The 246,967-nt window shown below is 36.1% G+C and overlaps 15 protein-coding genes, 1 long non-coding RNA gene and 1 other non-coding gene across 34 annotated transcripts; 10 read left to right on the plus strand and 7 right to left on the minus strand.

The window, feature by feature from the left end:
* Positions 1–4,983: 4,983 nt before the first annotated feature.
* Gen (XPG-like endonuclease) lies at positions 4,984–14,174 on the minus strand. 2 transcript variants are annotated; one of them, XM_028181059.2, is made up of 11 exons: positions 13,202–14,174; positions 13,038–13,132; positions 11,732–11,942; positions 11,556–11,645; positions 10,747–10,900; positions 9,696–9,828; positions 7,883–8,044; positions 7,127–7,295; positions 6,436–6,580; positions 5,944–6,021; positions 4,984–5,871 (listed from the first exon to the last, which is right to left on the minus strand). In XM_028181059.2, the coding sequence occupies exons 1-11, from the start codon at positions 13,262–13,264 to the stop codon at positions 5,015–5,017; spliced, it is 2,157 nt and encodes a 718-aa protein (XP_028036860.2). In that variant the 5' UTR covers positions 13,265–14,174; the 3' UTR covers positions 4,984–5,014. The 2 variants fall into 2 exon arrangements, with proteins under 2 accessions (XP_028036860.2, XP_089589109.1); XM_089732983.1 differs by lacking the exons at positions 13,038–13,132; positions 13,202–14,174 and adding an exon at positions 12,532–12,656.
* A 7,367-nt stretch (positions 14,175–21,541) lies between these two features.
* Positions 21,542–40,068, plus strand: Mccc1 (Methylcrotonoyl-CoA carboxylase 1). The gene is made up of 14 exons (XM_028181072.2): positions 21,542–21,994; positions 22,496–22,697; positions 22,838–23,055; positions 23,848–23,995; positions 26,079–26,216; positions 26,375–26,470; positions 26,998–27,181; positions 28,611–28,801; positions 29,649–29,780; positions 31,620–31,790; positions 32,568–32,691; positions 35,350–35,543; positions 37,320–37,457; positions 38,862–40,068. The coding sequence occupies exons 1-14, from the start codon at positions 21,963–21,965 to the stop codon at positions 39,018–39,020; spliced, it is 2,127 nt and encodes a 708-aa protein (XP_028036873.2). The 5' UTR covers positions 21,542–21,962; the 3' UTR covers positions 39,021–40,068.
* A 327-nt stretch (positions 40,069–40,395) lies between these two features.
* Positions 40,396–40,468, plus strand: TRNAA-AGC (transfer RNA alanine (anticodon AGC)). The gene has a single exon. It is a non-coding gene; the product is annotated as a tRNA-Ala (tRNA).
* A 5,217-nt stretch (positions 40,469–45,685) lies between these two features.
* Glut4EF (Glucose transporter 4 enhancer factor) lies at positions 45,686–93,865 on the plus strand. The gene is made up of 8 exons (XM_028181048.2): positions 45,686–46,600; positions 58,517–58,683; positions 66,782–66,909; positions 68,359–68,516; positions 89,084–89,181; positions 90,515–90,673; positions 91,357–91,444; positions 91,625–93,865. The coding sequence occupies exons 1-8, from the start codon at positions 46,226–46,228 to the stop codon at positions 91,781–91,783; spliced, it is 1,332 nt and encodes a 443-aa protein (XP_028036849.1). The 5' UTR covers positions 45,686–46,225; the 3' UTR covers positions 91,784–93,865.
* A 6,224-nt stretch (positions 93,866–100,089) lies between these two features.
* On the plus strand, positions 100,090–115,033 carry Serinc (serine incorporator TMS1). Of its 8 annotated transcripts, none has more exons than XM_089732984.1 (12): positions 100,091–100,353; positions 101,331–101,495; positions 102,202–102,305; positions 102,392–102,487; positions 102,579–102,757; positions 105,124–105,239; positions 106,741–106,959; positions 107,491–107,505; positions 110,195–110,330; positions 111,306–111,332; positions 113,877–114,045; positions 114,532–115,033. In XM_089732984.1, exons 1-12 carry the CDS (start codon positions 100,318–100,320, stop codon positions 114,662–114,664), a joined length of 1,395 nt encoding a protein of 464 aa, XP_089589110.1. In that variant the 5' UTR covers positions 100,091–100,317; the 3' UTR covers positions 114,665–115,033. The 8 variants fall into 8 exon arrangements, with proteins under 8 accessions (XP_028036855.1, XP_089589110.1, XP_028036851.1 ...); XM_028181050.2 differs by having other exon boundaries at positions 113,892–114,045; XM_028181051.2 differs by lacking the exon at positions 111,306–111,332.
* Positions 115,034–116,611: 1,578 nt separating this feature from the next.
* On the plus strand, positions 116,612–120,887 carry LOC114247988 (O-glucosyltransferase rumi homolog). Its single transcript, XM_028181089.2, has 6 exons — positions 116,612–116,823; positions 117,135–117,319; positions 117,909–118,100; positions 118,200–118,330; positions 119,573–119,720; positions 120,450–120,887. The coding sequence occupies exons 1-6, from the start codon at positions 116,697–116,699 to the stop codon at positions 120,867–120,869; spliced, it is 1,203 nt and encodes a 400-aa protein (XP_028036890.2). The 5' UTR covers positions 116,612–116,696; the 3' UTR covers positions 120,870–120,887.
* A 1,189-nt stretch (positions 120,888–122,076) lies between these two features.
* On the minus strand, positions 122,077–129,375 carry LOC114247957 (isocitrate dehydrogenase [NADP], mitochondrial). Its single transcript, XM_028181049.2, has 9 exons — positions 129,143–129,375; positions 128,480–128,595; positions 126,673–126,817; positions 126,216–126,415; positions 126,006–126,140; positions 125,818–125,921; positions 125,586–125,736; positions 123,632–123,865; positions 122,077–123,264 (listed from the first exon to the last, which is right to left on the minus strand). The coding sequence occupies exons 1-9, from the start codon at positions 129,207–129,209 to the stop codon at positions 123,109–123,111; spliced, it is 1,308 nt and encodes a 435-aa protein (XP_028036850.2). The 5' UTR covers positions 129,210–129,375; the 3' UTR covers positions 122,077–123,108.
* Positions 129,376–130,784: 1,409 nt separating this feature from the next.
* Positions 130,785–154,467, plus strand: LOC114247950 (NAD(P) transhydrogenase, mitochondrial). Of its 2 annotated transcripts, none has more exons than XM_089732988.1 (23): positions 130,785–131,015; positions 131,825–132,003; positions 132,207–132,361; positions 132,475–132,615; positions 133,220–133,342; positions 135,561–135,748; positions 140,328–140,483; positions 142,361–142,565; positions 145,031–145,234; positions 145,454–145,537; positions 145,969–146,111; positions 146,452–146,540; positions 147,188–147,272; positions 147,506–147,619; positions 148,276–148,442; positions 148,725–148,862; positions 149,818–150,035; positions 150,474–150,625; positions 151,407–151,560; positions 151,667–151,771; positions 152,158–152,277; positions 152,590–152,681; positions 152,934–154,467. In XM_089732988.1, the coding sequence occupies exons 2-23, from the start codon at positions 131,840–131,842 to the stop codon at positions 153,078–153,080; spliced, it is 3,144 nt and encodes a 1,047-aa protein (XP_089589114.1). In that variant the 5' UTR covers positions 130,785–131,015; positions 131,825–131,839; the 3' UTR covers positions 153,081–154,467. The 2 variants fall into 2 exon arrangements, with proteins under 2 accessions (XP_089589114.1, XP_028036840.2); XM_028181039.2 differs by having other exon boundaries at positions 145,454–145,534; positions 145,966–146,111.
* A 3,764-nt stretch (positions 154,468–158,231) lies between these two features.
* On the minus strand, positions 158,232–163,863 carry LOC149501468 (uncharacterized). Its single transcript, XM_089732836.1, is given in 2 exon segments — positions 158,232–159,799; positions 159,802–163,863. Coding segments are annotated over 2 exon segments (5,547 nt in total). The 3' UTR covers positions 158,232–158,314.
* A 2,757-nt stretch (positions 163,864–166,620) lies between these two features.
* Positions 166,621–191,023, plus strand: Esyt2 (extended synaptotagmin-like protein 2). 7 transcript variants are annotated; one of them, XM_089732995.1, is made up of 24 exons: positions 166,621–166,828; positions 167,364–167,465; positions 171,465–171,662; positions 172,388–172,429; positions 172,556–172,696; positions 173,228–173,304; positions 174,519–174,585; positions 177,097–177,242; positions 177,372–177,492; positions 178,481–178,544; positions 179,012–179,118; positions 180,265–180,350; positions 183,555–183,603; positions 183,783–183,872; positions 183,955–184,041; positions 184,244–184,402; positions 184,994–185,146; positions 185,412–185,598; positions 186,455–186,553; positions 187,627–187,702; positions 188,217–188,309; positions 189,364–189,460; positions 189,877–190,017; positions 190,164–191,023. In XM_089732995.1, the coding sequence occupies exons 2-24, from the start codon at positions 167,379–167,381 to the stop codon at positions 190,248–190,250; spliced, it is 2,454 nt and encodes an 817-aa protein (XP_089589121.1). In that variant the 5' UTR covers positions 166,621–166,828; positions 167,364–167,378; the 3' UTR covers positions 190,251–191,023. The 7 variants fall into 7 exon arrangements, with proteins under 7 accessions (XP_089589121.1, XP_089589118.1, XP_089589120.1 ...); XM_089732992.1 differs by lacking the exon at positions 180,265–180,350 and adding an exon at positions 181,199–181,293 and having other exon boundaries at positions 166,626–166,828; XM_089732994.1 differs by having other exon boundaries at positions 166,681–166,921.
* Positions 191,024–191,959: 936 nt separating this feature from the next.
* Cbp20 (cap binding protein 20) lies at positions 191,960–197,357 on the minus strand. The gene is made up of 4 exons (XM_028187320.2): positions 197,140–197,357; positions 196,848–197,065; positions 195,131–195,233; positions 191,960–192,161 (listed from the first exon to the last, which is right to left on the minus strand). Exons 1-4 carry the CDS (start codon positions 197,206–197,208, stop codon positions 192,066–192,068), a joined length of 486 nt encoding a protein of 161 aa, XP_028043121.1. The 5' UTR covers positions 197,209–197,357; the 3' UTR covers positions 191,960–192,065.
* A 532-nt stretch (positions 197,358–197,889) lies between these two features.
* On the plus strand, positions 197,890–201,617 carry LOC114252726 (uncharacterized). Of its 3 annotated transcripts, none has more exons than XM_089732998.1 (5): positions 197,890–198,035; positions 198,156–198,338; positions 198,494–198,691; positions 199,204–199,444; positions 200,500–201,617. In XM_089732998.1, the coding sequence occupies exons 2-5, from the start codon at positions 198,207–198,209 to the stop codon at positions 200,688–200,690; spliced, it is 762 nt and encodes a 253-aa protein (XP_089589124.1). In that variant the 5' UTR covers positions 197,890–198,035; positions 198,156–198,206; the 3' UTR covers positions 200,691–201,617. The 3 variants fall into 3 exon arrangements, with proteins under 3 accessions (XP_089589124.1, XP_028043119.2, XP_089589123.1); XM_028187318.2 differs by having other exon boundaries at positions 197,896–198,031; XM_089732997.1 differs by having other exon boundaries at positions 198,008–198,338.
* On the minus strand, positions 199,918–203,117 carry LOC149501469 (uncharacterized). Its single transcript, XR_016324198.1, has 2 exons — positions 203,001–203,117; positions 199,918–199,981 (listed from the first exon to the last, which is right to left on the minus strand). It is a non-coding gene; the product is annotated as an uncharacterized LOC149501469 (long non-coding RNA).
* On the plus strand, positions 202,303–209,604 carry RhoL (Ras-like GTP-binding protein RhoL). The gene is made up of 5 exons (XM_028187319.2): positions 202,303–202,727; positions 205,516–205,630; positions 206,587–206,704; positions 207,371–207,449; positions 208,606–209,604. Exons 1-5 carry the CDS (start codon positions 202,612–202,614, stop codon positions 208,727–208,729), a joined length of 552 nt encoding a protein of 183 aa, XP_028043120.1. The 5' UTR covers positions 202,303–202,611; the 3' UTR covers positions 208,730–209,604.
* A 7,612-nt stretch (positions 209,605–217,216) lies between these two features.
* On the minus strand, positions 217,217–234,287 carry Grip91 (gamma-tubulin complex component 3). The gene is made up of 18 exons (XM_089733151.1): positions 233,953–234,287; positions 233,561–233,727; positions 232,909–233,022; positions 232,415–232,562; positions 231,704–231,886; positions 230,900–230,982; positions 230,442–230,559; positions 229,296–229,427; positions 227,277–227,367; positions 225,871–226,025; positions 224,460–224,649; positions 223,967–224,106; positions 222,649–222,855; positions 221,437–221,654; positions 218,606–218,747; positions 217,775–217,889; positions 217,527–217,701; positions 217,217–217,436 (listed from the first exon to the last, which is right to left on the minus strand). The coding sequence occupies exons 1-18, from the start codon at positions 234,020–234,022 to the stop codon at positions 217,404–217,406; spliced, it is 2,481 nt and encodes an 826-aa protein (XP_089589277.1). The 5' UTR covers positions 234,023–234,287; the 3' UTR covers positions 217,217–217,403.
* Positions 234,288–235,865: 1,578 nt separating this feature from the next.
* Positions 235,866–237,307, plus strand: LOC114252825 (tRNA-uridine aminocarboxypropyltransferase 1). The gene is made up of 2 exons (XM_028187483.2): positions 235,866–236,334; positions 236,406–237,307. Exons 1-2 carry the CDS (start codon positions 236,140–236,142, stop codon positions 237,132–237,134), a joined length of 924 nt encoding a protein of 307 aa, XP_028043284.2. The 5' UTR covers positions 235,866–236,139; the 3' UTR covers positions 237,135–237,307.
* On the minus strand, positions 237,164–244,030 carry ebi (transducin beta like ebi). The gene is made up of 8 exons (XM_028187482.2): positions 243,781–244,030; positions 242,570–242,719; positions 242,237–242,382; positions 240,602–240,804; positions 240,293–240,413; positions 239,766–239,918; positions 239,452–239,643; positions 237,164–238,776 (listed from the first exon to the last, which is right to left on the minus strand). The coding sequence occupies exons 1-8, from the start codon at positions 243,836–243,838 to the stop codon at positions 238,276–238,278; spliced, it is 1,524 nt and encodes a 507-aa protein (XP_028043283.1). The 5' UTR covers positions 243,839–244,030; the 3' UTR covers positions 237,164–238,275.
* Between the last annotated feature and the right edge of the window lie 2,937 nt (positions 244,031–246,967).

The raw sequence follows: 246,967 nt of genomic DNA on the forward strand, positions 1-246,967 counted from the left end.
ACCCACAATCTTTTATATTCAAGCTTATATGTATATTTATTTAAAATATAATAAATTTTGTTACAAAACTGGCCCATCCATAGTTTTACCCATAGATAACAGATGGCTTTGTGAACATTATTTTTGCGCGTATTATTTTTTTGCCTACTCAAATTCAAATTCATGAAAATTCATACTAACTTTGGTAAGCTTTGGCCACTTTTGCGCTGACGGCCTCAAATAAATAACATTAATGTAAAGTGCGTAAAGTAAAAGCCATTTATTACATTTTAAACTAAAACGAATACTTAGTAACATGTCCACCCCTTTAATTACTGGTTTACACCGGCGAGACATTGACTCGGCCAATTTTTGACGTTTAGCAAGAGAGATAGAGTTCCATTCTTCTAAGAAAACGCCTTACAAATATCTTAATTGCCATAATGTCGTTTTAGAACCTTTTTGAAGTGAAACTTCTTTAGGCGCATGAGGGTAACATTTTTACAGAACGTCACACAGGTATGCAACGGAAGTGACATCAAACTACTATTGAAATTAAGTACTTGTCAAATGTCAGTAGTAGTAGTTGTTGTATTTTTCCAACTGGAAAGGCAAATGTATCATACCATACGGCCTAATATTTTATAATTTTTTTGTGAAAAATGTTAATAGGAATTGAAATGAAATGAAAAGAATTTGGAACATTAATCAAATAGGATGAAATTAAATTAGTCAATTCAATTGGCAAAATATTAGTCATTAACAATTTAGAAATCTAAACATAATGTGACTGTCAACACTGAGGTTTAAGATTGACATTTGACAGACTTTTGGCGTAAACATATCTTTCTTTTCCCCTTCCTCTAAGTCTCGGAAATGTAAAGTTTTAGATTTGTATAAATATAAGCAAGCCTTATAAATTAGCTCGCCAAAAAAGTTTCACTTCTGACATATGTACTTTGTACGCACGCACTTTTTTGTTTGACTTCGCACCAAAGAAGGTTAGGTTAGGATTTTAAATCTGAGCATAAGCTGGCCAATCTAAGACAGAAACTGGTGCGAAGTGAGACAAACCTAAACGATGCACGCAGTATGCTTTGGATCATTAACATGCTGGAATGTCCAAATAGACAGAAGCACGTCTACTACAAAAGATAACACTGTTTCTTCCAGTACATTTTTGTGTTGGAATTGATCCATGTCTCCTTCCAATAGGTCCAACATCATCTCCAATAATCCCGCAAGATTCTCGCATTTCATTCACTATTCTTTAATGTAACTTTTGTGTGCTTAGGGTCGAATGCTTTATACGGAGAGGGTCTTACATATCGTCTTCCTTCCAAATATACCCTGTATATTTTTGTCTCATAAGAAATAAAAAACATTTTTTCACTATCTAACTGTCTGGTTTCATATTATCTTGCAAATGCTGCAAATGCAGATGGTATGAAATGGTGCCTATGGCACTATAACTATGGTTTCAACATGGGCACTGTCCGAGCTATCCTAATATGCAACTTTTCTTCTATCAAACGCCTTCGAATATCAAAATGGTAATGGCAAAATGCTCCACAGCGTGGAAAACCGTTTTTGAGCATTGCGGATGATCGGATATATTTTTATTGAACCAATTCGTCTTGTGAAGTTTTGTACTTCCCTTTTAGATGAATCAAAACATTTATTTTTCCTCTTTTTTTTCCATATGAAGCAATATTCGTTAGGATTTTACAGCACTAAATGACGCCAAAATTATACGAATAGTGACCTACAACCACAGAGCAACAAAGTGCTCTCTATTTCAATTTGAATAAAATAATAAACTATTCAGCGTTCGCATTTATATCACCAGCCAGTAAGTAGTAATTTAAACAGAGAGATCTTAGTAGAGATTTAAAACGATCGATAAAATATACATACTTTATATTTTTTACAAATACTTTGCAAGCTTTTTTTGACGTTAAGACATCTATTAGAAGCATTGTTACGAGTTATGTACGACTAACAATTGAAGACGATTGAGACTTTTCCCGGTAATATGTGTATGTTTTTATATACTGATCACTTTATAAATTACTAGCGACCCGCCCTCGCTTCGCTTCGGAAACATTAAAACACACATGAAACCAAAAAAAATAAAAAAATAAAAATAAAAAAAAGTAGCCTATGTTCATCAGGGACAATGTCGGCTTCTAATGGAAAAATAATTTTTCAAATCGGTCCAGTAGTTTCGGAGCGTATTCGAAACAAACAAACAAACAAATCTTTCCTCTTTATAATATTAGTATAGAAAACATCTTCTTTATTTAGTGTAGACGGAAGAAGAGCTCAAGACCGGGTGGTGTTCTACTGAAGCCAATAAATATCATGCGAAAATCGCCTTAAAAACTTATTTTCAAAACAACTTAATCTAATGAACTCATCAAATATATATATCGAAGAAAATTGTAGATCATTAAAGATGAAAAAATAATATCTAAATAAAAGAAGAAAGAAGATACATACATATTACGAAATTCACATTCCACTCTAACTTACCTTTTTTGTGAACTTTCGCTATAGGCAATCGCGCGGTTTAAACGAGACCATTACAGCCACACCATTTGCAATGTCAACACGTTACTAACAAGCTATTAACCATTAAGTACACAGTTCCACACATCACACAGGAAAATGGGAAACACCCGACTCTCAATTCAGTTAAAGATCCAGCTTCATACCACACTACATGGCAATCTTTTAATGATGAAAAATCATCATTACATTTATGATTTTTTTCACCACATCAATCGACGTATTATTAATACAAAATGATCGGGTGTGTCGAATTCTTAATATTTTCTTTAAATTTAGAGTGTATAATAAATGACTAAATTGTAATTGTAGCTTTCCCAACCTACCTTATCATGTGCCGTTTCGTTATCTTAGCGAAATATTATAATTTAATTTTTTTGACCAATAAATTTAACTTTTAACTAAATTTTATTTAGCGGCTTTTATGATACTCCGACAATCAATTTACGATATGCAAAATTTACAGACTAAAAAAACCTAATCTTTGTGACCAGGTTTTATGTTTTTTTATTGCTTTTTACGGGTAGATAAAGCTCGCTTCAATAGCTGCGAGAATCACGTTGCCATGTGTATATGGACTTCTTGCTTAACTAAACACTAAGATAAACTAAGCACTAAGATTTGAAGTCGTCGTGACCTAAAGGATAAGACGTCCGGTGCATTCGTGTTGAGCGATGCATCGAGGTTAGAATCCCGCAGGCGGGTACCAATTTTTCTAATGAAATACGTACTAAACGAATGTTCACGATTGACTTCCACGGTGAAGGAATAGCATCGTGTAATAAAAATCAAACCCGCAAAATTATAATTTGCATAATTACTGATGGTACCACCTCTTGTCCGCGCAGGTAGGTACCACCACCCTGCCTATTTCTGCCGTGAAGCAGTAATGCGTTTCGGTTTGAAGGGTGGGGCGGCGGTTGTAACTATACTGAGACCTTAGAACTTATATCTCAAGGTGGATGGCGCATTTACGTTGTAGTTGTCTATGGGCTCCAGTAACCACTTAACACCAAGTAGGCTGTGAGCACGTCCAACCATCTAAGCAATAAAAAAAATAAAAACTACCCTAAAATTATAATAAATCATTTAATCGCAACCTTTATTTAAATAATAATAAAAGCAGAATTATTTAAATCAGAGTGCACCGAGACGCGATGGCGTGGCTCGGCGCTTTCAGCGATCAGCATTTCAAATGGATTTGCGGCAATCCAAACCGCTACTAAAAGCACTACCGAACTCTTGTTGATATTTATATTCCTGCCAAGATTAATGTTTGTTATTCATTTAATTTACCTTAACGCGAAGTCACTTTTAAGAGTACTTAGAGCTAATATCAACATTAGAATGAACACTTTACCGTATGTACCGAACATTTTATGAAGTTAGAAAACCGCGCGGCTTTTTTTTATTGCTTATATGGGTGGACGAGCTCATAGGCCACCTGGTGTTAAGTGGTTACTGGAGCCCATAGACATCTACGACGTAAATGAGCCACACACATTGAGATATCAGTTCTAAGGTCTCAAGTATAGTTACAACGGCTGCCCTTCAAACTGAAACGCATTACTGCTTCACGGCAGAAATAGGCAGGGTGGTTGTACCCGCGCGGACTCACAAGAGGTCCTACCATCAGTAATTATGCCAATTATAATTTTTCGGGATTTCTGGTAGCTACACAAATAATGACATTTTGTGTGATTTGTTTTGAACGAATGCAATGACTCTGGGTAGACGCTAGCTTTGCTACTCAATTAGACATTATTCGATAAAACACCATTAACTATTTACGTAACAGTCATTTTGATACAATGCGTACTCCATTATCACTTTTGAACTTCAGCCAAAAAACGCATTTAAACTTATGTTATTGCTTTGTTAAGCGAGCTGTTTCGGTTACATGTGGCGATGGCACACTCGCTGATCGTGATAGTTGTGGTTTTGACATCTATTAGCAAATTCATTCAGTTAACAATTTACCTATAACAATATAGCTTTTTCTGAAAATTCTGACTCAAAGAAAATCTACAAAAGCAGGACCAAAATAAATAATAGATTTCAAAAACTAACAATATACGCTTTTATAGGAAATACAACTAAAAAATAGAAAATAAATCTTAATAAATTTTAATTAAAAACAGTGTAAGAAAATATGGTTTTATTGTAAAAAAAAGCGTGGGGTGCCTGGTATCAAGATATGAGTAGAAGGGTTATTTTGATAATATCCTTTTTTAACTATTATTTATTTTTCATTTTTTAGTTGAATTTCACAATTTTTTTTTTAATATTGAATTGTCATCGGTCCTTAATAAGTATACCAAATTTCGAGTTAATCCAACATTTTGAAGGGGGTCAAAATCATGTTCAAAGATTCCGTTACATACTAACATACATACGTCTGAAGCTAATAAAAGCGTATTAAAAAGACAAATGTGGACAACAAACTCTTTAATCTTTACATTAATCACCAGACTTCGGGCAAACTATAATCTAAAGTCTTATCAAATTCAACAATAACAGCGCTTTTGTGCTTGTAATCGAGCGACATTTCGAAGGCGTCCCTTTCCTCAGTCAATCTATCAAAGAAATAACTCGTATTCAATTTAGATTTCATTGAAGCATTAAAACTGTTCTTCGGGCTGTCTTTCGGTGTCGAACAATTATTCTGTATATCGCTCAGTACAGTTTTACGTAAAGCGAATTTTGTCGGCGTTGAATATTTATCGAATACAAGTTTGAACGTTTTGTTTTCCACTTTGGCTGTTTCGACTATGGGTGATCTCGAAATTATAGTCTCTATAATACCTGACAAGTCACTGTGATCTAGTTCGTCTGATTTATTCAATATGCTCAAAAAGTTTTTATTTTTATTTATTTTTTTATCCTCAGCTATGGACAAATTCTTAAAGCTCCTTCTCACACTCGAGACCAAACTGTTGCGCAACGATTTCTTCTTTTTCTTCGCAATAAAACTGTCCATAGTCTTTTGTGTGGACTTCTTCGTGTTTTTCAACTTCCTTTTTAATTTATTCAAGGAAACACTGACATTCAGCTTGCTCGAATTCGATTCAAATTTCGAATGTTTATTAGATTCATTTAATAATAAAATTTCAACGTTATTTTTAGGTTTTCTATTATAACGCCTTTTCGGTTTATCTTCCTGTATATTTTCTTTTTCTTTCTTTTTCTTGATTCTTGATTTTTTTGCTTTTAGAGGTTTCTTCATAGATTCTTCGAATGCCTCAACTATTTTCGGATAAAACTGCCGCATGAGATCTTGTCTCTCTGTTGACGTCCAAACAACAGAGGGATCTTCATCTTCTGCGAACAAATTATTTTTGATATAAGGATTTGTTAAAAATTTCCAATGTCGTTCAAGATTTCGAAATATACCTTCAAATTGATCATCAGGAATTAGTGCTTCGTATACTCCGTTAACGTCAGCCCACACCACTTCGTAACTTGGAACACCTGCATAAAAAAAAAGTATTCTATATTTATGTATTTTTTCTTACCTTATTTTTTTCTATTTAATTTTTCTTAGATTTTGACATATGAATCCCGGGAGTTCGTAATGAAATATTAAATTTTTTTTTGCTCTTTTACATTTTATCGTCACATATATTAAAAAATTCTGAAGATGAATGTTGCAATTTAAAAAAGAAATCACCGTCGTTTCCGTCGAAAATGATTGAACACTCAATTATTAATGTGACTAAATACCACTTCTATTTTCTACAAAAGAATACAAATACAAATTGATTCAAATTGTTTGTGACCGTGTAAGATTGTTAAATTAATAAATTTAGAGTATTTCCTCATTAGTCATGAAATAATATCGTATAATAACTTATAATGCATTCTTTAATTCGCTGCTACACTTACCTCTCGGGTTCCGCTTCTTCTTTATACGAATGGGTTGCACGGTTCTAGACGGAACGCGTTCTTGTAAATGAAATTTCGTTAGCAACGGCAAGAATTTCTCGACGCAGTACCGTTCCGACCAATCAAGTTTCTTCACCATTAATTTCTGTGAGTAATCATAGGTCTTAAAATACAAATTATTTATTAGTTGGAAACTAGCAACCACTGAACCTTGCCGCCTATCTATACCGTAAAGCAATCATGCCAATTTTTACCAAAAAAAAACTACATAATTACATCCAGAAAACAATCAAAAAATTAACAGAGCCACTATCTATGCCTTAAAGCAATTATGCCAATTTTTACCCAAAAAAAACTACATAAATACATCCAGAACATAACTAACAAATGAACAAAACCACATCTGTCTTAAAGCAATCATGACAATTTTTGCCCAAAAAAACTTCATAAATACATCCAGAACACAATTAACAAATTAATAAAGCCACTATCTATGTCTTGAAGCAATCATGCCAATTTTTGCCCAAAAAAAACTACATAAATACATCCAGAACACAAATAACAAATGAACCAAGCCACTATCTTTACGCCTTAAAGAAATCATGCCAATTTTTACCCAAAAAAAGAACTACATAAATAAATCTAGAACACAATTAACAAATGAACAGAGCCACCCAGCAAAATTTATTACCACAAACTGTATCAAGCTCGGAACCGGCGTTTTCAAGCTGTCCAAGTCGATTTTTTCAATGGTGGGCTTCAAAAACTCCTTCATGACTCTCGGCTCGGGGAAGAGAACGCCGCTCGACAGGGCCCGGCTGCGAAGTGACAGCTCTCGCTTCGCTTCCGCTACTTTCGACCTGTAAAAGAATCGACTTTTCACAAAATGAATTTCCTTGTTCGTTCGCGCATCGTAGGTACCTACTTATCGACGCGTCACTTTTGCGTGAAAAAAAACAAAAAAAAATTGTCATTTTCCTCAACTTTAACCTCTAAGTGGGCAACGGTGTTTTCACATTGGTAAATTTTTAATGCGTAAAAAACCACTTGTCTGTATGAATAAGGAGTTCTTGGTCATGTTATAATTTTCGTAATTGCAGGTGATAGGACGTCTTGTGAAGCAATAATACGTTTCGGTTTGAAGGGCGGGGCAACCGTTGCAACTATACTGAGACCTTAGAACTTATATCTCAAGGTGGGTGACGCATTTACGTAGTAGTTGTCTATGGGCTCCAGTAACCACTTAACACCAGGAGGGTTGTGAGCTCGTCCACCAATCCAAGCAATAAAAATGATGATATATCAGTTTCATATCGGAACGTATACCTATTCGTTTTACAAATACACATGCGTTTTATTAAAAACAAACAAACCGTATTACCTACCGAATAAGCTTCGTTATTCCGAAGCAAGACCTTTAATGAGATAAATTAAGTGGCGCAATTACTTATGTCCGAGATCGTTGCAGCCTCGGTCCGTGGCGCAAACGGGGCATCCATTCCTGAGGTGTGTGCGTCCGACGTGACCGCAGCGGTCGCAGCGTCCCGGGGCGGACGCCCAGCGAGCCCGCCTCTCGTAACAATCGGGATCCGACACCCACGATAATAACCTGTTTGCGGCCGCTGTATTTGAATGTGACAAGACAACACGTGCGGTTTCGTTCGACTAAACTGAATTTAATAATATTACGTGAATTTTGTTAAAGTGTGATTACGTTATTCGATACATTATTAGCCTTATCAATGGACGGTGTGCACGCTCTTACGGATCGGCCCGACCCACTGAAACTTTTAGTAGACGCCTGCAGATCTAAAACTTTGATCAGGCATGGGAACCCTGGTAATTTGTACTCGTCGAACAAATCAAAAGATATGCAATAACATTAAACCTAGCCTATTGCCCGTAGAATTTCCCGTCGGATCTTCTCAGCCGGTCGCGATTGCGATCCGGTAGTAGATACATTCGAGAGGCAGCCCTTTCTTCGTAGTTATAACAGCTTATTTTATATGGCATTTACGTATAGTATGTATTTTATGCAACTAGTAACCGAAATGAAAAGTAAATATATATATATATTTTTTTATTGCTTAGATGGATGGACGAGCTCACAGCCCACCTGGTGTTAAGTGGTTACTGGAGCCCATAGACATCTACAACGTAAATGCGCCACCCACCTCGAGATATAAGTTCTAAGGTCTCAGTATAGTCACAACGGCTGCCCCACCCTTCAAACCGAAACGCATTACTGCTTCACGGCAGAAATAGGCGGGGCGGTGGTACCTACCCGTGCGGACTCACAAGAGGTCCTACCACCAGTAATGTAATGTAAAAAAAATGCGTTTATTACATCCTCAGAAAAAAAATCCCTACCCATTCGTTGGTAGCCTAAGAGAGCATTCCAGCTTCGCGCGGACAGATGGTAAGCTCACGGGCTCAACCTGAGAGAATTTACTAACACTAGCCCAAGCAAGACCAGTGCTTCGCAGAATCTACCACTGGTTCAAAATCGCGATCCACTGAGAAGATCCGGCGAGAAATTCAGTGACTGTTTCTATGGGTTAGTTCGCCCGTCAAACTCTTCGTCGTAATCGACGAGTTCGACGAGGGCATTGACCGATGCTTAAGGAGCCTTAAAACACCGAAAGTGGATCCATTCTTCTGTATAAATAAATGATAATATAGATTTGTCGTAGTATGCCCATCACGAAAAACCTATTTCATAGATTTTTTTAAGCTATTGCATAGCTTTTATCGCGGGCCTTGAATCATGAAATTCCGTAACGAAAAAAACCTAACACCCCTCACTCCGCCTACCATGTAGCTCGCATTCAACACATTCACACGTTGCGCTTGTGTAGTGTTTGTAAATAAGCGCGTGGCGTGACGTCACACTGCATGCGCATCAAAAAGTCTGCCCATCTCTCTCTCTCGCGCGGTCTAGCTTATAAGTGTGAAAGGGACAGTTAAGGTTTTGCTTTTATTAATGTTTAATATAGCGTGGTCTTGTTTTATTATTGTTTTAATATGAAATTATCATTGTCTAAATAAAATTGCATAAGTTGATAAAAATGCTATGCAATAGCTTTACCGCGGCAGTTCCCGAGTGCCACACGTTTTTTTATACTAAATAATATACTAGATACGTGAACCTTTTCTAATAACAATCACGCATTCTTCATTCTATTGACTAAAAAAGTAATTAAAATTTATCAGCGTATTTACAGTAATACCTACTAGTATCTTAGTAGTAGTATTTTTACCTAGGAATTACATCATCATCAGCAACAGTGTGCAAAAATTGCACGGCCGTTGTTATGGAAGAACCACACGCGCCAACGACGTAGTCACACCCGCAAAGCAAAGCCAACGCCACCATTTTGTTGCGGCCGAACCCTGAAAAATTCTGTAATCTACAAAATCGACACACCCAAATTTGTATATATATAATATATACATTATATCTAAATATCACCTTATCGGCGTACTTATTGTTGACATTACATTGTCAACGTTTCTTATATGTAGGTACTTAATTTTAGGAAGCCGTACGTTTTCATAATTTTCCTTAACGTAACGGTACGTGTTTGTCGATGTACGACTTTTGATGTAAACGCTACAAAGGTTTCAACAATTTGTTGAAAATAATAATAACCGGTTAGAAATCTCCAAACGCTTGAAGGAGGTTACACGTTATGCTAAGGCTGGCTGGTACTTTGCACAGAGAGTGACTCTGGCTGTCCAACGAGGCAACGTAGCCAGTATCTTGGGAACTGTACCTCCTTCAAGCGCGTTGGAAGATCTGTTCTACTGTGTGCGTTGATTTATGTTTAAATTATTTTGATTTGACTTTTTGTTAATAATAAAATCTAAATAAAAAACCGGTTTGCATTACATTACGTTTCGTGAATTTGAAGGTTTCGTTTACAATCAGCTGGATAAAGGTGAAATGATATTTTGGAATGAAGTCCCTTATGGGACGATGCGGAGGGGTACCCTAACCGGAAAAAAACGTCCGTAACGTAAGATTTTTATTAGTAATTCACACAGTGTACATTATAACTTTTGTAATAACGTACAAAAAATAACATATCTTTATTATATACTTTTTATAAATCATTGTGAATAAAATAAAGTTGATAGCTTTGTAAAGTCGTTTTTTTTTATCAATAAAATAATCATAATAAAATTGTAAAACCGAATAATAATTTTCTTTATACCTCGAATAGAACTTAAAATTAATATTTTTATAACAAGGGACTTCGTTCCTAGCCGGTGTCCCACGAGACCACACATCTTTTTTTAAGAGATTACCATTCGACTTGTACAGTTTTTCGGCGTCATAGCAGTCAACGGAGCCCTGCATCGCGCCTCCACCGGCTGAACTCGACACGCTAAAGTTTCGGTACACTCGTTTCGCTCCGTAAGCAAAACAATCCGAATCTTGGGAGACAACTGCATCGACGAACTACACCAAAAGCATGTTTTAAATGTACGACACTGTATATGTACAAATCAAAGAAAGTTTTTGTAATTTTCCAAATAATAAGTTTTTTTTATTCCTTAGATGAGTGGACGAGCTCACAGCCCACCTGGTGTTAAGTGGTTATTGGAACCCATGGAGATCTACAACGTAAATGCGCCACCCACCTTGAGATATAAGTTTTAAGGTCTCAAGTATAGTTACACCCTTCAAACCGAATCGCATTACTGCTTCACGGGAGAAATAGGCAAGGTGGTGGTACCTACCCGCGCGGCTCGCAAGAGGTCCTACCACCAGTGAATATATGGGTACTTGTTTGTTGTACCATTAGCAAACTCATTTGTTCAATACGATTGAACTATAAAAATTCAAAAGAGACTACAGCTCTAACAATTAGTATCTGGTTACAAACACAACATCTGTTAGGGTATAAAAAGAGAATCATTTAATAAATGTTCTAAAACTTAAAATATTGTAAATTGAAGGTTCTGATGACACATGCAGAAATTTCCACTCACTATTGTTTAAGCTATTACTATAATATGTTTACTGCTATGTACTAAACTACTTAATCCAATTTTTTTAAAATATAGTTATATTAATAAATGTATATTTTTTTCTACATTGTTCAAGCACATACACCTTCAGCATTTAATTGGGCACATGTCGCTTCAGCTTCTCCGCTACCTTTAAGACATATCACTCCCATACTCTTGAGAAGAGTTTCACACTGAAAAAAAGTAATTTTCACATTTTCCTAACATATTCAAGTTATCTTTGCATTACTTTGAATAATTACTAGAGTGATCCACATACTTCCATTAAAACATTTTTAAATCTCTTTCTGGAAACATTAGGCAGTTTTTCACTTGAACAAGCCTTCTCAGATCTGGGTGCGGCACCACGAAATTGGACAGCATTTCGAGTAGCCATTACATCTCTTTTGAGTTCTGGTGCATCTCCTTCCAATACAAATATAGGATTTATTTCAGCCAATAGCAGATACACCGTTCTGAAGAACAGGTTTCTAAAATAAAATTTTGTTATTTGTTATTTTGTATTTTATTAAGATTTTCTGTCATTTCTATTTTCTTTCATTTGTTTTAACACACCAATAGTTTAAATAATTTATATATAAATATTTTTTAAATTCAACATCACAAAACAGAAATCAAAATCCTTTCTTTTTGCTTGCAAAATAAACAATTAAGAAAGATGTCTCACAAAGTTGTCTAATCCAGTGGTCAGTAAGTTTATCATCCAAAAGAGCCAAATGTATATAGATAACTAGCGACCCGCCCTCGCTTCGTTTCGGAAACATTAAAACACACATGTAATCAAAAAAAATAAATAAATAAAAAATTAAAAAAAGTAGCCTATGTTCATCAGGGACAATGTCGGCTTCTAATGGAAAAAGAATTTTTCAAATCGGTCCAGTAGTTTCGGAGCCTATTCGAAACAAACAAACAAACAAACAAATCTTTCCTCTTTATAATATTAGTATAGAAGTATAGATACAAGTTGGAAATTTATTCAGAGCCATTTTTATAGCCTTGCATTTCAAAAATGTTTATATCTATGTCTCTTACAAGGCAAGATAATCAGTAAGTTTCTACCTGGACCAAACATTTTACGGAAGCTTGAGCATAGCTTCAACTGAGAGTTCAAAAAGCCGCATGGGGATTGCAAGTTGCAGTTTGGCGACCACTGGTCTAATCCCTTTTGCCATTGAGGCCCTTTAGGTAGTATACTATAATATACTTCATGTAAACTGTAATAGACCAAGGTATTTATCATTTATATATTTTTAAGTGTTCTCCTGTCTCTTAACTCCGGTCTTCTAACCTCAGTCTATTTAGTGCATGTGCTAAATGCTTTTGATGATTCCCTATACCCCAATAAATACCCTTATCCTATGGTTATGATTCATAAGAAGATGATCAGAAGACTGTTCATTATTAATTATGACAAAAGCCAATATGTACTCAATAATTTTCCAACTTTCCAAGCTTTGTATTCCCCATGTTTCTATTTTTTTATAGAGCATTATTTATTAAGAATATTAACAAATTGCCGAATAAGTAAATTATAAAAAAAAACAAGCAAATAAACCATAACCCACCTAAGATATAATTTCGGTTGGACATGGTGTTCCGTAACATTCTGACTATCACAGACCCAACCAGAGAGGTCTACTGCAATTGTTTCCCCCCGTAACTGAAAATTCCATCCAATTAGTTTCAAACTATATTGTGTTGTTAATTCAAATATTTTATATCAACTCACTTCATGCAAGGATTTCTTTTCACTGAAAGGAGTCAGCACAGACCACAAACCTTTTATACCCATTTCATTTAGACATACTATTACAATAAAGCCGTAATAAAATTCCAAAGTTTACGAGTTACTACCCTGTTAAGAGCTTAAATGTATAGGTTACTGGTATTTTGTGTGATTATTTATTGATGTAACAGCTACTGCTATTTTTGCTGGATATATATCGCAATTTATGAACTTTGTAGTTAGTAAATCGTATTACATATAATCATAGACGTTACACTTAATATTTGAGTTTTATTCTTATAATGTTTATATGATATTTTGACTTTCGCAGAAAAATAACCATTTATTTTGAATTTTTAAACCTAATCATACAACGACAATTTCAATATTGCCATCATAGATAATATTAGATAATACACTTAATATTCAAGAATTGCCAATATTGCCGTCATATCATCGTACCATAGAGTTACTATTCTAACTTATTAACTCCATGCATCGTACACACATAATTTGGATGTGATTTATGGTGTTTTGAATAGAAATAATGCTAGCCTGCGAGGCTGAGCCTCGTGAGATCATCTACTCGCTCGGATAAAGCTGGTATAACCCCTCGAGTCTACCAGCATAAGTCTTGTAGGCATAAAAAATGCTAGCTGTTCAAAGACAGTCAATCGAATGGTTATTATACATCGTTTTTAATTTAGTTTTTAACTACTCAAATGTTCGAAATTTTAAATAATAAAGTATGCGTGAACTCGTAAAGAAAGAATTAGTATTATTACCAATAATTATGAATGCTGGTACTTTTACTGAAACTATACTTCATTCCATCTCATCTCATTTATGTAGTATTTTTATCCTAATTGATTAAAGTATTCAAATAATTTTTCATTTAGGAGAATATTAGAAGGAAAATAAGACTTAACTTAAAGGTCTCGAAACAAAGCCATAAATTCTTCAAAAAAAAACCACAGCTCACTGATTATATTCATTGAATTGACAATTGACAAGGTGAATGAAGTTAGCCCCTCAAAAAAATTTTTTTTCCTATTTTATACTTATTTTCTGTTAATTCGTTTGTTCATCATTTGTTCATGATTGTTCACTGTTAATAATTGTTTGTTCTGCATTTATTTATTTAAAAAAAATATTTAAAAATATACCTACAAGTTAGCCCCTCTAATGCAATTTTTTATATTTTTTCATCCTTAATGACTCGTAAATATTCATTTTCGATTGTTCTTATACAAAACACGTTTGTTCTCTTTCGAAATTACTCGTTTTTTGTTTAATTTACTATTTTTATTAGTTGAATAAATGTATGCAAAATATGTGTACTGCGCATGCGTCAACTATAATGCCTAAACTTTCTACGCGGTTTTAATCGTGAAAAAAAAAATATATAAATCCTGAAGGAGCATTTAATTGGTATACAGTTTAATTAAAAAATTAAAAAAATAAATAAATGAAATAATGTGCATTGGCGTTAAGTTAGACCAAATACATTTTTTCATCATGAACATATTTACTTATTTGTTTATATTACCTATGTGAACTCCCTATCTTTTTTATATCTTCATAACGATAAGTAGGAGGATGGAAAAAATGTATTTGGTCTAACTTAACGCCAATGCACATTATTTCATTTATTTATTTTTTAATTTTTTTAATTAAACTGTATACTAATTAATTGCTCCTTCAGGATTTATATTTGTTTTTTTTCACGATTAAAACCGCGTAGAAAGTTTAGGCATTATAGTTGACGCATGCGCAGTACACATATTTTGCATACATTTATTCAACTAATAAAAATAGTAAATTAAACAAAAAACGAGTAATTTCGAAAGAGAACAAACGTGTTTTGTATAAGAACAATCGAAAATGAATATTTACGAGTCATTAAGGATGAAAAAATATTAAAAATTGCATTAGAGGGGCTAACTTATAGGTATATTTTTAAATATTTTTTTTAAATAAATAAATGCAGAACAAACAATTATTAACAGTGAACAATCATGAACAAATGATGAACAAACGAATTAATAGAAAATAAGTATAAAATAGGAAAAAAAATTTTTTTTGCGGGGCTAACTTCATTGACCTCAATTGACATACCTACATAATTAAAGATGGGTTAATACCATAGACCTATATAGTAGGGACACGACATATTGTTCTATACGTACAATTGCTTATATAAATAGCACCCATTTTGAAGGCACATACATAAACATATATCTATCTCGTTCTTACTCAGCACTTTAACTCGCAGGAAAACAATATAACAGCATTTCAGTGCGTACATAAAATGAAACCTGAATATACGTAAATATCTCCGTCTCCGTCTAATGCGGCCGAAAATCCGCCATGTTTAGCGCGCCAAATGTCATTGTCACGTCAGTTCGGCCGTCTGTTTTGGGTTGTACATTATTTATTGACTTTGATATCGATTTAATATGATTGATTATATAAAATTTCAAAATTTATCATGCTTAAAACATACAAAAATAATAATTAAAACGTATTTTATAGGATCTCAAGAAAGTCGATGCCCTAAAACTATTATCTATATGTATTTAAATTCATTATGGAGCCCTCATCCGAAAAATCCATTTTTCGGTCGGAATCTATTGATCATGACACTAATCATAAATACCACTTTAAAATATGTCATCAAAACATATTTAGACATTCTGTTTAGATATTTCGGGAAAAAGGCTACCGACAAAATCTCTTCGGAACTATTTAAATAAAATAGTTTTATTCCGCAGTGAGTAAAACACTATTGTAAATTTGTTAAATATTTAATAATTAAGTGATTTTAGAGAGGAAGTCACAAGGAATGACGTTTGTAATTAATGAATAAATGTTCTGTAGGTGTTTTTTTTTTCACGCGGTCCCTTGATAAGTTTAAAATTTGAATCACTCTCAAGCGAAAGCGATTCAAATGGTGCGGCGCACCTTCCTTGGGGTGCGCTGCGGTAGTATGTTACGGACTTTAGAGTCAGCAAAACAATGAAAATAGATTGTAATAGTCTAAGAAAAACACGTACTCAAAATACGATAACATTTAGCATGCTAGAAATGGGCTGATGGCTTTGGACTACGCCATATCTTTATGTTTTGCGACAAATGACAACTTTATAAAATCAGTGTAGCAACTTTTAAAAATCATCATATCGTTTACTTGGCAAATTCGAAGGACGAACTTGTCTTAGATTTCACCCATCTAAATCATATCATATTTGCACATAACAATATACCTACTTACTTCCCATTAAAGTATAAATTCTACAAATAAATAATACTCAACAATATTTAAAATAAAATGAGCCAAGAACGTTTATCGATAAAACCTGATAACATTGAAATCTTTTGTACAGCACTAAAGCCGCCATGTTTTGTGGCCAGATGACGTCACAGTGGCACGAAATTTTGGTTGACGTTTCATTTCCATAGGTTTCCTACTTCATTGGTTAATACCGATATTTGTCAATATTAGCGAATACTAATATATTCATGATGTAATATTATAATACCTTAACGAATACGTGAATATCCTGATATCTTAATATACTTCGATAAAACGGGTAAACGAGTTAAACTTAATACGGTATTCGTGAAATAAGTTAATGATTATTAATACACTTAATACGGTATTCGTTACCGTATTAAGTTTAACTCGTTTATCCGTTTTATCGAAGGATATTAAGATATCAGGATATTCATGTATTAGTTAAGGTATTATAATAATATAAAAATGAAATGCTGTTAGTTAGTCTCGCTAAAACTCGAGAACGGCTGGACCGATTTGGCTAATTTTGGTCTTGAATTGTTTGTGGAAGTCCAGAGAAGGTTTAAAAGGTATATAAATATGAAAATGCTCGGAATGAAATAAAAATAACAATTTTGTTTTTCCTTTGATTGTCCCCCGTCGCACAGTGGGTCGATACTGTGATTTTAGTGACTTAGGGACCAACTTTGTTTTTTTATATATTTTTTTATGTAGATAGGTAGAGCTCGTTAATCTCAATAATAATTGTTTTGGGCAAAAATTACAAAAACTTTATAGTTTGGTCAGAAAAATGTGTTTTGTGATTTTTTTGTATGGAGCGGGTCACATTAAATTAAATTCCTGCTAAGTACCGCGAGGTCCCGCTTTGAAACTTTATTTTCCTTAAACCTTGTCTAGTCTACTATCATTTGATGCTATGAACATGTGCATAAAGTTGCAACTCTGCCAAATAAATGGATCGAAAAAAATTAATAAATACATAGAATAAAAACCTTTATATTTTTTTTCGTAAGTGCTTTTAAGTTAAATTTGATATGGATTAGTAAGTAAAAGCACGTAATGATACTCATAATTACATAATACCTAACAACAATACATTTAGTAGGTCTCTAATTAAGCAATCTCTCTAATTATTAAGATAGTTAACATTATTTAATGAGGATAATTAGTTAAGTAGCCATTACTGGGTAGTAGAAAATATAGTAAACATTTGTTTGTCTCTGGAAGTATAAAGTGACCATGTTTATTATATACTAACTAGTGTTCGTTTATTCGTACTACTACTAACATCTCGTGATTGTCGTTGTGATCTTGCTGTTTCCGTTATAATTGATAATTTTGTTAACAATTTAGGATTATTTATGATTTTAAGAGAGCAACTACAGTCGCTGTCTGATAATAAAAAACTCTTTCAATTCCTACAAAATCAAATAAACGTGACCGAAGAGAAAAATGTTGAGCTCCAAAAATTCAGTACGCAATTTTGTTCAAATATAAGTGCAATATGGAAACGAAGTAGTCGCATGTTAGCACAGTTTATAAGAAAAAAATGTGATTGGTTAGAATGTGCAATAAACTGGCCTGAAGGAATGATACCTGAAGCTATCAACACTGCACATGAAAGGCTCGAGATTTCTAATACTGAAGATGTTGAAAATGTACCACCCTCAAATGTACTACAGAAGCCTCGACATCTATTTTTGCACCTCGAAAACCTTTTGAAGAATTGGGATCCAGGCAAAAACGAAGACGCATTGAAAAAATTTACCAATCGCTTTCGTTATCCCCGGATGAAATGAAAACTACTACAATTACTAGTTTGAGAAACACTAGAAATGAAGATGTAGGAGAAATAATGAACCACTTGTCAAATCACCCCGAAGATCTAGAAAAAGTTAATGAGTATTTAATTACAAGTAAAGTGAAAAGTAGTACATATTCTCCCGATAAGGCAATATTAGTTTCACTTAAATTAAGTGGCAGTATATAAACCTAAGAGAAGCAGCAAGTGAAAATGGGTCTGATTTATACCCTTCTTAATATAAAATTAAGCAAGAAAAGACCAAATGTTATCCAGGGAAAGACGAGGTAATTATTACTAAAGAAGGAGCTGCTATTAAAATGCAAGCATTACTAAACTTGGCGCTATATAGGCTTTTAGATGTGATTACTTCGGATTTGGACTCTGCAAGAGAGCTACTGCTTATAAGCAAATAGGCTTTGATAGAGCCCCAGGTCAAAGTAATTATAAACAAAAAACTGAAACAGAGTTTGATGATTCATCTATTTTCATGGTCAGTCTAGTTCCTATAAGGCTTCAGAAATTTGATGGAACAATTGTTTGGGAAAACGACCTCATCAACTTTTTATTGCCGTCCAATAATGTTTAAATTTACAAAAGAAACGCAGTCAACAGTGACAATTATAAAAGCTAGCATAACAGAAGAAATAGAAAGACTTCAGCCATCAAAAATCAAACAAGTTGAAGTTAAGCATCAATTGCACATGATGATGATGGACAGCAAAATAACCTCATATTTTTCAGAAACATTTTCTGCTGTCTGTGATATTTGCAAAGCAAAACCGTCAGAGTTTTTTGGAGTGACTTGCTTATCAAAGAGAAAATAATGAAGAAATATTCCAGTATGGAATGCCATCTTTACATGCCTGGATAAGATGCATGGAGTGCTTACTTCATATCGGTAAATATAATTTTATTACTTCACAATTTTTTCATCATATGTAGTTTCCTGTGAGATTATTTTTTATATGACACTTTTTTGTTTGCGTCTTATCGTTTGGACTTCAAGAAATGGGGTTGCAAGGGGGGATGACAAAGAAAAAATATCAATCAGAAAGAGCGCTATACAGCAAGCGTTTAAAAAGGAATGCGGTTTACTTATAGATGTTGTCAAGCAAGGAGTAGGAACAACCAATGATGACAATACTGCCAGAAGATTTTTCAGGGATGCAGAAGAAACAGCCCGCATAACAGGAATACGTAAAGATTTAATAGAGAGGCTTCACGTGATTCTTCACTCTGTTGCATCTGGAGAGCGCGTTTCCAAATTTTCGGAATTTTTTTGATATACTGCAGAATTGTATGTTAATGTATATCCCTGGTATTATATATGCCTTCCAGTATCCATAAATTGTTAGCACATGGCAGTGATATATAATAATGAAGAACTTTGGTGCCATTCGTATAGGTAAACTCTCGGAAGAAGCAGCGGAAGCTCGCAATAAAGATTTTCGGAAATATACAGAGAGATGTTATTCAAGAATGAGAAGTAGAACGTCGACTAATGAGGATATTTTACACAATCTTCTTTCGTCTTCTGACCCAAAGATCGAAAGATGAAACAAAATATATAATATTTAGAGAGATTGCATAATTAGAGACCTACTAAATGTATTGTTGTTAGGTATTATGTAATTATGGGTATCATTACGTGCTTTTACTTACTAATCCATATCAAATTTAACTTAAAAGCACTTACGAAAAAAAATATAAAGGTTTTTATTCTATGTATTTATTAATTTTTTTCGATCCATTTATTTGGCAGAGTTGCAACTTTATGCACATGTTCATAGCATCAAATGATAGTAGACTAGACAAGGTATAAGGAAAATAAAGTTTCAAAGCGGGACCTCGCGGTACTTAGCAGGAATTTAATTTAATGTGACCCGCTCCATACAAAAAAATCACAAAACACATTTTTCTGACCAAACTATAAAGTTTTTGTAATTTTTGCCCAAAACAATTATTATTGAGATTAACGAGCTCTATCTATCTACATAAAAAAAAATATAAAAAAACAAAGTTGGTCCCTAAGTCACTAAAATCATAGAATCGACCCACTGTGCGTCGGACGGATTTCTTTTGTTTGTTTTAAGTTTATTATAGACAAAAGCTTAGGTCTTTTATTTATCGATTGAGGCACTACGAAGTCTGCCGGGTCAGCTAGTTAAAAATATAAATAGTATATTGTATCTAGGAATTTGACTTCATCTAAATATTTTACAAGTAATATTATGTATATTAAAATGAATATTATTATTAAATCAGAATTTGGTCAACATTGTACATTAATATAAACAAGAAGTTAGTAATATTATTTATTTCTTATTGGTGCATAAAAACATCAGCTTTTTTACTTTTTCTACCGAAAGCCTGTTACGTCGGTCAGAAATGATTTTACCAGATTTTGAAAAAATCCTCTCACATGGTACTGAGGTGGCTAGTGGGTACACAACAGTTATAATATTATAATCCACGAACTGTTAGAAAGTCATTTCGATTCAAAAATCAAACTTTTATTTAAATATTGAAAAGTCCTTAGAAGATAATTAAATACCACCGCAAAAATATATTGTCATCATAATTTATTACGTAAAAACACTTAATTTAATTGTGGCAGTATTACATTTTGTGTAAAAAAAATTTAATTTATGAAATTGGTAAACAATGTCAATTACCGTACCTACTTTCGTTTTTCAAATCATCGTTTTAAAACCAACTAATTCAAAGGAAACAGAAAATAAAATTAAAATAATGAAAATAAAGCTCACCGATTTTATTCCAATAAATATAAAAATGCACTATTTTGCCTTGAGTAGAATCTTTAGTTGAATCAAGAAATGAAAGTTCAAACATTAAAAAGTAATGCATTTAAAAATTCCCACTAGCATCTTTGACATGTAAAAAGTTGAATTAAAAAATAGACCTTAGACTCATAATGATATGTACTTATTTTCATTGCTCATTGCATATGTAAACATGTAGTTTATCTCGCTTACTCTTAGCGCATGCAGTATTGTTATGAATGTGATAGACAGATATCCGCGAGACACGTACGGCGTATGCCAGTATATTTTCGAGTGATAGATACAACCCGACCGATGTGAGTTGGCTAATATTATGAATAGAGTGAATACGGAATATTAGCATATCAGAATTCGACGGATTACCGATACACGAATACAAGCTGTATTATGAATATCTTATTGAATACTAATATAGCGGACTCACCCTTATACATAATCAAACTTTTGTTTATAAAATGTAGGTAGTGTGTTGGTTTGATTAAAATTATATTATTAGTTCCTAGTATTTATTTTTCCTAAATAGACACTATAAATTTAATATATTGATTTTTAAAAGCATCATAGCCTAAATTTCGCTAAAGTTTCATTATAATCATAAATTCCCTACTAAATCTTAACAATAATTATGGTTGTTGACATTTAACTGATAAGACACTTGTTTTTAACAGTAATTAATTATTCAGTGATTTTGTTAAGTCACTTTTTATCAGTAAGTTACGTACATAAAGAGGGGCCTGGCGACAAACGTAATCTCTCAATTTATCTTGGTAAAACGAAGATAATATTGTACTGATTTAGTTCATTTTAATTACATATTATTATACCTAAATAATAGCTAAAAAGCGGTTGACTTTAAAAATGCATTATTTACGCTATCTTTATAGAAATAGGTGAGTTGTAAAAGGCATATTATGATTACTGATAGCCAATTAATTAAAGTGTTGTTTTGTAACTGTGTAATGTGTATATAAGTAAAACTAAAATTGAATTATTCTTAATCACGTGAAAAAGGATGAAATGTTTTCCTAACCTTTTTAACTGTAATGTTTAAGAGTGTAAATCAAAATTACTCTAGCTAGTAGTAACAAACAAATACCCATTTAGGCATGTGTATGTCTCTATTAAGAGTGAGCTTTGTAGCCTCTTAATTATAACAATTTAATTTTTTCGTTGAGTAACAAGTATTGTAAGTATTGCTCATTGATTATCTGGAAGAGACTGCTTAGATTCATAAGAGTGCCTTTTTGATTATAAATAAAAACTATATGTGAAAAAACATTGAAATTACAATTTTTTTTAAAAACTTAGTTAGCACTTCACTATATTATTAATGGCTATTTTTTTTAAATCTGACTGCCAGTTACTACTGTTCACATTATTAAACTTTTTAGTCCACTGACAACACTTCAGAACAATATAAGGTACAACCATGCACAAATCAAAGAGAAAGTTCAAAGAACACAGATCAGCAAAGTATTGATAGCAAACAGAGGGGAGATAGCATGTCGGGTCATGAGAACTGCAAAGAAATTGGGAGTCAGGACAGTGGCTGTTTATTCTGATGCCGACAGACATGCTATGCATGTTGAAATGGTATAATCTAATTATGTATTCAATATTGTTTTTCCAACATTTTAATGTGACGAAGACTAGAAAACTGCTCAAAACTACAATATGAAATTCATGAAAAATTGACCAAAGCAGGTATAACATTTTTCTTAAATTTTTCACAGGCGGATGAGGCTTACCACATTGGGCCTGCACCTTCCACACAAAGCTATCTAAATGCATCTAAAATTCTTGAAGTAGCTAAAAAGTCTAACAGTCAAGCTATACATCCAGGCTACGGATTTCTATCTGAAAATGTTGAATTCTGTGAAAAATGTGCTTCTGAAGATATTATATTCATTGGCCCACCACCTTCGGCTATTAGAGATATGGGTATCAAAAGGTAAAGTTAATGATAATGGATTTTAAAAACTACATTATTCTAGGTCTTCAATCTACCTCATGCAATTGTAGAACTTTTTTGTTGTGTAATATTAAGGAGTGAAATGCCATTTGTTTTAAGCAACATTTTTGCAACTTTACAGGAGAGACATTAAAAGTTTAAAATAAGGAAAAAATATCACAACAAAAAGACTTGTTCAGCTATTTGAATGTAGTAAACTTAATTAAAGTTCAACTAAAACATCGAATTTCTGATGCTAATACTGAATAAAACAGACCTTTAATTACAAAGATAGATAGATGTCTTGTATTAAGCGAAAAATAGCCTTTCACCTTCATCAATACAGATTTTCATCAATATAGAGATTGAGCCTCTGCCTGTTTAGTGTTAACCATAACCCAAGAACATTAAAATATTAGTGCTAAAACTCTTCTGTTAACATGAGGACAATATATATAATGATTGTTCACAAAATTGAAAAGGCAGTTGTTATATCTTCGAATTTGTTATATCTTCGTGCACTTCAAATAAAATGATGTGAAAATCTTACATCAATCAATGTGGAGCCAAGTTGACACTTGCATGTAAATTACTGTAATCTGAAACCACAGTACTGTTTACCCTGTATCTGTATAATAAAGAATTTTACAAAAATACACCATTAGTATTTAGGCTTCCCTGTAATTATAAATGTATATATTATAAAAATTGTTTTATAAAGTAACAAGAATTTACTTAATTTAAAAATTTGTATATTGTTCTTAACTAATTTGTGATTCTTGATTTTTTTAGTACGTCAAAAGCTATTATGTCAGCAGCCGGTGTACCCATTGTTAGAGGATACCATGGTGAAGATCAGAATATTGAGAGACTGAAAGTTGAAGCCCAAAGAATTGGTTTTCCTCTTATGATCAAGGCAGTCCGTGGGGGCGGAGGAAAGGTACAAAGCAATTTAATTCACCTTCAATGCGTATATATTTATTTTATGATTCTAATTAGAAATGGTGATTGATTTTTTTTAACCATCTAAGGTGAAATAAAATATTTCTACACTACACCATTCCAACAGTGGAATGAATTTGACAACAAATAAATTGATATAAAATATTAATAAAAAAATGTATGTAAACTTTCATTAATGTTGCTGGGGTTCAGGATAAATGAAACTTCTATCGAACTACAAATTAAACGTCTATTAAACACTCAGAACACTTAAGCAACACTTTAAAATTCTCAATTCAACACTTCCGGTTTGCTTAAGGTGATACGTTCGCTGTTTTGCTTCGAGTAGAACTGCTTACTAACTGGCTTCGTGTCATATCTGCAACGCTTTTATAGTCGATACGACAGCTCTACAATTATCGAGAACATTCCCGGCAAGACCAGCAGTTTCGATATGTGTTTCCTCTGTTTGATAACAGATGACCACGGAATAGATAAATAAGGTTGGAAAGGCCTTTGCTCTAATTTTGTATTAGAACCAGTGTCGCCGCTTCATCCCCACTATTTTAATTTCTACACATACACACTGTGATTACAAGTATTTCGCACACAACAATAACACCCACACATAAATCTCAGGACAGATATTCGTTCGCAAACTAGCACAAAACACCCGTAGGCATACACACTCACACACGCAAAAAGGCAATAAAAATGTTCATACACGCTAGTGCTTGATAAAATCGATATTCTTTATCGATAAATTATCTGATGAATGAATGGAGAAAATGAAACATGAAATAAATATTGAAAAAAAACCTATTTTACTTTTATTAATTACAAATAGTCACTGTCGCTGGAATAAAACGTATTTGTTAAGCAGTTGGCGCTTGCTATTAATTGCGAAAGATTTTTTCAAAACTAAGTGTATTCTGATTTTTTTTATGGTAAAATCATTTTCAGTATAATGTTTAGAGCAAATAGTACTCGTCTTTGTATCCAGTTTCCTCTACCTGTCACGTCAATCCATTGTTCCCTGGCGTTAGGTTCTTTAGGAAACCTAAAATTTTTAATTTACTGCTTAAGTCAAATGGCATTTTACTTAGATTTTAATACGTCTTAGACAATATAGTAAATACCCGTAAATGAGAGGTCTACATGTCCCTTTATATTATACCTTCACTTTAATTCAATTAAAATAATTCAATAATAATAATACATATTTATTTTACTCAAAATACGTCTCACTAAGAATATACTAGGTATCATTAATTAAATATAAAATAATGCAAAAATTATCCATGTCAAATGTAAATATAGTCGAGAATTCTGTCGATGATTTTATTTCACCACATGGTCACCTCACTATCGACAAACTGCACCACGGCCAATCAGGGCAAAGGCCGAAATTTCAAAGATTGAAGTGTAGAGAACGCAATGCATGTAGTACATTGGAAGCTGACTTGGTCATTGCGTTCATTGGGCGAGTACACATCGCGCAATGTATGCTATTTATAACTTGCTGCAATAATATTGTTAATGTTTGGAATTTCATAATGCTCAGTATATTTTTATGTTTTAGACAAATAATATTGTAATTAAATGGTAATTTCGACTTACCGATCGAAAGATATACCTCCTCGCTCTATACTTGAGGTCTGATTTTTTGTTTTACAAGTTATAATTGCACAACACGGCATTATAAAGCGGAGATCTGTTCGCCAAAGTAGTCCGAAGCGCACTAAACGCGGTGAATGAAAGAATCGGTCGTGTTATGTTTGTACAATCATAACTGTGGCACGCTTGCCCCGCCTACATTACCATTCCAACCTTATTTATCTATTCCGTGCAGATGACGTTACACTTCCCAAGCCTTCTCGATTTTACTACTTCTTTTGATATTTGTTTCTACTATTCGACGACAGATGGTGTTCCTCTTACAGGCGTAACAATAATAAATTAATAACCGATTCAAAAACCATAAAACTCAATACAAAATAACAAACAGTAATAACTCACACAAAGTGTTTTGCGACTTCCCCACAAATATTTTTCTTCTCAAATCTTTCATTTGTTTCCAGGGTATGAGAATCGCAATGACCGAATCTGATTTCCTTCCGCAACTTGAATCGGCGAAGAGAGAATCACTTAAATCATTCGGAGATGATAATATGCTGCTCGAACAATACATTACGGATCCAAGGCATGTGGAAGTCCAGGTGTGGTGATTATTTTTTTTTTTAAATGTCCATATCATCTATTTAATTCACCACACATTATACAAGTATTATATAAATTATTTTTAACTGTAAAAAAATTGTAAAACCATATTTTTTATTTCGTATCAGAGGCTAATGTAAAAAAAAACTCATTTCAGGTGTTCGCAGATATGCACGGAAATGCTGTTCATCTTTTTGAAAGAGATTGTTCAGTACAGAGACGACACCAGAAGATCATAGAAGAAGCTCCGGCAGTGAGTGTTTTTTTAAAATTCCAAATTCATTTAATCTCAAACCTAACTGAAGTCGTCGTGGCCTAAAGGATAACACGTCTGGTGCATTCATATCTAGCGATGCATCAGTGTTCGAATCCTGCAGGTGGGTACCGATTTTTCTAATGAAATACGTGCTTAACAAATGTTCACGATTGACTTCCACAGTGAAGGAATAACAACGTGTAATAAAAATCAAACCAGCAAAACTATAATTTGCGTAATTACTGATGGTAGGACCTCTTGTGAGTCCGCACGGGTCGGTACCACCACACTGCCTATTTCTGCCGTGAAGCAATAATGCGTTTCGGTTTGAAGGGTGGGGCAGCCGTTGTAACTATACGGAGATCTTAGAACTTATATCTCAAGGTGGGTGGCGCATTTACGTAATAGATGTCTATGGGCACCAGTAACCACTTAATACCAGGTGGGCTGTGAGCTCGTCCACCCATCTAAGCAATAAATAAAAAAAGACAAACTATCATCATAATATATATTCTGTCTTCCAGCCTGGGATTTCTGAAGAGACTCGTAGAGCGTTAGGTGAAGCCGCAGTTCGCGCCGCCAAGGCCGTGGGCTACGTAGGAGCCGGCACAGTAGAGTTCATCCTTCATAGAGTCACACACGAATTCCACTTCATGGAGATGAACACGCGTCTTCAAGTCGAACATCCAATCACGGAAATGATAACTGGTAATTAATTTAATTAAAATTGTTTTATCTTTAAATTAATTCAATTGATATACTAATGTATACCTGCAAAGGTTTTGGTTGAGAATAACATCACTCTGTCTATTCTATTGAATGTCATGAAGTGAATAAGCTGAAGCCTTTGAGTATTATATATGCATACATATAAGTTGTACATAAATACTAGAGGAGATCAAAACTTGTGTCTGAAGTGGAGAACTCTCTGGGGCGTGTCCACAAGCGGGGTAAACTGAATTCAGTTCAGTTCAACCCATTGAAGACACGGGCTTACGTGTTCACTGCGAAGGGCCCTTTTGTCATAGCTCCGCAATTTCAAGGAGTAGTACCTACCCCTGCAGCTTTCCTCGAGTATAGGGATTCTGGGGATCGATATTTCGAGCGATGTCAAATTTCGGAGTCATTTGGAAGGTAAAGCCGAATTAGCCTCTAAAATGTTAATTAAAAAAACGACAATTTACCCGAGAAAATTAAGTGTAACGAGTGACTTACCACTATAAGCACAGTCTTGCCGAATATGACTAACTCATTATTGCAGATGCAATTAGCCAATCACGCAAAGAAACTTATTTTTTGTGCCAAACGCATACGCATACGAATAAGGCCTATTTTGGATCTTTTATCAGTCAAGGGACTCCATGAAATACAATATGCAACTGCGACAATTTTTTTCATTGTACATATTATTATTATAACTTCAAAATATGTTTACTGGTGGTAGGACCTGTTGTGAGTCCGCGCGGGTAGGTACCACCGCCCTGCCTATTTCTGCCGTGAAGCAGTAATGCGTTTCGGTTTGAAGGGTGGGGTAGCCGTTGTAACTATACTGAGACCTTAGAACTTATATCTCAAGGTGGGTGGCGCATTTACGTTGTAGATGTCTATGGGCTCCAGTAACCACTTAACACCAGGTGGGCTGTGAGCTCGTCCACCCATCTAAGCAATAAAAAAAAATAACTCATTTAACTCACCGCATATGAAAAAGCGTGAGTACACAGGTACAAACAATCGGTTTTTATTATTAACGCACCGACGACCACTGTTGGACATAATATACATAGATACACACATGTAAACACATAATTAAGATTTCTAGGCATACAATTTTTTAACACGGTTAGGACCGTGTTAACAAACAAATAATAATCTAGGGATTATTACAAAAGTTGTAAAATCCTGTTTTGGTCTTATTCGTACGTATTTATAATACGGTATTTGGGGATCAATTTTGTTTTTGTGAAAACAATATCAAAATTCATTTGAAAAGTACGAAACAGCCAATGTGGGTACGTACTGGGAGTACTTGCTATCTCTTTTGCACGCAAGCACATTAATTACGGTGACGTCATTTTGCGAATCTTTTTTTTTGTTATTCGCCAACAACAGCACTGAGTCTTAAACATTCCCTTTTCAGGTACTGATTTAGTAGAATGGCAGCTCCGCGTGGCTGCCGGTGAGCCCCTACCCGTCACACAGGAAGACATCGTCCGGAACGGCCACGCGGTCGAGTGTAGGATATACGCAGAGGAGCCCGCGGCCGGCTTCCTGCCCAGAGCCGGTACACTGCACAGGTTAACGCAGCCTATCGCTGAAGAGTTTGTACGGGTGAGCCTATAAACTCTTATGACGTCACAATTTTGTCTGTTCGTCAACTTACCACGAGCAGTCATACGTTCCGAAGAGCTTTATGTCCCAAATCAGGTTGCGGTATTCACGTTGGAAGATCTCAGAAACGATTCACACAAACTGGACTGTGGTCTTGTTTTCATTAATCTTTTATTTTTATTGCTTAGATGGGTGGACGAGCAATAAATGCGCCATTCACCTTGAGATAAGTTTTAAGGTCTCAGTATAGTTACAACAGCTGCCCCACCCTTCAAACCGAAACGCATTACTGCTTCACGGCAAAAATAGGCAGGGTGGTGGTAAGTACCCGCGCGGACTCACAAGAGGTCCTACCACCAGTAAATATATGTCACATGCATATATCAATATGTCAATATCGATAAAGCTGATCATAGGTTCGCGAATCAATCGTTTGGGAATCGCAGTTCTGTCATATTCTAGATACCGTTTTCTAATTAAAATTTGTATATAAAATGGTTTTTATTCTTCGCAGCTCTTTAGACAAGTCTTAAAATTCAAGTACTTTTTGTATGCTTGTTTAATATTCAATTACTTCATTGTCATATTTCAACATTAATGTTAAAGTAATCTGTGTGTTTAGTGCGAGTTTTTTACCGTTCTCGATAGCGTAAAAGTTAGCTCATATTTGTATGGAATGGGATCGCTTGCGTACGTTTGCCGCTAGGGGCGCTGTTCCAACTGCATACAAAAATGGATTAACTTTTACGCTATCGATAACGTTATGAAACTCGCACTAAGCACACTGAATACACTACCGTTTTGATTTTACGTTCTTTATTGACATAAACATTCTGGAACTAATTAGGTGGAAACCGGGGTACGCAAAGGACAAGAAGTATCAGTGCACTATGATCCGATGATAGCGAAGCTGGTTGTGTGGGGACGCGATCGAACCGAGGCACTAGCGAAAACAAAGGCAAAACTTACCGAATATCAGGTGATTGAAAAATAAGATTCATATTAATAATTTATTATCTTATATGTACATGTTATATAAAAAAATATAGTTTAACATACTAGCCAATTAAAGACTGATGCAGAAAAACTTTACGCAGAAATGTGAAATTAAAACTAAATTTAGTTCTTAAATAAAATGTAATAAAATGTAGCATACTAGGTTGTTTTTTTTTTTTGATTAGTTGATTCTATAATATAAAAAAAGGTAAAGTCGGATTTATTATTAATTCAATAAAACATCATCGTAATCACAAATTGATTTGACGAACATTGGTTGTATCAAAAATGAAACTAGCTATAATTACACAACACTAAATTTTGTATTGTGTACCAATAACATAACTGACCACAGACAATAGTAATCTGTGCCACAGACAACTTCTACTAAAGCGTGACGTGTGACGTCATTGCCTCATCATCACTGAAGTAGGAAACCTATGGAAATGAAACGTCAACAAAAATTCGTGCCACTGTGATGTCATCTGGCCACAAAACATGGCGGTTTTAGTGCTGCCCAGAAGATTTTAATGTTAGTAGGTTTTATCGATAAACGTTCTTGGCTCATTTTATTTTAAATATTGTTGAGTGAATGTATTTGTAGAATTTATACTTTAATAGGAAGTAAGTATATTGTTATGTGCAAAGATGATGTGATTTAGATATTATGTGAAATCTAAGACGAGTTCGTGCTTCAAATTTGCCAAGTAAACGATATGACGATTTTTTAAATTTGCTACACTGATTTTATAAAGTTGTCGTTTTCCGCAAAACATAAAGATATGGCGTAGTACAGTGCCATCTGCCCATTTCTAGCATGCTGAATGTTATCGTATTTTGAGTACGTGTTTTTCTTAGACTATTACAATCTATTTTAATTGTTTTGCTGACTCTAAAGTCCGTAACACACTACCGCAGCGCACCTCAAGGAAGGCAGGCCGCACCATTTGAATCACTCTCACTTGAGAGTGATTCAAATTTTAAACTTATCAAGGGACCGCCTGATAAAAAAAAACACCTACAGAACATTTATTCGTTAATAAAATTACAAACGTCATTCCTTGTGACTTCCTCTCTAAAATCACTTAATTATTAAATATTTAACGAGTTGACAATAGTGTTTTACTCACTGCGGAATAAAACTATTTTATTTAAATAGTTCCGAAGAGATTTTGTCGGTAGCCTTTTTCCTGAAATATCTAAACAGAATGTCTAAATATGTTTTGATGACATATTTTAGAGGTATTTATGATTAGTGTCATGATCAATAGCTTCCGACCGAAAAATGGTGTCCGATTTTTCGGATGAGGGCTCCATAATGAATTTAAATATATATAGATAATAGTTTTGGGGCATCGACTTTCTTCAGATCCTATAAAATATGTTTTGATTATTATTTTTTTATGTTTTAAGCATGATAAAATAATTTTTTTTTATATAAGCAATCATATTAAATCGATATCAAAGTCAATAAATAATGTACAACCCAAAACAGACGGCCGAACTGACGTGACAATGACATTTGGCGCGCTAAACATGGCGGATTTTCGGCCTCATTAGACGGAGACGGAGACATTTACGTATATTCATGTTTCATTTTATGTACGCACTGAAATACTGTTATATTGTTTTCCTGCGAGTTAAAGTGCTGAGTAAGAACGAGATAGATATATGTTTATTTATGTGCCTTCAAAATGGGTGCTATTTATATAAGCAATTGTACGTATAGAACAATATGTCGTGTCCCTACTATATAGGTCTATGCTCATCATTGAATGTCAATTTATTTTTGACAATTTCAAACTAGCATTTTTATTGACAGGTAGCTGGTCTAGAAACAAACGTCAACTTCCTCCTGCGGCTGAGCGGCGCGAGCGCGTTCGTAGCGGGAGATGTTCACACAGCGTTCATACCGCAACACGAGGCCGAATTATTCCCGAAATCCGACACTGTGCTGAATGAGAACCGCGCTATTCAAGCTGCTTTGGGACACGTAAGCTTAATATTATAGCATGTGCGATAGTACTCTGGCTGCGTGAATAACGCTCGCCACGTTAAAGAGACCTCATTGCTCTAAGTTACTTACTGGTGGTAGGACCACTTGTGATTCCGCACGGCACGCAGCCAGCAGTAATGCGTTTCGGTTTGAAGGGTGGGTAGCCGTTGTCACTATACTCAGTATAGTGACAACGGCTGCCGCATACATCTCAGCGGTCGGCACTAAACCAATAAAGCAGAATTACTCCTGTGCCTACGTGAGCTCTTTTACGAAGTAACTATGTACAGGCGCTTAAATACCATGCTTATTTCGGCCTTGAAGGAGTAATGCGTTTCGGTTTGAAGGGTGCGGCAGCCGTTGTAATTATACTAGACCTTAGAACTTATATCGTTATAGATGTCTATAGGATCCAGTAACAACTTAAGACCAGATGGGCTGTTAGCTCGTCCGCCTATACAAGCAATAAAAAAAGTTAGAATTTAACCGAAAATATCCCACGAATTGTTTCACGTAACTCATTAAATGCAATTTCCATTGAAAGTTAATTTTCAGTTTCTTACGACTTGGGTACTTCAATCACGAGCGCGTGCAAATATCTACATCCCTTGTCTAATATGATAATGCCACACACAATATGTTTATAAAAATCATAATAATAAGAACATTTTCCCTATATATTAATCTTTTATTTGTAACGATTCTTATTTTATTTTTAATAATATATTCGTGAACATTAAGAGTACAATTTTAAAATTCCTTTTATTTTCACAGCTTCTGGTGTCACAAGCTCAACTAGCCACCAACGATAGCTGGAAAGGCATTTCTGTGCCGTCTACCGCTTTCAGACCGAACTACCGGTTACAGAAGACCGTGCCATTGAGATTTGATGAAAAAGGTGAGCAGGGACGATTTTGTTTGTCGTTACAACGCCGATAGATGGCGCTGATATTTTGTTCATGATTATAGGTTCGTTGGATGCCTTCCGTCCGCGCGTAGCTGGAATAGGCCCTTAGATGAAAAGAAGGAAGGCGGGAAAAGGATGCCTTTTCAACTGCAAAGAGACAGTCAAACCTAATTCTCACCAGTCCTGGCGAAACTGCATAGGTTTTCAGACGACCGATTGAAATCTCTTTGTCTTTTTCTATTTCCCTACCTAACCTATAGAGTAGCCTGGCTATTCTAATTATTCGCGGACCGGTAGTACAGCTTTTTTGACCACTGTGATGAACGACAAAGGGAATATCTTCCACAGAAAGGTGTTGTTAATGGGTAGACCGACAGTGCCATAGAGGGATTTTTGCGACTGTCGAATGTTGTTGTTCGAAACTCAAATATAATACATAATATATTAAAACTAATTCTGTAAAAAAAACTTTACCGCGACTCGGGTTTTAGTCATGTTCTACGTTGTAGATATCTATGAGCTCCGGTAACCATATAACACAACGCCGTGAGCCGCCGTTCATCCGTTTAAGCAATAAAAATAAAAATAAATCTAAACCTCAGGACGCCCGACAGAAGTTAAGACTCAAACTAATCTAAGTTGAACTATTTAATATTGTAATCGTTTAACTTGAGAAAATCTTAGGTTATTCATAATGAATAAACTTGTTTCAATTATTTTACATTAAACATGTGAATTTATGACCTGACTAGGTAACTATACCTGAGACCTTAGAACTTATGTCTCAAGGTGGGTGGCGCATTTACATTGTAGATGTCTATGGGCTCCAGTAACCACTCAACACCAGGTGGGCTGTGAGCTCGTCCACCCACCTAAGCAATAAATAAATAAAAAGTGTGTGTGTCCGCTCCGACGCACGACTGGAGTTTACTGGATATAAAAAATTAAACGAAACAATACGAGAAATAGTTCTATATTACGACAACACGATACACTACAGATTATTAACAAATTAACGAGACACAAAACAAACGACTAACAAATATATGAAAATACAATAATGAGAGAAACGCGCGATCAGTACGAGGCTTTGTGGCGGACTGCCCATGCCGGCGCAGCAGCCCGGCGCGCATTTCGTGTGACATGCGCATAACGCATTTCGTGTGACATGCTAGTACGATTTTGGTCCCCATAATTTTCATACCCCGGGCCTATATATGTAAATCGATTCTAAAGGAGTAAACTCCAAAAATAAATAAAAAGTGTGTGTGTCCGCTCCGACGCACGACTGGAGTTTACTGGATATAAAAAATTAAACGAAACAATACGAGAAATAGTTCTATATTACGACAACACGATACACTACAGATTATTAACAAATTAACGAGACACAAAACAAACGACTAACAAATATATGAAAATACAATAATGAGAGAAACGCGCGATCAGTACGAGGCTTTGTGGCGGACTGCCCATGCCGGCGCAGCAGCCCGGCGCGCATTTCGTGTGACATGCGCATAACGCATTTCGTGTGACATGCTAGTACGATTTTGGTCCCCATAATTTTCATACCCCGGGCCTATATATGTAAATCGATTCTAAAGGAGTAAACTCCAAAAAAAAAAACTTAAATTTTATGTATTAATATGATATGAAAATTGAAAAAGATATATAAATAATTAGGAGGTACGTACATTCTCAGTACCGCTGCCGTATGCGTGAGAGAAAGAGAAGTCAGACAGATTGGCGCCGTAACGCGTTACGTAACGAAGCGACTTACCCTCCCTTATGAAGTTATGTTATCACTTCAAGAACCCTCAATAATAAATCTACTCCGATGCTCTGCGGTGCATATGGGAATTCCGTTTCGTGCGGGCTCAAAACACGCACGTTGGGATCGATGCCATATACTCTGCGTCAACCCTGTCCCGCCGTCGCAATTTAACCCACTGAGTTTCTCGCCGGATCTTCTCAGTGGGTCGCGTTTCCGATTCGGTGGTAAATTCTGCGAAGCACGGCTCTTGCTAGGGTTCGTGTTAGCAACATTGTCAGGTTTGAGCCCCGTGAGCTCACCTACTAGTTAAGGTTACACTGATATGGTCTCTCTAGGCCAGCGGTTGGGGAACTTTTTTAATTATTACCCCAAAATATTTTTGTGTAAGTTGATATTACCCCATGGTGAAGAACAAAAAAAACGAAATCGCTTCTTTTTAGCATCTTTCATATTATAGCCCCCATGATAATTTTGAAAAGAAAACAATAACTAAAAATTTTATTTAAACATCATTTATTCAATTTATCAATGTAATACAAAACGGTAATAATAGTAATACATATATGTAATATACAGTTGAGGAAAAAAAATCGCCCCCACAGAAAATATAAGTAAATCATATTTTCTTGTTTTGAGTTTGAAATCACAACGATTCTAAAGAAGTTTCACTTTAATATATACTTTTTACTCACAAAAGTTTCATTTTTACCCCCCAAAATTTCATTTTACCCCATTTGGGGTAATTTATCTCGGTTCCCCGACCGCTGCTCTAGACCATCAGCATATGTAGGAAAAGCATATCCCATCCGCCGGGCTGGTGGGGATCCTGTACAAAGCCCATTACCTGGCCCATTACCAAAACTGTTTAATTCCAGAATTCACAGTCACTGTGCAGTACACGGACGTGCCTAATACGTATCGAGTACAAGTCGGCGAGGGCGAGTGGAGGAGCGTGGAAGCTTACCTCAGCAGTAACGAGAAAGGCCTACGATTAAACGCTTTGATCGATGACAAGATCAGCAACATTGGACTGCTGACGTACGAACAACAAGTTCACGTGTACGATGAGGTATTCTAATATTCTTACTTAAAAATTATAATAACGTCTTGCAATTTTTTTTTAATTGCCGTATAGGCAGACGAGTATACGGCCCACCTGATGGTGAGTGGTTACCGTCGATCATGGACGTCAGCAATGCCAAGGGCAGAGTCAATCCGCTGCCTACCGTTTAATACTCTCCACAAGCCTCGTTTGAAGAAGGACATGTCACAGCGCATGTTCCCGAAATAGAATCAAATCGAAATTCCAGTCTCTCCGACTTTAGAAACGTTTACTTCAAAACTAATAAATGTTTGAAATACTTACGGGCTTACATGTAGATATTTCACTATAATTAATTCCAATATAGCAATTATCCAAAAATAACCCCCAATCTTTAATGTGTGTTAAAAATTATAACTAAAGTGCTAAAACTAGTATTTATACTAAAGAAGGAACTGAGTCACCTTTTTTCCCTGGGGGGTTCGAGACCTGAAGCCCGAACAGAAAAATCTTTCATAAAATATAATATACTAGCGACCCGCCCTCGCTTCGCTTCGGAAACATGAAATTTTATTATTGATTATTTACGACATCACATTAGAAACCTCATAACAATATTTCTCCACTATTTAATGGATGTTATTATACATATAAACCTTCCTCTTCAATCACTCTATCTATTAAAAAAAACCGCATCAAAATCCGTTGCGTAGTTTTAAAGATTTAAGCATACATAGGGATATAGGGACAGAGAAAGGGACTTTGTTTTATACTATGTAATGATTGATTGAAGAGATAAAATACTTTTGCTCTTAAAGGAAGCACTGTAGATTGGACGCTATAGGTGTTATAGTAACCACGAAAAATGCTGTCATTTCTTTGCTACAGCTCGCTCTCTTTCCAGCATGAAATTACATCCTACTAATGTTATAAACGCGAAAGTTTTTAAGAATGTATGGATGTATGTTTGTTACTCATGTAAAAACTAATAATGGATTTTGATGAAACATTACAATAATATAGCTGACACATCAGAATAACACATAAGCTATAATTTATAAAGTTATAGTGTGAATTACCAAAAATATAACGATAAGTGTCAAGTTAGGAGGAAAAAAATCTGCCATCTTATTTTGATAATCAATAATAAATTACAGTTCCCGAAGCAAAGCGATGGCGGGTCGCTAGCTTACTATATTCCTTTACATATTTAATATTTGGTTTCGTTGATATTATTTAAGTGTGTGTATGAATGTATTTCTGGTCAGATTTTATAATCTTATAAAAATAATCAGTGTATCTAGTATGATTTGCAGATAAAAACTGACAGATTTTTTTTAACATCAAACGTAAATTTGTGGGCAACCATAAAATTTTTCGACAAGTGTGTATAGTACAAAAATTTCATAAAAATTTTGAAGCTGTTTAATAACTACCCAGACCTTCGATAGATAACGACCTACCGATGATAAATTATAACCATAACCCATATAATCTTGACCGCAACCTTGAGACAAGATAAAAAAATACCTCGGTCACACTTATCTATAGTTACTAGGGAAATAGCGATAATTCCAATAGTTATAGTTCAGCTCGAACCATATCAAATTTAATAAATTTTGCCTCAAAACGAATCGAGTTTGATGATTTAATGATGATTTTTAAGACAACCATATAAAATTCACGATAAAGTTCTAAAAATTCCATTACAAGATATACTATTTTGGTGTATCTTTATTTGCTCGGTTATCGCGGGAAAATGGTTCTTAAAGACATGCAAATAAGAGCCGAAACTGTCGACAGACAGGACAAACAGTTTTCGTGCTACCTCATCCGAAGTTCCAAGCGGTCAGCGGACTGGACCCAGCTGCGGCTGCGAACAGCGCGTCCTCTCCCACACCCGGAGTACTTGAACGTATACTAGTCAATAAGGGGGATAAGGTAAGAATTTTTGAAGCCATAGAGTACCGCTTTTTTTTTTCTACCTAAGGTGATAGATAGCCTTGAGAGGCTATTTCAGCGTAATCTTAACTAGTAGGTGAGCTCATGGGACTCAAACCGAAGTGATGCTAACACTGACCCTCGCAAGAGCAGAGCACCGGATCGGAAACGCGACCCACTGGAGAAGATCCGGCAAGAAACTCAGTGGGCAAAAGAGTACCGCTTGAATTCGACTAATGTATTGGAAAACACTATAATTGTTTTTTTTTTTTTAAATACCTCTGCTTTAAAATGGACTATAAAGTGTAAAATTTCTTTTCCGTGTTTCATGGGTTGCCATTCGATTCTGAGCTTTATTCATATAAAATAAGAAATAACAATAATTTAAGGAGTCTGCCCGTTATCTTATATCAACACGTCCGTAATACAAAAACGATGACGTCATCAATCTTGTCCATAGTTTTTTTATTTATATTGTTACAAATAGCCCTTTCTTAACCAATTTATATTTAGAATATCTGAAAATCAATTGTGTGTTTTCTATTATATAATCGTATTTAACTCACTTAATGATTAAAACCAAAAGAGGTATTACAGTATTCGAAATTCACATATTAATTTTAAGTGATGGTGTTTCAATGATCGACATTCGATAATAATACTGACATTTCAAGATTCAAATTCACTTTGCGTATTACGTTTTTTTTTTCATTGACATTTCAAGGAAAAGTGTGTTTATTTCACACAATGTAAATTAATAACACTCAAGTTTGTCAATACTAAACAATTAAATAAAGAAAATTAGTCGACAAAGAGTTCGACCCATGCATCAGCCCGCTGAGTTTCTCGCCGGATCTTCTCAGCGGGTCGCGATTCCGATCCGGTACTAGATTCATTCGCGAAGCAGCTGCTTTCGAGTTGTTAGGTCTCCTTCGGAGGCGCTCAGGCAGCTGTTAGCTAATCCCACCCCTCCTGGCTGAGCCTTTGCTCGCCCAGCTGTCCTGGTGAAATTGGAAAAGCCTCCGGGCCAACAGTAAACCTTCATACATACAAAAAAAAAAGTGGAGAAAATTGTACTTAGCTGTCTGTTTTTTTTTTATTGCTTAGATGGCTGGACGAGCTCACAGCCCACCTGGTGTTAAGTGGTTACTGGAACCCATAAACATCTACAACGTAAATGCGCCACCCACCTTGAGATATAAGTTCTAAGGTCTCAAGTATAGTTACGACGGCTGCCCCACCCTTTAAACCGAAACGCATTAGTGCTTCACGGCAGAAATAGGTAAAGTGGTGGTACCTACCCGCGTGGACTCACAAGAGGTCCTACCACCAGTAAAAGAGTTTTTGCCTGTTTGTGTATAAATCATGATGTCTATGGACTACGATACTATGAATATATTCTAGGTGGTGAAGGGCCAGCCTCTGTTCGTGGTGATAGCAATGAAAATGGAGTATGTAGTACGTTCGCCCCGAAATGGCGTGGTGGAAGCCGTGGCACCCTTCAAACAGGGTGATGCCGTTGGCAAGGGAACCCAAGTTGTTATGCTAGAAGACCAAAGCTAATAATCTAATAATGACGCTATCTTATATGTTCCTACATGATTTGATGATAAATCAAACTCCGGTGCTATACTTTAAGTGTTCATGAATTCCAAAGCTTACAAAGGTAAGGGTAGTAGAACGTTTTTTATATTTTGTAAGAGAAAATGTTTTTTTTTTGTTTTTCAATAAAAATCACATAAAATATTGTTATTAATTTATTAGTTCCAAACTCTGCATGTTTATTTGCTGATTCGTATACCCAAAATCAACCGTAGCGGCCATATTATAAATAATTTGAATTTGGTTCCAAGGCTCAATAATCAAAACCTTTATTAAACTCAACTCACAAAGTACGCCTCGGTGTCACAAAATATTTTGTTTTTTTAGTTTACATATACCTATATACCTATGGATAAATTTATGGAAACGTAAAAAAAAGTTTTGTGTAAAATAATATTATCAATCTACACGGTTTGAAATGGTTTAAAGCCAACGGTTGTGGTTGTGAGGTTCTCGTGATAGCCGTGGCCTCTGTATCATCGTTATGTAGCAGTGAGTCGGTCACACATTTGACAAAACATTTGTTTGTTTTTTTTTGTGTGAAGAAATATTTCGGATTCTGGAATCTTAGTTTCAGCTTAAAACAAAATTACAGTGACACAGTCTATGATTCTCGCTACACATACCGCACGCTCTCTCTTTGGCCGATCTAGATGTGACAAGGTGAAATTCATTTTTGTTTGAAATATATTTTTTGTATTTGGATACGAAATTTCATAAAATCTAAACACCTCGATCTTCACATATCTCGATGTCAGCTTTCATAATATCTGGGTCTAATTTCTGTACTAGCATACGGATTATAAATAAATGAAGTCAAATCTTTTGCCTGTATTTAAATAATTGATATTGGGAAACTTTTAGAAAAAGTAAATTGATACCCTATATTGTAACGACAGTACAAATTATTTTATTCATTGAATCCGTTATTATTTATTTAAAACAAAAACGATATATTTAATGTAATATAAATTTTATAAAGTGGTTGTAAATAAATATTTGGAAATAATCAATTTGTTTCTTTGCGAAAGTAATAATTAGGTTAGGACAATAAATTCATTTTCAAACTTCCCCATTACCTTCATCGTTTCATTAAAAAACCTTACCTTTAATAGTACTATTGTTTTTATTTCATCACACTTTTTAACACCGTACATAACATAGTATGAGACAATAGAACTAGTTAAATGATTTTGTTGCGTAACAGTTGGTACGCAACAAGCTAGTCCGAATTCATTAGGTATTCGAAATATTTTAATACAAAGAATTCATAATATATCATAAATATCAATGCCCATTAAATAAAATGAAACAGATTTTCAGTGCCTTTTCTAAGGGGGGCGTAGCTCAGATGGTAGAGCGCTCGCTTAGCATGCGAGAGGTACCGGGATCGATACCCGGCGCCTCCAGCCTTTTTTAAATCTGATCAGATCTTACTTTCGAAAAAAAGATCCTATCTTAATTACCTGGTTATGCGTTAGAAAATTAATTGCTTTTATTAACAAATGTAGCATATGCACATAGAGTAATACGAGTAAAGCACTGTTATTAGGTATAGTATTAAAATATTTTATGTATAAAGCAGTCCTATTATCGAAAACACCTATTTCTAAACATTATTATTTATTTATTGAATGTTTCGAAATAGCTTGCAACGTTTTTTTTCCTTATCAGGTAACGACAGAGTTGCTACAAATCTAAATGATTGTGAATTACGTCATAATAATGTTTTTATGCGGTTTTTTTTAGTTGTGTTGCGGTGTCTTCCCATAAGTTTTATCTTCTGCGGTTTTTATTCCGATACCATACTTGCTTTGTGATATTTTCAATCAAGGTCGCCGGTCGTGCCTATTGTAATTGCAATCGCGGTATCACCGGTGCAAACACAATATTATGTGCGGTGCAGGAACCTTTGAAACGACAATTTGTTGACTTGTTATCTTAAATGTTTATGTAGGTCGTGCGGCGAATTTATTAATAAAACTGGTTTTCAATTTCCAAATTCTCACGCGACGCCGATCTTGGTATCGCACGCTAACGACCTCATTAATAGATATCTAAAGATATTTTGCTTACACTATTTATTATACATATTATAAAATTGTTATCGAAACAATAATGTTTTACCTTTTTTTTCTAAATGCTTTTGCATACACAAAAGAGAATCACTATTTTCACAATTTTAAAAATAAAATATATATGACTACTATCATTTGTAAATTAATTACATGAAGAAACTTAGTAACCATAAAAAAATCTATTCTGTGAACAATACAAGTCTATCAACGTATCCAAAGTCATAGAACTCGATGTAAATACCTACACAGTAAGTATGTAAGCGTTGCACTTGTTCAAACCTCTTTGTTATAAAAGTAAATTGTATTGAACTGCCGCTATTATTGTCGATAAGCGCTGCCCTTCGTACCTGCTAAAGGTCCGTCCGCCCAATAACTTTTTTTTTGATTTGTCGACATTCCAGGCACAGCTGATCAGAACAAAAAGTCATGGTTAATTTCACTAGACGCCCTTATTTCGAAAAACGTGAAGCTGAAGATAAGCGAATAAGCTATACATACACTAAACCTTTTTAATACGCTTTTATTAGCTTCAGACGTATGTATGTTAGTGTGTAACGGAATCTTTGAACATTATTTTGACCCCCTTCAAAACGTCGGATTAACTAGAAATTTGGTATACTTATTAAGGACCGATGACAATTCTATATTTAAAAAAAAATTGAAAAAAATATATTGAAAAATTAAAATTCAGCTAAAAAATGAAAAATAAATAATAGTTTAAAAAAAAACTAACAAAATACGCTTTTATAGAAAACCCTATTTTTTACAATAAAATCATTTTTTCTTACACTATTTTTAATTCAAATTTATTAAAATTTACTTTCTATTTTTTAGTTGGATTTTCTATAAAAGCATATTTTGTTAGTTTTTTTAAACTATTATTTATTATATTATACATTCAAAAACACTGCAAAATTTAAAAAAAATGTCCCTTCCGTACCATAATTTGATATAGTGTTGTATATTTGTCTAGATATGTTTTAGGAGATAGCATGGTGTTTAATAGTTTGAAATATAAAGTGGTAATGTTTTTAATTTTATAATTTTAGAATAAATAGAAGCAGGAGGGGTTGTATTTGCTAATAACTCCTCGAGAACATCTCAAGGCCTGCTACGTCGCGAATGAATCTACCAACAATTCTGAATCGCGATCTACTAAGAAGACCCGATGAGAAATTTACTTTAAAGGGAGCCAAGGATTCATTGACTTTAAGTTTATACACATAAAGTGCAGGCGTCGATACGCTGACACACATCCCCGATATGTTATTAGCCAGCTAAAAGATAACAAGAACAGAATGATAAATAATTATTGCTAATGATTATTGACACAAAACTTATGCATGTCAACTCTCCCATGACGGGGGATATAGAAAATAAACGAACGAAATTTAGTTGTCAACTATGTTATTGTCATACCTACAAGCATCTACATGATCCAGCACTACTAGAAATACCTACTCGAAACAATGAGAGGAAAAATTGTTCATAATCTATGCGTAGTGCTTGGTTGTCTGAATCGCATCATCATCATTCTCCTGCCTTTCTCCCAGTCACCTGAGGTCGGCCCAACATGTTTTCTCTTTCCGCGCTCCTCTATCATATACCATTTCTTCGCTCACTCCCCTCTTACACATCGTCTTTCACGCAATCCATCCATTTTTTCTTAAGTCTACCTCTTCCTCTAAAGCCTTTCATATTCAAAATTAAAACTCTCTCAACAACCTCATTGTCATTTCGTCTCATCACATGCCAATACCGTCCCAAACGCGCACTTCTCAACTTCTCTGTCACAGGTGCCACTTTCAGATTTCCTCTAAGATATTTATTCCGTATTCTATTCATTCTCGTTAATCCACACATCCATTGGAATATTCGCATCTCTGCTGCGTGCAATCGCCTTTCATCCACCACTTTAGTGGGCCAAGAAGCTAATCCATACGACAGTGTTTGTTAAGGTCCCTTTTGGAGGAACCGCATATCATAATTAAATTAAAATCAGTGTAAGTTCAATGCATTTCTCTTTTGTTTATCTACAACAACAACGTGTTCTATCTATTATGAAAATTATGTGGAACTGTGTATGTGAAGATTCAAATGTGTTGACTGTGTAGCCGACCGTACAGCTAGAAATAAATTAATATGCAGGCAACGCTTTCTCCGGCTAAGAACTTGTTCGCGCTAACGTAGCGAATACTACTTGTAATAAACCTTAAATTCGTAAAACGTCATACTTTTCGAAAGATAGTATATCCAACACAAAATAATATTCAAACGTATTTTATATACTAAGTATTCTTCTTCGGTCAGATTTCAAGTGTTATATGGTTATATTAGGAGAAATTTTACGAGCAATCTAAAATTTTTAAAGTAACTAGTCCATTGTATGATTTCGCGCCAAACAACTTTTTAATAAGTCGTTACAATATTTAAAATTTTACCAAAAATACGTCTAAAATAACAGAAAAACGTAAACAATAGTCTTTATCAACGGTTCACCGTTAAAAACGTACATTAAGTGACATTAACATATCAGTTTATGAATATTTACAAAGCACGAACGTGATTTTATTGCATTTCTTTAATATGTGAACGTGATAAATGCTTACACGTGCTTTCCTTAAAACATGTAAGAAATTACGAAACAGATTAACGCCTTCAGTTTCACACATTAAAAATATTGACACAGAACCGTATTAGGGTCTAAAATGTTGAAAAAGGTACTCAATTACTAATTATTATTATGTACGTTTTCCAACGTGCCCCTAATGCATCTTGGTCTGATCGTTTCTTTTTCTCTGGTGGTAAGACGCATTGCAAGCTCCCTCGTGTAGGTATCACTATCATATTTAAATGTATTAAGTACTAGCTGACCCGGCAGACTTTATAGTGCCTCAATCGATAAATAAAAGACCTAACCTTTTGTATAAAATAAACTTAAAACAAACAAAAGGAATCCGTCCGACGGAGGACAGATCAAAGGAAAAACAAAATTGTTATTTTTATTTAATTCCGAGCATTTTCATATTTATCTACCTTCTAAACCTTCTGGACTTCCACAAATAATTCAATACCAAAATTAGCCAAATCGGTCCAGCCATTCTCGTGTTTTAGCGAGACTAACGAACAGCAATTCATTTTTATATACATATATAGATTGTAATATAAAGAAAATTAATCTTATGGCTCGTTCTGAACAGCAGTATACAGATAGGAATGTCCATGAATGTTGAAGGCCCGCGTGCCTCTGGTTTTTGCAGAACATTTTAAAATTAAATGATAAGTAAACAAAACACTGCACTAATTTCTTTTAAGAAATGCCGGAGAGTTATTCATAAAAACGGTCTGGTTTATGTTAAGAATGTACGCACAAACAGGCAATTTAATATTATAAATACTGCATGCATGCGATGTAGGCTTCATACGAAGTTTGCGCAATCAAATCAATAGCTACTATCATAGTAACGTTAGTTGAGAAACGGCTTCCAATCAATACAATAACCCCGAATATAGGTATGTCGACAGGTCGATTACAGGCACGTATGACATTTATTTGAACAAAAGCCTTGCCTAAGCAAATCATTCCTATTTGGCATTCGCTAGATAAACTGCAATAGTTTATTTACAAATATTTTTTGTTCTTAGAATTTCTTACAATTTTCCCAACGATGGTAGAAATTATAATGAATACAGAATGACTACTACGATAATTATTGTATTTTGAAATCTTGGATTGTTTTATTCTACGTCACTGTTATACTACACATTATTATAAAAATTCCTCATCATGCGTAGCAGAAGTTGTTGTGTGCAAATCAATTAACAGAACATCATTGTCTACGAATAAATAAGATAAACTAATTGCGCAAAGTTATTTACATTGATCAAATTAACAGAAATAGTCTGTGACCGTAAACTTGATAAACAATAATAGACTAATTTAAAAGATAAAGTTAAAAGATGTGTTAGAAATACGTACTTTATATGCGTTAGAATATTATAATTTCGTTCGTACGATTGTTGCAAAGATTTAAATTAAAACAATAATGTGTTTTTTAACTATGACTAAAGGAAAATTACTGAAATCATAATATATAAATATAATAATGAGAAACCCAACAAAAACTGTAGTAGTAAACAGTAGTATCTGTGAAAAACTCGATTTTACTATGTAGCTGTGACAATGCGACTTATGCGCTTTACAAAATATAGAATCAAACATAAAGGAAACACAGAAACAAAGCAAGCTCGCTACAATTGAATTAGCTTTAATAACGAACAGTACTAATTATCTAATAAATTGCGTGGCTGTAAAAGTACGTATTGTTGCATAAGTGGATGCATCTGCTTGACATTTGAATCGACCCCGAATCCGAATAGAAACTGTGTCACGTATGAAGCAGTAGCGGGCACCAGCGCGGCGCGGCGTCCGTCGTAGAGGTGCGTTGTGCAATCCCGTTAGCGGTCCACGGCTCCACGTGCGAACCGGCCGACGCGCCTCAATGTCGCCCGTGGGCGTCCGCCCTCTGCCCTCCCGCCCGCCCGCTCAAAATAGCGAGCCTGCCCGAACTCGGAGGACCCGAGGGCCGCCGAAAACCCTTCTCTCTCGTACAACCAAACAATCACATTAACGTCTCTTTCACGCGAACAGCTGAGTATCAAAACAAAGAAGCGAGACGGGCGGTCGCCGCTCCCTCTCGCCGGCCGGCCGGTGTCGCCGCAAGCACGCCAGTTCTCATCTGAACCGCGTTTATCGAGGTCGTTCGCTGTGAGCTCGCCGCTAAGTTTAGTACCGCGAAAGAATTTTCCTTTGTCCTAAACTTCGAGGACCCTGCCCTCGTATTATGTTTCCGTGCGAGAGCCGCAACAAACCCCGGCCTATTGAGGAGCCGGACCGTGTGCATCGTACTGAATCGTGTCATAATTCACCTAGTTTCCCAAAGTTCTTCGACGGTTATCCCGCGAAACGCGTACGCCGGGCGATCTAAGATTTAAGTGAACTTGCTCTGTCAAAAATTAAGCGGGTCCTCGGACATCTCCAGACCCGCTGGCGAAGGACTGTAGTTATAAGTGAGCACGTAAAGCAACATGTCCACTGGAAAACGATTGGCTAAGAGGTCCATTATCGGGACGAGAGTCGCCGCTCTGGGTGACGACGGTCTCTACTATTCGGGCATGATCCAGGCTGTGAAGACGCCGTCCTCCTTCCCTGAAAACAATAACTGCATTAACCTGACGCCGAACACTCGTTATACGGTGCGCTTTGAAGGGGGGAAAATGATTCGGGAATATCGAGATGCCGAGTTGATCGGGCCCGGCTTCCGAGGTATGACCGGCGTTCGCCTGCAGCCTGGACAAAGAGTTTTCCTAACGTACAACGGGCGTGAAGTACGGGCCGACGTCTTGCACCACGATCACGACAGCGACGAACTGCGCGTCCAGGTCCACGCTCCCGCTGCCGAGGTTTGTACTTATGTTTGTAAATAAGAATTAACCAGAATATGCTTTTTTTCATTCTCCACGAATCTCCTTACAAAAGACTTCGACGCGAGCAGTCTATTGATCATTCAAAAAAGTCCCTCATTAAACAGTTTACCGAGATTTTTGTGATGAGTGACCTTCTTACTGATCTTAACATTAAATTCTAAAAAAAGTGAAGTTGCTTTGGGAAAGCATCAAATTAATAAATCTTAAGTTTTAAGTGACTGCATATTCTAAATTAAATGATCTCAAAATATATTTGATGGACATATCAAAGACCTATTAATTCTGTTGAATGGACATCGAGTGTGAACATATAAATGGTGCAAAGTAGTATGCACTAAGCTATTGACCTCGTCGGCTCCACGTGCAACGAGCTCACAACGCAGCCTCTGACGCGTAGACAAAGTAGTTCTGACGCATCGCATCTTAAATGCATCTGATGCATTGTTACCGAGCTACCAAGATTATTCAATTTAACCACAAACAACATTATACGCTTACCGTAACTCGAATTAGCAATATCCGTCACTGAATAATTGGCATGTCATCCATTTTACTTGCTGTATTAAGCTTCCTTATGTACCTAAACTGTAAAATTCGACTTATAATCCAAAAACATCGATATCATAGCAATTGAATATCAAACGATAAATAATTTTCACAATCAAAATAAAACTAACTATATGTATTGTTTAAGACGTCAAGGGTAATGATAGCACATCAGATAGATAGCGATGGGCGGAAGCTATTCGTAATGCCTTTATCATAATCACGTAAAGTACAAAAATGTGCACAAAATCGTTTTACGACCATAGATAAGATTATGACACTCCATTATGATCGCTTCATAATTAACTGAGCCTGTAGCGCCACTTGGAAGGTAAGGGCTCGTTCAGTGACGATAGAGCGTATTGTGGGTCCGCGCGAATAGATACTGACATTCTGTCTATTCCTGTCGTGAAGCAATCCTGCTTTCCGGTTCTAAGTGTGAGACAATACAAGTATGACTTCACTCTCATCTCCCAAGGTCGATCGGTATAAGCACATCTGTCCACCTACACCAATAAAAAAACCATCCCATTGTTAGCATCATACTAACAATAATTATTTACAATGTCACAATTGTAGTAGGTATTCGTATTTGATAACAGCGCAGAATTAAATTCGTAGCGTGTGTTTGACGTCGCTTAGAAAACGCGTGCGCTAAATTTTATTAATCCGGTCGCACCGTTACGCCGTGTAACTGCGCCGGAGTAAACAGGTAGCCGATGATTACAATAATCGTCTCACCAGGGCCCGGCCGGCTCTTGGAGCGGTGTAGATTACTCCGTTTTCCTTGGACGTGCCGAACGCCGGCCGGCATTTGGCGTTCGAATGCCACCGTATGTATGTATGTATGCGTCATCAATACATGATTACCCAATCCTGAGCCGTTGCTCTTATCTCCAACTAATTATAACATTAAATAACTTTGAATTTATATGATGGATAACTGCGCTATACATCGGTCAATAGCAGTGTCCCTGTTTTATCATAAAATTGTTCTTGAATGTAACTATATACATAAGCTTAATGATCTGAACCATGAACTTTCTTTTGCGGCAGACCTTGGCCGGTGTTTTTAATTTATGACGTCACAAGCAATATTTAAACTACTAATTCTCTTGCAAGTGACTTAAAAACAATTTGTAAATATTTAAACCAGGCCATAAAATGAATGTCAAGGTTTTCGTGACAAATGTTTCTTAGTATTCAAAGTCGAATGATTTAATAATAAAGGTTAATTTGTTAGAAGCTCTAAGTGATCGTTAATTTTTGCAAATAAATCATTTCATAAAACGGCGTGATATACAATACTAAATGTCAAATAATATAGTGGCAACTGCCAAGAAACCATCGCTTATGTAGTTTTTGCGCGGAAGTCAATTTGGCAAAGAAACATTACCTGTACGGGGTACTGATTAGTACGTTTTAAATACCCAAAATTAAATGAAATGACAAAACAAGTTTTGTAATAAACGTTAACCGGTCTGGAACATTAAATGTTTTTGTAAAACCCAGGAACGAGGACATAGCATAGCGTAAAACCCTTTCGGGTGTGAATGTGAAATATTAAATGTAATGTAATGTAATAAATACTCGGAAGTTTTATCGGCGAGTGACGTGCGGTATTCCCCAGATACATTCGCTACGCGGTACGAGGTGCTCACGTCATCATTTTAATTCTACGGTTTTTTGTTACATAAACTTACAATACGCTCGAACTAATCGAGCTGAATCACCGACGTGTTCATACTATAGCTACTGTCTAATACAGCTTTTCGTTTTCAAATGCAAAAAATACAGTATACGTATACCTGTGAACTTTTGGCATTACGCAAACTTTTAAATACTATCATAAAAATGTGAAGACACTACAACGCAATGCAAACAAAACAAAACAAAATTTAATTGCATTCATAGATGCGAATAGTTCACATAAAAATGTTATATTGATTACAGTCCAAATAGTGTTTAGCTTTGCGTATTATAAAAGTATACTTAAATAGAACTGATGTATCATTGGTGAGCGAGACAGCCATAATAATGTCAGGCAATAAGATATAAAAATAAAGAGTGCTCCGCTCAGAAATAAGGTCACCGGCAGGCCCGGAATCGAGTAACGGTGTTGGTTACAAAATCGCGTCAAGAATTATATTCACGTGCGCGCGGCGCCGGCGGTCACCGTACCGTTATTCAGTGCCGATGGCGACTCTACCTCGACTCCTCCGTACTCCTAAGTAGGACATTCGTTCGCACTAACGTCCATCAAATTAATCGTTAACGCCAAACAAAGTCGTGTCCGCCTGCAAAAAATAACCAGACCAGACAGACAGACAGGGCGTACAAACGCCCAATAATATTGCAGTTGGGTGAGGTCAAGCTTGTTGTTCGTAAACACTGTCGTTACCTGAAAGGAACTAGATAATGGTAGTTTCATAAACGATCTTGTGATTTCGACTTCGTCGTTTCTGTGCAAAGGTCGCTTGCAGTCGCTATATTTGTTTGCAGGATCGATATAGATACGACGCGGACGGCGAATGTCACAAGACGAGGCAAGGCGGACCGCCCGTAGACGCGGATACCGCAGATTGTGAAAGTGCCTCTCGCACCTCTACTTTACGAATTGAATATCTACTCAGTTTGTTTCCTATATAGTCTTGTCCTATTCAACTGATTCCTGAACTATCGTATACTTTTTCATTGAACTAAATGAATTTTAAACAAAGTACTACCTTAGATTACGTTGGTACTTTGTTTTTTTTTTCAACGTTATTATAATGTTTAATTACTTTAATTTAGAAATAAAATATATCGCGCGTGTGTAAACAGTAAATTAGTTATCCGAGCGGGCAATAACATGCTTACATTGCAATTAATATCGCATAACTAATATGACTGGCGAAAGTAATTACGATATAAAACAGTATCAGCGGACGTCTGAACGCGCTTAACAGATTTTTCCAGTCCAGTTAAGTTATTTTTATAAGACACTTACTCTTACGGCGCTTACCGTTGCGTGAAGGATCACGTGCTGCGAGAAAATTTCGCTATAAATAATATGTATACCTACTTGTATTGACCTCCGCGAAGGCTTTTTTTATCTCAGTCATCTTAGTGTTGAAATAACATTCCGAATTAATAGTAAAATCACGCTGAATTAAAAGCCTCTGTCCTACTTGTTTATCAAAACCTTTATTTATAATATATTATTACTATGAAACGGTTTTCTTTTGAAAATAATATATAACATAAAGAGTAGCTCCAATTATTTCCGTGAAGATAACACCAAAAATGCATATTTACCAAAACAGATACACAGATAGAATACACCGTTGCCATCAAAATCACGAAAAATAAAATCAAACTGATTAGGATAAAAGAATCCGAAGACACCTACAAAGGCCTTGTTAGTACAATGCAGGACAAGTATGCAGCTGTAAAACTATTTCTATTTATCATCGAAGCCATCATAATATATTTTATATCACTTAATTATACACCATAAATTTGATTAGTTTTTTATAATTCACGCGTTCACGATGGTAAATGGTTACCGCGAGTCATGAGCACCGCCAACTTTGGGAGCATAACGATTATCGAAAAACACTATAAAACTCGTTCCAATAACAAACAGGCCACTAAAACTAAGATTCAATAATTAAAAAAAAATTTGTTAAGTCGCATTTATAAAAGTAATAAAAGATCAAGATTTCGTTAAACTACAGGAAACACCATCACCAAAACGACCTTGACTTTACCAACTGAACTTCATTTGAATCAATTATGCTAAAATATTTTCGTAATTAAAGCACATACATGTACGAAATAAAAAAATTATATTAAATAACTAAACTTTATTGTTCCGAGTGTACGATCTACAACAATTTTAATCAAAATATTTTCTGGAACATAGAAAACGTCCTCCCACTCCGCAGCGACAAGGTCGACCCTTTGTGAGTGGCCTCATTGCATTCGCCTTGGAATAGTTACATGATTTATGTGCTGCTTCTTATCTACACAGCTGCACAATCAGCCGCGAATCTAAATCGCGTATCGTTCAAATTGGAACACGTTCGAAACATTTCAAACGTAGAATGCCTTTTAAAATTGAGGATACTCCAACCTTTGGACAGTAGGACACATGTATTTCCTATTATTCCGCCATATATAAGATAAGTCAACAATGCAAAGTGACTTTGCTGGCATTTATACTTAGCAGTAGAGCCACCGCCATTGTTGCTAAGTAGACTGTTTTTATATGGAGTTGGTGCATGCTTTACAAGCACAAAAGTCGATTGCAAATTTTTCTGAAGCTAAAATTTTAAATGAGAACGCTGTGTTTTTATGTGTTAGAATCGTAGACAGCCCTTACATTCTACAATTAATTTCAGACGTTATCAACGCTTTACCGTTTTCACGGTCACGGACGACATGACACTAATAACGTGAAGTTAATGTGTTTTTAATCAATATTTTAAAATAATGTCCCGTTGTTGAATTGTTTGTACGATAAACTAGTCTATTTGAATTTAATTACGAAATTTTGAAATACCAGGGGCTTTTCATGCATGAATATCACAGACCCGAGTCCGCTAGAGTGCCCCGAATAGACCTAATTCGGTGGACGGTGCACGCGATGTAATGTTTCAACACATGCTCACACAAAGAACGTGCTTAATTGCAAGCGTGGAGTAGTGTGCGCGGTGAGCGCGGGGAGCGTCCTACTCCGGCATGGTGACCCACTGACCCAGAAACTCTGATATTGAACCGGTAACGACGCACACCACGTATACGAAATCCGACCTCCACTGGTGTTTTCCTTTTATTTTTATTGGTAACCATCCAGGAAATTTAAGTAAGAAATGCAAATGCAGTTCTCAACCAATCAAATCCAAAAAAACTTCTTGACCTACATAATGATAATGTCAAATTATTTTCTAGAAAATAGTATTCCATTCAGAGTCTAAGTACTAGGTCCGTATAGCTGCCACGGGTTGGTGGGTCCGAGGGCACCTGGTGCTTGGGGTGTGGTAGAACGGACGATGTTTTTGGGTCGGTCGGGTTGGGTCACGACGCCTGCGTGCTCACCATTCGCCCCCTCGAACAAATTTAGCGCTATTTCGATATCTAAGAATAGAGAGGCGACCACGCTTGCAGGCATCTCAAGGTGAAACGCTCACTTTTCTAGGCGTCGCACGTAAACGATGCGATTATGGCATCACGCCGGGCGTCGACGATGTCGAAACGTTGACGCTACGTCCTTGTGTAGATTTCACGTTCAATTACGTAACGATGTGCATTTTTATTTACGTTCAGTGCGAATATTACGTGCTCGATCGCGTACAGTTCGCCGGCATTCACGCGAGAGCGGTGAGCTGTAGCTTTTTACCCGTGACGTCACCGTCGCGACGCGCCTACGCGAAACGGCATCATTCTCGCCAACGCGCTGTGACGTAGTCCCAGCAAAATTGTAATCACTAACTCTACATGACGTTACTCCTATCAAACGTAAACCTTCACCAGATAAAGCATTATCTGCAATGGCTCGTCTTGCATAATTATAACAGCTACGCAACTTCAATTTCCTTACGATAGACGCTGACCTACATTTTTGTAGTTTCACTCGGTACCGTGAATAAATTTAGTGTTATAAATACAAATGAAACTGAGCGTTTATATAAAACCAATCAATATTTTAAGTAGATTATTTGTATTTGCTTTTATTCTGAGCTCGTTATGGAGTCAAATTAGGAACAGGTCCGCCACAGCATGCTACATCCACATTTGGTTGAAAGTCCAGCTGACAACTAACACTATATTTCCTTAAAAACCAGCGATTGTGAGTTACGAATCTTATTTCCACGGCTTTAGAACCCAATTGCAACAAGGCCCGATGCAAGAGCAATATTGTTGACCGTACCCGTTCTCGAAATAGAACGAAGTGAGGTCACCCGGGCTGCGAATGCAGGGCACCTAGATCCTAGGATCGCGACCCGCAATCGGCCCTCGAGCTCGCCAACTAGGCCGCCTAGTCCTGTGCAATCGATCCGAGACCTGCTTTATGATCTTATGTTTTGCAAATAATTATGTATACTGTAAATCTAAGAACTGATATATCAGTTTAGAAAACAAACCTAGCCTTCTTTTTAAGTCCCCGAGATATGTATTATCGTTAGAATTAAGTACACGTCATTTCGGATCCTCCCGATCCAATAACGGTGCTTTTAGGTACCTCAAGCACCGGTCATCGTTCTCGTCGAACTCGTCACTTGCGACGAAGGGCTCGACAAGTAAATTAACCCACAGACACAGCCCATTGAGTTTCTCACCGGATATTCTCAGTGGGTCGCGTTTTCAATCCGGTGGTAGATTTTTCGAAGCACGGCTCTTGCTAGGGTTCGTGTTAGCAACATCGTCAGGTTTGAGCCCCGTGAGCTCACCTACTAGTTAAGGTTACGCTGAAATAGCCTCTCAAAGCTATCAGCTTAGGTAGGAAAAACTAAAAAAATAAGTTAGAATTGCAGCTAAGAATATTAGTGTAGTTGACTGGTATAGTATGTAGATAGTGACAGTAAAATAAACAAAGCTTTATTAGCAAAGAAAACGAGTGTAACATTGAGAGTAATTTGGCGTTTGAAAAGTGGGTCATGGATTTTTGGAGCAAGGTTGGCTGTTGCAGCGGGTCGGGTCGGGGCGGGCGCGGCGCTCGCGTGGCCCGCTTCGGTCGGCATCCGCTCTGCAACCACCTCGGTTTGTATTCACTAATCACACAAGGCCGTCGTGCCGACTCATTGATCAACCTAACCGTATACATCCGATTAAATTCGTGTTTCTTTATTAAACTGACTATCGGTATAAATCTACACGACGTGACTTGAAATTTTATGCAATTTAATTTTGCCCATTGCAATTTATTCAAGAAACATAACAAGTCACTGATCGTAGGATCTCTTGTGAGTCCACACGGGTAGGTACCACCACCCTGTCTATTTTGGCCGTGAGGCAGTAATGCGTTTCGGTTTGAGTGGGGCAACCGCTGTAACTATACTGAGACCTTAGAACTTATATCTCAAAGTGTGTAGCGCATTTACGTTGCAGATGTCTATGGGCTCCAGTGACCACTTAACACCAGGTGGGCTGTGAGCTCGTCCACCCATCTAAGCAATAAAAAAATAACTATCGATATAAATCTATTCGATGTGACTTGAAATTTTATGCAATTTAATTTTGCTTACTGCATTTTATTCAAGAAACATAGCAAGTCCTTATTGAATTAGAAAAATGTTATTTGTTCATTATTTCGAGCTAAGCTCTCGACTGGACTGTGGTCGATATATTTAATAAATCCAACCACAAACTATAAATAACTATTAGGCATGTTTATTACAACTGAATTTCCACATGTTTATTGCACCTGAATTTAATAACGAATGATTATTTACAATGCCATCCAATATAGGAATATGTAGTTATTGTTGGCCCTAGTATCAACTCTAATAGTAAGAGCTATTGACCTATTTATTTGTGTACGACCGCTCACCGACAACCGAATTGCTTATGCATGCGTATCTACTTGATTCCAATGCAGCCTCACTGTATATTTAATAAAAGGTATAATCGACGTTCATTTGTCACGACCCAAACTACCTTTGTGTGTAAGAAGTTTATTGTTTCTTTGATAGTTTAGATTAGAATCGAACAATTCTAAATGTATTCAATAAGGCATATCTATATTATTCTATTGAATATCTCAGACGCAACAGCATGTCTTCTAATCACATGCTACAAATAAATAAATAAATAAATATTTACTAACAATCACGCCACGTTAACTGGTCCCGTGATAAGTTCGTAAAGAACTTGTGTTACAGGTACCAGATAACGGAAACAAATGTAAGATTTTTATTATACACATACATATATTTAATATATATCCATAACCCTGGAAAAGACATTTATATTTATCATACAAATATCTTCCCTTGGCGGGATTCGAACCCGCGACCCCCGTATGTAGTGACCATGTCACTTACCACTACACCAGACGGCCGTTAAAATTACTACAAAATAACAATTTTAAAAAAATATGTTTAACTAATCTAGATGCTAGAAGCGGGGATTTATCTAAGTGTTTGAAACTAATATCTAAATGACCCGACCAAATCCTGACAAGACGCTCACACAATAAATTATAATATACGCATTCAATTAATTGGATATCCAGTGTCACAACGAACATTTTTATTCACACAAAATTCTTCTTTCAATTATTTGTTTTGCATATCATCTAAGCAAGGGCTAGTCAAAAAATGTTAGAAACGGCATTGAATTTATTTAGCAGATATGTTTCAACACCGCAAGCCGGAGAGCCACAAGCATGGATAATCCGTTTTGCGCAGTAACAACATCGACGCTCAGTAGAGCGCGCAATGATTGCGCAATTTAGGCACCAAAAGCACGCGAATGAAACAAACATGCTATTATATGTAATTGATAATAATTTGTTGATGATAAAATGAGATCTCACGCTGTAAACGCAAAAGTATCGTTTAACATTGACATTGTATTCTGTTTCACGGCACTGTATAAACCTAATCACCGGACACAATGCAATCATCGGCAATGACAATGACAAAACATTATCTTATTATTTCTTGTTTTCCGTTACATAGTTTCAAGTTCAAACAGCCATTAGACGAATTACTTTACAACGTCACCAACTGGTCAAGAACGAATCGCACCTTAGAAGTATGCATATCGAATAGTTACGCAGCACGCCTTATCATGCTATGCCAAAGTCACTCGGTGACTTTCACTCGCATTTCAGAGCGACCGTTTCACCATCGAATAAAGCAATTGTGCAATAGTTGTCACTTTTTACATAACGTGTTTGCGAATACGAGTCAAGAAACGATAGAATCGACCAACGAAACTTTAGACCAGATGAGACCAAGAAATTGGATCCCGTCCTCGTAAAGTATCTATTCGTTAATAATATTAATAAAACAATTTTGTGTGCATCTTCGCGGTTTCGAGTTTAGTCAGCGTATACTATGCATGTAACTACGAACCATCGCGAAGCCATTCTGAAGTCATATCCGATGGCCGAAAGATACCGGAAATAGATTCACTTTTTGGTTGCTTATAATATGCAATACAAGCTCGCAAGCACTAAACACACAGTATACTATCATACTGTAAAAATATTATTGTCAAAAATTTAAAAAAATACTGGACAAATTGATAACCGCAATAAAGATTCAGTAAAGAAAAAATTAACACTAAGTTTCATAAATGAAAAGTTAAGAAAAGTGAATGTATGTCAAAAATGCGAGCCGCGAGCCAGATGCTCATAACAACTTTCCTAGTTCCGGTGGTGTGAGTGAGGGGCCGCAAAGTTAATCTACGTATCTTACCTGATAGCAGGCAACTCTACATTCGCACGAAATCATGTAAAAGTGAAAGTATGATGCGATCGCCGACGGCTGGCTGGGTAACGTTGATTGCTGCAATACACTCCGCAGTAATTGTACATTTTGTATTTGTAATTAATTGTTTTACCAGCCATAGCCATATGACAGAATTAGACCAATACATCTTAAGAAGCTACTGTATATTTTTGTGAGGTTTTTTAAACTACTTAAAATCAATCAACGGATTAGCGACCCTAGTATTATGTGATTACCGGAACCCAAAGGTGACAAAACACGAATGCGACAACTCACTTTGAGACATGAGGTCGTAGTCTTAATTGTATAGACATATCTACAGTATCACGACCTAGAACCTTACTTTAAAAACCAACATAAATAACAGAATGTATACAGAATCTGTAAATTCAATGTCAAGTTATGAAAACAAAATATTACACGATTTAGGCACTGCAAATTGGCAAATCATTCATCTGTTCAGACGAAGGTGGTCTGCGTGTAAATATTAGTAAACATTCCTCACCTCAGCCGGTGTTAAACAATACAAGGTTATCGGTACAGAGAAAGCAAAGTCGCGCGGCACGCTCATGTGTAATGTGTCAATCACGCCGAGCCGAGAAGGAAGCTGACGACAAAAACGTAACCAATGTCAACCAGACGAGTTGTCGAGTAGTTGAGCCGCACATAACAACCGAGAGCCCGACACTGCGACCGCGATTTGAGCAGCAATGCCAGTGCGTGATAACTGGAATTCATGCGTCATATGCTACTCACTGCTTCCGAAGGTTTGTGTTACAAGTTCACCAGTTTCGCGAATGACATTAACTACAATAATGAAGCATGTTTAATTTAACTATAATCAAGAAGACGCCCAAAATGGGACTTGAAGGAGAAACTCCGCAAGAATCGCAGTGTATATTGTACAATAATTGATTATTAAAGATCCGTATTGTGAGGCCACTTTTAAAGAAGGTCAGCTTATTTTGATCTGAGAAGAATAATTGAGAAAGAGTAGATTCAATTCATCATGTTTGTGAAAAACAATTTTCCAAACCTCTTCAAAACCTTTTCCTTGTTAAACTTACATACGACAGATAAACTAATTTAACAAACGACAGAACATGAAAAATCCTCTTCAAAATATAAATTCAATAATATGCACCAAAAAGAACTAGCCTAACTAGCAATTAGCTCAATGCTAAAACTGTCTAAAGAAATATTCGATAGATTGGAACTGCGATATACGCGGAAAAGCAGTATTGTTTGAAAATTATACTGTAAGTAACAGCACTGTAATAAATGTGAGCAACATGGTAATATCATACGTATGTACTGGATAAAAACCTGTTTGCCTCCGCAGCAACATTTACCGGTACACTCGTATGTATCCTGTTCTTACCGCGACCGCCCGTTAGCAACATTAGAAATTAGCATTTTAAACAAACAAAACTGTTTCCTACTTCATTGTTGTTTTTTTTTTTGCATATATGAGTTAACTTTGCCCCGAATGCATTGTAGAAAATTGTGTAATAATATGCACCTCGTTCTATTTCTATCCGGTGATGACGTCACGTCCATACTCCGGACTCGAATCGTGCCAAGGTCACTTATATCGATCTCGTGATACACCCAACGTTCAGTTAATGTTACAACGAATACGCAATTTTATGTAAAAATGCATTAAATTCAAGACCGCGCCAAATATGAGAGACAATAAGCAAACTCACAGCCAAGGTTCCGCGAGGCGTTTGTCTTCCGGCCTAAACTTGCTATATGTGAGTAAATAAATGATATTATAAAAACTTCATTATATGTAAAATGGCATATGATTCCATACGTTTAGCTAAAATGATAACACACTGTATGTATACGCCCTATAGGATCCTATAAACAAATAAACATTGAAATATCGTTGTTACAGGTGCCAATAGAACTGAAGAAAAAACTAGATGAAGTAAGGCTGTTGGAGTCTCGCAAATCTGCGAGATTGGCGGACGTGGACACTGACTTTGCTAGGCTCGCAGATATGGCGGGTGACCGGCGTCGCGTATCCGCCACTATCGAAGTACCAGCCCATCACATGCAAGGGTATGTTCACAAAAATATAAAAAAATGTCAATTCTTATATTTGATAAGTCTGTGTGTTTATCAAATGTCAAGACATTTTGTACACTAGCAATCATAATAAGAGGCTTGTCCCAACTACTCCTAACACATGCAAAGATATGTTCACAAAAATATAATAAAATGTCAATTCTTATATTTGATAAGTCTGTGTGTGTGTCAAATGTCAAGACATTTTCTACACCAGCAATCACATTATGAGGCTTGTCAGGCAAGAGGCTAAAACTTGACAATGATGCGATGCTATCGATCATAATCATGGCCTAAGACAGAATTCTAATTAACAAACATTATCGTTGCTTCGCCTTGAAGTAGTGGTTCACCTCGGTACGAGCTTCTAGGAAGGCCATCACATTTCTAATACTCGACCGCTTGCAAAATCTCTCTATCATGATAATGTGATTTAATTCCAGACCAGGAAGTTTTATCTAGAATATTCAAAAGCAGTTAGAAATTATACTGTTTTACTGCTATTTTCAATTGAAGGAATATCATTTCTCAACTATACGAAATCGTTAACGTGGCAAATACATTGTAATATCGCCTTGTACGCATGCACACGGGTATGCATCATCGTAGTGGGGTTAGCCGGCTAGGCGCAGGCGAACATTGCGAAACGCGCACCAAGCACGTTAGGAACTAGATGGAGGTGTTAGCGCGGAGTACGGGCGTGTCCTTGTCACACTTGCCTACATTCTGCGACGGAGTTGCCGCCCGCGCACCGAACCCCCTCACCGCGGCACTAACAGGGACAGACAATGCAACTTTGAGCGAATCGTGAACTAACCCTGAAAACGGCAAAAATCCAATGATGCACTATATATTATTTACTTTGTGAAGTTGATCGATTTAAGAAATGTTCACGATTGATTTCCACGGTGAAGGAATAACATCATCGTGTAATAAAAATCAAACCCGCAAAATTATAATTTGCGTAATTACTGGTGGTAGGATCTTTTGTGAGTCCGCGCGGGTAGGGACCACCACCCTGCCTATTTCTGCCGTGAGGTAGTAATGCGTTTCGGTTGGGCAGCCGTTGTAACTATACTTGAGACCTTAGAACTTATATCTCAAAGTTGGTGGCGCATTTACGTTGTAGATGTCTATGGGCTCCAGTAACCACTTAATACCAGGGGCCTGTGAGCTCGTCCACCCATCTACGCAAAATATAATAATTAAAGACTTCAAAATGAGTAGACATGCAAATTTAAATTATAATACGAACTAAACATTCCCTTGTTAGATCCACAAAAACTAGTATTCGATATTCCGGACACGAATAGTAAATTTTCTGAACAGAGGAAACGTTAGAGGTTAGCCATAATATGATGCAGCGTAACCGGAACTAACGGCATCAAACAGTTGCGCCGGCGACGTGACGCTCGTCGGCACCGAAGTTTCACTTTTCATCGTGATCGTAGTGAGAGGCGAGGCCTCCACTCGTGCCCCAAATTTCACAATAAGCAACGAAACATTCGAAGTACTTATCTACTCTCGGTTAGCTATACTACAGCAGGATTTCCGATTGTAATCAACGCTTGTACATACATACACACTTTTTATTTTCGAATCAATTCGAAATTGTGATGTATTAATAGCTGCAAAAAATATATTTGAATAATGTGATATAAGCTCATGTCTAAATTAATAGATAAAACAAAATAAATTGAAAAACTGAATGAGATAATTAAAATACTAAACTAAAAGAAAAAATTATAGACATATAAACCTGACACTTCCTCTAACGTAAAAGCCAGTGGTTGATATTTAATGTAGAATTATTCTGAGGTAGATAGTGATTGCATAAAACCTGTTTGAACAACGCCTTGCAAAGTTATGAGATAGGTTGAGTGCAATATTACAGCTCGAGGATACACTTATGCAAACGAAACCGATGGTAATACCTACCTATAATGGAAATTATTTCGAATAACTACTATTATGGTTATATTTAATTAAAATTTTGGTACAATAAAGGGGTCGAGCTACGGCTGAGTGAAAGTCTGCAACATTCATTTTCTTTTATTGACCGCTGACATTTTGTGAATGATTCTCGAATTCAAAGTTTTGATACCGAAAGAGGCTTGAGAATACAATCCCGTCGAAAACAGGACAATTTTAAAAAGGACAATATGTTTTACATAATGTCTTAGTAGGCGTATCAAGAACATGAATTAACAAAATTCAAAGATGGCGACGCATTCTGTTAGTACTTGGCGCGGCGGCCATGTGACACAGTGACCTAGTTTCGAAATGGAACGGCACACACACAGCACACTAGAAAAATACCGCAAACAGCGATATCTGCAGATATTGTAACTGTAATGATCGCTATTTATTTTAATAATACTAAACTCGTGATTTACTACAATTTTTTTTTTCAAATAAGGACTATTTAATAAATTCTTTCATCTAAGAAACAAATATGTAAATTAATCCTAGCATGGGTATTATAAATATTATACATTTTTTTAAATTATAGAGCAATACGTTTGTCGCTTTATTAAATAAGATAATAAGTATGTAGGTTACTAGTCTGTTACTAGTAGGTTAATTAATCAATTAAATAAATGAAGCATAAATATATTATTTTGTCTCCACGTGTAGCACAGACTGTACTAAACATTGGAGCCCTTTGCTACTTACGTATTTAATTTTGTATTCTAAAATATTGCAAAGGTACTTTTGCTCTAATTCCCTAATTTCGTCTAGACTATGCGATTGTAATGTGACATGCAAAACAAACGTGAAGTTAATTTTAATAAAAAAACGTTATTTAGTTCTTCTTCTTCATGAAATGATTTACTTTTAAATGGAATACTTTTTTTTACTGGTACCCCAGAGGTATACTTAAAATCTATGACAAATTTAAAATTATGCAGTTTGTATCTGTACGCTATCACAACATCAGCATATTTTAGACAGGTTAGATTTAAATATTCAAAGCATGTCCTAAGCCAAAACCAGCGCACGACCTAAAGAATTGACGTACGAATTAAATACGCTTTCGATACCAAAAACGGTAACACCATTGTCACCAACGGGCTGTTTTATGATAATCAGGCGTTTGAGTGGCAGGAAGGGTCCTCGTTTCTATTAGTGACACACGCCGTGTATCTCGTCATTAATTACCCTTAGATCGCATGAGCGCGCTTCATTGCGAAGTCGCTACGTGTACGTATAAAACAAAAGCTATTCGACAATTCGACATTATGTTACATTCCGCATGCGTTTGCGCAACATGCAAAGAGAAGGCGCACCAGCCGCGGTGGGGCGGCGGCCGTCACAGCACTTTCTCGCTGGTTACACGTTTGCTTTCGTTGGCGTTCTATGGCGCTCCAAAGACCCGTTATCTCATTCGGCAGGTGCCGCTACGCCGCCTCTACCTTGAGAAAGTATTACAATAATATATTCAACGTTATGCAATCTACTTGATACATAATTAATAGCTTCGGTGTTTCATTGTCTTTCACTATTTTGTACATGAGATTTAAATAAATCTATCTCTATATATAAAAATTAATTGCTGTTTGTTAGTCTCGCTAAAACTCGAGAATGGCTGGACCGATTTGGCTAATTTTGATCTTAAAGTCCAGAGAAGGTTTAAAAGGTAGATAAATATGAAAATGCTCGGAATTAAATAAAAATAACAATTTTGTTTTTCCTTTGATGTGTCCCCTGTCGGACGGATTCCTTTTGTTTGTTTCAAGTTTATTTTATACAAAAGGTTAGGTCTTTTATTTATCGATTGAGGTACTACGAAGTCAGCCGGGTCAGCTAGCTGTGAAATAAAAAGATGATTCATGTTTTGCGGGAATAACGAAAACGTCATTTGCCACGTGAGCGGGTAATGATCAAACAACAATAAACATATACCAGGAACAAGATCGAGAATCCGAACTGTTCACCTCGGTATCGGTGACTTTGCTTTGTCCTACCTGCCGGTTATTCCACTCGGCGGGAACAAAAACTGTTCAACGAACGTAAATAATGATTGTCTGAAATTCGGACAATAATGAGTCGTGGCACCAGCGAATAGCAAGGCAATTATGATTTACTTAAAATCCGTCACAGTGACAGATACGTACTAATATTTTAAGCCGTTGTACTGTAGGTCACCTTAACCCTCGAGTGACTAGTTCATTGAGCGACAATTAATTTTTATATTTGGAGACTGGCAAGTATGGTATAGTGTTATTTCAATTTTCGATATCTTAAGCTACGTGCAAACCAAAATGAAGACCCCTTTTATTGCCTTTGTAAGCTGACTTGCTTATGGCCCATCTGATAGTGACTTAAACCCGCACATATGGCACATATGAGCATTTGGCTAGCATATGCGAGCATACGTTCCAACTTATCCTAATAAAATATTAAGAAAACATTATCCCTAATTGTCAAACTTTAAAATACATTATAATTATAATGTTCTATATGAATTTTTTTTTAAATTGCGTAGCGGATGGACGAGCTCACAGCCTACCTGGCATTAAGTGACTACCGGAGCCCATAGACATCTACAACGTAAATGCCACCACCCACATTGACATATGAGTTCTAAGGTCTCAGTATAGTTACAACGGCTGCTCCACCTTACAAACATAAACGCATCACTGCTTCACGGTAGGAATAGGCAGGATGGTGGTACCTACCCGTGCGTACTCACAAGAGGTCCTACCACCAGTGATGTAACTTAATCGACAATGAACTCCGAAACCGTCGTTCGGAAGGAGTGCGATCGTCATTCTCGTCTAACGAATAAACTTTTTAAATGCCAAATAAAGCTGACTCCGACCTACATCAACACAGCAAAAAATCTATATTAACTACGTCGAGTTCGCAAGCTTAGTCACTGTACAACGAACAATACCTACATATTGAACCTAATTCATTCCAACAGTCGAAGTCGAAGGTCTTTAGTTATTTTTGTTTTTTTTTGTTTTTGCAACTTTAATAGATATTACCTGCCCGTAATCTCTAGAAGGTTTTGTGATTGAATCTTGAAGGCCACACTCATGGGGCTCACCTCAATTAATTTGCTAAAATCTTCCCTAGCAAGGGTAGTTGTTCCGCTGAATCTACCACCGAATCGGAATCGCGACCCACTGTGAAGATTCTGTGTCAAATACATTGAGTTAATTCACAACAATCGGAACGGGAACATGTTCCAAGCATATTCGAGCTGCTACTACAAGATCTTCATCGTACCTCGTAGTAGTTTCCTTACCTTAGCTTTCCCAAACTCCCTCCAATTCCATTATTCTTCCTGGCTTAAGTAATGTTGGTGTGACGCGATGAAAGCCCGCATTGATTGATACCATCGTCCTTGCACCAATCATCCAACGTACAAGTAATAAGAATAGCTTAAAGGCACTTATGTTGGATAGTTTGCACTTACTTTGTGATATGGGCTGGGCCAACTTAACATTAGGCACCCCGTAAATTCGACTGTGCAGCCACGTTAATTTTAACTACACGAACCTTTTTATTAGCATTTAATAAAACCTTTTTTATTTTATTTTTCGAAATAATCACCAGTGTTTTTAATTAATTCATAAAATTCGTAAATAACAACTATTAAGACTGTGAGTGAATTAAATATATGTTTGTCCAATCGAATAAATGTTATCTTTAAAAATATTTCGCTATCATATCTAGGTGTGTGCGGCAGTAAGCAACAGGCGGCAAGGTCGTCCTCAATGTTACGTGTGTAGTACGCGAATGAACATTGAACGAGTATACACAGCTGCCGCGTCGCCGGCCGGTCAATGCGAAATCTAACATTAAAAAACATACGTTTGTCAAAACAATCAAATGCTGTGAATAATATTATTCTCGGATAAATGGCGTGCGGAAGGCTTGACGTCACCCGCACGTGTCGTTTACATGATGACATCGACGAAAAAACAGATAGCGTTATTCTGAAAAATAAACGAATTCGATAAGAGCCAACGGCAATTGTACGTGCGGCAAACGTTACGTCAACGTGTCGCATCATACGTTACGCCGCCATCGAGATGACGACACGCACGCTTATCGATTACCATCCCACCGAATAAATTCTGTCAATTTCACACATTAGAAGCACTAAAATCACTGTGTGTTTAAACAAATAAAAAGGCAATGCCAGTTTTTCATGCAATGAAAAATTACATTAAATATCCCCCATGAAACGGCTAACTATAAGTCACCTTTACGGTCATCAACTTCTCGATCCGATAACGACCCCGTCGTCCGACACTTCACCCAGTCGTTCTATACTACGTGACGACGGCACAACTCGGTAGGTACTTTATTGTGCAAAAATATCTTTTTCTCACCTTGTACTGATATGATTTCATCCACTAGTCGAAATATACATTCGAAAAAGATTTTTATTAGCAATTTATTTTCGTCTCTAGAACTTTAATGGTAACGTGTGTGTTTGCGACTACGTATGAGGAGCTAAAGATGTTAAGGATTTTTTTTTATTTAATTTGTTTGTAGCTTATCATTCATCAACCGTTGTGAATCGAATGATGAACCTAGTTGAAGAACGTACCGGCTAGGCGAGGTGAATACACTTTGTATCTAGGGTGCATTCGTAGGTCACCCGAGACGCATATTTATATTTACAAAGCTATTCCGTTGCGAACAGAACTCGCAAAAAAAAAAAAAAGAATACTTCAATTTCTTGAAAACACGCCAAAACACGTTACATTCGAATCGTATTCTGGTTAAAACGTAAACAATTTTTTTCCGACAATATATTTAATTATGCGCAATGTAAAAATTAATTAATAAATTAATTTATTCTCGTGCATACATAAAAACGAACGTGCCTGAAACCCGAATAACGAGGGTGAAAGGGGAACGCCCGGCACGCTTAGGTTTCGCAAGCCGGTCGGCGATCCTGCAGGAGTCAACGCACAGCCAGCGACCTACCCATCGCCCGGCGAATAACCAGCCCACGTCGCCTCAAGGACGAAACTTTTACGTGCATATGTACCCGATCTTACCACCTATTGACTCATTAATTATTTTACAGTAATAACATCGCATGCACTAAACCATTGTACATATTTTTATTTCAATTTCCATTGCTATCAACAAACAGAAACATGTTTGCAATATAACAGTTATTCCCGCTTGCAAAATAAATACAATAATAATTTTACAAATCAACAACCAACAACCTCATCATAATAGCATATCGAGTCTCATTTTGAAAGCAGTTGTTTTCAATTCTCTTTCGTCGTTTACACAATGCGCAGTTTATTTTTTTAATAGATTGAATGTGCTTAAATAATGACGTTACTGAAGTTGCGAATACTAATAATAATCGAACATAAACAATAACTATCGTAAATCCATTCATTGAAATATAAAAAACGCCAAATTGGGAAAATACCTATTCAGCATTCCGTGGCTTAAAATGAGATGATATAAATACATTAATTCATAACGTGTTGTAGAATTTAATTTTGGATGTGGTCGTTTGAATGTTGACTAAAGTGAAAAAATAATCGGCTAGACGAGTTCCTCGGAGCGAGCGTTGATTCACAACGCAACAAATACATGAGTTGAATGAACCTCCTTGTAAAGGTGGAGCAGGGTTATCGGTCGGAGCATAAGCCTTAGTCCTCAGACGATAAGTTCAAAAGTCTAGTGTGTATTTGGAAATTGCCGCCGGTTACGTAACCGCTGCCTACCTCACCCCAGTCTCCACGCGCCGTCCCTCCTGAAAATCTATCCGACGACTGACAGGGTACAAGGTCAAAATTTAGTCTAGACTTGTTGAATGTGATATAATACATTTCTCCATTAGCTCCGGCAAAAATATCACATACATTACTTTAAATTATTAGCGATTTCTTTGGACACTTAACCTAATTTTAGCGGGGATTTGGAACACTAAACAATACGTTGGTCCCGATCGCGTTGACCAATTTAACTTTTATTAATATGACACAAATGCTTCTTGACATTTTCATCTATTTTCGAGCGTAAATTAATTCTAGAAGAAAACACAAATACGTGAATTTTTAACAATTTCATGAAATTGTCTTTGGTATTGTTTCAGATCTCGGAAACGTGGCCCGAGTAGTACTTGCGATCTGGGGTACGGCGATCGTGATGACCAGATGAATGAATGCAATGCCGCTCTGGTACTGATGTCTCTCAGTTGCTCACCAAACTCACCTCGGCCAAGTAAGGAACTATAAATTTTTGGTAACGGCCTTTAGACTAAGACAGGTATGTACTGCGAGGCTCCTGCTGTCGATATACTGTTTGTTACAACTGCTTCTTTACGCACAATGATTGCTGATCAGTCGCCGACGTGACCACGAAAATTGTTAAGTAGTTTCAATGACGACTAATCAAAAAAACAATAATCCAATAAAGGTACATCATTTCACATGACAATTGATTAATAAATTTTTGTGCACATTCCTATTTTACTTTACATTATTGTGTCAAGATATTTAAAATGTGGATAGCGTCTAGACCAAAGTCTAGACAATGTCTAGACAGGTATTTGGTATAACATAGCTCTCGTCATAAGCTCCGCCCGACTAAATATGCTTGCTCCAGTCAGTACCTTATTCCAAACAAAACCTTATTTGCAACAAAGTTTTGTGTGAACGTAATTTTTTGCCAAACACACCGCTTTCGCCAACCAAACTTTTACACTAATCGTGTTAAATCAATTCAGGTAGTACTTTTGATAATAAATTGCAATTTACCCCGGTCCTTCTACACATGTACCCCTAAAATACTTCTCATATTTATTACGAAACAGATAGTAGATCTTAGCTTTATAACGTATAATTAAAATGCATCTGGAGTGCCAGTCACAGTCGATTGTGTAATCGTAATGTGCAGCAGTAGTTTCTCAGCACTCGTAAACTCTGCGATACGTCTTGAGAACAGCGGCGGTTAAAATGCACAGGCGCGTGTTCACGGCGAGAAAATAGCCGTTCTGTTAGTGAAAGTGGACGGCTATAGTTCCGTTTAGCAAATTTATTACATCGAATCATTCATGCTGCCACCATGCAATGTTGCAATGTAATGTTTAATTTATGGAACAATTAAAAATGAATTGGCATTTTAGATTTTATTTAAACGTTTTCTATGCCAATCTTTGTTATCATCATTACCGAAAATATCCGATTTCTATATGATGAGATAACTTAAATTTCCACATTAAATGAATTAATGGATGGAGCGTGTACTTTTAAACTCACAATTGACACAAAAAAATAAAATAATGATTTACAGAAACGCGTTTATGTTTGAATGTTTTAATGGTTTCAAGTTTAATTGTTCTTGTGCTTTTGTGTCATAAGGAAAGATTTCAGTAATTTCTTCGAGCAATCATAGTTATTAATAGGCTTATTAAAGCTGTTGTTTAAACAACAATCACGAGCGAATGTATACAATACAAATAAAAATAGAGACAACTGATTACACTAAAAAAGCAAAAAAATACGCAGATTTTTGGCAACTTTAATCAATTGAGACATGGTCCTTCTATGTCAAAGTGGGCGTTGGCACTCACGTTGTGATGTCTCCGCTAACCATTGAATCAGGTGGATCCCTCACAAATCTTTGCATTAAAAAATGTGACAAGTACTTCAACTCAGAAATAAATTTTAGGTGCATGGGGAGGTCGTTCATCAGTCTCACCGGGAGCCAGTAGCAGCTCTGGATCATCATGGCGTTCAGGAACGCCTTCACCACCACCAGCCTCATCGTCATTCAGTGATGAAGGCATCGCCATGGACTATGAGGACTTACATCCACGCAAGAAAAGGGTAAGTTTACATGTATTAATACCCTACTTGTCAAAATCTTCTTAAAATTGATCCATACAGGTTACATTTTTATTTTGCCTTCAAAAGGTAAGTTGAAACGTCTTCATCGCTCTTGAATATCAATATGGTCAGGAATAAAGCCAAGCTGCTACCTATAATTGAGGAACATTTCAAACCTCGTTTGAAGGATATTTCACAGCGCTTAGGAAACATCGTGGCCACTCTACATCACTTCATTACATAGTAGAAAACAGTCGCTTTCTATGCCCCTATATCCCTATGCATGCTTAAATCTTTAAAACTACGTAACGGATTTTGATGCGTTTTTTTTTAATTGATAGAGTGATTGAAGAGGAAGGTTTATATGTATAATAACATCTATTAAATAGTGGAAAAATCAATAATAAATTACAGTTTCCGAAGCGAAGCGAGGGCGGGTCGCTAGTTTAATCTAAAACGGCATCGCAAAATTTTAATAGAGTCCTGGGATTGAGAATGCGATCAATGAGTCTAAGTTGTTTACTTAAACTTTACTGCAATAGTGGATGATGAGGATAATAACGCCACCATATTAAATAATTCTTCAGAGCCCTTTTCATGTAGGTAATATATGGTGGAAATTACTTAGAAATCTGAAGTCCCCCCACAGACTCATTTACTTATGTTCTTTTAGTTTATTGCATGGATGAACCAACTGACGGCCCACCTGATATTAAATAGGCAGAGCAAATAATATAACAACTGCATAGCAAGATGTTGGTACCTACCCATGTGAGATTATAATACGCCATTCTTAACGTTCCGACAATACGTATTATTTAAATTTTACGAAATACGATGACTCGCTATGAAACCAAGGAAAGCTAACGGCTTTATGTCAAAATTACTCGAATTCGTGATGTGGAACGCGCCCGCTGCCAGTGTGAGCTTCAATTAGACCGTGACATACTTTATGTTTGCTTTCAAAGAGTCAGTTCAAGCAATATTTACCGAACTCAATTAGTTCACTGGAAATTTCAATATTAATACCACTCATGAGGTGTAATTGAAAGTACAATACAACGATGATCTTGTATTATTCTCAGTTTTAATGAGCACATCATTGCTATGTATGTCAGATCAGAATTTACGAAAAATTTACGAAAAAACAGTGATCATTTAATGGCGCATTTGATTGAGTCAAGATGATTCAACGCACGGACATGCACTTCAAGGTGATGACGGTTATTCTGACATTTGTTCTTTGTGATATAGCAAAAGTTAATTCCTTTGTCTAACAACATCCTCTGAAGATAAGACAACATAGAAACGTTGCACACACAAATACTCGAAAATACAGTTTCACTGCTCACGTGAATATTATTTCAGTTCACCTCTACAAAATTCATATTACAGTGTTGGTACTTTTTAAACAGTATAAAAGCAAAATGTAGTGTTTATATATTTAAAAATTCACTTTACAAATCCAATTAATTCAATTTATTTTAACGTTTTCTCTTTTTTTACTACTGACATTATAGAAATCATAATAGATTTTGGAAAAAGTTAAGTAAGTAAGTATAATTTAAAAACCACAAAAGCCTTATATTTTGTTTTTTTAAGTCCTTGACATTTAAGGCCAAAATTATAATTCGTTGAAAGATTCTTTAGAATAGATTCGATCTATCTATGAGATGGCATCTATGACAAGTTAAGCTAAAGCTTATTAAGGAATAAAAAGAAAATTAATTGACAAACAAAAGAGGAAACAAAAGCGGAAAATACTGTATTGCTTAATCTGCCTATTTCTATAAATATTTCTCATTTACACACTTAAAAAATATCATTAAGAATTGATATCACAAAGTCGTTTGTTCGATAAGAAGTCAGTCACAGCTAGATGTAACTTGTTTGTACAACAATTGCACTCCAGTTGTTACTGACAATTAATGTTTCTTCATCACCCCGCATGTTCCTATCTGATTAAGCATCTTGTTTCGAACATCGATTGGTGCTTGTGTCAATAATTATAATTATAAATCTTTTGCGTCGTTACATTTTGTTTTCTTTATTAATCTGTTATCATAAACACAAAGTTGGCATGACATGATCTTATGAACAAAATGGTACATACATATATTTCTTGATTGAAAACAAACATGTAAATTATATTGATCCGTTGTTGATATTTTTGGTAAAATATGTTTTACTATTATTACCACCTTCGTTCGGCGGTCATAATAATTTTCATACAACTGCTTTATTTCATTCTGTCCTTTACTTCTGCATAGGGTAATGATGCAGTCCGTGTTATATATAGATAACAATATTGTTGTGTATAGGTTATTAAATATATAAATTTTTTTAATAATAGTTGTTGTCAACCGCAAGACTCATTTAAATGTAATTGACAATCAAGTTCTCAAAAATCGAATTAATTTGAAACCGTAATAGTCAAATCGGTTATGGCTCGAATAAAAAAATGTTATTTAAAGCTAATGCATATTACAATAATACGATTTTTAGATACAATGTCACGTTGATGCAAGCTCGCAATGAATTGTGACGTTATTCGATTTACAATCGTCAAAATGTTATTGCGTAGGTAATTTAACGTGCGTACCATTATGTTTGTGTGCACAAGTTGTTATGATTTACGATACACGTGCTCGGTTCAGTGTGTCGTACAATGTCAAGGCGCAGCAGCGTGCCATTGCAATAATTATGCAACACCATTGTAAAATTGACATAAATGCGTTTACGACTGCATGAACGCGCTTCGACCGCTCAGATAGATGCAGTTGCACGTATGCATGTAACTGTTTGGGATTTATCTATCGAGAAAACGTTTTTTTATTTTTATTGCATAGATGGGTGGACGAGCTCACAGCCCACCTGGTGTTAAGTGGTTACCGGAGCCCATAGACATCTACAACGTAAATGCGCCACCCACCTTGAGATATGAGTTCTAAGGTCTCAGTATAGTTACAACGGCTGATTCGCCCTTCAAACCGAAACGCATTACTGCTTCAGGCCAAAATAGGCAGGGTGGTAGTACCTACCGCGCGGACTCACAAGAGGTCCCACCACCAGTACCTACCTACCACCTCCACCACCATGTTGAATTTGTTGTACCGAAACACCAATATCAGTTTATCATGATTTATATTTATTTTCAATAACCTATGATGATCTTAAAAGTGTATTACGTAGAATAAAAAAACAAAAACAAAAAATACACTTTAAAAGCAACTCCACAAAAAAATTTAATTAATATTTTCTGTCAAGTTGGATCTGAATAAAAGGCCAAGGTTTTTTTTTTTTTATTGCCTAGATATGTGGACGAGCTCACAGCCCACCTGGTGTTAAGTGGTTACTGGAACCCATAGACATCTACAACGTAAATGCGCCACACACCTTGAGATATAAGTTCTAAGGTCTCAGTATAGTTACAACGGCTGCCCCACCCTTCAAACCGAAACGCATTACTGCTTCACGGCAGAAATAGGTGGGGTGGTGGTACCTACCCGTAATAAAATTGTTGTATTAGAATTATTCCTTGATACGTGTGCAATTTTACAATGATTCTGTTCCGTAGGTAGACAGACACATTAAACTAACAGAAGCGTTCTTAAACGTTTCCATTGCTGTTGACTGACAATGACTCGTTACAGATTCGGAATGCGGTTATCATGACGCTCTGTGTGCTTAGTGCGAGTTTTTTAGCGTACTCGATAGCGTTAAAGTTAAGGTCGGTCGGGCGTCCTCGGGGTGACGCCGCGTGTCTGGTTGTAGTGTTGACCGCAGGAACCCCCTACTCTGACCGGGTTTTGATCCCGGACGGAGATCGGACGTCGGGTGTAAGAGTGCAGGGGAGTCGTTTAGTGGGTGGGCCCTAAAATTCCTTGGGCCCGCGGTCTGCTCTCAACACCTGCAGGTCGTTGAGTCTCACACACCCCGCGCGCCCCCTAGGCGCGGGGACCTCGTAGGAGGTTCGGCCCCGGCCCGAAAAAAAAATTAAAAAATGCATAGGATTTAAACGTTTGCCTATGTTTACCGCTGGGGACACTGTTCCAGCTGCATACAAATTTCAGGTAACTTTTACGCTATCGAGAACGTTAAAAAACTCTCACTAAGCACACTGATCTGTGTAAGTTCATATCTGTATTAGCATTTACAGAGCAGAGTCGTTTGTAACCCATAGACACAGCCCACTGAGTTTCTCGCTGGATCTTCTCAGTGGGTCGCGTTTCCGATCCGGTGGTAGATCCTGCGAAGCACGGCTCTTGCTAGGGTCAGTGTTAGCATCACTCCGGTTTGAGCCCCGTGAGCTCACCTACTAGTTAAGGTTACGCTGAAATAGCCTCTCAAGGCTATCAGTTTAGGTAGGAAAAAAAGAAAGAGTTGTTTCTGATGATAGTAGATCATTATTTACTACCAGCATCTATGCACGTCACATAGTATAGTGGTTTTGGCGTGTGCTACAGGCCCACGCTGTTTTTAACCTTGGGGCATATTGTTAGCGGCCAATGCTGGTCGTGGGCGGACCGGAGACGTGTCGTGCTCGTGTTACTATTACATATTTCAGTTACGTAACGTCTATTTACGAGCTCCTCGCAAATTACACAGGAAATATGAAAGATTTTAGCACTTATTTATTCTATGACTAATCCCAAATTAGAAGACCAGCTTAACGCAATACAATAAATAGTAAGAACAACAGGAAAGCGTTTTTTGGAATTCCGTGAAAAAAAAATTATATTTTTTTTAACAATATCTTGTTTTATTTGCGATACATAATTTTCCGGTGTTAGTAATTAGTACGTAGTACGTACAATAGACGTAATAAATTTTCATTAAAACGTCGCGCTATCGATCGGCAACAGTGATAACTAATATTTATTTCCAACCATTCTAGTTTAATCGTTTTTTCTTCATATCATTTCACGTTTCATTATCAATGAAGGAAATATTTTATTGCCTATATAAGTAGCGATATAGGCGCTTAAATAAATGTAATTGCTAGTAGGTTATTCTTGGTGCAGCTAAACACAACGACATGCCCCAGACGCGGTGTCGCCATATAAAATAATCGCATTCAATGCGCTGCCAACTCTCCCTAGCATCTAGCAATAGCACGCTATGTGTATGACGTGAGAATTTCGCAAGTGCTGGTTACGAGATACCACCAAAAAGGACGTTTTTCGCTGAACCAGGCAACTTATCCTTTGTCTTTGAACTTATCTAGAGAACTTACAAAACAATATAACCTAGTCATCTGTGTCAAATGTTATTGCAACTTTACTACACGGTATTCACATTTAGTGACATTAAAACTTTGTAAATTTTATCAACTAATCTTAAAAAATATTGGAAAAGTAATACAAAAATGTTATAAAAAATTATTTTACTCATTCTTCAACCAACTATCGATGAGACAGAGTGAAAACTATGTCGTGAGTTGTGTAAATAAGGTATTAACCCAGGGCCATTACTACGTGATATCGTATTGCGAAAATATGTAAATACTTTCCTAGTTCGAATGATTAACTTCTCGACATCGGGAAAATGATGGCTTCTATCGATGTTTCAAACAATTGTTGGTGTTAATTTGACTTTTAGCTTACATTAAATATAGTCCTACACAAACTTCCGGTAGAGACGCAGCAAGCACCTCTCCTCCCATATCGTACCTACGGTCGGTGACCCACCCACGTGTGATCCGTGCGGAACCTGTTCTTGCGCACCATTTACGCCACTTGGGCCACTGTCCAACGAGAAAATGTCTCTAAATAAAAAACCGCGAGGTTGTTATCTATTTTCGTCAAGTGTATGTTTTGCCGATAATTATCCTAATAAAAGAAAACCAAACGATTATAACTGAAGAGATGTGAGTTTCTTGTTGCCAAGCGTAGGGGCCTGACGTCAGCAGGCAGACCTTGGGCGAGGACACAGCTATTAGACCGAGGCAAGGTCTCGCTAGCGCTCTGCATGCCATACAAATATTGTTGTGTATGTTTATTGCTTTCTCGGATCCAGCTAAACTTGGGAAATTGGAATATGTTTTGTTTGCGAATTACAATTTCGAGTTGCAGTTTCTAAAACCAATACATGGCTGGTACGTGAGAAAATCAAGTAATAACGTCGTAGCGTTTATAATTTGTACCTACCTCTAAATAATTGAATACAGTTGCGGATGTCTTTCCCAAGGAGCCCTTTGTTCCAAGTAAAAGTGCAAAGTGGCCAGGGTCGTGATGGGCACCGCCTACCGACACTCGTTGCTAGTTTCATTATACGTTTCCAAGAACTATTGGCAATGCTGCAGCTCCGAGCTAAGCAGGTATTATAAGCAGTTGCAATTATATTCGAGTAAACGGGTTGTTTTAAAACAAAAACTAGGAAACCCTAAATATAAATTGCCAAATCACCGAAAGATCTTTTGTACTCATTAAAAAATCAAAGTGCATAAAATGAAAAAGTGTTCAATTGTCAATTTCAATCGCTAATATCGTATAACAAATTTTATTCCAATTTAAAACAATGATTTAATACGAATATCTCTTCGGTAACAAGTATGACCTAACAACAGAGCATAAGCGTAACAAAGCGCATTGCGTTACATCATAATGCATGACCAAGATAAGCGCATACGTAATGACCAGGTACATCATTATAGCGCACGAGACATCCTTCGATTTATTAGCACGGTCATGAAGACTTGCTTGTGTATTTGATAATTATTACAATTACAAAAATCCGGGTATTGTGTATCGAACAATGCACAGAAACGTTTCCGTAGTTAGAATCAGACAAAGTAAACAATTTATCAAAAAACATTCTTTGCATCTATTATATTTTTTACATAAACATGTGTAGAGATAAAAAATTGTTTAAGTTTAGCGGTAGGCAGCGGCTCGGCTGTGGCCATAACATTGCGGCTAATCTAAGTCTAAATGCTGCAAAAGAAAACGAACTTATAAACTATAAATAAATTAAAATATTATAAATAAATAAAAAATACCGAACTCAAGTTTTATTGAGAGATCTTACGAGAAAGAATAAATAAATATAAATACATATTATGTTCATGATTTTCTAACTGATTTTTCCAATCAATAGCACTTTCTACGGCTTTAAGATTTACTATGGGATACGCACGCTTATGTTAAGTAGATTTTTTGCTTTTCGTCGCTAGTTGGCGTAGATAAAAAATTATGAAAAGTAACTATTAATTTTGATCGTAATTATAAATGCACTGACTATTTTATCCGTTCGCGACGTGACAACGTAAAGCCACCCAACACATCTCTTGTCGGATACCCCGGATTCACTCTCGGTGCTTTTAGGACGCTGAGTTTCTCGCCGGATCTTCTCAGTGGGTCGCGATTCCGATCCAGTGGTAGATTCTGCGAAGAACTGCTCCTGCTAGGGCTAGTGTTCGCAAATTCTCTCAGGTTGAGCCCGTGATCTCACCGTCCGGGTGTAACTGGAATAGCCTCTTAATCTACCAGCGAAACGGTAGGGAAAAACAAACAAAAAAAAAGTACTGACTGAACTAGAACCTACTTTAACTAATTTCTTAAGGACAAACCTAATGACTTAATTAATAGGTAGCACCTAATAGAATTATCTACCTTACCAATACCTTTTGTCGCTACGGAACCATAACAGTAGATACTAATACTGGTATGTATATAAATTTGCAACCTACGACTGCAAAAAAAAAGCTGAAACGTAATCACAGCTGACGAAGTTGAATAAGAACAACAAAGTCAAAGTACCCTCAAAACTGTCTGCATTATAATAAAAATGCTTATCTACATGAAGAAAAACAAAAAATCACTCAAATAATGCTTGAGTTTTAATTTTTATTTTACATTGAAATGAATTATTCTGAAAACTGCAACCTTGTAACCATGCGCACGCGGAAATATTATTACATGGTCACACAGCACAGATTGTTTTAAAATTACGGGCATTGATAAGAAATGTAGAAGATTGTAGTGCGTGCAATATTTAAATTTCCATGAGCTGTATTATCGCTGCACACACGTGTGACCTTACGGTCGCTATAAACTGTGACTGTAACACGACAATATACATACATATACGTATATGTGTATATACCTCTCAAAGGAATACCTACAAAGCGAATACGGTTTTCGCTTATTTATTATAAGTTTCATTTTTTATTGCCTTTGTAGGCAGACGAGAATACGACCCATCTAATGGTGAATGGTTACCGTCACTCATGGACGTCAGCAATGTCAGGGGCAGAGCCAAGCTAGAAGAAGGAAGGACATGTCATAGTGCTCGAGAAATACTGTAGTAGGGGAGCTCATTCCAAAGCCAGATGGTACGTGGCAAAAAAGATCTCTGGAAACGCACTGTGCACGAATGTAGTTGTTCCAGGTAGTATGGATTTACTCTACTCCGGTGGCGGGCGGTGCGATGGTAAATACGTCTCTATTCACAGAGACATTTAATTTAACTAGAGGTCCCGCAGTAGTCGAAATTCGACTATAACTAATTGGAATTGTAAGTTAGTACACTATTATGATTGTATTTTATACTTCTATAATCACAAATTTCGCCAAGACTACAGTAAAAAAAAAATTAACAAAGACAAACAATATTTAATCTATTCTCAATTTGACAACAGACGTCAAGAACAAAAGTTTGACAATAAATAGTATGCATGCGTGTGTGCGTCAAATACATGGCATGTAGTGTGTGTAATGTTTTCTTTATTCATTTAATGTATCTTTTATGCATTATTTAAAAAAAAAATTTGCATTGTGCACTTCTTCTCTATATTCTCTATAAGTGTGGAAAATTTCATACTCCTCCGTCCGCGCAGTTTTCGTAAAAAGGGATACAAAGTTTTTGCTTCACGTATTAATATATATAGATAACCATGTTTAGTTATAGTTAATAGAACACTAAATGAACAATGATATTATCATTATCATTTACAAACAAGAATATCGTTTAAACCGTCCGATAGCGCGCATGACTATCATATTTTTATTTACGTACAATTGATAAATATAGGTATGTATCGGAGTCGTCTTTTACGTCCTTTACTTATCATTGAATGTAGATAATTTCGAATACAAATCGTACTTGGCACTAATAAATCTAGGCTTCAACTTAATATTTGATCTCGACGCGTCATGTATTAACAGTAGATGTGGACGGTGAATTTAAAAAAAAATACCGACATTTAAAATGGGACTTTTGAAATAGCTTAAGTACGTTATTTAACATGGAAATTGATGTCAATGAATAATTAATTGCGGTGTAAGCGCTGGCAACATGGCGCATTTGCTTAGGCACGGTGCCGCCTAAACGTGTCTGACTGAAGGCCGTTTTATCGCGCACTACTGATAAAATACGCCAATCGTTATCTGTAGAGGCGTCGGGGTTGACTTCCGCGTGCGACTAATGGCCTCCAAAACAATTACTTACTATTATAATCATTGCTCGACGAGCGTCCATCAACACATACGTATAATTTTCTTTGTGTTCGTTTAACTTGAGTTCATTACTAATGTTGGCGAGGTCGTGCATTGTAATACGTTGTTTTCGACATTCATGCAAAAAATAATAATAACTAGTTTCGTTTATTGATCATAATTTGAGTGATCAGAGAAATTGAAACGTTTTTTATACGTTTTTTTTATAATTTTGTTTTATAATAATTTTATCAACACGTTGTTTGGCCTTAGGCTTTGACCAATAAAGATAATTTGAGTGCATACACAAAAAAACATACTTGCGAAGGAAATATCCAAGAAAATCTAGTACACTATCAAAAGAAAAACATTTGATATAATTTAAAAGAAAAATAAAGGATAAATAATTGCCGAGTAGCCGTACTACACGCGTTCAAAGATACGATCTTTGTTCCGCGAACCGCAAGCGTTGCCGCCCACAAATAAAACGTCATAACAATCTTTTTGTTGATAACTTTTATTGGACGTCTCAACACAAAGTCGTTTCCCTATATGTAGTTACTTAGAAGCGAACATAAGAAGCCGATTCGCTTATTCCGTTAGATGGAGCGAGAACGAATATACACACGACGAGGTTTCAAGGTTTACTGGCGCTCGTTCGCAATGAAACGATAGCTGTAGTTTCAACGCAAATAATAACGCGACCTTCACATTCTATATTTACAACGCGGAAGGTAATGCGGTACTAGAAGCTCGCAGATAACTCCACGCTCAGTAAACAGTTACATTAGGCGTGTAAATGGCAAAACTGGTCGTGCTCGTGGAACGCGCTAGGAAAAAATAACCAAACACGCACCGAACGCATGTGCGTACCGCTCCATTACATATTGTGATGTGGATGTGACCTCCAATCTAATTTGATCATGGGACTTGCCATGTGATACATCATCTCTATATACCGAAGGCCCTAAGGACTCGATTCACAAACAATTTACAAACATAACTGCTTTTACTTTTTTAAACTACAGTAACTGATTTCGTTAAACAAACAAAGCAAAATATATACATTATTATTTATTTACAAGTGTAACCGGAGTACCAAAGGTGACATTTGACCTATGGGTACCTAACGTAAGTTAATTTATGAATATGGACATCCGGCACTGCATGCCGGTGGTCTGTCAAAACTGTAATGTAAAAAACAAAAATGTAACTATACCTTAGAGACCTTAGAACTTATATCTCAAGGTGGGTGGCGCATTTACGTTGTAGATGTCTATGGGCTTCAGTAACCACTTAACACCAGGTGGGCTGTGAGCGCGTCCACCCACCTAAGCAAAAGAAAAAAAAAAAAAAAAAAAAAACAGCGTCATAATAGCAATCAAAGCCCTGTGTATACATGGACTTGTAATCTCGCGTTAAACTCACTCGTAGTCTCCTTTGTTAACCGATTGCGTACTAGTTGAAATATCGTTACGCAATACTGTACAAAGCATACATTAAACAGGAGTTTTGTCGGACGATTATCGCTGATTTTCATCAATGTACCGAAAAATCGCTCACGTTTACGTCAAACTCAAACGAGCTCGTAGATTACGTAATCTGATAACAACATTAAGATTTCCGCGATCGTTTCAAGGTGATAAAACTACTACAACTATTCTAACGACAAAAAATCAACAATACGAATATTTTATATTCATATTTTTTTTGTATTTTAACGTAGTTACACATGCCAACAGCATGCCGGTGAATCAAATTGAAAAATAGAACACTACTCCGTGGATGATTACAGTATCGATGTGGGCCGTGAATGTAGGACAGTTCAAATTTGATGTACACTGTTGTGTTTAGCGGCTAATTACATTGCGAATAACATAATACTGTTTTAAATGTGACACGATAAACACAAGCGCTTTAGTTTTGATTTCAAGAGATACTTCCTGATTGGGTCTAAGTATCTAACGAGAAAATTTTGTGCTTGGCTATTACCGGCTACTACTACTCGGGAGATACAGTTAAACACTGGGCTAATCCTCCATTTCGTAATAGTTGCAGTATCGTCTTAATTTCCTACAAAATTATGTACCTCCTACTGAGTTCTAAAGTTAGACATATTATTGGCACTACGAATTGGTTTTTACTTACTGATGATGAACGAATAAATTTAATATGAACGTATTGCGTCTACGCGAAATCGGAATCCCATTTCAAATAAACCTGTGTTTTTCCCACACTCTCGACGCCATCAACCTATAGACGTAAACATGTTTTGATGATTGTCCTCAATGCTGTTAGACATAATTATACGCATTAATCATTACTCATTGGTGTTTGTTTTTCAAAAACTGTCCTGAGTAATTAGATAGATTTAGCTGTAATAAAAAAAAAAATGTAACGGATGTACAGCGTCGTTGAGGCAGGACCGCGCCAACTTCAGTCTTGTTGTCGTTCCGTCTCTCTCTCGGCAGGTCATCGCCCTCACATCACACTACTCCCTCGTTCTAATAACCCTACTACTACTCATATCAGTAAATTGCATTATCTCTTTTACGCGAAATTTAAATACGGGACCCCAATAAATACGTTTTGGACGAGAAGCCTGATTTTTTGACATTGCTCGTAAAGGCGCCACAGAGTTTAGTGACCTCTATCCTGGCGACCTTGGTGCGGTCAAAAACACCTATCGTCAAGACATTGACCAGCACTCGTGTACCGCTGCACACCAGCTGTGGTCGAGTTCATTATGGAAACGCATTTAACAATTACTTCTGCCAGCTTGCACAATTTCATATGAACAACAGAAGCGATTAGATTACTTGTATGCGTGTGGCATGTCACTTTAGTGGGTGGGTGGCTATTTGTTAATCTGATAAACGAAAATTTATACCTATTTGTTTATTTTTGTTTGTTCGTAGAGTTTGTGTTGGAGCATCGTCATTGTACTAATAATATTATTGTCCGATTCACTCGGAACTTGGTACAGTTTTTGTTGTTCACTATAAAATAATGGCAAAGGTTTTTTGACATATTAAAATCAGCTTACAATAAGTAACGCGTAGGCAGCCTCAACAAATGGGTATATTTAATAAATTTTGCGATAGATAAATAGGACCGTGAGCTTGTTACACTAGCTTTGTACATATAAAATTATAAATATTTAAATACGCATACAATTTACTTGCACATCGTTAAGACAAAAGATTAAACGCAAAGACGACAATTTCAAACGATAATAATCTAGAATTAAACGGAACATTAAATACGTAATCATTATTGCAAAAATAAGAATTAAAACCATTCCTTAAAGGTTAACGATTTAATGTTTTCAAAATACAATAAAATGCGAATCGTTGTGATTAATCTTTATTAGTAAACTTACTTACTTTATGTGAAATTCAATTTATTATAGTGTCATTTAATTTCATGTTTCACATTTAACATACGAAATAATTAACGATTCAAAATAAAAAATAAAAGATACATAATTTATTTATTATATTATTTATTAAATGATATTGGCATCTGTGGTTTCTTGATATAAATGGTTATCGTGGGGAGTGTCGGCGAATAGATAGATGGAGGCAATGCGTTTTTTTAACCGACATTGGCAGGGCAATGACTCGCGGTCGGTTCACTGGCCGTTCTTGACAGTTCAAATGTTTACACTTGTGCTATAAAGTACGGGGATCACTTGCTCTTGACTTCAGAGCGATCCAAATCTGTCTGGGATATACATATAAACGCAATGTTAGCACCTATAGATGCTTTATAGATGCGATGACATCACAATAGTAAACAACGGCATGTACCGTAGCGTTTGATTTCGGTCACTATTGTGTTCTCATAAATATGATAATTTGCAGAAACTAATTATTTCTCTAATAAAACACGTAGTTAACAAATTCTCACGAATGACTTGTACGGTTAAGGAATAACATCGTGTAATAGAAATCAAACCTGCAAATATTATAATTTGCTTAATTAACGGTGGTATCGGTGGCGGCGCAAATAATAGAAAAAAAGATTGTTGCACATTGAAATTATTTGAAAAAAATATATGCTAATAAATAATAAGAATAGATAAGCTAATTAATTTTGTTAAAAAGAAATACTCATATACTTTCCAAGTGGTGAGTCGTTTATTAGTCGATCAGGTTCGAACACAATGATGCTTCGACGAGGCTGTTGATAAGTGCCCTGACAGTGGTCACGTAATGACTAAACGGTGTCCCTAAAAGTAGCGGTTGATTGTCTGGAACAATGCCGGTAGCGAGTTCATCAGACGCGATAATGAGTCGTCCCGCGGGTTGAATAAACCCCCTATTTTACAAAGTAATATTTATTGCGATGTCTCGTATCGTAACGATGGATTCCTCAGATTCAGTGCTCTTTATAAATGACCTCGCTGTGCTGAGAGGTTGCCAAAACTCGAATGATGTCAACGAAATCGACTGTTTCCTTCGTATTAAAAATACAATTTTATTGTTCTGTTAATGGCGCGAAATGTGTGTTCGCAACCTCTTTCTTACCCAATCAAACCGAAATTTAATTTAATTTAAATTTCGAAAATAATGAAGGCATTTAACTAATTATGAAATTAAAATATAAATTAAATAGCTATAATAAATTACGTTGTTCATACGTTAAATGTGTCGACAACACTAGCGGTTCGCAAAAAGAAAAAGTGAAATTGTAACAAGTCAGAACGAGTAGAGGTCGGTGACCAGGAGGCGGCACGGGCCTTCTACCCCGGGCTCTACAATAACTGGCGACTGCCCTACTCGGCCGATTCGTCATCTAACCACCTTACAAGACCATTGCCGCCCGTGAACAACTTGAACCTGTGATTCATGTGATTCATACAAAAAGCATTCCCTTTATGATCAACCGAGTATAGTACTTAAGAGGAAATGCTGGCCGTTTCTCATACATAATAACTTTTGTTCCTACTTGAATAACCATACTAGATCCAATATTATAATGTTGTACAATCTATTTGTACCGCTACCGCGTTCTTATTTTCGTTTTAATAAATTATTATCAGATATAGGATTTCTTTGTAATTTAGAATTACAGTTTTTTACTATTATTTCGACATATTTCCTTATAAATTTAGTTAAAATAAAATAAGCAAAACATTGGTATTAATAAATAAAATATATTAACTCGTCTCATGAAAAAATAAACGACATAAATAAAAATTTCATTAAAACACCTTTTTTTTTTGTAAACTTTTTGTGATATTTGTCTAAATGTGCATTATTATTAAACAAATATTGTTTTGTGTGCCAATAATTGAATGACTGTTTTTCCGGTTAGATACGATGACGCACATTTTCTCAGCGAATGACGTCTGACGCCTTTGACCTAATCGCTATCCTTATGTATTCCTATTTCACAGTTCAATTGATTGGCCATTTTATACAACTAAGTATTAACATGGTCCTATCCTACTAATATTATAAACGCGAAAGTTTGTAAGAATGTATGGATGTATGGGTATTGATTGTATGATTGTTACTCTTTCACACAAAAAATACTGGATGGATTTTGATGAAACTTTACAATAATATAGCTGGCACATTAGAATAATACATATACTATAATTTATAAAGATATAGTCTAAATTAATTACCCAAAGTAGAAAGCTAAGTGACAAGTAAGTAGGAAGAAAATCTACCATCTCATTTTCATAAGTCGACGAACAAAACCTCAGTCGTCCGTGACCACGAAAACTAAAGTTTTAAATAAATAATTTAAAATAATAAATATGTAATAATAAATTTTATTAAATAAAAAATTCGAAATACAAGCAATAAATAACAAACGCGAGATTTTTAGTTATATCTACGACTCACGAAATTCGTATAAAATACTAGACAACAAAGTATTTTTGATAGTAAACAATCAAAACCATTATACATATTTTTTCAAATCGATCCAATAATGTGTTATTGTTCGACAGCATGTATCTTTAAAATTTTTGATAATATACGTATACATACATCAACGACAGCGTTTACCTATTTATAACTCGAAAACCGAACACGAAATACTAAAGATATTTCTGATAATCCCGATCGCACCGGTGCCGCAAACAATAGCGGCCACTTCTCACAATGAGATGAGGCGAACGAACGCTGCGTAGTTTCTTGCCATGGACTCTTTTTCATGTGAACGATCCTTTTTGGTTATATGTGTATCTGGATAAGGCAGGTAAAATACACGTAGCGACAGGGGAGTACCGACCTCTAGACGGACACATTTCAAGGGGAACGATTAAAGGTTTAATGAATCCGATAGACTACATGTAGAACCAACCCGCGCACTAATTTACAGTAGTAAGCGAAAAAACTAGTAACATTTAAAAAAAAACGGTAAACGGATATGACAAGGAAACAGTAATCAATTTTATTTTGTGCAAAATTTTTAATTGCTTTGCACTTACGAATGAAACGAATGTAAATAATAGATTAACATTAACAGTAAATTATTTTAAAATTTCATAGCCGAACGCCCAAAAATATAGATTTCAAAGTATTTCCGTGACCGCTTACCCCTAAACCATTGATAGTTCAATGACCTGCATAGCTCCTGGTAAAGTCCCTTGACTTCATGGGGTGCGCGTCGCATGGTGCATTCGCTGTCTCGCTCCTTATTATATCGTGTCGTGACAGTTCTTTGTTTCACTACCATGGTTTTACTCAAATTTCTCTTAGCTACAAGTTTATCACTTAAATTGTTCTAGAATTCCGTATCAAAAACACGCTTATATACCTACTTCGTATTTAAAAAATGTAGCCAAAAAATATTCCATAAAAATACAAATCGATACAGTCTATAAGTCTGAAATTAATCTGAAAACTGCAACTCTTTCGAAAGTTATTGTTTTGTTTTTTATTTATATCTATCACACTTACTAGATGACATAATAATTACGTGTTTAAATAATTTTGTAATTTACATTGGACAATACTGAGCTGATATAATATACAATGTAACGTATTTTGAACGCAAGTAGGTTAGTGAGATAAGTTAAGTTGATAACTTTGTTCCATTTTACGGAAGCCATTAATTTTCGAATAGTTGTTTTTTAAACAAAACTCTCAAAGATTTGTTTGTAAACATGCATTAGTTGACAAAGTATGTTTTGAAATACGAGCGCCCATGCCGGCCACGTGACAACACCACAGTATCGGTACTCGGCGTCCGTGCTACCCTTCTCTCCTCCCACACCTTAACTCGAAATCGTACCTAAATAAGAAATAATTCGTAGAAAACAGTACACGTTGTTCCTTTGCCAACTACGCTCTCGAACGCTATCGAAGCGCATATTTCAACTACGCCCTTAAAACAGAGATGGTACATGACAGAAAATCGTGATAAGTGGTGCACACAATAATGCACTGCGCCGTTGATCACTGGCCCAGTTTGCACGAAATAGACTTTTAGATAGGAAGAATCAGCACAAAGTACAAACCGTCCATAAATGTACCGGTCCGGTATCACGGCACCACGCAACAACAGCACGGCTCGTTAAAAGGCGTCTTCCTCAATCTAGCATTAGAAGGAGACGCCACGAAAACATCTTGTTTGCCGTGTGCGTGTCCACAAGGAAGGTCATGCAAGCGCAATAGAAGAATATGTGCGCTTATAGGCAAAAGAGAGACACAATGAAAACAAATCAATATCATCTCTACGTGTGACGCGGTAGAACGAGACAGCGCAACAACAAACCGGCATCTCATGCCGGCTCGCCTTACATCCGCATACGAAACGCATAGACGACTCTAATGCAACCGCATAGAATATAAATTCACGGAAAATTACTTGTTTACAACAAGCTTTTGTAACTACGAACCGCGCCTTCTAAAATAGCTTAGTTCGAATTAATTGGAATGGCCATTGCATAAATTATAATCTATCGAAATAGATTAGACTACAAAAAAATATAAATAATACTAAAAATCCTAAAAATTACAATACTTATACAATATATGTCAATTAATCTCGTTAAGCACCGGCTATTCAACAATACGCTAACCAAAAATTTAGAAATTCTAAATAGGACATTCACCCGACCTAAGCATTGCCTGAATTCATTGACAAATTAGAATGATAGGTTTAAAACCCGTTAGGTTCGTTTACCGCAAGTTCACGCTTCATTGCGCATTTCTTTGTTCAATTTGTCATTAATTTACATATCAATGTAGAACAACACTTAAATTTAATTGATTGCAAATTCATAATATGTACATACTATAATTATATACATACTTACCTATACATGTACAATACATAGACCCTACATGGCGTGCTACGAAATTTCAATTAAAATATTTTAAATGACCTTTAAAATCTATATGGCTGTTCTTTAAAGTTATCATTTAAAGTTAGATTTAATTTTTGTCTACTACATTTTTGGTAAATCCACTAAACTATTGTAATGTTTTTTCTTTCTTACTAATTAATCCGTGCATAAAAACTCTAATTTAAACATAAATATATAAATTACGGTAAATTATAATTTAACGTTTTTTTATACGAGTGTTAAAGCAAAATGATGAACCCCAGAAACATGTTTTATCTGCATTGTGTTATTCATTACCACCCATCGCACACAATATTACGATGCATACATATGTATATTATGATGCATAGAATACATGCACTGAGCTTGCATTGCGTTGCACGCTACATTGGCACACAAAGACAACGGGCGGCACGTGTAAGCGTACATACAACACACTAGGAAATTGTAAACCATATTCCGATTCGATGCACTGTTCACTATTAAATTATCTAAACAATTGTTTGTGTTACGAAATGGCTTTAAATTATCAAGAATCATTACATATTATGGCACAATACACAATTTAGTAAGTAAAATACGTAAACCTTTTAATTAAAAATAGATATTTAAAACAGTATGATATTGTATGTGATTTTGCATAATATTTTGATAGCTGTGTACAATTTTATTGGATCGAACTATTTTGAAATGACACGAAAAAATTTATCCGACGTGAATTTGCGATTCATGAAATAATATAATTTGCATCATTCAAATTAAAAAATGTTATTATAATTAAACTCTTTAGTTAAGGTAAATACCATAAAACAAAACACCGTTAGACATCCATTTAACTATTTATATTACAACAAAATTGAGTTGTGAAAGTAGGTCAGTGGTGCAGCGTAGGGAACGGGTCACCCTCCTGAAAACACCCCCGCCCGCCCCTTGCGGGAGGGCAAGCCAATGTTGAAATCAACCGCCTTCATCGCTTGCCAACAAATTACTCCTTGACATTAGCCTTGCTTTCTTCAATACGAGTAGTTTTAACTAAGCATATTTCGTTCATTATTTTTAAATAAACTTCCCTATACGATATTCTAGTTGTTTATCACAACGACCTCAATATAAATATAATTAAACTTATGCGTGCATACTAATATCATAACTACGAAAGTAAATGGTTATCTGTTATAATTTTTCGCAAAAAAATATATTTTGGTTTTACAATTTTCGGTACTATTTTTAACCCTGGAAAAGAATATACTTCTTTTCGTTTCATTTGTGAGCACAGATCTCCGGCCCCGCGATATGAAATGTAGTCCACGCGGGCGAAGCTGTCAGCGGAAAGCTGTTTAATAATGAATCCAAATTTGATACGCAAAAGAGTCAAATTATTATATTTGGCATTGATCCGCATTCCATTGCAAAGTCCCGCAACATTGAACCAGTATAGAAAAGACTACACACAACACAAGCCTACAATCGTATTTCCGTCTAAAGCAAGAATCCAGTAACATCACTGGTGACCTTACACTGTCGTATGCATAGGTTAATTATAATATTATTATTAGCTAATTAAACATTTAAGTAAAAACATAATATTATTCATTTTGAATTCAATGTTGGCGGTAAAATAAATAAATAATCAAGACCTCATTATTTCGGATGGTAGGTGCTTAATGTATGTATTAGTAAATTACAACAACACCGTGAATACCGAGCATGCGTCATTTATTTTGACCATTGATTTGCCACTGACGTAATATTCCGCACACGTCTGACGCCATCATTGTTGTTCTACTTTTCAAACAAAGAAATTAAATTGTAAATGTAAAAAAAATACACAGACTTATTTCTGTGCAATGTATACAACGGTACAGATTAATTAATTAAAAAAATTTAAACCTGTCTAAAACTGTATTTTACTAAGAGACAAAAGAACGCAACCTTCGCAGACCACCCTTGGCCGTGGTGCTGCGACCTAGTTCGTGGCCTTTCGTCATCCTCCTCCCCTCCAATCCTCCCTCGCGCTACCTCGTTTCCTCGTGACCTGACCTACTTGTAATTATGCACTTGATACAGCCACTGGCACCATTACTCCAGTTTGGTTATCTTATACTCTGCACAAATAACAAAATACATAAAATTTGTCCAGCGAATCTTATAAAGCGTAATGCTACAACTGAACTTGCAATTAGCGTTACGAAATGTACGATAAATGTGAAAGGTATTATCGACACCTGGCAACAAGGACCGTAAAACATCAGACATGTCGCCCAACCCTGGTTTCCGAAATAATATGACATTGAACAGAAGGTCGATGCAGAGAACTTTGGCAAGCAACGCTAACCGCGACCCCGCGCGGTTGCCTCGTCACGCTTCGTTTGCCCTCCTTATTGTCTTACGTTATCATTGGCATCCATGATGAAAATTCGTTGATAGCTTATTAAATCTCGAGTAGCATTATTTAAGGTCATATCAAACTAGGAATTACTGCTGTAGTGTTTGCGGAACAATATATTATGTAGATACGGACTCTGCTCTTGTTTAGCGCAGGAGGGCAACTAGCATGCCAGCGACAATTCCACAACAAGGCCGTCGCTCGACCTACAATTGCTTCCGCCTTCACAATATCACCGCTAAATTTTGACCACGACTTACTTTCATTCCGTTGAAATATTTTATATTTCTAAAATCGTTATAATATTACATTCCCAACACTACATAGATAATTATTTTGCTTTGGTTTCAATTAAACTGTAATCAAGAGAACGAAAGCACAATTAGTACGAATACGGTGATTAAAAATTTTCCTTTTTCTTTTGTTTCAGATCAACAGCGTTGTATTCGTGTGCACATGGCGAGGCTGCGGCTACAACACTAATACATGCTCTGATATTGAAGCACATATCAGACACTCACATTTGGGGTAAATTATATTATAATGCAATTTAAATCATAAATATTTTATACTAAATTCATTGAGATAATAAACTGGCAACATATTTATGTGGTGATTTAAAAAAAAAAAAAACTCAAATCCCTTGTCCGAAGTTCCTGTTCGTAGGAAAGATACTGTTGCTAAAGTTATATACTATAATTACGTGAATTATGACAAACAAATAAACACATTAGAACATAGTGCGGCGATCACGTTTGGCCGGTCACGTGTAACTGCATCCACGTGCAGTCTTTATTGCGCAATGCCAGCTGGCAAGGTTGAACGGTGCAACTAGCTATAAGCATTTCCTTATCTATATTGCTATGTGCATACATCAAATGGAAATATCTTCTAAATCAGCAAATAAATCTGCACATAATTCAGAAAAACATAAACTTTGTAACGGAGCGTATTGTATGAAGTTTACTAGATACGATTGAATCGTCCTCTCCCGGCAATTTCATTTTAATATTGTATTTTGAAATAGGTATTCCTATTTATTGATGGGCTTGTAGATTTTTCGAAATTTATAATTGGTATAGTCCATTAAAACCGGGTGCCATAGGTATGACAGCCCTCAGTGACCCGGAAGCGGGCGGCTTCACGACAAGGTTGCTCACCGCGCGTCACCCGCTCCGCGCCCGCCCATACAAGGTCACCGCCACCCGCGCCTTACGTAACCGTGCCCTGCAGCTCTTGTATTAATTTATCGATGATACACATCCCGCAATTATACCCTCTACTAAAACAGCTATTCATAGTAATAAAGTAAAAGGATTATTTGATTGCATTACCTTTTTTTTTAAGATAAAATTTACCTTAAAATTATACGACGATACTGTAGTTCAACTAAGAAGCCGATTATCCAATTGATATTAAGCGCTTAGCAAGGCCCATAGACATCACCACTTGAATACCGATGTCCATGTTGATAACCATTGAGCATGCCTAATTGATACTGGAATGCATTACAAACATTATCGAATTCCTTAGAATAATGATCAAAACCTTGTTGAATGCGTAAGCATCACTAACTTTTTGGTTTTCTGATGTTCTCAAGGAAAAAGCGTGCTTATCACCGATGAACTTTGAAGAGAACATTATAAAGTAAGGAAAGGAATATGATCATACCGACGACGACGAATGGGAAACCGCTTGAGTTTAACACGAAATTCATATACATGATCATACTTACGTAAGCCAAATATGCATCTTATACAGAAGTTTTGAAGACATATCTTACAAAATTTTAGCCACATTTCAAAACATTGTTCAATTATAAAATAAATACGACATAAATAACGGTTATGTGCTATTACAGGCCAAAGAAAGAAGGCGATAGTGACCATGAAGAAGAGTTCTACTATACAGAACGCGAGGTGGTGGCTCCGGCGCCGCCACCCACCCTCTCCCACCGAGACATGTGCCGCCCTCCACACGAGGACCCTGAGTATCAGAGGCAACTAGTTGGTTCCTTTAGGTAGTTAACTTTATACCAGTCCATAACATACTGAACATTTATTTCATAGTAATGTAGCCGCGTGTGTGACCCGGTTCACAGTAACTTTTTTTATTTATTGCTAGATGGGTGGACGAGCTCACAGCCCACCTGGTGTTAAGTGGTGACTGGAGCCCATAGACATCTACAACGCAAATGCGCCATCCACCTTGAGATATATGTTCTAAAGTCTCAATATAGTTACAACGGCTGTCCCGCCCTTCAAACCGAAACGCATTACTGCTTCACGGCAGAAATAGGCAGGGTGCTGGTACCTAACCGCGCGGACTCACAAGAGGTCCTACCACCAGTAAGACTACTATTTATTTTTATTGTATAGTCGAGTGAACGAGCTCACGGCCCATCTGGTTTTAAGTTGTTACCATAGCACATAGACATTGCTATCTGAACGCGAAAAATATAATTATAACGGCTGCCCCACCTTCCAAAACGAAATGCATTACTGTTTCGCGAAATAAATAAACAAGGCAGTGCTATGATGTTACCGAAACAGGTATTAAACTATCATCGGTTTGATTTTTATTACACCGCACAAAGCTTTATCGCTATCGTGATTTGTTCTGCATTTACAGATTGATTGTTCACCAACTTTTTTATTCATTGCTTGTTTGTCAGCTTCTGACCGGAATAAATGACATTTACAGGCAAGGACTCCTCTCCACAATGCAAAACGGTCTAGCGAGGCCCATTAGCATTCCCGGAACGCATTCCTGGTCCAACTCTCACTCACCGGTAAGCGTTGATTTACTTAAATAACACAACAATAAAAAACCGTATCATACAAAATTAAATAAAAGATAATTGTTATTTAATTTCAATGGCCCAATGTCATTATATTCCAGCTATCTATTTGTAATTCAGACAATATCTGATGTTCTACTTAAAATCTAAGCACTGTTTTTTCGTTTACAGAAAAACATGCGACTGACAGCGGGTGGGTCCCCGGGTAGTCCCGGTCGGCGACCGCGCTCTGACAATAAGAAGTGTAGGAAAGTGTACGGGATGGATCAACGCGATCTCTGGTGCACACAATGCAAGTGGAAGAAGGCTTGCACTCGTTTCGGTGACTAGCATGTGCGTCGACGGCAGTACACACGTGCCACTATACAAACACTCAACTGACGTCACTACGTGATCGCGTAGGCCTCGCTTGGGAGAGTCGTTCGATTTCATATGTGCAATCTGCAAAAACACTTGTGCGGGTCGTAATTCTATGTGTTGGCTTGAATATGATAAAATGAAAGTTTTAGTTTTTTTTTTATTTGAAGCAGATATGGATTTAATGTATTAACAATAAATATTGAGGAGACATATTTTTGATCCCACGTTTGCTGGTGTAACGACTGCATATATAGAAAATTGCCCACTTATTTTTGTAGCGCAGGAGATTCGCTTTTATAGTTTTCATACGCGTTGCAAGAAGTTATTGTGTATTGCTCTCGGTTGGAGACTGTCAATATTAGATTTAAGAGTAGAAATATAAGCTTAGACTGACATTTGACAATGTGGAAACAATCGTTTTGCGACTTGCTTATCAACTACCAATTAGATGCATCACTATCATTTTTACCTACATTATACGTATTACATGATGAACCGTTCCCCAAATTAACTGAAATTTTAAATAAAAATTATAAAATATATTGGTTTGGAACAGTCACAATTATAAAAATGTTTAGGCTGTTGATAATTTTTAATTTAAATTCAAATTCAAATCATTGTTTTGCAATCTCAAATAATACTCGAGTACAATTTATTGTCATCGTTATTTTCCGTAGCTATGTAGGTAGTAGGTAATTCCGTCCAAATTTTTGGATGTGCTGTATGTAATCTTATAAAATAAATCGCCAAAACCATGTTTTCACAGTGTCCTAAATTTATATGTTGTTTCGTAAAAATATTGAACTCGAGTGGGTACTATCCGAGTACCTTGAACGAGAACAGTACCGTGATAGGAAATCACTAACAATATCGACTGAATTACTAGGTAATATTTAAAAAAAAAACATAATATATGAATTATTAGTCTCGTAAGTTATCTCAGATTCGACGAAAAGACTACAAAATATGTTTAGATTAAAAAAAAACATATCTGTGTCGTATACAAGGACGATGGTATCAGAACAAGGAGACAATACTCGGAGGACTAGCGCCCTCGTCGCAGGCCTCGAGGTCCATACGATATCGGAGGTAACATCACAACACTAAATCACTGGCATTGCTTGCCTTAGTTCTCAGAAATATAAGACTTTACGATCCTATCGTTTTTATTTTAAAACATTCTCTTAGCGTTTAAATCGAATGATTTAATAACAACAATAGCGGATGCATGTTTGTTCAAAGCTAAGAGCTCAACAGGGAGGTAATTTTAATATCGATACGTTTGTAACGTAATATATTCTGAGTAACGAATCGATTTTTATTTAATATTAGTAAAAATCGCCTCCATATCAAATTGGTTTGACGAGTGTAGTTACTGACGGCAATGAGAGGCAAATAATTGCCAATATAAAGGCATGAATGATTGCGTGCTGCAATATTATTCAATTAAGTATTAACAGATAAAGTTGTAAATAAAATATTATACACTTATATAATTATAGTGTAGTTAATTGTACGAAACAAATACTATAATATCTTATTGTTTAACATTGAAAAGCAATGTTCGGATGTGTACATAACATAAAATTATTATATTACTTATTTTATTATTGTTACTTAACGTGATCGTTGTATCGAAATGTTTTATACGTTAGCTTTTAAGGTGTTGAATATATGTAATGATAGCGAGTAGTACATGAAATACGGTTTTCTATTACAAAAAACAATACATCACGTCCCAACATAACAGATACGACAGTTACCGTTTGTTATTCGTTCTTATATAGTGTTCAATGGTCAGTAAAATTCACGGCGTTTCAGTAGTGTTCTTATGAAAAGTTCAGAGTATTTAGTTTAAGTTTTCAAGAAGTTGTGCCAATCGACGTAAACGTACCTAGGTAATTATCACACAAGGTCATATTGTTTCAATATTATTATTCGTTTTATGGAAGAAAAAAACTTGTAACACATTATTATTATTATTATACTTTTTCTCTGATCTTGCCAAACCATACTTACCTACTTTAAAAATCCTATGTTTTGTTTTCAAAATTCGAATATTGAAAAAGATTAAAAATAGTTTATCGCAGTTATGGTTGTGACAATGAATTTATACAGTTGTTATAAAATACGAAATTTCTTGCGTTCTACGAAATGCCAGAATAAGACGTGTACTTGCAACCTAGCTAGCAAATCGACAACTGCCATATTGTAAGAATAATTAACAACTGAGAATTAATTGCATCCACGGTTAGAAGTTGTACCCGGGATTTTCGTTTCCAGCTTATTAATTTCATAATAGTACTTATAACTACGAGGCCAAATTAATAAGTGTGGCGTAACATGGCAATAGTTAAATCGCAATCAATTAAGACTTCCCCTTTCGCAGTTTGTTTCAAATTTGATTGATTAGTTGCACAAGGCCGGCAGTGTAATGAGTAAGATGAGTTTCGGGTAGCCGAAAAGGAAATAAACACCTTAATGTGAGCGGAAAAGGTTTTTTTTTGAAAATTACGCCTTTACCTTTCGTCTGTTCATATTTAGGTGGGCAAGAAAGCAGGTGAACGCCCACTTCTGTGTTACACGAGACCGTAAAGCCAGCACGTCATTTGTTTCCAATTAGCGTTACATTACGTGCTAAACTAAATTAGGGGACATAATTTTTTTGCTTACAAATTATTTAATGGTATCTCATTGAAATCACGAGCAATAACACCAATTCGATTTCGGTAATAGTTTCTCACACACCATAAAATAATTAAAAGTAACTGAATGGTCTATTATCTCTAAAAAGGTTTTTTTTAAAGCCGCTCACGCCATTTACTTTTTTTTTCCGATGTGGATGCACTTTAATATAGCGCAACTTTGATTACATTTAAGTCCAAGTCATAATAGTGTGTAAAACATAGATGTAACTGAAATGTATTACGTATTGTTAGTTACTTGTTCGCGTAACAAGACACGTTGGATAATAATTTATGGTAATAAGAAATGTTTCTTATATTTTTATCAGACCACGATTACTGGCACACAATACATTAATGATCGGTTGTACAGATCAATATTAACCGAATTGAAAGTATTTTAGCAAGCAACGATATCAGGCTTAGCAATAGTCAGTTAGTCTTTGTTTAAATTGCTTTAAAAAAACATTAAGTGATTGAGGAATCCGCTTAATAACGATCTCACTTGCTGTGGAAAACTGAAAATTGATTACTCGAAGAGATCTATAGACAAAGAGAACTATGCTTGAAGTAATCTTAAGACAATTAGCCTTATTACAGATACCCGTTTAAAAAATTGAGATATGATATTTACGATGAAACAATTTATATAAATTTTGAGTCAGATCTTATTTAGTACGTACAGGGATGATTTATAGAATATGTTAATATAGATAACAGCTGTATAACTGTCGAGATTATATTTACAAGAACATATATACGCAGATCTCAACTCTATGTTCGAAGCTATTAGTTAATATCAACTTAGATGAAAATTTCATAAATCTATTTCTTTATTTTCAATTAATTTATAATAGAAAATATTATTTTCGAATAAAGACACTTTGATAATTAATTTTGTAAATATTATTAAGTTACATCATAGTTTGTGTAGCCAAAATTTTGCTCAATTTTATAAAATGCACTCAACACCAAAGTCATAATACTAAACGATCTACATATCAGTACAAAATACATAATTAACTATGTAATTCATTCCCATTTAACATAAAACATTTTTCATTTCATATAATTTGAAAACCATTTCGTATAATTCAATTGTGTCGTAGCTAATTCACGAACCGTGCTATGGCCTCTTGGAATACATATAAAGTTAAAACCAAATAATAAGTTCATACTACAAAAACAGTTCATAATAATTTGATAATATTGTATTTATTAATAGTTTTAATCGCTAACCTCCTTCATCATTTTACGCAATTAACATTTCTTCAAACTGAAGGTACTTACTTACCTACGTATTTATAATTTAGTTAATCTCTTAGTATAATTTATTTATCTTTAAGTTTATTCCTTTTGCAAATTAAAGTTACATTCATCTACATTAATTAAATAAGGTTTGTCCTTACATTAGCAGTGGCTTATGCAATAGTCATGTGAATTTATATATATAAATATGTATATTTTCATAAGGTAGGTACTGTCGTTTATATATGTTTGTACACGTAGGACTGTGTTATTTATAAATTGAAAAGATATTGTTATTGATAATCAAATACAAAAAGGAATTTACAATATATCTTCACTGTAATTTTTAAAATACTACAATGAAATTATAAAATGTAAACTAATGCTAATAAATTGTGCCTCTGTCTTTATTTAACCTACGGTTTTATATTGTAACGATTAATAATAAATATTTATGTATAAATATGCAATTCATGATCTTGTGTAATTTCGAAATTTAATTTATAATTATATCATGAATACGTTCCATGTTTTTAACATTTTTAAATTACAGGAGTACAAACCTAAAACTATTAGAAGTGTTTGATAATAGACCAGATGCTTAATACAAGTTACATCCATACACAATTGGTAATTTGTTTTACCGAAGTCTAAAAGGTTATTTTTGCCAACGATTAGGAATCAGTAACATTCCCGCGTATTTTTGGTGCGTGGGTAATTTCACGGTAAGCGAACGTAATTTTGCTGTTACTTTTGTTCATCGTCTTCTTATATTAAGTTTTAACTATTATTACAAATAATTCTTTTGTTGTAATTTGAATACCTTAAACTTTATTTACATAACATTTTAAATTTCTCTTTATAATTAGAATTAAATTTAAAAGGAAATTATAACTTAGGATAAAATTCCGTGTGGGCAATAATAATAATAATATAAGTTTAAACTTACATAATATATACATATTTAACAGAAAATATGTCTCCTATAAATTAACATGTACCTACCAATATGTACTTTGTGACGACCAAGGTAGTATATTATTACATAAAACGTAGTTTACAGATTATATACATTTAATATGTAATTATATCGTATGTAACTTACCTATAAATAAGTACACATATAACTGCTATTTTTTGCTGGTGATTTTCTTCTATACATGCTTTCAATATCACTGATTTTAATTTTATTGGCAGCTCATCATGTTTGTTTTGGATTGCAAATTTAATTTGCAAAGAATATGTAATTAAAAACTAAAAATATTTTCCAACTCGTGCTATTTCTTCTAAAAATATTTAGTTATAAATAAAAGGTAAGTTATCGTCTAAAGATCGGATATATCGAATAGAATGGTTACCAGTAGCATTAAGGTTGCAAAAAGAAAGTTGTTTCGTAGCATAGGTGTACTCAATATTTACATATTAAGTTGTCAATATCACAGCAGTTTTTGCCAATACTGTCAGCTGAAATCAGAACCCACTAAGAATTGAACGCGATTGTCTACCTAAAACTGATTTTTACATTCTATTGCATTGTTTTATTGCCGACAATGCGTCGTTCTCAAAGCTCAAGTGCACATTTTAAAAGCAATATTATTTAGAAAATGTAGAATTAATGAGAAATTTACTGTTTTCAAATTTAGAAGAAAATTTGCTGGCAGTTAATCTACTGTGATATTAATAATTGTATTAAATATTTATTTTTCTAAATTATTATTTATATTCTATGATGTTAAAAGTGATTATATGTTATATTTTAATGAAATCACTAGTTTAAGAGTGTTATTTTGAAATGTGTTTATAGTATGTATAGTAAGCGTGTTGTGTAAATGTGTTGTTTATTATTTTTGATGTATGTCATCAGAACGAAAATTAACTGAATTACAATTACATAACAGAAAATTATATCACGTTGATATTTCTGATAAAATAATAATTAATGAACATCACAAAAAAACAGCCTTAATATTTTTATCGCAGATGTGCTCTCTAATAATGTTACATAAAATTTAATTGCATTTCGTGAGTGCACGAGGTCAAATTTCGGGCCGTTTAATGGAAACAAATGTATATTTCCTTTCGAAAATATAATAATGTTAAAAATGAAATCTTTATAAAAATGTTATTATTTTATGATGAGCTACTTCAAGTAGACTATTTGCCTGATATATTATACCTCAATAAGTTTAGTATGAATTTTGTGTGTCTTGAAAAATATATTTCAATTATTAGAAACTTGTTTTCTTTTTTCACCTAGCTATTTAATCAACTTAATATCACAATTCCTTAGAAGAAGTTTTCAGTAGTCTTAATTTCTACCTTCCCGTAAGTTTATAGGGAACAAAATCCCACAGAAATGCGCATGGGCAATTTCCTATCGTTTTCCCAATTTAAGGTATGTATTTGATTTTATTGGCATTTATTTAGCTCGTGGCCTCTAAGTGGCCCACTGTTAAGAAAATGAAGCCACTACAAAATACAAGCTATATCGAATTTTCTTGCATTCGATAATAGATACATAGACACCACATCAGCCTCTCCAAAATCGAAAGTCATGCTAGGGAGTATAGCGGAGTCCGCATTTACGCATTACTACTGGTTAAAAAAATTAAAAAAAAAATATTTTGGTGATAAAAAAGAAATGTATAATATTTGAACAGAATGCTGACCCATATAAATGAACATAAATTCTTAGACACTGGTTCTGATTGAAGAAATTTATGTTTATTATTAAAATGAGAATCTAAATAACTAGTCGCAGCGCTTCAAATTCTTTCTAGTGAGTAGATGAATGAACGATAGTGTGAACGATCTCTTTATTCACCTGGCAGTGATTACCGGAGCCAATTTAATAGACATCTATCAACATATCAGGAATGCTCTCGATAATTCTAGAGATGTCGTATCGACTATAAAAGCGTTGCAGAGATGATACGAAGCAGTTAATAATCGGATCTACTCGAACCTATACAGTGAACGAATCACCTGAAGCGAAAAGGAAGAAGTGAATTACGAATTGTAAAGGGTTTTGTAAGTGCTCTAAGTGCTAAAAAGAGTTTTAATTTGTACTTCGGTGGAAGTTTTATTGAACTCGAACCACAGCCCAAACAGTACTAAATACATTATCTTTTTTTTTTTTGAAAGGAAGGGTTACTGGTGGCCCAGAGGCCTTTCCAGTTTCAAGATAAGTAGGCGAGCAAAGGCTGAGGCAGGAGGGGAGTGAATTTCTAACAGCTTCCCGAGCGTCTCCGGAGGTGACCTATCAACTCAAGAGCAGCTTCGCGAATTAATCTACTGCACTACTACCGAATCGGAATCGCGATCCTCTTTGCAGATTCGGCGAGAAACTCAGCGAGTTGATGTATGAGTTAAGTTGCACGTCAAACTCTTTGCGAAGTTCGACGAGTACGGCTGCCGAGGTCCTTAAACCTGCTCCTAGTGTTAGAGCTGAAAACATCTAGTGTTGAGATTAATGGATCTGATGCATCTGTAAGGACGTGTGTACAATATCTCTGATAACACGGTTTCCGAAACAAAACTTCACGAGAACTTGGTGAGCTGCGTATATTTCACGAGAAGCATAACAACGTTCCAGAGAGATCCGTACTGTACTACGGCTCGGACACGAATGAGCAAGCGCTTTTTTTTTCCTACCTAAGCTGATAGCCTTGAGAGGCTATTTCAGCAGAACCTTAACTAGTAGGTGAGCTCACGGGACTCAAACCTGACGACGTTGCTAATACGAACCCTAGCAAAAGCCGTGCTTCGCAGAATCTACCACCGGATCCGAAACGCGACCCACTCAGAAGATCCGGTGAGAAACTCAGTGGGCTAACAATAGAAATAGTATAAATAAAAAATCGAATCTAGATACTCGAGCTTTTAATCGATTAATAAATAGAGTAAAATAGCGTATTCTAAAAACAAACAAAAAAAGCTTAAACAAACTTAAATAGCAAACCGAACTAATATTAATTAATTTCATCTTTTTTATTTTAATAATACTGTTAGTATAAGTAATACATATACCTGATGATGATGATGATGAATATCGCTAAAGTGAATCGGAAGTCTTGAAGTCGGTAAAAATAGCGCTCAAAAAATTCGCTACATAAAACATAGATATTTACCGAGGTAATATAAAGCGTGTTTAAAACCAATCACAATAACCGCTTATTTTTAGTATACAAGTCAATAGATTACGTACTACTCACAAAACAACATGAACCTAATTCTTGATTCCTTTTTTAATAAAAGCACTTAAATGCATTCAGACTAAAAAAAGCAACGTCTGTTGTCATATTATCAATATTAAGTGTATAATCTATGCATATTATTTTACAAGACATCCCTAACTGTACGTAGGTAGGTACATAAAAATCGATTAATTGTCCGATTGCCGTCACGAATTCAGAGTTTTACTGAGTTTAATGACAAATATAAAAAATCTTAATATTTATAAGTGCGTATAATAATATCAAAATACAGATACTTGTTATTTGGAATGTAAATTGTAGTACATAAAACAAACATCACAATCAACACAAATAAAGTGAGATATAAAAACTAAAAATGGGTGCAGTGTTGGGCCTTTGTTCTGCAGCACAGGTAATTTATCCCTTCCTAGATATTTAATTATTATTTTATATTTTACTAAGTCTATACAAATAAAGTAACTAGCAACTGCAATGTTAAGAAAAATAAATATAATTCTACAGAACACATTTTGTCCTTGCTCAACCATTGTTATGATATTAGATAAATGATTCATAAATATAAATTTACCGCTGATTAAAAAATAATAATAATTCGTCAGTATATAGTGCAGTGGGTAATAAAGTGTAAATAAGTCCTGTTGATTACATTCAAATATATATACATAATAGATCTATTTGTAGTATACAAACATGTCTGTGTATAGGACTAGCTAGAACTTCATTAGTCTTCTTAAACTTATGTGAAAAGAGACATGCCATAGTCTGCGAGGATGTTCATTATATAGTTTTAAAGCTCACAAAGACAAAGACAATCTCTAGATACAACTTTAGAACAGAATTGGGTCAGGGTTAAAGGAATTTAATTTCTAGTTAGTACTGTGATATAATAGAGATAATAGCATCATCTCTATTAATTCTTCAAGGAAATCAATCAGAGAGATATGATAAAACACATGAAGGACTAAGGAGGGAGGAAATATTTTGAGCTAGCAAGGTAGATAGAACATCTTGAAATTTCTGCATTTAAGTAGATCCATCTATTCCCGTTTGAAAGATGGTACAGCTTTTAATACAACTATAATCTGCACCACATTTCTGAAACTGGGTGGATGTATTAAAACAGTGATATGTAAGGATTCTGAGAACTTTAACACCAAGTGGGCTATAAAATTTTTACCTATCCTACATAAAGACGAAAAGAAATCTAAAGTTACTGCAAATACCAAGCAAACTAGCTTTTATATTCAATTGAAAATTTAATCAAAGTTAGCCTTGATATAAGTATATTAGACTATGCTATATAAGTTTACGCCTTTCTTTTTTATTAGTAAATGTGTCTTCAATCTGTAAATGTCTTTATCTTTACAGCTGGCGTGTTGCTGTGGCAGCACTGCTTGTTCACTATGTTGTTCAGCATGTCCATCTTGCACCAATTCCACCTCCTCCCGTCTTATGTATGCACTAATGCTGGTGCTGGTAACTATTGTGTGCTGTATCACCTTAGCTCCCGGATTACATAATGAACTTCAAAAGGTAATGTGGTAAAACAGTTTTAAAAAACAATGTAATTTTTTTTTTTTTAATTTCATTGATTTTATCATGGCAATCCTCAATAAAATTAGAGGTGTGATTCAATTATTTATTGTGGACATTTAAAATCATTTATTCAAATACATTATACAGTGTAAGTTAACACTATTTCTTCCATTATTTTGTGTATACCTATTTTTGCTAGAAGCTGTCTTTTGACAAAACTGGAAATAATTATTAGAGTTTACTGGTGGTAGGACCTCTTGTGAGTCCGCGCGGGTGGGTACCACCACCCTGCCTATTTCTGCCGTGAAGCAGTAATGCTTTTCGGTTTGAAGGGTGGGGCAGCCGTTGTAACTATACTTGAGACCTTAGAACTTATATCTCAAGGTGGGTGGCGCAATTACGCCGTAAATGTCTATGGGCTCCAGTAACCACTTAACACCAGGTGGGCTGTGAGCTCGTCCACTCATCTAGCAAAAAAAAAAAAGTTTACAGTATAAATGTTGCATTCAATTATATAATAAAATGCTAAATTAAATAAACGAAATGGCAAAAAGTGTATAGAGAAAAATGATTATATGTACTTAGAAAGCAATTTGAGTTTAATATTTCAAAAGTAGGTTGAGACCATTTCGTAAAAGTGTTAAAATTAAAAACATATTATTTATCATGAATTCAGGATTTATAAAAAAAACTATAATTTTAGCTACCGTTTTGTACAAATGCAACTGATAGTACAGTCACAGGACTATTACCAGGAAATTTCAAGGTAGATTGTGATGAAGCGGTTGGATATTTGGCTGTTTATAGGTAATTTTTACTATATCAATCACATACCTTTAACCATACAAAATTCGACAAAGAAGTGGAAACTAATCTTCTACATGTATTCACAGAATTACATTTGCAACATGTCTCTTCTTTCTGCTAATGGCGTTAATTATGATTGGTGTCAAATCTTCTAAAGATCCAAGAGCTGGAATTCAAAATGGGTATGTAATAGTAATAAATTGCCTGACTCTATTTTTTTTTAAAAGTGATATTCTCCAAAATGGTTTATAATAATATATGGTGTAATTTTAGTTTTTGGGCCATCAAATATTTATTGGTTATTGGTGGCATTATCGGAGCATTCTTCATCCCAGGAGGTCAATTTGCTTCGACATGGATGGTGTTTGGAATGATTGGAGGCTTCTGCTACATTGTTATCCAACTCATTCTTATCATTGATTTTGCACATTCCTGGGCTGAAATATGGGTTTGTAAGTAAAAAAGGATGTTTATTTGTGCCTAAAATTGTAAGTTAGTCAGTTAGCTTGGTTACATAATGTACCTATGTCATCAATATTTAAAAAATACAGAGAACTTGTTATTCTCCAAGCTCTTCGTACGTTTGACACGGTTTTTTTTTTTTATTGCTAGGATGGTTGAACGAACTCACAGCCCACCTGATGTTAAGTGGTTACTGGAGCCCATAGACATCTACAACGTAAATGCGCCACCCACCTTGAGATATAAGTTCTACGGTCTCAGTATAGATACAACGGCTACCCCACCCTTCAAACCGAAACGCATTACTGCTTCACGGCAGAAATAGGCAAGGCGGTGGTACCCACCCGCCCGGACTCACAAGAGGTCCTACCACCAGTAATTACGCAAATAATAAAAAATTATTATTTGCGTAATTACTGCAAAAGCAGGTTTGATTTTTATTACACGATGTTATTCCTTCACCGTGGAAGTCAATCGTTTTTAAGTACGTATTTCATTAGAAAAATTGGTACCCGCCTGCGGGATTCGAACACCGGTGCATCGCTACATACGAATGCACCGGACGTCTTATCCTTTAGGCCACGACGACTTAATCTTCATCGATTAATGCCTCAGATTATTATAGAACTGAGACTTAGAACTCAAACCCGAAGGTGGGTGGCTGTATTCGCGTAGTGATATATCTATGGGCTCCAGTAACCAAAGCGAGTCGTGAGCTCATTCGCTCGTCTGAGCAATTAAAAAAATACTAATAATATTTGTTAAGGATCTCTAAGTCCCCCTCCAAACAAGTTTTTATTCTCGCCCACCACCGAGCTTCACTTCATCAAGCGATCGCGAACGCATATACATCTTTAACGATTACATACATTATCTACTACAATATTCAACCTCATTATTATTTGTTCTTCAGTTTTTATCTTTTAATATACTTGTAAATACGAGCCAAATCGTTTCATTGAAGAGTACAATAAGACATCCAGCAAGGAACAATATTATTGAAATAATAGTAAATAAATATAACTTTGTGTGTATCTTTTACTGTAGAAACTTGAAATCCGAAAATTTTGAACATGTTCTTTCTCAAAGATAATAGAATCTTCTTATGCCATAAAACGCTCTAAATTTATTATTAATGTACTGAATGTCTTCTGTTATCAAGTCTATTTAAATTGTTTTCGTTCTATTGACAGATAAGAAAGTTTTATCGCATTGTTTAAAATACAGTTTATGTTCATGTTTACAGAATATAGTGTGAAACACCTCATACATGCTTGCTGTAAAATATCTATCATTAAATTAAAAACAAAAAAGTAGTTAAATTCATGGACTATTTTGTATATTAAATAATTGCGTCCCACATAGATGAAGATTAGAGTTTGTATTTAATTATTGCTGTAGTATACAGAATTTCAACATTTTTATACCTTTTTTTACCCATTCAAATTAATTCTACAGTCAAATTTTCTGAAATTTGGATTTTTAGGACAAACTTTATCATGTGTTCTTTTAAAATGAGATCTATGTTCCTTTAAGGTTTTTTCGAAGTTTAACACATATCTAACCTAAATAATAATTTAAATTAAGATAAGTTTTATATATCGAGAAGCGAAAGTCTATTTGGTTTAAGCGACGTTTTTGCAACTTTACTTGAGAGCCATTTGAAATTTTAAATTTGGAAAAAAATATCATAACAAAAAAACTTCTTAGGCTATTTAAATTGGGTAAATATTATTCAAGTACAATTAAAAACATCGAACTGTTGATGCTAATACCAAATAAAACGCACCTTCAATCGCAAAGATAAATATGGGGTGTTAAGCGATTTTTTTTATTGCTTATATGGGTGGACGAGCTTACAGCCCACCTGGTGTTAAGTGGTTACTGGAGCCCATAGACATCTACGACGTAAATGCGCCACCCACCTTAATGTATAAGTTCTAAGGTCTCAAGTATAGTTACAACGGCTGCCCCACCCTTCAAACCGAAACGCATTACTGCTTCACGGCAGAAATGGGCTGGGTGGTGGTACCGACCCGCGCGGACTCACAAGAGGTCCTACCACCAGTATGTTGCTTAAACCAAATGTCCTCTCACCCCTCGGTATCTTTTAATGAAACTAATTTGAACACAAAAAACAGGTCTCCTAATACAAATAAAAATACATATTTGATAAAATTTTAATAACAATTTTTATTGCAAAATAAATTTGTGATTTGGATGGTTTCATGCATTATGTTTTTAATCACTTACAGTAACTTTGCTATAAAACAAATTAAATTGGCGAACCTAGAAACATTAAATTATTTGCCGAAATCTAAAATGTACCTACTAGTTAATTTAAATTATTTTTTAGCTAAATACGAAGAGACAGAATCGAAGGGATGGTATGCAGCACTACTGATTTCAATGCTGACCTGTTTTGCTCTCACCTTGACTGGCATCGTTCTGCTTTATGTTTATTACACTAAGGTAATATTGTATTTTAATATTATTATAGGTATACTAGCCGTACTCGCCCACTTCGCTGGGCATTTAAAATTAACATTATTATTTATTGTCATTATTATTAGGGAGTCCAACACATATAAATATTAGCCTATCCATTAAGTACATCGACGCCTGTAAAGCAAACGTGACTAAGCGACAATGCGTGAACTTTACAGTACACTAATTTAAAGTTGAAATACCTGAAAAAAATTATATTTTAACGAATCTAGCTGTAGGATTGAAATGATTTTAATAGACCTAGAAATATTTTTTTTTGCCCATCGAATATGGTTATTGCCTATCATTTATGTACAAAGCAGTTATTGTCGCTTAGTCACGTTTGCCTTTCAAGCGTCGACATGTATTTTCTACATGGATACCAAGTTTCCATGGATACCAAGTACCATGGTTCAGTAGTTATAACGCAACATCCGTAAAAACCACTGTAGATTTATATGTTAGTATAGGTTAAGGCTATTAAACTAAGGTAACATATTTCCATTTTTTTTTTTTTTTTTTTTTTTTTTTTTTTTTTTTTTTTTTTTTTTTTTTTTTTTTTTTTTTTTTTTTTTTATTGCTTAGATTAGTGGACGAGCTCACAGCCCACCTGGTGTTAAGTGGTTACTGGAGCTCATAGACATCTACGACGTAAATGCGCCACCCACCTTGAGATATAACTTCTAAGGTCTCAGTACAGTTACAACGGCTGCCCCACCCTTCAAACCGAAACGCATTACTGCTTCACGGCAGAAATAGGCGGGGTGGTGTTACCTACCCGTGCGGACTCACAAGAGGTCCTACCACCAGTAAAAATATACATTTTATTCAAAATATCTTAGTACATATTTAATTTTAAAAAAAACAATCTATAGAGTCGATCTATGGTCTGAATACGCAGACTAGAGACCCTTTAGATCGAATATAAAGTCTTCGTCTTCGAATTAGGTTTGAAAAATCATTGGCGGTAGGTAATACCTAGGCTGGGACTCGCATTACCAATATTCATAACCACGTATTCCTTTAATGGCGTTATGAAAAAAAAAATAGTATTTTCAACGATAGATATTATGAAACTAATATGAATTCAATTACTGATAATTAACGTCTTGCTTCACTAACTGTATTGGGTAGGCGCTGACACGAAGGATGGTTTACACAGTGAGTATGAATATGTACTGCTTTGAATAGTTTATTGAAAATAAAAATATAACTACACAAACATACTATAACACAAGTTGTACAAAAAAAAGGACGAACATTTAGTAAAGGCACTGACACGAACGATGGGTTACACAGCGAATATGAATATGTAGGTACTGCCCTCAGTTTTTCAAGATTGCCGCGAAGTGTTGAACAACAATATTGGATGATTGCCTAATATCATAAGCGACAGCGATTTTGTCGAAATGTAAGGCGGTTGTCCGAGTAGTGGCGGGTAAGTGAGTCGCCACAGTCTTTGATCCAATTTTAACTTTCCCAACAGTCCAACGGATGCGACCTATCGAAGTTCTTCATTTCGTTCAATCTGATCCTGGTGGTGGTCGCCAGCGGCGTGTCGATCTTGCCTTCGGTTCAAGAGCACCAGCCGCGCTCCGGTCTCCTGCAGTCGTCGGTCGTGTCCCTCTACGTCATGTACCTCACCTGGTCCGCGCTCTCCAACGCCTCCAAGGAATGCAACGGACTCACCGGTACATCGGATGATGTGAGTTTTCCCGTTCATATAATCACAAAAACTTGTTCAGGGTACGGTCAATCAACGGTAAGAGATCTCGTGGACGAATCCTCATACGCGGGACTGATCAGGTAAAAGACCTTACTGAAACCCCACGAGTGCATGCGCCAAGCCTCAGTTCGCAAACTATGGAAAACATAATATGTCAAGGCTTTAATAAACAAGAATTCCACATGACCACGACTGCTCTGTCAAGTGCAACCGACTATGATGATGATGATAGTCACAATGCCATTCCAGTTTTACAACACACTTTCATGACTCCCAAAGACAATTAAACGTTCAATTCAATATCATAATAGAAAAATAATATTTTAAATATGACAATTTTGTAGCCTCCTGTACTATAATGATAAGTTGTTAAATTCTAATCTAATATAACAATATCAAAATATTAAGTACAGTGAAACAATATACCGACAGTAAATCTATAATTTAATAAAAATTTACCTTATATCAAAGTGTAATAATTATGACGACAATTCAATTACGCATAACAAGGAAAAATCATACTGGGTATGTACAATGGGTTCGCTGTGAATGCTTTTAATGCTCCTAATCGTGTAGTCATTTAATTAAATTTTTTTCTTCCCTGTTATATCCAAGTATAATCAGTTACGGTCACACACTAGTATACAGTATACAGGGTGTATTACAACTGCCTCCGAAGGAAAAAGATAATTTCGCTACTTACTCTAAGCAAAAAAGAATGTTGGTTTGTAGACTAGGTCAAGCCGAAATTCATTATTCCTTTTGTCGTGTTCGGTTGTTATACACCCTGTTTATTTTTTCAATCACGATATATAACAAATATATTCATCAAAACAAAATCATTTAGCAATTCTTCAAAATTTGAGCAAACAAACATTGATATGTCCATTTAAAACTACCCACTAATTGACATTTATGTTACCTTACTACAACGCTTTAGTAAAAATGTGTGTTTTATATATTTTGTTGGAATATTTTTTTCCTTGCCACATTGGTTGTTCTTGCATTTCGTTGTTTATAAAGTGGTATTTAGAAACCGTACTATAATATTATGTGAACGTGAATCACACCTTTTAAATCTACTATTTTCTTTGGATTTTGCAAGCCGTAGACATAATTAAAACAACTTTTACCGTTTGAACACGTGTTTATTATTTAAATTTTACTATATTCGAATACTTTTTACGTTTTCGTCGTCCGTGACCGCAAAAACTGCAAGGTATTAGAAAATTCGGAAACCGTAAAATGAAAATGGTAACTGCGAGATTGAACCGTAAAAGTAGATTTAATTTATACCTTTCATAATCAGGTAGTTTGACCCCAATCCAACTGATCAGAATTTATTTCTTTCTTCTGTATTCAGAATGCACTATAGTATATTTCTCTATAACACAAAAATACTCTGTTTATAAAGTACTATAATACATTACTTCACACAGAACTATTTCAGTGTGGTAATTTGTCATAAAATCGAGTTTTTTTTATTGCCCTTGTAGGCAGACGAGCACCTGATGGTGAGTGGTTACCGTCGCCCATGGACTTCAGCAATGCCAGGGGCAGAGCCAATCCGCTGCCTACCGCAGTAATCGTTTACTGTCATTATCTTCAAATATTCTAGCTATACATAGATGTAGTGAGAAATTATTTCTTTCGGGAAAACTCAGATCTTTATCGGAAAACGGTGACACTCGAATTGTCAATGAATTATCGTATTAAATGAGTGACATTTTAATATGGAACTTTATTGTTTAGTGTCTAATGTCAAAATGAATGTTCTGAAGCTATTTCAGAGAGCACGATAAATACGAACTTTTCCGAAAAAAATACGAAGGGAATTCTTTTCTCACTATGTCTATACAACAGTCCGAACAAGTGAACCGATATAACTGTCAATAATTGAATCCGAATAAAGTTAATTCGCTATTCGCAATTATGAGCAGCCGTATTGAATATAATTACGTCTTGCACACGCCCTTTTAATTCCTAAAAACAAAACAAAATGAAACAAGGTACACAGTGTTCGTGGCCGAAACTCCGATGACAATAATTTACAATCTTAAGCAAAAACGTTGCTTTAATTTTTATTGCATAGATGTGTGGACGAGCTCACAGCCCACCTGGCGTTAAGGGGCTACTGAAGCTCATAGACATCTATAACGTAAATGCCGCTACCCACCTTGAGATATGAGTTCTAAGGTCTCAGTATAGTTACAACGGCTGCCCCACCCTTCAAACTGAAACGCATTAATGTTTCACGGCAGAAATAGCCAGGTGGTGGTACCTACCCGTGCGGACTCACAAGAGGTGCTACCACCAGTAATTATACAGTACACAAATTATAATTTTGCGGGTTTGATTTTTATTACACGATGTTATTCCTTCACCGTGGAAGTCAATCGTGAACATTTGTTAAGTACGTATTTTATCAGAAAAATTGGTACCCGCCTGCAGGATTCGAACACTGTTACATCGCTACATATACACCGGACGTCTTATCCATTAGGCCACGACGCCTTCAATATACTTTTATATTCCGAAGCCGCGTAATGAAAATCGATGTCAATCAATAATAATACCTCCATATTCTTTAATAACTCGTTCACTCGTCTAGGATTAACGGCCTCACGATCAATCTCTGTGCTTAATGCGAGTTTTTTTTAATTTTCGATCGCGTTAAAATTAACAGTGCTCCTACGTTTGCCACTAGGGGCTCTGTCCCAACTCCATAAAATTTTGAGTTTACTTTTACGCAATCGAGAAGCTAAAAAAACTCGCACTAAGCACACTGATGCTAAGGAGCCCAATAGATAACACTGCGTGAATGCCGCCACCCACCTTGAGACACGAGGTTTCAATTCGTATTAGTTTTTCGCAACTGAAATGGGTATGATAGTACCTATCCATCGGTCATCGTTCTCGTCGAACCCGTCGCTTGCGACAAAAGGGCTCGACGAGTAAATTAACCCTCAGACACAGCCCACTGAGTTTCTCGCCGGAAGTTCTCAGTGGGTCGTGTTTCTGACCCGGTGGTAGATTCTGCGAAGCACGGCTCTTGCTAGGGTTCGTGTTAGCAACGTAGTCAGGTTTGAGCCCCGTGAGCCCTCACCTACTAGTTAAGGCTACGCTGATATAACCTCTCAAGGCTCTCAGCTTAGGTAAAAAAAAAGCTTAAATTATAATCGTAAAAAATAAATAATATTTGTTATGCATTCAGTCATCCTTCGACAAGCAGCGAATAATCGGGCTGTGCATTTGGGTGTGCAGCGTTCTGTACTCAAGCATAAGGACCGCCTCCGCCTCGTCCAAGATAACAATGTCCGAACACATTCTGGCCAAAGAAGGATCTACAGGTGATTATACATAATATTTTCCGTTCTAATTCTAAGAGCAATAAAGATCTGTTGCACTTTATATAATAAAAGTCGGGGGAAACTCGTTTGTTTTCTAAATTAAGCAAAAAATTTGTTGCCACTAACCTTTTTATGTGAAAATTACGTGTACAGGATGTCCAACAAAAGGTAAATCAAGACGAAACGATTGATCCGATTGCTATTGATCAACAATGTAAATCATGTCAAAATTGCCAAAAAATCTTGTCGTAATTAGAGACTTGTCGACATTTGTATAGCGGAACTAGAACTGTTATTATTATTTCACTCCTGTAAATTAGTTGACGAGAATGCGGCTCACCTGCTGTTGAGTGGTTATCGTATCGGAACTCAGATCCATCAGATCCAATAACCTTTGCATTAGACGCCTTCAGCTCTAACACTAGGAGCAGGCTTAGGGACCCCGGTAACCGTACTCGTAGAACTCAGCAAAGAGGTCCACATGCAACCTAATCCATACATTCGCTGAGTTTCTCGCCGGATCTTCTCAACGGGCCGCGTTTCCGATCCGGTAGTAGATTTATTCGCGAAGCAGCTGCTTTTGAGTTGTTAGCTTTCCTTTGGAAGCGCGAGGGCAGCTGTTAGTAAATCCCATCCTAACTGGCCGAGCCTTTGCTCGCTCACCTGTCGTGGTGAAACTGGAAAGGCCTCCGGGCCATCAGTTATCTATCAATCATACTTTTTTTTTACTTTTTCGCGCGCTAAACTTGGTTTATGGCCATAAATCAGTTCAAATTGAATTTTAATTTAAGAGTATCTAAAGTTTTCAGCGTGATTATACCCTTTGTGGGAACATCCTGTTTACTCAACGGCACATACTTTTATCTATTCAATATATTTGTTCTAATTTTTTCTTTTTCATGTGTTTTTATTTTGATAACTAACACATAAAATGCATTGTTTGCGGTCGGACGCGCTGCGGCGGCGCTGTGAAAGGCCAAGGAGGGCTCATTGGCAATGAAGGTAAAAACTGTAATAAGTAGTACGTAGAAGCTTTATAGGCACAGTAAACATTCACATTTGATTCGTGAAGGCTCTCGTTTATTCTATTTATATTCAGTTTTTTATTGTCATTGTCAGCTTTTGTCTTGCTTATATTCGCGGGTATGGGCTTTCGTTTGCTTAAAACTTAACAATAAAGTATGCTAGCTTGCTTGCTTATCCTAATACCTACGCGGAGTTTTCTTATTTAAGCCAACATTAAAACGATCTATTCGTGACCCTTGACGCTTAATAAAGATGTTTTAGGAGTTAAATCGCGTGCGGGTAGGGCCTATTGACCACGCTATATTTTCCATAAAAGATAACAGTATATATATATATATCCTTTGATTAAGCAGATCCTCAACTGAATAAGTTTGCTTTGACTATATATTTTTTATTGTATTTTTAGGTAATTTTATTTTATTCTAAAATTAAAATGGTCTAATAAACTTCAGAAAACATTTGAGTCAAAACATTAAAATTGTAACAGTTTTGTTATCTTTTATGAATCGATTGATTATCCGTTACTGTCCCTCCCTTACAGAGCTTAGATTCGTTCTTAGTACAGTAGCTAATTTATCATTTTCCAAAAATCAGTACAGAAAGAAAAAAATGCTTAAAATAAATACTAAAATTATGAAATTATTAAAATACTTAGCGTTTAATCTCGCGTTCAATAACCTGTATATACAATTGCCGCGTTGTTCAAATTTCAAATTTTGACAAATACAACTACAAATTACTGAAAACTTAAAAATTAAAAAATGTATGGTGCGAGCACGAGATTAAACGTAAGGTCCAATCCTCACTGCCCTGGAAACTTCGTACGGCTACCGAAACAACTAGTATCAACTACTGAATAGTGACATCAGTGTGCTTAGTGCGAGTTTTTTAACGTTCTCGATAGCGTAAAAGTTAGCCCAATTTTGTATGCAGTTGGAACAGCGCCCCTAGCGGCAAACGTAGGCAAACGATCCCTTTCCATACAAATATGAGCTAACTTTTACGCTATCGAGAACGTTAAAAAACTCGCACTAAGCACAGATAAATATTACGGAATAATATAGATAATGACGACGTTTTTTAATTAGAAACGGATAATAGTTTGCGCATCCTATCTCCACACCCGAACAGTGCCAGAAGTTTACAAATCTGTTCGAAAATAAAAGTGCTAAAAACCTTTCAAACATTGTAGTGTAGATTGTCAAGTAATATTTATGCCTTATGACGTCACTGTCATTAAAGTGCGGGCGTGCGGTGTATTTAACAAGACATTCTTAGTACGTGTACAGTCATCCTTATTGCCATCTGCCCACTGAGTTTCTCGCCGGATCTTCTCAGTGGGTCGCGTTTCCGATCCTGTGGTAGATTCTACGAAGCACTGCTCTTGCTAGGGCCAGTGTTAGCAACACCTCCGGTTTGAGCCCCGTGAGCTCACCTACATGTTAGGGAGAAGCTGAAATAGCCTCTCAAGGCTATCGGCATAGGTAGGAAAAAAAATTGCCATCTTTAGAATATTACTTTTCTACGTCACTTTCCAGTTAATATCGGTGATATTTCAAACAAGATTTCAACGATATTTTTTTAGAAAACAAGATAAGATAATTTTTTTTTTTTTTTATTGCTTAGATGTGTGGACGAGCTCACAGCCCACCTGGTGTTAAGTGGTTACTGGAGCCCATAGACATCTACAACGTTAGTGCGCCACACACCTTGAGATATAGTTCTAAGGTCCCAGTATAGTCACAACGGCTGCCCCACCCTTCAAACCGAAACGCATTACTGCTTCACGGCAGAAATAGGCGGGGCGGTGGTACCTACCCGTGCGGACTCACAAGAGGTCCTACCACCAGTAATTACGCAAATTATAATTTTGCGGGTTTGATTTTTATTGCACGATGTTATTCCTTCACCGTGGAAGTCAATCGTGAACATTTGTTGAGTACATATTTCATTAGAAAAATTGGTACCCGCCAGCGAGATTCGAACACCGGTGCATCGCTCGATACGAATGCACCGGACGTCTTATCCTTTAGGCCACGACGACTCATAATTTTGTAATCTTTGAAAAAATATTCTTTTATTATTTGTTTTATTGTCCTCGTCACATACATCCATACTAATATATAAATCTACAATGATTTTTACGGATGTTCCGTTATAACTACTGAACCATGTATCCGATTGACTTGAAACTTGATATCCATGTAGAAAATACATGTACTTAATGGATAGGCTAATATTTATATGAGTGTTGGACTCCCTAATAATAATGAGAATAAATAATAATGTTAATTTTAAACGCGCAGCGAAGCGGGCGAGTACGGCTAGTCTATGTATATTTCCGGCACCCATAACATAGGAATGTACAAAGTTTGACTTTTCATTATTAGCCGATTCTAGGGCAGTGAGGATGAGACATAAAAATGGTTTTAATTCGTGGATATAACGAATAGTAACAAAACCTTTTAAAAAACCATGAAGATTTTAATAGTTGCACGTCGGTATGCTCGCTGAGCACAGGGTATGATTGTATAGAGGGTGCCGACGGGGGAGAGGCGGGGCAGGGCGGGAACGAGCCTAAGGTGTTTGACAACGAAGGAGACTCCGTCGCCTACTCGTGGAGCTTCTTCCATATAATGTTCGCGCTCGCAACGCTCTACGTCATGATGACCCTCACCAATTGGTTCAAGTTAGTATTACACATAGTGTTTTTTTACTGCCTAGACGGCTGGACGAGCTCACAGCCCACCTGGTGTTAAGTGGTTACTAGAGCCCATAGACATCTACAACGTAAATGCACCACCCACCTTGAGATATAAGTTCTAAGAACTCAGTATAGTTAGAACGGCTGCCCCACCCTTCAAACCGAAACGCATTACTGCTTCACGGCAGAAATAGGCAGGGTGGTGGTACCTACCCGTTCGGACTCACTTAGTTACTTGCTTAGTTATCGCATACTAACTATTTGTCCTACCAAACAATAATGTGGGGCGCTTTTAAGGCCTCCTCCTGACTTATGAAGGTCGGTAATCCAATTCATCTGAACATTTTGAAGCTATGGCGTCAATTGGAACTATAGTCAATATATAAGAACTTAACGGTACACAAAACTTGTATCGATTATTAAGTGAAGTATGCAAGTAAACCTCAAGTACATTTCAAATTTCTTTTACAGCCCGAATTCGCAGCTGGCGAACGAGAATATTGCATCAATGTGGGTCAAGATAACGTCCTCTTGGATGTGCATCGGTCTCTACATTTGGACCCTGGTCGCGCCGGCCATTTTTCCTGACAGGGAATTCAATTAAATCATAAAATTAACAATGTAGAATTTGATGGGTAGTCATCCAGTATAATATAAAATTATTGTCCCATTTAACTTTGTATGTGCGTAATTTATCATTTAATCATTTATACAGTTTTGTGAATTCTTCACAGATCTCAATTAATCTCTTCATACACTTTGCTTTTGTACTGTCACTGCTATCTATCGTTTCATAATATCAATAATTTAATATTAATAATATGAATTTACCTTATTTTATTTCAACACTTGTAATTATTGTGAAAAGACCCTATGCTTTTCTTGAGAATATTGTAAAAAAAAGTTTTTATTTTTTTTAAGTAAATACGTTGTCTTTTTATTAAATACCATAATTATGTTTTTGTCACCCAAATTTTTGTTTTATTTCTAGATAGCTATGTGGACCTCACGAATAAAAGAAAAAGAAAATACTGTTATATGCCTATGTTCTTAAATTGATACCCTAATGCCTGAATAAAGTCTCGCGGTTTTATTTTTCAAAACAGTTAAAAAAACTCCATTTTTTTATTGCCCTTATAGGCAGACTAGCGTACAGCCCACCTGATGGTGAGTGGTTACCGTCGACCATGGACTTCAGCAATGCCAGGGGCAGAGCCAGGCCGCTGCCTATCTTATACTATCGAGAATAATAACAATAAAACGAAACCTAAAATTATTGGCAGTTCAGATCAATGCTGTAAGGATAAGTATGAAGACAGACAGAATACTATATTTATTTATCTCATGCTCATCAAGATCTGGATCTATTTAACACATCAGAAACAGCATCTCGATATAACGACAGATACAATCTTTAAAGTTATAATATCATTGTTGACGGTATTACAATAGGCAGTTTTATAGATAATAACAATTTCTACGAGACAACTTTAAGTTGGAATGGAAATAATGAATTGAAAATAACACATTATTGTAGGTACCACCAACCTACCGATTTTTGCCGTGAAGCAGTAATGCGTTTCGGTTTGAAGGGTGGGACAGCCGTTGTAATTATACTGAGACCTTAGAACTCATATCTCAAGGTGGTTGGCGACATTTACGTTACAGATGTCTATGGACTCCGGTAACCACTTAACACCAGGTGGGCTATGAGCTCGTCCACCCATCTAAGCAATAAAAAATAAAAATATGACGAAATTATAACATATAAAAAAAAATGTAGTACCAACGAGTTTTTTTTTTTGTTCCTACCTAGCTGAGAGACTTGAGAGGCTATTTCGGCGTAACCTTAACTAGTAGGTGAGCTCACTGGGCTCTAACCTGATGACGTTGCTAACACGAACCCTAGCAAGAGCCGTGCTTCGCAGAATCTACCACCGGATCGGAAACGCGATCCACTGAGAAGATCCGGCGAGAAACTCAGTGGGCTGTGTCTGAGGGTTAATTTACTCGTCGAGCCCTTCGTCGCAAGTGACGGGTTCGACGAGAACGATGACCGGGCAACGAGTGAGACTTGTGGGTAAACAAATATGGAGATCATAGAAGTAAGAGAAAATGCATACAACCCAAATTGGACAGTTTATTTTATTTATTATAAAAACAGGTGAACGAGCTGACGGATCATATGGTGTTAAGTGGCATTACTTTTTGGCTTATTCTCTGTTTAACATCTGTAAAAGTGTACAAGTGTGAAAAAATTAAATTAAATCATTGTATGTGGCTTTTCAGGCTCTTCTAAAAAGACAATTGAATTATCAGCAAATTCACACCATTTTATAGAGTATTATTTCATTTCAACACCAACGATTGCTTTATCTCACCTCTTTGAATTACATATAATTTCATCCCATGCAGAATTTAGTTTTTATTCCGCTCCGTTTCATTTTTCATAAACACACACCGGCTTGGTTGTTGTTACTAAAAATTTGGCTGCATATGGTTTTGTACCCTTCGTCTGTCGGATGGATAAACAAAAAATAAATGGTAAACACCGAATCAGCATTCACAATATTTTACTAAAAGTACATAACTGAACCTTTCTGAAAATTATCAAAAGTACAAAAAAAGGAAGGAAAATGTTAGATAGACCGTCGCTTATTATCTTATATTTTGTTTTATGTACTATTAGCTGCTATTTTTGTGAACATTATTGCAGCGGCGCCGAAAACACGTGTAAAGAAGATAAAAATAAATATAGTAGAGGTAAAAAATTCTTCCCCATAAAATCACTAAGTATTATTAAAAAAATCAATTTCGTTCGAAACGTATATTATTTTATTGATTTCCTTTAATTGGCAGATGGCTGAATTATCTCATGGCTCACTGAAGTACACTGGTTACTAGAGTCCGTAAATATCACACCTTTAATGCCGCTAAACGCACTAAGAAACATGAGGTCGAAATCCCTATTATGTTTTAAGACGCTCACCCCACCCTCCTAATAAATAATATTTAAATATAAATCTAATAATTATATTTCTTGCATTATACTTACAGTATATTGTTGTGAACAGATGTAAATGAGTGGACTTCTAACTTAAAGAATGAAATAAAACGAGCCTTAGAACAATATGCTCCTTGCAAGAAAGAAAATTGTAGCTGTCATAGATCAGTAATTGATAGTGATCTGGCTCCATACCAGGATGGTATAACCAATGAAATGTTCATCTCAGCTCGAGCAAAGGGTACCAAGTACCAGGTATTTCTATTTAAAAAATATGTCCAAGGACTTTAATAATAATAGTCTGTTTTTGATTAATAAAATAATTGAGTGTAAGGCACTGCTTCCCAGTCGTTTATTTTGGGTATCAGTAACCACATACAGCTTCCCATATAACTCCTTAATTCGGGTGGCAATTTTACACGCGGGGGGAAATGTCCTACTTTTATTCCTTGGTGCACAATTACTATTTCAATACATTGTGGCTCACTAAAACTGAAGAAATAGCATAATGTGAACTTTTTGAGTGTTGAGTAACATGTGAACGTCATCATAATATGGCCAGACAACCAATAAAGTGGACCAACAACCTGGTCAATATAGCTGGTAGGGACTTGCTGAAAGGCAAGAGATCGAAAAGAATGGAGTGCATTTGAACCTACACTAAGTATTTGGCAGGCACAGATTGAAGAAGACAAAATGTGAATGAAATGATGTGTGCATAAATTTTTATATACCCATGTTTGATAATTATTTTTATAAAAGGAGAACAAGTACCCATACCAATATACATACTTACTGCACAGGTATACTTTTCAAAATTAACCTTTATTAATTAAATTTACAGGTCATAGATGGCAAGTTGTACCGAGAGGAAAATTGCCATTTTCCAGCCAGGTGTGCTGGTGTTGAACATTATATGAAATCTTTGAATTTAAAGAAGCTATCAAATATGGAAGTATCCATTAATACTAGAGATTGGCCACAAGTTAACAAACTTTGGGGCCAAAAAAAAGCACCAGTGCTCTCTTTTAGTAAGGTCAATTATTTATTATCTCATTAAACCTGTGATTTTCGAGAATAAAAGTATGTGAGTGATAGTTTGAAACAATAAAAATGTTCTTTTCTTACATTTCAGACGCAAGACTATTATGATATTATGTATCCTGCTTGGAGCTTTTGGGAAGGAGGGCCAGCCATAGCACTATACCCCACTGGTATAGGACGATGGGATGAACATAGAAAATCAATTTCCCTTGCAGCCAAAAAGTATGACCAGTAATTAGTTTTATTTTATTCAATATAACTTTTAAAACATTTAAACATTTTAGAGGAGAACTATTCCCAAAGTTAAAACCTTTTAAATTACCCCCTGTGTAATGATGCACAACAATATTACTGTAAATTTATATTTATGGGATTCGAGCCCTATCATTAGGATCTTCTAGATATGAATATGTCACATTCTTTACAACAAGAGTGGTAATTATGTTGTAGACCACTCCATCATTACTGCATCTCCACAAGAAGTGACATGTATATACCACAAGATTTGAACAATTCTTCTTATGTATGTACCCATATAGAGTCTCATTGACAAGGCCACAAATGCTGCATAATAATAAACATGTTGTAAAATTAAAGTAATCATTAGTGAAACTCTTGATCGAAAGTGAAAACAAAGAAATAACTTTATTTTCTGTGCCAAGTATAAATAAATAAACTTCGGCAATAAATATAAAAAAGACAAACGTAAATTCTAAATTCATATATGGATTTATTTTTACTTTGGTGGCTACGCATGGTTCAAGAGTATGAACCCTACGGCAACATGCATTTCAGTTTGATGAAAAAGGTAGTTCTTATTACAATACATTAGAGATTGAACTCAGGTCTCCAGTTTGGTAACAATAAGAACATTGTTCTATGATTATGATGACGATAATCACTAATTCCAAGGGAACTTCTAATTTTTCATCAAATGCAATAATAAAAAGTATTTTTTTGTAAAAACAAAATATGCAGTATGTATGTAAAAATTCGACATCTGAAGATTGAGCGTTTGTTTTTTCTTGACAAAACTAATAATTTTCAAAAAATATATTTTTAAATATAACATTTAAATAATTTAAAAAAAACAACTCATGTAAAAAAAATCGTACATCCCGGAAACAACTCTAGTAATTTGGATCTAGTATTTTGGATTAGTGATTAGTGTTTGTTTTTTCTAGACAAAATTAATAATTTTCGGAAAATATATTTTTAAATTTAACATTTAAACAATTAAAACAAAACAACTCATGTAAAAAAAAAAATCGTACATCCCGGAAACAGCTCTAGTATTTTGGATTAGGTTTGGTTTTTTCAGTTTATAGTTAATGTCTCTGAATAAACAATTTTACATGCCTTTGCTTTAAATGCCTTTTTTAATTCAAATCTCTGAGGTAATTTTACAAACATTCATTTTTATTTATATATTACATTTATCTTACAAAAATCATTGATTCACAGGAGCCCTTGGGATAAGAAAAAAGCAAAAGCATTCTTCCGGGGGTCAAGAACTAGTGAAGAAAGAGATGCTTTAATATTACTATCTCGTTCTAAACCTGATCTTGTAGATGCACAGTATACCAAGAATCAGGCTTGGAAGTCAGATGCAGTATGTAACTTTCTAAAAAATAATATTACATATAATGTATACTGGGCAGTCTTAGCTGCTTATGGCCATCATAAAGTTTAGGATATACTATTTAAATTATTTTTAGTTTCTTCATAATGTGCCAATTTATTATACTTACCTTAAGTTACTGATTGTTTTTACATTAACCATAGTGATTTTATTGTCCTGGATAATTTTACGGCTATCTGGTATAAAGTGATTACCACAGCCCATAAACTCCATACTCACTGCCGGCATCCACCTTATGCCTAAGCGTAAGATCGAAATATCAATTGTATAATAATTACACAAATTATAATTTTGACGATCTTGATTTATATTAAATGTTGCTATTTCTTCATTAAGGATGTTATTTCTGAACCAAAGTACGTACATATTTTATTAATAAAATTGGTATCTGACCGTGGCATTTGAACACCGTCATAATGTAGTTTACATATAATGACTATTTCGACTTTCCAATTAAAACTTATTTTATGATTGCTTCATGGTAAAAATATTTATAATAGTAGGAATACTATTATGCATAGGCAAGTTTCTACTCACAATAATATCGTAATTCAAGTTTTTAAAAATTTTAATAGGAGCAGTAGAAACTATATTACATCTAATTATTAATTACTGGCCTATGTACCATTAGTAGCAGCATTATCTACATACCATTATGCACATGTCAATATATATATATATAACTCTTAAAAATTTCAGGATACACTATATGCTCCTGCCGTCTCAGAAGTGTCCTTTGAAGATCATTGCAAATATAAATATCTGTTTAACTACAGAGGTGTAGCAGCTAGTTTCAGATTTAAACATTTATTTCTATGCAAATCCTTGGTTTTTCATGTCGGTGATGAATGGCTAGAATTCTTCTATCCGTCACTGAAGCCTTGGGTGCATTATATACCAATTAGCCCAAAGGCAAGCAAAGATGAAATTCAACAAGTCATAGAATTCTTTAAAGCTGAGGATGCGCTTGCAAAGGAAATAGCAGATAGGGGATTTCAACATATTTGGGAAAACTTAGATGATGATGATGTGAAATGTTATTGGCAAATATTATTGAAGAAATATTCAAAATTAATAAAATATAAAGTTGTAAAAGATAAAGATCTGATAGAAATATAATTTCGTATCAAATTTGAATTGGTTTTCATTTATTGTATGCATAAACATCGATTTCTTATAACTACTGGCGCGCCATGTATGTACGCCGTACCGTGACGGTACTATGTCCGAAATCTGGATTGAGCACTGCAACAAAGCATACAAAGAGGACATCCTTTTTTTCTTTTTTTTATGATTGAGAGATTACTGGTGGCCTGGAGGCTTTTCTAGTTTCACAAATACAGCTGGGCGAGCAAGGGCTTAACCAGGAGTGGTGGGATTGGCTAACATCTCCCGAGCGCCTCCAAGGGAGACCTATGGTAACCGTACTCGTCGAACTCTACAAAGACGTCGACGTGCAACCTAACCCATGCATCAGTCCGCTGAGTTTCCCGCCGGATCTTCTGAGCGGTCGCGATTCCGATCCGTTAGTAGATTCATTCGCGAACCAGTTGCTCTCGAGTTGTTAGGTCTCCCAGGTTTCCCAGGTAGACGAAGGTAAGTGGGTGAGTGGTTACCGTCGCCCATGGACTTCAGCAATGCCAGGAGCCGAGCCAAGCCGCTGCCTACCGAAACACGTGTTATCGAAAATCTCAATGCCGGATCCACACCGGACGATCCAAGGCGCTCCGAGCGCGCGCGGCATGGAGCGCGCTCCACGGAGCGTGAAGTGTAGACGCACAAAGGGGCTTCAGTTGCTTGGCGCGCGCGGTCTGGACGATTTAGAATCGCGTGATCCGCCTTTATGGATAATTCGGAATGTATCCGTTTAATTTCCCTATATAGGGAGAATAAATGTTTGATTTGCAGTCATTCGTGCAAAATTAGCTTCAGCTCCATCATCAATTAACTCTTTGTAAAGTCGAGTCCTATATTCCAACCCGTTTTTAAAAATTGTTTTAACCCAATACTGTCTTTTTCGCTTTCGTAATTTTTGCCGTAAATATACAAGTAAAATGTAGCTTAGTGCTGCTACGGCTATTCGTCGCCGTCGTTGGACGAGTGACTCCATAGCCAGACAAAATTCAACTGATTCAGTATGGATCGGCAGGAGCGCGTTGGAGCAGCCAGTCAGGATCGCAAAAGATTGCTGTTGGATCAACCTAGAACGATCCACGCATCACGATCTTGGATCGCGGAATCGCCAATCCATTTTGGATCGTCCGGTGTGGATCCGGCTAATGTAAGCAAATTAAATGACAGGTATTTTGAAATAAAAACAGATTCGAATGATTAATATACTTTTATTTATTTAATAAGAAATTATTTTTTATCCATATATATTTTTGTTTGCAAATTGGAAGTCAGTTGATGTTCTCATATAAAATGTTATCATTACTATATTACCTTACAGTGTAAATATATTTTTGCATACATTTTATTGTATTATTATTTTTCTTCCCTGATAATTCAGTCTTTGTGCTCTTTATCAGTCTACATTGGGTTCAAAAGTACATGTCATAAAAACTGTAATTGCTATTACCAATGATACGTGACCAAGATTATTTTTGAAAAATAATCTTGCGACACGCTTTCCAATTACTGTAAAATCGTTATTACAAACTAGTTAATAATATTTGAAAATGATTGCATTTCGTAAAATTTTAACTGATTACACAACATCTGACACAGCACTGCAAATACTTTATAAACACAAATAATAATTCATTTTTACGCTTACATTTAAATTCTCTATCAAACATGATAAAATATTTTTTAACAACGACACAATTATATAGTGAACATTAATTTAATATTAAGTATCAATAACGGCCATGTGTGTTCTATGAGTTTTATATAAAAAAAATTAAATATGAATAGACAAGGGACACAATGACACATGATTCGCGTTTTGTTTGTCCGAGTTTCGGCAGGGCCCCCGGTCACCGTCCTCTTCGAACCCGTCGCTTGCGATGAAGGGCTCGACGAGCGAATTAACCCATAGACACAGCCCACTGAGTTTCTCGCCGGAACTTCTCAGTGGGTCGCGTTTCCGATCCGGTGGTATATTCTGCGAAGCACTGCTCTTGCTAGGGCCAGTGTTAGCATCACTCCGGTTTGAGCTCCATGAGCTCACCTACTAGTTAAGGTTACGCTGAAATAGCCTCTCAATAGCCAGCTTAGGTAGGAAAAAAAAAGCAGGGCCGAGCAATATGAGCGTAAAAAAAGGTATACATAATTCGGGGGATGCAACAACAGAATCTCGGCCTGGGTACCAATGTTCAGCTACGGGGTGTTGTTTATAGGTGATTGTGTGTTTTTATTTGCCGCCCAACTTGCGTTCCAGCTGCTCGGCGATCGCCTCCAGGAAATCTTCGGTGTGTAAAAACATACCTTCTTTCGTGTTCGCCAATCCGTGTATACAAATAACCAAATCTTTTGTCATTTTACCGCTATCGATGCACTCGACGCACGCCTGTGGCCCAAAAACATAATTACAGTTCACATCAGCTATTCTGATTATATTACTCATATTGATAACGAGTAATGCTGACTTTATGATATTTGCTTGTTTGATATAAAAAAAATTGAGAAAGTATATTTACGTAAATTTCGTATCTTATCATTATCGTTCTTTTAGAATAGAAAGATATAATGACATTCTGCAAGTAAATATTTGTTTAGCAACAGCCATGTTCAAACAATTATATAACTGAAGCGTTCTTTTATGTCCCGTGTTTTTTTTTAAATTATGTTTACACAGTTGATCGGAGAAAAATTATGAAGATTATTGCAATGTTGTACTATGGTTCCATAATTAAACTTAAGAATTGTTTAAATACCTCTTCGAGGGCTAGAGCGAAGCGCTCCAATTCTGGAGTCCCGTCTAATTTGGCCCGGTGTGCAAGACCTCTTGTCCAGGCGTAGATAGAAGCGACCGGGTTAGTCGATGTCGGCTTGCCTTGCTGGTGCATACGGTAGTGACGCGTCACCGTCCCGTGCGCCGCTTCGGATTCCACGGTACGACCGTCGGGACACATCAATACTGATGTCATCATTCCCAATGACCCGTAACCCTAATCGTGTAGAACATTACGAGTTATGTGAATTCAATGTTTTTGGTAGGATACAAACTGCGGTATCTTATTACATTCGAGAACAAACCATTGAGCTATTTGACGATTACGACTTACCGACTCGTAACTAGGTCGATAATTTTTTGTTCGCTTACGAAGCACACGAACTAGATTTTTAAAAGCAACAGTGCATGTCATTTATGTTGTATACATTTAGGGCACAAATAGTCAGAATACATCAGTAACTTTCAATCAATACCTTTAGATAATTGAAACCAGTGGATTTATTGATAGGTGGCATTGAACCTCTGAGCTCTCAATTTAAAAGTACTCATGAGTGTGTTATATGATTTCGTAGATAAAAATAACGATGCGAGAACGAAATTTCGGCTCCATGTTGTTGTTCCCAACATATTCTTGGGTCGATTTTTTATTGTTCTGACACGCCCACAACAAGGCGTGCTGATGATAATACGTATAAGATACGTAGCTTTGTTTTTGTTACTCACATCATCGGTTTACCCAAAAAAAAAAATATCAGGCTTTTATTATATCCGGTATTATTTTTTATATTACGCGATAAGAACTATTTTAGTATTTGGAAACAAAATTTATAATAGATATTGTAAAACTGGCTTCCAGTGCGACTTGATAAGCGCATGCCAATTACAAATTGTACGAATTTTGCGTAAATTTTAAGCTAACGCTGTTATCACTCATACGGCAACGGATTAAAACGAAGTTATAAGAAACATCTTCCTTTATAATTTCCGCAATCCAACTGCAACTCTGCAGAGAATATATCTTGAGAAACCGGTTTTCGACTTAATTCCGAATGTCGAGCGGCCGACGCCCATAGAGACTACCTCTGAATATTAAATAGGACAATGAACTTTAAAAAATTAAAACCATCCTTGAACTTCTGTAGCGAACGCCCCTTTTTTCTCCGCGTTAACTGGACTATATATAGTGTGTTCAATATGACATTTCTTGGCGTAATCGCAAATATAGTCTAAATAAACTGTTACAAAAAACCATAATATTTTGATTTCACAGTATATTTCGGTGAAACCTAAAAGCGAAGACATAGTTCTAGCCCCCAAACTAAAAATGGAGTGTAAACGAAAACGAATTATACAAATAGATACATTTATACAAATAGATACATTTATACAAATAGATACATTTATACAAATTTAAACAACTTATTCGACCAGTATTCGAAATGCTACATTTCAGAATTTACGATCAAGAGAAGAGAATGTTAGATCGGTCAGACATTTATAATGTCAAACATTAATATTGTTATTCATGATTACTTTATAGTAGCAGTTTAATAAATATAATGTTTAGAAACCTTCGTATCATTTGTCAAGACTTCTCTAAGTATACAACACACGCTTTGCCGTGCAGCGAATAACTTTTTTTTTTTAAGTAACCTCTACCCTTTTATAAAATTGCATTGAATACAACCACGTCAGGTTTCACTGATATTATGTGATGCCAATAGTAAAAAGAGGGAGAAGTGGGCGGGGATAGGGCTCAGTATAGGTTGAGAGAAGGCTTATGTCCAGCATTGGACGACTATGGAAGGCTGATGATGACGACCACGGAACCCTAAAAATTGATCATAATTTATGGCGCAACGACAATTTGATTTTAGTTCTGCGGTCTATACAATACCCCATTTATATATTGTCCAGTGCAAATCAATACGTACCTGAGCAACAATATCGGACTGCACATCTCCGTCATAGTTTTTGCAGGCCCAAACAAAGCCACCTGATCCCTTAATAGCCTGTGCCACCATGTCGTCAATTAAACGATGCTCGTACCATATCTTGGCTTCATCAAACTTAGTCTTGTAGTCACTAAATAGTAAATGTCATAATATAAAAAAAAAAAAACAAAAAGCATTAAACATGTAGAAAAAAAAACACATTCTCAAATACCTCTGAAAAACTTCTTCGAAAATGTCTTTGAAACGACCATCGTAACGTTTCAAAATGGTATTCTTCGTGGACAGGTAGAGAGGCCATTTTTTCTGTAAAGCTACCTGATATAACAAAAGCGGATTGATTTAAGAGTTCAAGTCCAAAGTTGTGGTATTTGATAGCGACAAAGGCAAAAAACCATTTACCTGAAAACTGGAATGGGCAAAGGACCGAATCGATTCGTCGGTATTGTACATGCCCATAGCAACGCCTGGAGTTTTAAAATCATATAAAACACGCCTCTCAGTCGTACCATCTTGTGTAGTGTAAACGAGTTCAACCTGTCAATTGATATTATTAATACGTCGAACTGAGGAAAACCAGAATTACTTTTCGTATTTTATTTGATTACCCACCTTTCCGGGTTTCGGTACAACAAAATCTTGCGCCTTGTATTGGTCGCCGTGCGCATGACGGCCTATCACAATAGGTTTCGTCCAGCCAGGCACAACCCTCGGGATACTCTGACACAATATCGGTTCGCGGAATACTGTACCGCCCAAGATGTTACGGATCGTTCCGTTCGGACTTAGCCACATTTTCTTCAACTTGAACTCTAAAAAACCAACATGACAATAAATTCAAATAGGAGAATTGGGTACGTAGATGATACGAACAATTAAGATCTTCGATTCAGTAGTGCTAAGTAAATCTGTAGTGCTCATAGTGCTGCACTACGCATTATTATCACATTTAACTCTCTCCCTTTCTCTCCCTTACATTAAAACGAAACATGTTTTTTTTAAAGCTGTTTTCTTGTGATTGCCAAATGCATAAATGGTGCAAACAAACGTTTTTAATTCAAAATTGTACCTTCTACTCTTTGTTCATCAGGTGTGATAGTAGCGCATTTGATGCCCACATTATGCTTTAGAATGGCATGCGCTGAGTCGATGGTGACCTGATCATCAGTGGCGTCACGATGCGGGAGGCCCAAGTCAAAGTAAAGACAATCCACCTGGTAAGGATATCGTTCATGTGTCATACATTTTTTGACCAACCAAACGAAAGGCGCCGTATACTTAATTTTTCATAAAAACGTTTTGATAATTTTATTTCGATTTTGACGTTGTATCTCCTATCGCTTCCGTAATCGGTCACTGCTGATTTTTTTGTTTATTGAAATGCTCTCGACGATAATTTTGTTCTACTTCTTTTTTTATATTTCCCGAGTAAAGTCGTGCTTTTAATATTTGGATCGAATTTTGGCGTTACAGCCATCGAAAGCAGACGTTATATACATACATACATAGACGTTATAATCGCTCATGGACGTCACAAGGTAAACGTCAGGATCGAAGTTGTAATTTTAATATTATATTAAATATACAACGGTAGGCCCGCTCTTCAAAAATATAAAGAAAGTAAAGACGTGCGCCCTACTAGTAGTTTTTTTTATCTTGGATTTCGTTCGCGAGCACGTTTACTTAAAAAAAATTGTACTGGCCTGTAGTATTAAGCCCTTTAAACTCTGCATATTAAAGCATAAAATACAATCATAATTATTTAATTTTAGACTGTATTCTATTCATTTACGAATACCGTTAGTCACATGGACGTTAAACGTGTCGAAGTTCTAGTTGAATAACCTAATAATAGTCGATATAATAATTAGTAATAAAAAAAACAATATGTGCTTTATTTTTATTTCTCTACACATTAAGTAATAAATTTAATTGGCTTTTTGTTTCTATTATTTGTTATATAATTATATTATGTTAGTTGGCTGTTGGTTCTCCTTGTAGTAAATAAATATTTTTTGTTGTGAATCTATGCAAAAGTGAGTTTGTTTGTTATGCTTTCATGTGTTTACTACGGAAACAATTATCCTAAGCTTTTGCACATGAATTGTCGGGGATACAGAAAAATATAATTACAAACTAATATACTATACTAAAAGGCAAAATGTACATACTAACAGGAACAAGTTTGATCACAATTTATTTTATTTTAGACCACTTTACCATTTCAATCAACTCACAATTGCCTTCAATTGTGAGTGAGTACATCAATTGAGTTGATTTGTGTTTGTTAAATGCTTACTATACAAAATACATTAATTACTTGTTGAAAGTTATAAATTGATGGTTATAGTAATACTTTAAATTTTATTTATTTATGTTAGTTTGGACATTTTTTGGCCTACCATGTTTACATGGTTAATAGTCTGCAGGATTCACGACATTAATTTTACTACCCACCCACCTTCAAACATGAGGGTGAAGCCTCTATTGTATTTTGGCTAACACATGACTGTGTTACAGCAGTTATAGGCAGTATTTTAGTACCTACCCTCTTGATTATACAGTATGTTCTATCACCATAAATCAAACATAAATATTGTTACAATCATTCATGATGGAAGTTGATTGTGAAGTTATATTAAGTATATATTCCCTTCAAAAAATTATTTATCAAAAGTTTGTTACATTTTTTATATGAGTAACAAAGATATTTTGTCATGTTCATTTTCTAGTTCGAATATAAAAAAAAGGTTTTTAATTCACATGCTCTTTTACATTATTAGAAAAAAACATGCTATTTGCATAACTAAAGATAAAACAATTTAAAAATTTATTTATTTAATTTGTGACATAATAATAATTCTCATTAGGCTTACCTTAACATATGGAAATATCAGCCTCTCTTTGATCTTAGCCCAGATGATGCGTGTCATCTCATCACCATCCATCTCGACAACTGGTTTAGCAGCCACAACTCTCTTAGCAGTTCCATCTGCATCGTGAAAGTGACATTAAAACATTTCTAGGACAATTATCAAGAAGCAGGCTTCTGTATATGTTTTAATCTCCATTTAAGAAAGGAGAGAGAGACACACAGAACAATATATTAAAAAAAAAAACTACAATTACCTTAACTAACTTTCAAAAATTTAGTTTAAGCAAAACTAACATCTTGTGCTCATTTAATATACCATTTGTAGTCATTATAGCGAAACTTGTGGGAGGTCTATGTCCTGTAGTAGACATGTGTGAACTGATGATGATATTTTTTTCCTACTTAAGCTGTTGATCTTAAGAGACCACTTCAGGGTACTACTAGTAGTGCTAACTAGTAGGTGAGCTCACGGGGCTCAAACCTGACTGATGATGGTTATACTTTATTTTTATTTTATATCAGCATAATAAAAGAGCCGAGGAAATGCTAACTGTTACATTATTAAAGTAGCAAATAATGCAATTTTACTATAACGATAAAGACCGGCTTCTCAATTACTATTTGGTTATTATCTAACCAGAGTTCAAATTGACTTAAAACTTACAGTTTCTAGTCAGTGATGCAAACTGGTTTACACACTTTAGAATTTTTGTTGTACTAGTATTAGCCATGTTTCGATATTGTTCGTGTATTCGCCACTGCTCGTGATTACGTGGATCTACGACGAGTTCTCGCGCTTGCAAAGCTAATAATAATATGATTTTTTTAGTGAACAATACGCTTAAATTACACGCCGAGAACGGTCGTGGAACTTAGTAGGATTTGTTTGACTTTGACAGATTAACATTTTTTGACAGTTGACAGAATTTTGCTTACTTCAGTGTTTGTAGCTGTGAATTGATTTATTTATTAAACTAGGTACTGTTAGACAACTCAAATTCAGTGATACATTTCCGCTAGGGCTCAAATCCTGAAGTCAGAGAACACTAATAAGTATTTACGAACACGTATTCAACAACTATTTCTATCGTGAAAATTAAATGTTTTTTTTTATTGCTAAGATGCATGGGCCAGCTCATGGCCCACGTCGTGTTAAGTGCTCATCGAAGCCCATAGACATAAACCACATCAATGTTGCCGTCAGTCTTGAGACAAGATTTCTCAGTGTTTACAGTAATACGGCTGCCCCACCCTTCAAATCGAAACGCATTACTGCTTAACGGCAGAAGTAGGCGGGTGGTGATACACATCCGTGCGGATGCGTATTTCTATCTCAAGTCTCAGTTTGAAAAGCTGCAATCCAATACAATTAAAAAGTCAGCCTGATGTTTCAAAATAAGTCTGGTTTTAACGTTATGCGAGAGCAATTAAAATATTTATTTCATGTTTTCAGTGGTTCTTGATTGACATCATATTGCCATTACGATGCTACCTATCGCTGAGAACTCTTCTAAAAGCTGATTCGAAGACGAACCTGATATAGCACTTTGCAGTTTATAGTATAGTCGGAAAATAGGTACTAAAATTCTCGTTTTTAAATACGCTGTCTATATACATAGTGCTTTTAAGTTGAAATGGTAAACTTTAGTTCGATGCTGAGTTGCTATTGCTGACCTCCATAAGTAATGGTAATTAGGTACATAGCTTCATATGGGCAATAACACCCATCTGTCTTCGCAAGCAATAAAAATGCTACATATGGACTTTGATGTGTTAAGATTAATTTACAAAGTTCAGAAATAATATCGACGGTATTGAATACGTGTTTAATTATTAAGTATAGTCTGTGAGTTGTACTCGCCCGTTGCCGGTTGGGACTTTTTGGCGGGAACGCGAGGAGTGAAGTTGTGTGATTTGTTTTATTTTGTCTATTTAGTGTTTCTTCAGGTTTAAATGTGTAATAATGGTGGTTTAATAACTGTTTAATATCTGTGAAAGTGCACAAATGTGTGAAAATGAAACAAAGCTGCTGGACGTAACTTCTCGGGTTCCTCCAAAAAGTCCACTGAAAAAATCTCAGTAAATGACCACCGTTTTACTGCGATTATATTTCATCCCATATCATCTCATTTCATTTAATTTCATCCCAGTTGATTAATGTCTCAAATTAATCATCTTCATTTCATTTCACTCCATATTATCATTTTTCATAAAATTAAGAAAATAAAGTAAAATAAGACATGACTTAAAGGTCTTAGTTACCAGGTCGTAAAATCACTTAAAAAAAAAAAGTTGCCGGTTGATCTAGTTTCTCAATTAAATTAAGTGTATAATGAGTATAATCTATGATCTAGTTGAAGTTGAATAGAATGCGCGTTGTAACTCGTCTTTGTAAAAACTAAAATTCGTTCGGCGAGCTTGACGACAACGACCTAGCTAAATTCGTTAACTTATAACTGTGTTTAAAATTAAATGAAAGATATTTAGAACTCCTTGTAGTAAACGCCCTAACAGGGCTACAGTTGTTAAAATATTAGGTAAGTGAATGAAATTATTTAAAAAATGTCTAATTATTTAAAAAAAATATATTAATATTTTGAGACTGGTTGTGTTTTGAACCCTGAGTTATTCTCATCGAGCTACTAAAAGTTGTTACTGAAGTTCCAGTAGCAATGCCTACTTCAGTTAAAATTTCAGATTTCTGTATTAATTACAATATAGCGCGTATCTTGACACAGTATGGGCACTATTTTTGTAATAGGTACTACAAATTGGGATGAAATTTCGGTCCGCGTGGCATTATTTTTCTAGTTTTAACCCGTCTAACTACTAATTCAACAACTAGTAACTTGTTTAGGCTTGTTGGAAATTTCGTTAGGTTTTAATAGTTATCACCCATATTGATAGAAACAATGAAAACTAAAAATAATAATTCAAATTAATTATTATTGTTCATACTGCATCTTTACTGTTTTTAAAATCATACAACACCTCTTTTTAGTATAAAATCCTTTCTTTTCCTCTTTATTGCACATTAATGTCATATAAGAATTTTTCACATGCACAGAAGATGCATTTAGCATTATATAAATTATTATTCTTAAAAATTAACCTTAAAAAAATGTACTGCTTAGGAACATTGTTTTTTAAAAAGTAGGTAGCTAATCTATAAACCATCTTTAACAAAAAAATCCTTAAGCTGTACACATGTGCACATTGAATATTGCATTAAATTAGAAACATTTTTATTTGTTTATCTTTAATTTAATGTCTGAAATAAACAAGTCTAACCAAATAGAGTAAGCAGTTGTTTTATACATTGCTATCATTTTAAAATTGTCTTCAGTAAAACATTCCCAAAATGTGCGGATCCTCAAGAATGCTTCGTGCATATAAACAATTACCAAGATCATGGCAATGCAGACTGTCAAGTAGCTCTTCAGCTACGCCTCTCTCAACCTCAGGAGTTTCTTACACCAAACTAAGCATAGGAGTGCCAAAAGAGATTTGGCAAGACGAAAAAAGGTTTGTCTTAAAACTAATCCATAATACACCATTTCTTTTTTTTTTAATTACGCATTAAAAGTCAATGTTCTGAAACAATGAAATAATTCATATTACAGAGAGAACAAAATTTCATGCTTACAGTTAGTAGCTATTTAACAATGATAAAAATACCTAGTGCTTTAAATAAGTTGTATTCAATGTGGATAGTAATTCATTTCTAGGGTTGCAGTAGTACCAGCTGTAGTCAGTAAATTAGTAAAAAAAGGATTCCATGTCAATGTTGAAGAAGATGCAGGTGCTGTAGCTAATTTTCCCAATAAGACTTTTGAAGAGGTTGGAGCGAAAATTACAAACTTAAAAACTACATTCCAATCTGGTAATTAATTTTACACAGAACACAAAGAATTTTACATTTGTTCACACAAAAATAATCTTCTTCAAATTAAATTTAATAGGATTTGAATAAGTAACACTTGATGCTCATTACAGATATAGTTTTGAAAGTCCGTCCCCTCTTAGATAATGAAATACAAAATGTAAGAAATGAAGGAACATTGATATCTTTTCTCTATCCTGCTCAAAATCAAGATTTAATAAAAAAGCTTTCTGAGAGAAAGATGAATGCATTTGGTAAGTTATGAATTTTATTCAAGAAAACATTTTTATTTATCAATCAATTTGAAAGAAAAGGGAACACATTAATGCCTCAAATTGAAGTCATCATGGCTCAAAGGATAAAACACTTGGGTGTATTCATTTCAAGTGATGTGAATTACTTATATAATGTAATAACAATTGACTAATAATATAATAATCAATCAATAATCAACTATCGTGTAATAATAATCAGACCTGCAAAAAATTATAATTTGCATCATCACTGTTGGCCGGGGCATCTTGTAAGTCCATAGGTATCACCACCCTGCTTATTTCTATAGAGAAGCCATAATATGATCCCCTTTGAAGGGTGGTGCAGCTGTTGTACTATAAAACGGAGATTTAGAACTTGTATCTCAATGAAATTTGCGTTGCTGATGTCTGGGGGCTCTGGTAACCACTAAGCACGAGGTGGGCCATGAGCGCGCTCACCTGTTTAAGTCGTAAAAAAATTCACAGTCAAGTAAACCAAGACCTAATTGTAAATGAAAAAAAAAAGCTGCAGTCTGCGGTTTTACCAAATGAATAAATACAGAATATTTACATTGACAGAGCTTAATTTTATTTTCTGTTTTAGCTATGGACTGCATTCCCCGTATAAGTCGTGCACAGGCGTTTGATGCTCTTAGTTCAATGGCAAATGTTGCTGGTTATCGTGCTGTTATTGAAGCTGCTGCTCATTTTCCACGTTTCTTTTCTGGTAAGGCAATGTTACCTGTGCTACAAACAAATTATTTGATGAAAATTTTACTTATAGTTTCAGCTGTCTTAGTGTTCTTTAAGATTTAACAACAAAATCACATAATTCAAGTTTATTTTTACTTTTAAAGATAATATCATGTTTTAATGGGAGAATCTAATGTAGTGTGGCCAATGACTTTGGAACGACCACGAATTCTAGGTTGAAAATTTTAAATTATTAAGCCTAACTTTAAATATGAAAATAGGTTTCTTGTTTTTTCCTACCAATTCTAGTAACCTCGAGGGGTTATACTAGATTCGCCGAATTAGTAGGTGAATTCACGGGGCTCAAACCTGACGACGTTGCGAACGCTAACCCTAGCTAGAGCAGTACCCTTTTTTTTTTTTTTTTTTTTTTTTTTTTTTTTTTTTTTTTTTTTTTTTTTTTTTTTTAACGCTGGGGAATCCATTTACGGATACCCGGTCGAGGGGGGTAACGGACCGGGTTATGTCGGACTCCGGCGCCTCCTGAGAGGAAGAAGGGGAGAAGAGAAGAGCCGAGGTCCTTCACCTCCCCCAATTTCTCACAGGAGACTACGCCTTGAAAAAGGCGCGCGAAGCACTTGCCCCGCAGAACGACTACCGACTAAACCCCATCGAGCCCCACCACTCCGACTCCACGAAACCCACGGTACCGCACAGTGCGCGCCGAAGGCTCGCCGTCGCCGGTACCCATCCTGTTAGTAGGACGGCACTCCATCCCCGGGAAAATCCCGCAGGACGTCGTCTCGGAGACACACCGTGAGCGGTGCACAGGAGCCACCTTGCGCCGCCTCACCACCGGACCAACAGCCGAGTACCGGGCACCCCCGCACCCGGCACCCGACAGCCCCTACGGGAGATGAACGGGAGCTTCGCGCCCGTGCCGCCCACTCCGCCTTCTTCGCTGTAAAGCCGAAGAGGGATCCCACTCCCTTTCGCGCTCCTCAGCCTCACGGAACGCCATGACCAGGTCGCAAAACCTGGTCATGACCTCCCAAGAATTCTGGTCCTCTAGCATGCGGGCGATGACAGCCCGCAAGGAGAGGTCTCTCCCCAGCACCGCGATGAGGTCTCGCCGCGAGCGCTCCCAACGCGGGCACGCTTCGAGTGCGTGCTGAGCGTCATCGTCCGGATGCCCGCACTGGTGGCAACCCGGATGTGGCTCTCTCCTGCAGACCTTCCACAGGTACCTCCCGAAGCAACCATGCCCCGAGAGGACCTGCGTTAAGTGGAAGGAGAGCACGCCGTGTCGTCTATCTGACCATGCCTCCAGCACGGGCACCAGGGCCTCGAGGGTGCGTCGGCGAGTGACTGAAGTTTGGCCAAGCTCCTCCAGCAACCGCTCTCTCCACTTGGCGTACGCCAGATGACGCGCAGCACGCCTCCACCGACCGACAGCCGACGGGCCGGGCGTCCGTCCCCGACTCAGGGACTGTGTTCTGCGCCGGTATAACGCAGCTGCTACCTCAGCCTCGAGATCCCAAGGAAGGGAACCGGCGAGGGCGCAGGCGACCTCCCGGGAGATCGTACGGTAGCTAGAGCAGTACCCTGCCGAATCTACCATCTGATCAGAAACGCGACCCACTGAGAAGATCGGGCGAAAAAATTCAGTGGGCTGTGTCTGTGGATTAACACTAATCATGCCAACATGTACTGGTACCTATTTCTATCATAACGGTATACGACAACTAATACTCAAAAAAAAACAAAAAAAAAGGATAATAAATGTAATTTCATTGGTAAGAAAATGTCATGTAATCAAATGTGCAAAAGCAATAGGATGATATTTGTATTTTCAATGCGAAATTTCAAAATTGTTCATTTGACCCGCTATGGCAGCGGTCGGGGAGCCGGGGTAAATTACACCAAATGGGGTAAAATGAAATTTTGGGGGGTAAAAATGAAACTTTTGTGAGTAAAGAGTACATATTGAAGTGAAACTTTTTTAGAATCGTTGTGAGTTCAAATTATCATGGAAGGTATAATATGAAAGATGCTAAAAAGAAGCGATTTGGTTTTTTTTTATTCTTCACCATGGGGTAATATCAACTTACACAAAAATATTTTGGGGTAATAATTAAAAAAGTTCACCGACCGCTGCGCTATGGTATGTTTAGTGTTAATTTGCTCGCCAAGCTCTTCATCGCAAGCGACGGGTTCGACGAGAACGATGACCGGTACGTTTTCTATGACAGGACAAATGACGGCGGCTGGTCGTGTGCCTCCATGCCGTGTGTTGGTAGTGGGTGGAGGTGTGGCCGGATTAGCGGCCGCAGCGCAGGCCCGGTGCATGGGGGCCGCCGTGCGGGCCTTCGACACGCGTCCCGCCGTTCGTGAGCAAATCGAAAGTCTCGGAGCCCAATTCATTACCATGGAAATGAAGGTCAGTCCATAAAACGCATTAACTTAGAACAAATGTATTATTTATAAATCTCGTTTTATTGAAGTTTAACCGAAGTTTCATTTAAAAAAAAAAATACATCATAAATATAAAAAAAAAAACTAAACAATTCTTAGGTCAATTCAAACTTCTTCGGTCACTGATCTCTCGCTATCCGTTTAATCTTTAAAAAAAATTAGCTATTTCGTTAAAGTCCTATGTTCCCTTTTTACACATTGAACAAATTCAAAATTATTCAATGATTATAATATTACTAATGGAGTTAGGATTTTAAACTTGTAAAAACAAGTTGCGATTTCTTTTTGAGTCATGATATCAAGTACTATTCAATTATTATTTTCAAATTAATCAATTAAAAACAAAACATTTAGAATCAGAAAATCAATAAAAATATTAAATGTTAACATGATCCCATATTGTGCTTCATATGATACAAATTAATGTTTACAATAATTAATGTGTGCCCCATTTCGAGTCAATGAGCTGTATCTACTAATGCATCGTAATAGTTTTGTTTGACTACATTGGATTGTTTGTTACACGATCTATTTGATGAAATGTTCTATTCACACATGACTCTTATTTGGTTACGGTTACACTTATTGTATTCTGTCGCCCATTTCGGTGTCACACAACTATGGTTAGATTTTATTGCGTGATCATAAAATTATTGCTTACTTAAAAATATTGGACCATTAAAATAATTAAATACAAAATGAAATCTAACTCTGGCTGTTGCCGATGCTTTAAAACGTATTTATTTTTCAGAGGTCGGTGTACCCTAATCCCTAGTGGTTGGGGTGCAGCGACCATCCTGCCTTTGGCTGCTATCGCCAATGGTAATTTTGTTATAACAACTTGTAGAAGTAGTTCTGTTATTGTTATTCCCTTGTTCCATGTTTATATGGTATATGGAAAACTGTCTTTAGTATAAATTAGAAATACAGGTAACTCTTCTTTGTCACGGTAGATACGTACCCAGAAAGTCCCTTGTTGTGCGAAACCGTGTCATATGGTATTAGAAGACAGTACAAAAAGGAGAGTAATTTTGCTGATTGAAACGTCTCAACCATGCCTGTATATATTTTTCTACCTATTATACATAAAAAATAAGCAGGGTTTTGAGGGTTTTTTCTTTTCGTGTTAGGAACCGTGTTGTAAGAAACCGTGCTATAGGAGGGTTACCTGTATTATAATTTTATTTGACTAAACGTTTTTTAATCTTTTTATTTGTTTCTCTTGATTGGCGATGAATTAACTGTCCACGGTATGTTGTGTTATTAATGGGACCGATAGGCATCACAAAGTGAATGACGCTACATTGAGACATCAAACGTAATTCTCAGTTGTGTTATTTAACGGCAGTTATGATGGTTTACTTAAGGTTACGATGGTTAAGATGGTTGACTTTTTCAGGGGAAAAGTCATGGATAGTAGTAGTACACTTGAGAGGATTCGCAACATTTACGAACAATAAACATACATACAATTGTAAAAATATTATTGAAAATAACATAACAATTTCGATAAACTTGTTCCAGTTTTCTAAATGCCAAACTGTCTTAGTACAAGACAATCCTTATTTCACATTGAAACTGTCATAACAATTTGTTGTTTAATGTTTTTCGTTCGTATTATCTGCGTTAATGATTTATGCAATCGTACGCAGTGTGCAATGCCTCGTAATAGTTCACCTCATTATGTAAAATTTGCTTGTAAACTTATCGTAAATGTTTTTCTTTCTGTAATTTTATCATGTTTACCCTTTTTATTCTTTTAATTATCTCACCGCATAAATGTTTTGTCTTTGCTTGGGCATTAACTTTTAGTAAATTTAGCATTAAAAAAACGTGTAGTAAATGTATTTAATTTAACATTTCAATGTCATGATAATAATTGTAAATGTTTGTTAATTATTAATGTCACACTGTTTTTTTTCATTTTAATCTTTATGTAGTTTGCTTTAGTTGCCTTGCAAAAACGTATAGACTCCACGTCATGGTGCTATGTCGCTACCAGAGATTAAAACCATTACAACGTGCGTAGCGCCACCTTGCGTAATACTACCATATGTCATGAGGTCCAAGTCGACCGTAACCTTAATAGTTTATCTTCATATTGTATTTTCGATTTAGGACTAAAGATGTAGAAATCCGTTCACCGTCCGCGAATTAGCCCATAGACACAACCCACTGAGTTTCTCTCCGATCTCAGTGGGGCGCGATTCCGATCCATTAGTTTTTTTCCTACCTAAGCTGATAGTCTTGAGAAGCTATGTCAGCGTAACCGGGCGAGTAGGTGAGCTCACGGGGCTCAAATCTGACATTGTTGCTAACACGAACCTTAGCAAGAGCTGTGCTTCGCAGAATCTACCACCGGCTCGGAAACGCGACCCACTGAGAAGATCCGGCCAGAAACTCAGGTTCGACTCCGGTAGTTTTTTTTAAGTGGACTCACAAGAGGTCCTACCACCAGTCATTACGCAAAATAAAATTTGTGGGTTTGATTTTTATTCCTTCACCGTGGAAGTCAATCGAGAACATTTGTCGAGTACGTATTTCATTACAAAAATTGGTACCCGCCTGGAATTTGAACACCGGTGCGTCGCTCAACACGAATGCACCGGACGACTTAACAAAGTACATTGAGTGAAGTACCGCTCTTGCTAGGGCTAGTGTTATTAATCTCAGGTTGAGCCTGTGAGCTCACCTACCAGTCCGCATAAAGTTGGAATAGCCCCTTTGTCTACTAACGACTAGGTAGGAATTTTTTTTTAGAAACAACAAACATTTTTTTACTAATGGTAGATCGTATTCTGAGTATGTAGGTATATCCTATTCTACAGGGCGGGTCGGGAAGTCATTATTTACTACAATTATTGTATTTAATACACAATTTTGCGAATTTCATTTTTATTCTAGGTTGTTAGTCCCTAATCGTAAATAATCGATACTGAATATGGGTCAGCAAGGTACAAGGTTGAAATCCTATTACCTAATACGGTTACACCGGCAATGTTATCTATTAGATCACGAACACTTATTAGAGCTTTTAATGATACTAACTTATCATCATCGAAAGTTGAGAGCTCGTGATAAAAAGTTGAGGAAACTGAGACAATATGAAAAACTTATTGTGTAAGAATTACACTTAAACGTTTTGTTTATTAAACATATTAAATATCATTATGATGACAGTAACCGCTTCATGTCTAATAACCAAAAGTCCAGACTAAAGCTACAATTGTGGCCTCGTTTCTTTATTCGTTATCGCGTCATTTGGCCCAAAAACTTGATAGTTACTGGTACTTCAGCAACTGATTTTTTGTAGCGTACGACCGGTGTTCGGTGTCAACAAATTCTAGTATTGCATAAAATTTTAGGAGAACGTCTCCGAAAACGTGACAGGATTCTATTAGTGAAATAAAATGTAAATTCTAAATTCTATTGTCTCGTCTAAATGTAAATTCTAAATTCTGTTGTCTTTATTTTCGTTTAGCTAATAATACTGCGTGCGTGAAATTTGCTTCGTTTTTAATACCTAGTGACAAAAAAAAAACAAAACAACATTTAATAGTTTTGTCACATTATTACGATGCCTCCATAAGTATACGATACGCTACAAACGCTTTTCAAAGCATTCATATTTGACTTGGGCGGTATTGTCAAGGTATACGACGATATTCAATGAACAGTACTATGAGAGTTTATTGGATTATAACAGTGCATTTGAAATTCGCAAGGAATCATAATTTAAAAAGTTGCACTTTAATTAAAAATATACAATTACAACTACTTAAACGATTTAATCTCACGTTTATAATTTTCGCTTCTGACATTTCGAATTCTTTACAAGTTTCATGATCATACCTTACATACCAGTACTCAATTTTATACATGTTAATTTTAAGCTTGAATGTTTTGTGCGTATTGCTGTTGGTGTGTCTAAATAAATAAATAAAACTAAAATAAAATAAGATATTAAAGGCTTCGTCAAACAGAACGCGTAATTAGCGCGCGTCAGAGCGCTAAACTGACGCCGCGCTATGAAGCCGAGATGTGATGTACTATAACGCTTATAGCGCTGGCGCTCTGTGTGACGGTATGTTACCATAGTAGTACAACACATCTCGGCGTCATAGCGTAGCGCTCTGACGCGCGCTAATTACGCGTTCTGTTTGACGAAGCCTTTAGGGGTTATTCGTCGAGATTTGAATAATGCTCTAACTACCGTCAAATTTAGTATAACATTATAATTTATTGACAGTTACTTTTTTTTCGAAGAGATTGTAAAGCATTCGAAACTTCAGAATTAATAAACGAGAGATTAAATCTTAAAAGTCGTTAGTCGTTATATCTAAGACTCTCGAGAAACTGATTGAATATGTATATAATAGTTTACATAATTTAGTTTTTAAAATACGGAATGTGCTTCCGATTTTCTATTAAGACAATTAAAAGTAACATTAGATTTGTAGAAACTTTATTAAGAAATAGTCGGGTATTGCATAGTTTTAGTTAGATTTTTTTCTAAATTTACATTAACACAGCATCTTCTTTAGGAAGAGGGAGCCGGCGAAGGTGGGTACGCAAAAGAGATGAGTGAAGACTTCCTAAATGCTGAACGAGCTTTGCTGGGAAAAGAAACGAGATCTTCTGACGTTGTGATAAGTACAGCGCTTATACCTGGGAAACCTGCACCTTTACTAATTTTAGAGGTAATTAACCCTAAATATTACAGAACCGGTCACAACTACATTCGTGATGAACTTGGATTTTTTTTTTATTGCTTAGATGGGTGGACGAGCTCACAGCCTACCTAGTGTTAAGTGGTTACTGGAGCCCATAGACATCTACAACGTAAATGCGCCACCCACCTTGTGATATAAGTTCTAAGGTCTCAGTATAGTTACAACGGCTACCCCGCCCTTCGAACTGAAACGTATTACCGCTTCACGGCAGAAATAGGCGGGGTGGTGGTACCTATCCGTGCGGACTCACAAGAGGTCCTACCACCAGTAAAAGTGTAAAGCTTATAGGTAATCTATATATATAAAAATGAAACCCGTTTTCCGTTGTCACGACATAACATGAAAACGGCTTGACCGATTTGGCTTATTTTTTTTTTGTAGTTTTCTAATACTCTGTACAAGGTTCTTACGGCAACAAATATTAAGAAAATCTCTCAGAAATATTGAAAAATATACATTTAATTTTGCATATTTATTTGTGAACTATTCCACGCGGACGAAGTCGTGGGCAAAAGCTAGTATTATTATATAACCCAAAGTGGAAATGCCTTCTAGATCTGCAGTTCCATAGCGTTATCATTTATTTAACGCAAGTAATGTATTATAAAACAAACAGAATAACAGTGTACTTAAGTAATAAAAAATGGCAGTTGATTAGTTAAGATTAAGTCGGTACTTTTGTTTTTGAAGAAAAAATAAAATATCGTCTCGACACAAAAATATTATGATTTAACAAAAAATAAATTTACACAGTAATAAATTTTTAAAAGTACAGACGTTGTAAATTGTAATCCACGTAGGTAAATTTTCGATTGCAAAACCCGCCCACTTGATATGAAATGGAAACGCCACGAGTTGATTTACGGCACGCGAGATTGTTCAACTTTCGGTCTACGCGTTATCTTCGGCAGCTCGACGTATTTTCGTTTATATTGGAATATATGGATGCAATAAAAATGGGTTCGTCCGGTTATCGACTACGTACCGCGATCGTTGACCTTGTATCGTCGTTCTTGTATCGCTAAAAATATATTCACGATCGATTCTTGCAACTATTTAAAAAAAAAAACACATTTTGAGAACCACAGTTTGAGAAAAAACCACTTAGTTCGTTATGAAAACAGAAGACAACGAAGTCGTAGCCTAATTGAACGTGCACGCAAACAAATAATAACCAAAGAACATATTTGTACTACATCTCGGTATTTGACTTGTTGCATTAAATTGTGACCTTGATAAATAAATCCTATGGTACAAATTCAATTTTACGTGTTACCTTGCAAATGTCACGTCATTACGGATCCTCCCTATTCATTAACGGTGCTTTTAGGTAGGTACCACAAGCATCGGGCACCGTCCGTAAATTAACCCATAGTCACAGCCCACTGAGTTTCACACCGGATCTTTTCAGTGGGTCGCGTTTCCGATTCAGTGGTAGATTCTGCGAAGCACTGCTCTTGCTAGGGCCAATGTTAGCAACACCTCTGGTTTAAGCCCCGAGAGCTCACCTATACGCTAGGGAAACACTGATATAGCTGATATATTTTACGGTAGGCAGCGGCTTGACTCTGCCCCTAGCATTGCTGAAGTCCATGGGCGACGGTAACCACTCACCATCAGGTGGGCCGTATGCTCGTCTGCCTACAAGGGCAATAAAAAAAATAGCCTCAAGGCTATCAGCATAGCATAGGATAATAAATAAAGCAAATGTTTTTTATTTTTAATATAGAAGTATTATATCATACTTTTAATAAATGTGTAAACAGCTGTAGAAAAATAATAAAAGCAAAATACATTCTGATCAGTTCCATTGTTATTACAATTAAATACATGTCATATTGTAGGACGCGGTTCGAGACATGGCACCTGGTAGCGTCATAGTAGACTTGGCAGCTGAAATGGGGGGCAACATTCAGACCACGAAGAAAGGGGAGATCACTAAAGTTCACGGCGTCACTCATATCGGCCTCACCGACCTGCCGAGCCGCATGCCCGCCCACGCTTCTACGTTGTATGCTAATAATATATCAGGATTTCTGTTGAGCTTGGGTGAGTGCTTTATCGCATTAGCGCGCTCTCTTACAAATAAATGTTTCTGTACGAACATTTGATTTCGGACAGACCATTAAAGCTACAAGGAATAAAATTAGGAATGGCATAAAGCAGTTTGTACAATTTTGATTTAAAAAAAAATATATATATTTTCATTACTATTACCCATTTTGAGTTCTTTATCTTTTAAAAACAGTTAACAATTTTATATAAAAATTAAAAAAAAACATTGCAGAACGAATTCCTACTTTTGTGCCTATTCGGTAATTATTACTATACATACTGAACATAAATAGCTATATTTACACAATGAACATTAGCCATAAAAACGTTCCATAACAGTTTTCTTAATATACCTAGTCATTTCTTAATCGATCATATTGGAGTTACGATGGATCAATATTATAGAAACTAAAAGGATTCGAAAAGAGTCCTAACCGCCATGGCTGTAGCCCTCGTTTATGGGCAACACTTTTGTATATCTGAAAGAGCAATAAAAACTGATATCTTTATTTTATATGAGAGAATCGTTCTCGAAAAACAAGACAGGATATGACTAATACAGACTATGCCTGATAATAATTATATTAGTTAAATATGCAATCCTTTCAGAATTATATTTCTATTTTTATTTATTATTGTCATAGCACTGTTCTCTATTCGTCTCCGAGTTACTTCTGAGAATCTCGAAAGTTCTCTGTTAGAACTATTAAAATAACTAGTCAGGTCATAAGTATTGTCACACAGTAAAAACTTTTCTTTTAGAATGCTGACCACAAAAAAGTTTATTGAATTCGAATTTCGAATTGTTCATGAAAATAAAAATGTATACTTTAAGAATTTTACTCATTTTTAAACATGGAGTGGACGCTTAAAGAAGACCGTGTTGCAGTTATTGCGTTGCATCGTTGCGGTTACGCGCCAATTCAAATTTTTAACATATTGAAAAATTTTAATATAACCAAAAGATTCGTTTATCGTACCATCAAACGATACAATGAAGACTCTTAGTGTAGATGACAGGTCAAGAAGTGGTCGCCCTCGGTCTGTTAGGACTCCAGCAGTGATAAAAGCTGTGAAATGCGCGAATTCAAAGAAATCCCAAACGTAAGCAGAAACTGTTGGCCCTTCAGATGGCGTTAAGCAGAACCACGGTGAAAAGGGTGTTAAATGAAGACTTAGGGCTTCGGGCATATCGAAGAAAAACAGGACATCGTTTGAATGCTCGTCTAATGGACCTGAGACTGAAGAGATGCCGCGCTTTGTTGAAGCGGTACGTGGGAAAAAAATATCGGGAAATTCTTTTTTCGGATGAAAAATTTTTTACCGTAGAAGAGAGCTACAACAAACAAAATGATAAGGTGTACGCACACAGTAGTGAAGAAACGAGCAACCGTATTCCGCGTGTCCAACGAGATCATTTTCCATTCTCGCTCATGGTACGGTTGGGAGTTTCTTATTGGGGCTTAACAGAGGTACATTTTTGTGAGAAAGGTGTAAAAACGAATGCAGTTGTGTATCAGAATACAGTCCTGACGAACCTTGTGGAACCTGTTTCTCATACCATGTTCAATAACAGGCACTAGGTATTCCAATAAGATTCGGCGCCAGCTCATAGAGCGAAGAGCACACAAGACTGGCTGGCGGCGCGTGAAATCGACTTCATCCGGCACGAAGACTGGACCTCCTCCAGTCCAGATTTGAATCCGTTAGATTACAAGATATGGCAACACTTGGAGGAAAAGGCGTGCTCAAAGCCTCATCCCAATTTGGAGTCACTCAAGACATCCTTGATTAAGGCATCCGCCGATATTGACATGGACCTCGTTCGTGCTGCGATAGACGACTGGCCGCGCAGATTGAAGGCCTGTATTCAAAATCACGGAGGTCATTTTGAATAAACTTTAGTGTCATAAGAATCTATGTTTTGTTAAGTTCATTTTGGTATATGAATGGTTACATAATGAATAAACTTGTTTCAATTATTTTACATTAAACATGTGACAGAATTTATGACCTGACTAGGTATAATAGTATCGCGGCGCTGTGACCCACCCGCAGTCAAGATCTTAGGATGGCTCACCCAACCGCGTAAAGCCCTGAATACGTGGGTAACGTCGGCGATGTTCATCGCCAGTCGTGTTCTGTATAATAGGTTTTTTTATATTTTTTTATTGCTTAGATGGGTGGACGATCTTACAGCCCACCTGGTGTTAAGTGGTTACTAGAGCCTATAGACATCTACAACGTAAATGCCGCCACCCACCTTGAAATATGAGTTCTAAGGTCTCAGTATAGTTACAACGGCTGCCCCACCCTTTAAACCGAAACGCATTACTGCTTCACGGCAGAAATACGGAAGGTGATGGTACCTACCCGTATGGACTCACACCAGTAATTACGCAAATTGTAATAGGTAACCTAACCCATTGCGCCATATATGACATTATGAATTTGATTAGGTACCAATGATCATTTTGATATCAACCTGGAGGACGAAGTGACGCGCGGCGCGATTGTCCTGAGAGCCGGCGAGCTGCTGTGGCCGCCTCCGCCGCCGCCCAGCATGGCGCCCGCACACGTCGCGCCCAAACCGACAGCCGTACAACCTGAACCACCGAACCCATTTAAAGACACTCTGAAGGACGCCTTTTTGTACTCAACAGGTATAATTTTGACATTGGTTCGAAGGAATAAGGAATGTTATTTAGATCTGTCTAGTTAATAACATTACACCAATTAGTTGTGGGTGGTATTTTAATCGAAATATTTATTGTACATTTACATGTTAGGCAAAAGAGAAAGGTATAAAAATAAAAAAGGACGTCATCGATAAACATGTTTGTGAATCTCTAAGTTGGAGTCTTAACTTTTAATTTGTACAGGTATGGCGTCGTTGATCGGTTTGGGTATAGCTGCGCCGAATCCAGCGTTCACAACAATGACCACTACGCTAGCGTTGTCAGGTAAATTATTTTTCAATAATGAAACTATTCACGAGGATTCTAACACAAGCAACGCAATTACTTTTAAGAATATAAATAAATTAAGAACAAAGTGTCAGTTTACTGGTGGTAGGCCTTTTGTGAGTCCACGCGGGTAGGTACCACCACTCTGCCTATTTCTGCCGTGAAGCAGTAATGCGTTTCGGTTTGAAGGGCGGGGCAGCCGTTGTAACTATACTTGAGACCTTAGAATTATATCTCAAGGTGGGTTGTGCATTTACGTTGTAGATGTCTATGGGCTGCAGTAACCACTTAACACCAGGTGGGCTGTGAGCTCGTCCGCCCATCTAAGCAATAAATAAAAAAATTGAGTACTTGTGAACACACTTGTGTTCCTCTGCCTATCTCCGGATTATGAGCACGTTACGTTAAAAAATGCTTCCGTCCATCAGGCGTGGTCGGGTACCACACTGTGTGGGGCGTCGTGCCAGCGCTTCACTCGCCGCTCATGTCCGTTACAAACGCCGTGTCGGGTATCACGGCCGTCGGTGGACTACTCCTAATGGGTGGAGGATATGTTCCGGAGACGCCCGTTCAGGTAACTCACGATGTTTCGATTAGTACTAAAACAACTAAAAAAACTACTACATATATATATTGAGGCCACGACCCTCAGCATTGAGGATTATGGATGCAAGAAAGAAGATATATTTTCCAAAACTTTTATATTGCACGCAATGTGAATGTGCAAATGGGCACGGAACGTGCAAATACTTTTGAATCAAATCAAAGAAAATGCGCGAACTGAATTGAACAAAAACTATTATAGTTACTTAATATTAAAATTAAAGAAAATTTTCCCTATGTTATGTGTGTGTGTGTGTGTGTGTAAATAAAGGAAAACACGAAAAGCTTACCTATACTTTTTTTTTTCATAGTGGTTGGCGAGTACTGCAGCTTTAATATCTTTCGTGAATGTATTTGGAGGGTTCTTGGTCACGCAACGGATGCTTGATATGTTCAAGAGGTAAACGAAAACTACTCAAATAATATATTTCGCCTCTAGGACTGTTAACAAATACATATTACACATTACAGAAGAGCGAGTTTTCATTAAAAGTATATGTAAAACAAACTGTAAAGGATTTTCTGTAAACTATATTATTATTAACTATATTATTTACTTTATTTTTCTATTACAATAATCACCTGTACTAAAATTGATATTCAAAGAAAAATGAAAGATAAATTTAATAGTATATTAAAATTCATGTAAAATAATAATAAAATATACAAAGCAATATAATTTATGCATAACTTAGATTGACCTCATGTCTAAAGGTGAGTTGCGACAATCACGTTGTGATGTCTATGGGCCCCTGCAATCACTTAACACTAGGTGGGCCGTGAACTCGTTCACTCGCCTCTGCAATAACAAATAAGTTAAAGAAATACTAAGTTTAATAAAATGTAAATTTTATAAAAACATATTTTTTTCATTGCTTTGATCGCCACCGTTTTATCAACAATGTAATGTAATGTAAGATATATATAAGATAGTCTGATATAAAGTTATTTTGGAAATAAACTCCGTATATGCTGAAATCAGACTGCCGATCATTGGACCAATGGCAATAATAATATGGTTTACCATAATTGAATTCTGTCATGCAGACCTGGTGATCCACCGGAATATGGTTATCTCTATGCAATTCCTGCTGCTGCGCTGCTCGGCGGCTACATTACTACCGCAATGCAGGTTAATAATACTTTAATACTATAAATAGTGCTTTTTAAAAAACTTTTAAATATAATAATATAAACTTAGACCACAATTTTTTTTTTGTTCGTTTTCGAAATCGTATATGATGAAATAGTTAGAAACTATCAGTGATCCAAGACTAAGAAAATAAAAGTGTGAAAAATTATAGAACCAATAAAAAACCCATTAACTCTAAAATTATTTTTATTCATGACATCTTAATCTTGCAGGGATATCCAGAGGTACACCAAATGGCTTATCTTGCTTCATCTTTGTGTTGTGTTGGAGCTCTTGCGGGACTCAGCTCTCAGACAACGGCACGAAAAGGAAACTATTTGGGAATAGTATGTATTAATAAAACTAACGAAATCAATATTTAAAAAATACAATGCAACCAATGATTAGAAAAGGCATACATAACAAAACATCACTCGTGGATGCAGCTTTAGACTCGATCCAAGACCCGCTCATTGTAATCTTGATGACATTAGTTTTAATCTTTTGATCATTGTAAAGCCAATGAGACAGTAATGAATAGACAACGAATATTCTGCATCTCATTATAACTGTGAGAATAGGTTATGAATAGTATTCGTAATTGTTCGGCCGGGACTTTTACGATGTCTATTCTGTATTTTATTTTCAGAGTACTGTTTAGATTATTATTATTAAAAATATTTAAAAACATTTTTTTTATCATATTTCTTTGAGATATTTGATTAAATTTATTAAATTCATTAAAGTATAGGTGTGTTTTAATGAATAGATGTAGCATATTCGTTGGTTTCAGCAAAATATTTACAATATTGTTCATAAACATTGGTTTTAAAGTCTGAACTCATGTATTCATTGCACAAAATCAATCCAATGTGGCAACTTGGGTTCAGCTCTCCACAAAAAATGTTGATGACACTTTAGTAATATGAGGTTGCAACCTACATTAAAATAAAAAATAAATTAACCTTTGGGGCAATTATATTTAAGAAATGAACTTGTTTAGATTGGTGTCACTGGTGGTATCGCAGCCACCCTTGGAGCCTTGACTCCAAGTGCTGAAGTGCTGGCGCAAATGATAGGCGTAGCTGGCATTGGAGGTTTAATTGGAAGCACTATTGCTAAGAAAATAGAGATCACAGACCTTCCCCAACTCGTGGCTGGTTTCCACAGGTAAATAACAACAACATTTTTGACCTAACAATACTAAAATAACATACACTCACATTACCTGACAAAAAAGGAGAATCAATTTAAATCGTATTAGTACTTTCCCTCGGTTTTTGCGAGTTATTATAAAACTACTTTTAAGTCGTTTTTTTCGTCGTCCGTGTTCACGAAAACTGTCAAGTATTAGCAACGTCGGATTTAATTTAATGACGACGTATTGTGTAACTTTAATTATGTATCAGCAATTGTTTAAAGCACTAAATAAAATCACGATATTTTTTTTAGTTTGGTAGGTATGGCAGCAGTCCTAACCTGCATCGCTACGTACATGCACGACTTCCCCGCAATGGCCATGGATCCTACGGCAGCCACGCTCAAGACTTCGTTGTTCCTTGGGACATACATCGGTGGCATAACATTCACGTAAGTACAACTTATTCTATTCATGCAAAGAAAATTTTTAAATTAATTTTGTTTTGTAGGTGTATGAATCTGAATTATTTAATAGTATTCCTTCTTTCGACAGTTGTAGCGCAGTAGAAGGATAGGATCCGTGGGCGTAGCCAGGTCAGCTCAACAATGCCAGAGAACACTAACAAGTTTACTGAAATACTGATCTGGTTCACACAAATATTTAAATTCGTGTAAATAATATGATTTAATATATTTTTAATATATTTCGACGATCCCTACGTCCAAAGCGAAGACACAAATTCTTTGAAACACTGTTTTCTTATATCATTACAGTATTAAAGTAATAATAATAATTAATAATCATGATAATTTAAAAAAATACTTATATTTATACGTGTATGATGATGAGGGCAACATAAAGCTGTAAATTTAATAAATAAATGTCAATTTTGACATGACACTTTGTACATAAGGACTGTCGAGTGGTATGTACATACGTATAATATTTCCGAATAAGTTTCGTAGCATGCCTTTAGTCCTTGTCCTTAGCCGAGCCTCCAAAAAAAAAAAGACCGACTTTTCATTAGGACACAATCATTGATATATTAGATGAAGTCTTCTATAACTGAATTTTATGCGTTGCTTTCACTCAGCACGTAACAAATGTTTTTTTTTATTTTTTTTGTTGCTTAGATGGGTGGACGAGCTCACAGCCCACCTGGTGTTAAGCGTGGTAGTGGTGTTACTGGAGCCCATAGACATCTACAACGTAAATGCGCCACCCACCTTGAGATATAAGTTCTAAGGTCTCAAGTATAGTTACAACGGCTGCCCCACCCTTCAAATCGAAACGCATTACTGCTTCCCGGCAGAAATAGGCAGGGTGGTGGTACCTAACCGCGCGGACTCACAAGAGGTCCTACCACCAGTAAGTTGTTGTTAAAGCTCGTGTTGAAACTTGCAGGGGCTCGCTAGTAGCGTACGGCAAGCTGCAAGGATCGTTGTCGTCGGCGCCGCTGCTGCTGCCGGGTCGCCACGCCATCAACGCGGCTCTGCTGACGGGCGCGCTGGGCTGCGGCGGAGCACTGCTCGCCTTCCCCGAGGCGCCCGGCCTGCCGCTGCTGTCCGCTGCTGCACTGCTTAGCGGGATACAGGGGCTCACGCTTACTGCCGCCATTGGAGGTAACCTATAGAAAAGCACTGAATATGCTAATATTCCGGTCATCGTTCGACCCACTCACAGACACAGCCCACTGAGTTTCTCGCCGGATCTTCTCAATGGGTCGCGTTCCGGTCCGGTGGTAGATTCTGCGAAGCACGGCTCTTTCTAGGGCTCGTGTTAGCAATGTCGTCAGGTTTGAGCCCCGTGAGCTCACCTACTAGTTAAGGTTACGCTGAAATAACCTCTCAAGGCTACGCTTAGGTAGGAAAAAAAGAAGTTAATATTGTACCCCATTGTTCAAATATTCGTTTAATATTCAACATCGATCTATGCCACACTCTATTGCCACGTCATTCATAAATTACGCAGGAAATAAAATATTTTTGTTTTTAATTAATGTGCATACATACTTATTATTATTGATTAAAATGACCAAAAATCATATTTTTTCGGAACAGGTGCGGATATGCCCGTAGTGATCACGGTACTGAATAGCTACTCAGGGTGGGCGCTGTGCGCTGAAGGTTTTATGTTAAACAACTCGCTCATGACTATAGTCGGCGCGCTCATCGGTAGTTCTGGTGCTATCTTGTCGTACATAATGTGCAAAGTAAGTTCTGATTTTTTATATAATTAGCTTATAGTGTAAAATATAGACATAATTTCTTACAATAATGCGTCGCTAATTTGAATAGTTTTTAACTATAAAAAGGAACTAAGAATCGAAAATACATTGTAGGTATATTACAAAGGGAAGATCTTCCACCGAGCGGGTGATATTGCTCGGTAAACCGCCGATCTGAATGTTGTACGGAACTTGTATAATATATAATAATACATATATGTAATAAGCAAGCTTATCTTGAAGATGTCATAAGCGAGATTCAGGCATCTGTCAAATATCTTGCATTGTATGATGGCTACCGCCACAACATCAATCTAAAGTTACAGTACGTTATTTGTAACCAAAAAAGCAGTTATTTAGGGTGTTTTTAAAGTCATATGAAATAATAAATATAGGCATGTGATGTTCTCATACGTACTTTTAGGCCACCCGACTCTAATAACAAAACTCCCCGCTCCTAATTATAATAAATCAAAAAATGATTGAATCAACTATTTCTGATGATGATTCAAATATTTCTTGTGAAATGTGAGTCATTCTGGTAGTAAATCAGAAAAAAAAACCCGAATACATAATTATAAAATTAGACTCATCAAACTGTCATATAATATGGTTAATAATTGTGTATAAATACAACCTGTGGTTATCTCCCGTTAAATCGCATTGAACTGTTATATCATTGTAAAGGAGTTTAAGAAAAAGTCCATCTTTGATTAGTTGTAGATCCAGCTCAGATCCTACAAAAGTTTGTAAATAATTTTTACAGGCAATGAACAGATCTCTCCCCAACGTCATCTTGGGTGGTTATGGAGTGACGACAGGTGGATCAGCTCGACCCACCGGCGCGACACACACAGAACTCAACGTAGACTCAGTAGCCGACCTTATCCACCGCGCGTCAAATATCATTATAACACCAGGTAATTTCTGCTTTGTTAAAACCTAAGTTTAAACGATGTATAGAATATATATAGTCTGAAGTATTTTAAAAGGAACTACTTAACTACCATTATTATTTCGACACAGGTTATGGACTTTGCGTTGCCAAAGCGCAATACCCTATCGCTGAGTTAGTGGATCTTCTAAAGGAAAGCGGAAAGAAAGTGCGTTTTGCTATTCACCCTGTTGCAGGTAAATATCAATCAATGGTGTTACCTTAGTTATCTGGTTTTTTATTAACATCATTTCAACTGGTGGTAGGGCCTTGGACCTAGGACCACTAGGTGGTATTCCACTTACTGGTGGTAGGACCTCTTAAGAGTACGCGCGGGTAGGTACCACCACCCTGCTTATTTCTGCCGTGAAGCAGTAATGCGTTTCGGTTTGAAGGGTGGGGCAGCCGTTGTAACTATACCTGAGACCTTAGAACTTATGTCTCAAGGTGGGTGGCGCATTTACGTTGTAGATGTCTATGGGCTCCAGCAACCACTTAACACCAGGTGGGCTGTGAGCTCGTCCACCCGTCTAAGTAATAAAAAAAAAGTAATATCTTAAATAAAATTTTGGTGTATTTCTAGGTCGTATGCCCGGACAGCTCAACGTATTATTGGCCGAAGCTGGAGTTCCATACGATGACGTATTTGAAATGGATGAAATTAATGATGAATTCCCCGAAACTGATTTAGTACTTGTTATTGGTACGTAAACATTACATACGAACGAAGTAGTCAAATGTTTATAATTTCATGTTCAGTGATATCATAAACATTAAACCAATGTACATTTTAATAGATATAATTGTAGAAATTATACCTATAATTATAATTTGAAAAAGTTTACGGTGAGATATGCTCATAGACACCAGGATGTAAATACTGCCATTGATCATGTGACATGAGGTCAAAGTCCCAATATTTGTATTGTGCAACAGCCGAAACTACGATTACGTAAACTGTATATTGTAACTATAATATATTTCCTATATGTTCCATTTAATCGTTTGGTTTTAGGTGCTAATGATACTGTAAATAGCGCGGCCGAAGATGATCCGAACTCACCTATTGCGGGAATGCCGGTACTCAAAGTATGGAAATCGAATCAGGTAAAAAGGTTGACCATATACCATTTCGAAAACTCTGATCAGGTAGTTCTTTGTGAACAACAAATATTCATAGAAAGTTTCTTTCAACTGTCTACATCACAATAACTTGTTATGACAATATGACATAAACCACTTTTACTAATCAACAGATTACGAAGGCTGTATGTCCTATATATTTAATGCACTACGTCGTACTATCTTTCTTATTTTTGCTGAATTGTTAAATTGTAATTATGACTTTTGTAATTTTAGGTTGTAGTAATGAAAAGATCAATGGGAGTTGGATATGCGGCTGTGGACAACCCGATATTCTACAATCCCAACACTGCGATGTTACTCGGCGATGCTAAAAAGACTTGTGACTCTCTACTTGAACGAGTTAAACATTTAGCAGCCTAAACCATTTTGATGGTGAACAGATCTTATTGAATATTGATTGTAGATAATGTTTTACTGTTACTGAAATTCTGCTATTCTTCGCTGTGACTCGCTATAATTATGTATACATCGATATGTTGAAACGACAGGGCGACCCCTATCTGTTATAATAGTTAATGGTAATGAGGAAGAAGTGCATAGATCATAATATATACAAATTTACTACGTAACTAATTAAGCTAGGAATGGCAGTTCTCATTAAATTTAAAAGGGCACTAAATACGACAAAGCCACTTGCCGAACTACATCAAAACCATAAAACATACTAAAAAAGTTAAAGTAATGGGGGCGGTTCTTACGCCTAATATTGGTTGTAATTATTCTCATTAGCCCAGTAACGTACACTGCTGTATCTATAGGCCTCTCCCAAAATTTTAGTAACATAATAATATACTATATTATTATCTACAAAATGACAAAAAATATGATATGTTATATCATAAATAACTGTATTACAGAATATTAAATGAATATTAAATTGATTAGAGAAGAAAAGGGTTATGGAGATTATTAATGACATTATCTTATATTAAAAGAATATTATTGAGACTTTGGTTATAACTACAAAAGTATATTCTGAAATTTATAGACTGATATAAATAATTTATGCCAAATTATTGTAGATGTATGTATGTTTTCTTTTTAAATTGGAGATTTTACTTCATTTCTTTATTGACGACCTATGTGATGAATACTATAGAGTAATTAATTTAATTTTTAACGTGCAATCACTACATATTATTTTAAGTAATTTTCCAAAAGGCAATTTACGATGTATTTATTATACGAAACTTAAAGTGAACAGGAAATTATGTTCTATAGTTTAATGGTTTACAGCAGACTTGAGAGTTTTTTTTTATTGAAAATTATTTTGATCCTTACAATCTTTAGTAATATATGAATAATTTCAAATTGCCTTATTATTTGTTCAACTAGTCCATTTTACCATAAAAATAGTCAACCAATAAGTTTATATTATGAGCAAGATCATCATTTATTATGCAATAATTTTATATAAAAGTTTAATAGTATATATATAGATAACTTTATGCATGTTTACTTGCTGATTCTACTCGGGGAATGATCTCTACGGAGTTACACGCGACTTCAGAACATTTTTTTTACTAGACTTCACATTCCATAAAAAAGATGTTTTTAATAAATTAAATAGCTATGAATTGTTGCCGCATTTGGTCTTGAAATTTTGTAATTTAGTATTTTATAAAAGAAAATAGAACATGACGCTAGAAAGTAGTTTGAGAACTTAAAACTTAGAAATGAATTTTCTATAAAATATAATATGTAAATGTTCTATGAAGGTGTAATAAAAATAGTGATTAATTATAAATATATTTCATTTCAAATAACATAGCCTGTTATACCTTACCTTCCCAAAACATTCCCAAACATTCCCAAAAGATTTGAGAAATGCTCATTACATAGCATTTTATTAACAGTGATGGAGCGTCGCACATAAAACCTTCAGACGAATTGTGCTTATAAATAATGTGGCTAATTCAATTATATATGTTATTGAGAATTTACTTGAGTTTAATGATAAAATTCACTTTTTCTTGAATATTATTATAACACTTTTGAAATAAATTTGTTGGTAGGTACGCAGTCTTCTTGTACACCTTACAGGTGGGCGGAAGCCTCGGAGAGCAAGGGCGAGGCTGCTGCTGTGAGCCTTGATATCGATATTTTAACTTCACGTATAATGTGTTTTATCTCATTCTCTCGCCGGCTGAATCCTATACATTTGTGTTTGTGTCTCTATGGACTTATTTTTTCGTTTCGTTTCATTTCGTTTCATCAAGTTTGAAATCACGATTCTAAAGAAGTTTTACTTCAAAAATTATAAAAACTGATGTCATTAGAATAAAGTTAAAAGTTCTGAAAAATCAAAATAATCTTCACACAAAACAATTTTTATGCAACATAAATTGTAACAATTTTTTTTATTTATAGGTTTAACCCGCGATACTATAAAAGTGACTCCTTGTCGGTATCAAACGGGGACCGAAAACAATTGATGGTAGGATATTGTTCGATTGGCTTTTGACTACACTTCAACTGCTGATCACCCACCCGGCCGGATACACTGGCCGCGCCACTTGAGTCGTCAGATTACTGCCATACCATTCTCTCGGCCTAGTCCTCGAAAGACAACCAGTTTTTGTGTTTAATGACAGGATAAGTCAGTAGATTTATCTATATTGTCAAAGAGAAGGCGTACCTTCTGGTTAATCTCTTCGTTCCGAACTCGACATTGGATAACCGAGGAGCCACACCACCGAACATCCCTCAATATGATAGCCTAACTAAAATCCACATCGCACAGTGTTTGGTCAAGCGGCAGTTCTTTCACCTGGATGTTCAAAAGTCGAGTGGGCCAGATTGCATCCCCGTAGTGATTTTGACATGTGTCTCAGAGTTGACATCACCGCTGCGCTGACGCGTTTGTTGCGAACTTTGTGATGCGGGTCTCGGAGAGGGGTGAATTGAATTTAGTTCCGTTTAACCCATTAAAGTTTCGTTTGTGCGCTCCACGAGTGCTACCAGTTACTTCCGTTTGATTTCATACAGAAGAGGGCAGTTCGGATTTCACTCGCCACCGGAGCAGAATTCGTCCATACTATCCAGAAGCCTACGTCCATTCACAGTGCTTTTACGGACAACTATCCTACCACGTGTCGGCTTTAGAATGAACTTTCCCCTGGGTGTTTTCAGAGCGCATAAGCGAGGTTCCCGAAGAGTATTCTGTAGTAGGCGGCATCTTGGCTCTGCCCCTGGCATTGCTGACGTCCATGAGCGACGATAACCACTCAACATCAGATGAGTCGCATGATTATTTGCCTACGAGGGTAATACAAAAATAAAGAAATTCAGACAGGTGTCATGCAGAAGCATATTTTTCTTACGTTTTTTTTAAATATTAATGTTTAACGCATATACGGTAAATTTAATGTAATTGTATTTTATGCTTATTAAATGTAAAGGCCTGTGCACACCACGTTTTGGAAACGCGCGTCGACGGCGCGCTTATATCTTACAGAGCGGTTTGTTGTCGTCTGTATCGATACAAAGGCGATGCTGACGCGCATGTGTATCGATGCAAATGCGCGTTAGCATCGCGTCTGTATCGCTAAAAACGCGCGTCGACGCCGACGACGCGTTTTTATCTCACAGAATGGTTTCTTGTCGCTTGTATCGCGCGTTTGTATTGATACACATGCGCGTCAGCATATACAAACGCGCGTGAGTATCGCGTCTGTATCGCTACGAACGCGCGTCGACGGCGCGTTTAAAAAACGCGGTGTGGACAGGCCCTAAATGCCCTTATCATGTGATAAAAAAAAATTAAAAAAAGGTTGCGTGTACTTATGTACGCGCGTAAGAAGTTATACTTTATTTTTATTAAATTTATTTCTTTTTTTTAAATATTAAATAATTAATAATAAATATTTAACGTTAATAATTTAATAATATTTATGAACTATATGAAATAATAACCTCAATTGTATTGGAGCACTTGTGGGCAGCTTCATTTCTGTTAATGTTGTGTCACGGTGCGCGCGTATCGTAAAATTTTACTCTCATCAATAACGCGCCTAAAGAAGTATAACTTCAAAAATTAACAAAAACTAGCTACCCTTCGATTAAACAAAAACAGCCTAAATACAGGGTGTCTTGACCATTCTAACCGGTGCCATCTGGGCGGGCTTCGGATAGCCTGCCGACCGAGAGGACTGGTGGTCGTGGCGCCGACGATCGCCAGTCCGGCGTCCCGAGGGGGAGGGTGATGGGAGAGATGTGCTCCGCACTAAACGCTTCATCTTCCCCCCTTTGCCTTTGCATGAGTTCTGTCTCATGCGAGGTTTGGATGCTGGCTGTTGAGCGACAGGAGGTTTTAGTCGGTTCAACTCCGACATGCCCCGCCCTCCATCCCCAGTGGAGGGCGGAAGTCCGGCGATATCCTCCTGACAAAAAAAATAAAAAAATACAGGGTGTCTTGGAATTCATAGATTATACACTAATATTATGTATCAGTTAGGTCATGAAGTTTACGGTATACTTTTTTTTATGATTGAAAGATTACTGGTGGCCCGGAGGCTTTTGCAGTTTCACGAGGACAGGTGGGCGAGCAAAGGCTCAGCCAGGAGGGGTGGGATTTTTTAACAACTGCCCGAGCGCCTCCGAAGGAGACCCAACACCTCAAGAATGAATTTACTACCGGATCGGAATCGCGACCCGCTGAGAAGATCCGGCGAGAAACTCAGCGGGCTAATGCATGGGTTAGGTTGCACGTCGACCTCTTTGTCGAGTTCGACGAGTACCGTTGCTGGGGTCCCTAAGCTCACTCCTAGTGTTAGAGCTAAGCTAGGGCATCGACGGTGACTGGCTCCTGCATGATCAGGATTCGATAAGGCGATTATCATGACAGAACAGAACGGACGGATGAAGTCAGTGTATGGTATTGTACACGACCCGGTCTGTATGGCTGTTTCCGAGTCGTGTGATAATATTTTCTGCTGTCTGTTTGTGCGCTGGTAGAAGACGGCTGTTTCTTTCGATGGGTTTCGGCTTCTGTAGCGAGGTTTCACAGGTAACTGTCTGGTTCACTGGTAGCTGATTCACTGGTGGTTTTCTGATAACTGTACTATTGGAGAACTGCTGGTAACTGTTTCTGTCTTGCTGATGTTTCTTTGTCCGAGAGCTTCTGAGAACTGTTTCTGTCTTGATGATCTGCTGAGAACTGTCTGTTTCTATGATGTTTCTATGTCGAAGATCCACTGAGAACTGTTTCTGTCTTGATGATCTGCTGAGAACTGTTTCTGTCTTGATGATCTGCTGAGAACTGTTTCTGTCTTGATGATCTGCTGAGAACTGTTTCTATCTTGCTGATGGTTCTTTGTCGAAGATTCACTGGGAACTGTTTTTGCCTATAAATGGCCATCCTTTTATATTTATTTCAGGTCCCCATCTCGCGACGCGCTATCGACGCGCCACTTTTGGAGGGTCCCTTGATCTGTATGTTACCGTAGTGAAAGCGCTCCACAAATCGTTCCTATTGGTCTATTTACATTCTCTGATCTGATACACTAACATATTGACTATAAAATAATTTAAGATTATACATTTTTGTTACGTAATTACTTATTAACTATATTAATTCTATTTGTTTGATAAAACTATTTAAAATCGATTTCGTCCTGCACATTACTCCCGCCGTGCGAGTCCGTCGCATTTCTTCTCGGTGCAGGATGGTCGTCTTCTATGGGCAGGATCACTAGTTTTCGTACTGGTCTCCGTAGAACTCCCCCTTTGGTTCTGATATCTACGGTACGCACCACGTTGTCGGGTCCTGGATACGTCGCGATCACTTTTCCTCGCACCCATGTGTTTCGTGGCAAGTTGTTGTCCACAAGCTGGACTAAGTCTCCGTTTTTCACGGGGATGCCTCGGCCATGAGGCTCCCGCCGGTGCTGCAGCTCGGGGAGATACTCTCTAACCCACCTCGTCCAGAACAGGTCAGCGAGTCGTTGTGCCGCTCTCCAACTGTTTCGTGTCAATGTGTCTCTTTCATCAAATGTCCCTGGTGTTGGTACTCGCCCCGGCCCGCCTAGTAGTAAGTGGTTCGGGGTTAGGGCTTCGGGGTCGTCCACGCTGACCGAAACGTGAGTCAAAGGCCGACTGTTTACCGTATATTCTATTTCAGCTAATAACGTCGAGAGCACTTCCTCCGTCGGACTTCGCTCATGGAGTGTTGCCGTTAACGCGACCTTTACCGAGCGCACCATCCTTTCCCAGGCACCTCCCATGAACGGTGCTCCGGGTGGGATGAATCTCCAGGAGATCGTTCTGTTCGCTGCTTCCTTTGCGGTTGCACCGTCGATGGCTCGGCGTAGTTCTCTGTCTGCTCCTTTTAAGTTGGTGCCGTTGTCCGACCATATCTGCGTCGGACAACCTCGTCGTGCTATCATTCTTCGGAGCGCCATTACCGCAGAGTGGGTGTTTAGTGATGCGGCTATTTCAAGATATATGGCTCGTATTGTTAGACAAGTGAATATTGCTACGTATCGCTTTTGGTTGGTTCGTCCGACTGTGACTGTTAGCGGACCGAAGTAATCAACTCCCGTGAAAGTGAATGGTCTTTTGTGATGGGCTAGACGACACGGTGGTAGATCTCCGGTCCTCGGGTACGACGGTATTTGTGTCTTCATTCTGCATTGTAGGCATTTGTTCACTATGGTGCGAGTCACTGGGCGTATACGCACTATCCAGTATTGCTGACGACACTCGTTAATTGTAGCTTCGACTCCAGCATGATGTAATCTGTGATGAATATATTTTATCCACAACTTAGTTGTGAGGTGGTTTCCGTCCAGGATCACCGGGCTCTTTATTTCTGTTGGTATTCGTTCTGCTGCTTCGATACGGCTTCGTATTCGTAGGTATCCGTTCTCATATACAATACTGAGTTTGTGGAGGCGGCTATTCTGGTTCACGCCTCCTCGTTGTTGGATGTCCTTGATTTCTTGAGCGAAGCTTTCTTCTTGTGTCGCGCGCATAAGCAGTTTCTCGGCCGTTTTCAATGTTTCAGCTGAGATCGGATGGTATTTTCTATCTTCCGTTTTGGTTTTAAAGGATTTCGGCGAAACCATTGTTCGTTGTTCGTTACGTTACGTTCGGCCCACGCGGGGTCTGCTTCTTTGTTTCTTTTGTTTTTTCTATGGTGTACCTGTTCTGTTCTGCGCCTACAAAGTTGTATAAACTGTAGGACTCTGGCTGTGGTGTATCGGAGTCTTTCCCAATTCGAGAACCGGGATACGTCTGGTAAACCTTCAGTTAGTCTGTTTTTAAGGTTGACGGCGATCGTGTGATGTATCTTTTCTTCACCTGTCGGTTCTATTGTTGCTGTTGCTGATTCCGTAGGCCAGGATTCTTCTTGCTGGTGTAGGAATTCCGGTCCTCTGAACCATCTGTGTTCGTTGTCGAACGATATTGGCACGTCTCTAGTTGCGTCGTCGGCCACGTTATGCTTCGTGGGTACCCATCGCCACTCGTTTACTGTTGAACTATCTTCTATAGCAGCCAGGCGGTGGGCGACGTATGGTTTGTACGAACGTGATCCCGTTCTTATCCATGTTAATACTGTCTTACTGTCGGTCCAGAAGGTCTTCGAATCCGGCTTTCTGTCGTGTTCCGCTATTACAGCTTCAGCGAGGCGTGCTCTGAGAGCGGCGGCTTGTAGTTCCAGTCTCGGTATAGAAGTGAGTTTCAGGGGCGCTACCTTTGCTTTGCTCATAATCAGTGACACGTCGATTCTATTATTCGGACTTATCGTTCGCCAGTATAGTGCTGCAGCGTAGGCGGATTCACTTGCGTCGGTGAAGACGTGTAGCTGTAATGTGGTCGTGTCGCTGTAGTTTAAGTAACATCTTGGGATGGCTATATTGTGCAGGTTTCTCAGCTGCTTCACCCAGGCCTGCCAGTGTGTCGACAGGTCGTTATCTATTTCATCGTCCCATGATGTTCCTCGCCGCCACACTTCTTGCAGAAGTTGTTTTGCTCTATTTGTGACTGGGGACACGAAGCCTAGCGGATCGAATAACGACATTATGACTTTTAGTGCTTCTCTCTTGGTCGGCGTCTTGCCTTCGACGAGCGGTGGAGGTATTCTTGTCAGATTGAGGTCGAAGGTAAGCACGTCCTTTTCTGTTTTCCATATGAGCCCGAGTACTCGTTCAGTTTTTTCTTCAGGCTTGTACAGTTCCACTTGATTTCCATTTTCGTTTTCACCAAGGATTTCAAGTAGGCTCGGCGAGTTTGACTTCCACTGTTTTAATTCAAAATGAGCTTTTTCGTGTATTCGACGAACGTCTGTTGTTATGCGTACTGCATCTTTTAAAGTTTTAAAGCTGTCCAAGTAGTCGTCTACGTAGTGTTTGTTCTGTATTGCGGCTGCCGCCTCCGGGTGCGTGGCTTCATGTTTCTGGGCGTTCAAGTTCTTTACATATATTGCTGTGGAAGGAGAACTTGACGCACCAAAGATCAACGAGGTCATTCTGTATTCTTCTGGGGGCTTGTCATCTCGGCGATCTTTGCGCCAGAGATAGCGGAGCGCGTCTCTGTCTTCATGTCTCAATTTCACTTGCATGAACATCTCCTTGATGTCTGCTGTTACTGCTATATTATGCTGTCTAAATCGCATTATCACTCCTGGTAGTGATTGGAGTAGGTCCGGTCCCTTAAGCAGCATATCATTTAAAGCTACCCCTCTTGTTCTGGCGGCGGCGTCGTGGACGACTCGGAGTTTTTCCGGCTTCAGGGGGTTCACGACGGCGAAGTGAGGTAGATACCACGTTTTGTTCTCGGTTTTTGTTTTTGGAGCGGGCTCGGCGTAGCCTTTCGCGACGAGTGCTTCCATCTGTTCTGTGTATTTCTGTTTCAGTTCCGGATTACGATCGAGTTTGTTTTCTATATTTATCAGTCGCTTTAACGAGTTATTGTAGTTGTCTGGTAGACTGACATTATCTGTTTTCCAGAACAGAGCAGTTTCGTATCTTCCATCTGTTGTGTGGACTGTATTGCTGTTGAGGATGCGAAGCGCCTGTTCCTCTGGGTCTGTTTTTGGTTTTCTTGGTGTGATGCATAGCGCATCCATAGCGAAATACTGTTTTACCAGATTTTCTATTTTATCATCTTCCTGGGTTTCGCTAGCATGATTTATGTAGTTTATGTGGTGGCCTAGGGTACGAGTGCGACCTCCATGCAATACCCAGCCTAGAGGTGTCAGTGACGCTATTGGCTGATTCCTGTTGCCTCGTCTAACTTTCGAAGCTAGTAGCATGTGCCAGTTGTCTTGGCCAATCAGGATTCCAGGTTTCGCGTTCTCGTACGTGATGATGTCACTGATGTCTCGTAGGTGCGAGTACTCGTCTATCTGTTCCTTTGGTATTTTTTGTGCTGTTACTTGTAGGTCGTTAACTGTTCTCGCTTGTATTATTTCTTTTCGACTGTTGAGGCCTCTGAGCGTGAGGTTGACTCTTCTTGACCTTGTTTCCGTTGATTTTATGTTGTTAATCGCCTGTATGTGTAACGGATCGATTGGTCCTGTTATTCCAGTCTTCTTGCAGATGATTTCGTCTATGAGTGTCACCGTTGATCCATCGTCGAGCAGCGCGTATGTATCAACCGTACCTATCGGTCCTTGTACTTGGACTGGTATTATTTTCAAATAGGACTGTTTCTGTTTTCCGGTCCAAGCGGAATTAATGTTTTCTGTTATTTCCTTGTTACTGTTTTCTGTTATTTCAATTTTTCTGTCGAAGTGTAACATCTTGTTGTGAGTATATTTGCAATCATTGATGCCACACGTCTTCGGTTTACAGTTGTGGGTTTTATTCTTATACTGTAGACATCGGAAGCACAGGTGTTTATTCTTAGCGATGTCCCATCTTGTGTTTGAGTCTGCCTTCTTGAATATGTAGCAGTCTGTTGTGGTGTGTTCAGTGTTGCTACATACCGGACATTTAGCTCGTGATGGCTTCTCACTGACTAAGTGCACGTTCTGTGTGCGTCTGTTGTGTTGTGCGGGCTGCGAGTAGTGCCCCGCCTGTTCGGGCTGTGCATAAGGGCTGCACAGTTCGGCTTCTCTTTTCATGAATTTTTCAAATTTAATTAGATCCGGATCCTCCTTCGGTTGTACCGCGGTGAAGTCGTAGTATCGGTAACGTAGTGTTGGTGTGAGTTTTTCTAACATTGTTTTGGTAGTTTCCGGATTATATAAGTAATGTGTGCAATTTAATGCACGAAGCGTAGCTACGGCGTTGGTCACCTTACTGGAGAATATACAAATGTCTCTTGGTGTTTCTGTTAGTCTTGGCAGAGCTCGTAGCGTGTCTAACTCCGTTATGGCTATCGTTTCCGGTCTTCCGAATCGCGCTTCTAGACTTCTTATGACGTCGGACGGATCAGCATTTGTTATAAGTAATCCGTCAACGGCTTCCTTTGCCCTTCCTTTCAGGTTCCTTCTGAGTCTGTTTATATTTTCTGTTTTTGTAAAGGAGTTCATTGTCTCGTGATAGGCTGCGCGAAAGGATAGCCAGTCTTGGTGATTGCCGTTGAAGAATGGCAACTCTGTGTATCTTGGTTCGCGGGCGGCTTTGACGGCGAGTGTTATTGCTGCGGTTAGATCTGAGAAGTCTTGTTTGTCGCAGGTTCCCGCCGGTTTTTCATTATGCTGGTCGTCATTTTCTGTTTTTGTGGGTTGGGTTTCCAGCCACGTGCCCACTCTTTCATCGAGTTCTGACTTACTGTATTCTGATTCGCTGTTTTCGTCATCAGATCCAGCTTCGAGCGTGGCCAGTCGGGCGGCTGCCAATTCCACTTGTAGGCGGGCGAGCTCTTCTCTAGCTTTGGCTATCTTCTGTTCTTTTCTGTTTCGCGACCGGTCAGTTTTGACTGTACCGGCGCGCTGTTTTGTTGGCACGTCATTCTGTTTGACTATATACTGTTTGACGGCCTCTGTTTTTGAGTTCCCAGGTTTCTCTGCGAGTTTCGTCGTGGCTTCCGTGTTGGCTGTTGCGCACGATGATTCTGTTGTGGGGGCTACCAGACTCATGACGGTATTCGCGGTTGTTTCTGTCCACATGCTCTGTATTGTAGCTGTGGTTTCTGAGGGCGGCGATTGTTTAGTTTCGATCCGACCTCTTCCTGTTGACCGCGTTATCGGCATTGTTCCAGTTTCCTTTTTTCAAAATGTATCCTTTACCCGCGGCTCGAAAGAATAATGAAATTGTCTTCGATCCGGCTCGAATGGACCATGAAATGTGTCCTCTATCCGGCTCGAATGGACCATGAAATGTACACGACCCGGTCTGTATGGCTGTTTCCGAGTCGTGTAATAATGGTTTTTGCTGTCTGTTTGTGCGCTGGTAGAAGACGGCTGTTTCTTTCGATGGGTTTCGGCTTCTGTAGCGAGGTTTCACAGGTAACTGTCTGGTTCACTGGTAGCTGATTCACTGGTGGTTTTCTGATAACTGTACTATTGGAGAACTGCTGGTAACTGTTTCTGTCTTGCTGATGTTTCTTTGTCCGAGAGCTTCTGAGAACTGTTTCTGTCTTGATGATCTGCTGAGAACTGTCTGTTTCTATGATGTTTCTATGTCGAAGATCCACTGAGAACTGTTTCTGTCTTGATGATCTGCTGAGAACTGTTTCTGTCTTGATGATCTGCTGAGAACTGTTTCTGTCTTGATGATCTGCTGAGAACTGTTTCTATCTTGCTGATGGTTCTTTGTCGAAGATTCACTGGGAACTGTTTTTGCCTATAAATGGCCATCCTTTTATATTTATTTCAGGTCCCCATCTCGCGACGCGCTATCGACGCGCCACTTTTGGAGGGTCCCTTGATCTGTATGTTACCGTAGTGAAAGCGCTCCACAAATCGTTCCTATTGGTCTATTTACATTCTCTGATCTGATACACTAACATATTGACTATAAAATAATTTAAGATTATACATTTTTGTTACGTAATTACTTATTAACTATATTAATTCTATTTGTTTGATAAAACTATTTAAAATCGATTTCGTCCTGCACAGGTATACTTGGTGAGTACCTGTGTACGTAATTTTTTTTTTGTTTCGATGGGTGGACGAGCTCGCAGCCCATCTGGTGTTAAGTGGTTACTGGAGCCCATAGACATCTATAACGTAAATGCGCCACCCACCTTGAGATATAAGCTCTAAGGTCTCAAGTATAGTTACAACGGCTGCCCCACCCTTCAAACCCTAATTAGGGATGGTCTGTAACAGGTGAAATTAGAGACCTGTTCCACCTGTTCCTGTTCCAATGAAAGAGCAGTTCCAGTAGCCTGTTTCAATAAAACAGCCTGTTCCAATATAACAGCCTGTTGTGTTGCAACAGGATTAATAATGTTTTAAGTAGAATATATTCCACATAAAGGAACAGTCATACATATAAAATGGTTTTAATACATTTTTTGAAATGAAAACAATCCTTCATGCTTTCTCAGGCTTAGGACTGACAACTTTATTTATTAATATTAATGATATCGCACCTTCGGTAAGACAAGGGCCGAAGTGCTAAAATTTCTGAAAATGAGTTAAATATGCCAAAGTGCCTTAAAAACTAATTTCTACCTGTAGGAACAAAGACATTCAATAGATTCAGTTTATTTTCGCCAGATGGCAAAAGTGTATTTGTACCATTCGTTCGTTTTTTGAATGATATTGGCGCGACAAAATCTTATTGGTCATTTGCGGCATCGCCCGCGCGATTATTGGTTATGTACTGGACCACAAGGGTCATTAAGGTAAATATGCCCTTTTTTGTTTTATATTTTGGAAAGACATGGTCACATTTAGTGTACATAATATGCCTAATTTGAGAGCACATATTTGACAGAAAAAATAAATGTCTTCCGCATTTACTTGGCATTCCACAAAGGAATATGTGGCATTTTATAGATTTAATGTAAACCTTTTAGAAGTAAATTTTATGTTATTTTTTATTTTAGTTTTATTTTATCATTGATAAAGATTTTCCTAAGAAAAAGTAGAATAAGGATGTAGAAAATAAGTAGTATTTTCATTTAATAAGTCATTTCAATATAATGTGTAACTTTGGTCGCAACTGCACATTTGTTTAAATGTTGGTGGGATAATGGCATAATTGTAGGCATACATTAATATTTCATTAAATAATTAGTATAAATAAATAAATAACTCAGTCTTTCAAATTACATATTTATATTCACATGTTTAAGGTATATTTTTGCTATAAATACAATACTATTTTTCGTTAATATGGGCAGAAAACACAATTTAAATCTATAAAAATCTTAAAACGTCTCTCCTGAACATTTTTAAAATTAGCACTTCGGCCCTTGTCTTACCGAAGGTGCGATATGTGAAATTAAATTTTGCCAAAATGTGCATGCATGTTAATGTTATTGCTATCTTTTTCTATTTCTGTACATGAAAAGCGAAAAGAGAGAGAGAATACACTTTATTTCACACCAGCACAATTTACATTCAAAAAAAGTCAAAAAGCATATATGTACAATAGGCGATCTTATCGCTAAAAGCGATATCTTCCAGACAACCGTATAATTTACAGAAATTCTGTAAAATATAAAAATATAGCAGGTATGTTGCGGTGTACCATAGACAATACATTATTATAGAAAATATATACATATAATAAACAGATATATACCGTTTACATATAATAATAATATAGCCTTTTATTCATATCTCTTAAGTACAATTAATTTTTAAACTTATGTATACGAATATACATACTTACATACAATACATACTAATGACCAAAAAAGAGCTTGTTCTAAACTGTTTCCTTTCTGGCTGTTTGATTTGTAACCGAACAACGCAGCTTATGGAATATTGTGGAACAACTGTTTCGGTCTATAGACAACAGTTCCAAGTCTTTTCAAACGCACCTGTTCCGTTTGACTGTTCCGATAAATACGCCTCACCCCTAATACTAATATCTAATACCGAATGAATTGAATATGAGTTTTAACTCGTCAAAACATTGAAAGGTCCGAATTTTAATCAATTTACTGAATTTACAAGCTATCAAAATCGTGTCTACCGTGCTTTGTATTACGAATTACGAGAAAATATTATCAACGGAATGTAATGTTTAAAATTGGTTAGTTTGATATTAAAACAATTTTCTTATTTGTTCAGAATACGTTTTATTCGCGAAAACACCTGCAACGCCGCAGTAGTTTAGTGCAGCATGGTATGTGTTTCAAATATTTATTTCGAACCATTTCTGGAATATGGATAACTGTAACAGTAGTCTAAAAATAAAAGTGATATCATTCGTCTTCTTGTTTTACCTTACTCTGTTTGAATTAGCTTTAGATAAAGTATAAATGTAGATAATAAAATAATGCTTTACGTGCCGGTTATATTGTACATTGTACATTGCAAAAATTGTTAGCTTATCATATTTAGTTCCGTTGGTTCTTCAGCACTCCGGTGTAGTTGTATTTTAACATGTAATAAGTCTGCCTGATTAATTTAGTGCTTCTGAAGTACCAAGTACATTAGTGCATATTCAATCATCTAAAAATAGCTTGCAATATTTAATTTTCTTTTTTATAATATAATTTTTTTTTTAAATCTTCAACTAAATTCTCAAATATTTAACTTTCTGGTTTGTAAATTACTTTTTCTAGGCCAGTAATAATAACATGGCAGGTGCAAGCAAAACTGCCTTACCACCAGGCAGTGATGATAGCAACAGTGTTTTTTCAATGATTTACACATTTCTCAAAAAGGTAAGTTTTATAAATCTTCATATAGTTTATGCAATGATAGTCAAACTGTTTGGCAAATGTTAATTATGTGCATGTATCATATAACTTTCATTCAAACCACATATCACATTCTTATTCATATTAGAAATGTGATAATGATGTATTATAATACATATTTGATTAAGGTAGCATTGATAGTGTTTTTTTTTTATATCTTATTGCTCCATTGCTAATATTATTAAAGGCAAACTGTAGAGTGACCATAAATCTACCAGTCACTGTAAATCAATGTGGTTATTTTGGACTAAATTTTGCTAGAATTTTATTAGGTGTACTTATTCATCTCAGTACTATTTTTGCATAAAGTTTTCACACTATGAACATATTTTATAAATTAAAGATACTAGCAAAGAAATTGCAAGGCAATAAACCATATTCGATGCGCAAAAAAAATATATTTCTAGGTCTATTAAAATTATTTCAATCCTAGAGCTAGATTCGTTAAAATTTTTTTTTTTTCAGGTATTTCAACTTTAAATTAGTCTACTGTAAAGTTCACACATTGTTGCTTAGTCACGTTTGCCTTTTAAGTGTCGATATGTACTTAAAGCAGGGTAGTTTTTAATTATCATTCATTTGTTTTTGATTATTTATATAATCATCTTTGTTAAACAATAAACAAAAGTAATAAGTGTTCTGCATTCGACTGGTGCAGGCTAGAATTTTCCCCAGTTTTTCAAGTACTATTTAAGAGAAAAAAAATTACAAACAGACCCTCATGATGAGTAATCTCTTAATTACATAAAACATGATAGGTACTTAAAATAACATTCAGTGACTAAGGTTAAGGTTACATACTCACACTTAATATTTTACTGCAGTGCATTGTACTAATAGAGTTTTATGAGTCATGTGTGACCTCCAAATAAGTGACCTGAAAAATAAGATTGGTTTATTCTTTTATTTGTGCTTTAGTCTTTAATTCCAATATTTTATGTTAATACTTTGTTACTCTGCATGTTTTTTTTTCTATGTCCTCAACATCAAGGCTTATGCATCTTTTATATTTTTTTCCCTACCTATTTGCTGGTAGACTTTTCTAGCTACGCCAGGGCGGGTAGGTGAGCTCATGGGTTCAACCTGAGAGAGTTTGTTAAGACTAACCCTAACAAGTCCAGCGCTTCGCAGAATCTACCACTGCCATCTTTTGTAATAGATATAGCCAATGAGAGATCTTCTAATCTGACATAAATTATGATTATCCACATAAATTATCCCTTGTTTCAATTCTTTTATGTTTACTAAAATAATTAAACCATTCTGAAAAGTCATTAGTACTAAGATTTAGTTGTGCCCCTTATGGAAGTGGCCACTAGATAGCACCCCACATTTAGCTTCTTTTAGAGCTAGTTCAAATAATTAGCAGCTTGTTAACAATTTTTAAAAATTATCTCCCTTCTGACAGTGGCTCTCAAACTAATTTAATTTTAATAATTTATAAAATAATTAAATAAAATTGATTTTACAAAATTCTTGTGTTTCGAAAAGTATGAAGTCTTAAAAACGTTTTCGTGTGCCTTTTCACCATTCTATTCCTTGACTGAAAGCCCTGAGACTTATTTATAGTTGTAAAGCTGATTTCACAGATATTGCCCCGATTCAAAAGCGTAGCCAGACTCTATAACCGGTATTCATAGAATAAAAATCGATTATATCTGAGCATGATTAGTAAATCCGGTGTTTTTGGTATCGTCTTTGTGGAAGTACCGACGCACGCAGTACTCGTATTATGACAGTTGTACCAACAATTATGAGGAGTCTTTGAAAAGGGAACCTAGTCTTTCACACTATTATGTATCTCTGTTGGATTGTAAGTAATTTTCTTCAATCCCTTTTGCAACACTATAATACCAATTGAGAGCTAGATCCGATAACTCAAGTTTGATGGGGTAATTAATAAGCTTCAGGGACCACTTCATATCATGTAACAAATTAATTGTCAGCGCAATAGATTTCTAATATATAGTTTGCCCAAGAGTTATGTCAAGATTTTATTTATTAAATAAGGTGGTTATAAAGTACAGTACAATCGTTGTGACTAAAAGGACAAAGTATTGGAATCTTTAGAAAAAGTGAAATGAAAACAACGAATATATTAAACCTAAACAGGTTCGTCGTACTTTATTTCGGAGTCGTTAACTACTGCATGATTTTTGAGCACAAGGTTAACTGGAATGCGTAGCGCACTACCTAACATTCGTATTCAATGACGTAAGCGTTCCTATCAGGCAGTAACTACATCATGATGTAGGCAACTAACGAACGATTCATTGCATGTTAATTTAAAAAAAGTGACATCATGCACGCTAAATGTATTCCTATAGGACAGGAAATACCCAATGTCGGGTAGGCCACGTAATCTAATAGTTTGCCTGAACTTTTTTTGTTGTCATCCCTGATGTCAATAATAATAATAACCGGGGCACAGGTCAAGTCTATATCATAATATGCAATAGCCGTATGTATATACTAGTTTGGAGTCTTCATTGACACGCAGAAACCCGTGATTAATATTAAAATTTCTTCATTCGCTAAAGTTAATAATATATTAAACAGAATATAAGATATAAGAAGTCAAGTGAGTTAACACCATTACCCTTGGCTGAAACTTCTCATGTACACACTGTTCAATTATTTACATTTCTTGAATGGGTGAACCAGCTCACAGTCAACCTGGTTTTAAGTGGTTACCTGGACCCATTGATATCAACAACGTAAATGCCACGGTCAAGTCTCAGTACTATAGTACAACGGCTACGCCAGCCTTCGAATTGTAATGCATTACTACGCTATGCTACGCGGCAGAAATAGGCAGGGTAATGGTAACTACCCGTGCAGGTCCACAAGATAGGGCATCTTGTGAACCCACACAGGTAGGGCGAGCACCACAAGTATTACTGAAACTATAATTTTTGCAGATTTCCATGATTAGTACAAGAGGTTATTCCTTCATTGTAGAAGTCATTCGTAAACATGTTTTAGACGTGTACGTATTTCATTATAAAAAGTAGTGCCTGCCTTCGGGATTCCAACAACGGCGTTTTTTTTCCTGCCTAATAGTTGGTAGCCTAAGTGGCTATTCCAACCTCGCGCGGACTGGTAGGTGAGCTCACGGGCTCAACCTGAGAGAATTGCTAACGTTAGCCCTAGTGAAAGCAGTGCTTCGCTGAATCTACTACCGGGTCGGATTCGCGACCCATTGCGAAGATCGGTGCATCGTCTCCGATACGAATGCACCGGGCGTCTTATTTATCGGACCACGACATCTTCTAAATATATGAAACATGACTGTTTCATCTGTGCATCATGCACTAAATATATCTGTGCATACTTTACATACAGTGCCTCGGTACAGTATATGCATAATACACACTGTACCGATACACATATTTAGAACAATTAACATATTTATCAAACAATTATCACTGTTTAAATAGAACCACTGATAACTAGCTATTAATGCGCTTCATCTACTTCTATTATTACCTACGTAATGTTTTTTTGGGGATTACGATTTTTTTTTTCATATCTTTATTTAAGGAGATTATTCACCTAGTGAATATGTCACTCCATTGTGCAACAAAGGAGAGTAACAAAAAAATATATAAAAAAATAAAGGAAACTGGTATCGTCTCTGAAGGCCCACCAACACTATTTTATAAAGTGACTTAGCCATTTCGGATTCCGGAACGGCTAATACGTAATTTACACCTCCAACTTGTCGAAAATCTGTATATTTTGAAAAGAATTGTTGTCTCAAATCATCATCCCGCGCTCACTCCATCATAATGTGAAAAGCATCTTCCACTACATCACAAACTGAACACTTGGGATCAGGAGCCTTCCCCATTAAATGAGCAAATTGAGTGGCATTTGCCCGGAACGAAGTCTGAAAACAGTCACTAGGGTAGTTCTATTAAGGTTACAGATTACGATTTTAAGAATAATTTAATTTCGCAGGTGTCGATTGTAGGAGCTGTGTACTTAGTAGGTTATATGCAATGGAGCGTTGCGTGGCTTATTGGGCCCGTTATATTGTCGGTGATGCGCGATCAATGGCGCAAGGAGAACGAATACAAACGCAACATCGCAAAGGTCGCTGCACTGTCTTCTGAAAAAGATGTGATACTAGCGAGACTTGACGACTTGCCTTCATGGGTGCGTTCTATTCAAACAAGAGACTTTCATTCTTCTTCATTTTTATTTATTTGTATTTAATCGTATGTAAGTCTATCTTATATTGTATTGAAGTGAAAACTTCTTTAGAATCGTTGTGATTTCAAACCGGATGCAACGGAAAAAACGACAGGTAAGAGACACAAATACAAAAATGTGTAGGATGAAGCCAGCAAAGAATGAGACAGAAATATACATACTATTTAATACAGCGCCATCTGTGAGATTTTTTAATACTAACGTGTGTATGAAAGCTCTTGTAATGAATTTTAATTTAGGATTATACGTGAAATTAAAATATCAATTCACAGAGGGCGCTACCTTACAATTATTTACTAATGACAAAATTTTACATATACTTAAGACGTTTAGGATAATTGTATTTTAATTTTGGAAGGTTTCACTTCTACCACGTGTGAATTGCACACATTTTGTTTTTTTATTTTTCACATGTGTATATAAGTATATATTTTTATGTAAGTTTATTAAGATATAACACAGTCGAGTTTGCTTATTCCTCTCCCTGCAAGATTGCCTAGAAGAGATCGCTTTCAGCGATAAGGCCGCCAATTTATGTCACCGTCTATTAATTTTTTTATATGCTTATTCTGTACATGTGCTGTAAATAAAGAGTTATATTATTATTATTATTAATGTATATTTATCTCTTGAATGCAACAAATAAAATACGTTGTATTGTTCAATAGGTATTCTTCCCGGACGTGGAACGAGCAGAATGGTTGAACAGGGTAAATACAATAATGTAAGCTTACCACTCGAGATTAAGGTGCACACATTCAATTATTCAATCAAAGAAATTGCTGCCTTTAGTTACAATTCTAATAACTCGCTCCTAACTGATAAATCTATGGCAGATACTCCTACAAGTCTGGCCGAATGTGAACAACTACGCAAAGACTTTATTGAAGGACCTGATCGAACCGGCTGTCGCGGAGAGCCTGGCCAATTATAAACTCAGCGGATTTAAATTTGAACGTATGATTCTCGGTACCATTGTGAGTATATTGGATATGGCGATTGACGTTCCGTCTTAAGTAAACATAAAAACGATCAAGATTAATTAATTTGATGAAAATTAATTTTGCGTTTCCACGACGTGACAACAGTCTCGTTATTTTATGAGAATTTAGTAAATACATTTACTATCAATAACGACTGATAGAAGGACTTATCTTATTAAATAGATATTACAATGCTATTTGGACTTCAACCTCATGTATCAAAGGAAGTGGTTATTTTATTACGTCACGGCGGCCCAAGATATTGTTTGTTCATTATTTCGTTTGACTGCTTAAAGACGTGTGAACTAATTCAAAGTTTATCTGCTGTTAAGTGTCTACTAGAACCTATAGACAATAAAATGTGAACGCACAATATATCCCGATTGCGAAAATAAAACATTTTAATGGCACGACAATTTACAAATAAAATTGCAACTAAAGTAGAAAGTTACTTTAATGTGATCATTAATAAAACAGTTTTATAGGTGTAATAAAGTTTAATCTCGTTAATATTATTGTTCTCAGGCGCCGCGGGTTGGTGGCGTCAAGGTTTATGATAAGAATCTCTCGAGGAATGAAATCATCATGGACATAGACTTATTGTAAGTCTCTGTAATGTTTTTTTTTTATTGCTTAGATGGGTGGACGAGCTCACAGTCCACCTGGTGTTATGTGGTTGCTGGAGCCCATAGACATCTACAATGTAAATGCGCTACCCACCTTGAGATAAAAGTTCTAAAGTCTCAGTATAGTTACAATGACTGCCCTGCCCTTCAAACCGAAACGCATTACTGCTTCACGGCAGAAATACCTACCCGCGCGGATTCACAAGAGGTCCTACCAACAGTAAGTATCCTACATTAGTTTTTTATTCTAGATAGCTAAAAGTCTCGACTTATCGAAGAGATTAGGTAGTGGTTCAAGGTACGTTATCTATTTTCGGAGCACCCACATAACGCCAGATGGGTAATGAGATCTCCCAACTAGAGCACTAAATAAACTCAGTGCAATAACATTTAAAGTAGACTGGATGATTTTATTCACCAAATACACAATCTATGAACAGTAATGCGGGAGCTGTTTGGAATCATTGCATTTACTATTGTTTTAAATATGGGCAGCTGCTATCAGTCACTCATTAGATGAAAGTTATGCGCGTTGGCGTTTGTAAGCTAAGGATGCGAGGTGATTAGAATACAATACACAGTTGCACATCAACAATCAACCCAATAAAAATAATTGTTCAAGGGAATGGTAGAGTTAAATTAAAACAATTTAACAAACACATTTTTCGTGAGATCGCTTACTGAATAAGCCTGTCTTCATTAGCAAATAAAAAAAAAAATTCGATGGTGAGGTGACCAAGAAATTGTTTTGTTGAGGATTATGGCGAACAAATCTAATATTAAGTTTTTTAAGTTGCAAGACTTGAAACTCGAACTATGTAGTTCTTACAATTTAGTTATTCTAATTAAGTTCGTATAGACGAACTTAATTAGAATAACTAAATTGTCGTCGAAGAAAAACGTCGCTCACAATAGTGTGAGCGACGTTACTAATTAACAGTCGGCTGAATGACACGCCAGGTCTCGGCGGGTCGCGATTCCAATGAGGTCTTAGAAGCACTCCCAAAGCAGCTGTCCTTAAGCTATTACCCCCAATGGCGTTTGGACAGTTGTTAGCAAACTACTCTTCTAATTGAACCTTCTAGTTCGCTCATTCATCCGGCTTTTGAGACAAGGTCCCTGAACCAACCGCAATCAATCCATCCAAAAAAGCCAATTAATACTACAATATATAATTTAACTTGTTACAGCTACGCCGGCGATTGCGACATCTCATTCGTACTTCAACGCATTCGCGGAGGAATCAAAGATCTCCAAGTGAGTTTGGTCGCATTTAATCTTTTTTCAGAAGACCGAAATGACTTATACCTAAACATCATTCATCATTATCCTGCCCTTCTCCCAGTTACCTGGGGTCGGCGCAACATGTTTTCTCCTTCCATACTCTTCTATCATATACCATTTCTTCGCTCTCTCCCTTTTTACCCATATCGTCTTACACGCATTCCATCCATTTCTTCTTAGGTCTACCTCTTTCTCTATATCCGTCCACATTCATAGTTAACATTTTCTTACCAACCTCATTTTCATCTCGTCTCATCACATGTCCATACCATCCCAAACGCGCACCTCTCAGCTTCTCTGTCACAGGTGCCACTTTCAGACTTCCTCTAATATATTCATTCCGTATTCTATCCATTCTTGTTACTCCACACATCCATCGCAACATTCGCATCTCTGCTGCATGCAATCGCCTTTCATCACTTATACCTAAACGTTTATCGTAAATTAATGTACTAGTGTTCGTGTAAATGTAATTAAACGTGCATCGAACTCGCGAACGTTGCTTCGCTGTTCAGAAGTTTATTTTTGTTCCGATTTATAAGTTTTGGGATAACGACGAAGGAAATATTTTCCATCGAGCGAGTGATATTGTTCGGTAGACCGATGGCCCGAATGTTTTTTTTTTCTCCTACCTATGCTGATAGCCTTGAGATGCTATTTCAGCTTCGCCCTAACATGAAGGTGAGTTCACGGGGCTCAAACCGGAGTATTGCTAACACTGGCCCTAGCAAGAACAGTGCTTCGCAGAATCTACCACCGGATCGGAAACGCGACCCACTGAAAAGATCCGGCGAGAAACTTAGTGGGCTCTGTCTGTGGGCTAATTCGCTCGTCGAACCCTTCGTCGCAAGCGACGGGTTCGACGAGGGCGGTGACCGGTGCCTGTGGTACCTAAGATCACCGTTAATGGATCGGGAGGATCCGTAATGACTTGTTTTGGGCGACGTCGACTATTTACCATTCAAGACATTCCATACCATTCAAACACAAGACCTGAGAGCAGTATATAAATAAAAATTACTTATGAATACTCGCTATGACTTTTGGCAACCGATAAAGTGCGCGCTTTTAAAACCGAAACATCGGAGATCTCGGTTCGAGTAGGTAACACAAATCGCTTTTGTAAGTCGTGTGTACGTAACGTAAAATAGGCGTGCCATCAACTAGCAACTTGTTAGCTATTTGTGTATTAATGGGAAAGCCAATTACAAAATAGTATATTTTGTTTTATCTTTAGTCTTCGTCTCCCTGGGCTCAAGTGTTATTAGTATAAACATAACAATGAGTTAGTTTCAAAGATTAAAAAGTCGACTTCATTGAAGTTAAAATTAAAACGCGGAATTTGTTTCATTAATAATGACCTACAATTTCCCCGTAGTAACATATCGATAGAAGAAAGTTATTTATTTACTACACCAATTTCAAAGTTATATAGAATATGGGATCGTGTCATAAAGCAACAAATTAAAGAAAGTACAAAAATTTCAGATGTAAATTAGATACTGAAATTTTTAAATTAAACTTGTTTTTTTTTCACGTAACACAGTCAGCTTCAAACAACGTATACAAAAAGTGTCACGGTAGACTGCTCTTTGGATCTGTCCTTGGCGTTTCGTGTGTTTATAAAGGATGAAATTTCTGCATTTTTAAACTTGAAAATGTATTTTTTCCTTAAACCAACCGAAAAAATAAACTATATATTATGTATACTAAATATATATATATATATATATATATATATATATATATATATATATATATATATATATAACTATAAACGTGTGGGGGTGGGGGCTTTTTCGACATATATCTTCCACTGAGCGGATATATTGTTGTTCGGAACTTGTATAACTTCAAGCTTATCTTGAAAATGACGTAAGATTCAGGCATCTCTTGAATATCTTGCGTTCTATGATGGCCACAACGTGAAAAATCACTTTTACGCAGTTTTATTACAGTTCATAGCTTCTTAACCTATAAACCAGTAAACATATGAGGGCTATATGAAAAAATAAGCAGTATTGGGGTTCGTCGTACCCTTCTTCTTCTTCTTATCAGCCCATGGACGTCCACTGCTGGACATAGGCGTCCCCAAGCCTCGCCACAAAGACCAGTTCTGCGCTGCCTGCATCTAGCGGATCCCCGCGAACCTCAATAGATCGTTGTCCCATCTTGTCGTAACCCAATACATAGCAAAACATTGAAGACACGTATCATTGAAGACTATTTTATTTTCATATTATTTTTTATTAAAAATTAAACTTAAAAACACTTATTTACTGAATCTCGTTGTAATCATCATCATCTTGCACATTTACTTGGAATTGGCGTATCGTTATCAAGGTTCAACATATCTGGTACATTGACCTATTTTAATCATAATTAAAATGCAAATACAAATTGTCATTTTATTTAAATACATCCTGGCTGATGACCGACATAATCTATTTAAATTCAACTTCTATTTTGTGTTTATATTTTCAGATTCATGGCATGGTACGTGTTGTAATGAAACCTTTGATCTCTAAAATACCGTTAGTCGGAGGACTACAGATCTTCTTTTTGAACAACCCCTCAATCGACTTCAATCTCGTTGGCGCAGCTGACATACTAGATATGCCAGGCTTTAGGTAACTGTAACTGTTGTAAATTAGAATCAAAAATATCTAAATCCAAATGCTATGCTCTGAATGTTTTCAAATAAAAGATCACAATTCTCTGTTTTAAATAGATTAAGTTAGTTTCAATTAATTTTTTAGTGACATCCTTCGTCGATGCATCGTGGAGCAAGTGTCCAAAATGATGGTGCTGCCTAACAAGCTTTCGATCAAACTAAGCGATGAGATTCCAACGGTTGATCTGCGCATGCCTGAGCCGGAGGTAAATATAAACTTTAAAACAACGATGGTACTGCCATGAAATCGAATTTTGTTTCCGAAAAATTTTTTAATAGATACATAGGGGTTTTTTTTTGGAGTAAGAGGGTTCCGTATTTTTTTTACAATATTAAGCGTTTTGTTTTTGAAACCAAATTGATTATTGTGCCGTTTTAATAGAATATTTCAGACTGAAATAGCTTTTCGTGACATAGTAATGTACCAAATAAAATAACATCTCTGTCCCAACTTACAGTAACTGTAATGCGTGAATGCCTCGCAGCAGAAAGGATAGAGTTTGGGGCTAACCGTACTCGCGTACGAGTATGAGAACTCCAGCATCATGTCATTTATTCTTTTATCCTATTTCCAAACACCCTGTATATCTTATCTGTATGCTATTAACTTACGTTGGCAGCCTTATAGCCTCTAACCCAGGGGCTCCCAAACTTTTTTGTCTACTGCTCACTTGAGAATAAATTATTTTTAGCGCCCCCCTTTTTTCACCTACTTAAAAACCACTATAGCGAGAGCTTAGTCGGTGTCTAAAGGTTCTTCCTTGATGAAATTACAAATCGTCTCCCAAGCCTCTACACAACGCCCCCATTTTTTTAGCCCCCCCTTTAGGACTGTAGCGCCCACAAGGGGGCGTTATCGCCCACTTTGAGAAAGGCTGCTCTAACCCGATATAAGGTTGAAGATATTTATAAATTCTGAACACTAATAAGAAATACTGAAGTAAAAGCCCAGTTTTGAACCAGCACTTGATGTGAAACATGTAGGTAACGAGTTTTAGGTCACTTGAGACATTCGGTGTAAATTCGTTCTTCAGTTTCTGTTTTAAACGAGGCTTAAAAACAACAGTGCGATAGTCCTGGGTGTGTCCCTGGCAATACTGAAAAGTTCATATGAGCGTCGGTGAATACTCATCGCCCAGAGACCGTATGCTCATTTATCTTCGAAAGTAAAATAAATCCATTTAATGTTTCCAGGGTGTACTTCGCATACATTTGGTTCAAGCTCAGAATCTCATGAAGAAAGATGTTTCTATGCTAGGTAAGGGTCAAATGTACTCATTAGAATCCCATAATAACTGTCTAACTACATAAATACACCTAGTATATACAGAAAAGCTGCCAAAGTTAGAGACTCGCAGGAACAATTTTGCAATGAGTAGGCTGAGAACATTGAGCCCGAACATTGAGCATTGAGGCCGTTGTAACTATACTTGAGACTTTTGAACTTATATCTCAGGGTGGGTGGCGTATTTGCGTTTTGGATGTCTATGGGCTCCAGTAGCCACTTACCACCAGGTGGGCTGTGAACTCGTCCACCCAACTAAACAAAAAAAAGAACAGTCTTCAAATAGGACATAACGTTCAGAAATGGTGATACCGACTTTAAAGAAGAAGGTTACTAAAGTGGACTCATCTAACTATGTTTGGCAATGATACAAAACATAATATATACGTGCTCGTTTTAGAACGTATCAAATTGACAACGAAATTTTGTTTTGTTTACAGGAAAAGGCAAGTCAGATCCGTATGCAGTTATAACTGTGGGCGCCCAGCAATGGAAAACGAAGCACATTGATAACAACGTGAACCCGCGATGGGACTTCTGGTGTGAGGTGAGGATGACATTACAATTTTGTATAGATTACATTGCACTGACACTTTTAATATTCAACAACAGTTGATGACGAAGAGTTGAATGAACTCTCATATTGTAACGCTGTAAGTCCGTGCCGTCTGATTTACAACTATCTCGAAGAAAACGTATCGTTTATGTAACTACTAACTTAATTGGTATTTAGTTTTAAAAATAGGCTTATTGATCGTAGTTAAGGAATCCTTTGCCTAATAATATTTGTCGATCAGACTTTTTTTTTAAATTAAGCTTTTAGTTCGTTAATTATTTTACACTTGGCTTGATACAGCGCACCTAATTTTTTGATTTCATTAAATTTGATTACGAGTAGTTTGTTTTGGGATATATCATTGGTGAGTTGAATTTGTTTTAATTATAAAGTATTTGTTGATTTGTAAAGTTGTATGTCGTTCGTACGAAAAGGTGAATTGGAATGAGATCCTCTTTTAAAATATACCATACTCAACAACGAAACTGCATTTGAAGACACAAGTATGAGTTCCAATTATCAGCATGTTGTTCCACATAGCATGTTCGCCATTTCGGTTGCAATCAATTCGTTCATACCACGTACAACTTCAAGCTTATTGGAAATAAGTTTGACGCTAAGCTTGAATAAGCGTGGACGCCTAATAACGTGTCTCCATGATTTGAAGACGAAAAACGTTTTCTGCGCTTATTTCATATTATTGATTACATAAGCAGTATGAGCATGTTTTCTTTTAACAAAATTAAGTTTCAACTCGAAATATATTTTTGTTGGAAGTTGTTCTTCAGTTTTCACGTTCATTATCAATGATCAAAATAATAAAGCCTATGTTGTCATGATTGGTTCGTTTTAAGTCTGCAAATCACTATGAATGTGACTGGCCAATAAACTAAATTCAAAATTTATCACATAGGTACGAGCTACTTATGTGTATATAATATATTAATACAGCGTTTCACAATATACCTACATTTAACAAAAATTTGGCTTGATTTTATTGGAAATGAACATGCTTTTTTTGGTCCCGTCCGTTTCATGTTAAATGCCAACAAGGGACTTTAGTAAGTACGTAGATGTAAATAAGATTTTGTTTTCCTTACGTATGTGAACCTCGGATCGTGCGCGTTTCACACAAAGGCGCGTATAATGCAATCCCTCGGTCAGATGTTGGATATAGAGGTGTTCGACAAGGACGAAGGCAACGACGACGACAAGCTCGGCAAGTAAGTGGACCGGTCGCGGAGTGTAGGGACGGTGGGGGGCCGCGGACGCGCCGACGACGCGGACGGTACGAACGCTTTGCGCATGCCTCGCTGCTACAGACGCACTCTGGTTTAAGGGCGCACGTCTGAGAATTACAATGTACGTCGCGTGCTCTAACACTACCGTCAATCAGCCCGCTGAGTTTCTCGCCGGATCTTCTCAGCGGGTCGCGATTCCGATCCGGTACTAGATTCATTCGCGAAGCAGCTGCTCTTGAGTTGTTAAGTCTTCTTCGGAGGCGCTCGGGCAGCTGTTAGCAAATCCCACCCCTCCTGGCTGGTCCTTTGCTCGCCCACCTGTCCTGGTGAAACTGGAAAGGCCTCCGGGCAACCAGTAATCCTTCAATAATAAAAAATACGTTGTAATTCGATGACTTAACCCATCACTAGCATAGCGGTAATGACTCGGACGAAATTGGAGTATAGAATTAGATTTTGTTTATATATGCATGTTCAACATCTCTAGCCGTATTCATCCCTGATTTCGTCTCATTTGCTTTGTTTATCATAATGTAGATGTGTTTGTAATTAAGCTACAAATGAAGGTAAGTTACGTTTTTTATTTGTATTATTATAATTCCTAGTCTTAACCAATAATAACTATACATTTCTTTCTTTTCAATCTTCTTTATTTATGGATCAATAATATTATATATAGTAATATTGTTGAGATATTTGTAAAAGAAAAGATATAAATTGGCGTAAGTGGGGTTTTATTATTTCTAAAACTGCACAAATAAAAGATTACACCCCTAAAACGGATAGTGGCAAGGTAACTAATGTTTTGAAATTGTGATGTTTGTCCTAAGGCGATAATAAGTTCAAAGAAGAGTCAATCGCTGCAGTGTGAGCTGTGGGACTGGGACCCTGGGATGGGCATTCAGAACGATGATTACCTCGGCAGGTCCGTCTCAGCCGCTAAATGTGCTTCCTCGCACTAGCGACATCCAGCGTACTTTTGTTTATTTTTCAGTGGTTTCATTGTTTTGGTTCTTATTATCACTGTTTTAGATAAATTTATCGTATTTATTAAATTGCTTTTCAAACTTACTTGATGATAAGAATCACGTTTTTTTTAAATATTTCTTTGGTTTAACATGAATGTTGAATGGGTTTTGTACCATATTTCCGTGAGTGATATTGCTGGTTTATTCAAATGTTTATTTACGGTGTCGCGCCTTTTCAAATTTTTTACTATTGTTAGTGCTGTTATAAATATAATATCTACGACGCAGTATATAAATACACTAACACATATCAAAAGGGTATAAATAATATTTTTAACAAAGAATACACAATTATGTAAATACACTGAACTAAAACATGATAATAACGCATTAACTTTTGTCTATGTGTCGTATGGTTATAACAATGTGTGTGTATGTGTGTGTAATATGGTGGGTTGTGACAGTCAGTACTTCGACGCAGCACTACCGTCGCTGTAATCAAGATATACGACTGGGACAGAGCTGGGAGAGACGAAAATCTGGGCAGGTCGGTCGTGGACCATACAGCACTACCAACAGCTGTTGTATATACCACTGTATACTAGTAGTACTGTGATCGTTGCAAGTCGTACATGGAATGTCCACCGCAGCACTATAGCTTAAGATCGTCACTCTCCGCTTTGTGTTAACACCAAAGCCACTCGAAAGTTCTATTCTATATTCGTTCATACCCTTTATTTTGTCTTGATGCTCTTGAAAATAATAACTCACTTAGTATAAACTCATAAATTCATCTAGCCCTTACCACACTAAATACGATCGGCATAATGCGTTTCGATGTTGTAGTTTAATTTGGCTCATACTTCACGACCGATAGCGCCCTCTGTTTGACATCAATCCTCGAAAAATAAACCTTATTGGCAAGTCAGGCGGGAGTGGGAGGGTTAAGATGTAATGCAATTTCAGTTCTATCCATACAGATTTATTTTCTTGTTACCTCAAACATTTTACACCGTAAAATCCATATCAACAACTGCCATGTTTTTATATTTTTTAAGAATAAGGAAATTGGTAGGGTTGTGAAAATTGGCAATTACAATACCTGTATTTTCAGTCTATATTGCATTAGTCCTTTCCAGGTTTCTTCTGGTAAGTCTAAGAAGGAGACAGAAACGGATTTTTTGTATATAATATCATATGTGTTATACATTCTAAACAATTCTTGGAGCTATGCTTGGTTTGTCATTGCGAGACCAAATACGTGATGAAATCATTCGGGCGAAAACCAAGGTGATTGATATAGCTCACAGAGTCAGTAAGCTGAAGTGGCAGTGGGCTGGTCACATATGTCGCAGAACCGATAACCGTTGGGGTAGACGTGTTCTGGAGTGGAGACCACGAACCGGCAAACGTAGTGTAAGACGCCCTCCTGCTAGATGGAGCGACGACCTGCGCAAGGCAACTGGCAGTAACTGGATGCGTAGAACCGAAGATCGGGTTCAGTGGCGAGCTTTGGGGGAAACCTATGTCCAGCAGTGGATTGCCGTTGACTGATGATGATGGTGATTGTTTCCCATTCAGTTAGAACAGGATTGTCCAGCCTATATCTCTAGGCAATAGGCAATATCTTATGGGCAAATAAACATGTCATTGGCGAACATTTTTAATTGTAGTTTTATTAAAACAATTGCTTTAATTATAATTTTAATTCCCTCTTCATGGCGATAGAAATTTTTATGACGCGTTCTACCTGATACATAACTCGGTTTTTCAATTTATTTTAAAAAGAAGATGACTTAACATCGGCAACATATAACGCAAATTTTCATTTTTACATTGTTTTAAATCTTGAAAGATATATTCTTTGGAGCAGAGCCATATACAGTAGTCCACCTTCTTGTTCTATCGGAGGCAGCATGCTTCATTTCACTCGACTCACACGAAAAAAAGTAATGAGGTTAATGTTTTTTTGCCTTCTAAAATTCAGACATTAATAAAATTCAAAAGGTAACTAAAATACTAACACTAACACATAGATTACATAGTAATCGAGCTTTTGGCTTTTGAATTAGAAAAAAAAACGGCGCAGCTAAGATTACATCGTCATGAAATGTATTCGATATTTGGCGAACATAATAACACATTCATAAGCACAATTCAAACTAACCGACCTAATATACAGCCAAATTAGAAAATTTATATCTTTTATTATTTACAGGTGTTCATTGGACATATCTCAAGTTGTTCGATTTGGCCGCTTGGACACTGTAAGTGTATAGAGAATGAGGGTGTAAAAAATAGGATATTTTAATTTTAGAGTTATATTTAAAAAAAAATATACATATATATTATTAATTACCATCAAATTATAGATAAACATCTAAAACAGACTCTCAAATAAATCTATAGTCGTGATTTTGATTCAATTTCCTTTGTGTACTCGCAGTGGCAGACCTTGCAACAAGCGAAGCACGGTAAGGTGCAACTGAGATTATCTTGGCATCGTTTATCCACGGATGTGACTGAATTAAGTCGTGTAAGTTTTCAATAGTGATCTATATTCTTGATAATATATATCATTAGTTCATATAAATAATAATATTAATGCTTTATCTTAGGCACTGACGGAAACTCTCCTTATAAAGACGGGAGATTTGAGCTCAGCAGTACTCTCTGTTTACATAGACTCGTGTAAGAAGCTACCGGTAAGTTGTGAATCGAAAAATAATACTTCATAAAAATTATAAGGCAATTCTTAGATTATCCCAAAAATATTTTATTCACTGTTTAGTTCTAATTGTTTCTTATTTTCTCTCCAAAAAAAGGACAAAAGAAAAAGAATAATAAAATAAATAATTAACTTATTTAATTATCCGTTAGTGTTAATCATGTGTTGTTTAATTTTAGAACGCCCGTGTGCAATCCCGTCCGGATCCTTACCTGATGGTGACGGTTGGCAAAAAAACCGAAAACACCGCCGTGCAACTGCGAACCGACGATCCCGTGTATGAGATCGGATATTCTTTCCTCGTCCAGAACCCTGAAATCGACACGCTTGACGTCAAGGTATGTACAAGAAAATGTAGTACAAGTAAAATAAAATAAATTATGTGCTTAGTGGTCCCTGACTATGTCATGGGTTCCGGATGTAATTCATTTTGTAGCGGCATCTATCGGAGCATAATGTGAACCTGCCAAAAATACATCACCTTTAAGATAGGCGCTGTAGAACGTGTAACTGACCGTCTGGTCGCTGACAGTTTTAAGTTATTAATGCAAAAATTTGAAGCATTTATACTCTGAAAGTGACTACTTGCTAGCTTTGAATGGCTTAATTTCACGAGTCTTGCTCGCGCCAACGATCTTCGTAAAACTATTTTATTAAAATAAAAAATAACTTCTTTACATGTACAAAGAAACATATTTCTCCTGCTTGCGTTCTTAAATCACTCAGCCTATTATAATAAAATTTGGTACAGTTGTTGTTGGCAATTTAGAAGATTTATTTGATGTGCAACCATTAGTGCGCATGTAAATACAATAAATGGATGTGTTGTCCATGGTCACAGCAGAACATGACCGGACTTCACTACATTCTAATAAATCTAAGAACTTATGATTTTTTATTGATTATTTAATAACAACTTTACTTTGCAGGTTCTCGACCAGAAAACTGGAAGCCAACTCGGTCAATTGTTCTATAGCATCTCTGCTTTGCTTAAAGAAAAAGATCTGACGATGCTGACTCAGCCGCTGATGTTGCAGAAATCTGGGCCCGAGTCCAAAATCATACTGTCCTTACAATTGAGGGTATGTATTTTATTCCACACATTAAAATAAAACACTGCTGACTTGCAAGGGAAGTAAAATTTTAACATATAAAAAATCTAGCATTATATAAGTTAGATTAAAACCACCACTCTTGGCCAGCTTCTTAATCACCAATTAAATATTAACAAATCAAATTTCCATCGAAACTAGAGATCAATTATTGTTATTATCAGCAGTTGACCACGTATAACTGAGGTCCGGACGTTGTCCACCTGCAAATGCTAGTCAAAAAATTCTCCCTCAGATTCTCAAAGAAGCCATAAAAGAGGTCGATATTGACGAAGAGAGCTTGGAAGCGGCGGTCGCGGAGCCGAGCCCCCCCACCCCGAGCCCCTCCGTGTCGTCAGCGGCCACCGACACCACGGACGGCGGCGCCTCGCACCCGCGCCCGCAGTCCGCCGCGCCCGCCGACCCGCTGCCTGCACAACCTGGTACTATTTACTTTACTTCCATAAAATTATCAGTTTTTTTTTTCTACTTAAGCTGATAGCCTTGAGAGGCTATATCAGCGTCGCCTTAACTAGTAGGTGAGTTCACGGGGCTCAAACCTGACGACGTTGCTAACACGAACCCTAGCAAGAGCCGTGCTTCGCAGAATCTACCACCGGATCGGAAACGCGACCCACTGAGAAGATCCGGCGAGAAACTCAGTGGGCTAAATAATCAGGATTTCCTATAACCAAAAACAACATTGTTATTTATTCCTTGGTAGACCGTCACTTTTTATTTATTTATTTTTTTGCTTAGTTGGGTGGACGTGCTCACAGCCCACCTGGTGTTAAGTGGTTACAGGAGCCCATAGACATCTACAACGAAAATGCCGCTACCCACCTTGAAATATGAGTTCTAAGGTCTGAGTATAGTTACAACTAGTCACTTCACATAAAATGAACTGATTTACATTTTACACTAATAATGCAGACTTCAAATAAGACGTTTTATAACTTATTATACGATAGTACTCGATAGTGATTTATGTAATGTAAGAAAATAGATGCGAAAAATATAAATAATGATTTTAAATGTAACAAAAAATCAAATTTTTTATACTTTAATTTAATTACTTCTGTGTATTATGTATATAAATAGATTAAATTTTGTAATAAAATAAAATAATTAAAAAAAATACGGTGCCTTCGTAAAACATATAGTATGTATATATTTAGAACTTGTATCATCTATGAGAAAATTATTTTTTATATATTGTATACTAGACCAACCTGGTTATTAGAACAGTTTTTACCTCCACTGATTAGTTGTTTTATGTAATGACGTTTCGTTTTATAGCTTCATCAGGTGATACTGAATTAAAGAATATTGAAGATTCTGTACAAGACGACGCCTCACAGAGATCCGTGCCAGAGGAAATAATTGATAAAGAAGTCGGTGAGTCATAATATGAATCAAGATATCAATTAGATATTGATGGAATGAATGGACCTACATATCTTAGGGTCTAATAATAACTTAAAATATAGAGATATAAATCTCATTATGCTCAAAAAAAATATTAATAATATTAATATACCTTCAAAGATACACTTTAATATCAAAACTTAAAATATTCATGGTCATGATGATCTTGGCCTGGACCTAATTTCTTAACCGAGCCTACTCATCTGAGTACATCACAGAAATAATATCTTGATTTGTTTCTGTGGAGTACATACTAATATTATTGCATTATCATTGGTATTTCATACGTGTGTTTGAAGTTGGTGAAAATTGCGTTGATAGATTCCTTTACATAGATGAGCTTACGTCAGCGGTCGGGGAACCGGGGTAAATTGGCCCAAATGGGATAAAATGAAATTTTGGGGGGTAAAAATGAAACATTTGTGAGTAAAAAGTATATATTTAAGTGAAACTTCTTTAGAATCGTTGTGATTTCAAACTCGATGAAACGAAACGAAAAAATAATTTTTTTTTCAAAATTATCATGGGTACTATAATATGAAAGATGCTAAAAAGAAGTGATTTCGTTTTTTTTTGTTCTTCGCCATGAGGTAATTAATACCAACTTACACAAAAATATTTTGGGGTAATAATTAAAAAAGTTCCCTGACCGCTGGCTTACGTGATCCCGGCGGTGATGATAACCTGATACAGGAAGGGTGTCGCTTCTGTCGGTCAAAAAAATGATATCGCCTTTGCCTTCATTGAGGGTTTAAGAAATATGAAACTTTTCTTTAGGTGATTAGCGCTTATTAAATAAATATTCTTCGTTTTTCGAATATGCTAAGGTTTTAATTGATTCTTTTTACCTTGGAAACGGCTTATTATACAGTGCTAAAATTCTAATACTATTTAAAATTCATATAATATGTAGTATAATATGTTAACCTATCAAAGGCTTCAGAAATACTTAAGGTCCAGTGAAAAGCTATTAATAAAAGTTTAAAATTATACATTAAGTAATGCTACAGTAGCTGACAGCGCTATTTTATACTTTTTTACAGATTCTCCTCAAGAGAACCAACCTCCATCTGGACGCGACTCTCCAAAACTCATCCACAGGACTTCGTCATTAACTACGTTAGTATTTTGTAAATTTTCGATATCTATTCCAGTTATCAACTTAGCTAGTAACGTTACATATCATTCCTCTTATCCTAATATTTTTGGATTAATATTATGGACGATTTTTTTTTGTGTATTCAATATTATTCACAATATATATGTTTTACACATTTTCTCTCAGTAAAGGCTTCGTCAAACAGAACGCGTAATTAGCGCACGTCAGAGCGCTACGCTATGACGCCGAGATGTGTTGGACTACTACGGTAACAAACCGTCAAACAGAGCGCCATCGCTATAGCGCTCATAGCGCTGGCGCTCTGTTTGACAGTATGATACCGTAGTAGTACAACACATCCCGGCGTCATAGCGCGGCCTTAGTTTAGCGCTCTGACGCGCGCTAAGTACGCGTTCTGTTTGACGAAGGCTTAATATCAGTTTCGTAATTTGCAAAGTATGAATTTAATTTTAATATTTAACAAAATCGCACTATACGCCTAGATCGAAATTTCAACAATATATTCTCTTGCAGTTCCGCTGGGGAAGCCGGTCTGGGCCGCATATTACTCTCTCTACGCTATAGTATGCAGAATCAAACATTATATATTGTTGTTCACAAGATAATGTGAGTATCTTTTTTTAAATATTATACTTTACTATCATACTTTACAACATAGTGTATTATCAGTTATTAAGTTGATTCCACTTGTTTAACTGAAGCAGAGTGTCAGGATACGTGTGCTAAGCCAAGTCTAAATGCAATGTAAGCAACTTGATTTTGTTTTCTATGTGTATTTCCTAAATACGTATATATTATATTAGACAAACCTAACATCGATTTTTTCTAGAGGGTAACGATAACCTGGTCTCGAGGGAAAGGTACTCTTATGACGAGCCAGGCAAGAAAGTCAGCTTTGTACATCAGTAGTTTTCGAGTACCGAGCATTTTATTGACAAAACTAATGGCAGTGCCTAAAAAAAAAAAAAAACTTTTTTTTTTGCTTAGATGGATGGACGAGTTTACAGCCCACCTGATGTTAAGTGGTTACTGGAGACCATAGACATCTACAACGTAAATGCGCCACCCACCTCGAGATATAAGTTCTAAGGTCTCAGTATAGTTACAACGGCTACTCCACCCTTCGAACCGAAACGCATTACTGCTTCACGGCGAAAATAGGCGGGGTGGTGGTACCAACCCGTGCGGACTCCCAAGAGGTCCTACCACCAGTGATTACGCAAATTATAATTTTGCGGGTTTGATTTTTATTACACGATGTTATTCCTTCACCGTGGAAGTCAATCGTGAACATTTGTTAAGTACGTATTTCATTAAAAAAATTGGTACCCGCCTGCGGGATTCGAACACCGGTGCATCGCTTCAACAAGAATGCACCGGACGTCTTATCTTTTAGGCCACGACGACTTCAAAAAAATTATATACATTCATACATCAAATTATATACATATAATATGGTATTATTCACTATCGGAGCCCTTAAACACATCTACAACGTAAATGCCGCCATCCATCTTGAGACATGAGTTTTTAAGGTCTCACTATTAACAGCTCTTTTAATTTAATATTTAGAACGTTAAGACGATTATGTAAATACACTCGTAAATATAATAATAAAGAAAAACTATATCGCCCACTAATTGACATTTTTATATTTTAGGAATATTCCGCTGAAAGATCCTACAAATGTGCCCGATCCGTACGTTAAATTGTATCTACTGCCGGGTAGAACTAAAGATTCAAAACGCAAGACAGTGGTGAGTTAAAGGAAAATATGATAACTTTTTTTATATTTTCATTTACACTAATGAAATTAATATTTTATATTGTTATTCATCATTTTTATTTTTGAGTGTTAAAATTCTGCTGTGGAAGGACGCGGGAACCCACCACTAGTAATTTTCCCAAGAAAACCTTTACGTATGAATGAGCTCTAATAAGTGAATGGAGGAACATAGTCCTAACAAAAGTGCTCAGTAAAGGTCACGACCCTCAGAACTGAGGAAGAACTGAATACATTACTTTATGCTATTCAGTACTTTCAAAGATTGTCTCAAGCGCACCAATAAATTTTAGCTTTAGGTTAATGAATGTTTATATTTACTTTAGAAAATTCAAATCTATTCATTTTACGACATGTACTGTTATATATACCATTGTGCTCTTAATTCAGGTGGTAAAAGACAGCTGTATGCCGGAATATGACGAACAATTCGAATGGGTGATTCCATTAGCTGAGCTTCACTCCAGGCAAGTCGAAGTCACTGTTGCCACCCACAAGGGATTCCTGGCTGGCAGTCCGGTCATTGGACAGGTAAAGAATTCTTACTTATTTTATCATCAGCGTGGTTATATAATGAAAAATAAATTTGTTTATTTATTATTTTAAATTTTATTTATATATTAATTTAAATAAATTTATTTCTTTTCCCAGTATCTAAATGCATTCAATTGTTTCAGGTTGTAGTCCATCTAAATCAGTACGATTTCCGTGAAGCTAAAACCCTGTGGTTCGATCTTATGCCTGAAACATCCCCTAGAGACTAAGAGATGCAATTTCGATGTTTGATGTACTTATGAATCTATTAAATATTAATAACACTACACGAATATAATGTAATAAGTACTATTGTAACTTCAACTGGGATCTGACGTGCAAATCAATTTCTATATATTGATCTGAATATGTTATAACTTTAATGGCTTTAAACGATTCACTCATAAAACTCTCAAACGCTATGTAATAAAAGAAAGAAAATTGGGTCATTATGCCATGTAAAAAAAAAATTGTGGGCTTATGGCCCAATCGTAAGTTTATAATAATAATTATAAAACATGCTTTGCCATATCTAACTAGCCTGCAAGCTTATAAAGCTTTTTAAAAATTCAAGTAATGGAAGCATAATGATTACAATCACGTAATATTATGATAATTGTCACAACCAACCCAGAATCCATTTACTGTTTGTTAAAAGTGAAAAAAAATTAAATTTAATAAAACCACAAAAATAACTAATTATGATAAATTTTATGTTCCCGCATTCAAACTTCATATTATGAATTTGTAGAATTTTATTGTCTGTGTTACTATTACGTATTTTGTCATTGTTAAAGCATTAAAATGTTTAAGATTTGTTAAAAATTCAGTAAATATGGTAACTGCGCTTTTTTTATTTAATCAACATAAAAGTAAAATAAGCAAAAAATCTGATAAAAATACTAGTTGTATGAGCGTTATTATTTCTTGTGCATTTATTATTTTGCTATATACTTTATACGCTTTAAATGTTTACTATAATAAAGAGTATATGTTAAAAAAATGTTTTTACTTTAAATATGTTTCTGAATTGTTACATATTATGTAATTTTATAGTCCCAAGATCCCAGGGCCACCAGACGTCACGTATTTTCTAACTAAGAACGCATGCCTACCTGCTAGCTTGCTTAGGCAGCCAATTTTCAGGTATCAGGTAATCAAGGTACATAAAAACATTACGTACCTCACGTAAATTCTCAAAGATGATTTTTACGTATATTTTAGGCAATATCTTAAAAATAAGTCGTCAATACTCCCAGAAACTTTCCGGCCGAATTGCTTTGCAGACGCTTTAAAGCTCCCAAAATAATTACGTAACTTCACGTAAATTCTGATGGTCTATTTTTATATACCACCAGACAACTATAAAACCTCTTCGGAAAGACAGACCGATCCAAGGAGCTCATCCCCTAAATTCAATTTTAATACCTCTGTAGGTAAGAGCGCGAGGGCATTATCCACGCGCATGAGACTGAGTGAGACATGTATTAGGATATATTGACTTCTCTGTCTTTCTTTACAGTTGACTCATATAAATTAATTATTCCTTTCAATAGAATTAAAATTTTACTTGATGGAAATGAGAAAACTACTGGTGTTGTTAGTACGTCACCATGCATCTACATAGATTGGTAGTATAACCATCCAATCTATATTTGAATTTAATCAGTCCTACATAACATTTTTAAAGTTAGAATTCCAACTGAATCCCTTATCCAATGCAATGGACACCTTCACCTCTTGTTTGAATGTGGTGTGATAATCATATTACTAGTTTCTTTAAATATGTTAAACTACTGAAATCGGCTGTGGTATCATCACATTATTTGCATATCTTAGATTATTTATCTATATATTAAATCTATGATTGATCTATGATTAAATCTATGAATCTATATATTAAATTAGAAGACCTCAAGCCTGAATAAGAAAATAAAAATATTATAAAGATCTTTAATATCTAAATTAGACAAACATGAATCCATTATGATTTCATATTAAACAGCCTTGTAAAATTTATAATCCATATTAATTGCAACACATTATTAACGTTCTAGGGTATTTGGGTTTATTTTCTGCGCTATTATTTTTCCATAACCGCCACGCCCACCGTCATAGTCAGTTCGATATTCATCTCTAACCTGTAACAAAAAAGGTTGAAATTGAAAATTAGAATACTTAACATATTTTTATGAATACAAATAGGTAATGGGAATACTACATTTTTTGTAAAATAATACCAATAGTTTCAGATGCAGTCTACTTTGGGTATTATTTACTTTTTGAACTAACTAGACTATATTTCAGTACATTATACACATATTATAAATAAAACCGTATCATTGTAAGTGGTCATTGTGGCAAACCAGTGGACATCTGGACACTGTTGATGATGATGATTCAGGTGAGATTATTAAAAATTGTTGATTTGATTGTTTTTTACAAAGATTAGGGTGATTGGTGATCCTGATGTCTTGAGAGCTCAAAGGCACAATTTAGAACTTTGAGACCCTCCGTGTTCTACATAAAGTGCTTTGATGAACTAGTGAAATTCAAGCTTACTTTGGACCCACATGTTCTGTTCTGTCTCACTGCACTATTTTCCTTAATCCTCATTTTAAGATCTTTCTTATTGAAATCTCAAGATAAGTAGCAACGTCATTATTCTTCTGGCTTTGGATATGCTCACGGGTAAGGGGTTATCCATATATTACACAGCACGTTAAGTTTAGGGTATCACTGGAATGTGACATTGTGTGACAAGGAGCAGTGGCAGGGTCAAAAGCTCTGTGACGTCACACGTTAAGACTTTAAATACCAAAACATGAAGTTTATATGCCAATAAAAAATTAAAAATTTACTAGCTCTACATATATTTATTAATAATTTAGCATTTTCAATATGTAATTATCTCTCACTCAACAATATTCAACTTCAAGAACGGAGTTGTAATGCAAGTGAGGCAATAAGTTCTAAATGGTATCAGTTTAAATCGTCGGCGAGTGCTCTTAGGGAGCGATTTTCTTAAAGATTATTATAAAAATAAGAAAAAAATGAGTCATTCTTGTTCTTTAGATTATTTTAAGTACATGCTAAAAATTGAAATATATGTGACTACATATCGAGAGGAAAGGGGTTCTAAAAATGGGACAACCTGTTACAAGGATGAGAGGAGGGGTTAAAAGTCCTAAAATTTATGTGACGTAATTTATGGATAGCACCTAACAGTAACTTCTCATCAGTTAGGTTGCTAGCTAATCTGCCATCACAAGCAGGTGGGCCACAGCTCATGGTATTTAGTGATCAGCCTACTAAGGGCATGATAAAATTAGATAGAAGAAAATACTACAATTATTAATGTTTGTATAATAACCGGCAAACTTCTTGAGCATTTGTTGACGTAGTGGGGGTAAGTTTGCGCATGGTACACTCACGTGCAAAAACATTACTTACTCTGCGTCATAATGCTATTAAATTATTAAAATCAACATATGTATTTATTTATATATTTATTAGAACATCAACAAAACATATAGGTTAATAATTGTAATAATTTAATCTTGGGGTAAAATAGATATTCCTTCTATTAAGTCAAAACTAGAGCTGTTGCCAGGTCTTGGTTCAGTTGAAGCGAAGCTGGTATTTGTAATTTTTTTTCGTTATCATTATCTTGACCATCATCATCATCACTGTTTTCATCACCCGAGTCGCTATCATCGTGATGAGTCCACATAGGGCTCATCGGCGTAGTTTACAACTCGGTCGGTTCGATCTTCTTTTTTGTCTATAATTAATTATTTTTTGAAGATATTCGATTCAAAGTAATCGAATGTTACTTTTTTCATTTACCAGCTTCCGATTATTTTCTGTTCTTTTCTTCCATCTGAAGCCTAGCTCTTTCATAATTCGTCGTAAGCTTCATTCCGAGCCATTAAAATTTATATCTTCTTTAAATTTTTCGAAGCCTTTCTACGGTACGGAGTTTCGCTGCTTGTTATGTAGTTATTATGATTACATATTTTTATTACAGATTGAACGAAACTATCCATTCCGGTAATTTTCTTCTTCCCTGATCTTTTCTTACCCGGAGTCCGAAACACGGCGAGCAAGCCAGAGCCTTTAGCTTCGTTAATAATGCACCTAACAGTACTCACTGATGTTTTTGTTGCTTCCGAAGTCTGTTTTCATTTTTCCATATCATTCTTCCCCTGTTTTATAATGAAGCAATATACATCGTACACAATTTTTCTACCCTTTCTTTTAAGTACTACACCAGTTTGTCACGGCATAGTGTATGTTTTATAAAAAATCAACAAACACTCAACAAATAGCAATGGCAACAAAGTCCACAAGCAATTATAACAAATAACTTAACGATTAATAACGATAGACTTTCCACTGTACGCAAGCGTACTTTTGGGAGCAAGCGGAATGAGGGCGCGGTGCGGGACGCAAGGCTCGACTGATCTACCAATAACGCGCTCGATACGATTTCCCCTGCCGTTGCGCCTCACCCTCACCACCAAAATGATCTAAAATTCGGTTCTGCGCAGTCAAGGTCATTTGCTCAAGAAGTTTGCCGATTACTATACTGTGTTTCGAGCAATAAATTAGAAAATCAATAACTTCAAAATATGGTTTTCTGCATAAAGCTTTAATTCAATGCATTGTAGAAGTCTAGTTGGAAAGCCTCAAAAACACTGAAAGTCAATCTTGGCACCCAAACATTGTTACATTGGTTCTTTCTGGGCCCTGTGACAGCCAGTAGTTTTATCTTGAAATCATTATTACTGGTAGCTTGGAGGCCTTTCCAGTTTCACTAAGATCAACTAGGAGGGAGGGGATTTGCTAACAGCTCCCTGATCGCCTTCGAAGGAGACATAACTGCTCAAAGGCAGTTGCTTCGTGAATGCATCTGCTACTGGATCAGAACCACAAATCGCTGAAAAAGTTCCGCAAGAAACTCAGCAGACAGATGAATGGTTGAGTATTGAATAAGTATGTATGTACATTGAAATTAATGGCTTCGAGTTTGTATTGTGAGTGCAAATCAGTTTAATTAACCATAAGAATAAGAGCACAGATAATAGAGATCACGAGCTAAAAGTACCTGGCCTCCTGTTTTGCCACGACCGTACTGTCGACCTTCAATGAATCCAGCATCCCAGTCACAGCGAATTATTCTGTCATCCAGCCTCGTGCCATTTATATACCTTTGGGTAAAAACACAATTAAATACAATTAAAAGCCCTCTGTAGCATAAGTTGTAATTTGCTTCTTTTTCTGGCATATTCATTGATGATTTATAGGCAACAAAATTAAATATCTTTAAGAGACAAATCTGGCAAATATTTTGTCTATTATTTCTATTATATATTCTATGATGTCTATTATATCTATTATATATTCTATGATGTCTATTATATCTATCTATCTTTTGTCTATTATATATTATCTATTGTCTATTATCACAGATTTGTACCAGAAATAGGGAAGTTGACTTATTATCTCTAAATAAAAGGTTTTTTACTGAATAGTAAAAGTACTGTACATTTATTGTCAAATTGTAAAGCTACAACAATTTTAAATCTGATTGTGTGGGTACATCTATCCAAAATAATTAAAAATAATTTAAATTATGTGTAAAATTATAATATGTAAAATTATATTAATTTAAATTATGTGTAAAATTATAATTTGCATAATTACTGATGGTAGGACTTGTTGTGAGTCCGCGCGGGTGGGTACCACCGCCCTGCCTATTTCTGCCGTGAAGCAGTAATGCGTTTCGGTTTGAAGGGTGGGGCAGCCGTTGTAACTATACTGAGACCTTACAACTTATATCTCAAGGTGGGTGGCGCATTTACGTTGTAGACGTCTATGGGTTCCAGTAACCACTTAACACCAGGTGGGCTGTGAGCTCGTCCACCCATCTAAGCAATAAAAAAATAAAAAAGTGATTGTGTGCCATTGTGAGCATGCAACTATAAAATTGTAATTGTTACAGTTATGTTATTGCTATTTTCATAGAACAAAAAGCATTTTTAATAGTATTTGCTGTTGCCTATGCAATAATGCCTAAATATAATGTACCCAACTGAACATATAATTATGGAAAAGCCTTATAATGTAAATTTCAAATTTACCATGGTTATATTTATATTGTTATATTTATTAGCATTAACTGTTAGATTATTCATTGTTCTAAGAGTACTTCAAAATATTCATGATGTATTTGTTCAAATAGTAAGAAAGTTTTCAATACATTAGAACTTCTAACTTGACCAACTCAAGGAGGTGACTGGAGGCCAGATATGGGGAGCGGTACATATGGCACAGAACCGGACCAAGTGGAGAAGATTGACATACAGTCACGATCCTCAGCATTGAGGGAACGACCAGAAAGAAAGAACTTCTAAGCCTCAAAAAGTAACTTGACTTTACTTAGAGTACTTAAATTTTTATATTATTCAGTTTAACAACACTAACTGTATGTACACAAGTTTTTAATGCAATGGGCTTCTATTCCCTTTATAACGAAAATACCTAAAATTAGAAAGAAAAAAAACTTCGTGATTTGATTTGTATTAAGTACAATCAAAATACTAGATTTGTAATTTTAAGAAAATTTAATTAAAACAGGAGCAATAATGTTCAACTGTTATTTTGTGGTGTTCAGAAGATTAACTCAATGTCTCTATCAAATATTGCGTTCCCTAGTAACCGTTAGTAGTGACTATTTTGCTATACCTAAAAGGTAACTAATAGCATAAGCGTTGGGAACGCTCTCTCTGGAACTCTTAATTTATTAAAAGGCTGATACATACCTCATACAATTTTCGGCATCTTCCCGCGCATAGTATTCTACAAAACAAAATCCACAAGGTGTTTTTTTGTATTTGTCTAGTCCCATTATTACTCTTCTTATATCGCCGCATCGTGAATACAGTTCATAAATTTGCTCTTCTGTTGTGTAAAATGAAAGGTTTCCAATGTAAAGCGTTGACGAAGCTTTTAGTAATTTTTCTTGTTCGCTTCTGGATCCCTAAATAGTTAACATTACCTTTAATATACTTAAAAAAACAATTTATAGTGCAAAACTTGCAACATGCTAAATACCTTAAAATGTTGGTCACGATAGGAACTTATTTCAATTGAAGAATTCATAGAATCATAACTGCGCTTCATCTTATAGACTTGTTCTTATTTCTCAATAATTAGCAACAAAATACAGCTATCCACTAAGTTTTGAGATGAATTCAGCACTAAAATATGAATGTTATTAAATATTGCAAAAACGTCAGCGCTTTTAGTCCACAACCATATCCTTAAACATAGATTATACACTTGATATTTGAGACATATAAAATTATACTCATTTGTCAAATTCAGCTAGCAAAGGAAACAGCTCATTCAGCTTCATTCGAAAATCTAAATAAAGCGAGATTGAACATATCTTAAAAAATTGGATACGCGACAAAAATAAAAAAATTAAATTAATATGGTTTTGAGGATTTTGTGGCCTGGTAATGAAACCTTTAGGCCAAATGAGATAAAGTGAGGTACCTAACCTATCAGTAAAAATATGAAATATTTAATAATATTGAGACATTAAAAACTTGTAGAATCGATGGTGCAGTAGTTAGGACACCTAACTGTTACCCGAAGGTCGTGGGTTTGATTCCCACGTCGCACAAACATTGTGCGATGATCTGATTTGTTTGCTCTTTGACTGGTTGTTTATTATCTACACATGTATATAGATCCAGTCTCTGGTACCCATAACACAGGGAATACTAAGTTGGGGCCGGATAATTTTGTGATTTGTTCCCAATTATTATTACTACACAACGCGTCCCTTTACGCGAAGGTTCACGCGTTCCGATTAAGTCATTACTATGGCAATAACATGAAAAAAAAGCCGATTGCCATTATGAAAAAAAGAAGAATACAATTTTTAAAAACGAAACATTTTTGGCGCCATCATAAAGCTTTGATTTTAGTATCAACAGTAGGTATTATTAAATTTAATGGCAAAAAATAAGTGAAACTAAAGTATTAACAAACTTGTTTTTATATAAATATTTTTAAAGATTTATTTTAGTATTAACTATATATTTTATTTCAAAATCTAGAAAGGAAAAGGTAGGTATTTAACGAGGGGAGTAAACGACGTCCTTTAAACAATGGCTAGTAATTATGAAACTTTAGACGATGAAATCAAAGAACTTCTTGAAAACTATAAACACAAAAGGTCCAGTGTGTACGAACCTTGTAAAATAGGGAATATTAAGGAATGTCTAATCGGATTAAGAGAGGTAAGTGTTCGCAGAGATTTTTTTTTCTCAGCGCAACATGTTGATTTTCGTCTTCATTAACAGATAATGATTTGATTCAACAATATTTATTTCTTTCAGTTAACAAAGACCAGCAATTATCTAAAAATTACCTAACGAAAAATCTTAATTTCTAGGAACTAGGTGTTTTTAACATAAGCTATTTATTTAATCCATACAATGATATCGAAGATGAAATTTTGCTACCAGGATCTCTAGTGACGCTCATTAATTCTGTATGGACATTGCTACATTATCATAAGAATGCAGTACAAAAGGTAGAAAAGTTAATGGAGCAAAACCATATCCTTGAACAGAACAATAAGCAATTGAATGTAAGTTGGAATCGTTCTTGTTAGTTGTATCTTTATGTTTGGTTTTTAAATTGTCTGTAGTAAGTATATTGTGTTATCATTCCCATGTTATAGAATGTATTCGATATATCAAATATATACTATGTTCTATAAATAAAACAATGTATTGAATACTGATACCAATTGATAAAAATATGAAGATATTCATAGTCAAGAAATAAATTTATAGTCTCAGTCTCAATATTAGATATCTGAATTATTTTAAATTTTCTGAGCTATTTATATTGTTTAATGGGTTATAATTTTTAGTTATAGAGAACTCATGATAATTTATCTCTGTTACAAGTGCTACATTTACAGGTAGATTGATCAATCAGAATCGCATTCTTCAGTAAAAATCTGTTTGCAATGAATAATATTTATAGTTAGCAACAAGTAGCAGTAACAGTAACAGTTTCTTCCGTTTTGGATTGATAAAAAAATGGTATTGTGTACATAAAGTGTGAAATAATTAAAAAATTATATGATTTCAGTCCTTTGTAGATAAACTGAAAGAAAAAGTAAGCTCCGAAAAGAGTGAGACTAGAGCGTGTGTTGTGTCTGCTCAAAGAATAGCAGACCATTCAGATGTAATGTTGCAAACATTAACAGAAACCAAAGCAAAACTACTTCAGGTGACCAAGCAGAAAAAAGCGAACGAAAGAAATTATCACAATGAAATAACTAGACTTAAGATTCAAAATGAAAAAATGTTGGACAGGTTGAGAAACAGAGGTGAAAAAAAAACTTTCTTTTTCCATTACCTTATGTAGGAATGTATGTAAGGAAGTACATTTATAGGTTTATAGGAGTAATTTGTTTGTGTTTGAGGTTCAGAGGATTCAGTTCATGTGTTATAAGGATAGAATAGTACAACCTGCTCCCTTCTCTGTAGTGTCTTAAGGCATCTAAAATGTTGGACAGCAGTGACTTCATTACCAACTATCATTGGTATTTTTTTATTGTCTTATATATTTTATATATATAACCTGGAGAGACTCATAGTGACGGGTAAAGTGGATGGAAGACGATCCAGAGGTCGTAGCCGAAAAAGATGGAGTGACCAAGTGTCTGAGTGTATGGACATGAGACTGAGCCACGCACTTCACTGTGCCACAGACCGACATAAGTGGCTACAAATTACAAAAAAAGGTCACAGGCGGGCGCATCACGATGCTCAGCAATGAGCGATCGACTGAAGGAGGAGGATATATTTTATATATATATCACATACCCCACCTGCCGCGCGGGTGGGGTACCGGCGATTTTCTCCTGTTGAAAAAAAGCCACCGTTAGAGAGACTGCAATAGAGCACAGATTTCGATCGAATCAAAGGTTTTCTCGTAATCCACAAATGCTAAGTAAATAGGTGGTTATGTTCCCCGGTCTTCTGTATTACCTGTCGAAGTGTATAAATATACTTATGAATCTCCGCTGCTTTTGACTTTTCGGAAACGGCAAGTTGGGAGCCTGGAAGTCGTAGAAGACGGTTCGTAATGACTAGACCAACTTAAATACATGGCACAGAATTGAAATAGGTGTTGTTTATTCAAATGTGTTATGGCACAGAAGTGTCCACACTTTTTGAAGAAGATACCACCACGCATCTCGTCCTCGCCTGGAGCTCATGACGCCCGGGTTGTCTTCGGTAATGTGTCGGGCCACTTTAGCTCTGGATATTAATAATATATTCATTCACATCTGGTCTATCATTTTTATGTGATTAAGTAACACACGCAAAAACTTTCACATGCCTAATACTCGAGTATTTAAATGGTTATCTGTTTCAGAACCTCCATGTACTGAAACCTGCGACAGTACTTTAATACGCTTGAAGGAAAAAGATAAACAACATCGCACAATGATATCTAAATTAGAGAAGAACAATCAAGATTTATTACACGAACTTTTGAATCTAAAGGAAGCTCTCCTTTTGGAAGGACTCAATGATATTAATATAAATAATGATGAACATAAATAAAATCATTACACTGTTTAATTATTACAATTAAAAATCAACTATAAAATCAATTGACCCAATTCTCGAATTAAAACAAAATCTAAGAAAGTACTAAAACCATTAACGGTTTGTAATATTAATGATATAAATTTCGTCAATGCAGACAAAGTCGGATATCCGTGAAAAACGTGTATTTTTTTTACTCAGTTCGAAGAGTTCGGAGAACGAGCTCTGTGTGCTTAGTGCGAGTGCTTTAACGTTCTCGATAGCGTAAAAGTTAACTCAAATTTGTATGGATTTGGAATGTCTGCTTACGTTTGCCGCTAGAGGCGCTGCTCCAACTGCATACAAATTTGAGTTAACTTTTACGCTATCGAGAACGTTAAAATATAGCACACTGGGCTCGTATAGTGTTATGGGGCTATCAAAAGTTATAGACATCGCAACTTGAATGCAACCACAAGTCCCATTGCGGGCTCACGTTGCTGTCATTAAGTTTCGTTTTCCATTGCTGGACGGATACAGATGCCCTTTCCTGTCAACAAAAAACTCTTCGTAATTAATTTGATGCGTTCTTAAAACGAGCACATATCTTTTTTAATCCGAATTTTTCTCGTTTTGAAATATTATTGCTTTTTATTCTATTATTTAACTGCGTAGAATTGTAGCAAAATAGTTAATATACGGACACAGGAGACAGTTTATAGATTTAAGACAATGTATGACAATAATTTAAAGGCTTTCCGTAAATATCTAACAATTGTTGTTTATTATGTAAGCACTTGCCTAACGAAGACTGTGATAAATAAGTAATGAATAGTGATTAAACACGGACACGACATGTACCTACTTAAATATACGGCATTTGTACTTTAAAAAAACATTACTTTAATAATATTAATATTTTCTAAGGTTTTCAAGAGTTTTTAATAAAATAATATTAAATAATACAAGTGTTTCAAAACAAATTTCCCCACAAATGTATTAAATGGTTGTTAGATTCGTCGATTTCCTCGTGTCTCATGATGTCAACATGTGACGGAGTTCCTGTTGTTTTTACGGTCCACGGTTCCCGTTTAAGAACAGATGGGCCGCGAGCTCGCCCTACAATAAAGTGCAATAAAAATCAAATAAAAAGATTTATCAAGAACGAGAGCACCCACCGTTATATTCAGATTTTAAAGATCGCTATAGACAACCCAACAATGTTAAGACTGACTTTACGTATCAGCTCATGAGAGGCCACCGATACTTTTTCATTTCATAAAAGAGACTGTTTGTCTATTTATTACTGAAGCATTTTCTGAATCCACTCGACTAGTTCTAGAAAATACCTAAAATGCACAACCAAACCCAAAAAAATCTATTTACCTCTACAATTATACAATTAATTTAGAATTTAGATTAGGTGCATTTGAAAATAATAATAATAAAGATACAAGGATGGTTTATGGAACTATATAATACCTAATGATATTTTTCCAGATAGCATTGTCTCGTGCGTAGTCCTTAACAGTCAACAATGCAGTCGGGAATGTGACGTTAATTCATTGCGGTATAAAGTTTGGATGAGACACGTTCATGGAATTAATTACAATTGTTGTGGAGGTTCCGCGCACGCATGAGCATCATCATCGCGCATCGCGCACTCGCACGACTACAACGCGCCTAGTTTTTTTACATTCATTTTGCACTCGACCGTAGCTGCGCGCGCGCATTGTTTTAGTTTTAAATCGGCCCGCTATCGCGAATATTCCTCCAAGTTTGATAAGATCATTATATCACCGTGATAAGAACAATCAAGGACTGAGTTACGGACGAAACCGTATAGTTCACCTTCCATATGTGGCACCTGTTTGATTATTTTCAAGTGTTTATACAATAGAGTTTTAAAACGTGAATTTGTGGTGATATTGGTTTATCGGATGTCGCGGCACGCACCATGGGAACGACGAAGAGATTGAAGATAACTGTTGTTGGAGATGGTATGGTTGGCAAGACCTGCTTGCTATATGTATACACTAGAAATGAATTTCCTGAAGAATATGTGCCCACGGTGTAAGTACATATTTTAAATAATTTCGGTGTCTTGAGACAGGTGCGACTTCTTGAGGGACGATAGGATGTTTTTGTGACAACAAACGACACGACTATGATCGCCGTATCATGGATTTGTTACGGTTCAACAAAAAGCTTACTATACCTACTAAGCGTCCAACAATTTTATTTTTCCTTTACGTTAAACGGTAATAATTTATTTATAGCATAAACCTACTGACTCACACCTAAATCATTTAATAAACTGCATAGAAATCGAAACCTTTGATTTACCTAGATGCTCCAATGTTCTTCTAAGTATTTATCTTTAACGTAATTGGTGATTTGAATATTGAGGAAACAATTCACAACTTGTTATGATACACATTAGCACCTATCGTATAAATTTGACGTTAGTTTAGGAAGGAAACTATGATGAATCAATTCGTCTTACGTCACTAAATATACGACATTAACTTATTATACCTATGAATGACTAAGCACTGCCTGTATTGACCGAAGGTAAACATCAACCGAATATCCAAATGCCTAATCCAAACGTGTTTATTAAAATACACTAAATGATTGGTATATACCGCGAACAAATAGCTTGAAACATCTTAAAGTACATAATTATGGATGTAGGTCAAGAGCACAGCACTATTACTAATTAACATTCTAGTTCTAAACATAAAAGACATCCATACAGCACTAGTGCTAGTTCCTGTATAGGTTTTGTAAACTTTATCATTCAGTTACATTTTTTAACTCTGAATGATTATTGTTTATATTAATTAATAAAAATTTAAGCAGTCATAATCTAAATCATCTATAGTTCTAAATTCTCGTTATCATTTTTTCCGTTTTTATTTTCTTTTGTGATAATAATATCATAAACTGTCCGGTCGATAAAATTTGTTAGGTGCGAAAACAACTGAAGCGTAGAGATGCAAATTATTTCGTACATCGGTGCTTACTTAGCTAATTAAAATTGCGAACTGCACTATTTGTAAAGTCAAATACGTCGAGGCATTGTTGTATTGTATCTACATGCTGCTTCCTCCTTATGAAACAAACGCCTACAACAAGTCCGATTTCCATCTCGGTCACGAGCGCTAACACGTACGAATGCAGTCAATGACCGTAACATAACATGAAACAACGGAAAAATAACTAGCTAAAGTAAACTAACTAAATTAATAGTTAAGTGTTAATGTTTAAATTAATAATCTGGGGTCGAATTTTCATTTTCTGAATACATTAATGGACTGAATATAAACTAAATTACATCACAAACATTATATGTAAATAACCAGGAGTAGCAAAATAAGTAGGTAGTTTAAATTATGTATTTTAAGTTACTATAATAATTAATAATCTAAATGAACTACTTATTTCACTTCAGAACGATACTTGGGATCCAATCTACATGATACGTTAGATTGATTACCTACTTACTTATTTTGTTTGTTCACTTTTTTTTCTTTTTTTATGTTTAGATGGGTGGACGAGCTCACGGCCCACCTGATATAAGGTGGTTACTGGAGCCCATAGACATCTACAGCGTAAATGCCGCCACCCACCTTGAGATATAAGTTCTAAGGTCTCAAGTATAGTTACAAAGGCTGCCCCACCCTTGAGACCGAAACGCATTATTGCTTCACGGCAGAAATAGACAGGGCGGTAGTACCTACCCTTGCGGACTCACAAGACGTTCTACCACCAGTAATTACACAAATTATAATTTTGCGGGTTTCGATTTTTACTACACGATGTTATTCTTTCACCGTGGAAGTCAATCGTGAACATTTGTTAAGTACGTATTTCATTAGAAAAATTGGTACCCGCCGGTGGGGTTCGAACAACGCTAAATACGAATGTACCGGACTTCTTATCCTTTAGGCTACGACGACTTCAAATACCTACTGGTGATTAAAACCTACCGCAGATTAATCCGTCTTCGATTTGGAACAAAAATTTAATTAATTAAGTTCGTCGCGGGAGAGTTAATATTCGAAGCATTTCAAATAGTAGGTACTTCTAGAAATTATATATACATGTATCAAATCAAACTTTACAATAAAAAAAATTAAATAATCAAAAACATTGTAATGTAATTTCACAACTTTATAAAATGACATTCATATTACTTAGTTTAGTTTATTAAAGAGCAACTTCATCATTGTTTGAAGCTTTCGCGAATATCAACATTAATTGTTATTAAGTAGGTAACGCGATCTTACAATGATTTACAGTTTTAATGTCAGTGTACCTTTAATCACGGCGCTTGCAACAGCTTCGAAATATCGGGAACTTACTAAAACTACAAATCGTGGTATACCGTAAAACCTGTTAGATAATATTATTATATTAGTGTAATATAATATTATATATTAGTATTAACAACCTTGTCATATGTGAGTCGACTATTATCAAAGCCGGCAATCTTACTTTTGGACAATGATTGGTAAATCAGAAAAACGAATTATTGACTTTGTATTCCATTGGCAGTCACAAAACTCTTCGGAACGACATCTTAGATAAATAACAGGTTAACTATTAACCTTTATTTAATGCAGGTTTTGAACCGTATTCTTTGAAGGAGACGATTATATTCAAATCAATCTGTATTGACATATCAATAAATTTTTTTTGTCCAAATGCACAGATTGCCACCTTTGATAATAGACGACTCATGTGTGTGACTCACATAATAGTGTTAGGCACACATTCAACCGTGGCTCTATGTGGTTGCATTTTAATTCAATGGCAAATCAAAAATCATTACTCAAGATCTGATATTCCATAGATTTGACAATTATGTCGGCCACATCACCGTGGATGGAGAGGACGTAGAAATGGCGCTATGGGATACAGCTGGACAAGAAGATTATGAACGGTTAAGACCACTATCATATACGCAAGTAAGGATAATATTCCATCTTTAGTAGAAACAAAATCGCATTCTCTGAAACCTAAGCTTAATAATAATGGCCACACTACGTTATATATTATATTATGACTGGCCACACTACGTTATATATTATATTATGACTAACACAAGCTAACACGCACGATATCCTAAGTCTGCCGGCCGTATTTGAAACTATTCATGGTAAAAAAATCGCATTGTTTTAACCATGGAGTAGGTAAAACGTATGTGTTGGTAGTATTTTTTCATAGATTACACGATTTGATAAAATGATGATTTTACATTAGTATATAAATCTCTTAACTTGTGCATTTATGTACACTACCTAATTTTTACATTAAAGTCCATGTCTCTGCGGAGGCGCATAATTATATCATATTTTAGAATTTAGATTATCTTTACGTTTTTTTGGGAAATCCTAGAATGAACTAAATTAGATTTAAAAAAAAAAACAAATTAAAAACTTGCTTTTCTATTCCATTCCATTCAAATCAGATTAGCATTGTACCTGAATCTAATTTCACGATAAGTAAAGCCTGTTACAGCATTTTTCGTTGGTTTGAGGAGCGTATCTTTAAAAACGGGTAAAATAATTCTCACGTCTAAGTTTTTCGAACAAATTTATTTCTGAGGACATATTATTATGTCATTTTTCAAGTTTTCAAGTTTCCTTAGCCTGAAAATTAATGGTATTTAGGTTGATGCGAGAGTGGATCAAGTCTTCGCTGATATATGGAAGTCAAAAATCGATCGTTCGTAAATGTATTTACATGATTTGAATAATGCCTAAAATAGTAATTTTGCGGTTTGAACGACACCTTTTGTCAAACTCTGGAGCGCCCAGATATCGGTCTTCCATTATAACATTTAAAATGTTTAAACTAAAAAAAAATCATAAACGTAATTGTTGGCTACGTTGGTTTCTTTACAGTTTTAATCTTTTTTCAGACTAACTGCTTTTTAGTATGCTACTCTGTAGGGAGCAGATCGTCTTACGAAAATGTAGTACACAAATGGTATCCTGAATTAAAGCACTTTAGTGCTTCTGTACCTATCGTCCTAGTAGGTAAGTATGCGACATACAGATAATCCTCATAAATTGAGTACTTTTCGGGGCTTCGAGTGAAACAACCAAACTTAAAAATCGCCGACATTTGTGTTTAAATATTTTTGCATAGTATCATCCATCATACATCGTTACCAATAAAACAAACTTTAATACCCATTCAATTTAAGTGTTGGCACATCAGATGTGATATTACAGCAAATCCTGCTTGTATTTCTAAAACTAGCGTAATTTCTGTAGATTATTAGAGTGAGAGATAATGAAGAAGGATTTAATCAATTTTGACTGCACCGTTTTGTACTAGCTAGATGGGCAAACGAATTCATGGCTCGCTTGATGTTAATCGGATATCGTGGTTCAAAGACATGAGCCTACCGTTATCACCCTAAAGACTTACTGATGCCTACTCTACTTGATGTTACTGGGCGCTTACTAGCTGTAATAGTAACGTCGCAATTCCTCGTGATACTTAGTCCAATGTGTTTCTCAACGGAACATCTCAGAGGCTTCCGATTCGATTGTAAATTCATTTCCGAAACAGCTGCTTTTGAGCAGACACTCAAGTAGTTAATTAAGTTTTGCCGAAGGCCTCCATGACAAATGCAGTAGGTCAAGCCGACACACTTTCTTAATTGTGTCATTTAGTGAAACAAATTTTCATTTCAGCTACTAAAATTGACTTGAGGTCTTCGGATAAAGCTGTTGTCACAACTCAAGAAGGAAAGAAATTAAAGAAAAAAATCCGGTACGAATAAATCATTGATATTTTTACATTAATACATTACTGCGGCCACTGAGCAAATAGTGGTAACACTTATTAAATTTACTATTTACGAATTATTACGATTTTCCCAGTGACCGCCGATATATTTTAAGATGCTCGAATAAGATTTATTTAAATTTGGAATATTATGGTGAAAGCGAGTAACGATGCATACGATTTAATAAATTATAAATAATATAGAAATCCTTGTTTGTCATTTCTTGTTTATATTTTATCTATAACATTTTATGTCAGTGATAATTAATCGAAACAGTTCCGAATATAGCGACGCATCTAATATTACCTTAAACGTTATCAATTAGTTCAATAATGATTAATTTATGTTTCATAAAAAAAAAACTCGGCATTTCGAGACATTTTCCACATATAAATATTTTGTCAGGAGAACCATTTCCCTGTCACACTTACCCCTAAAATTAAACTTTAATTTAACAGTGGGACGATTTCAATTTAGGGACTTCCGGTCGTTTAAATTGCTTTGTTAAGTTTTTTATCCAACGGTTTTTATTCTACACGAAGAGAAAAGTGACAAAGGGTTATCACGGTGGAGCGCCGCGCCGGCAGCTGCGTTATCGTCCATTATCACTGTCTGATACCGCGTTAACTTGCGATATGACGACAATGGTGCTGTTAAATGAAACAAACAGTTTATAATCACTGCCCAACGTAACATTTCGTTTAATTGACTTTCCAACTGATTATGTTTGAACTTTGCATTGTTAATTAATGTTATACGTAGTAATAAAAGCAATTACGAAATTTTATCGCACTAGTACCTATACAATGAGCAGTAGCTGCCCACCGTATTTGTACCCGATATTCGTTTTTTTTTTATTGCTTAAATGGGTGGACGAGCTCACAGCCCACCTGGTGTTAGGTGGTTACTGGAGCTCATAGACATCTACAACGTAAATGCGCCACCCACCTTGAGATATAAGTTCTAAGATCTCAGTGTAGTTACAACGGCTGCCCCACCCTACAAACCGAAACGCATTACTGCTTCACAGCAGAAATAGGCAGGGTACCTACCCGCGCGGACTCTCAAGAGGTCCTACCACCAGTAATTACGCAAATTATAGTTTTGCTTTGTTTGGTAATAAGTTGTATGCATTTACAGAGCAGCCCATTTGGTTGAATGTTCAGCACTGGAGCGGATAAACATGGACGAAGTATTCGAGGAAGCGGTGCGCGCGGCCCTCCGCAAGAAACCAGTCCACAAACGCACCTGCCAATATCTTTGATGAAGAAAAACGCGACACGATTAAATATTTTATTGTTTGTTACATAAAAATAAAAAAAAAATACTCTAAGAATAGGGATTACTTAGAGCAAACAGGGCAGGCAACAGCCGCGGCATTTTCAACAGAACGATCGTTTTCGCTCGACGAGTATTAATTTATTATAGGTATTGACTTATTTGTTAGTATTGTTGCGAGATTTTATGGAAAAACTAAATGTTTACAATGTTTTATAAAAACGTCAAACAAATATAATCAAGATTGATTTTACTATAATATACCTTACATTTGTATAGTATATAATAAATTGTTTAAATTCTAGGCATATTTGATTGTTTGGTTAAGTTTTTAAATGATAAAATGAACATATTATTATATAATAGGTAATCACCAAAGTTTTATTCGTAAATTAATATAAGATGAAATAAATGTATTGAAACTTCACAAATGAATCTAACAAGTAGTTGAGTATTGCACTCTTTTCTATACAGCTGTTAATATTCGATGTAAACACGAAGAACATAACAAAATAAACAGAATAAACGCTTATTTCAATCCACAACTCAGTACATTTTATTGATTAAGTAAATATTACTAACTTCTAATACACGCTGCCAGTATTACATACAAATCAATACTGAATAATAATAATAAAAATGTGCGCCTGTAATAATTGTGAAATCAATTAGTGAGCTAGTAGTTTATGTTTAGAGAGAATCATATCTTAAGCAAGCAATATTTTTGTTTCATTTTCCCTTAAAATAATGATTTAAGGTCTTAATTAGTTGTAGACTATTCTCATGAATGAGGGTACTTTATTTGAATAAACCTATAATACGTCACCAAAATAATGTCAGTTATTAAAAATATGTCGTTTATTGTGTTTGTTTTTTTAAAAGCCTACATCATTATAATATTATGTGATGAGCTCAAGAACATCATGTTTTTGTTGTTAGCTAACTGTAATAACCTTAAAGTATTCTAAAATCTTTTAAAGTAAGTGAGGCTAAACCTACATCTTACATCATTTTTGTTAAAGGATATGCCTGTGCCAATATTTTTTATAATTCTGAACAGAGATCCGTTTCATAGGCGGAAATAATAAACTAGCTAAGTAACAACATAAACGGACAATAACATTAATACTCTGATCTGCCTGAATATTCATCATTTTGTGAACCGTCAATTTAAAGCGAAACCAGACCACCCCTCCTCTCCATATCACGCCAGCTCGTTGACTCCACGTTTCAGAGGATTTTAAATTGCAGTATAATAGCCGGCAAACTTCTTGAGCATTTGTTGACGTAGTGGGGGTAAGTTCGCGCATGGTATACTCACGTGCAAAAACATTATTTACTCTGCGTCATAATGCAATTAAATTATTAAAATCAACATATGTATTTATTTATATATTTATTAGAACATCAAAAAAAATATAGGTTAATAATTGTAATAATTTAATCTTGGGGTAAAATAGATATTCCTTCTATTAAATCAAAACTAGAGCTGTTGCCAGGTCTTGGTTCAGTTGAAGCGAAGCTGGTATTTGTAATTTTTTTTTCGTTATCATAATCTTGACCATCATCATCATCACTGTTTTCATCACCCGAGTCGCTATCATCGTGATGAGTCGACATAAGGCTCATCGGTGTAGTTTACAACTATTTGTAGTGTCGGTGTAGTTTTGAAGATATTCGATTCGTAGTAATCGAATGTAACTTTTTTCAATTACCAGCTTCCGATTATTTTCTGTTTTTTTTTTTCATCTGAAGCCTAGCTCTTTTATAATTCGTCGTAAACTTCGTAAACGTCGTAAACAAAATTTTAATGACTCGGAACCGAGTCATTAAAATTTATATCTTCTTTAAATTTTTCGAAGCCTTTCTACAGTACGGAGTTTCGCTGCTTGTTATGTAGTTATTATGATAACATCTTTTTATTACAGATTGAACGAAACTATCCATTCCGGTAACTTTCTTCTTCCCTGATCTTTTCTTACCTGGAGTCCGAAACACGGCGAGCAAGCCAGAGCCTTTAGCTTCGTTAATAATGCACCTAACAGTACTCACTGATGTTTTTGTTGCTTCCGAAATCTGTTTTACTTTTTCCATATCATTCTTCCCCTGTTTTATAATGAAGCAATATACGTCGTACACAATTTTTCTACCCTTTCTTTTGAATACTACACCAGTCTGTCGCGGCATAGTGTATTTTTTATAAAAAATCAACAAACCCTCAACAAATAGCAATGGCAACAAAGTCAACAAGCAATTATAACAAATAACTTAATGATTAATAACGATAGACTTTTCACTGTACGCAAGCGTACTTTTGGGAGCAAGCGGAACGAGGGCGCGGTGCGGGGCGCAGGGTTCGACTGATCTACCAATAACGCGCTCGATACGATTTCCCCTGCCGTCGCGCCTCACCCTCACCACCAAAGTGATCTAAAATTCGGTTCTGCGCAGTCAAGGTCATTTGCTCAAGAAGTTTGCCGGTTACTATACAGGGTGGTCAACAAAACCTCTTTAAACTATAATATTACGGTTTTACATAACAATAAAACCGATATTATGTGCCGAGAAGGAAAACATACAGCATTGTATTATGAAGAAGCAGTGTGTACTTAGCTTAGATTCCTTGTCTATGTCCAACCATAGACCGTCAATTTAGTTCCATCTTTAGCCGCTAGGTGCTGCCAGCAAGTATAAGGGGAGCGCAGCCATCTTTGATCTTCATAGTCTTCACCAGGAAGAACTTCCTGCAATGCTGTATGTTTTCCTTCTCGGCACATAATATCGGTTTTATTGTTATGTAAAACCGTAATATTGATGTGCCTTTGGAAAACATACAGCATTGTATTATGAAGACGTGTTTGTTATCTGCTGGTGAAATTATTAAGCACAACGCTATGATGAAATAGGTAAAGCCATAATAAAATTATGAAGCGCAATGATAATGTTCATAATTTATATAATTATTAAATCGAAAAAACAGTTGTTAACTTCCACGTTAATTCAATGATTAAAAAATATTTATAAGTTTGTAATAAACATTTTATCTTGTATATACAAGAAAATGTATAAATTGTATAAATGATGTATATAGATCATGTAGAAGTAAATGTGTTGAAAAAAAGAATCGTGAGGATCTTTACGAAGCTCTATTATTCGGCAATAATTATTGTAAACGTTTGGATGATTTGCAATTGCCTCTAGAAAGTATTTCGTCCATTGGTTCATTATCAATCCATCTCAGAGGCTACTGCTGATCTACCACTTCTTAGAGATGCGTTGATGCCATTACCTCGTAAGGTTGAACGAAGACCAGTTTCCAATTACAGTACGGGATGCCGCTTTTGTGACAACACACATAGTTAGAAAAAAGTCCTTACGAATCTTACCGGGCATGTCTTTAGTTTCATGTTTAGAAAGCACTTATGCAGATTATTGACGAAAATGGATTTCAATTTTAGACCCAAAGACTGGTATCAGAAAGATGTTTTTCTCTGTTATCAAAGAAACTGTCTTTAGAAATGTTGAGCAAAGTAAGGTCATTAACTCTGCGTCCCGTAGCCAGCAACAGGGTTGTTGGTGTCCTTCAAGCTACATTGAGGCGTGATGTGGTGGCTGGGTTTGAAGAAAACCAGTTTAGAACTATTCTCGGATCTCATGTGAATGGGACTACACTTAGTAAAATTGTAATAAGTAGTTGAATTTTGTTTAGCTATTCCGATGGCTTTTTTAAATTAGCAATTTTTATTAGAGAGCTTGAGAATGTTTGCTGTCCTACATGTATTTCGCCCACAGAAAGTCGACAGCGCTGCTTTATGATGCAGAAGGATTGTTTTATAGGCAAAATTTTCTTTTTGGAAAAGAAGAAAGAATTTGGCAACATCTGCAGACTTAGGATCAATTTTAAAACTGTAGCACCATATGCACCATCTTCTAGTTGCTGGTAAGTATGCTGACAAAGTGGATAGACACCAGTTAATTTTCAACAAATCTTCTCCTGTTTAGACCAGTCATTATTTGTACAACCTCCCCCCCCCCTTTCTAAGCTTTCAGGGTTAATGTTTAACCTGTGGAGGAGGCAGGTTTTGGATTTCGTGCGAGTTATCTAGCGTTCGGGATCTGAGGGCTTGGAAACCCAAATGCTTTCGCTTAGTCTGGGAACACTACCAGGTAGGTTCCCTAGACACTGTTGAAGTGAGTCAGTACTTTGGGGAGAAGGTTGAGAGGAGGAATTCTCCATGCTAGTTGCATCCTCTACGGTCTGCTGAAGGTATCCAATCTTGGTCGGCGAATGGGTTTATATCCGGATGACCCCACTTTCGAAAAACTTTTGTGGTCACTTGTGGTAAAAAAGAGCCATTTCGCAGGTTGATTTCCTCGTGATAGCCTGTCGGCTACGATGCTGTATCTCCCCGAGAGATTATAAGCTGACAGTTATCTTGAACTTATCGCTTAGGTTTAAAAATCGAAAGGTCAACGTTAGTGAAATACTTTCAGATTCATTTTGATTGTCACTACCATTGCAAATAGCTCTTTTGTGGGTGAGCCGTTTCTGTTGTTGAGCTGACCATAGACAGGACGTTAATATTTTGTCTAATTGTAACCCCTACCCATGTCCGAAGCTTCCGTTGCCAGGAAATGGTTGGTTTTGGGTCTCGGCAATGTTTGACATGTGGCTCCGCGTCAGCACTGCATTTAATTGTTAAGACATGCAGGATGGCCTGTTTTTTACCCCTTTTCTTGAAACTTCGCAAGAAAATTTGCAAGTTAGCATAGATTGATGTAATTCCGTCAGAGTTTGAGCTAGGATGTTGTTGAGTGGCCACTTCGTTTCTCGCAATTTTCCATCGAATCCCTAGACATGTCATCTCTTGAACCAGTGTACTAATTGATTTTTTGTAAGGCTGACTTGGCAGTCCAAATAATCCAAGAGCTTTACAGCTTATGTGGCCTGAAGACTCAACTTGGACTTCTTTTGATGGACCTGGTGGGATTTGCGTAGGTGGGATAACACTCAACATCCCTTTGCACGCAATGTTTCCGCGACCGAGCATGCTATGCAAGCAAAAAAGGTGTATTTGTCTTCATGGACCAAGAAAAAGTCGCGTAGGTAGGTTAACATTTGACTTCCCTATGTACGTAAGGTCTTCGCGACCGAGCATGCTATGGGAGCAAAAACGTTTATTTGTCTTGGTGAAACAAGATCATGTCGTGTAAGTAAGCTAGCACTTCGATTTTGCACGCAATGCCTCCGCGACCGAGCATGCTGTGGAAGCAAAAAGGTGTATTTGTCTTCAAGGACCAAGAGAAAGTCGCGTAGGTACGTTAACATTTGACTTCCCTATGTACGCAAGGTCTCCGCGACCGAGCATGCTATGGGAACAAAAACGTTTATTTGTCTTGGTGAAACAAGATTAAGTCGTGTAGGTAAGCTAGCACTCGACTTTGCACGCAATATCTCCGCGACCGAGCGACCGAGCGACCGAGCACCCTATATAATGGAAATTGACATGCCAGCCCAGATAATCCAAAACCTTCACAGCTTCTGCAGCCTGAAGTTTCAACTTGGATTTGTTTTGGTCGACCAAAAGGAAGTCGTCTAGGTAGACTAGCACTCGAGTTCCTTTTGCACGCAAGGTCTCTGCGACCCAGCATGTTATGGAAGCAAAAAAGGTTAATCCAAAAGCTTCACAGCTTCTGCAGCCTGAAGTTTCAACTTGGATTTGTCTTGGTCGACCAAAAAGGAAGTCGTCTAGTAGACACTAGCACTCGAGTTCCCTTTGCACGCAAGGTCTCTGCGACCCGCATGTTATAGAAGCAAAAAGGTGTGGCTCTGAAGCCAGACCGAAGGGTAGGCATGTCATTTCATACTAACTCATAAGAAGGTACCGATTCCTTCCTGGAGGTACTGATACTGGTACCTTGGTACTGATCCTCAAGAAGTATCGACGAAATTTTGCGACTGATACTAGAAAAATATTCCTGAGAAATGTTCAATTCTATCATCCAGTCCCCTGGGTGGAGAAAGTTTGGTACCTAGGTGTCCGAAAACAGTTAGGTGTTTTATCTTTACGACCTTGTTCAACTCTCGAAGATCCAAAATTTGACGCATTGATCCGTCGCTTTTCTTCCGCAGAAAAAAGGTAGTTTTTGTTTTTTTTTTTTATTTTTTTTTTTTGTTTTTTTTTTTTTTTTTTTACGGTATTTGGTAACCATACGTGGTTTACAAATTATTACAATTTTGGTGGCACTCAGTGCCTCCCGTCGGTGTCTTCAATTGCCCCCCTCTGGATTGTGCCAGATGTTACAGACTATGATTGTTTATAATGTTTGGCTTACCTTTTGTACGAGATCGTGACAAATAGGATTGTAGCCCTCCGAGGGACTGAATAGATTTCAATTTACTATTATCAAACAAAAATTCCTCAATGAGTGGTGCGTTGGCAACAGGATACTTTGTTAGAGACCACGGAAATTAAACTTTGACGTGTTATTTCTATACATACGGCCCTTTTTTCCGTATACAATTTAAAACGCTTTTTACGGGTAACTTGTACGACGGAGACGATTTGTCAAAGTTTTCAGTAATTATGTTACAAAGATTATTAGTTTAAATCTGTTGTGTTTTTGTCAAAATTTCCGTATTGACGAGATCAATTTGTTTACAACATTTTTCGTTACATTCAATTGTTACACACAGTTGATGCATTATTAGATTTACAACGTCACTGACCTGGTGGGATAACGAGCCGATTCGAAGATCGACCGTTACCTTTGAATCCCGTCGTTTCTTACGCAGAGACTCCTTTTGTTCTTTTTCGCTTGACGAGCTGTTCGAACGCGAGGCGTCTCCATCGCGTCTCGCCTGGACATCTTCCCTCTCGGAAATTATGGAGCTTGACTCAACATCACCTCCAACAGATGACGCGTGATTCATGGCGTCCGATGATAGGATTGGTAAATAATACTCGTAATGATTGCAAAATAACACTCATAGAAACACAAAATAAATATTTTTTGCAATTAATAAGAAGTCGAGTAAATATTTGTGGACTTGCGACTTCACAGTACGAAAGTACACATGGCTATGAAGATCAATTTTTTTTTTTTTTTTTTTTTTCCTACCTAAGCTGAGAGCCTTGAGAGGCTATATCAGCGTAACCCTAACTTTAGTAGGTGAGCTCACGGGGCTCAAACCTGGTGACGTTGCTAACACGAACCCTAGCAAGAGTCGTGCTTCGCAGAATCTACCACCGGATCGGAAACGCGACCCACTGAGAAGATCCGGCGAGAAACTCAGTGGGCTGTGTCTGAGAGTTAATTTACTCGTCGAGCCCTTCGTCGCAAGCGACGGGTTCGACGAGAACGGTGACCGGTGCTTGAATTACCTAAAAGCACCGTTAGTGGATCGGGCGGATCCGAGATGAAAGAAGATCAAAGATGGCTGCGCTCCCTTTATACTTGCTGGCAGCACCTAGCGGCTAAAGATGGAACTAAATTGACGGTCTATGGTTGGACATAGACAAGGAATCTAAGCTAAGTACACACTGCTTCTTCATAATACAATGCTGTATGTTTTCCAAAGGCACATCAACTTTTAATTCGCAACATCCTTTATGCAATAATATTAGCAAATTTTCATGCGTTCTGTAACACCCTATATAGAGCAATTACCATTGCCGTAAAATACGGAAGCATTTAAAGGTGAAATATTAAAAGAAAAAAGGAAGTTTTAAAAGAAAATCGTTATCAAGCCATTTTGTCAGTTATAATCAGGGTTTTGCGTTATCAATAAAGGAAAAAAACATTGTCGTTCTCTTGTAATCGGAACATGATTTGTAAATGACAGTAACCGACATCGGAATTGTTCCTTGTAAAATGATTTCGTTTCGCATCAAAAAATTTAACGCAGCTTTGGCAGACACGATAAAAAATACGTTTGTTAGAAACTGCAATATTACGTAAAAATATGTACTTCATCTGGATCAGGTACAGTTTGAAAAGAAGACGTATTTATTCAAACCATTTTATTCTGATTGTTGACCGACTTTGGTTTTTTTAATAAAAATTCTTTTTCCCAAAATTTCAAACCAAGAACAAATAAAAGAAATGTCATTCATAATTTCGAATTTCCATCATTGGGCCACCTTTTAATCATTATTAACAGTTTTTTAAAGGATTAATAACATCAAAAGTTTGGACGTTTTTCCTGTTAATTCTAATGTTAATATTTCCACCGTCGTTACCTTTTTGGGATTCACGATTAGCTGGAAAAGCTCCTCATGCTACCAGCAAATATGTAGGGGAAAATATTAATTAACGACCAAACGGTCCAAATGCTATTGTTGGGAAGTTGTATAAATATTATATGCATATCTTGGAAATATTGTTAGTGGGATTCAGACATCTGTCAAATATATTTTTGTTCTATGATGGCTACTGCCACACCTTTTGCTAACTAAAAAAAATGAAACAATTTAATATTAGCAATTACATAAAACTTTTATTAAATTATTTATGAATAATTGTATTTCTTTGTTTTGAATATTTTTCTCCACCATTCAATTTCATAGTGTTTGCATGATCCATCATTCGCTGGTGTCGGTTCCGCACCATTAACAAGACCCCAGCGCATCGACGTTTTGGTGGGAAATGAGTATTCGTCATTTCTTTTTAGATCGTTCTATATATTTACTCTGCAACAAAAAAAAATCAACATGTTCGAGAATAATCGTTTTAAAATGTTTAGATAATTCGTATTCTTGTTTCCTTTTTAATATATGTACCTTAGCTAAATTGAGTCCGATTTCACTGAGTCGCTTATGCTGGTATGTTAGTGGCTCGTGCAGTTTGGCGTCGCCCCGCTTGTAGAAGTCGCTATAGTCCAATCGGAACGCCAACGTTTGTAATGAGATTTCTGAATGGAGCGCCAGCTTGAGGATGAGAGCTGTCACGTGACCCCTGTATTAAAAAATATATAAAAAAGCTTTAAAAATCCTTCAACCTCACAAAAATTTTAAAAATGAGCACGTACCTATACGTGCGCGTCCACACGTTTAAATCGGCTTTCCTTTTGGCTATAAATTGATTGAAATTCTTTCGCTTTTCTTTATCCTCAGCTTCGTCAGCAGCAGTAAAAGCATATTCTCCTAAAATATGTTTCACAAACTATTATATGACGCTATATAAATCGCTTCTAATATTTCTTTAATTTAGAGGAAATATATAATTAATGGCATTTAAGGGGAAAATTTACAAAACGATCATTAGACCTCTCGTGCTGTATGGATTTGAATGTGGGGCAACGAAAGTAAAGCACGAAAGAGAAGTGGATGCGACAGAGATGCGAATATTGAGGTGGTTGTGTGGAGTGACAAGAATGGACAAGATAAAGAATGAGTTTATCAGAGGAAGTTTGAAAGTAGCCCCGGTAATCAACAAATTACAGAGCGGACGGTTAGCGTGGTATGGACATGTGATGCGTAAAGAGAAGATGCATGTGACTATAAGAGGAAATGGTAGTGTAAGGTAGAGGGAGAAGAGGCCGACCGAAGAAGACATGATAGAGTGTGTGAATGATGATATCAGAGAGAGAGGAGTGAGTGTTGAGAGTTTTTTACTGGTGACCTCTTGTGAGTCTGCATGGGTAGGTACCACCACCCCGTATATTTCTGCCGTGAAGCATTAATGCGTTTCGGTTCGAAGGGTGGGGCAGCCGTTGTAACCATACTGAGACCTTAGAACTTAAATCTCAAGGTGGGTGGCGCATTTACGTCGTAGATGTCTATGGGCTCCAGTAACCACTTAATACCAGGTCGGCTGTGAGCTCGTCCACCCATCTAAGCAATAAAAAAAAATTTATCACCTCTCGCTACTCTTTCTGCTTTCAGTCGTTCGAGTCGATCTCGTCTCTCGAGTTCGGCGACGATCCCAGCGTGGAGCATCGACTCAAAGCTGCGAAGCGCCAACGTCTCGTTCAGAACGTTCCCCAAATACGATTGAAGCTCCTGCGCAAATATTAAGATTGTTTCATAATAACAGTGGAAATCGTTAAAAGTTTTAAATGAGATTTGTTTGTCAGTGTTTCCTCAATATAAAGTGACTAGCCGTAGTCGCCTGCTTCGCAGGGCATTTGAAATTAACATTATTACTTATTGTCATTATTATTAGGGAGTCTAAAAGAAAGATAGAAAGAAAAAGTTGTTTATTGTAAAAAATATATATAAAAACAAATGAGAATGTACTTTACTTTACTTTGGTGCCCTAATAATAATAACGATAATAATAACAAATAATAATAACAAATAACAACAGAATTTGAGAGAAAACAGAGCGCGTAGAGACAGAGTGAGAACAAAGTCAGAACTGATATTTTTTTGCATGCAGTACGCGCCGTGTGCGACTAAAGACAACAATAGTTTAGACTGAGAGCGGAAGATCGCCACCACGGAATAGATAAATAAGGTTGGAAAGGCCTTTGCTCTAATTTTGTATTAGAACCAGTGTCGCCGCTTCATCCCCACTATTTTAATTTCTACACATACACATACTGTGATTACAAGTATTTCGCACACAACAAAAACACCCACACATAAATCTCAGGACAGATATTCGTTCGCAAACTAGCACAAAACACCCGTAGGCATACACACTCACACACGCAAAAAGGCAATAAAAATGTTCATACACGCTAGTGCTTGATAAAATCGATATTCTTTATCGATAAATTATCTGATGAATGAATGGAGAAAATGAAACATGAAATAAATATTGAAAAAAAAAACTATTTTACTTTTATTAATTACAAATAGTCACTGTCGCTGGAATAAAACGTATTTGTTAAGCAGTTGGCGCTTGCTATTAATTGCGAATGAATTTTTCAAAACTAAGTGTATTCTGATTTATTTTATGGTAAAATCATTTTCAGTAAAATGTTTAGAGCAAATAGTACTCATCTTTGTCTCCAGTTTCCTCTACCTGTCACGTCAATCCATTGTTCCCTGGCGTTAGGTTCTTTAGGAAACCTAAAATTTTTAATTTACTGCTTAAGTCAAATGGCATTTTACTTAGATTTTAATACGTCTTAGACAATATAGTAAATACCCGTAAATGAGAGGTCTACATGTGCCTTTATATTATACCTTCACTTTAATTCAATGATAATAATTCAATAATAATAATACATATTTATTTTACTCAAAATACGTCTCACTAAGAATATACTAGGTATCATTAATCTATATATATAAAAATGAAACCCGTTTTCCGTTGTCACGACATAACATGAAAACGGCTTGACCGATTTGGCTAATTTTGGTCTTGAATTATTTGTGGAAGTCCAGAGAAGGTTTAAAAGGTATAAAAATATGAAAATTCTCGGAATTAAATAAAAATAACAAATTTGTTTTCCCTTTGACGTGTCCCCCGTCGGACGGATTCCTTTTGTTTGTTTTAAGTTTATTCTATATAAAAGTTTAGGTCTTTTATTTATCGATTGAGGCACTACGAAGTCTGCCGGGTCAGCTAGTCTATATATATAAAAATGAAACCCGTTTTCCGTTGTCACGACATAACATGATAACGGCTTGACCGATTTGGCTAATTTTGGTCTTGAATTATTTGTTGAAGTCCAGAGAAGGTTTAAAAGGTTAGATAAATATAGAAATATTCGGAATTAAATAAAAATAACAATTTTGTTTTTCCTTTGATGTGTCCCCCGTCGGACGGATTCCTTTTGTTTGTTTTAAGTTTATCTTAAACAAAAGTTTAGGTCTTTTATTTATCGATTGAGGCACTACGAAGTCTGCCGGGTCAGCTAGTTAAATATAAAATAATGCAAAAATTATCCATGTCAAATGTAAATATAGTCGAGAATTCTGTCGATGATTTTATTTCACCACATGGTCACCTCACTATCGCCAAACTACACCACGGCCAATCAGGGCAAAGGCCGAAATTTCAAAGATTGAAGTGTAGAGAACGCAATGCATGTAATACATTGGAAGCTGACTTGGTCATTGCGTTCATTGGGCGAGTACACATCGCGCAATGTATGCTATTTATAACTTGCTGCAATAATATTGTTAATGTTTGGAATTTCATAATGCTCAGTATATTTTTATGTTTTAGACAAATAATATTGTAATTAAATGGTAATTTCGACTTACCGATCGAAAGATATACCTCCTCACTCTATACTTGAGGTCTGATTTTTTGTTTTACAAGTTATAATTGCACAACACGGCATTATAAAGCGGAGATCTGTTCGCCAAAGTAGTCCGAAGCGCACTAAACGCGGTGAATGAAAGAATCGGTCGAGTTATGTTTGTACAATCATAACTGTGGCACGCTTGCCCCGCCTACATTACCATTCCAACCTTATTTATCTATTCCGTGATCGCCACCGCCATTTTAGATTCGTTTCATTATTGGTGCGGCTTATAGAAGAGCTAACGTAGGTATCGCCAACGCCATCAATAAAGTAAATTAGGTTATCCGCTGTTAGTAATCGTAAGTACACTTCACGGTATATACTTTTTTTTTTAATTCCCTTGTAGGCAGACGAGCATACGGCCCACCTGATGGTGAGTGGTTACCGTCGCCCATGGACCTCAGCAAAGCCAGGGGCAGAGCCAAGCCGCTGCCTAAAACCGTGCTGCCGTGTCCATCAGATATGCAGGGAGCATGGTCTGGTACCTGCGTGGAGTGGTGTATCATGGCGTGCACGGAGTGCTGGTCGAGCGCGCGCAGGTGCAGATGCAGCAGACGGTCGAGGTCGGTGCGTGAGGCGGCCGCGGCGAGCAGCTCGGCCCAGTCGTCCTCGGCACCCGCGCAGCTCGCCTCCTGCAGCGCGCCGCACACCCGCAGCGCCTCCGCCCGCACGCAGCACACGCGCCGCATCACCGCCCACACCTCTGACACAATCACGATTCAACCAACATTACATCACTTATTGTTTGGCAAAACAAAAGAACAGTGATATCAGTGAGCTTATACCAACAGTAGTCAAGTTTTAATACGCTTTTATTAGCTTCAGACGTATGTATGTTAGTATGTATGTAACGAAATCTTTGAACATGATTTTGACACCCTTCAAAACGTCGGATTACCTCGACATTTGGTATACTTATTCAGGACCGATGACAATTCCATTTTTTTTTTTTAAATAAAAAAATTGAAATTGAACTAAAAAATTAAAAATAAATAATAAAACAAAAAAATACGCTTTTATACAAAATCCAACTAATAAATAGAAAATAAATTTTAATAAATTTGAATTAAAAATAGTGTAAAAAATAATAATTTTATTGTAAAAAAAAAGCGTGCACACGCGCCGCATCACCGCCCACACCTGTATCACAATCACGATTAAACCAACATTACATCACTGATTGTTTGACAAAAAAAAATAACGGTGGTATCAGTGAGTGCAAAACCTTAATCTTTATTGTACCTGTGACTACGTACGGGCTTTTTGGTGAGAGCACGAAGAGCGAAGTTGTGTGAATTACCTTATTTAATTAATTGAATATTTCTTCAAATTTAAACATGTAATAATGGTGGCTTATAATGCTTTTAGGATCTATGAAAGGGCATAAGTGTAGAAAAATCAAACAAAATACGAGTACCTTCTGAAAACCCAATGGAGGGCAACTGAAGTCTCACTAAACAGTCATTATTTTACTGGGACGTTATCTCATTTTATCCAGTTTCATTCCATTTTATTCAATCCCACCCCAATATATTAATTTTTTAATAAATCAATTTAATTTCATTCCGATCCCTTTATATGTAATAATTGTTTTTTTTTATAAAATCGACACTAGCAACAATGCCATCGCTAGAAGCTAATTGACATACTGAAAAAAAATAAGAAAAATAAGAAAGTACACAGGACGTAGAACTGACCGGGCATGTGTTTGAGTCGCTTGTGTAGTATGGTGTGTTCGCGCCAGGCGTCGTGCAGACTGTACTCGATGCGCTTGACGCGCCAGAGCTGCGTGAACAGGGCCCGGTAGCGCGCGGCGCACGTGGCCGGGAACAGCGTGCCCAGCGGCCCGTCCACGCGGTACTGCAGCGCGAACACGTCCCAGCCGCTGTCCTCGCGCCCGTCACCTGCCCATGTACGTAACGACTCAACCAACAATTTTTTTTTATTGCTTAGTTAGGAATTTTTTTAGGAACTGGGGATACCTATCAGCGACGCGCTCCACCGGGCTGCAGGGCGGGATCGATGGAGACAGTTGGTTGACGAAATCGGACGGAGTCACGATCCTCAGCAGCGAGGGACCGATCGAAGAGAGAGAGAGAGTTGGGTGGACGAGCTCACAGCCGACCTGGTGTTAAGTGGTTACTGGAGCCCATAGACATCTACAACGTAAATGCGCCACCCACCTTGAGATATAAGTTCTAAGATCTCAGTATAGTTACAGCGGCTGCCCTACCCTTCATACCGAAACGCATTACTGCTTCACGGCAGAAATAGGCAGGGCGGTGGTACCTACCCGCGCGGACTCATAAGAGGTCCTATCACTAGTAAAGGTACTAGCTTAATAAGGTACTAGCTATATCCGTCCGCTTCGTTGGGCATTTAAAATTAATATTATCATTTCTCACTCCCACAGAGATTCTCGTCATTAACGTCCCCGCAACCGGTGTAGAGTCCAACACTCATATTAATATTAGCCTATCCATTAAGTATATGTATTTTCTACATGGATATCAAGTTTCAAGTCAATCGGATGCATGGTTCAGTAGTTATAACGGAACATCCGTAAAAATCGCTGTAGATTTATATATTAGTAGAGATCAGCCTATAGAGTTTCTCGTCGGAGCTTCTCAATGGGTCGGTAGTAGATTCGAAGGGAACCACTGCTCTTGCTAGGGCTAGTTTAGCAAATTCTCTCAGGTTGAGCCCGTGAGCTCACTTACCCATCCGGGCATAGCGTACAGGCTATTTCCTCTTAGGCTACCAGGGAATAGGCAAGGAAATAAAGATAAGGTATTGTCGACTAAATTCGGTTTCAAACCGGAACGCATGATAAGCTATGACCCATGAGGCCGCAAAACACATTCTCCTATTACAACTATGAGCTCTCTGGCCCCCACTAAAATTAGCATCGAATAAATTAAACATAATATAAATGACCTTTAAAGAATCATTAAACGACTTTTGTGAAAACTTTCTTAAACTTTGAAATTGCATGTGGACTTAATATGTACTTACAGTTGGGATACAAATTAACGTGCAATCTAGCGAGCACGTGAGGCGGCTCGTACTGCGCGTTGGTAGCACGCACGGCCGCTTCCAACGTACACGTCAGGTTGTGTACGTACAGGGACGTGGCGGGCTTGTTCAGTTCTTCCCTACGAAAATAAACTTGGGTTAGGAACAACATATTTTTTCACCTACCTACGCCGAAAGTTCGGTTTTCCTCCCAAGGTACTGACAAGTGCGCATGCGCGTTAGTGTCTACGTCTACTCTCACGCACCTAAAATTCTCCGCCATTGTTGTGCTCGGGTAATTTGCAATATTGTGTTTAGTGTAAATGTGAAATAAACAAAAGGCAATAAAAGTTAATACTGAAGTATTAAACAAAGATGAGTTCATCAGACAGTTCTTATTCAATTAGTAGTAAGTTTATTTAAAAATTAAAAAACAGTTAAATTGTCTGACTATAACTGAATAACAGGTCTGAATTGTAAGAGTGTGTCGTACTGCAATAGCGTCATGAGATGATGCACGAAGTCCCCTTGCGCGAGCAGCAGGTAGCGTCGATGTGCCGCGAGATGGTCGAGCAGATGGTGTCGCGAGCACAGCGCCGCCACCAGGCGCCGCGCCGCCGCGTCGTGCGCGCCCCGCACGGCGCCGCCCAGCCCGGCCGCCTCCCACCACGCGCCCGCACCCTCTGCACGCACGCGGACCCGCTCAGTACTACTGCTTTTATTATGTTCTGCACTTCCAATGGCATTCAATTTGGCATTAAATAATTTATATCTATACGATATTTGAGCTTAGGCTTTGTGATTGCGATTGGTTGAAACAAATATGATTGGTATATTGCTATATATAGTAATTAAGAAACAAACATCTGTAGCACACACAGTGTTATAGGTTTATAAGCAATAATCTACAAGTAATGCAAATAACAATGCCGTTATAATATTATTATGTAGTTGCATTTTTTATTACTCCATCGAATAACATAGAAATAGAGCTTGATTTCGGTATATCACTAAAATCTATTATTATTTTGCAATTTATACTATAATAATCTCTATTTATTACATTGTTAGATACGAGTAAAATTTTGACGGTAGATATTTCCAATTAAAATTTTACCATAATCATGAACAAATACCTAAGTACTTACGTTTCACTTGAAAAACAACTCATATGTGAAATTAAATGTAATGAAATAAAATTTATCTAATGAGATCGAGGTCTTGATGTTATTGGGTAACGACTGTCCTTCGAACCCGAACGCGTGACAGGTGCGTGACAGAAACGACGCAAGCAGGTCTGAAGTCGTCTTGGCCTAAAGGGTAAGACGTCCGATGCATTCCTATGTAGATATGCAACTGTGTTCGAATCCCAGGCGGGTACCAATTTTTCTAATGAAATACGTATTCAACAAATTTCACGATTGACTTCCACGGTGAATGAATGACATCATATAATAAAAATCTAACCGGTGTTCGAATCCCGCAGGCGGGTATAAATTTTTCTAATGAAATACGTTCTCAAAAAATGTTCACGATTGACTTCCACGGTGAAGGAATAACATCGTGTAACAAAAATCAAGCCTGCAAAATTTTAATTTGCGTAATTACTGGTGGTAGGACCTCTGAGTCCGCGTGGGTAGGTACCACCACCCCGCCTATTTCCGCCGTGAAGCAGTAATGCGTTTCGGTTCGAAGGGTGGGGTAGCCGTTGTACCTATACTGAGATCTTAGAACTTATATGTCGAGGTGGGTGGCGCATTTACGTTGTAGATGTCTATGGGCTCCAGTAAACAATTAACCCCAGGTGGGATGTGAGCTCATCCACTCGTCTAGGCAATAAAAAAAAGATGGCGTTATCCTAGCTACGTCCTGCCGCCAGTAGGAAAGTGTCACGCGTAAATTACCTGTATCGGGTTTCAGCAGCGAATGTAGATGGTGCGCGTGGGGGGCGTGGTCGGGCTCGTCAGCGCACGCCTCGCGCATAAACACGACGCTCTTCCCGGTGGCCAGGATCTGAGCGGCCTGCTCGCGGCACATGAACGACGGCACCATCCATTCCCTTTCGCGTTCCATCATTTACATCACACGATTATTACAAAATAATAATTTACATTACACCGACGCTTGAAAGGCAAACGTGACTAAGCGACAATAACTGCTTTATACATAAATGATAGGCAATAAACATATTCGATGGGCAAAAAAATATATATTTCTAGGTCTATTAAAATAATTTCAATCCTACTGTAAAGTTCACGCATTGTCGCTTAGTTTGCCTTTCAAGCGTCGACATGATTATTAGAAAACTAACTGTACCCGTCCGCTTCGCTGGGCATTTAAAATCAACATTATTATTTCTCACCCCCACAAAGATTCTCATCATTAACGCCCCCGCAACCGGTGTAGGGAGTCCATCACTCATATAAATATTAGCCTATCCATTAAGTACGTGTATTTTCTACATGGATACCAAGCTTCAAGTCAATCAGATGCACGGTTCAGTACTTATAACGGAACATCCGTAAAAACCACTGTAGATTTATAAATTAGTATAGATAATAATCGTATGATGTAAATGTCACTATCGTTACAAGTATGATGTGGTACTACTCTAATCTTGGAATTTGGAACCTCTGGGTCTGCGGAGGGACTTCGGTTCTCTCTGTATTTTATACCGTATGTTCCATGGGGAGTGCTCCGAGGAATTGTTCGAGATGATACCGGCATCTCGTTTTTACCATCGCACCGCCCGCCATCGGAGTAGAGTTCATCCGTACTACCTGGAGCCACTGCGGTCATCCACAGTGCGTTTCCAGAGATCTTTTTTGCCACGTACCATCCGGCTATGGAATGAGCTCCCCTCCACGGTGTTTCCCGAGCGCTATGACATGTCCTTCTTCAAACGAGGCTTGTGGAGAGTATTAAGCGGTAGGCAGCGGCTTGGCTCTGCCCCTGGCATTGCTGAAGTAACCACTCACCATCAGGTGGGCCGTATGCTCGTCTGCCTACAAGGGCAATAAAAAAAAAAAAATCTCGCAATCTTTTAAGCTACGCCCATTAACCATGGTTCTTCTGCGTATAATCCTAATATCTGATTTTATCGCGCAGGGAACTCCAAGCATAGCCATTTATATCGCTCTTTGTATGAGTTTTTGATAACGATCCGTCCTTTTTTGGAAATGAGTCAAGTATTCTAAATATAGGACATCTATTGTTACAATGTGGTCAAGATGTGTACTTGATGTCTTAAAAACGAGGGCCAGATATTTGTTTTATATCTAAAAGTTCAAAATAATATAGTCATGGTTACCTGACTCTGTATTTGTCATGCCACATTCGATCAATAGGCACACCGCTTCGACTTTCAATGAAGAACTCATTGAATGGGTCATCGATTTCCCCTGCAGGATATAAGAATTTAAATGTTACTACCATACTGTAGGATACTAGGTGCTATTTTTTTACTTTTCTTATTAATTATCCACTTATTGTGAAGCGGTTACCGGACACTACGATGTCAATTTCACTGCCATCCTTAAGATATCAAACAAGAATTTTTACATATACTTGGATAAAGGCTTTCCTAGAATTCAAACTGACATAATGTTTTCATACAAAATTACAAAATCATTGAACGGATCAGTTAATATTCGTATATCCTTCAGCCTAGATCTCCGTTTGATGTGAAAGAATAGTTGCACGATCAAATTTGACACTAATTTTGTTGTCCTTAAGAGCTATATAGTAGCTGTTTAATGATAACACGGGTCAACACCAAAGGACAATGCCCAAAAGTGGGCCAACTTTATGTCAAAACTATTTGTACTTGAAAAACTATGCCTTATTTTTTCGCGTTGTTTAGTTTATGTATCAAAATTCCTTTCAACCTGGCATTGTTTTACAAAAAAATAAATTACTTATTTGATAACATACCAAAACTGAGTACCATAGTTTTTAAATTCGGCAATAGGCAAAGGGCTTAGCCCATAAAGCCTTATAGTAAAGCTATAAACTACCAAACGAAAGAGTTGTCTGTGACTTGAACAACAAATTTAAAAAAATAGCTAATGGTTATAATTCACAGATTTTTTAGTTTATTTTTGTTCAATCCAATATTTATATATTGTAATAATAATAATTACTTATAACCATGAATTATTTAATATTTTTAGATATTACTGATTCCATTAGTAAAAAACTCAATGGCCTACCATTACTCTATTCTTATTATATATGATCAGAGAGTTTTGGCAGCAACCCGAGTGAAGCATCACTTGAAGTTTTATTGTAATGTTTTTTTAATAGTTTATTGTGATATATAATACATAAATTGGGTGTTGTTTTGTGTATTAAACGTCAATAATCGTTGTTCACGATTATTGAAGCATTGGAATAAAACTGTGGCTAACATAGCAGTGACTATATTTTTTTTCAAGATAAAAGGTCTGCGGATATTCTCGCTCACTCAATGTGCTATTCATCGAGTTGACGTCAAAGCTCCCAAAAAGCAATAAAAAGAGATACACCAGCTTTTTATAGTAAAAAAAAATATATAACTACGACAGACTAGGCTGTATAGGCTACGCTCTTTGCCTGCTTATTGGCGAATTTAAAAACAACAACAATATCGTTGCCGGCTTCCGGATTTTCATTTCATTTTATTTCTTACAATTTAGTTCTTTCTACAACTTAATTTTAGCTGCAGAAAAAAACAGATTTCTCATAAACCTGGGTGAGAATATAAAAATCGTTTTCTGAATATGAAACGATATTTCTTTGTCTATCAAATTAAGTTAAAACCACCATGACCCGACAACTTTTTTTAGGGGCCCAAACGCCCTAAGAAAATGGGCATTGTCCTTTGACTTTGATTGCAAAGTATAAAATTTCGATATTATAAGATCGTAATTAGACGAAAAAAAAATACATGGTATGAAACAGTTTTCTTTTGAACTTTAATAAATTGAACACATATGACACAAAATGCATCATCGTATTTACACCTTCGTGACATTGTAAGTTTTTCTGGGCTTGTACAAAACACCTGATCGTTGTTTATGACTCGAGTGCCATCTAGTGGCACTGCGTAAACGTAAACACTCCACTCTCATAGCGCGGTTTTTTTGAAACTATTAAAATGAATTAAAATTTATAAATTTTTTGAAAAATGAGTTATTACTATAACTATCACAAAAGCAAACTTTATATCAAAAATAGGTATTTTATTTTCGTTTTTGTGAATAATTAACCGGAAAAACCTAGTACATATAAACGCTAGGACAAAGAAAGAATTTTTTTTTGTAGAGTTGTGATAATCAGCTCCACGTACCGTGTAAGAGCCAGCGGGTCAGCATGAGCAGCAGCGGGTAGGTGAGCGCAGTGAGCAGGCGGCGCGCCAGTGACGACACGCGCTCGTCGCCGTGACGGACGAAGCGGTGCACGCACGACGCTAGCTCTCCACCTATGCAACAAACGTCGCATACAGGGTTATTGGAAATAATAAATAATAGTTTAAAAAAAACTAACAAACTACGCTTTTACAGAAAATCCAATTACAAAATAGAAAATAAATTTTAATAAATTTGAATTAAAAATAGTGTAAGAAAAAATGATTTTATTGTAAAAAAGCGTGGGGTGCTTTTCAGGATATTATCAAAATAACCCTTCTACTCATATCTGTTCATAAAGTATTTATAAGTACTGATGCCATGCACACCACGCTTTTTTTAGTTTTGTTAGTTTTTTTAAACTATTATTTATTTTTCATTTTTTAGTTGAATATAAAAAAATTCAAATTTTTTATTTTTATTTTTTTTAAATGTTTAATTATCATCCGTCCTTAATAAGTATACCAAATTTCGAGTTAATCCGACGTTTTGAAGGAGGTCAAAATCATGTTCAAAGATTCCGTTACAAACATACATACGTCGTGAAGCTAATAAAAGCGTATTAATAAACAACAGATCATTATTAAAAAAATTACTATTTTTCTTGTGTTACACCCATAGTTTATGATTTCATATAAACGCAGGTTCGACGAAATACGCACTTCCCCAAAACGAGAAGTGCTGGTAATATTTTGATTAATTGCATCTGTTGGTTTTAATAAATACAGCCCCAATCAATTATGCAATGCTCAAAATTCAAATTAGAAGCACAATATCGTGCACTTTTCCATTGTTTATAATCTAGTTTACTTTAAAACACATTAACTGGCAGAAAACTCATGTATGAATTAAGCTTTTGTGCACACTATTTAAATTATACCTTTTCTGATATGAACAATAAATATTATTAAAGTAAATAAGATACTTAAAAATGAATACGGATTAATTTACGATTAATTATTTCTTATCTTATTCTAATAATTGCATTGAAGTATACAAATGTAGAATAATCTCAGTTCAAATCCGGTCCGACCTTATCTCTGTTAAGTTTTGTAAATGTTAATTACAATCATTTTCAATTAAAATACCTTTTTTATGTTGTGCAGCATGTGTCATATTAGCAAGCCACGTGAGACGGTGCAGAGGTTCTTGTGCCCAGACACATACACGCCGTAAGGTGGCGCCTCCTCCGTCACCTTCACAAGCCTATTCACAAAATAACAGTTTTACTGGTGGGTCTGCTACAGAGTGGATCCAGGAGCTCTTTTAAAAAAAAAGGAAACTGTGATTGACACTGAGTTTATTTTATAAAAGAAATAGTACAAACGATATGTTTCCGCTACTCAAGTCAATTCTGGTCTGTATTATTTATATTGCGTTATTATTGAGGGGTATATGTAATACACACATCACTGCTCTAACCATTTCTACTTTTGAAGCACCTTTTTCAAAGTGGAACAGTCTTTATATCGAGACTAACGTCTTTTTATGAGCAACAGTAATAGCTAGCCAAGAAATTGTCAAAGTCATAACTTTAGTTCTATACCTGTGATTGAAGAAGTGCAATACTGCGGTAGTACTCTGTAAGTTCATCTCTGATGGCGGTTACTAGTCCCTCACCCATCAAACCTGCGACATATGCGTCATTTACAATCTCATAGTATGTATGCATGCATGAAAAAATAGGCAAACACACTCCAAGCCTAATGGAGACTTGACTAAATTTCTAAGTAGTTATTGAGAAGAACTTTAGGCCTTAAGCCTCGAGCCTTAACAGATATCAAGCAAACAATGGGTGGAGGTTTCGATTTCGATATAAACTTAGATTTCCTTATATTTCATTTTTAAAAACTTTGATTTATAGGTATTTTAAGATAACAAATACAGTGTAAAATTGGTATTTATCAAATATTTGCCACTGAATTATTTCTATTGATGCGAGATTGGAGTCAACTTCATTAGTGAGCACAATTCTTGCAGTCTAATCACACCCTATCAGTATTAAACAAAGAGAGATGAGAATAGCAATTAGGGAATCTGTAGACACTAAAATGAGACAAAAATACAAGTATTTTGGACAGTAATTCATATGTAATTATCATGGTAGATTGATTGCGTAAAAAAAAATCTCTTAAAAGTTAATTCCGGTGGGTTTTGAAATTTAAGTTAGATTATTGGGTACAAAAAAAATGGAGCCTTCCATCGCCAAAACATTCAAAACTGCAGTCTTTGTGTCAACAATGTTGTGATGTCTATGGGCTTACACTACTTTCTTCGGAGTTGCTTACACCAAGAGAGCCCTGAACGCGTCATGCGGTATTAGCTAAAAAAAGCCCCAACAACATTTTACCTTGCGGCATGAGGCCAGACAATGGATCAATGAATTCTTTTAGTCTATCATGCAGAAAACCCAGGTGAGCAATACGAGAGTACAGGGCTTGCATCGGTCGAGATCCAGCTCCAGAATTACGACATTTCACTCCAGTAGCCGCCAACACAGCTTCACGCACACAACTACGCTCATTCGGACGATCTATACAAAATCAATAAAACACATAATGATAAAACGTAAGTAACACAACACAACACAAAGTGAATACAACTATAATATTCGTTCTGATCATGTTAATTGAAACCTATTTATACTTTTTTACTGCACTATATGGATGAACAAGATCTTGACTCATCGTTATTAAGTGGCTACTCAAGTCCTTAGATATTATAAACTGAATGCCACCACATGAAATCACAATCTCAATTATTATTTTGAATTGCGAATGCATGACTGCTCCTCCATTTTATTCAGATTTTAAGACCCTGAAGTCAAAACAGCAAAAACTATATACAGCCAAACTATATATAAAAAGAATTAGATAAACTTAAATGGTTCTTTAAAATTCATATTTCATGATAATAATGCAACTGGCAGATGTGTGTGTTTCGGACGTTTCTATGAGAATATAGAAACCGCCAGTCTTTCTATTAGAGTCATCGATCTATTACCACAGATCGATGATGAGAATGGTTAGACACATGTTATGTTACCAAAATTTTACTGTACCTGCTTGGTGGATTGACAGTGCCATATTATTATTAGAAGGTATGCTCTGCTCAGAAATTTGTTGCTTTAGTGAGTTGGTCCAGCTCACTGAACCAATAGTACTCTTGCTTATACTAGGTGTAACAGCCGGGATACCAGTTGCAGATTTCTATAATAAAGCAAATTGCATAGATGGGTGGACGAGCCCACAGCCCACCTGAGGTTAAGTGGTTACTGGAGCCCATAGACATCTACAATGTAAATGCCGCTACCCACCTGGAGATATTAGTTCTAAGGTCTCAGTATAGTTACAATGGTTGCCCCACCCTTCAAATCAAAATGCATTACTACTTCATGACAGAAATAGGCAGAGTGGTGGTACCCGCCCATGCGGACTTGCAAGAGATCCTAACACCAGTAAATGTATGTTTTATTGAATTTATTGGTCAAATTTATATTATTTTGAAATTAGTTGAATATTCTAGTGGAAATTATATTAAAAACGTTCAACTTACAGTGTTAGCTAACTGTGGTATAGGAAACAGCTGAAGTGTTGAATCAGAGTGCTGCGGCAGTTCTGACAGGGCTAACAACAGGCTCAAAACAGATAAACGCTGTTTTAGAATGAACTGAAAATTTATTATATTTAGTAAGATTATGCAGTCACAGGTTAGCTTAAAACTCCAAGGGCTTACACAGGTTAAGATATTTTATAATACTTTTATTTTGTAAATATCTATGTAGCTTTCAGCCCACAGACATCCACTGGTGGATATAGGCCTCCCTCAAACCTTATCACAATTACCATTTCTATGCTACGTGCATCCAGCAGGTTCCTGTCAGTCTTAATATGTTGTCGATCCACCTTGTGGGAGACCTTCCCTGAACTACATCATCCCGTACGCAGACTTCAGCCAAGAGCTTTGTGGCCCCAACAGACATCTGTTTTACTTTTATTTTAAATTGTTATATTTCATTTTATATATATGGACAGTGCACAAGTGAGTACATTTGCCCCATTATGGCTGTTAACAGACAGGGCTGGACCGCATTACCTATCACTAGTGTTCAAAAGATCACGAGGAGACTCAGGATATACTTTAAACTACTAATATGTTTTAATCCTCTGTGTTAAATTAGCATTCTAAGGCTTGATTAAACACTCACACAATTCCTTAATTTTGAATGATATTCATTGAACTTTTCTGCATCTCGAGAGGATCTGCTACACAACTTTGAGTAAATCTTTTGACAAAGTAGTTTCTCGTCTGCAGATGAACGCGTCTTCTCGCTTGTTGATGACAAATATGACATAGCCAGTTCATATGCACCATCTGTTATGTGGGTTCAATTTTAAAAATTGTTTTTGTAGTTATTCCTTAAATATTTGTTTTGTCTGACTATATTACATGTTAACCTTTAATATTAAATAACGAAAACAGTGATTTCAAATTATTATGTATAAAATTCATATTAAATTCAAGGGCATAATTAAGTGATCGTAATATTAGTGTATATAGCTTGCATTTATGACAATTTATTCAAAATTGGAATCAAACCTAGATCTGTTGACAGATGGGAACATAATTTATGAAGAAGTTCTGCGACATTGGTCGAAGTCGGTTCCATTTTAAAATTTAAGTTCCTATTATGGTTTCTTAGCTTATACTGCGCCCATTTCAATGATATGAAGCAAATTACAAATCGACCCTGTTCTTGATGAAGTTTGACATAGGTATCGGATTGAAAACTAAGCTTAACAAATTTATTTTAGCGAAAGTCAATCACATTTCAACAGAACAAAATATTTTACAATTTAAAATTTGTATGGGTAATCAATCAGCCGGCTCTATTCACAACCGTCATAACTTCACAGATAAAATCTGTCTATATTGACAGATGACAGCAGCTACCCTTGTGTTTTCCAGGACATTTCCATTCGACAAGAAAACCTAGACCATAAAGACAAATGTTTTATCACAAAAATTGAAGATTCTTATTCAGTCCATAAACTATTTAGAACTAAATAGAATGTTGTGAAGAACAAGTAAAGCGTTGCGTTTATCCTCAAACTTGATCCTTGAACCCTATTGGATAAAATAAAATAATCTCTAAGTAAAATCGTGGATTTCTCAGGATTTTCGGAGAACCTGAGAAAAGCCACTTTAAGCTATTTTCTTCAATTTTAAATACTTATTCACTTTCATATATGATAAGTGGCTAGCAATAATATTTTAACAAAATGTTATTTGATTTTATGTTAAATTTGATTACAGTTTTTACATAGAATAGGTTTTTGAGAAGTTCAGAATTTTTTTTAAACATTTAGGAAGATGCAATAAGTATTATCATAATACACTACAGAAAAGCTACATCGGGTTCACCAAAATAAAATTTACTTTTGTGGAATAAATCATCTCTGAAATTGATACTGATTTTTTGTTACCAGTTTTGCCAACCTTGCAGTTTTACTGTGGATCTACAGTTTTTCAGAAATTCTCTTAGTTTTCAGTTTAGACCTCGAAATCTACACTTTTTTTTATGTAAGATCTATTATAACTATTTTATTAGAAAATGAAACTAAGAAATAAACTTTCCACAATAAAAGGTACCTTGCACACAAGAAATCAGAAATTAAAAATTGTTTCAAGTTCAATGTGACAAATGACCATTTCAAAAATTCAATAAAAATATGTACGAGTTTCGACAAAAGTAAAAATGAAAGAGAAAATCAAGAAGAGTTACAAATTGAAAATGAAATAGTAGCTCGTAATACTATCTAACACGCAGGCATTGGAATAATTGCAAAGAGACTTTTGATTTTGACATTTAATTATATTATAACTTTGTAATTTTTCTTGTTTTTAATGCCCTCCCTACAATGTATTCTATTCATTATTATCATTAATGTATACAAAATATAATATAAAGATAAAGATGTAGATTTTCATTTTTTTTATTGATATTTGCAGTTTTCTAGTTTTTTTATGCATATCTACAGTTTTGCTCTATGCTGGAGTTGGCAGTCCTATTTGTTACTCATTCTGGAATTTCAATAGCTGTCAAAAGTTGCAAAAGTGGCTTTTTGGCGGGAACGCGAGAAGTGAAGTTGTGTGATTTGTTTTATTTTGTCTATTTAGTGTTTCTTCGGGTTGAAATGTGTAATAATGGTGGTTTATTAACTGTTTAATATCTGTGAAAGTGCACAAATGTGGGAAAATGAAACAAAGCCGCTGAACGTAACTTTTCGGGATCCTCCAAAAAGTCCACTGAAAAAATCTGTTAATGACCACCATTTTACTGAGATTATATTTGATCCCATATCATTTCATTTAATATCATCCTAATCTATGAAATGTCTCAAATTAATCATCTTTATTTCATTTCACTCCATATTATAATTTTTCATAACAATAAGAATATAAATTAAAATAAGACATGACCTAAAAGTCTTAGTTACCAGGTCATACAATTCCTTAAAAAAACAAATGTTAACTAAAACTGTTTTAGTTCTAAACTAAAAATAAATTTATTGTTGCTAAATTAATTGTAAAATAGATAAAATGCACTACATTTTTAGGGTGTAGTGTTTAAAAATACATCATTTTATATAAATATCACATATTTTTATGTGTAGATATTGTATTGTATTGTCATGTTTAAATGGTGTTACAAAATAAACAATATAGCATTGAATTACCATAGAATACGTGAAATTTATAGTTTAGCTTTATATTAAAGGAAAGATGAACCCTAAAAATCGTATCGCTAAGGCTTGTGATGACAGGCCTTTTGAAGGGTTGATAATAACAAACACTGAACCGCTTACTTCTCTATCTAGTAGAAGTGCTTGCCCTCGTTGCGGCAAGTCAAGAATGTACTTTTGTTATGTTTGTTTTATTCCAGTACCAGCACTTGAAGGAAAAATACCTTACTGTAAAGTTAGTAACTCATAAAACTAATTTCTTGGAAACAATAAATTCAGCATAATAAATAAGTAATATTTTTGCAGCTACCAATAAAAGTGGATATTATCAAACACAAAGGAGAGATTAATGGTAAAAGCACTGCAGCCCATGCTGCTGTTCTTGCTCCACGGGATGTCACAGTGTACACATATCCAGATATTCCAGATTATCCTACTGATGGAAAGGTTGTTTTGTTGTTTCCTGGAGCTGAGGCAAAATCTGTGCGAGACTTATTCAATCAACAACAAAATCAGCCTTCATACTCAGAAATTATGTTATCACAACTGCCAGTTGGTTACAATGTTGGAACATTAATGAAAAAGATAGTTACAAGAAAAGATAACCATGAAATCTATCATGTCCAAGAATTACCTATAAATCATGTAGTTATTATTGACAGCACGTGGAATCAATGCCGTGGTATATATGCCGATAAAAGAATTCAAAAACTGCCAACCATAGTTTTGCAAAACAGACCATCTCAATTTTGGAGACACCAAAAAGGCAGTCCTAGGTGGTATCTTTCCACAATTGAATCATTACATCAACTTGTGTTAGAATTACATTTGTGTGCATGGGGTCGGAGTGAAAATTACAAATTCCACCTTACAGATTACTACCCTGTGCATAATCCAGATCAAAATCATCCTCAATGTGATCCTTATGTTGGACAATATGACAACTTATTATTCTTTTTTGTTTTTATGTATTCAAAGTTACATGAACTTTATAAACATGAAGATTTGTTAGCCTATAAAAGACCAATGTCTTGATATCCGAAAAATAAACAGGACTTGAAATATTTGTTGATTAAAATAAATTTATTTGACTAAGAAATAAATTTTTACAAAAAAAAACATTTTTATTAAATAAAGTTTATACTAACTACTAGATATTTATTACAGACATTGTAATACTCAATTAAAATTTTAGTAAGGCTTTGTCATATATTTTGTACTTAAATGTAAATTTTTACTGTACATTTTAAATGTTATTTTACATTTCAATTGATTATTTATGTTGCCAAACTAATTTTGATAATTAGTTATTATGACCCGATTTCTTATTGCAGGTGAGATAATGTTTTTGTGCAGCTAAATATAAACTCTTATGATATTTAAACAAATAATTAGTTAAATAAAATAACAAAATACTCCAGTTTGAGAATTGCAGCCTTACAGTCTATTTTTCAGCTGTTTATTTAAATTACCTACAGCTTTTTTCTGCTTTAGATAACAAGTTAAAAAAGTATTGAAAAAGTAAAGTTAATAAATAAACTTTAGGCTATGTTTTTTTTATAAACAAAACTACTGTTAAATCACTAGAAAATAATCACGGTGACCTATCGTGAATATCTAATATGTAGTATGGAATTCTGTTAATGCCAATTGATAGACACAAAATACACCTTAAAACTATGAACAGAGCTTGCAAGTTATTTTATACCAACAAAAATATAAATCATTCACTTGAAACACTACATATTCTATGACGTAACAGAGAACATGTCATTAGTTAATTTTACCAGATATTATAAAATATTACATTTGCGTTCTTAATTCAAAACTATTTTTAAATTACCAAAAATAAAATGATGGCGATATGCACCGCCGGTTCGAAAATTATGTGACAAAAATTACAACCATTATAACACATTTATTTATTTTTCTATGCATAATTTCACTGCTTCACCCAATCTCAAAGATGAGATTTCTAAAAATATACTGTAATAATCATAAATGTTGATTATACCTGCAAAATTACTTTTGGTGATTGAAATCTAGTGCATTATATTATTTAGTTCCAATAGCACAACACACTTTACCAATTATTGTAATATCATCAATGTCAAATTCATGTTCCAATGCCACAGCACCACCTCATATAAGGCTATGAGGTTTATATTTGTAAGTCTCAAAGTTTACGAAGATCTAACACAAATACACTGCCATCACTAGCACTGGCTCCCACTTTGGTACCACGAGAATTCCAGCATACTTCAAAAATACCACCAGTACCTTTGTAAGAATGTACAAGGCTTCCAGTTTGTGTTGACCAAATGTGAACACACTTGTCAAAAGAACCGCTTGCCAAAAACTTACCATCAGGAGAGAATGCAACACTGTAAACTGGTTCAGTGTGTTTTGTTAGTGTGTGAATACAGACACCTTTTTCAACATCCCATAAGCGGACGGTTGAATCAAATGATGCACTAGCAAGAATTAAATTCATGTTAGGATTCTGTGTACCTGGTCCAGTTGGTGACCATTTTATAGTATAAATCTCTTTTGAATGTGCTTGCAAATCGTGAACCCAAGTATCTTGCTTCATTGACCAAATTTTAAGAGTCATATCATCAGAACAAGATGCAAGTAGCTGTCCTTGTGGGTCCCATTTTATTGCATTAACCTCATTCTGTAAAAAATACATTTTTAATTATAGTTTTTTTTATTTCTGTCAAAAGCAAACGAGTACAGGGTCCACAACATACTAAGTGGTATGAGAGATTAAGACGTGAATATTGAGGTCCGCTCTCAGACTCCAAGTCGTCGTGGACTTAAGGATAATAAATATGCATTCGAATTGAGCGATAGAGTGTGCTATTGTTCAAATTCCGCGTCAAAGTACCAATATTTCTAATGAAATACGTCCTTAACAAATGTTCATGATTGACATTCACAGTTCACAATTCAACATTGTGTGATAAAAATCAAATTAGAAAAAATTATAATTTTCGTAATTATTGATGGTAGGGTATCTTGTGAGTCCGCAATGGTGTTTACCACCTGTGTATTTCTGCCATTGAAGCAGTAATGAGTTTGGGTGGGAAGGTTGAGGCCGGCCGTTGTTCTGTAAAAACAGACTTTAGAACTCATGTCTCAAGGTGGATGGGGGCATTTACGTTGTTGTATGTCTATGGGCTCTGGTTACCACTTTAGGCCAGGTAAGCAGTGAGCTCATTCACCCATCTATGCAATAAAAAAAGTGTAATGAATACGTACTTAACTCACACTAACAAATGTATGTGGTTTTTCAACCAAAGGCAATAATAAAATAAACAATAAAATGCATTTTAAAGATTGTACTTACGGTGTGTCCTTGGAAACTTTTAATTGGTTTGTCAGCATTTAATTTACAAACGTGTATACACTGGTCAGTAGAACATGAAGCAAAGGATGTATTTGTCTGCCAGTCTACATCTAGTGCTGGTGCTAAATGGAATGAGAATTGTTGGGTACATTGACCTGTTGAAGCATCCCATATAATCGTTGTTTTATCAACCTAAAATAATTATTATGTCAATTCTAAGCTTATTTTTACATAACTTACTAAAAAACATTTTTTTAATATCTAAAACTTATATCTTAAATATAAACTTATATAAACTTATAAATCTGTAGTACCCCTGCACTAAGGATGAAATTTCCTCTTTTGTTCCATTTGAGTGCAAATATAGGTCCCTTGTGTTGACCTAAAGTCGATGCTAATGTACCATCTGTAGTCCAAATTCGAGCATAACCATCATATGATCCAGTTGCCAAAAGATTTCCATCGCACTATAATAAAAAGTTACATTATTATCATATTATTTCTTTAATTCAACTTGCAATATCCCTAAATTAATCATATTAAATAAATTAAAAATAAATAAATTTTCTTTTTGTGCACATCAGAGTGAACAATCTCATGCCCACTTTGTGTAAAATTATTACTGGAGCCCATAGACATCACCCGGTGACTGTAGCCACCTGTCTTGAGGTACAAATCTCAATGGCATTGTGTAATGGCTATTCAACCCCGGAAATCGGAATACATGACTACTTTGCGGCAGAAATAGGCAGGATGGTGACGCTTTGTGTGGCTCACAACGCAAGCTTTTTTTACAAATAAATGAATGAATAAGTATTAATTAAAAAGCTTGTAAACTTACATTCCAGTCCAGTGAAGTGACATCTTTGTTACTTGGTACTTCAGTACCTCCTTTTTGAATACAGTGTCTGAGTACTAGTTGGTTTGGAGTAGTTGTTGGGTTGTCAGACATATCCCAAATTCTGTATAAATTTAAGTAACATTATTATTTTAATTTGCAGTACATAGGTGTACTGGTTATTTTTATTTGAAAACAATGTAAAAGCTTTCAATTTTACAGCTTAAATTGTTCAATTATTGAATTATTTTAATGTTAAATTACTATTCTACACTAATTAGTATAATAAAAAAATTATTTTAATCAACTTACCTAGCTGTACTATCACCTGATCCACTGGCCAGTAAATCCGTGCTTGGGTTCCATGCACAAATAAATACTTCAGATTCATGACCTCTTAGTACAGTAGCTTTGTTTGCTGGAATTTCAATTGATGTGTCCATGTCCATAGGCACGGGTATGTTTGATGCTGGTGTCTCAGCACTTGCTGCAGCTTGTGCACTGCATGTTGTACCCTTTAAAAATATTTAGAAAATAATACACAGGATCCCTATATCTTTGTGTACATCATAACAAGAGTTGTAGGTGGTGAACCTTAATGTAAATGTAAAATTAAATTTATAGCTAATTTAAAAAAAATGCATGTCTTTGAACAAGCTCACAGTCCCTTGATATAACATTTGGAAAGCACTGTGTCCCATTCTATGATGATTCACCACAGTTGGTGTTTAACAAACTCATGGGTAGAGATGGGGTGTTGCTATTCTAGATTGGTTTCATAAAGCAGAGAATAAATGGGTTTTATTTTTTCACTCATAGTAAAGCAAGAAGTTGACAAGTAATCCCAGTTTTCCCAGAAACACAGGATTCAATCAACTAAGTCGGCTGTCAGCTCATTTGTTTTGTTATATTACAGGCACTACAAATTAGAAATAATAAAATTTTGTATTATATCTTTTGTTATTTTTTTAGGGACCAGTTGTAACACTGTTACCAGTTGTTACACTGGTGGTAGGACCTCTTCAGAGTCCGCGCGGGTAGGTACAACCACTCTGTCTATTTCTGCCGTGAAGCAGTAATGCGTTTCGTTTTGAAGGGTGGGGCAGCCGTTGTAACTATACTGGAGATCTTAAAACTTATATCTCAAGGTGGGTGGCGCATTTACGTCGTAGATGTCTATGGGCTCCAGTAACCACTTAACATCAGGTGGGCTGTGAGCTCGTCCACCCATCTAAGCAATAACTAAATAAATAAATAAATTTTAGAAAATTATGACACAATTGACACATACATACATGCCCATGTTTAAACAGATTAATTCTAAGATCTTGATAATTCTAATCTAGTGTCTTAGTTACTTAGCACTTGTGTCTTTGATGTTTTTAATTGATGATACTACCAAATAAAACTCACCATTGATTACAAAAATAAATTTTGTATATTAAGCAAAATGTCACTTAAACCAAATAGCCTTTAATCCCTTGATTTGTAAATATAGGGAATTTAAAAGGAAAATTAGGCAACAGACCCAACGCAGGGATTAAAGGAGCAAGCAAGAATTCAATCTACTGTTTTATAGAGTGAAGACTACTTTTAGTACCTTTGTACTACTGTACTGTTTTTACTACTAATAACTTTCGATGTGATATTTTATTTTAATTGTTTGCAATTTTGAATCAGAGATACCTGAGATACTTTAAGTTTTACATTTATGTTAACACTGGAACATATGTTAATAAAAAATAATCAAAATGGCCTTGATGGGTTTTCTTCAGGGCATGTGTAGTAAGTAATGACTCGGAATAAATCTATTGGTGTTTTTATCTATCTATTTAATTGAAAATTGTGATAATGTACCCTTACCACTACATGATAGTACCACTAATTAGTAATAATGTATTTAAATCACAAATAGCATTACAAACAACAAATAAAAAAAAAACATACATCAACACCATTTTGTTCGCTTCCAGATCCCTGTTCTGTTTTGGCAGCTTGTTTCTGAGCATTGTGAGCATTTTGTTTAGCTGCTACTACATCTGGAGTAACAGCATCAATCAAGCTGAGGCTTTCTGTGAGACGATTTTCAGTTCCTAGAAGAAAATGTTATAGAATTTACAGGCTCTTATTTAGTATTATAAACTGACAGGTAGGCACCAACAACCTCCATGTTCCAGTCCAATAGGTAAGATAATTTCATGTGATGCAAGTAACATTGTTGTTTGGCAAATAAGTGTGGAATGATTAACACATGAATCACAATCATGTTTCGTTACTTACCATTATCGCCTAATGTTATTTCCGCTGCAGTGTATTGTAATCCTTTTTGTATAATATTCAATAATGCTGCCGGAGGAACAAGAGCTCCGTTAATGTTACTTTGTGATATGTGTGATTCAATTCCAAAAGAATATGCTGAATGGTGGAAACCTAGAAAAAAATATTTAATTCATAAGGTAGAATTAATATTCCTATTTAATAACAACAAGTACAGGCCTAATTTACATAGTACATATTGTATTATGCCCCTACTACCTATATTGTTTATTCCTGCCATGCAGTCACACATATATTAAGTATGCATAATGATTTGTAGGGTTATTATTTAATATATTACATTTTATAATTTCAATAGAATTTGGACAGTAAATGTGCCTGTAATATTATTGAAAAAATAATGAACATGGCTGGGGCTACCCACTGGTGGTGGAGTGTCTTCTGAGACCACATAGGTACGTACCACCACCATAAATATATTCCTGTTTCAAAAGCGGGATAGCTGTTGTACTACACAGTGGAGACTCCTCATGTCTTAAGCTAGATTTTGGCATTCAAGCAGTGATGGCTGTGGGTTCAAATAATCACTTAACACCAAGTTTATAACTTTGTGTGTTTTATGTTATCAAATAACAAGTGTGTATTGCAGTATATTGTAAATACATATATAAATTTTTACCAGATCACATCGTTTTGAATTTAATTGTAAGAGTAATTTTAGAAACCTACCAACTTCACAAATTAAAGCCTCCAACCACTTTGAGAGATGGTGGCAGTCTTGTTTAAAGGCTTTTACACCATTGAAACAATATAACACAACAGCTTTACAGTAATAATTAAGGGCGGTGATAGCAGCCCGTGTTATGACGAGGAACGATTTTTGCATGTACTCCAGACATAAATAATAGGATATATTTTAATATTCATTCATGTGATTTTGCAATACACATTTATCAGAACATCTTTTAAAGTTTTTAAAGGGTAAATTATAAACAAGAATTATTGCATTAAATGTGTACAATTCAAAATTCCAGTGTTTCTATAAAACCGATTGATCAACAATGTGACAGGTTGTTTATTTCATTAACTGCCTATATTTTAAGTTTCTATAGCCTATGTATTTTTGCGGTTTCTGTATTTTGAAAATCTTCAGCCACCATGAGCTTGGTTTCACGAAAAACCAAGCTATTTCAACAATGTATCTATTACTTTACCTGACTCTTGTAAGTAGCGGTACACAAGAAAGTTTACTTCGTCACTAGTAAAACTCATTTTGCATATCAAATGGTAATCACAACAATAACATATTATCAATAGTAGCCTGTAGTAACTACTTTAGGTCAGTTTAGGTAGTATGTATTTGTAATTCACAGAAATAATATTCGATTTGAAAAATAAACTCGATAGGTTTACATCAAATTTATGTGTATAATCTATGGTAGGTACTCTGAATCACAGATCATTAAACTGAATTTTATGAATATAAAGTCTATTTTAAATAACTTACTGAATTTGGCCCCCTTTTTTATTTTTGGATTTATTTTTATTTTTAATTATTTGTTCGTCGTTTGTTCGTTAATATGTTCGAATGTAAAAATTGTCTGTTTGTCTTTTATTTATTTATAATTAATTGAACAAATGATCACCCTTAAGTTGGCCCCTCTTACTAGATATCTTAATTTTTATCACTTAGATTAATTAATTTTGATCAACTATCGTTTGTTTGACGAGAATCAGTGATTGTTCGATCATAAAAACAATTAAATTTATTAATTTATTAATATTAATTATTAATTATTTTATATCTAATAAGCAAACCATCGTCTCACGCCACCTGTTTATTAGATATATATAGAATATAGATATATAAATTAGATATTCGTGGAGATAGCAAGGAATCATCTGAACGTACATTAAGCGAACTTCCAGCTAAAATTACTTTGAAAGCTCACAATAAGAATGCAATTGATACAATGGCGGATCCAGGGAGGGGGTCATGGGGGTCATGATCACCCCCTGAGCTGGTTCCAGGACTTAGGTGGACCACTAATTGACTATAATGATTTTATTTATATATTTTGTCACCATACAGATTTTATGTAACTGCATACCTTCAATATTTAATTAATTTAATATAATATAATAACTTTGTATAATGGCAAACGTTTGGGAACGAACGCATCTAAATTTGACTATGTGACCCCCTTCTGGCGCCAAAGCTGGATCCGCCCTTGAATTGATATTGACACATGTTACCGGTTAGTTAACCTTATTTTATATTATTTTTACGTGTATGTATTTAGAACTAAAAATTATTATTCTATGTAAATTTTCAGATTGTCTGGAGTAGCAGCTTATGATGTCGATCATTATTTTGCGTACTGTAGGAAAATATCAGGTAGTTGGAAAAAATTCAATGACCTCAAAGTGTAACCCGGAGTTTTTTATGTTTTAGAACCACAATTAGTCATGTAATTGTGATTTTTAACGAGTAAAAAAATGTTATGTTCTTGTTATTTTATTTTTATACTTTTTAGAAAAAATGACCTATGATAAATAGTAATAATGATGAGCAATTATAGTTAAAATTGAAATATAGTATTTTTAGATTAGGCAATATTAAGTTTCGATCTTTATTTTTAAAAATTTTAAGCAAAAATTTTTTTAAATATAAAGTTCAAAATATTTGAATTTATAATTGTGTGACTTATCTTTATTATTTTCACATTGCTATTCAAATAATATAGATTCTTTATTATTTTCACATTGCTATTCAAATAATATAGATTCTTTATTAATTAATTTAATAATTAGACAGTATAAACGCACTTGTTAACAAAACGCTAGTAAATACGGCCATTGCCAGCTGACCGACAAAACCGGTGCATGCGCAATGTAGGCGTGAGGCGATGGTTTGCTTATTAGTTATAAAATAATTAATAATTGGAAATTTGATTGTTTTTATGATCGAACAATCACCAATAGTTGTCGAACAAACGATAATTGATCAAAATTAATTAATCTGAGTTATAAAAATAAAGATACCTAGTGAAAGAGGCCAACTTAACGGTGATCATTTGTTTAATTAATTATAAATAAATAAAAGATGAACAAACAATTTTTATATTCGAACATTAACGAACAAACGACGAACAAATAATTAAAAATTAAAAAAATACGAAAATAAAAAAAGAGTGCTAAATTCACTGAGCCTCATAAATCATAGGTCTTTCAATATTGTAATGCCGGCCACTGACATGCGCGCAAATATTCGTACATTGTACGAATGTTTGCGTGCATGTGAAGGGCCGTCAAACATTCATTCGCAAATCTAGCAGCTGTGCAAATGGGTTCGCAAACTCAATTTGCGAACCCGTTTGCGCTTCCTCCTACAGTTGTGTTTTTTTATTTATTTTTTATTGCTTAGCTGGATGGACGAGCTCACAGCCCACCTGATGTTAAGTGGTTACTGGAGCCCATAGACATCTACAACGTAAATGCGCCACCCACCTCGAGATATAAGTTCTAAGGTCTCAGTATAGTTACAACGGCTACCCCACCCTTCGAACCGAAACACATTACTGCTTCACGGCGGAAATAGGCGGGGTGGTGGTACCTACCCGTGCGGACTCCCAAGAGGTCCTACCACCAGTGATTACACAAATTATAATTTTGCGGGTTTGATTTTTATTACACGATGTTATTCCTTCACCGTGGAAGTCAATCGTGAACATTTGTTGAGTACGTATTTCATTAGAAAAATTGGTACCCGCCTGCGGGATTCGAACATCGGTGCATCGCTACATACGAATGCACTGGACGTCTTATCCGCTAGGCCACGACGACTTCTTCTGTTTACGAATGTCTCACGAATTTCTCCTCCTTTTTAATTCGTCAATAGAACATTGAAGAGAAAAAGAGTTTTGAATTCTTTCCCAGACATCATTAACAGCCATGCTGTTTTTATGGGATTTCTTTTGATGAAGATACACTACACAGTAGACGTCACGAACTATGAAAATGGCGATACGTCCGTTACCTTCGCAGTCGTCGGCGCAACTGGGCAAACGAATGTGTGGGAGACTACGCGAAGGTGTAACACCGGTCACTCACATGCGCACTGTTATGATGCCCTCTGGTTCCTGGCTTTCCTTTCATCATCACCTTTCCCGAATAGCATCAGCAGTTATGATCCTTTATTAGTGAACAATCCCCTCCCTATCCGGTCAGTCCTATTCCTAATTCCACACGGCACGGTTGCCGTCATTAATCGTCGTGAAATCTTTATATATTCATTTCGTCACTAAAATCTTTTTTAAAATGATATTTTTTCAATTCCGTATAACAGCACGAATACGCAAACCCGCAAGTGTAGGATGACATTTGCAAATAATTATGCAA

This window comes from Bombyx mandarina, chromosome 15 (assembly GCF_030267445.1).
Source record: "Bombyx mandarina strain Sakado chromosome 15, ASM3026744v2".
NCBI lineage: Eukaryota > Metazoa > Arthropoda > Insecta > Lepidoptera > Bombycidae > Bombyx > Bombyx mandarina.

Excerpts from the sequence above, each read along its gene's own strand:
- Grip91 (XM_089733151.1), bottom strand. The coding sequence starts at position 234,022 with ATGGAACCGACTTCGACCAATGTCGCAGAACTTCTTCATAAATTATGT. Across the intron at positions 230,560-230,899 it reads TTGCACTTCTTCAATCACAG|GCTTGTGAAGGTGACGGAGG; the intron begins GTATAGAACTAA and ends TTTTGTGAATAG. Across the intron at positions 217,702-217,774 it reads GTGTGGACGCGCACGTATAG|GGGTCACGTGACAGCTCTCA; the intron begins GTACGTGCTCAT and ends TTTTTAATACAG.
- LOC114247988 (XM_028181089.2), top strand. The coding sequence starts at position 116,697 with ATGTTAGATAGACCGTCGCTTATTATCTTATATTTTGTTTTATGTACT. Across the intron at positions 117,320-117,908 it reads CAAAGGGTACCAAGTACCAG|GTCATAGATGGCAAGTTGTA; the intron begins GTATTTCTATTT and ends TTAAATTTACAG. Across the intron at positions 119,721-120,449 it reads AGGCTTGGAAGTCAGATGCA|GATACACTATATGCTCCTGC; the intron begins GTATGTAACTTT and ends TAAAAATTTCAG.
- Gen (XM_028181059.2), bottom strand. The coding sequence starts at position 13,264 with ATGGGTATAAAAGGTTTGTGGTCTGTGCTGACTCCTTTCAGTGAAAAG. Across the intron at positions 13,133-13,201 it reads AAAAGAAATCCTTGCATGAA|TTACGGGGGGAAACAATTGC; the intron begins GTGAGTTGATAT and ends TGGAATTTTCAG. Across the intron at positions 6,581-7,126 it reads CGAGCTTGATACAGTTTGTG|AAATTAATGGTGAAGAAACT; the intron begins GTAATAAATTTT and ends GATTACTCACAG.
- Glut4EF (XM_028181048.2), top strand. The coding sequence starts at position 46,226 with ATGTCCACTGGAAAACGATTGGCTAAGAGGTCCATTATCGGGACGAGA. Across the intron at positions 46,601-58,516 it reads TCCACGCTCCCGCTGCCGAG|GTGCCAATAGAACTGAAGAA; the intron begins GTTTGTACTTAT and ends TCGTTGTTACAG. Across the intron at positions 66,910-68,358 it reads ACCAAACTCACCTCGGCCAA|GTGCATGGGGAGGTCGTTCA; the intron begins GTAAGGAACTAT and ends AATAAATTTTAG.
- ebi (XM_028187482.2), bottom strand. The coding sequence starts at position 243,838 with ATGAGTTTTACTAGTGACGAAGTAAACTTTCTTGTGTACCGCTACTTA. Across the intron at positions 240,805-242,236 it reads GCGAACAAAATGGTGTTGAT|GGTACAACATGCAGTGCACA; the intron begins GTATGTTTTTTT and ends ATATTTTTAAAG. Across the intron at positions 239,919-240,292 it reads TCACTTCACTGGACTGGAAT|TGCGATGGAAATCTTTTGGC; the intron begins GTAAGTTTACAA and ends TTTTTATTATAG.
- LOC114252825 (XM_028187483.2), top strand. The coding sequence starts at position 236,140 with ATGAACCCTAAAAATCGTATCGCTAAGGCTTGTGATGACAGGCCTTTT. Across the intron at positions 236,335-236,405 it reads GAAAAATACCTTACTGTAAA|CTACCAATAAAAGTGGATAT; the intron begins GTTAGTAACTCA and ends ATATTTTTGCAG.
- LOC114252726 (XM_089732998.1), top strand. The coding sequence starts at position 198,207 with ATGGCTAGTAATTATGAAACTTTAGACGATGAAATCAAAGAACTTCTT. Across the intron at positions 198,692-199,203 it reads AGAACAATAAGCAATTGAAT|TCCTTTGTAGATAAACTGAA; the intron begins GTAAGTTGGAAT and ends ATATGATTTCAG. Across the intron at positions 199,445-200,499 it reads GGACAGGTTGAGAAACAGAG|AACCTCCATGTACTGAAACC; the intron begins GTGAAAAAAAAA and ends TATCTGTTTCAG.
- Mccc1 (XM_028181072.2), top strand. The coding sequence starts at position 21,963 with ATGCATTATTTACGCTATCTTTATAGAAATAG. Across the intron at positions 26,217-26,374 it reads CAAGGCATGTGGAAGTCCAG|GTGTTCGCAGATATGCACGG; the intron begins GTGTGGTGATTA and ends AACTCATTTCAG. Across the intron at positions 29,781-31,619 it reads CAAAACTTACCGAATATCAG|GTAGCTGGTCTAGAAACAAA; the intron begins GTGATTGAAAAA and ends TTTTATTGACAG.
- Serinc (XM_089732984.1), top strand. The coding sequence starts at position 100,318 with ATGGGTGCAGTGTTGGGCCTTTGTTCTGCAGCACAG. Across the intron at positions 100,354-101,330 it reads GCCTTTGTTCTGCAGCACAG|CTGGCGTGTTGCTGTGGCAG; the intron begins GTAATTTATCCC and ends TTATCTTTACAG. Across the intron at positions 111,333-113,876 it reads AGGGCTCATTGGCAATGAAG|GGTATGATTGTATAGAGGGT; the intron begins GTAAAAACTGTA and ends CGCTGAGCACAG.
- LOC114247957 (XM_028181049.2), bottom strand. The coding sequence starts at position 129,209 with ATGGCTAATACTAGTACAACAAAAATTCTAAAGTGTGTAAACCAGTTT. Across the intron at positions 125,922-126,005 it reads TTGCCCATTCCAGTTTTCAG|GTAGCTTTACAGAAAAAATG; the intron begins GTAAATGGTTTT and ends TTGTTATATCAG. Across the intron at positions 125,737-125,817 it reads TTCGAAGAAGTTTTTCAGAG|TGACTACAAGACTAAGTTTG; the intron begins GTATTTGAGAAT and ends TTTACTATTTAG.
- RhoL (XM_028187319.2), top strand. The coding sequence starts at position 202,612 with ATGGGAACGACGAAGAGATTGAAGATAACTGTTGTTGGAGATGGTATG. Across the intron at positions 205,631-206,586 it reads GACCACTATCATATACGCAA|ACTAACTGCTTTTTAGTATG; the intron begins GTAAGGATAATA and ends ATCTTTTTTCAG. Across the intron at positions 207,450-208,605 it reads AAATTAAAGAAAAAAATCCG|AGCAGCCCATTTGGTTGAAT; the intron begins GTACGAATAAAT and ends ATGCATTTACAG.
- Cbp20 (XM_028187320.2), bottom strand. The coding sequence starts at position 197,208 with ATGAAGCGCAGTTATGATTCTATGAATTCTTCAATTGAAATAAGTTCC. Across the intron at positions 195,234-196,847 it reads GATGCCGAAAATTGTATGAG|GTATATAAATGGCACGAGGC; the intron begins GTATGTATCAGC and ends TTTTACCCAAAG. Across the intron at positions 192,162-195,130 it reads GTGGCAAAACAGGAGGCCAG|GTTAGAGATGAATATCGAAC; the intron begins GTACTTTTAGCT and ends TTTTTGTTACAG.
- LOC114247950 (XM_089732988.1), top strand. The coding sequence starts at position 131,840 with ATGTGCGGATCCTCAAGAATGCTTCGTGCATATAAACAATTACCAAGA. Across the intron at positions 132,616-133,219 it reads GAGAAAGATGAATGCATTTG|CTATGGACTGCATTCCCCGT; the intron begins GTAAGTTATGAA and ends TTTCTGTTTTAG. Across the intron at positions 147,273-147,505 it reads ACATTACTACCGCAATGCAG|GGATATCCAGAGGTACACCA; the intron begins GTTAATAATACT and ends TTAATCTTGCAG.
- Esyt2 (XM_089732996.1), top strand. The coding sequence starts at position 166,962 with ATGGATAACTGTAACAGTAGTCTAAAAATAAAAGTGATATCATTCGTC. Across the intron at positions 167,052-167,363 it reads TTGAATTAGCTTTAGATAAA|GCCAGTAATAATAACATGGC; the intron begins GTATAAATGTAG and ends TACTTTTTCTAG. Across the intron at positions 174,586-177,096 it reads GAGGAATCAAAGATCTCCAA|ATTCATGGCATGGTACGTGT; the intron begins GTGAGTTTGGTC and ends TTATATTTTCAG.